General features: G+C 42.3%; 19 protein-coding genes and 3 long non-coding RNA genes across 40 annotated transcripts; 9 read left to right on the forward strand and 13 right to left on the reverse strand.

Moving 5' to 3' along the window:
- Positions 1–1,483: 1,483 nt before the first annotated feature.
- Positions 1,484–9,136, reverse strand: serpinf1 (serpin family F member 1). The gene is made up of 8 exons (XM_020709096.2): positions 9,016–9,136; positions 8,004–8,064; positions 6,062–6,257; positions 5,524–5,679; positions 5,061–5,264; positions 3,467–3,606; positions 3,183–3,393; positions 1,484–1,906 (listed from the first exon to the last, which is right to left on the reverse strand). The coding sequence occupies exons 2-8, from the start codon at positions 8,061–8,063 to the stop codon at positions 1,656–1,658; spliced, it is 1,218 nt and encodes a 405-aa protein (XP_020564755.2). The 5' UTR covers position 8,064; positions 9,016–9,136; the 3' UTR covers positions 1,484–1,655.
- Positions 9,137–21,164: 12,028 nt separating this feature from the next.
- Positions 21,165–39,402, forward strand: LOC101160832 (solute carrier family 13 member 5). Of its 2 annotated transcripts, XM_011483842.3 has the most exons (13): positions 21,168–21,452; positions 27,206–27,334; positions 27,409–27,545; positions 29,197–29,423; positions 29,985–30,137; positions 30,528–30,711; positions 31,403–31,525; positions 31,620–31,832; positions 37,343–37,446; positions 37,522–37,643; positions 37,780–37,941; positions 38,220–38,357; positions 38,437–39,402. In XM_011483842.3, exons 1-13 carry the CDS (start codon positions 21,339–21,341, stop codon positions 38,563–38,565), a joined length of 1,935 nt encoding a protein of 644 aa, XP_011482144.1. In that variant the 5' UTR covers positions 21,168–21,338; the 3' UTR covers positions 38,566–39,402. The 2 variants fall into 2 exon arrangements, with proteins under 2 accessions (XP_020564756.1, XP_011482144.1); XM_020709097.2 differs by having other exon boundaries at positions 21,165–21,452; positions 37,343–37,643.
- Positions 39,403–40,537: 1,135 nt separating this feature from the next.
- Positions 40,538–45,033, forward strand: med31 (mediator complex subunit 31). Its single transcript, XM_004076662.4, has 4 exons — positions 40,538–40,730; positions 42,346–42,420; positions 44,384–44,480; positions 44,580–45,033. Exons 1-4 carry the CDS (start codon positions 40,721–40,723, stop codon positions 44,791–44,793), a joined length of 396 nt encoding a protein of 131 aa, XP_004076710.1. The 5' UTR covers positions 40,538–40,720; the 3' UTR covers positions 44,794–45,033.
- Positions 45,034–46,006: 973 nt separating this feature from the next.
- LOC101161078 (flavin-containing monooxygenase FMO GS-OX-like 4) lies at positions 46,007–53,089 on the forward strand. 2 transcript variants are annotated; one of them, XM_023962672.1, is made up of 9 exons: positions 46,007–46,183; positions 47,341–47,535; positions 47,619–47,757; positions 47,828–47,970; positions 50,322–50,374; positions 50,488–50,612; positions 50,682–50,789; positions 51,924–52,133; positions 52,200–53,089. In XM_023962672.1, the coding sequence occupies exons 2-9, from the start codon at positions 47,342–47,344 to the stop codon at positions 52,509–52,511; spliced, it is 1,284 nt and encodes a 427-aa protein (XP_023818440.1). In that variant the 5' UTR covers positions 46,007–46,183; position 47,341; the 3' UTR covers positions 52,512–53,089. The 2 variants fall into 2 exon arrangements, with proteins under 2 accessions (XP_023818440.1, XP_023818439.1); XM_023962671.1 differs by having other exon boundaries at positions 46,008–46,183; positions 47,303–47,535.
- Positions 53,090–53,464: 375 nt separating this feature from the next.
- LOC101161327 (P2Y purinoceptor 3) lies at positions 53,465–57,618 on the reverse strand. The gene is made up of 2 exons (XM_020709098.2): positions 56,450–57,618; positions 53,465–54,824 (listed from the first exon to the last, which is right to left on the reverse strand). The coding sequence occupies exons 1-2, from the start codon at positions 56,944–56,946 to the stop codon at positions 53,933–53,935; spliced, it is 1,389 nt and encodes a 462-aa protein (XP_020564757.1). The 5' UTR covers positions 56,947–57,618; the 3' UTR covers positions 53,465–53,932.
- A 6,090-nt stretch (positions 57,619–63,708) lies between these two features.
- LOC105355667 (schwannomin-interacting protein 1) lies at positions 63,709–74,208 on the reverse strand. Of its 3 annotated transcripts, none has more exons than XR_002874634.1 (7): positions 73,752–74,208; positions 72,163–72,313; positions 71,292–71,374; positions 67,822–67,903; positions 67,546–67,717; positions 67,001–67,118; positions 63,709–66,142 (listed from the first exon to the last, which is right to left on the reverse strand). XR_002874634.1 is itself a non-coding variant. In XM_023962685.1 (7 exons), the coding sequence occupies exons 2-7, from the start codon at positions 72,304–72,306 to the stop codon at positions 66,048–66,050; spliced, it is 633 nt and encodes a 210-aa protein (XP_023818453.1). In that variant the 5' UTR covers positions 72,307–72,313; positions 73,752–74,189; the 3' UTR covers positions 63,709–66,047. The 3 variants fall into 3 exon arrangements, 2 of the variants coding, with proteins under 2 accessions (XP_023818453.1, XP_023818454.1); XM_023962685.1 differs by having other exon boundaries at positions 67,607–67,717; positions 73,752–74,189; XM_023962686.1 differs by having other exon boundaries at positions 67,607–67,717; positions 67,834–67,903; positions 73,752–74,183.
- A 3,126-nt stretch (positions 74,209–77,334) lies between these two features.
- Positions 77,335–86,203, forward strand: LOC105355668 (protein FAM122A-like). 3 transcript variants are annotated; one of them, XM_023962443.1, is made up of 9 exons: positions 77,341–78,289; positions 79,256–79,331; positions 81,030–81,086; positions 81,441–81,487; positions 81,561–81,618; positions 83,449–83,513; positions 83,590–83,648; positions 83,761–83,845; positions 83,925–86,203. In XM_023962443.1, exons 1-9 carry the CDS (start codon positions 78,201–78,203, stop codon positions 84,034–84,036), a joined length of 648 nt encoding a protein of 215 aa, XP_023818211.1. In that variant the 5' UTR covers positions 77,341–78,200; the 3' UTR covers positions 84,037–86,203. The 3 variants fall into 3 exon arrangements, with proteins under 3 accessions (XP_023818213.1, XP_023818211.1, XP_023818212.1); XM_023962444.1 differs by having other exon boundaries at positions 77,344–78,289; positions 83,593–83,648; XM_023962445.1 differs by having other exon boundaries at positions 77,335–78,289; positions 83,761–84,035.
- A 6,671-nt stretch (positions 86,204–92,874) lies between these two features.
- Positions 92,875–95,792, reverse strand: c14h17orf49 (chromosome 14 C17orf49 homolog). 2 transcript variants are annotated; one of them, XM_004076663.4, is made up of 6 exons: positions 95,466–95,792; positions 94,874–94,968; positions 94,297–94,398; positions 93,444–93,661; positions 93,263–93,367; positions 92,875–93,172 (listed from the first exon to the last, which is right to left on the reverse strand). In XM_004076663.4, exons 1-6 carry the CDS (start codon positions 95,484–95,486, stop codon positions 93,108–93,110), a joined length of 606 nt encoding a protein of 201 aa, XP_004076711.1. In that variant the 5' UTR covers positions 95,487–95,792; the 3' UTR covers positions 92,875–93,107. The 2 variants fall into 2 exon arrangements, with proteins under 2 accessions (XP_004076711.1, XP_004076712.1); XM_004076664.4 differs by lacking the exon at positions 94,297–94,398.
- Positions 95,692–99,326, forward strand: rnasek (ribonuclease K). The gene is made up of 3 exons (XM_004076665.3): positions 95,692–96,073; positions 97,229–97,311; positions 98,847–99,326. Exons 1-3 carry the CDS (start codon positions 95,996–95,998, stop codon positions 98,989–98,991), a joined length of 306 nt encoding a protein of 101 aa, XP_004076713.1. The 5' UTR covers positions 95,692–95,995; the 3' UTR covers positions 98,992–99,326.
- A 17,004-nt stretch (positions 99,327–116,330) lies between these two features.
- Positions 116,331–118,970, reverse strand: LOC111948681. 4 transcript variants are annotated; one of them, XR_002874644.1, is made up of 4 exons: positions 118,636–118,970; positions 117,451–117,525; positions 117,083–117,136; positions 116,331–117,005 (listed from the first exon to the last, which is right to left on the reverse strand). It is a non-coding gene; the product is annotated as an uncharacterized LOC111948681 (long non-coding RNA). The 4 variants fall into 4 exon arrangements; XR_002874647.1 differs by lacking the exon at positions 118,636–118,970 and adding an exon at positions 118,463–118,629; XR_002874645.1 differs by lacking the exon at positions 118,636–118,970 and adding an exon at positions 118,364–118,441.
- A 4,752-nt stretch (positions 118,971–123,722) lies between these two features.
- Positions 123,723–151,336, forward strand: LOC101161326. Of its 6 annotated transcripts, none has more exons than XM_023962777.1 (11): positions 123,723–124,260; positions 141,306–141,563; positions 144,091–144,159; positions 146,865–146,933; positions 147,659–147,724; positions 148,254–148,307; positions 148,926–148,954; positions 149,966–149,986; positions 150,075–150,536; positions 150,637–150,861; positions 151,020–151,336. In XM_023962777.1, exons 1-11 carry the CDS (start codon positions 123,909–123,911, stop codon positions 151,299–151,301), a joined length of 1,887 nt encoding a protein of 628 aa, XP_023818545.1. In that variant the 5' UTR covers positions 123,723–123,908; the 3' UTR covers positions 151,302–151,336. The 6 variants fall into 6 exon arrangements, with proteins under 6 accessions (XP_023818545.1, XP_023818546.1, XP_023818547.1 ...); XM_023962778.1 differs by having other exon boundaries at positions 147,671–147,724; XM_023962781.1 differs by lacking the exon at positions 123,723–124,260 and adding an exon at positions 128,441–128,660.
- LOC111948682 lies at positions 124,260–127,429 on the forward strand. The gene is made up of 10 exons (XM_023962783.1): positions 124,260–124,699; positions 124,984–125,131; positions 125,781–125,841; positions 125,923–125,973; positions 126,286–126,330; positions 126,424–126,485; positions 126,615–126,672; positions 126,757–126,805; positions 127,007–127,044; positions 127,122–127,429. Exons 2-10 carry the CDS (start codon positions 125,049–125,051, stop codon positions 127,380–127,382), a joined length of 708 nt encoding a protein of 235 aa, XP_023818551.1. The 5' UTR covers positions 124,260–124,699; positions 124,984–125,048; the 3' UTR covers positions 127,383–127,429.
- An 8,223-nt stretch (positions 151,337–159,559) lies between the features above and the next one.
- LOC101161825 lies at positions 159,560–173,475 on the forward strand. 3 transcript variants are annotated; one of them, XM_004076753.4, is made up of 10 exons: positions 159,560–161,018; positions 162,590–162,790; positions 164,198–164,455; positions 166,396–166,464; positions 166,995–167,048; positions 167,328–167,356; positions 170,920–170,940; positions 171,026–171,478; positions 171,594–171,809; positions 172,673–173,475. In XM_004076753.4, the coding sequence occupies exons 2-10, from the start codon at positions 162,784–162,786 to the stop codon at positions 172,949–172,951; spliced, it is 1,386 nt and encodes a 461-aa protein (XP_004076801.1). In that variant the 5' UTR covers positions 159,560–161,018; positions 162,590–162,783; the 3' UTR covers positions 172,952–173,475. The 3 variants fall into 3 exon arrangements, with proteins under 3 accessions (XP_004076801.1, XP_020564761.1, XP_023818552.1); XM_020709102.2 differs by lacking the exon at positions 172,673–173,475 and adding an exon at positions 171,930–171,977; XM_023962784.1 differs by lacking the exon at positions 159,560–161,018 and having other exon boundaries at positions 162,453–162,790.
- Positions 166,398–167,676, reverse strand: LOC110016413. Its single transcript, XR_002291713.2, has 3 exons — positions 167,564–167,676; positions 166,896–167,024; positions 166,398–166,511 (listed from the first exon to the last, which is right to left on the reverse strand). It is a non-coding gene; the product is annotated as an uncharacterized LOC110016413 (long non-coding RNA).
- Positions 173,476–181,328: 7,853 nt separating the features above from the next.
- Positions 181,329–183,503, reverse strand: LOC110016414. The gene is made up of 3 exons (XR_002291717.2): positions 183,393–183,503; positions 181,705–181,863; positions 181,329–181,620 (listed from the first exon to the last, which is right to left on the reverse strand). It is a non-coding gene; the product is annotated as an uncharacterized LOC110016414 (long non-coding RNA).
- Positions 182,705–187,299, forward strand: mat2b (methionine adenosyltransferase 2B). Of its 2 annotated transcripts, none has more exons than XM_004076667.4 (8): positions 182,705–182,872; positions 183,661–183,855; positions 184,859–184,973; positions 185,164–185,316; positions 185,471–185,670; positions 186,028–186,141; positions 186,458–186,633; positions 186,695–187,162. In XM_004076667.4, the coding sequence occupies exons 1-7, from the start codon at positions 182,843–182,845 to the stop codon at positions 186,629–186,631; spliced, it is 981 nt and encodes a 326-aa protein (XP_004076715.1). In that variant the 5' UTR covers positions 182,705–182,842; the 3' UTR covers positions 186,632–186,633; positions 186,695–187,162. The 2 variants fall into 2 exon arrangements, with proteins under 2 accessions (XP_004076715.1, XP_011482151.1); XM_011483849.3 differs by lacking the exon at positions 182,705–182,872 and adding an exon at positions 183,124–183,300 and having other exon boundaries at positions 186,695–187,299.
- Positions 187,300–192,658: 5,359 nt separating this feature from the next.
- On the reverse strand, positions 192,659–193,661 carry LOC111948686 (GTPase IMAP family member 2-like; the record flags this gene model as incomplete). The annotated part of the gene is made up of 1 exon (XM_023962796.1): positions 192,659–193,661. A coding segment is annotated over one exon (654 nt), but the record flags the coding sequence as incomplete, so codon positions are not given.
- LOC111948687 (GTPase IMAP family member 4-like) lies at positions 193,584–196,943 on the reverse strand. The gene is given in 3 exon segments (XM_023962797.1): positions 193,584–194,091; positions 194,093–194,838; positions 196,937–196,943. Coding segments are annotated over 3 exon segments (861 nt in total). The 3' UTR covers positions 193,584–193,983.
- Positions 196,944–202,615: 5,672 nt separating this feature from the next.
- nup98 (nucleoporin 98) lies at positions 202,616–225,682 on the reverse strand. Its single transcript, XM_023962191.1, has 35 exons — positions 225,533–225,682; positions 223,602–223,709; positions 222,174–222,269; positions 221,068–221,253; positions 220,716–220,855; positions 220,401–220,508; positions 220,111–220,291; positions 219,316–219,479; positions 219,103–219,240; positions 218,794–218,926; positions 218,290–218,382; positions 217,310–217,447; positions 217,101–217,234; positions 216,836–217,023; positions 215,384–215,500; positions 214,642–214,825; positions 214,417–214,519; positions 212,922–213,035; positions 212,480–212,618; positions 211,726–211,903; positions 210,855–211,013; positions 209,951–210,181; positions 209,339–209,471; positions 209,034–209,266; positions 208,775–208,956; positions 207,781–208,034; positions 207,430–207,705; positions 206,360–206,517; positions 206,149–206,289; positions 205,929–206,080; positions 205,646–205,867; positions 205,311–205,552; positions 203,758–203,912; positions 203,423–203,534; positions 202,616–203,319 (listed from the first exon to the last, which is right to left on the reverse strand). The coding sequence occupies exons 2-35, from the start codon at positions 223,678–223,680 to the stop codon at positions 203,120–203,122; spliced, it is 5,463 nt and encodes a 1,820-aa protein (XP_023817959.1). The 5' UTR covers positions 223,681–223,709; positions 225,533–225,682; the 3' UTR covers positions 202,616–203,119.
- Positions 225,683–233,432: 7,750 nt separating this feature from the next.
- On the reverse strand, positions 233,433–234,377 carry LOC105357980 (olfactory receptor 4K2-like). The gene has a single exon (XM_023962798.1). It carries the CDS (start codon positions 234,375–234,377, stop codon positions 233,433–233,435), a length of 945 nt encoding a protein of 314 aa, XP_023818566.1.
- A 9,692-nt stretch (positions 234,378–244,069) lies between these two features.
- Positions 244,070–245,119, reverse strand: LOC101171968 (olfactory receptor 4K2-like). Its single transcript, XM_004085090.3, has one exon. The coding sequence runs from the start codon at positions 245,032–245,034 to the stop codon at positions 244,099–244,101; it is 936 nt and encodes a 311-aa protein (XP_004085138.2). The 5' UTR covers positions 245,035–245,119; the 3' UTR covers positions 244,070–244,098.
- A 13,770-nt stretch (positions 245,120–258,889) lies between these two features.
- Positions 258,890–259,826, reverse strand: LOC101162310 (olfactory receptor 4K2-like). The gene has a single exon (XM_004076755.3). The coding sequence runs from the start codon at positions 259,823–259,825 to the stop codon at positions 258,890–258,892; it is 936 nt and encodes a 311-aa protein (XP_004076803.1). The 5' UTR covers position 259,826.
- Positions 259,827–261,040: the final 1,214 nt, after the last annotated feature.

Raw genomic sequence — 261,040 nt, forward strand, 5'->3', positions numbered from 1 at the left:
GTCCTTTGGTCTTAGCGTCCTTGTTCCATGTTTCTCGTCACGTCACAGTAAGTTTTCGTTTTTGTTTGGTCATCCTGCTCTGCAGCGCTTTTTGTTCGTTTAATAAACCCTCTAGTCCTGAACCCGTTGGCCTCCCGTCTCTGCGTCTGGGTCCTACCGGCTCTCGAGCCTCCCCGCACATGACAGGGCATATCTAAAGAAGAAAAGCTTAAAATGAATTTCTGAGTATTTATGTATTCAAATGGTTGTGAATCAGGAGCAGATGAAAAAATGCAGTTGGAAAAAGCTTGTAAGTGTAGACGAAGGGCAGGGGTGTCAAACTCATTTTCACTGAGGGCCACATCAGCATACGTAGTGGCTGTCCTCAAAGGGCCAGATATAACTTATACATGCAACTAAATGTAATGGAAGAAAAATATAACTACAACTTAATGTTAAATAACTCATTTATGTATTTATTATATATTTTTAAAGTGACAATTACAGTTGCATAGAAAACATATATTTGCTTGGTACTCTAGCATAAATCCTTTTAAATTAGATTCTGAAAGGTTAGGTTGTATGGACAGTGTTTAAGTCCTAATGTATAGTTGCCCAATCTGATATTTCAAGTCAGATTACCCCTAGATATGAATATATACACCCAATTTTTTTATTTTGAGAAATTCTAAACTTTTATGCTCTCACATGCCACATACAATGACATGAAGGGCCACATTTGGCCCCCGGGCCTTGAGTTTGACACGTGATGTAGGGCCTAAAATAGCAAGCCACAAGCTTCCTGCTCTGCTTCATTCCAATGCATCCATTTGCAGAGTAACCCTTGTGCTATGCTAGGCACTTTAACATTGGGAGTGGGGTCATCTAGACCCAACAGTGCTCTGAACCTTTTTTCTTCAATGATTTGTGATCTTCACTGGTGTCCATGGATTACATGAAATCTTTCCACCTTTACCCACCTTTGTCATGGTAGGGAGAACACGTCATAGTAAGGGTGGGGTCATCTAAGATAGCACAAGGGCTAATAGATCCATGTACGTCTTGGTTTTCCTTGTCTGTGATCTGGATCTAAACTGTCTGGATCTAAATATTGTTGCCATTTTTGTTGCACTTCTAATGTTAGGATGGGGGTGTGAGGGGCTGAAAGCTTACGGGACAGAATCTAAACAAAAGATTGGCAATGGCGGCGGGTTTACCCCGTGCTAACAGTCCGACTCTCTGAAGAATTCCAGCTGTTCTGCAGAAACTATATCCTAGAAAAAACAATAAAGGTTTTTGATTTTGACTAAACTTGTCATTATCATAATTAAAAGTCCACTGGTTTGTTTGTGGTCCTCTCTGTCCTCAGGCCACTTTTGCTAAGGAAATGAGGTTTTTGGGAGCAACAACTTTTGTGACGGATAAAAACAAAGTAAAGAAATGACATAAATTTCCATGGATGAGTCGGAAACCTTTTGGGAAAAGAACTGGACAGAAAACAGAACAGGGTTTGACTTTGCTTTTATTTTTTTAAGATGAAAAGACCATAGATGATTTCCTCCTGTGCGAGTCTGTGTTTGATGAGTACGTCCACAGAAACACAAACCTCACAGTCGCCCGCCCAATCCCTCCTAGGACCCGCTAAGAGTGTGCACTTTGAGGAGGGACACGGGGGGTTATATTGTCAGGCCTTTGGGGTTGACCACCCTGCCGATGAAGAGAAGCGCCCCTGAGGCCTCGTCACGGATCAGGTAGAGGAAGGGCCGGTCCACTCGGTATGTCAAGTGGCCATGTGTGGAGGCGACATCCGGATACTGGCTCCCCTCTGGTGCCGTCTCCATGACGACCTTGTGGTCAAGGCTGCTGAGCTTGCTGCGCTGAGTGGAGATGTTGTCCAACTCCGGATTCTCCATCCACTCAGAGAGACCTATAAGAAGGAGGACTGGTTAGATAAAAAATCTCAAGGCGATAAAAACACTAGATGTCATCCAACCACAGCTCAGAATCACAGTATCGTATGCCAACAGTCCTTTTTTTGAGTGAATTTGCTTAAGACCCACTCCACTCATCTTTTGGTCTTTTTTCAAAGATTCCTCAGTAGTCTTTTAATTACAATTTTGCCATTTTTAGCTCAAATCAAAAAATCTGGGTCGTTCCCTGGGACATGGTTTCTGCAGAGCAAAATTCCCTTCGGAGCTGTGAGCGGTACTGTTGACAGGAGTAAGCCTTCACTCATTTCCCATTATCCCTCTGTTTACACTCTCCTGCTACCTTACTACCTAAGTGAGCAGTATTGGAACTATCCAGCCGTACAGTTTAGATCCAGATTCCAGACGAGGAAAACAAAGTCGTACATGGATCTATTAGTCTGACAGTGAAAGCATCAGAATAGAGACGAGCAGAGAGTTTGTGGCCTGCTGTTTTAGGCCCCACATCAACACCTACATGCTTTTTCCAACGCCACTTTCATCTGCTCCTGATTCACAACGATTTGAATAAATAAATACTCAGATTTTCAATTTAAGCTTTTCTTCTTTAGATATGTCCTCCACCATAAGAAAAATGCTACAAGATCATGTTAAAAACAAAAATAACATGATTTTACTTGAGTGGGTGTTTAATAAAGTAGGTTCATGAAGAGTCCTCTCATCTCCACATAAGACCAAGAAAAAAAAGCTTCTTCAATGTGGATTTTTAGATTAGGGATTACAAGTTTCTCTCCTAATCACCTAACCCATTCTAATGTCCACCTATCCCAATGAAGATCAAAACAATAACCGGCACATGACGTTTCTGCAAGTTTCTCGCTAAAAGTCAAGATCAGATCCTCATGTTGGTCAGAGACCAGTAGACGTTGATGTTCATCCAGATCAAGAAGATAAGCCTGAAGTCTCAGTAATAATAACGAAAAAAACCACAAACCTGGGGTTTACTTGAGTTTCATCAACTGCAGGAACTTCAGTTTATCCAGGAACAACTTTATTTGTTGCAAAGAAAAGAAGCTCCACATTTAATAATTTTATGCTTCTCACACTCCTGCCTGGGTCAGACCTTTGCTTCTACTATCCAACACCCCACCCCCACCCCCCACCCCGGTCCATGGAAGGAGCGAGAAGAAGCTGGTGTCTCCTGCCCTCATCCCGTGCGAACACCAGTGCTAATAGGGTTCAAAAGGAAAGAAAGGTTCTGACATTCAGACTCACCGAGGTCACCGAGCAGAGGCAGCAGGTCAGTGGAGAAGCTGAGCCTCAGAACAGGCAGAGTGAGGGACACCTTTGCAGGCAGCAGCGTCATGGCCAGGTCCTGAACAAATTCAGCTGTAAGACTTTCCTCCAGCAGGGTCATGTTAGCTGTGACACCGTCTGGCAGGAATATGAACATGCTGACGCCGTCCTGCATCTGGATCTGAGCGATCTGGATGAAGAGAAACCCCAAACGTCTCAGAACCTCTGAGGCTTGCAGGAACAAGCAGAAACACAGAACTCACCACACAGCTCAAATCAGAGTCTGATCCCATCTTCACTGGGTAGTTGTCTTGTTGCATCATAGGAACACGCACTGGCACATCACCTTCCACCTGGAAGTTGTCCAGAGCTCCACTCTGCCCAAAGCGGGTCACCCATTTTCCTGTCGGAAACGAAAAGCTCAACCATAAATGCGTTCCTGAGGTCTAAATGGTCGATGCGGCGTCAAATCTGAAACTGTGGCTAAGGATAAACAGAAATACACAAAGAATGTCATTCCTGACACCTGGCTCCATCAATCAAAGGTCACCAGAGTCAGTGTTGCTTCAGTAGTAAAGACAGCGTTGGAGACTTTTTTTCTCTGAGCTTCTACCAAATCTGGATGCTTACCTTGACATCTGGCTTCCAGGTGGTTCTGGAAAACAATGTGGACTACACTGACAACTGAAAAAAACACCTGGGCAAAGCTTTCAATCAGGAGTTCATCCCACTTTAGTCGGTGCTGCTCTCATTGGGATCTCATTTGTCGAAATCAGACATGCTTTTCTTCTCCTCCTGGAGTCTGTCCAAAAAGCATCTCAAAGACTGTCAGACCAGTCAAGGACACAGCTGGCAGAGGGTAACACTAGTCTGTTGGCACCAAAAATTATTATCTGACTTTCCCTGAGCTGACCGTGCTTTTTCCTTGGTAGGATCAGTCACTCTTTGCCTCTTTTTCCTACTACTTACCGGAGCCTGCAGCACCTTGAGGATGCAGCTCCCTGAGATGGTGCAATGCACCCGTGATACCCTGGGCCCCCTCAACCAATATCACATGTATCTGTTTTGTATTGTGCGTCTCTGTACAAGAGGGGTTTTTTTTCATCATCAACATGTATACTTTGCCCCAACAAGAACAGAGTAGATGTGAGGGTTGTTGTTTTTTTTGCCTCCACCGTTGTCTTCATGCATTTATCCTTCCTGCCATCTAAAAAAGTGCTTTTCATTGTACTTGGTCTTATTGCAATGACAATAAAGGCAATTCATACATTCATTCATTCATTTCTAATATTTTGCTGTAGATGCTCAGTGTGTCTCTTAGATTTGAATCCAACCCATTTGTTTTAAGTTTTCTCTGTAATTTACAGCTCTGTTATAAATATGATTAATGTGATTATGATTGTTGAGAAGAAATTACGTCTAAAAAACTTTGGGCTGATCTCTGATGAGGACTCAACTGTGAAGTGAACTCCAAAGTCAAGTGATCATTTCTGCTGCACTGATTGAATGACTTGGTGTTCCAGGTTCTTCTTGGTTTCATAGCCTCATGTCTACTGTATATTCACCACAGCAAGAACCACAGGTTCTGCATTCAGGTGGCTGTAACCATCTGCATATACCTTGGGTCAGTCAGACTTGGATAAACAGGACTTTACTGCCCCCGATGCTTGGAAAAACCATTGTTTTAATCTCAATAATGGCTTTTATCGAAACTTTAGCAGAACACATGGATCGTTACTTAAATATTTTCAGTTTCTTGTAGCCGCACTTTAGACTTCAAATGAACGATAAATCCAACGGTCCTTTAGTCTGCAATGCTTTGTATCAGTAAGCAGATCATCAGGAAACTAGACGTGCCTTTAAAGTAGGAGGCGCTCACGGCGTTTACCCCAGCGGCGCGAGGGAAGGGCTTGGCCAGGAACTGCAGAACCTTCCTGCCCGTCTGCTGAGACACCCAGTCATTGACTTCTTTCACATCTTTGGCTCCTCCCATAAGCGCTTTGGGCCGAACTCCATACTGCTGCTCCACCGCTTTGAAGAAGTCCTGTTTTGGGCGGAGTCCTGAACACAGAGGGTTGAAGGATTCAGTTTAGCGTCAGAGATGAGCTGGAGCTGCTTCTGCAGATGATCTGCCCATAAGGCTGCAGTGAGATGAAGGACCAAACATCCAGACCGAGGCTACCAAAAGCTTCTGTCCTAGTCAAGGTTGCAGGAAAGTGATCACATCGATGTGTCTCCAAACAGGAATTCTGTTGTGATGCTACAGTCTCCAGAGGCTAAAAGGTCTGCATGTGGTCCTGTAAGTTCAAGCGGAACTCACTTCGTGCCAGGTAGAGGCGGGCAGCTGTGCTCAGGCCCTTCCCCGTCGCCGTTACTGACGCCAGCATGGTCTTCAGGGTGCTGTGGAGCTGAGGGTCCTGCAGAGTGTGATACCTCAGAGCCCTGAACAGCTGCCTCTGGGATCCTTCAGACGCTCCTGCATGATAGATGGGGAAGTGAGCAGATGATGCCTTCACTGGTCTCCATGAGTGATTCTCATTCTGAGAAAGACACAGCTCTAAAATTATGAATGTCCTGAAAACACTTGTGTGCTCATCTGAGGGACTCCTCATTCAATGCACTGATCAGTGATCAATAAATATGACCATGTGACTCCACCCACCAGCGAGTGTGACTCTGCTGTAGAGGCAGTGAGTTCTGACATGAGCGTTGACATAAATTAAAAACATAAATCAGTTGCCTGGAACATTAGCTCCCTTCTCACTGGTTTCTTTAGGACACTGATGGTTGGGAGGCTCTGAGCTTGACAATGTATGGGCTGTGAGTGGGTTTAAGAGAGGGGGTGTTGGCGTTTTCACCCAGGGACAGCTGGCTCAGAGCTGCAGACACGCTGATGGGTGACAGGAAGATGTTACTAGATGTTTCACGGCTTGCCAAGGCACGGAAAAGGTTGTAGCCAAAGTCTGAGACCGCAGCGCCAAGCTTTGTGGTTGGTGTTGTGAACAGCTCCACTGGCTCCTCCTCCAACCCTTCCCCTTCGCCGCCCGACTCTGACTGGAAGGAGAAACAACCAGCAGAGTTACTGCAGACGAAACATGGGATGGTCAAGATCCACAGAGGTTCCTGTCTACCTCAACTCTCAGTCTGTCCATCAATGGAAACCCTCTGTCACACCCACAGAAAATCTCACCACTATCTTCCAGTTTTCATACTTCCTCATCCAAACCACAGCTTCTCTTCTGGATCCTGTCATAGACTTTTTCTAGATCTGACGAAGAAGACCGGATACAGATCCTTCTGACCTTCTCTGTTTTTCTCCAGAAACATCCTCAAAGCAGAAATTACATCTGTCTCTGCATGAAACTAAGCTGTTGTTCACAAAAGTTCACTTCTGATCTATCTTCCACTATTCTTCCCATGACTCATCAGCTTTATTCCTCTGTAGTTTCTAAGAATCTACACCAGACCTCCACAGGTGTGTTAGCAGGACCAACTGTATACTCTTCATCCTCTTTGATGTTTTCCTCATTTCATCCTCACTGATCTGTGCTACTTTCAGCTCCACAGCATCCACCTCTTTTACTCTGTATCCTCTAACACAGTGGTCCCCAACTTTTTTGTCACCGCGGACCGGTACAACGCAAGACACCTTTACCGCGGACCGGTGGGGGGGTTGAGGTGCAACGCAAGGCAAGTTTACCGCTGCCTATTAAAGGCAGATTTCCCGTGTGCAGGTTCCTCTTCTGTCCCTTCATTGGACCGTTTCCCCTTGTCAAAGCAACTTTCTAAAGAAGTTTGTTTTTTGCTCATTTTGGTTGTTTGGGTTTAATTTTAGCGGTGTGTATCACGTGATGTTTTGTGTCGCGACTTTGACAATAAAATGGAAATTATTTTTTCTTTCTGTGCGTCCCGGTGCCAAAATTTACCGCGGACCGGTAGTTGGGGACCACTGCTCTAACATGTTCCTCATTCATCAGTTCTTGTCATGTTTTGAGTTTGTTGCCTTGTTTTTCGTCCTTGTTCTTGTTCTGTCTTGTTTGTTTCTGTTTCCTGTTTTATTTTGAAAGTTCTCCTGTCTTGTCTGGTTTCTTGAGTTTTACTTCCTTTGGTCCCCATCTGCCCTGATCGTGTTCACCTGTGTCTTGGCTGCCCTGTCTGTATTTAAGTCGTGTCTCTGCCTTCCTCCTGTGCTGGTCCATTAGCTCTGTTATGGTGTTCATGTCATCCTGTCCTGTCTAGTCCATGTTCCTGTCTCTTGCCTCGTCCATGGTTCATGCCACGCCAAGTAAGTTTTTGTTTTTGTTCTGTGAACCTGCTCTGCAGCGCTTTTTGTTTGTTTTTTCGTATTAAAACCACTAGTCCCTGATCCTCGTGCCTCCGCCTCTGCATCTGGGTCCTACCGGCTCTCAAGCCACACCCACATCGTGACAGTTCTTCTAAGTTCTCCTTCTAGCTGTCCATTATACCTGTGGAACCTTTCGTTTTCACATTTTCATGCAAATTAAGTTTATTCACTGTAGGTTTCTGTAAACCTCTTATGTTGTCTTCATCAAACTGAAGATCTCTGCAGGTCACTGCTACTGTTTGAACCGCGCTCAGGTTCAATAGCACGTTTATGTTAATGGTCCTCAGTTCATTTAAGTGTGTGGTTTTCAGTCCTTCATTGTCAGGTCATCTTTTTTGTTATTCTTTTGTTTTGCCAAGGTTTTTCATGTTTAAATTTGTTTATTCTCTCCTGCATTTTGGGCCCTACACCCCTGGTTCCTGACACTGAGACAGGTGAGACAGGTGAGCTCTTACCTGAGCCTGGCAGAAGCTCAGGACAGCTGCCAGCATCAACAAAAGGCTAAATCGCTTCATCCTGGAAGAAATAGAAAGGAAAAAAAAAACACAAGAGGTGTCGTTTCAGAAACTGTGGATTTCAATAGGCACATGTTTAATCTGAGAACGGCTTTATCTTTATCTTATCTTGAAGGGGGAGAATGTCTCCATGGTGATTATAAACCTGACAGATTTGGACTGGCAGAGCAGGGTGGGGGGCCCTCTTATCAATCAAGGGGACAAAGGGTGTGCTCTCACTCCCAATAATTTTTACATTGCCTGAATAATTTTTGTCAAAATCATTCTTCATTGAAGTTAGAAGAATAAACTAAATTGATGCTGAATAAATGTGTTGGAACCATGAATCAGGTGGAAGTTTATAAAACCTGACTGTGCTACAAACACACTTACAAACACCTGGAAAACTCAACTGCCTTAGAAGAATAGATTAAGCGGGATGTAATTATTTTTATGATTCTTATTTGATAAGAACACAGGGGTTGTTGTTTTTGAAAGTTCAAAAAAGCAGATGGTTCCATTTTTCCTCTGGGTAGAATTGATGTGCCTTAAACGTATCAAGCCTCACAGACCCAGACCAGAGAAACTAGTCCCCACCGGGATCTTCTTTAGAACTTGACTTCTGACTGTAGTTGTCACTAAAAACCGTAAAATGTTTCGCACTTTATCCATCGATCTCCTTTTCCCGTTTGAAATGGGTGTGCGCGCGCGTGGAGCAGTGCACGCGCTGCGGCTCCCCTCTCACTTCTTTGGAACAAACACGATTTCTGGCGCAACAGCTGGAAAAAATAAATCTGTGCGCGGAGAAAGCGCGTGCCCGAGAGAGAGCAGAAAGGGAGAGTCTGATCCTCCTGTTTTAGGATTAAAGATGAGCTTCTTCGGACTCACGCTCGAACAGTGTCCAGATTGCGCACAGACAGGCGCTCACGTTCGTGCGTAATAAGCGCAAAGTGACAAAACGAGGCGCACTCACCTGTGGAGGAGGGTCCACGTGGCGCACAGTCCGTCTGTCTGCTAATGAGATGTGTCCTCTGCCACAGGGGCGAGTCCGCACACAGCCACGCGCAAACAGGTCACGGGAGCGTGCAAAGAATTTTTCCGACAGAAATCCAGATGTGGAGGTTTTTTTTTCCTAAACCTCTGCATTTCTGTAGAAGCTGAAAGCACATCAACACTTATATACTCCTGATGAAAACCTTAACCAGTTAAGAAAATGCAAGAATTGTCATTTATCACAGCAGGACCTACAAGGTTCCAAATAGAACTTCAAAATGAACAAAGTACAAAGAGGAGCAACAAAACAAATACTATAAGTATAATATATAATAATAATATATTATATAATATAAGTCCCAGTTTATTGAAAGTAATTTTAAATTATCATCGCTAGCTCTTGCTTCCCCACTACAGTGACGTACTAGCTGGGTCGTTACATTATCAAAAGCCATTACATCCAGAATTAGCCCCAAAGGTTTTCTTACCATGTCATTTTCTAATTATCAATCTGTCAAGGTGTCTTGATGGCAAAGACAAAAAAAGCTCTTTTTTTTAATGTGGTAGAACTACTGAGCTCCATTCACAACATATCATTGCTTCTGAGGCTGGATGCAGTTTTGAACCTTTCAAAAGATCTTGAGGGTTATGAATTACTAAAGTCCAGAGGCAGACTCAAAAGAATTTCATCTGCACTGAATGGAGAATGCACTGGATGGTCTACAACCTGAAATAAGACCATCACTGGAGCTGACTGTACTCCAGTAATGATCAGACGGCATCTGCAAGCTTCAAAAAGAAAAAGCATCTTCTAAGGCCATGGCTCCATCAACACTATAAAATTGCCTGGATGCTCTTTGCAAGCGAGCACCAAACATGGAACATTCAAAAGTGGACTGAGGACTCTTGTCTGTGTGGTGATGACTGGGATTTTCAACACTGCAATGCCGCAGTTGACACATTACTTTTTTGGACAATCCTGCATGTTTTCCTGATTTAAAAACAATTGAGATCATTTGGGGATGGATGGTAAGGGAAGTTTAATAAAAATTGCACATCAGCTCCAGAAAGTGTATGCCCTTTGTGAAGTCATCTTCACCACTAGCAGAACCTTCTAGGGGTGTAATGATTCATTTTAACAGCGATTTGATATTTGTGGTTGCCAATTTAATTCATTTTCAATTTTGGTTTATTTTAAACAATGCAATTGGATCCGAATCACTGACCTAAAATGGATCCTGAACATCTTTAGCCAAATCTTCAACCTGTGTGACTCAGAGATACTGTAAATCCCTGCTGCTGAACAGTGCAGCTGAAGTTTTCCAGATTCCTTGGATTTCTTTAAGATAATCAGGTGTAAATGAAATATATGTCCAAACAAACAAGTAAACAAGAATGAATGGTAAATTCATTCGCATTTTAGTTTCCTAAAGTTCAGTCCACTGTTGTTCTTCCACATCCAAAGAATCCAAAGGGAACATTCTTAGAACATTTTAGCACACTGTGTGGTCACATGACTTTGCTAAATTCAAAGGGTTTCCACACATTGGACTGAAATGATGGTTGATCAGTTTTTGCTGACATCACGCGTTTTCGGCTGTGATGCACTTGGTCTTTTACACATTAGGGTAAAATACACCTAACATGTCTCAATCCAAAGGGTATTTTTATTTTATTTTGATTTGATTATTAATATATCTAATTCCGAAACTACGTTTTTTTTATGGTATTGGTTGATTCATTTCAATTCAGCCTCAGGTAGATTGATCTAGCTCAATCCCATGGAATAGAAATCCAAATGCGATTCGCGCAGCAAATTCTCTGCTCACCGCATGTCCAAAAATGTGTTTGTGTTGTTTTCTACATGCTGTCACTGTCTGTCACTGAAAACATCACATGTCCAAAGTTGAGTCCCTGATTGGTTGACGCGATGCAGCGACCTCCACAGAGTACTTCTTTTTTTTTAACTCTGGCCCACCACGGGTGCCACCCAATTCGCCCCGCAGGACCTCTGTACCACTGACTTAACATTGAAAGTGGCCGCCTCTGCCTGCGTATCACGTTTGGTGTGAAGCACAGGAGGTTTTTCAGACAGCAGGTCCTCATCTGCTCCTGATCCATCACCATTGAATAAAGAAATACTCAGAAGCACAGTTTTAATCTTATATTGTTTTATAGACCTCCATCATGAGAAAAACGTCACAAGAACATATAAAAACACCAAAAACTTATTCCCTTACTTTCCTGCTAAATCGTAAGGATTCAGTGGTTTGGTTTTGTTCTTGGTTATGTTTTTGGTTTCCTTTTTGTCAGTCACTCCAATTTCAGGTTCATGATCCACAGCTGTCTTCAGTTCAGTTAATTGCCCTCAGCCTATTTAAGTGCCTTGGTTTCTGTTCATCCTTGTCAGGTCATCTGCTCTGTTGTATCACCTTTTTGGTTCTCCCTGTAGTTTTGTCAGGTTTTGGTTTGGTTATTACTAGGAATGGGTAGGGATGGGAATAGAAGCCCCATGAATCTTTCCTTGGGGTTCATGGTGGACTGGACGTATATTATATGCTTCAACTAAGCTTCTTGTAACACTTCAATGTGGAAATAATGATGAAAAAACATAAACAAAACAATGTTGTTAATGTTGATTTTTTTTTTTTTTTTAAAACGACGTAAGACAACACATGTGATGTTTTCTGTGAGAAGTGCTTGACACAGCAAAACACACATCACATGAAGAAAATAAACGCAAAGCAAATAAAAAAATTGTATAATGCTGGTCTTAAACCAAGGACCTGTGGATGCAAACCCCATTGGCAAGGCAAGGCAAGGCAAGTTTATTTGTATAGCACAATTCGTACACAAAGTAATTCAAGGTGCTTCACAAAACAGAAAAGTGCATTAAAATCACAATACATCATAGAAATAATCAACATAAAATTTACTTTAAAAGAAAAAAAAAAAAAAAAAGGTTTAAAAAGAAAGGAAGGAAAGAAAGGTGCAGATAGGACCTTTCAGTCATATACACGGCTAAACAGAAATGTTTTAAGTCTAGATTTGAACATGAACACAGAAGAGGCCTGTCTTACGCCTTCAGGGAGGCTGTTCCAGATTTTAGCTGCAGAATATTGAAACGCTCATTCCCCTTGTTTAGTTCTGACTCTGGGAATCAACAGGAGGCCGGTCCCTGAGGTCCTCAGAGTACGAGATGGTTCATATGGCACTAACATGTCAGAGATGTACTTTGGTGCGTGGCCATGGAGAGACTTGTACACAAGCAGAGCTGCTTTGAAGTCTATTCTTTGAGGTACAGGGAGCCAGTGCAAAGACCTGAGCACAGGACTAATGTGATCATACTTCCTGGTTTTGGTCAGGACTCGAGCAGCAGCATTCTGGATGTACTGAAGCTGTTTTACAGCTCGTTTGGACAGGCCGGTGAGCAGGCCGTTACAGTAGTCTAACCTACTGGAGACAAATGCATGGATAAGTATCTCCAGGTCTCGCTTTGAGATTATGTTTTTGATTTTGGCAATGTTTTTCAGGTGGTAAAATGCCGCTGATGTTACTGACTTGATATGGCTGTTAAAGTTCAGGTCAGAGTCCATGATTACCCCTAGATTTCTGACTTGATTTGAGGGTTTGAGAGACAGAGAATGAAGGTAGCTGCTGACAATTTCTCTTTGTTTCTGTAGGCCAAAAACAATAACTTCGGTCTTGTCTGAGTTTAGCTGGAGAAAGTTGTTCTGCATCCACGCACTGATCTGTTGGAGGCAGTGGCTGATTGTATCCACCGGCCCATATTCACCTGTTGTCAGTGATACATAGATCTGAGTATCATCTGCATAGTTGTGATAAGATATGTTATTACTGCGTATTAACTGCCCTAGTGGCAGCATGTAGAGGTTGAACAGAAGGGGTCCCAGGATCGATCCCTGGGGCACACCACAAGTCAAGGCCATGTAGTCTGAGACACAACTCCCAATTTCAACAAAATATTTCCTGTCTTCTAGATAAGACTTGAGCCAACTTAGGGCAGATCCAGAGATGCCAACCCAGTCTTGGAGTCTGTGCAAAAGGATCCCATGATCAACAGTATCAAAGGCAGCGCTCAGGTGTAGCAGGATTAAGACAGAGACTTTTCCATCATCAGTGTTCAGGCGGATGTCATTGGTTACCTTGATAAGAGCAGTTTCTGTGCTATGATGGGGTCTAAAACCTGACTGGAAAACATCAAACGAATTGTTTAATAAGAGAAAGTCAGTGAGCTGTTGGTAGACAACTTTTTCAAGGACTTTTCCTAAAAATGGCAGATTAGAGATAGGTCTGTAATTATTCAGTACAGTGGGATCAAGACCGCTCTTTTTCAGGAGGGGTTTAATGACTGCAGTTTTTAAGGCCTCTGGAAATATTCCAGATTGAAGAGACATGTTAACTATTTGAGTAATTGATGGCAACACACTGTTCAAGACAGACTTTAGAAATCTAGTGGGTAACACATCAAGGCAGCATGTAGACGAGCTCAGACGGGTGATGGTCTCTTGGACAGTTTGGTCAGTGACAGGTATAAAGTGAGTCAGCTTAGAGTGAGTAGGTGGCCGTTCGATAGTTATATGTGTTGTTGAGTTGATGGCTTTTTTAATGCCCTGAACCTTGTCATTGAAAAATACAGCAAACTCATTACATTTAGGTGTACAAACCAATTCTATTGGTAGCTGGGTTGGAGGGGTTAGTTAATCTGTTAACTGTTGTGAACAGGATACGAAAGTTGCTGCTGCAACTTCCAATTATTTCAGAGAAGTACCTTTCCCTTGTTCTGCATAAGATCTGGTTATAAGCGTACAACTCCGCCTTATATATTCCATAATGAACCTGGAGTTTTGACTTGCGCCACTTTCGCTCGGCTCTGCGGCACTGTTGTTTCTGTGCCCTGACTAGATCATCATTCCTCCAGGGAGCTTTCTGTCTATGTTTTCTCAATTGAACTTTCATAGGGGCAATGGCATCCAGAACATTCAAGATGCTAGAAGTAACAGAATTCAGCATTTCATCAACATTGGCACCAGAGACGTTTTCAGGGTTTATCATTTCTACAAACTGTGCCCTAGTGCTCTCATTTATTTGTCTCCTTTGGACAACTGCAGGGCCAGGCGGTGGTTTGGGAGCAACAGACAGGTCAAAGAATACACAGAAATGATCAGAGAGGGCGACATCAACCACACTGACATTGTAAATAGTAACCCCCCTTGTGATGAGCAGGTCCAGAGTGTGCCCTCTGCTGTGGGTGGGGCAACTCACATGCTGAATTAGACCAAAGGTTTCAAGGACAGCATTGAGCTCTTTTGCATTTCTGTCATTGACATTATCAACATGAACATTAAAATCACCTGTAATGACTAGACCATCAAAGTCTGTGCACACAACTGAGAGCATTTCAGTGAAATCATCAATAAAACTTTGGCTGTGCTGAGGAGGTTTGTACATAACTATGCAGAGTAAGGGAGGAGTTTGTTTTAACTCAATCTTAAAGGACACATACTCAAATGATGAAAACACACCATTGACTTTTCCACTCAGCTATCTTTACTGATACTAAATAGCTGTGCCATCATAGATTTATAGAAGTATTCTTTTTTTATACACAACGTTCATGGAGAATTTCTTTATTAGGAGAAATCGAGTTGAAACGATCCTGAGCCACAGTACGTTTTTTTACCAGGAGCCATGGTAAAGTGCAATGAACTGACGCTGATTCCGATACAGGGGAAACAATGGAACTGGTCGGGAAACGTTCAGGATTCATTTAGTATTTCTAGAGAATAGCGCGCCCAACTGTTAGAACACAAGTGACATCTGAACTGTGGTCCGACCAAACAATACATTTGGCGCTTCATACGTCATCAACCAAGTGATCTGCGCTACTTGACACCCCCCGAAACATTGTGTCGAACCACTCTGCTTCATGAAGGTGTCAAACGGGCCATCCCTAGTTATTAAATATTTTTATTTTCTGTCACCAAGCCTGGTCTCCTGCATTTTGGGTCATTCTCCTCCAGTTCCTGACAAAAGCAATAACTCCATACTTTTACCCATCAACAACTTGTCTTTCCATCACCTCTCACAGATTAATCAACTGTCTTCATTCATCCTTCCCACTGTCCATAATCCTGTCAGTACCAGACTTGATTTGGCAACCTTCTTCTGATTGCCCTTCCTAGAAAAAACTTTTCTCAAACTGCAGCAGGTTCGAAACCCTGCAGGTCACACATCAACCAGACCTCCAACCACCTGTCACATCAATCCTATATTCTTCAGGACCTCCAATAGCTTTTCATCAGAACGTGGTCTTCTGAAACGTGGCCGTATCAGACTGATCTTATTCAGATGACCTCTGGTAACATGGTAAGAACGACCCCTAAGTCCCTCTACCCCCCACCCCCACCCCCCAACTGTGGAGCGTTCACATTTCAATTCCAGTTAAGAAGCTCATCTGCGTGGGCTTTTTTGCTGCATTTGGAAGAAAAGCCCAAACTGTTGCCTGCATTCAACCGCACCAAAGTTCATCAGCAACGGAACAGGAACTCTTATTCTCAAGAGGACCAGAGAATTTTGTGTGATGATCAACACGAGTTCAGCTGCATTTTTACACTTGCCAAAACCAGAGGACCATCAGAGACTTAGTGTGTGGATGAACCGTGTCAGCATGAAAGTACTCTGAATGAGAAGCAGAGCTCTCTGTGACTCTGATCATGGGACAACAGCATTGTTCCAGGAGATGAGGAAAGTTCTGTTTTGGGCATCATTATTAGCCAAGCAGATTTTCACTACACAGCGTTTGCCACAGACAATCAAGCGTGTGTGGGCTGATCAGGAACATCTGCAAACTGTGTTGAAAATTAAATGGCTTCTTTGCTCAGGTCTAATCGATGTGGTTCAAAGTTCTCAAAAGCAACCTTTAGCTTTTCCAGTCAGCAGTGAGTTTCATCTGCTCTGCTGCTCTTCTCTTTCATGGATATAGTCCGCCTAAACAGAGTGCAGCTAGAAAACCCAGACCACTGGAAGTTTAAAACAATAAAGATGAGTTCATGTGAGGGATTAACCACCATTTCACAATCTGATAATTTCTTCATTAAAGTTCTAGAGACTGCTGATTGGATGTGGAGAGTATTCCAGCTGCAGATCATGTAGTATCACTGAATATTGTTAAGACTATTTTAGAAAACAACAAGACATACTTGAAGAACTGACAGTACTTCCCTCCCCATTCCAGGCTCCTGACACATAACGTTGTTACCCTGGCAACGGAATCTTGTGCATTAATCAGAATTCCCAGACGCATTTGTTTTGGATCAAGGCTCTATGCTGCATTCACACCGGATGCAATTTGTGCGTCAGGGGTGTTGAGTTTCAATGTTAAGCCAATGTGCAGACACGATCTGTGTTTGGGTGTGGCGTGGCGAGGTTGAAGCGGTGCGTCAAAATATCAGAGACTCAGTTTTGGGCATGTGATGTTTTCAATGACTCGATCAAAGAGTAAGAAAAAAAACAATATGGCCACTAAATCCACGGGGTTGCCAAAGACTGCCCCCCTGTTACTGTTGGGTGAAGGCTGGACACACCCTAGATAGGTCGCCAGTCTGTCACAGAGCACGTGGGCTGGAGCAATGGAGCCCGCCACACTAGCCAGCCGCCCAGTGGACAGCGTGGCAAGCTGGCGTGGCAAGCTGGCGTGGCAAGCTAGCGTGCGCCGCCAAGGTTGCAGGGCCTCGGAGCTCGCAATGCTGATCCTCCACGGGTGCCATTACAGCAGGTTCCAGCTCCATGGGCATATGATGTTCTTCTTATTTTCATCAAAATGATAACAAAAACATCCTCCAGTTTTAAATTATACTATGACTCCTTGTTAATAAGCTCTAGGCGGAGACGAGCAGAACATCCCTAGTTTGGAGAGAGGTTGAGATAACTGAAAGTTTCTCAGTTTCTCCTGCAGGTACCAAGGTCAAAGAGGAAGCTCAGAGGGGAAAGAACTTTTCAATCTATGTGATAAAACGCTGTGGAACTTGTCACCACTGAGCTTTTAACTGAGTTTTCAGTGAGAATCCTTAATGTCCCTTTTTCCAAAAAGCCCATTTTTACAGCCAGAGTGCTCTGCTGGTGAGTTTTATTTTGTTTGTTTTTTTCTGTTTTGTTATTTTACTGTATAATACATATATATTTACTACTTTACTTTTTAATTGTTTTTTATTACCCTTTTAGTTGTAGTTTTAATGTTTTGAGTTTTAATGTGTCACACTTTGTTTGTCTGTGGTCATATTTAGGTGCCACATAAAAAAAAGTTATTTGATTTAGAGATTTAGGAGTGAAGAGAAAGAGACAAGAGAGAATGCGTGTCATTCAATTCAATTCAATTCAATTTTATGTGTATAGGCCAAAATCACAAGAACAGTTTTCTCGATGGGCTTTGTGCGGATAAATGTTGGGTAAAACATAAAATCAAAAGGAAAATGAATACAAACAATTCAATAGAAAATTCTAAACTGAACAGACTAAACTAAACTGGGCATCCATGCCCCCTAGACTCTCGAACGTGGTAAGGAAAAACTCCTAAAAAAAACAGATTCTGGAAAAACGAAGAAACCTCAGGGGTGCCCTGATGAAGGAGGGATCCTCCCCCAGGACGGACAGGCGATTTACCAGAACTCTTAGAGAAGAATTAACTTATCTAAATCTACAACTACATTTTTAAAGTCCAACAGATGAGCTTCATCCAGATCGAGTTGGGGTCATGTGTGGAAACATTCTGTTGTCATCACTCTATGCACAGTAATATTAATAATTGATTAATATTACTGTGCAACATTGTTTTTAAATATAAACCAATGATGCGTCCCCTAAACAATAATTACTGGCCTTACCTGAAAGTTGCAAAAGCGCAACCACTGTCCACATACCCCAATCATCCTTAGCATTTTCATCACTTCCAAATAATCATTTTTCAATATGTGTATACATATACACACACACACAAGTGTATTTTCATCACTACAATATACACATTTGTGTTATTTATTTTCCTGATAGTGTCATTTACTGGATTTCTGCAAAATGCCATATGCTTCCAGTTCATCCCAACTGATGATTTTGCAGCTAGTAGATGAAGAAACTGTCCAAAGATGAAGAAACTTTGAGCTGGAGTGAACTAATTGGATGAAAGGCTTCAGTGCTTCATGAAGCTTTATTTGCCCATCCCCAGCTATCAGGAATTACAATCCATAGGGGCAATAGTCAAATCCATAATTTGAAAACCAAAGTGAAGGGCAGAAACTGGTCACAGTTTCTGCCCTTCACAATTTTAAAAACAGACAGATGAACTGGTCAGAAAGAGACAAGCTTGACTTGAACTGAGAAGAAAGTGAGATGATCTGGCAGAAATAGAATGATTGTAAAGGGCATCTTTCAGGTGTGTCTGGTGACAGTGATTGTCAGAACCGGCTGATGAGCGGAGGGGAAACAGTTGCATTACAATGATAGCTTGACAAATGTCAGTCGAGGTCTATTGTAGGTCAGATTTCTGCTCTCAGGTATTTTTGCCTCTCTTCACCTTTAGGGTTAGGAAGAACTTTTTCATGATCATCATCAAATCGTTGTGAATCAGGTGCAAACAAATTATGCAGTTTGAAAAAGCTTTTGTTTGTTACTTCAACAGGCCTCAAGCTCCCTGCTCCATTCTGATGCATCCACTTGCAGACAAATAGATCCATGAATGTCTTTGTTGTCCTCGTCTGAGCTGGAATCTGGATCTAAACTGTACAGCTGGATAGCTCCATTTTTGTTTTTCCCATAATTTCAGCTTGGGGGAGTGAGGGGTGTAGGCTAGCGGGAGAGCACGCAAAAAGATGAGTGATGGGAAGTGGGGGCTGGGTTGCTCTTTACCAATAGTCCTACCCACAATTCAGAGGTGAATTTCTAATGAACTCCTGCCGCTCTGCAGAAACTATGTCCTAGAAAATGACACGGGTTCTTTGATTTTTGCTAAAAACAGCAAACTCGTACTTAAAAAACCACTAAGAATGCTGACAATATTTTTTTTAAACGATTGGAGTGGGACTTTATGCTGCCATCAGAGGGCGCTGAAAGCTCGAGAGAAAGTGCACCAACCTGCAGGAGCTGATGAAAGCATTTTAACTGTCTGACAGATTCCACCAGCTGCAGATGAGCCAGGAGTTGCTCCAACTCAGTGCTTCTCAAATAGTGGGGTGCGCCCGAATGTGATGCCAGGGGCCGCGCCGTAGTAGCGGTTTTAGGCACATGTAATACGGGCAATTACCTGGGGCGCAAATTTAACGGGGATGGTGGTGACAGCGGCTCTGTGCTTGGAAAAAAAGATCTGTGTTACAGTGTTTGTAACAGCCTGAAACCTGTGAACTGCCGTCCCTGCAGCTGCTCCTGTCTCCTGTCACACACGGCTCGCTTGTGTGAGAAGGAAAGGGGAGGGGTTAGGGCGGGGGGATGCTCAGGACTCCAGGGTGGTGGTGGGCCGCCTGTCTGGGGCTCACTTGAGCACAGGTGCTATCTCACCTTTGCACAAACAGTTTGGGTGAAAGGTGTGTTTGTAACTTTTGAGTGTGTGTGTGTGTGGACAGGCCCTGCCCATTTTAGTTTTTTCATGAATCTTAACCTGTCAGTTGTGATTATAAAGCTCCATCAACTTGTTGCTTTCTGACGCTTCATGATTTTACCCTCTCTACTATAGTCACCCCTCTACCCCCCCTTATCTGTCATCCCTCTCTCTTCTTTCCTCCTTTTCTTTTCCGTCCGGTCCAACAAAAAAATATTTACAAATATAATTAACATCAATAAAGTTTAGCTGAAATTACAAAAGGGGTTTATTTACATATGCATCTGCCGTATCATAAGATTCATAACCCCTGTTGTAAAAGTAAAATATGTCCAAAGCAAAAGGCTTTCAGCTCTCATCTGTTTGCCTAGCTGTTGGACAGGACAAGTTTGAAAAAATAAAAATTATAATAAATAAATAAATAAAAAGGAAAGGGGAGGGGTAGTGGGTTCAGGCTGCGAGGTGGAACGGTGCACATGGATCGCTGCCTATTGTGCAACACCAGGATTCAATTCAATTTCACTCACAACAACAGTCGTCTCAATGAGCTTCATACCGGTAATTGTATAGGGTAAACAAACAATCAAAAAAGGAACATAAATGCATAGAATTCGATAGGATAATACTAAAACTTTAACTAAACAGACTAATTAGACTCATAGGATCATCGAGTGCCTTTAGATGACTCAGCTCATGCTAATAATGCCATTCTTTATTAACTATTGTAGACATTTTTATGACGTGTCTTTACTTGCCATAAATGTATTCTTTGTCTGCCTGTCGTTTAGTTGGTATCAGTATTTGACATAAAGACAGCAAAAAAATCAACTTTTGTTGATCTGAAAAGATACAATTTCCTAGGGGGCCTCGCAAAAAATAATCGAGAAGCACTGCTCCAACTACAGGTAAACCTCGGGTCCCACCTGAAGCTGGAGGTTAATCTCCTTGATCTGGTGCTTCTTAAGACCCACGACGAACTGAAATTTAGTCAGACTGTGATTTATATAAAATCAGATCCCTCAAAGAAAAAACACAACGAGAACGTTCTTTCATGCCAGAACATTCCAAGAACAGTGTAAATGCAGGGAACTATACTGAGAAGCTGAAATACTGGGACACTAAACCTTCCTCTCACATGGTCTGGTCGTGGCTCATCAAGATGTGATCACACGTATTCATTTCTTTGCGAAATTGAAACTCAGGTCATGCAGGTCAGTGCAGAGGCTGTCAGGATGAGGGCAGAAGTTCTGTTGTTTCAGTGAAGCTCCATGCCGTCCAGCCTCAGCAGGAGGCCAGCAGAAGAGGCTCCAGCCATTCCCAACCACCAGCAGTTTGGAACATCTCGCATGTTTGCTTCCGGCTGACGCACCTTCATGAATCAAAGCTCAAACCTACAGTTTGCTCTTTCAGACACAGATCGGTCCGTCCTGTAGGTGAAAGGTCAGGCAGCCTCATGCAAACAGGCTGACGTCCACCTCTGAGTTTGTTCAGGTGAGTGTTTCAGTGTGTGTGTGTCAGTGTGTATGTGTGTAAGAGAGAGAGAGAGATCCACATAAAGTTAATCTTTAGAGTCGGCCGTGAAATGCATCACAATTGAGTTGGGAGAGAGACACAGACCCCAGCAGAGGAAGAAAGAAAAGTCTTAGCAGCCGGATCGTTCAGCTTCATCTTCCTCACCACCATCCTCATCCTCCATCATGTCGGTTCTTCCTCTGCATCGTAAAATGCTGCACCAGGTCTGGAGGCTGAGAGGCGTCTTCATCCTGGTCTGCAGCCCGTTCCTGCTGCTGCCGCTGGCAGTGAGCACCGCGGTGAGCCCAAACCCCACTGCACTCACCAGCTTAGCCCGACTGCCAACTAACCAACATGCTTACCCAATTAACTAACCAGTAGCCCTATAGTAAGTCAATGTTTCAGTAGTTACCAGTATTTGGGATTGTTTACAGTATTTTGGAGCTTTCTGGGTCGTCTAATAATGACTTTTAACTAAACCATGCCTCAGTTTCATTGAAGGATTGTGTCTCTGAGTTTAGGACATTTGAAAACTGTAAAACTAATCAAACATCACCATAAAAATCCTGAAAAAAATAACATATAAAGCTGCAACTTTTTTTTGGTTTACTGACAGAAAAGAAAACTTTGATGATTAAAGTTTTATGTTTTTTTAACTAGTGAGAGACTAATTAGCAAAAAAACTGAGTTGGCTGACAGTAAACAATTCAGTTCACGCTTGAGGAACTGATCATGACAGAATCAAACTGCTGGTTTAACAACAATGACTAGTTTCACCACCAACACTGAGAGTTTAGCAGAATAAACCGGGATCACTGATGTTAACTGTTCTTTCTACACTTCAGATCCAAACACGAGCTGGTTAAACATCTGAACTGATGACAGACACAACCACGAGTCTACGGTGGCCCTGAAGTTCAAATCACATCAACAAATCACTCAACACCAAAACTTATCAACGATCAAAAGCAAAACAAATATTTCTTAAAACAGCATCACATTTTAGAAATCAAACGAATTTCCAGAAACCAAATTGCAAATATATATATATATATATATATATATATATATATATACATCCCAGAAAACAAAAGTAATTCCCAGAAAATAAAAGAAAATGTTAAAAAATGAAACCAATGAAGAAGCCGGAAAAGATAGGACTTATGGGACATTGCTGATCGGACGATGACGTTTGAGTTTTGAAGAAAAGGGAAGTAGAAGGATGTTTAGCCGGAACTGTGGTGAAGAGCCGATTGATCAATGACTGAACTTTAGCAGTGACTATGGTCAGACGACTAAAGAAATATTTTCTGATAATACCGAACCAAATTACGTCCTGTTAACAAGATGATCATAAATCTTCATCCAATCAGCGATGTCCCATAATCCCCACCTGTTTTGACGTTTCATTTCGATTTCTCAAACCTACTTTTGTTTTTTCCAGAACATTTCCTTTTTCTTTTGTTTCTTTTTCGGAATTATGTTTTGGTCTCTGGAATTTTTCTTTTGTTTTCCAAAATGTAATATTATTTTTTCCGTAATTGTTTTGCTTCTTTAATTGTCGTTAGGATCTTTAATGCGTTTCTGGGTTAAGTGATTTGTTGATGCGATTTGCACTTCAGGGCCACCGTACAAGTGTCCTTTGATGACCTTTCCTGGTCAAAGGGATGTGCACACGTCAGTCTGTTACTGGCTCTTTAAAAATAAAACAAAACAAAAACTTTCAAAAAAATTTGAAATCACACCAGCCTCAGCTGCATTAGCTGTACTTAACGAAGAGCATCACACCTTTGGAATGAATGTGAACAGGTGAGTATTACCTATAACAACAGCCTATAAGCTGAAGGTGACTCACTCGCTGCCTTAAGATCAGAACAATGCACCACAGCAAAAGCACTGCTTCAAATCTGCTACAGTCAGGGATGTTCACATTGGACCAGATTAACGTTTAACCTCAGAAAAACTACCCTTAACTGCTTTCTTTTAACCTGAAATTCATTCAAAACCAAAGGCAAAGCGCTAAAATCTGACCGTGTTTACAATTTGGACACTTTAATCTATGAACTTTACATTTTTTGAGTCATTTTTTTGTTCATTTATTCAACATGTTACATATCTACTTGTTTAGGTTTGTTTCTCTGTCAAATTATAGAGTGTAAAATTCAAACGTTCATTACTGGGTGGTTTATTATTACATGACGTTGATTGGAACAGGATGCAAAGGAATGAAAGGTTTTTGTTCTGAGGTTCAGCAGAAATACAGAAATGTGGTTTAATTTCAGACGCTCTGCTTTCACTCACATCATGAATTGTGAAATAAGGATGGTGGTGTCATGCAAACGGACAGCAGCTGTTGTTTGGACAGTAGCTTCCATTCACAGTTTAGTGTCACTGATTGACCAACAGCATGGAGGGGTCAACTGTTGCCCTGACATCCATTTCAGAGAATAGTCAGGAAAAACGTTTCAGATACTCATCTGTCACAGATTTTCAAAGTGTCTGTTTATTTTTAGGATTTTTTCGGTCAAACTGGGAGTTTTCTGACATTCAGGAAACTCTGGAGACTTGATTTTATCCAACAACACACCACGAAACGTGAGAAGAACCTGTTCTGAAAACATCTCCATGACTTGAGATATTTTCAGACACATTTTAGGGTCATTTCACATAACAGTTGTGGCCCCCTAACCTTATCCATGGAGCCCCACAAAAATAGTTCACTCCACTAAGAAAATCTGTCTAATTCTGGTCAAGTTAACAATATTAAAATTGTATTAGTATGACATAAGTTACAGGAAAACAAGGTTCTGCTGGCAGCTTATTAAAACTGAAAAAGGTTAAATATCAGAAGTATTTTCTAAACAGACGTTATTCTCTCTCAATGAAATGTTAATTTTCAGTCAGTCAGCCTCGTATATGTTGTGATACATTAGGCAAATAAGGCAAATATGCTCAGAAGTTGTTTATTTTTATTCTTCAGTCAGCCCATTCTCATCAGAAACGAGTACAAGGTCACTGACCTCACAGTCCACGTGAAGACCGTGCACGTCATGTCAGCAGCATCCAAGTTCACAGCAAGATTCAGGCGTTTGTGTTTGTTTTGGAAGAAGAGCAGTGTTTGAGTCCGACTGCTCTCAGGACTAACCTCCATCAAAGGTTTTCTCAGAAAGCGGCTCTTCCACGACTCGAGCATGCTCCTGCTGCGCTGAGGAGCCTTTTACTGACAGAAGAACTGCGTTTGCATGGACTGGCTGGTTCCATTCTGCAGATTTCCCATACTTCCTTGTTTTTAGTGAGCAGCTGATAGCAGCCAGAGGAGAGAGGCTGAACCAGCAACCTCCAACCCTGCTTCTCCAGAGCTTCATGGAATGCTATTTTCCAATCAACCTTGCTCCAGTCATGACTAACTAGCTGGATTTGGATTTTGGTTGACTAAACACACCTGATCCAGGTGAAAACCAGTAGAGCACTGGCTCCCCGCAAGTACATGTGTTAGATCAAACAATGATCAAACGGAAAGGGAAACTTTATTCCTCAGAGAGGAAATTTGTTCTAAGCCACAGAGCTAAAAACTGTATAACATCCGTCATCGTTCATCAACATCCTACATACATCACATACATGGAGTGAGAGTAATAAAAGTACATAAAACAATTACATTATAAATAAATAAAAGCAGAGTATACAGATTTGTCCCCAAGGCCTGACCTTCACAGTCAAGGACATGAACAGTAAAGTAGTAAAACATAATAAAATATCTAATTAAAACCTATAAAACCATATTGCTAAGAATAATTTCAGTAAAATGCATTATAAATTCACAAAACACTCCATTAATCTACAACAAACTATTAAAACTTACCCAAAATATAAATACATAAGTTCCTTTAAACAAGTAAGAAGAACACCGATTTTGATATTTCTAGGACAACTGCTCTACAAAGATTTCCTTCTGCAAACAGAACTAATCAGTTCTTGTTCAGCAGGCTGACCGCTGCTGGAATAAATGAAGATCTGAATCGATTTGTTCTGTATTTGACTGCTCTAAATCGTCTGCCTGAAGGTAGAAGCTCAAATTCCAGGAAGAGAAAGTGACCTGGGTGGTTTATTATTTTCTTTGCTTGCCTAAGTGTTGTTTCCTCATATGTGACTTGCAATGTTTGATGGTCCCTACAAGGTCTTTCATCACCAGGTGTTTGAACAGACTGTCTGTGCGTCCTGGAGTTCGGTGTCAGGCTTTGCTCTGAATGCAGACCTCACAATGCAGACCTGAATGCAGACCTCCATCTTCCTCTGCTTAACCCCTTTACATCAATTTAACAAAATAACCGAGACAATGTAGAGAGCACACAAGCACAAAGAGTGAATCCCTGAGTTCTTTGACAGAACTAGGAAAACACATCAGTGAGGAAATGGTGCTCAAAGATGAAAGGAATGGAATTGAAGAGCAATGAGAGACATTAGGATTATCTTGAGGATTATGTTTTTCAATTTTTTCAAGTGCATTTATTATACTGCTAAAAAACAAAGTGAAAAAACGCTACAAAAACACATCCTATACCTGAACTTATGAAATACTCTTTTTTTCAAATGCTTTATTCTTTACATAGTTGCACATGCTAACAACTTAACCACACAAAAATTATTCATGGAATTGAAATGTATTATGTATTGTGCAATTGACTGAAACAGCTCCTTTAAAGGTCTTTAATGATGAGCTCAAGGCAACAGATTCTGACCAGTTCACTCTCTTGATGCTTCCGGATCTGAAATCGGTTGTTGTTGACCACAACACTATGATTGCACGTCTTCGAGACGTTTATGGGTTGTCTGGGTCTGTTTTAGATGGGTTTGTCTCATACCTCACTGGAAGATGTTTGAACATCGCTTTAGGTTCATTAACCTATAAAATGGAAAAAACATCTTGTGGCGTTCCCCATGGTGCAGTTCTGGGCCCTATTCATTGTATATATAATTTCTCTTTGGAAACTAGTCAATTTAGCCAAATTTCCCACAATCTGTAAGCAAACAACATTCAACTTTATTGCTCCTTCCCTGAAACAGACTTGACCAATTTACTGGATTGTTTAATAGTCGTGTGTTATTTAATAGCCATTTACTCTTCAATGTTTAAAAGACAGAGACAGTGATTTCTGCCAGAGAAAATAAAATCCCTTCGATAAAACAGCACCTTGGTTCCCTGAGCTCCTCTGTCCTGTCGAGTGACAGAAACCTTGGGGTGTTGTTGGACAAATCCCTATCTTTGGAAGGAAACTCTAAACAAATTGTTAAAAAAAATGCGTGTATCATCTGAGGAATGTAGCAAAAGTAAAAAAACATTTTATCAAGACCTGACCTGAAGATGATTATTTGTGCTTTTATTCTTTCACGTTTAGATTATTGGAATTCGCTTCTTACCAGTTTTATCCAAAGCTTTTTATTAACGGCAAGGCTTTTATTAACAGGAGTCAATGAACGAGCACACATGATTCTATTTACGTTTGCTTCCAGTTCAATTTAGAATCTATTTTATAATTTTACTTCTAGTTTTCAGAGCGTTGCATGGACAAACTTCCAAGTACATTGCTGATCTTTTAACCCTGACTCTTAAGTCCGGTCCCTGAGGTCTTTAAACCAAAATCTATCACAAAGTCCAAAAACCTGCATTCAAGCCCGAAGAGACCTTGCTTTCTCCTATTGCTCCTCCCCTTTAGAACGTCATTACACCAGATCGACTTCTTTGAGTGTTTTTTCAGAAGAGCTTTTAGTTCATCTAGTTTTGTTTTTTATTGTGTTTTACTTTGCTTTTACTGTCTTTTATTTTATTATTATTATTATTATTATTATTGTCTGCAACATGTATATGACTGGTTTTAATTTTATGTTTTAACTTTTGTGAACTTTGTGATTTTTATTTGCATGTTAGCTGGCTGTGTTCATCCATTTTCTCCTTGAAGTATCATTGATGAAATAATCAGATTACAAAAAAGAGTGAAACTTTTTTTCTTGTTTCTCTTCATGGATATTTTTTTTTACTGTTCTTTCTGTGCAGGAAGCGGCCTGTGCTTATGTCATAGCCCTGATGGCGGTTTATTGGTGCACAGAGGTGCTGCCTCTGGCGGTGACGGCGCTCCTGCCAACCATCCTGTTCCCCATGCTTGGCATCATGGAGTCCAAAGACGTGAGGCTGGAATCACACAGAGTCCTTAGTTTGACTGTTTCTGAGTACCAAACCATCTGACTGTCGTTGCTCAGGTGTGCATGCAGTACCTGAAGGACACCAACATGCTCTTTGTGGGGGGGCTGATGGTGGCTGTGGCCGTGGAGCACTGGAACCTACACAAACGCATCGCACTCCGAGTTCTCCTGCTGGTTGGAGTCCGTCCTGCTCTGTGAGTTCCCACCCATCAGAGCTTTACAGCCTGAGGTTATGCTCATTAGGTTGAATTTTCTGGTTCTATGGTTAATGGTCCACACATGAGTCCATCCACATGCCAATCAAAAGAACTCACTGTCTGCAGTTGACTTTAAAAGAAAAACAATTTAAAAAACATGAAGTTTCTAGAAGCAAACAGTAAATGCATTTATTGTGTAAGTTTCTGAGCAGTTCAGACCCTCATTTCTTCTTAAACCAGCCCCCAGTGATCATTTGAGGAATTGCAACACTCTGTCCTTGTTTGGTCTTTATTCTGTAGATAGAGGGTCTTTGTGGGGCGCCTGCATCTACAGACACAATGAAAGATAGAGCCTAACAGCAACTGTTAGCCTTAGCAACACATCCCCTCTCATGTTCATTATGGTGACTGGATTATTTCACTGACCAGCTTTTCTGCCAACGGGTTTGTCGGAGGTTCCAATTCTAAACCAGATCTTCCTTGGACAAGATATTTCAATCCAGAGACCAAGCAATTGAAAAAAAAAAAATCATAATTTTAGAGAGAAGTGACTGCTAAATGTAAGAATCACGGCTCATTTAGCTCCAGCTCAGAAAATTCAATTGGAGTTTGTCATGAAGATAAAAAACTGAGGAAAAAAATAATGTTGTGAACACCAAAGAAAATCTGCACAAATCAGTCACATTTTAGGATCCCAGGCCTCTTGGAGTAGTTTGCATTTATATTTTTTCTTTGTACCTCCAAACATATTTATACAAGGTTTTAAATATCCTGTTTTAGTGCCATAAAGCTGCCACTGTTAACCCAAAACAGTGAAAACAGCCACTTGTAGATGAATAATCAAGTTAAATAAGCCAGACTTTAAAAACAGCCTCAGTAACCAAAAGGTTTCTTCAGTGTTACTTATTCACTGGATTTTCTGGTGAATTTGTGAAGTTGTAGCTTCAGAGTCAACCATTAATACCTGTGAAAGATCCTGTGATCACTCTAAGGGGAGAAAAACCCAATGTTTTCAGGGAAGTTTGTTACCGACAAAGTGGTTAAAAACAAAAAAATGAGGGTGAAAATGTTAGTGCACCTTTTTTTCTATGGGTCTCCTGCGAGTGACAGATCATAGTGAACACTCAAACAACACGCTAGAGGAAGTAAAGATGAAACGCAGGAGTGTTGTACGGATTTTTCAGTTTCTCCACCCTCCCAAATCCTGTGCACTTCACAAGGGCACTTATATATCACCTGCACACCCCATGCATCAGAATTGCATGGGATCAGTAAGGCCAGCACTTGCACCTCACCAACCTTACGTCACAAGAACATAAAGTAAGGGCATCATAAGACAGCACCTTCTATCACCCTTACATGAACTTCACCAGACACTTACCACCCACACGACAATTGTACGTTCCATTTTCACGACATCACACAAGGTAGCCGCACCAGCTTTAAGCGAACTGCAAGACACACCAGCTGCCCCGTAGATGCAGCTGCTCCTCTCTACGACCCTCCATGAGCCCAGACAATCCCATCCCGGTCAAACCCCTGTGTGGGTGCATGTGACTAAGGCTAAAGATGTCTTATTTTTGCCTGCTTCAGCTATTTGTTCTGTTTCCTGCTGGAGCATCTGATTGCCCTTTCCTTTCGTCTCCAGCCTGATGCTGGGCTTCATGGGTGTCACAGCGTTCCTGTCTATGTGGATCAGCAACACAGCCACCACTGCAATGATGGTTCCCATCGTCCAAGCCGTCCTGGAGCAGCTCAACGGCAAGGTGGGCCCTGCAGCCTCATCCAGGAACCAGAGCGGGGCCACAAATCTCCATCAGAAACCTCCCCAGAAAGAGTCTGGCATACCACTAACCAGTGTATGTTCAGAAGAAGGTGAGGTGAATATCAGCAGGAAGCTTGTGGAAACAAACGTGCAGCCATAAAAACTCTTCCTGAGTTGTGAATCTTAAAGTGGTCAAACACATAACGAGAATAATTAAATCCTCGTCCGACTGAAGGTTTCTTTATCTTCGTAAATTTGTTTTGGGGTTTTTAAGACCAGAAAAAAAGCTTGTCCCATTTTAGAAAAAGAGGAGTTAAAGGTGTTTAAAGGGATGCTGAAGCAAACCTGCGGATTGTTTAACAATAGTAAATTCTCACAAAGGACCAGTCTTTCTGAAACAATCAAGATTCTACTGGACTAGAAAACGACAAAAGACAGTAAGTTTGTCACCTTCACTGAATCTGCTTCTTTAAAAAACTTTTCCATCACAGTTACCCAGTTTCAGGATCAATTTTGGAATTGCACCCAAAACCCCTTCCATTTAATCTGTTAGTTATTCAAACATTTACATTACTTGACTTCAGAAAAAGATGTTATCCCCCACTGGAATAATCTGGATGTAACTGGAACATACAAGCCAATTGTGTTTGGACCCTTTAATGTTTGTCCAGGTGTGAGAGGACAGGTTCAGACGCCAGGCAGCTCAGAGGAAACCGCCACCGAAGTGTCACCTGGGCATGAAGGGATGTCCCAGGACCCCAAGGATACAGAGATTGTAAAACCAACACCTCAAGACAAACCCCCATCAGACAGCAGCAAAGCAGGTTAGTCCACAGAGAACTAAACCTTAGACCACGAAGTTACAAAGCTTCAGACATAGTCATAGCACTATTTTCTCATATGGAACATCAGGCATTTGAATGTTCAGATGCAGATTGACTGAGATCGAAGAAGCATTTAAGTATTTATCAGAAAATGAAGGGGATTTATATGCTGACATTTTTGTAACAAATGAATTCTTTCATTTTTTATATAGTAGTAAAAGAGAAAATGTGGCATAAAAGTGTCAAAACATTGAATTAAAAAGCACAAATTGTTTGTTAGGGGTTCTATGCCCAGGTGTGATGGTCACTGTGTCCTAGATGGAAAAAAAGTTAGTTATTACAGTCAAAAGCTGTGTAATGATAGCTGACCCCCCTCCCCTCTGGTGTCAGTTGCCGTAAACCTGGAAAACACTGGCACTGTCCCGGAGCTGGAAGAACTCACCAATGAGGAAGACGAGACCAGAAGGATCAGTAAGGGCCTCCTGCTGTGTGTTTGTTACGCTGCCAGCATCGGAGGGATCGCCACCCTGACAGGAACCGGACCAAACCTAGTGCTGGTGGGACAGATGAGCCAGTAAGAACTGAACACACAACTTCCTATTCACTCAAACTCAGTCCGTCCCACATGTCCAATCATTCCAAACACACATGACGGCTTACCACAGAGGTTCAGGTCCTGGTTCAGGTCAGAACTCTCTACTGTGACATGCTGGTCTCACGGGGTGGGACCATTTTATTAGCTCCGGGTTGATGCTTAAACACAAGAGAGCTTTTGTTCTCACAGCACCAGCATTTCAGTAAACAGTGCCAGATTTCACCATCTGCCTCCTGCTTCAACCAGGTCAACGTCTCCAGCAGGTCAGTGTCAGGAAACGGTGGTGAAGCACCCAGTATGCAGGAGACCAGAAACTTCAACATTTAATACATACATTTGAAGATGTTAAAATGATAAACTAATGGAGTAAAAGTGTAACAAAATTGATGACCTGACCACAAAGAACTGAAAATCCGATTCTTAAATACACTGAAGGTAATAAACTAAATGAAGACCACTGTTGAAGCTCATCAAACAGAACCTGCTGGAATTGAACTGTATTTAAACTGTAATCTGCTGGTCAATTTTACCAAAATAATCTGGCTCTAGATGAATGAGTTTAACTGACTGGACACGACCTGTCAACTGATACTTCATTTTATTTTTAAAGCTGAAAAAAATGATGTTTTTGAAAGCTAATGTTAGATCCTCTCCACGTTCGTCCTCACAGACTCTTCCCGCAGAACGGTGACGTGATCAACTTTGCGTCGTGGTTTGTGTTCGCCTTTCCCACCATGGTGTTAATGCTGACGCTGGCCTGGTTCTGGCTGCAGTTCCTCTACATCGGCAGCAAGTGAGGCCATTCTTCCAAGAAAGGCTGAAGCACAGTTTGTCCCACAGTGCTGTGAACATGGTGGCATTTCTCAGTTCTGCTTTATCCGCTGCAGCTTGTGGAGCATGTGGGGTTGTGGTTCGGTCCCGTCTGAGAAAGAGAAGGCGGCATATAAGGTGATCAAGGAGGAGTATGACCGACTGGGGCCCATGAGCTACGGAGAGGGCAGCGTCTTGGCGCTCTTCATCCTTATGGTGTCACTGTGGTTCACCCGAGATCCTCGTTTCATGGATGGCTGGGCCACCCACACCTTCAACACCAACGCTGAGTGAGTAGATGCTGACTGTAGGTTGAAGCTGAGCTGCGTTTGTAAGGCGCTGCGTGAAGAACCTCAGCATTCACGCAGATGACAGAAGAAATAATGCCTTCATTTACAGTTTTTGAGCCAATATTCTGAATGTGCACTGATGAGGATCAATCAGAGTCTCATCTGCGTAAAATCCATTGACTGTATGTGAGAACTGGAGCGAGCAAGTGTGAAGTCAACCATAGAAAATAATTTCCTTCCAGCACCAACTAAATTAAGTCATTTCAGTTGCCATTTTTTGCGATACAGACGCCGCCATGTTGGAGCCAGACGGCATCAGTAAGCAGTGATTGGTCTAAGTCATCGTTTCCACTCCCGCCAATCAGGAGTGAGCTTGGAGGTCCATGCCACTACCGCCTGAAAACAATTTACACAAAATCTGTCAATCAAACACTTTAAACGCTTGACATGAGACCACAAACTTTGATTGATGCATCTGATTGGTCAATTTGTGACTGGAATAACTTTCTCCACAAAAAAAAATCATGAAAAAAGTGAAAAATGAGTTTTATCAAGAATATGTAAAAAAAAAGGTGTCAGATCAGGAATGGTTCTTCTGACCAATAGAATGAGTAACAGCTCTTTATTTCTCTATAGAAGTTTATGGGATTTTGGCTTCTTGGAGCCAGAAGGTACTTCCTGTTTGGAACGCCAGAGGGGAAGTGTCACTCAGTCCAGTTCTTATGTACTGTCAATAGCAGAAACTGACTTTTATATCAGTCCAGCATGAAGGTGTAGTCTAACATACAAACATTTGGAAGTAATGTAGTTTTCTTGTTCTGCTGCTCCACCTGTTTCTCGGGACTTTCTGAGGGTTTGCCGTCATTTGTATACGGAGGTTCACGGAGCTCAAGTGGACCTAAACTAAAAAAGTGTGTAAACACAAGTCTTTATTTTTTTTTTTAAACTTGTCCTGTCCAACAGCTAGGCAGGCAGATGAGAGCTGAGGGCCTCTTGTGTTGGACATATTTTACTTTAACAAGAGGGGTTATTAATCTTCAGACAAACCAAAGGTATGACTGAATAAACCCCTTTTGTAATTGAGGCCAAACTTTATTTATTTCAACCATGTTTGAAAATCTTTGGTGTTGGACCGGACGGAAAAGGAAAGAAAGGAAGAAGAGAGGGGGATGTTAGAGAGAGGGGGGGGGGGGTGATAGTGAGAGGGGGGGTGGGGTAAGACCATGAAGCAACATAGAGCAGACAGGTTTACTGGTTGTTTATCATTACAGTAGGTTCAAATGTTCAAAAAGGGCGGGGCCTGTCCACACACACTCAGATGTTATCAACACACCTGCTAGCTGCAAAAATGTCCACATGTCAACATGTACACAAAATAGTGTTCACAAACGCATACCTATACCTTTAAACCAACTAGTGTGAAATCTTTCATTCATTCAATCATGCAAACTATTAGTGTATTAGTGCAAAGGTGTGCTAACACCTGTGCTCAGGTGAGTGTTTATGTTCTTCTAAAATGGATGGTGGAATGTGAAAAGAAGGAGGAGGAGCGCCCAGCCACCCCCACACCCAGACCCCCGCCGCAGCAGCAGCGGCAGCCGGAATCCCCCCAACGCCACACGGGAACAGGCAGGGAACAACCGCCCCCCGGGCGACCAAGACCGCCAACCAGGCCAGGGCCAGCAGGACCGCCGCGAGGCCCCCAGAGCCAGAGAGAAGGGAGGCGCGGAGGGAAAGAGAGCGCCGCCCCAGCCCAACCAGGAATGCAGCCCCCCCGCCGCGCCGGGAGAGCCCAACGCAGGGCTCCACCGGAGAAGGCCGCCCACAGCCCCAGACGAGCACCCCACCACCCTCCAGGAGATCCGGGCATCCCCCAGCCCCAACCCCAGGTACGAGCCAGGACCCCCCAAGGGAGACCCGCTCCGCACTCCAGGCAGCCACCCACCCGGCCCACGGTTGGTCCAGGGAGGAGCAAGGCAGGGGCCCGCCGCCCCCGCCCAGGAGGGGGAAAAAAGGGGGCCCACAAGGGGTGTTGTAAATATGGCCCGACCAGGCTTGGCCACTGTTGGAAGTTTGGCGGGGCCCAGCGCTCAGGGGCAAGGACCAGAACCCACCCCCCAGGGACACGAATACCCCCGGCTCAGGTGTAATGTGAACCCCCCCACCGCGCGGAGAGAGCACCGCCGGGCCCAGGAAGCCGGCACCAAAAGGGGACACGACCGCCGTCGCCAAGGGACCTGCACACACCGGCCGAGGCAACCACCAAGGAGACCCCGACCCGTCAGCCCCCCCGCCCCGCACCAATAATGGGCCCCCCTTCCCCCCCAGAACGCCCCCCAACAGGACAGGGCCGACAAGCCCCCCACCCCGCCCCACCTCAGACCCCGCAGCGCCGAAGCGGATGACACCCAGAGCGACCGGGGGCCCCGAGAGGGTTGTCCCGTCCCGTCCCAGAGCCAGGGAAGGGCCGATCCCAGCCCCAGGTGCAGATGGGCAGCCCATCCAGCGCCGCTGGGCCCCCCCGAGCAGGGCCCCCCGCCAACCCCCCCCAGCACAGGCAAAGGGACCACCCCCCCGAGCCAAGCCAGACCACCACCCCACCACGCACCTCCACACCCAAGCCCAGAGGACCACGTGGTACCAGGAGCAGAAACACAAGTCTTTATTGCAAAAACTCTGCTTGTGCTTTTATGTTTTCACTCCAAAAACTAGGCATCATGAAAGTTAAAAAAAAATACTAAAGTATTTAGTGCATTCTTTCATGGGAGATAAATTTTGCGTCTGATATTCTTCAGATGTATTTTGAATAAAACGGTCTCGTGGTTTTATATATGTGAACAGGAAATCTTAGAAACAAATGTTTTCCACATTATTGGCACATTTTTTGTTATTTAACCTCTGAAGACCTGGTGTACACGTCTATGGACATCACATGTTGGGTTATCTTACCACAGTAGTTCATTCTGCTTAACTGAGGCTCTGTGACTACGAAATAAAAAAGGCAAATCAAGCAAGAGCTCAGGTCTTGAGAGGTTAAAAGCAGTTTTTTTGGGTTGAAGGAAATTTGACTCATGTCAGAGACGCTGTCTCTGCGGCACCTCAAATGTTTTTAGATTCTTCCTGGATGTAGATGAGACTGCAGGAGGAAACCCTTTGACCCCTCACAGCGTTGCATGGTGTCCTTTTTGTTTAGTTGGAGAAAAGGTTTGGCTCTTGTTTCGTTTTCACTAATGCAGAAAGCGAACTTTAGGAGTTTTGAGCCATCATGTGAGGGTCTGCTTATCCTGAGCAGAGGTGCCGCTGTGAATAAATCTGTCACTCTGGAGTGCCGATGTATGGAAAAACTCTGATGCAGGAATGAACTCAAACGGCAGTTTACTGCTGGCAGCAGGTCAGGAGCTGTGAACAAACAGGAACCAGAGGTGAGGAACAAACACTGGAAACGTGTACTAGGTACAAATGTCAGGGTCTGACGGTGTGGACACAGGTCGGCCTGGGACGGTCACTTTCATGTTTTATCAACAAAAACTAGGTCAGTGTGGAAATCTGCACTAAAACCTGAATTCAGTGTAATCTGAATCATCAGTCTGCTACAGAACCACAGAACCCAAACTTCTGGGGAAAAGTTCTGTGACTAATTTCCGGAAGAACAAATGAGAGCATACATTTCAAATGATAACTGTGTAAAGTCAGAGCCTGTGGTTCTGACCCTGTGGGTCAAAAGTGGGGGCTAGCCTATAGCTGTTTAACATTGGAGATGTCGCCGCTGACACCTAAATAACACACACTCTCTGACATACCGGAACTCTTCAACTGTTTGACTCTGACATAAAGGAAAGTCAGCTTTGTGCCAGTATTCGTTACACAACGGCACAAAGCTGCTTTTCTCTACGACAGAATCAGCTGGTTTACATTGACAGCAGGAATGGTTGAAAAGTTACAGTAGTCAAAAGAATGTCAACACTGAACCTAAATCCCTGCTGTCAAAGGGTTAATGGTAACGGTAAAGTGTGTTTGTGTTTTTTATTTTTATTTTTGTAAAACTGCTGCGGTGAGGACATCAGGGTGCATCTAAAGAAGTTCAGATTATTTTAGTGGCTCCATGTTATTTCATGGGCGACCAATATGATTATTTTTCTGTCCGTTAAGATGCAAAGGGTTTTTGCAAAGTCCTATAAAAGTCTTTCAACATTGGTGACTAAAAAATGACGTGAACCCAATAGAAATGATGATACATAGGAGAGAACTGTCTGGTGATTTCATTGATGTGGTGTTGACTGGCCTCATGCCGCCTCTATGTGGTCCTGAACAGTTGTTGGTCTCTGGCACGTTCACTCGGTTTTTATCTTTATTTCTTGTGATGCAGAACTCCTAAAGAGGGAGCACAGTTTGAGTGTGTGGGCTTCTGTTGACGTAACGAGCCTGTGAGCGGAGTGGGCTGTGACCTCTACGACCCCATGCAGTTTTTCCTCCACCGGTTCATTCATCATTTAGTGACTCAACCCGTTTTCATGAAAGAAGAGTTTCTGATAAGTGTGGACACGAGGCCCTCATTCACAGAGGGAAATCTGATTGAAAGGATCAGAGCTGGATTTGGATGTGTTCCTATCTGGTTCAGGGTCAGATTTTGAACAAACAACCCCAGGACTATCACCACGGGCTCTTCGTCATCAACACAGAGTTTCAGGAGGTTTGGCAGAGAGTTTTTATGTCGGATGCCTTTCTAGACACAACCCTGTATTTTTAAGGCGCAGGGAGACCAAGATAGGCAGCAGCGCGAAGGGTCTTGCCCAAAGACCCATACCGGTTTTTAGCTCATTGCATGCCATAGAAAGCCATGAAACTGAGCTATCCACCTGTAGATGAATCAGTGTTAAAAATAATAAGAGATAATTTGTATAAATTATAAAACAATTATGTTTGATGAGGGTTTGATTTCATAAAGCCCTTTGACATAAAGTTAAGAAACAGAATCCAGAAAGAACCCTGGAAGCAGAACTTCTGGACTTGACTTGACTCACTTCTGCTCACTATTACTCAGATCTGCACTTTTATGGTGCAAACTTCAAAGCAGATGTTTACCTGCTTACCTGCACCATCAGACCAAATGTTTACCTGTTGGTCTTTTAGCTAGGCTAACTCAAATCATCTTTTTTAACCCTGAAATGTTTTGTCTTTGGTTCCCAATAATCTGCATCAGGTGTTTGTTAGCTTTGGAAGAAAAAGTTTTTCACCTCAGAGTAAACTACCAGACGTAGAAGTGGAGGCAGCAGCACAGTGATGTGGTCCTTCTTTGACACAGAGTTGATATTAAGGAGGAAAAAGAAGAAAGCGGAGTGGATTGAACCTTCATCAGGGGGTCAGTGGAAAGGGGTCCCAACCTGACGAATAAAAACGTTGTTTTCCACCTGAGCTGCAGGGTCTAAAGATGTCTGCTGTAATTGGGCTGAGGATTGCCGGATGCTAATTGCCTTAGACAGAACAGGAAGTGAGACAGTCTCTTTGTTCAGGTTTGTGACGGACGCCACTGTTTCGCTGTTGGTGTCGGTGCTGCTGTTCGTCCTGCCCTCGGAGCCGCCGTACTACCTCTGCTGCTGGAAGAGCTGCGGCTCAGGTGAGCAGCGCTGCAGCCGAGCAGCTCAACGCTTCCAACAGGCTCAGTCAGGTCTTTGTGTCTCTGTCCAACCAGAGAGCCAAGCTTCTCCAGGCCCCGCCCCTCCTCTTCTCACCTGGCAGGTGACTCAAAAGAAGATGCCCTGGAACATTGTGCTGCTGCTGGGAGGGGGCTTCGCTCTGGCCAAAGGCAGCGAGGTGAAGCTTTTCCTTCATTTCTCTATCCTGCTGATGGAAGCTCCAGTTTTAACCTTTTTTTTTTTAAACATCATAGACGTTTTTCCTAAATGGTGTCTCTATGAAATATTTTTGTTGTTATTTTTTTGGCTGTCAGGTGTCCGGCCTGTCCCACTGGCTCGGTGCTCAGATGACCCCGCTGCACTCCATCCCCCCGTGGGCCATCGCCATCATCATTTGCCTCCTTATCGCCACCTTCACTGAGTGTGCCAGCAACGTCGCCACGGCAACACTCTTTCTGCCCATTTTGGCCTCCATGGTAAGAGACAAGCAAACGCACTCTCACGAATCAATAAACTGCTGTTAGTCATCTCCAAAAAAACAAGAGGAAATGGGCGGAGACAGATTTCTCCACCTTTTACCACTTTTTAGCGTAAACTATTTGAACTGCAACAAAGGCTTTTATTCTGAAGGATCTTCACTGGTGTTTCTGCAAAGCCTCTGTTTCAGTTCACCAAAATGTTTTGGTGAACACAATCTGTTTTCTTGGGCGACTATTTTGTAAAACGTGCTGAGGCCTTGTCACTTCCTTTGCAGTCGCAGTCCATTGGCGTGAACCCGCTGTACGTCATGATCCCGTGCACCTTAAGCGCCTCCTTTGCCTTCATGCTGCCTGTGGCCACACCCCCAAATGCCATTGTCTTCTCTTCCGGGTTCCTTAAAGTGTCCGACATGGTGAGTTCTGCCTCTGACCTGAGCTCAGATCACACCCTGCTTCACCCCTGTCATGCTAACTGTGCTGCGCCCCCTGCAGGCTAAAACTGGCGTGGTAATGAACATCATTGGGATTGGCTGCATCAGTCTGGCCATCAACAGCTGGGGGCGTGTCCTTTTCTCTCTGGACTCCTTCCCTTCATGGGCCAATGCCACCACATCAGTGTAGAACCAACAACCTCGGTGTTCAGATCTGCAGAAACATGGACTCATGGCTTTCAGCTTCTCACTGATGAGTTTGTTCTCCAGAGTTCCACAAAGTTACCAAAGTTTTTGGAGATCAAAATTGCAAATGTTCATATTATAATGAGCAAACAATTCAAACAGCAAAAAATATCCACATTTGTAATATAAACTTGCAAAAAAAACATTTTAACAACTGAAATCCAATTTGCAGGTCGACTTGGTTTTGACTTCCTTCACAGAATCTCTGAGCCAAGATGACATTAAAGTGGAAACTGGAGAGAAATACAAAAGTATTTACTGAATTTCATATTTACAAACATTTTAATCAAAAGCATTATACAAGACTTTTTTGTGAGTATATTTTTAAAATGCAGCATGAGAAACAACTATGAACCTTCACTGAAACATTCCTGTTGTCCTTCAAGGACGGTAAAATTTAGATCAAGCTTGGTCAGTTCACAACCAGTTTTCTTCATTTAACATTCAGTAAATGAAGTTTGGGTCAGAGTCTCTCTGTGTTACCTAAGAGAAACGTGGAGAAGCAGGTTTTTTAGACGTCTTGTGTTGCAGTGGTTTGAATCTGAAAACGGCAGATCTATTGAGGTTTTTGCTGATCTCTACAAAGGTTTTTAGTTTTTATATAAACCAATATAAGTAACAAAGGTGTGCCTGTTTGTGTGTGTGTGTGTGTGTGTGTGTGTGTGTTTGTGTATGCACGTATGTGTGTGTTGTGTACATATGTATCTTCCTGTTTTTTACAAACCTGTTGCTAACTCCTTTTACTTGTTGATAATAAAACTTTATCACTCAAACATGTAAAGAGTGTTATTTTATGGTCCACATTCAAATCCTTTAGGTCAGGGGTGCTCATTATGTCGATCACGAAGGATGGAACTGTAGATTGCAGGTCATCAAAAATAAGAAATAAATATCAAAATATATTTTTTAAAAATCTGTCAGTGAATCATCATCCTCGGCAGGAAAGATGTCACTTGATTGACATGCAGAACAGCCAATTGAACGTCCTCTGAAGCATACGTCACTGTGTTTAACTACAGCGAGTGCACTTTCTTATTTCTTTCTTCCTGCTGCACACAAATACATCAAACTCAAGGCCCCAACTGACAGTGTGTTCAGTGAATGTCTCAGGCAACGGAGAGGGATGCAGTGCTAGAGGACAAATCCTCATGGGAGGACAAACCGGACCATAACTGAAGCTGCTGATATCAAGAAGTGCTACCAATGGCTAGAAAGGGCTGGCCTACAGGACAGCACTGAAGCACTCATCCTGGCAGCCCAGGAACAAACCCTGAACACCAGAGCAATGGAGGCTCAGATCTACCACACCAGACAAGACCCAAGGTGTAGGCTGTGCAAAGAGGCGCCTGAAACAATCCAGCACATAACTGCAGGGTGTAAGATGCTGGCAGGAAAAGCACAGCCTAGTAAGATTGTGGAGCGCCACAATCACACATGGGCCACAATCATACATACATACATGGAGCGCCACAATCATTCATACAGCAATCATACGGCCAGATGCTGAACTACAAGATCAGAAATCCTATGAATCAAGTGTGAAACATTTTGATTACCTAAAGTTTTTGCATATTCTCATATTTTTCAGTGTTCAGAGAAAAACATTAACATCAGACTGGATGAAAAATAACAAAACATTTTCCGTTTACTGCTTTTTGATCATTTAATTTCTGTGTTTTTCCAATAAATAACAAAGACTCAAATAAACATGGACGTTTTTTATTCACTGTTCAAATTATTTCTGTTTCATGATGACATTTAATGTTTATTTCTTCAGACTTCAAACACTATATAACCAAAAGTATGATTAACAAGTATTTTTTATTTGTGTTGGGTATTTTCTGTCTCAGTTTTTGTTGTCCGTGTGCTGAACAACAAAGTTTTGTTGCAAAAGAAAAAAAGCCGTAAAGTAGATAGCAGGTGTCGCAAAGTCGGAAGTGGTTTTGCCCGAGTAGTTCACTTACGGCTGATGAAAGCTAAACAAAAGCAGCTGGACTGAAGATTTGTTAAACATTTAAACACATATAAGGATTTTCTGCTCTTTCTGGAAGCCCTGCTCAGTTTGTGGACAGTAAATAGTTACTGTTCGGGTCGATACCATGGAAACAGGTTTGTAGCTAAACCTATTTTTGTTAGCTTTGGTTCTTCTAAGTCTAACTATATGGGAGGATGATGAATGTCTTCATTATTCTTGTGTTTTTATTTGACATTTGAGAAACTGTGTATTTCTAACTTTTGTAAAAGACTTAAAGCTGTGTTGATGCTTTTATTAACCTGAGTTCGTGCGTACAACAAGCCGAAAATTTTTCGTAAATAATAAATTAATAATGTCGGCGATTAACGCGGGGATTTTTTCGCTGTAGTCCGTAAAATAAGTAATATGACATTTATGAGAAAGTTTAAAAAGATAGAATATGAAGCTCGTCCATCTTGACACATTTTTCATAAAGAAGCCAAAGTAAACCCCGACATACTAGTACAGGTCGCTTGAGCAGGAATAAGTAAGATCTTCAGACTGCATATAATTCATAATTTCAAAAACGTTGGGCTAATTTTAGCAAACTGCTAACTCTCTTTAACCAATAAATAAACCAAAGACCGACATAAGGACAACACACTAGTTCACGTGGGTTTAATAAAGCTCTATCAGGTTTGAATAACTTTGTAAATGTGAGATTTTATCAGACATACTACCTTAACTACCCCATTAACTCAATGATTCACCGGGGACAGTGGTCTCCAGCTCCATATCGGTACCACTCTTCCTTTTTTCTGTTAATCAGGTGTTTATGAAGGTTTTATTTTGAAAAACGACGTCCACTGCTCCACATCTGTCTGTGACGCTTGATGTTTGCCTCAGTCAGGCATTTTACCCACCTTCAGCTGCTAACGCACATTACTACAACGCTAAATAAAAACCCTCATTCTATTGAATATTACACAAACAAGCGTCAGGCCCTCTTAAAGGTTTCTCTGGGCAGAAAGCACCGTCAGTGAGGAAAAGGAAGAGATAGACACAACCGGGACACAGGGGTCAACGAATCAGTCACTGGGGGGTTTGGTTGGCCATCAAAGGACTCCAGCGAGGAGGATGTAAATCTCTAGCTCAGCACCAGTTGGACAGAACTGAAGAAACTGCTCGGGTGAGAGGCGAAACGTCTTCAAACCAGAAACTTTGTCCAGTTGAATACTTTTGGAACTTTTCATTTTATCATGACCTGAATGACTGAGATTCCACCCCAACATGGAACCAGGAGTTCTACTCAAAACATAGATTTCTGGTGACAGTTGTTCCCGCACTCACTGTGCGGTGACTGACCCTCTAAGGTTTTCAGGACACTGCTAGTAAAATTGTGTACTGGTTGAACTCACATTTACTTTAGTCAGACGTTTTTGTCGGTCGCATCTTTTTGTTTGGTTGTATTTAGTAGCCGAACCTCAGAGGCTCGTTTGTGAAAATGTAGTCTGACAATAAACCAGTTCTTGCGTCGCGCTTATATAGTTTCTAACTTATCACCCAGTCCACTGGTCTAACACAGGAAATGTGTTTGGGGAAATAAAACTCATTTACAGTGTTAGCATAACACACGAATCATGGAAATATCAGAGCAGCAAAAAAATAATAATAATAATAACTGCAGCAGGTCGTCAGGCCCAAACTGCTTATTGTTTCAGAATTCGCAGTGTTTTTTACTTTTGTGTGATGCTGTCTTTTCTGGTCCAGATGAGCAGGCCCGGCACCGCTTCCAGGCCGAGCTGGAGTTTGTGCAGTGTTTGGCAAATCCGTACTACCTGAACTGTAAGTCTCTTCATCTTTTCTTTAACATTTGTTCTTTAACTTCCCTGAAAAGTGAAGCCAGAAACTACATTCCTTAACTGGAAGTTCGTTTGGTTGGAGGCTTGAAATCCTTCAATAATCTGAAGCCCTGCAAGGCCTCAACACGAATATTCCATGAAAACCTGTTTTTATGACTGCCCAATGAAAAGAAGGAACAAAAAGCTCTGAAAAGCCAAAAATATTACTCCAATTTTCATGTTTTTCCATATTATGTATCACATTAAAGATCAGATTCACCTATTTTACTCATTTAGTTTTTTTTTTTTTTTTTTCCTGACCTTTCTTCATTAAAGACAGAAATGTGTTTGTTTAAACTGATAAATATCCTCACTTCTGTATGTTGCTCAGTGTTGGGGTAATGGATTACAAAGTAACAAATTACTGTAATTTAATTACTTTTGTCAGTAACGGTAGAACATAACAAATTACAGCTCATATTCTGTAATGAATTACAGTTACTGGACTATAGAAACCCTTGTTACTTTGTTACTTAGATTTTGCAGGCTTTGACTTTTTCTCTGTTAATTGAAATGAAACAGAGACTAATTATAAAAAAAGACGGAATTACTGGCACATAGCAGCATGGGGGATCGGTCAAAGTACAGACATCCCCTCATTGCTGCAGTCGCTTTGCTTTCCAAACTGGCTCAAAGATGAAAAAGACAAAAAGAGATCCTGCAAGGAGTCTTGTTATCCCTGAGGAGCAGCAGGTGAGCAGCAGAGCAGAGACTCGTGTACTGATGTGTCAGTAGCAAGTGAAACAACCTTAAAGTCGGCTCTTTGGTGTGAAAGACACGACCCGGATCCTTCCTGGGAGTTGTTTTTTTTTTTAAAGTATTAATTCAGCCTTTCTTACTTTATTGTTAACTGTAAGCTACACATGACTGTGTCTCTGGTCAATATGAGATGGCGCTCGATGCACTCCGTAAAGGGGGGGGGGGTAGCTCAGGGGATTCACAGCTGTGAAGGACTTTGCACAAAACACAGACGTAGATAGAGAAAGGTGCAACTCATTGTAATGGAACTTAAAGTCAGCAGAAATGAACATGGAGGCATTAAATAGTTCTTTGTGTTTTCAGATTTGATAGATTGGAATAACAGGTTCATCTGACCTTGAGCAGTGTCACAGACCACATGTGCTGTAACTTATTTCTGTCTCATTTTTCACACTGTTGTCTGAGTTCAAAGGAAACCAGGATTTGTCTTGAACCAGCTTCATACTTTGAATGGTCATGTTTTTAAAAATAAAGTTGAACGACAGGCAGGAGGATCTTTTCAGTGCTGTTTTTCCCTTGATTTATAAATGAGGGAAACAAAGTAAAGTAACGTAGTGAATTTTTTAAATCGGTAATGAGTATATTAACTTAATTACAATTTTGATCCAGTAACTAAGTAATGTAATCAATGACTTTTCAGAAGTAATTTACCCGACACTGCTGTAGATATACTTCACATGAATGCAGTTTGTTTTCATAGGCAGGTTTGTACTTTTGCAGAGAAGTTAATTTGATTTGGTCAATCAAAAAAAAAAAACAGAAGAGAGAGAGGGCCTGTCATCTCTAGTGACCACGAGGGCGTGGAAGGGCCGCTCCACGGTCAGGATCAGTAATTGAGGGGGGGTTAGATTCTTCTGAAGGAAAGCGAGCAGATGGATAACGGCGATCGTCTCTGGAATCATCGCTCCAACTAGTCCACTCACACTTCCAGGAGCCTTGTCATCCAACAGGACGCCAGGTTCCTGTCCCGCTCTGGCATCACCTCAAGATCTGTTACACCAGGGGGCGCCATTCTATCACTGCAGGCTTTCTCCATAGATCTTCATAGGAAATAGTTCTCTGCACGAATGTTGTAAAGCATGTTTATTGTGAAGCCTGAGCAGCCTCACCTGCGTCTCAGGCTCAATCTCTGACCCGTTTGTCTGCAGTTCTGGCTCAGAGGGGCTTCCTGAAGGAGCGACCCTTCATCAACTACCTGAAGTACCTGCTGTACTGGAAGGAGCCAGAGTACTCCAAGTTCCTGAAGTAAGGCGCCGTTTTTTTCCTTCTCCACTCTGAACACTGGACAGTCTGCGGGTCCTTTGGCCTGCAGGTTTCTGACCGTGTCTTTGGCGCCCCCTGCAGGTACCCCCACTGCCTGCACATGCTGGAGCTGCTGCAGTACGAGCACTTCAGGAAGGAGCAGGTCAACGCTCAGTGCGCCAAGTTCATTGATGAGCAGCAGCTGCTGCACTGGCAGCATTACTCCCGCAAGCGCACGCGGCTGCAGCAGGCGCTGGCTGAGCAGCAGCAGGCGCAGCAGCCGCCACAGCCGCACGGCAACGCCGCAGCTAAGTGAGAATGGAGAGGAGGAGCTTCAGGTGACGCCCAAGAAAATCTTTTTCTTCATCATAACGTTCTCTCAGATGAGGCTGTGATGGATGGAAGCCGCAGCAGAGCTTCCTGAGAGCTGGACAGACTGTTCCTGGATCAGACTGCAGTCAGGATCCAACCTGGAACATTATCACGAACATTAATGTGAAATATTCATCCACAAGATTGTTTTTTGCAAAAATAAACGTTTTTTTTGTCTGTTCTACTTCCTGTTGTGCACATAAATATTTTTTCACACTTAATATTGGAGATGTAATAAATAATCAACGTTAGTCAGTGAATCAATTTATATTCCTAGATCCAAAAAGATAGTTTCAATATAAAATAATTTAAAAACTAACGAAAAAAATTATATCAAAATGTGAAAATACCATTTGGATTGAGGTTTATTTTACTATAACTGTTAAATATATGAGAACTGGACTGAGTGACCCTTCCCCACTGGTTTTACAAACAGGAAGTACCCGTTAGTTCTAAGAAGCCCAAATCCCATAGATTTCTATGGAGAAATAAACCACGCTTACTCAGTCATTCTATTGGTCAGAATAAACACGCTTGCTCTGATACCTTTTTCTTGCTAGTCTTAACTTAATTAATTATTCAAGACCAAGTGCATCACAGCCAAAAACACGTGATGTCAGCAAAAACTGATCAACCATCATCCACTTTGAATTTAGAAAGTCATGTGACCACACAGAGTGCTAGAATGTTCTAAGAATGTTCCCTTTGGATGTGGAAAAACAACAGTGGATTGAACTTTACTAAAATGTTTAAACCAAAATGTGAATGGATTTGACTTTCCTTCTTGTTTACTTGTTTGTTTGTACACATTTAATTTACACTTAATTATCTTGAAGGAATCAGAAACACTTCACCTGCACTGTTCAATAGCAGGTATTTCTTTCTGAGTGACACTGGTTAAAGTTTTGAATAAAGATGTCCTGGATCCATTTTAGGTCAGTGAGCCGGATCAATTAAAATCAGTCAATCATTCCTACTTGACATAAATCATTGTTTAGCTTCTAGCTAATCTTACTTTAGTCTAACCTAAACAGAAGGTTCATTCATTATGAATACATAAAACGTATTTATAACACTATTTGTATCCGCTTCATAAATTGTAATGAGTTTTTCTCTGAAATCGTTGAGTCCAGAGCTCAGGTTTTATTTTGGAGCGCTTCGATCGGAAGTCGTGGTCCTTAAGGGAAAAGTGAGCCGTTCTCTTCATGACACCTTTGCATCTCCGCTCAAAGTAACGGCGCTGGGCCGCGGATCGTCAAAGACTTCCCTTTTTTTCTGCTTTTTGTGTGTGTGTTTTCGTATCGTATTTTCAAATGAAAGGATACTGATCTTTGGTAAGTAGCGTTTAATCCACACGTCCTCGTATTTCTAGGAGAATAACTGTCACTTTGTTGGTTTTGTGCCTGTTTTTCTGTTTGTGCATTTTACTCGCTGCTTTGAAGTTTGTTGTTTTACTGTGAGCATGCGCAGTGTGAAATCTTGTTAAACTTCCGATCAGACGTGACGTGTGCCCACAGACTGTTAGCTCGATTTGGTCACAATACTGTTAGGGATAAATAGAAGTATATTTATAAATAAGAGAAGCAGTGGCCTCGTTAATAAAGAAGCCTCGCCCGTCCGTGCAAAGTCCACAGTGCGCACACATAACAGGACCGACAGAAACACAGACCGAGGCTGTTTGGTTCCGGTGGTTGGAGGGTATTCTCGGGGGCTTCGTGTTTCTTATTTGTGCATTCATGGGTGTAACTCAGATTAACAGTTTTCCATGAAACTGAAGCTTCATGTTTCCACAAATATTTTTAAGCGTGAACCTTCAGCCTTCCTGAAATTGTCAGCGTGCTGACAGACCTGAGAGAACCCGAAGATGGTTAGCAGCAGATGACCCTTGACCTAAAGATCTGTGACGTTTGTCTTGACTCATTTTGAGATATTTCCAGAAACGTTCAATCTAGACCACACAAACACATATGTGACCAGACAGAGGAGTTTCTGTAAGAGCTGCAGGCGTAGATGCACTAAAAGTGATAAACTGTGATAAAACATCAGGAATAAATCCAAACTTTGGGCAAAACAAAGTTTTATCTTCCAGGCTCATTTCAGAAACCTGGAGCTGACCTCTTACCTCAGCGATGGGGTGTAAAGTCAAAGGGGTGTCAGAGAGGTTCACTTTTGACTGCAGAAGCCAAACTGTTCCAGAGGTCCAGATAAGATCAAATAAATGGCGTTTTTTTTCCTGCGCACATTGCTCTGATGATGCACAGAGTTTGGTTTCTTCATGATTTTCCAGCTTTGTTAATGTGATCAAACAGATCATATCGGCTAGAGTTTATATTTTCAGTCTGCTCCTGTCCTTGTGGGTTCTAGGATTTGTCCTCTAGAGAGAACTCCATCCAGTCTGAGCTTAGTAGAATTTAAGGTGGAGCATTCCTGCACTGCTGTTCTGTTTTCCGTAGCTCCAGGACAGTCAGTGAACGCCTCGTCACTGTGACAGGATGCTGCGGGTGGCAGTGGTCGGCGCCGGGGCAGCCGGGCTCTGTGCTGCAAAACACATCTTGTCCTCCCCAAGCAGCTTTGCCCCCCCAGTGGTGTTTGAGGCCACGGGCGGCGTTGGCGGGACCTGGTGCTACACGGAGCACGTGCACGAGGACGGGCGGCCCGTCTACAGCAGCATGTACAGAGACCTCAGGTGAGCTCAGCTATGCTGCTGTTTAGGGTGCTCTGAGGACCCCCACCTCTAAACCCCCCCTTTGACCTCTTTGTTTCTCTCAGGACCAACCTGCCTAAGGAGGTCATGATGTTCCCCGACTTCCCCTTCGCCTCCCACCTCAGCAGCTTCCTGTCCCACCAGGAAGTTCTGAGGTACCTGGAGAGCTACTGCCAGAGCCACGGGGTCCAACCACACATCCGGGTCAGCACCCCCTCACCCCCACCCCCAGATGAAGGCTGCTCTAGTCTAAGCTAAAGTTTTCTGTTTCAAGTTCAACACACTGGTGGAGCAGGTGAAACCTGTTGTCGTGACAACCGAGGGAGTGGAGGAGAAGACTGCGTGGGAAGTGACATCATCGGATGCCTCGGGCCGTCGGAGCATGGAGACGTTCGACGCGGTGTTGGTGTGCTCAGGGTGAGGCAGCCTTTCGTGAAGCACCATGAGTCTCCCCCCCCCGACCTGTCCCGCCCCCCACAGGTCAGAGGTCAGACCCCCCCCCCCGCTACAAAAAAACCTCCAGCCAGTCAGTGAAGCTTATAAAAGAGTAGATTAATCGCTAAAAGGAGGTCAGAAGCTCCATATGGAATCAGTCACTTGAGACGTTTGCTGCTCCCCGAAACACACACACACACATTATAAACAACAAACAGTCCATAAACATCAAATTAAACACAAGAAAATGTAAAACTCCTTAAAAGCTTTTAAAGAAAAAAACTCCCTAAAAGCTAAGCTAATAAGATGAGATTTAATTTTTTTTTTTTTAAATAAGTGGATGAAAGGTTTTACAGTGATTTTTATTATTTTTTACAGTACAATAAAATGAAATATTTTTAGACTAAACTCAACTAAAAATCAAAGATTTTGATCTGTTTTTTTAAAATCCATTTACCGTAATTCCCGGACTATAAGCCGCTACTGTTTTCCTGCGCTCACAGCCCTGCGGCCTATTCAGTGACGCGGCTAATTTATGGATTTAATTGGCGGCCGCCATGTACGGACTTTCAGACTCAGTGAATGGTTTGAATTCAATATCTAACACCAAGCACACTCATTTGTTTTTTAACAAACTAAGCAGCCAAACAGCATGGACCTCACTTCAGGTCTTAGACACTTCAGTCATGGTTCAAAAAACGAAACACGCATGCCCGGCCGCATCCCAGAATCCTTTGGTGCCGTTAGACCCAACGTGCACGTGATCGCCGCTACAATATGATGAAGCTTTCAAGTTAAAAGCAATCGTTAAAAGCAGGGTGAAAAAATCCACCATCACCAACGGGATTGGAAAAGCCGGTCAGCTACGTGACGGAGAGAACAGCGCATGTGGGAATAACATTAGCCTTTATTTTGTCGGGACACGACTGGAAACACAAATCCACGTGATCGTTTTAACGGTTTCTGAGGACTGACCGGAATTTTGCATTGAAAATCTCACAGCCTTCGTGTGAGCTGGAGACATGTTCTCCTGGCTGCTGCTCCTTCACATAGAGCTGCGGGGCCAATGGCAGTCTGATGGCTCCCACACGTAACAACGCATCCACCCCTCATCCACAACACGTACAGTTGTAAGTCCGATTGCTCTGCACAGACACGATTTCCTCCTCCCTGTAGCCGCCCTGGCCAGAGGTGTCGGAGAAGATAGGAAGGGGAGCGCGCGGGGCGAGCGCGGAGCTCAGAGGCGTCCGTGGAGCAACAGTGTTTGTTGTGGAAAGAAACTTCTGACGCACGCGCCGCGCTGAAGCGCTGGTATCGCGTTGAGGCGTGCGCTTTTCAGTCGCCGCTGCTTTATTTTACTGGTGTTTTTTTTTTTTTTTTTTTAACCAGCCCTGTTAGTACCCTAACGCTGCCGCAACACAAGCGGAAGGAGAGCTGTTCCTTTTCACCCCTCCATGCACTGCTGCTCATTCTTAAACACGTACAACAGTGTGGCGAGCCGGGCGTTGGCCCCGCCTTTAGCCCCTAAGACTCATGGGAAATGGGGGATCGTGGATGTAAATTTCCTCATCATAACTGAGGGATGTAATGTTGATTATATGGTTACTGTTTGTAATTCTATGTGTGATACATAGATTGTCAATAAGTTAAAAAAACTAAAAAATAAATAAATAAATAAATAAACCATAACTGAGGAACTTGTGAACAGAATAGAGATCCATGCTGTTTGGCAGGTGTGGGTGTACTCACATGCATGGGCCTGAGGCCAAGCTGACTCCTCCCACAGTGTGGTACTGAACCTTACCCATGCTGGGAGTCAGGATGTGATTTGCCAGGTTTACCATGTTACCTAATCCATGCGGCTTTTACTCTGACGCGGCTCATGTACGTTTAAAAGTAGTTAAACACGTGAAAATGGGTGAGTGCGGCTTTTAATCGGGTGCGCTTTACAGTCCGGAATTTACGGCAGTTCTCTGACAGACAACAGACGTTTATGGGTTTTTTATGACTTTAATAGAGTAAAACATCCAGAAATATAAAAGAATTGTTTGTGTGTGATTTCATTACCAGGAACGAAAACGGCACCAAAGCTTTTTTTCTAGGGCAGATCTTTTAAGGCTCACGTTTAGTTTAGTCAGAAAAGCAGCTGCAGACTGTGTCCAAGAAGCAAAGCATAGAGTTGATCTTGCAGGAACTGCAGAACCTCTTTTTCCTCATCTGGCTCTCTGACAGAAGGAGTCAGTGCTGATGTTTGTGAGGGAGCAGGACAAGAGCTTCACCTCCTGCTGCTGTCACCTCAACACCAAACTCTCCTTCTCTTTCCTGACCTGTAGGCACTACTCGGACCCCCACATCCCGGAGCTGCCGGGGATCGAACACTTTAAAGGTGATGTCCATGTTTGCTTTTGTGATTCTATAACCCTGAATAGCAGCTGACAGCGGTCATGCTGACGGTTGCAGCACCACAGCCGCTCTGAGATGAAGCTGATCTGTCCGCAGGTCAGCTGCTCCACAGCCACTCGTACAGGTACGCAGAGCCGTTCTCGGGTCAGTCTGTGGTGGTTCTAGGAGCCAAAGCCTCAGGTCTGGACATCTCCATCGAACTGGCCAAAGCTGGAGCTCGGGTACTTCCCTGGTGGGGGTGGGTTGGTGCTCACGCGCTCAGATGCTGAGTCTGGCATTCCTCTGTGCAGGTGACGCTGAGCCACGGTAATCCCCGCTTCACCTTTCCTCTTCCTGCCGGGATCCAGCAGGCCAGCTCGGTGGTGGCGGTCGAGGACGATGGCAGCCTTCGCTTCCAGGTGACTGAACGCCACGACGGCGTCCCACAGGCCCGGTGCTGCTGATGCTGAGAGTACCACGGTCACGTTTGTTCACAGATGGCTCCTTTACATTTAATCCAATTCATTTCAATTCAATTTTATTAGCCCAAATTCACAACAACAGTCGTCTCGATGGGCTTCGTATCGGTAATTGAAAAAGTGAAACATAAAATCAAAAGGATCATGAATACATAGAGTTCAACAGGAAAATACTAAATTGAACTTACAAACTGACAAAGCTATACTGGCATCCCTGCCCTTAGACCCCCCTTCGCGGTAAGGAAAAACTCCCAAAAAAATGGATTCCTGAAAAAACAAAGAAACCTCAGGGGTGCCCACATGAAGGAGGGATCCTCCCCCAGGACGGACAGGCGATTACCAGAACTGATAGAGAAGAATTAACTTATCTGACACCATGACTGCATATATAAAGTCCAGCAGACGAGCTCCATCCAGCCGGAGTTGGGGGGGACAGTCGGGGGCGCGAGTCGAGCCGGAGACAGGAACCACAGCCAGGTGTAGGAGCGAGACAAGGTACACGATCAGGTACAGGAGTACGGATGAGCCCACTGGGATCTGGAAGCACCCAGGAGGGGAGTGGGAAAAGAGGGACAGTACATGAATCGCACTGCACCAAACAGAGGCATGGAGAACTAAATGATGAATGAAAATCAAGAATAGAGAAGAGAATGAAGGGAGAAGTAGATGAGAAAAGAGGACAGAACCCCAGTGCACCATAGTTACCCCAGCTTCAACTTTTAGCAGCCTACTAACAACTAAATGTTATTGTTATTACGTTTAATTTAAACACATTAACATTAAGTTAAATAATCTCCGAATGTAATAAATAATAACAAATGTAACCTACTCCTACTGGAGACCAGCAGGCGGCAGCAGAGTTCAACTCACTTTAGTGTCACATGAAGTTCACCCACAGCTGTCAGCATTTTAACATGGGGGTTTTTGAAGGATTGTTACCTTAGGAGTCATCTTCTCTTCCATTTCCCTTTATCTGTCCGTCACTGAGCTCCATCTGAGCAGGAAAGCGTTTGAATGTGAAGCTCCATCTTTGTGTTGAAGTGAAGCCTGACTGTCTGCCTGTGGTCGGTCCAGGACGGCTCTCTGGGCCGGGCCGACGTCCTGATGTTCTGTACCGGGTACAACTTCCGGTACCCGTTCCTCGACGCGGCTCAGCTGGGTCTAGAGGTCGAGGATCACCTGGTGACGCCTCTTTACCGCTACATGGTGCCCCCCGCCTTCCCCTCGCTCTTCTTCATCGGCATCTGTAAAATCATCTGCCCCTTCCCCAACTTCAACTGCCAGGTGAGCTGGGTTTGACCAAGGTGTGTGTGTGTGTGCGTGCATCCCTGACTCCTCCCATCTCTGCAGGTGCAGTTCGCCCTCGCTGTGTTGGACGGCTCCGTCACCTTACCATCTCGTACACAGATGGAGGACGAGGTTCGGGAGGACCTGCATAGGAAGCTGGATGGTGGAGTTCAGCGGCGCCACCTGCTGAAGATGGACCAGAACCAGTGGCAGTACTGCGAGGAGCTGGCCCGCTCCGCCGGCTTCCCGCCTCTGCCTCCGGTGGTGCGCAGCCTGTACGAGGAAGTGTGGCGACAACGCCAGATCCACCCTGAAAACTACCGGAAACTCAACTACAGGCTTGTCAGCGACACCGAGTGGGAGGCAGTGGACTGACCCGTGAGCCAATGACAGAACAGCAGGTGCTTCTCTAAGCTTCTGGGTGGGAGGGGCTTTTTGTGAATTTACACTCGAAGATCACAGAAACATCAAACCTCTTTCTGCTCTGAAAAGAGGAGCCCTTCTGACCAAGCCCCTTCTACTGTTGTGCCATCTTGTGGCTGTCGTGAGAACTGCGGCTGCCGAGGTTGCAAACCCTAAACTCTTCCTTAAACATTTAGTCATCCTCATCATCATAAAATGATTTCTAGTGATTTATTTTTTTATTTTTCCAACATTCAATCACGCACTTTAAGTCCTTTAACTGTTTTTATTTTTACATCTGCCTTACTTTCAAGTAATAAAAAATAATAAACTTTTATTATTTCAAAATGGTGCTAGAATATTCTGAAAAAGTGTTGCCAAAATGTTTGAATTGTGTCATCAAATTAAAAAATATTTCAAATAATGGGGGCAGGGGGAGTGAGGTGTCCGCAGAAGTACAAATCTCCACAAGAGGGAACCTTGTTTTTCTGACACAACTTAAAAATGTCCCAAAGCTGTTATTTTTACAACAAGAATAAAATCTTCCAGTAGACGGATTTGACCTCATTACAGCCAGAAAAACTCTGTATTGAGCTGAACCTTTCAGGAGGTTAAAGGGATCAAAGAGCTGTTCACACATGGATGAATGGATTCAATATCAGTAATGTGCTTTCCTACTAATTTTAAATGAACGAATGATGCCAAAAATGCATAAATCTGTCATTTTTGTACACACAAATCTAAATGATCAGTTTTGAAATTCCGACCAGCTGCAGCTCCTGTCCTTCCCAAACGGGACCACAGACACAAAAGTGAGCGACTAATGAGAGTGAGAAGAGAAGGCGAAGTCAAAGGGCATCACAGTGCTGACATTACCTGAATGAATGATCTTTGAGGGCGATCGGAAGCTCCTGTTAACCATGAACGAGGCTGACAGCAGACTTTAATCCAGAGCAACAACACAGCGTCACAAAAACACACCAGCTTACAAACACACAATGTACTACACAGGATTCCAAAGTACATTTCTACTGACTCGCATCCCTTTTTTATCATCTCAAACCGCAACATGAGCTGCTGCTGTCTCACTTCAGACAAAAAAGACCTCAAACTGAGCGGAACTTTTTCTGCCGCATTCATGGATTCATTGCAGGAATTCGTCTTGAGGAAATGTTAACTTTGTTAGTTAACAAAGTCTGAGCAAAGTCCAAGCCAGAGAAGCAGCCACAAAAAGTTTTTGCATCAGCATCAACTAGAGAGAGGAGTCAGCTGCAGCAGATAACTACGTTCTGAATAAAAAAAGGGAACTGATCTTTGATTACAGGGATTTTTCCAAAAGAAATGACAGCAGAACTTTGGTAAGAATATGGCTTTGGGTTTCTCTCTTAGATGTCTTAAAAAACCACCCTGGAAGACTTGGATTCATTTTCTGTCTGCAGCTCCCTCTCTGCCTTCTCCGTAGCCACATGATCCTCCTCTCCTGCTCCGTCCTTTTTAAGTATTGCAAGCGGCCACCAGAGGGCACCGCTGCGGCGGTGTCTTCGAACGTTCTGTCCCGCAGGGCAGCAGCAGGGGGTGCCGTGGTCCCCAGTGAGGAAGTAGAGGAGGGCGTTGAGCCACGCGTTGCACGAGGCCAACGGCCTGGTGACCTTGTAGCAGATGGAGACGGTCTTCATGGCGTCGCAGCCGACGAGCTGCCCCCGCCGCAGGAGCAGGAACAGTGTTCGGGTCACATGGAAGGGTAGGAAGCACAGCGCGAACAATAGCGTGATAGTGACAATAGTTTTGATGGATTTTCGCCGGCGGCGGATGTAGTGAGAGTACTGAGAGCCTGAGATGGAAACAGAGGTCCTATCGCGATCTCGACCACTTTCTACCACTCCATCCCCCACCGGACCGTCGTCGCCGCCCTCAATGGAACTTGGCGGAGAGCGGAGAGACTGAAAGATTGTCCGAACTACTTGAGAGTAACACCAGGCGATGGTGACGAAGGGGAGGAAGAAGCCCAGCAGGTGGAGCACAATGCCGTACGGAACGTAATCAGCAAACTCTTTGTCAATTGCGTCGTCCCAGCAGTTCATGTACCCGTCCTCAAATCCTGGTTGGGTGCTGTTCCTGCCATCCTCAGAACCTTGTTTTCCTCTTGAAACGTATCCTGTCTGAGCGAACCTGAAGATGGGGCAGGTTATTATGAAGACCACGATCCACACCAGCGCACAGGTCCCCTTCACCACCCGCTTACTCTCCAAGGTGATGGTCCTCATGGGATGGCAGATCCCTAGATACCTGTGGACACAGGTGGTCAGACGTCAGACCCAACAGTTCCATCTGTTTACAGGCTCAGCTTTAAAAGTAGGAGGGCAAACAGAGACAACAGATGTTAGCTTTGAAAAAAGCTACTCTTATATCAACCAGAAAGAAAAACAGGCAAACTGTTCAACCTCGTTCTACCTTTTACGGTCTGGTTCATTTATGCGGTTCAAATCTTTCTCCATTTAAACATAATGCTCAGCACTCGTTCATCCACACAGTGTAGTAAAGTAAATTAATAAAGTACATAAAACGTAAAATAACACAAACAGATAAAATAACTATCAAAAGAGCAATATGATGATGGCTAAAGTGATCTTCATTCCTGAATGACAGTGAGGTAAACCTTGATCACTCGGCAGAGGCAACAGATCACCTTGTTTGTGTCTCGTACCTAATGGACTGGAGTCCTCTTAACTCCTGAGATCAGACTCTGTTCTAGTCAGCTGTGTGACACATCCATCCCACAGAGGCAGAAGAGAGACCTCACAGTTCAGACCATGAAAAGTTTGAAGAACATCAAAACTCCAGGGCATCCATCCATCCATTCACTTATCCATTATCCACCCATTCATCTATTTATCCATTCATCCACCCATCCATTTTTTCATTGATTCATCCATCCATCCTTTTCCCCTCCCATATATCCATCCATTCATCCACCCATCATCCATCCATCCATTCCTCCATCCACCCATCATCCATCCATCCATTCCTTCATCCACCCATCATCTATCCATCCATCTATCCACCGATCATCTATCCATTCATTCATCCACCCATCAATCCATATATTCACCCATTCATTCATCCATTTTCCTTCACTCATCAGCACTTCAGGAACAGCAGTCTAAGCAAAGATACTCAGAGTTACTTCTCTCTGGCCTCTTTCTCCAGCGCTTCTGGAGGTGTCCTGACCTAACCCTTCTAACCCTAACCCAGGCCAGGCGAGAAACATCGTCTCTCCAATCTTTTCTGGGTCGTCCCCTGCGTCTCTTTCAAGCTGGATGTTTAAAAATGTTGCCTCCGGTGGTGCGCAGATGGAAAACCTCCCCAGGAAGCCATCCAGGAGGTTTCTAACCCAGGAAGTCCTTTTTTGTTGGTCAGTGATATTTTTCATTTCTTTTTTGGGGATCTTTCAAAGACACATCAATCATTCTGATTAAAATAATGACACAAAAAAATAATCAAAATACACCAGGAGACCATTAACCAAAGCTAAGTAGTGCTGGACTGCATCAGTCAAACTCAGGATATGTTCTCTCCTGACTCCAGCAGCGTTTATGTCCTGGAGCTATAAACGCTGCTGCGTTTCCCTAAATCTTCAGCTCCAACCTCTTTCTCCTTAGACTTCAAGACTCTATGGTTAGATGGAACTGAGAATTGTCCCAGCTCCACCTCGTCTCCATGACTAGCACCAGAATGCAGCTCCAAGCTTTCAGTACTGGTGGAGGATCTGTGGCTCTGTGCTGCTCCTGAATGAAACCGGATCAACTTTGCACCAAGAGGAAGAACGGAAACTGATCCAAAATCTTCCCATTCAACAAGTCATTTCTGAAACTCTACAGAACTTTATGGCTGTTTGAATGCTGGACTCCTACCTGTGCACAGAGATGCAGGTGAGGAAGTAGATGGAGCAGTACAGGTTGAAGTAGAACAGGAAGCGCACCAGGCGACACATGAAATCCCCGAATATCCAGCGGTCCTGCAGCACATAGCTGGCCACTAGGAAAGGCAGCGATAGGCCATACATCAGGTCAGTGGTGGCCAGGTTCACCATGTAGATCAGGGAGGTGTTCCAGCGCCGTGCAGCCCCAGTCCCACCCCCGGAGTTGCGGCATGAGCGCAGCAGAACCACAGAGTTCAGGGAGAGGCTAAAGAGGAAGGTGAGTGAGTAGCAGACGGGCAGGAAGACGTATTTGTAGGACTCATCGATGCTGCAGGACAGCGAAGGCAGAGGCGTTGAGGGGGAACTCCCGAGCCGGGGGTTCTCCAAAACCAACAAACCCCCTTGGGGCTGGGAGCCAGAAGCTGGCGTCAGACCCATCACGCACCTCTGAGGGCTACTGGGGGCACCAGTGGCAGAGATCGGGCTCATCCGGCATCATGGCGGCGCTCAGGTCTGTTCTTTGGCTCTGCCTGCTGGGACTGATCCTGTGGACAGCTGGACCTGAGTGACAAACAGCCAACAGTGGTCATTAGTGCGGCGCCGCTTGTTCACAATGTACCAGTGGCGTGTTCTGCTGATGAAGACCACGCTCCGCTCCATTAGCCCCTGAATGATTAACACAGCTCTCCGGAAACCTCCACCATGCAGTGTCTCTGGGGTCAGCTGCTAAGGGGTTGGGGTCAGAGTTTACATGCAGGCTTGCTGCAGGATTCAGAGAAAGTCTCAGGACAGAGCAGAACCCGCTTGTCTTGATGTGCACCATCCACTTTCTGGAACAAGTTTATGTTTCTTCAGTGGACTTTGATGACAAAATTCCAATAATCTCTGAAAGCCGCTGCTTCAGCAGGTGAGCCAAGGAGTACATGCCCAAAGAAAGTTAACCTGTTCCAGGAACCAGAGGAGGGTCATACATTACATCTGGTTCTTTAAAGGACGAGTTCTCTTGTTTGGTCCAAATCAAAACCCAGGTGAGCTTTCACACCTGCCAAACCAAGAGAACCCTCAGCAGAAAGCAACTCTGGATCAGACCAGGAGCAAAAAGTCCGCTCTGATGTAGTACTCCCCAAACCCCAGGCCATGGACTGGCACCGGTCTCTGGGTCACTAGGCCACTTGGCCACTTAAAAATACAAAATTCATGTGATTTATGTAACAAATCCTTCAGAAAACGCTTTTATTTTGAAAAACGACTGGTCTATTTCCATCCGTCTCTGACTCTCTCTTGACGCTTTTCAAGACCATAAACTGTATACGACAACTGGACTGGCGTTCCAAACAGGAAGTAGCTGCTGGTTCCAGGAAGTAGCTGCTGGTTCCAAGAAGCCAAAATCCTATAGACTTCTATCGAGAAAAACAGCTGTTACTCAGTCATTCCATTAGCCAGAATAACCATTCTTGCTTTGTAAACTCTTTTTTTAACATGTTTTTGTTAAATAAGACTTTTCTTCAAGAACATTTTTCTGTAGTAAAAGGTATTTTAAGTATGGTCTGACGTCGAACGTTCAAAATCGACTGACAGATTCTCCTGAACCGTTTTTCAAGTGAAAGGGGTGTGGCTTTTCATCAACCTCACTCCTCAGAACAACTAGGAACAATCACTGCTTATTACATCATCTAGCTTCAACATGGTGGCGTCTGTATCTCAACAGAATTGGGATTGAATTGACCTAATTTGGTTGAAGCCGGACCTGAATTGTTTTCTGTGGGTGAGGTCACACTGACTCTGTCCAGTTCCCATATACAGTCAATGGTCAAGACGGTCGCCGCTGTCACGTTCCTTAAATACATAAAACGGCTTCTCCGGCAGCTTAGTTGAAACTCTTAAACTAGCCAAATCAATTAAAAGCAAACATCTTTGAAAAAGTTTCTTTTGTGCAGAAAAGAGTTGGTTAAACGGAAGAAGAAAAGAAATCTGCATTTCACAGAAAGAAACTGGAGATTTACAGAAATATGGATTCACTGCAACAGGTTGTTGTAACACACAAAACCTGTTCTGCTTGATAAAAATAGTGACTGAATTGACTTTATCTGTTTGGAGCCGCAACTGACTCTCTAATGTTATAAAGACAGTGCTAATACACAAAGAATGTATCTTTATTATTATATTTAGAAATTGCCAGTTTTTGTCTGTTGCATTATTTTAATTCTTAGATAAATGAATCCACTCTCCTTCACGCTGTCATTTGTTTCTCTACTTTCTCGTTTTTTAATTGTCATCCTTTGAACCTTCAGAAAACGTTGCTCTGCCTCGAACTGCAGCTCTGATCCAGAACTGATCTTCTCAAGCAGGTGATCTAAACCCTCCTGCATGTTTTCATCTCTTAGCTGTTCAGATTCCTTCCTCCCTGACATTCACCCACAGAGGCATCATCTGCCCAGTGTCCCTCATCCAGGTCTACACCAACCCCCCTCACCCCGACCAACAGCTGGAGGTCCCTGCAGCAGAAGATCACATGAGGAATGAACCTCTGCCACCGCTTTTCTGCCAACATTCAGAGATGATGAAAGTTTAGCCTTTAATTACCATAAAACCCAGCCAATCCCTTCTTTGTGCTTTATGCGGTGGAGACATTTTCCTTTTGCATGTAAGTATGAATCTAAACGTTTTAATTTAAACCAAAGTTCTGGTGCTCTGTTGATTTCATTTTTCATGAAGTGCTTAAATGTATAAAATTTGTTAAAAAGTGGACTTGGACTTGAGCCCATCACATTCAGACTTTGCAGTGCCATAGGTCTGTGGAGCCTGCTCATTGTCAGATCTGTTATGATGGAGAAGATGCTGAAGTCCGTGCAGTTCCCTCACCAGATGCTGAGGCTTCCATCAGAGCTGCAGGTGCTGTCATTAACCAGAGAAACCATCCGTACTGCCAACTGGCTCAGCAACATTTTTAAACCAGAACTTAAGTATCAGGTCAGAGGGTCAGTCCATGGCTCTGGTTTCATGGTGACGCTGTGGTCCAGACGAGCATATTTTGGGGCAGTGGGGTCTCTGTGGGTTTCTCTTCTGACCTTCAGCTCTGTAAATAATTGATCAGAACTCATTCAATCAGAATGGTACCACTGAAACTCAATACAGGTACTGCAGAGGAGGTGCAGACAGAGTCTGCCTTGATCCACTCTACAGAACATTATGGGTTCCTTTTGCTTCAGATGTTTGAAACACCAAACAATTTTACATCTGAGCCGCAAATCTCATTACCAAATGTATCTTTTATGTTAAATTTTAGTTTCTCTTGGTTTAAAACTCAACAGAGCCTGGAAATGGCTCCAATCTGGGCTGGGCTTTGGATCAAAATGAAGCTGAACTTCATTTTCTACACAAAACCTGCAGTTTCCTGCGACTATTAAGCTTTGGATTTAAGGATAAAAGTGTGACGCGACACAGTGGCGAGTCACGCAGAAAAGAAATCTCTCACCTTCTCTGCTCGTCCGTCCGCCTCCTCTCGTCTGAGGTTCTCACCAAAGTGAACCCTTCAGTCCCTCCTCCACCTCTTCAGCCCCTCCCCCTTCATCATCATCATCATCATCTGTCAAACACATGATGGTTTTTGTTGTTATCACAACCAGGAGAGTGGTTGTGGGCGGGGGGTTCAACAGTTTTTTCCCTCTCAAGCCCACTGATGACCTTGTTAGAATACCTTTAAGGATTTCTGGGTTTCTTTGCATCCATTTGGTGAAATTCACAAGTGTGTCTGCTGTGCTGCTTAGTAGTGAACACATGCACAAACCCAGACAGGATGGAGGGGGCGTCTTAGACGCTCTATATCCCTGGCTCATCTGCAGACGTCTGCGCAGATGCAGTCTGTGTCAGGCACCAGCCAGCATCTCTTTGTGCTTTTGGAGCGCTGGTCATTTTAAGATCTCATCGATGCCACAAATCTCACAGGACTCTCTTCACCTCTATTCTGGAATTTGACAGAAACCAGGAAGAATCAAATGATGCAGTTCCTAAAAAAAAAAAAAAACACTACAGGCAGATATCAGAAGACAGAAATTTCACATCATCTCCCTTGTTGAAATGTCCGGTTTTACACCTCCTATTTTTAGCCAGGTGTTAAAACTTGGTGAATTTTTATTGCTTTGTTTTTTTATTTGTGACAACCGTGGGGTTTATTAGCAGAGATGTTAGGGGAATGTACTTTTGATTGGCAGATAGGCAGACCCAGAGGTTCTGCTCAAAAGTTGTCGAGGTGGTAAACGCCGGTCAATGAGTCCGTCCCAGTTCAGGCTTCACTTTAACCGTGTGGAATCTTCTGGATGCCTCAGAGATGATCCGTCCCGGTGTGTTTGTGTGACCAAGCTAAGGCCAGTGAACGGATTTCATGTTGATGTAAAACAGAGGAGTGGATCATTACATTTATAAAATTACAGTTTTATTCAAACAGTCAATCAACAGTTTAGAACATGTCTTTACAAACAAAACACCTAAAAGTACAAGTTAAGGATGTATAAAAGAATCCTAAATGTACGAACACACACACCAAAGAGAAAAAAAGCAGCATCTGAACATTTCCAGGAAAGGAGAGGGAAATAAAGCCGCTTCACATGCAAGTTACGAGGTCAACATCCAACCTCAGACGAAAGGTACAAGATGTGCACGCACATTCTGTACACACACACACCCACACACCCCACACACACACATACACAGACACTCCAACACACACAACTTACCCGCGCAAACATACCCCCACGCACACACATATTGGTTTATGTAAATCTTTTCATAGCAAGCCTTTATTTGCATGTCTGCTCATTAACACCTGTCTTCTTGTGTGTTTACCCTGCATTTCTTTGCAGCATTATGCAGTGAAAGCTGTGAATAAAACAGCACAAAACATTGGAGGAAATAAACACAACCGGATAAAACAAACATAACAAAGTACCTTGTTTCCGCGTGTCAAGAAAAGAATGTCTTTATGTCCAAGGTTTTCCATTTACAGGTCCTTCTTTCCAGCTAAACTCTTATCTTCATTGCAGCAAACCTCATGAGTCCGGCTCATCTGTGGTTACAGTTTATTTCAAGCAATATAAACAAATGAAAAAATATGAATAAAATATTTTTAAAAAATGCATATCGAATCTATTTGATATGTTTTTTTACTTTTAATTTGTAAATTGATTATAAAATGATTCTATTTTCTTAATATCATAACCGCTCATAATTGCAAAAAGACAGATTTTCATTTATACTTGCAATGCCCACACATGACACATTGGATCCATTAATCATAATGATTGTCAAATATTGATACCAATATTTTTGGTTATTTAGCCTGTTTCAGACAGTTTTGTTTAGTCTGAAAAATAAAAATTGATGTCAGATCTAAATATACAATTTACAAACTGTATGTTCAATTTTATGAAATTGAATATTTCATTTACAAACCAAATATCTTTTTATATAAAAAAAATACATTTAACTTTCAATTAAATATTTAGCTTGCTAATTGAATGTTTAGTTAGTAAATGTAACACTTATAAATAGATGAAATAAAAAGTGAAAATATGGATTTGAAAAATGAAACCAATAGTCAACAATATTGCTGTCAATATTTGACTGTGTAACTTTGCAAACGGCACTCCATAAAGTAGGAAGGTGCTAATTTAGATAATCCCACCCCTTTTGTGTTTTACTTCATTTTTTCAAATGTACCTTTACATCTTTTTAAAGTTATTTTTACTTTTTTTAGTCTGAGTGCAGATCATTTATCAAGTAACTAAAATGCTTATTTAATATCATTAGGATGTTATTACAGCATTGCAGAACTCACATCACACCTCATGAACACGCTCACCTAAACACACACAATCTGTTCTTATTTGAAGGAGATTGGTTAATAGAATGATTGGATTTGACCGTCTCCATGGTAACCAGGATGCTGAAGATCATTTGGCTCAGTGGTCTGCAACCTGAGCCTCTGGAGCTGCATGCAGCTCTGTCATCCCTCCATTGTGGCTCTGCTTTGAATTAAATGATAAGGATTTGCATAAATAATCAGATTGTTTGTTTAGTTTCAACATTTGTTTTTAGATTTTAAAACAGAGGTGACATAACATGAGTAAAAATGAACCGTTTTTTAACCACTGCTGACATTATCCTCAATCAAGAGGCATTAAGAGCTTTACCTTTCCTCCTAAACACACGTCTGATAACCTACCAAAATGATGATAAAAGGTTTGATCTATGGTCAGAACGGTTTACTATTAAAACAAATTTAAACTCCTATTCTTATGTTATATCCAGCTATTCAAAAGCAAAGTTCTCAAAGTATAATTGGGAATGAATCTATTGTATCAATTTCCTATGTGACTCAGGATGTATTTTACTTTGAAAGAAACTTGAATGTTATGCTGTCATAAATACTATAACAGAAATAAAACACTGTCATAATCCAGTAAGTATAAACATTTATAAGCTACATTTTTTATATGTGAATTACTTAATGGCAACAAAAATATTAATAAAGAACATCTTTCTGAACCATGAAGTGGGACTTTGCAGCTCTGCTGTGTTTTGGTCTATAAGAAACTGGACCAAATGGCTCTTTTAGCTGTAACCCTTGTGCAGTCCTTGGCACTTTAACATTGGGAGTTGGGTCATCTAGACCCACTAGACAGTGCACTGAACCTTTTTTCTTCAATGATTTGTGATCTTCACTGGTGTCCATGGATTACATGAAATCTGTCCACCTTTGTCATGGTAGGGAGAACACGTTAATGTAAGGGTGGGGTCATCTAAGATAGCACAAGGGTTAAAGGTTGCAGACCCCCTGGTCTGGTTTCTGCTGCAGCGGAGTCCTGTGAGCATGATCACTTCTGATGTATGCATCCATGCAGAGAGAGATGGAGGTCAAAAGGCCACTCACTGGCCACTTCATTTGGTACACTTGTCCAACTGGTTGTTAATGTAAATTTCTAATCATTGGCAGCAACTCGATGCATTTAGTCATGTAGACATGGTCCAGACGATCTGCTGCAGTTCAAACAGCATCAGAACAGAAGAACACAATCCTGAACGGGAATAAGTAACTTTAGAAGAATGAATAAATTAAAAAAATAAGTAATTGATAGATATATGGATATTTTTTTACTGAATTTCTCCATTAAAAACACTTTATAGATTTAGTGATAAAAAAATTATTTTTAGAAAATCAAAGTAAAAAAAATGAGGCAGAATTTGTTCTCAAAATATATTTTCAAAGTTTATTTTTTCTTAGAAATATGGTAAATTTATATTTATTCTGTACATTGCAAATACAAGAAAATAAGTCCACAGAAAAACGTTAATAAATACTTTAATTATTGCTTAGTATTTTAGTTTTTTTATTCTCTGGAGCATAAAATATTCTTCTTTCCCTCAAGCTAAAGTGTTCATTCTCAACCCTGAAAATAAAATAATTGTATATCTTTACGTGTAAATGAGAACACAAAAACTGTTCCTTAGTAATGAAAATATTATTTAGCAATACATTTGCAGATTCTTCAATAATTGCTCAGTGATCTGAACTCCTTTCAAATGAATTTTAATGAGTTTTAGTTAAATTCTTAAAAAAAAGATTTTTAAATTATAAAGACTTTCAAAGTCTTCTTCTATGGAAGTTTACTTGTTGCATATATCTAATAAATAATGAAAACACTCTTGTTTTAATCACACTGGAAAGTTATGTCCCTGCTTGAAGAGTTGTTGTAAAACAGTATAGATGCATTTGTGTTGTGTTGTGTTTGTGTTGTGACAGAACAGCTTGGATCCAGAAACCCTCAAAGCTGAAGGCTGAGGGAGAACCTCCAGCTGCTGTTCAAATGGATGATTGCCGTTTGTTTCGACTCAGCTCGAACCGTCTTTTCAGGCTGAACGAACGTCATCTTGTGCTGTTACAGTCATTAGAAGAAGGTCATAGAGCAGAAAACTTTGGAAACAGTTTGGACTGAAGTCACAGCTCGGGTTCATTAGATTTGTCTTCAAGTTATGATCGAGAAAGAAATGAAACCAAGAAGTATACCCCAAGAGAATTAGAGCAGCTGCTCCCTGCTCCTCCTCCTGTCAGCTGGTGCAAACGGCAGCCATTGATCTTGTGATGTTACGTATGCGAGTCCGCTTGAGCCTAGAGTCCGGTTGGTTTGTCTTCTGTTATCGCTTCGTTTCATCCTGGGGTGCGATTAAGTAAAACCAAGCAGAAGCCGGCTAGCAGAGATGATCTAGATCACAGTTCAGAGGACTCTGGCACTGTGTGGATCTGCTCTGATTGTTTACACGTGATCCTTCAAAGCTAGGACATTTAACCAACCCCCTAAAGAACTTAGACGAGGAGAACAGAGGCGCTGTAGCATGGCTCGATACGATTGACTGATATGAAATGGCCCCTTTGACTTTTTGGATGGGACGTGGGAGAGGCCCACACACCCCTGCTGCTGAGAAAAGCTGGTATGATGATACAATACATCCGTGTCTGAAATCACTAGTAAGATTTTTAGGAGTTTCCAGGTGAGTCCAGAGTTTCTTCAAAGCAGCTTAAACAGTTCCAAAAACTGAATCTGCAAACTTCTAACAGAGACTTCTGCAGTGGTCTAACGGGGGATCATGTCCATAAATACTGTCAGCAAAAGAAAAACAGGACAGAGTGTTTTAGGATGAGTTGATTAGACATAGATGATCGTCTTCAGAACCAGTGGTTCAGACCAAACCCAACCAGAACAAGTGTCTATCAAGGTTTGTTCCTGACCTGTTGACCTTTTGGAGATCGGCTGAGATCAATCTTCTCCTGGCAGTCCTTCTCATTAAAACTAGATAAGATCAGCTGATCTGTGTTAAACCCATGCAGATGTCATTGAAGTTAGACGTTCTGCCAGTCTGCTTATGCAGAAGTCACTTTAAATCTGCTCAGCCAACCAAGGAGCAGCTGAGCTTCTATTCGGGCTCCGAGCTGTGATGCAGGAGAACTTCAGAGGTTTGGTTTAACCTTTAAAGTCTTCTCTTGAATTGGAAAGATTTTTAATGAATGTCGTTCTTTGATCTGGCTTGGTTTGCTCTCACACACAGCACTCTCAGGAGATACGATGGAAAAACGTGCTATTCCAGGAGCTTCTCATTTGGGGGCCTTTATCCAAAATGAGCTTCTAACAGGAGGGAAAAAGCAAAAGGAGGAGGTGCATCCAACCCCACTACTCCTCTGACTCACATTAATGAATAAGTGTCTGCTGCTCGTCACCATACCACGTTTACCCTGCAGACATTTTCATACGTCTTCATGATTCCTGTTCCTCACATAAACGCCACAGCCGGGTTTTGTCTGTGTTTACACCGAAGTGAACCGCGCCAGAGTCCATCGTTCTCAAGAGGACCAGAGCTCTCTTGCTTGGTCCAAACCAGAGGACCATAAGGACCATCAGACAAGTTGTTAAGGTATCGAAAACTTGCGGGTAGTTTTGATTTGGGGGGAAATGTTTCACGGGCGGGGCCAACCGTTAGACCCTGTCCTGGACCACCTCCAGTGGAGTCAAAGAAACACTGCTGGGAACTAGATCGTGGTGCTAGGTCAGGTCCTGGACATCCAGCAGCATGGCATCCTGCCTCGTCCGCAGCTGGTCCCGCACCAACAGCTGGGCAACCAGTTCAGAGCTCAGAGCTGGAACCAGAAAACCACAACTGTGAGAGCTTTGAAAAGAATTCCACTTTAAATGGAACAGTCAGGATTTGTCCTGTCTTGTTCACTGACTGAGATAGAAATTTAAGGACAAATTAAGCTTTTTATGAGACAGTTTAGAGGCGGGCTTGTACCAGGGAAACTGCAAGTCACATGCATGCTTTTATTTTGAAGGAAGCTGACGTGTAAACACTGAAGGATTAATGATTAATTTATTACATATTCAGCATACAATTCATCAGATCACTTTGAAACTACCTTAAGAAAGTTTGAATATGTAAGAAACATGGATGCTTTCCAGCTTTCATGCCACTGAGATCCTATTTCCACTTTCTGTCATCTGACCAAAGCAAATACTTTCAGCTAGTTTAGCATCAATGTAGCAATTAATAGACTATTTAGCAGGACTGCTTTGACCAAAAATACGGTTATTGCAATATTGCTTCCTCTTCTTAGCTTGGTTAACTTTCTCCAGGAAACTTATAAAATAACTTTTGTTAAATTTTTTATGTTTGGATAAACTTCAACTTCTGTGTCTCATATAGCAATAAGCTTCAGCCTCTTCAGTTAGCTGCTCTGCATGCAGCATTCACATGTTCACGTCATGCAGTGGGCGGACCAAACGCTAGCCGCTGATGAGATAGGTGGAGTTAATCAAGACCGTCCCACTTCCTGCTCCACCGTTCAGAATCCTCTGGATTATGGGTAAGTGTTCATGAGGAACCAGCCCTCCATTGGAATTTGATTATTTTCATAACTCCATCTTTACTGAACAGGAGTGAATGAACCCCGTTAACAGCTGTAGTGTTGGTTCAGACGTGAACCGGCGTTTAAACTAACCGTGAACTTCCTGCTGCAGAGACGCTCTCAAGCCGCAGAGCTGCTGCAACGATCGCTCCTGAAGATCGGAACGCTCCAGATGTTCCCGCTCAGCCAAGCAGCTGCTGCCATCTACACACTGCAACACACACACACAAACACACACTGAGAAACTGGCACAAACACACACAGAAACACACACTGAGGAACAGACTCACACACACACAGAAACACACTGAGAAACAGACACACACACAGAATCACACCCTAAGAAGCACACACTGAGAAACTGACACAAACACACGCAGAAACACACACTGAGAAAAACGCACATAAAACGCACATGCACACTCAGACCAAAACACACACACACGCACACACAAACCCACACAAGACACATGCACATCCAAACATACAAACTAACACAATCGCAGAAACACACGCAGAAATGCACACAGAGAAACACACACATGCAGAAATACACACTGAGAAACTGACACAAACACAGTAAAACACACTCACACACAAAAACACACACACATGCAGAGACACATGCAGAAACACACAGCTGTGAGTGAGAGCCCAACAGTTGCTCTTTGGTTTTCCTTTCATCTGCGTCTGCTTCACCTCCTCCTTCTGTTCTGCCAGCAGTTTGTCTCTCAGCGCCCTCAAAGCTGCAGCCACTTCCTGTTTCAATCCGGTGCCATGGCAACCATGGTGTCCCGCGCTGGTGGGACCCTGAGACAACCAGGATGAGGTCAGATCACAGCTGTTTGTTTGAAGGAACTATCGTTCCTGCAGAAACAAGCTCTAATGTGGTGATATTTGGACGTAGTGAAGACCTTCATTTTTACCTTCTCCTCTTCATCGTCGCTGTCACTGTTGTTGGTGAAGCACAGCTGCAGGTTTCTGTGGTGAAGAAACCTAACATAACAGTAAACAACCAATGAGGAAGTGAGGTAAAACACTAAACTTTCAATGCAACACCTACAGTTTATAACCCTGGTCCTGCAGAAAAACTGTCCTGCAGGTTTGCAATGCTGCTCTGCTCAAACAGACCTGATCCAGCTCATCCTCTGCAGAGACTTTGACACTTCCTGGAGTCGAAGGTTCTGGATCGCTGGTTATTCCACCCACCTGTTTTCCTACTTTGTATGCAGCTGCTGCACTTTCAGAGTTTGTTGGAACGTCGTTTGTTCCCTGAACTCTTGTTTTCGAGGTACATCCAGCTGGCACTTCAATGTTCAGTGAGCCTCTCCTGGACTGACCAATTCACAGATTCTCTTCTAGACTATTCCTCCTTGTTGACTTATTCCTGGTTCTAAGGGCTTTAGGACCTGCAGAGAGCTCCCATGCGTCTGTAGCTCCAACACCTCACCCCAGATCTCCCCATCCCTCTCTGGATTGTCCAGCTGCTAGTGCCTTTATGACTCTTTCCAGTTTATCACAGATTCTCTAACTATCAACTCAGTTTCATCTGGTGGCTCAGAATAATCCACTGACCACTGTGATTCAGCCTTAATGTCCTCACCATCGCTGACAACTTCATGGATCGGGTCTTTACAATCCGCTGTCATTCTGTTTCTATTGTCTCATACAAACATGTTTCTTTGTAAGTTTGGTTTGGTCAGAACTTGGCATCAACCACATGATAGCATGGATCCATCCTGCTTTGAATCAATGGTTCAGGCTGGTGGCGGTGGTGTAGTGGTGAGGGAGATATTACACTGACCAAAAATATAAACGCAACACTTTTGTTATTGCTCCCATTTGTTATGGTATGAACTCAAAGATGTGAAACATTTTCTACATACACAAAATAACCAGTTCTCTGAAATATTGTTCACAAATCTGTCTAAATCTGTAATAGTGAGCACTTCTCCTTTGCCAAGACAATCCATCCCACCTCACAGGTGTGCCATATCAAGATGCTGATTAGACAGCATGATTATTGCACAGGTGTGCCTTAGACTGGCCACAAGAAAAGGCCATTCTGAAATCTTCAGTTGTATCACACAGCACAATGCAACAGATGTCGCAGGAATGTCCACCAGAGCTGTTGCTAGGGAATTGAATGTCCATTTCTCCACCATAAGCCGTCTCCAAAGGCGTTTCGGATAATTTGGCAGCACATCCAACCGGCCTCACAACCGCAGACCACGTGTAACCACACCAGCCCAAGACCTCCACATCAAGCATGTCCACCTCCAAGATCGTCTGAGACCAGCCACTCGGACAGCTGCTGAAGCAATCGGTTTTCATAACCACAGAATGTCTGCACAAACTCTCAGAAACCGTCTCAGGGAAGCTCATCTGCATGCTCGTCGTCCTCATTGAGGTCTCGATCTCACTCCAGTTCGTCGTCGTAACCGACTTGAGTGGGCAAATGCTCACATGCGATGGCGTCTGGCATGTTGGAAAGGTGTTCTCTTCACGAATGAATCCCGCTTTACACTGTTCAGGGCAGATGGCAGACAGCGTGTGTGGCGTCGTGTGGGTGAGCGTTTTTCTGATGTCAATGTTGTGGATCGAGTAACCCATGGTGGTGGTGGGGTTATGGTATTGGCAGGCTTATGTTATGGGCGACGAACACAGGTACATTTCATTGATGACATTTTGAATGCACAGAGATACCGTGACGAGATCCTGGGCCCATTGTTGTGCCGTACATCCAACAACATCACTTCATGTTGCAGCATGATAATACACGGCCCCATGTTGCAAGGATCTGTACACAATTCTTGGAAGCTGAAAACATCCCAGTTCTTGCATGGTTAGCATACTCACCGGACATGTCACCCATTGAGCATGTTTGGGATGCTCTGGATCGGCGTATACGACAGCGTGTTCCAGTTCCTGCCAATATCCAGCAACTTCGCACAGCCATTGAAGAAGAGTGGACCAACATTCCACAGGCCACAGTAGACAACCTGATCAACTCTATGCGAAGGAGATGTGTCGCACTTCATGAGGTAAATGGTGGTCACACCAGATACTGACTGGTTGTCTGAGTCCCCTGACCCCCTCAATAAAACAAAACTGAAGATTTCAGAGTGGCCTTTTCTTGTGGCCAGTCTAAGGCACACCTGTGCAATAACCATGCTGTCTAATCAGCATCTTGATATGAAGAAATTCTGTGGTTATGCAAACCGATTGTTTCAGCAGCTGTCCGAGTGGCTGGTCTCAGACGATCTTGGAGGTGGACATGCTGGATGTGGAGGTTTTGGGCTGGTGTGGTTACACGTGGTCTGCGGTTGTGAGGCCGGTTGGATGTGCTGCCAAATTATCGGAAACGCCTTTGGAGATGGCTTATGGTGGAGAAATGGACATTCAATTCCCTAGCAACAGCTCTGGTGGACATTCCTGCTATCAGCATGCCAATTGCACGCCCCCTTAAAACTTGCGACATCTGTTGCATTGTGCTGTGTGATACAACTGAAGATTTCAGAATGGCCTTTTCTTGTGGCCAGTCTAAGGCACACCTGTGCAATAATCATACTGTCTAATCAGCATCTTGATATGGCACACCTGTGAGGTGGGATGGATTGTCTTGGCAAAGGAGAAGTGCTCACTATCACAGATTTAGACAGATTTGTGAACAATATTTCAGAGAACTGGTTATTTTGTGTATGTGGAAAATGTTTCACATCTTTGAGTTCATACCATAAAAAATGGGAGTAATAACAAAAGTGTTGTGTTTACATTTTGGGTCAGTGTATCTTGGCACATTTAGGACCCCTTAGTATCAATTTCCAGTGCCACAGCCTGTGTCCATCCCTTTCTGACCACAGTGTACCATCTTCTGATGGCTACTTCCAGCAGGATAAGGCTCCATGTCATAAAGCTGGAATCATCTCAGACTGGTTTATTGAACATGACAATGAGTTCTCTGGACTCAAATGGTCTCCACAGTCGCCAGACCTCAACCCAATAGATCACCTTTGGGATGTGGTGGAGTGGGAGATTGGCATTGTGGATGTTCAGCCGACAAATCTGCAGTAACTGTGTGATGCTGTCATGTCAATATGGACCAAACTCTCTGAGGAATGTTTCAAGAACCTTGTAGAATCGATGCCACCAAGGATTGAGGCAGTTCTGAAGGCAAGAGGAGGTTTAACCCGGTACTGGCAAGGTGTTCCTAATAAAGTGGTTGGTTGTTGAGTGTGGCTTCAAAGAGTACTTTTGAATCTGGGACACAGACAAATGTTGCAATGTTCTCCACATGCCATGTGGCAATGTTTGTAGTCCTGAGAATGAGGACTGAAAAATAACTTAAAACATCACACACCCAATGATGTGAATAATTTGTTACCGGGATGAGACTATGGCGAGCCGACATCGCCGGAGGTCCTCTTCCTCATCTAGGGCACCCCCCTCCCCCTCTCCAGTCCGTTTCTGCAGAACACAAAGATGAATTAATCTGGATGAAACCGTTTTCTATTTCGACAAATTGTTTGTCCCTCAAGTAGCTGTAACAGGTTCCGGGAACCCAGTGTCCCGCAAGGGATACGGCGGGTTAAGAAGATGGATGGATGGATAGATGGATGGATGGATGGATGGATGGATGGCTGGGTGGATGGATGGATGGATGGATGGATGCATGGATTTGTCCCTGATAGAAAATAATCCCAGGATTTGAAAACGTTCAGTCGTTTTCCTTTAACAGATGCACAAACAAACAAAAGTTTCCTAAACTAAATCGTCAAATAATTCAAATTAAACGTTTTGGTTTGAAATCACATCTGTCTACAGATTTTTTTCTTTTTTTTTTCTCTCTTTACTGAATGACGGATCGTTTTCTGTTGTCAGCAAAAAAGACCAACAGTTTTTCAGCACAAAGCATGACCTGGATGCTGTTCAACAACCTCATGTTCTCCTTCACTGTCCCACAGATGAACATCTGGTTTCATCTCTGTAACATCGCTGGGATAACTCTGATGGAGGAGGTACGGGATAATACAGCCTACTTTGAAAGTTTCTTTCACACAAAGACGGTTTAAAAGGATCCAAATATGGAACAGATGAACTCAAACATGGGGGTTCAAATGTGGACACAGACAAACAGAAAAGATTAATTTGCTCTTCATTGATAGCCTTTCTTTAGCTGTGATTCTCAGCACTTGACACAGAGAAAGGAAGTTCCTGGGGCTTATGGGAAATGTAGTAGTGTCTTCATAGCTCACCCTTGCCCTCTCCTGCTCCAATTTCTCCAGCTCAGCAATCCGTAGGGCCAGGTCTTCCCAGTGCATGATGGGAAAGTCTTGATAGTTCACTGCACCCTGATGAAGCTCCTCCTCCTCCTCAGCTGACTCCTTCTCAGCCTCCATCCTCCTTCTGAAAAAAAGTTGTGAAAAAAATTAAATGATAATGCTCTTTTTATCGTGTTTTGTGACATTTTTCTGAAGATGGAAGAAATTTTATAAAGAAAATTCATCTTAAAATTACATTTCTATATATTTCTTTATTTAAATCGTTTGAATCAGAAGAACTTTGAAAAAGATTGTATTTGTGACGTAGGGTGGGTCACAAGCTCTCTGCTCCCGTCCATTCTGATGCATCCACTCTCAGACTAATAGATCCATGAACGTCTTTGTTTTCCTGGTCTGAGCTGGAATCTGGATCTAAACTGCACGGCTGGATAGATCCAGTATTGGTCACCATTTTTGTTGCACCGCTAATGTGAGGTTGGGGGTGTGAGGGGCTGTAAGCTAGTGAGTAGAGCATGTAAACAGAGAGCTCTCAGAGGTGAATTTCTAATGAACTCCTGCTGCTCTGCAGAAACCATGTCCTAGAAACGACACGTTCTCAGATTTTGGGTAAAGACGAGATAATCATAATTAAAAGACAACTGGGAATACTAGATCAAAAGATGATCAGAGTGTAACTTTAAAGCAGTTACATGCACATGACATAAAAATATAACTTTGTTTTCAGACAGAAAATTCTCCTCATGGTGTTTGATAAAGTTGGATTTCAGCTTCATGGGGGCGGGGTTACCTGGTGAACAACAGAGACAAACTATTTTGTAGAAAATGACCTCAGCTAGTTTCCTTTTCTGTCAGCACAGGATTCCCAAAACGCCGCTTTGCTGTGGCGTCCTGCAGCTGTCCTTAGTGCCATCAGACATGACGCTGCACTCATGATGTTTGGCATCTTCTGCACTTTCATTCTCTCTCTACTCTCTTGTAACTGGTGGATCAAGGTCTCCACTGTGTTCCTCAGTTGTTCATGTTTATTGATGAGTTTCTTCACATTTGTTAAACCTACGCTGAGTGTGCACTTTTGGAATGGACTGTCATTTCGTAACGTCTTGTTTGTAGAATTTCTTCAAAATCTGAGGATATAAGGTGAAAAATGAGAATCCAAAGTTGTGTGGATTTATTCCTCTGCTGTAATCTGCCCCCGAACACACAAACACACCTGCACACCGCATCCACACACACACACAAAAACACACTCAAACATACGCACACATAAACACTGCCTCTGGGGTTCATCTTGGGCCCGTAGTAACCATGTCCTAGACACGCCCCTGTAGTTGGACCAAACTCTGTCTGGAGGTTCTCCTGATTCTGTTACGTTGGTCTTAGTGTGGGAACGAACTAATTCGTTTCAAAATTGTCAGATCCGAGTCTAAAACGAAAAGATCCGAAACGAAAAGCCCTAAACTTCCAACTCAGACTGAAACAGGTTAGGGTCGGACACAGAACACTCCGGACCGAGCCTGCTGTCTGTCAGTTGTTTACGGCAGCGCAGCAGCGGTTCGACCCACCTCACAGTCGCGTCCGGGCGGGTCCGGTTCTGGCCGCCATGGTGCCGTCCAGAGCCCTGAAGAAAGTCGGAAGAAAGTTGAGTTAAGGCGGACAGAGGCAGCTGCAGGCGGCGGGAGCCTTCCTCCTCTCCTCCTCTTCCTCCTCCCGCAGCCTTCCGCTCTGGACCTCCGGAGACTCAGACCGCGGAAACACGCGTGAAAATCCCCGAACCTCCACCCGCAAAGTCCCGCAGACCGCCGCTAGATCCACCGTTTGAATGAACCAAAATACCGCAAACCACTTTATAATAATAATAATAATAATAATAATAATAATAATAATAATAATAATAATAATAATAATAATAATAATAATAATAATAATGATAGTAATAAAACAGTCCAATAAAAGGTTAAGGACACTTTTAAAACTCAGCTTTTGTTTTTTTTAGATCTAGTTTTAAAAATGGTCTCTAAACGGAAATAAACGTTTTCCCAAAAAAAAAACATAAACTGATTGTGAGATCAAAATTGTTTATTGAGACAGTTTATCATTGATTATCCTTAAAAAAATATTCAACATTTTAACTCACAAAAAAGCTTTTTCAGATTGCATTTTTTGTGTCTGGTCCTGATTCACGACTTGAATACAGAAATAGTCAGAAACTCATTTTTAATCTTAATTTCAAAATATATGTCAAAATGCCACAAGAACATGTTCAAAACACCAAAAACACAATTTTCATTGGAGTGGGTCTTCATGAAAACTAATAATTGAATTCAATTTAATTTATAAAGCACAATATCACAACACAGTTATCTAAACGGGCTACAAAAACATAGAATCAGTCAATAAATATGTACAGTAGCAAATAACTAAACTAAACAGACAGACCCTGGACCTCCCTGCCTTTAGACCCTCCATCTGAGTGTTATTCTGTGTTATCTATGCTTAGTAGAGTACAACCGCGACCCGTTTAGAACTGCATTTAGACAAAGTACACTGTTAAAGTTTTCAAGGGAACAAGGCATTGTTCGTGTAAAGCTATTGATTTAAGTGGATTTATTACAGTGCTCTGGCTTCACAGCAAGAAGGCCACTGGTTTAATTCCCAGCTGGGGGACCTGACACAGAACATCAAGGGGGAACCTTTCTGTGTGGAGTTTGCATGTTCTCCCCCTGCATGCATGGGTTTTCTCCGGGGTCTCTGGAATCCTCCCACCGTCCAAAAACATGCTTCATAGGTCAGTTGGCAACTCTAATTTGTCCATAGGTGTGAGTTTGAGAGCGAATGGGTGTGTCTGCGACAGACTGGCGACCTGTCCAGGGTGTCCCCTGCCTTCGCCCATAAGTGGACGGGATAGGCTCCAGCAGCCCCGTGACCCCAAAAGGGACAAAACGGAAGAAGATGAATGAATAAGTAGTTTTTAATAAATTCAGTCAAACTTAAATGTCAGAAAGGCCCAACTTGTAACCGACTTGGACTAGTTTGGACTTGTTCTGCGAGTGCTCACAAAGAACTGCTTCTATGGACTTTGGTGGACATCTTGTTGGAATGAAAGTTATCCAGCGTTTTTTGTGAGTCATGTTAATTTTGACTTTAATAACCTATGTTGTATTCCTTATAATGAAAGCATATTTCTGTAGTTCACATTCAGTTTGTTTAAAAATATTGATCTGTAAACTTGGTCAGCTAGTTTTAGCATTACATGAACACTGTGCGTAACCAAGAAACGGTTTTTGTGATGCTTTTAGTCTTTATCGTGACTAAGTTAAGCATTGGGTTGAAATAGCTTTAAAAAATGACCATGTGTTTGTTGTAGGATTTCAAGGCAAACCCAGACACACAAGAAAGAAGTGTTGAGGAAAAAGATTTAGGTAAAAACTGAAAACACAATCAGTGAACAATTATTGCTAATTATGTAATGTTTGGTCTATCAGTGGAGGAATTTCCACAACCTGCAGAGTTTGTTCAGTAATAATAAGCATCTTTTTCACTTATGGCTTTTATTAAAAGTTAAGTTATTACTTTTGTAGCTTTGCGGTTCTGCAATCTGTACTTGTGAAAGTTGGGATTGTGTATCTCCGTGGGAGGGAGGACGATGTCCAGCTCTGTTGGAACAACGTTCTGGTATCGGTTTTTATATTTGTGAACCCCAGGATGGTTGATATCATCACATTAAAATGTTAATTTTCAACCCAACACAGAAAGACTTTGATGTCTTCTAGATAAAAGAAGAGTTTTACGGATGCACATCTGTTCACTGGAACCATAATTGAGATGGATCGTTGTTTAATTCCCAAAAATTTATTACGATTAACAAAAAATTATTCATTTGAGGTGATTTTCAGTCTTCAATTTCAAGTCAGACAATTCAAAGTGGTGATGAGAGCAGACCATTCGAATCGCCTTCACATTTTGATGATTGACAGTGTCGTGAAAAGTATAAAATCATTTTCATCAAAATGTTTAAATTCAGTCTGGTTCCCTCTTTGGGAGCCATGAAAGAAAGTTTTAGTCTGGTCCATAACTCCTCGTGGCCCAGCAAGCAGATAAAAGACATAGAAACAAGTATTCAGCAGATGCATAGATGCTGTCTTGGTTTTCCACTCTCTTATATTCAAAACTGATACACATGCTAGTTTTTTTTTTTAAAGATAATTTCCAGGTTTCACATTCCCGTTGAATTGCCATGAGTGCTCTTTTTTAACCCTTGTGCTATCCTATGACCCCACCCTTACATTGACGTGTTCTCCCTACCATGACAAAGGTGGAAAGATTTCATGTCATCCAGGGACAACAGTGAAGATCGCAAATCATCGAAGAAAAAAGGTTCAGGTCTTGTGAGGTCTAGATGACCCATCTCCCAATGTTAAAGTGTCTAGGATAGCACAAGGGTTACACAAGATGGAAGTTCAAAATATATTTGATGTTTTGTGTCTTGAGTTGCAGAAACTGCCCTGGATGGTTGGAGGCAGAATGAAGATTTTCCTCTGCCATGCACCAGATGCAGCAAGAATCATCAGGAGTTCCTGTTCTTACAGACATTAAGGTTTTTCAAGAACCTGCTGTTTTTGGATCCACCAAGATGCCAAAAAACCTTTGAAGTTTTTTAAAGGCTTCAGTTCTCTCTAAATTCTCAGTTTTTGTGGTATTATTTTAAATGTTGACAATTTGACTATTGGACTAAGTTGTCTGTTAAGTTAAATTTGTCATAAGTCTATTTAGAATTTTAAGAGTACTTTTAAAATTCTAACTTTGCAAACTGAATAAATCTTTTCAAAATAAAAGACGTCTTTTTATTTCTCAAATTTTTTTAAGTCCTAAGAAAAAATGTAGTTTGATCAACACTTATATTTTGGAAATTCACTAAAATGAATAAGTTTGAGTAAAATAATTTTAAATTTGCTATATACAATTTATTTTTATTAAATACTACCAACTTAAATGTAAAATGCTTTAAAAGTATTTTTTCTCATTAATTGTGTTGACTTATCTTGATATGTTTGGATATAAAAGTCACTAATATTAGGTTTTACCACATCACAATTCCACTTTGTTCAGTAAACTACAAAACCTTTTTTTTTTACTTTTTTTATTTTTGTAGTCTCTCGTTAATACTAATTGTTTAGGATGTTCTTGTTTAGAAATAAAGCCCATATTTAGTACTTTCACTGATGGAACCCGTAACTCATCAGGTTTCCTTCGGTTTGAGCTGCAGATTTCTGCAGAAACTTCACTTTCTCTCCTCCACTTTCCGTGCTGCAATCTCTCCTCTGACCGGCGGGCGGCGCTGTTTCTTCAGTTGTCGAACTACCGCTTTTTGCTGAGGGACTTATGTTGTCAAAATCTTTAAAACTGTTCGTTTTTCTTAATCCCGCAGCCCCCACAGAGGTCTGCCTGCTGCTTCACGCGACTGTGAGGCCCCCTTACGCCCGTGCGGGAGTCCGGTTCGGCCGTTTCTGGACCCGTTCGGTGGTTTTCTCCTGTGTAGTTGGAGGTTTGACTGCAAAACAAGTTAGCTCAACAGCTAATTGTAAAAGTCACGTCACCCGTACGGAGTCGCTTTAAAAGTTTCCACACAGAGAAGGAACGAACGGAGAGAGGCTCCGCTTCCGAGGTAACCAAACTTTGTCTCCGGTGTTTTGGGTAGGGCTTCGTATTTTCCCTCGACTTATGCCGTCATTATTTTACGTAGAAGACGAAGACGTGAAGCGCATCTGCGCGGGGGAGGGGGTGCATGTCTGAGGAGCCGAAATTCGGACGCGGACTCTGTGTTTTAACGGTGAAAAATGCGCTAGAGGGAGCACAGGTTCGGGCTTGAGTCCCCTGACTCGGCGGTGCGTGGTTTCCTGCTCGTGAGGCCTGCGGGTCGGGCTTCCACCGGGCTAGAGTAGATCCCCTGACCGACGTCGAAGGGTCTGAGTCCGGCAGGGGGGGCCGTTACCGACGGGCCTGTGGACCAAACGATGGAACGGATGGAAGTGGACCAATGCGCAGGCGCAGGAGGCGGGGCTCTTCGGAGATCGAACAGCGCCCCCATGATCACAAATGTCAGGTCAGTGGAACTGCAGCCTCACGTGAAGACCCGCCAAAAAATAAGAAATGCAACTGGTATGTAGTTGAATTATAAAAAGAAAATTCTCATTTCATATTTTGGTCACAAGGATGCTTATAAAGAGCCAATAAACAAATGAGGTATTCATTTTATAATGATTAACATAATAAATAAATAAATTCTGATTTTAATATTATTTATGTATAACTGTTTTTTTTGTCTAATTTTTTTAATCATTGTAGCGTTCTTACGTTCTTAGAACAAATTTCATTAAACTCTTTCTAAATGTTTTCAAAATTTGTATTGACTTTTGGAACAGATTTTTTAAAAACGGTCATACAAATGTTCAATTTTACCTTAAAATCTCAGTGTGATCATCTTTAAATCTGTTGTAAGCATTCCCAGTGGACCTTTAATTATGATATGCTGATTTTAGCTTAAATTAAATGAACAAAACCTGTGTTGTTTTCTGTGACATAGTGTCTACAGAGCAGCAGTACTTCATTAGTAATTCACCTGTGAGCTGTGGGCGGTACCATTGGCACAGAGCAACCCCACTCCCCGTCCCCCCCCCATTGCAGAGACTTTGGAGCAGGGCTCCGGTGTAATTTCGGTTTTACTAATAAGCATTTTTCTTTGTCTATTCCTGATTTACAGTGATTTAAATAAAGAAATACTCAGAAATGCATGTTTTAGCTAAATGTCCTTTATGTCCTCTATCATCAGATAGATGACACAAGAACATGTTTAAAACACCATTTTTATCTGAGTACTTCTTTATTAAAATGTGCATTTATTCCTTGCCTGGAATTTTCTGGAGCTGTTACATTGAAACCAGGGTGGGTCTAAAACTGAGCCCGGGTCCACTTTTCCCGAGGTGGATCAAGGTGGACTGTAGCTGATGAAGAGTGAAGAAGCCTCTCCTTCCTCCTCATCTTCTAATACAGATGTGTTTTGGTTATTCAGTGATGGGATGACCGTCTTCAGTCCCGTGTCGTTGGCCCGGTTCCGACGAAGCAGTGTGTCCATCAACCCATCTAAGGTGTGTAGACGTGTGCTCCCCCCTTGAGTTGTCTGCTGGAAGTTAAAGGTGTGCGGGTGGGACGACTTTATGGAAAATGTACTGTTGTTTTCAGAGTCGGAGGTGTTTACTATGGTTTAAAAATGAACTTTGAGGCTTTATTACCTAATCGCTTCTGCTTTATCCAGTTAAAACAGCAAACTGTAGACTTTTCCTTAAAGGGCCTATGCCATGTAAAGTGTTTTATAATGTTGTTGGAAAAAAGCTCAGGAAAAAAAGTGTTCTTTAGTGTTCCAACGGTAATATATTATCATATGCATTGATATTGTTTACTATGGAAGGCTTAAGAATAGCATAGTATGGCCATTTAAAGCGGATAAATGTTAAACCTAGAAGGTTTTTCCACTTTAAATGTGATATTTGAGTTGCTGAAATAATCATGCAGATGTACACTTATCTTTGCACATTATCGTAACAACAGATTGGATAGTTGTGTTTTGACCACAATGGTGATGAACGTATCCGAGTATCAACAAGCCTGCAGCAGACTGGGGTATGTCCGCCGTGTTTTCAGTCCGGGGTTAGTAACCCGCTGGACGTTGCCCTCATCACCTCCACTCTGGATTCGTTTCTCCTGCTGCTCTTTCACAACAGCAGCTGAGCTCCATTCCCAGAATGGATTCTGCTGTTCGATAGAGTGTTGCCTTCTTGTGTTTAGAATGTGATGAATTCTGAAATGGAAATGTGAATTATGGAAATGCAGAGGGTTGTGTCAGGAAAGGAATCAGATATGAAACCAAAACGATCATGCAAATCACAAACTGAACTACCGGGTAAGCAACAAGGATCACCATGGTTGCTGTTGACCTGCAAGAAGTTGGTGGAAATTGTACACCTGTTGGTAGATGAAGGTAATGAGGAAGGTGCGTTTGTAGACAAAGTCAGGAATGGAGGACTTTTGCAGGGAAACTAGAGTTGGTGTTGGCAAGAAGAATGGTGCATCTCCTGTGTGTTCAAGGGAGCAAAGCTTATTGATTGGGGTCAGGTTCAAACTGTTATATCATAGTGTGGGTGGAAAGAGGAAAGAAGGAGTAGTTTGATTAGAGTGTCCTGGAGGTGAAGAGAGGGTCAGAATCTGATGCTGAAAGTTAAAGGTGGGATGTTGAATGTTGTCAGGAGCTATGACCCCCCAGGTAGGAGGTGAACTAAAGGAGAAACCCTGGAGGGAGGTGGATGAGGAGATTCAGGGAGAGAGAGGTGATTGGAGACATGTGGATGAAGGAAACAGAGGAGAGGAGGAAGTGATGAAGACGTTTGGTGTTCAGAACAGGAATGCAGAGGGAGAGACGGTAGTGGACTTGCTAAAAGAAAACAAATGTCAGTGAAGATATAGAAAAACACACGGTAATTGTATATTGTGCGCACAGATGTTGTAATCTGAAAGAGATAAGTGATTTTAAAGGTGTAGATGAGGACAGCAGAGGATAGTGGTATGAGGATGACTCTGACAAAGCGAAGAGGGCAAGAACAGAAAAGAGGACCAAGAGGCCGAAGCTGAAAAAGAAAGAGTCCTGTATGGCTTGAAGGGAGGAGTGGAAACAGAGATGGATGTTGGAAATCTGTCTCCATGGTCTGCTCCAACCTCAGAAACCCATCCTCACTTCCTGTTGTAGCTCATGCATCCGCTGGTTCTTGATACATTCTCTGTTTCCTCCTCAGACCCTCCCCTTGTCTCCCTTCTCTGTGAGTGGAGACCGGCCTGACCTGAAGAAGCAGGTGAGATGGGGAACACTTCCTGTTCCTACACTGTTGGTGTGGCGTCCTTATTCCTGGAGTGACATTCTTATCGTAGATCTGACTGTGACTGTCGACCTTGTTGTCAGAACCTGCTAACAGAACCTGCTGTTAGAATCCACTGACAGAACCTGCTGTTAGAACCTGCTGTTAGAATCCACTGACAGAACCTGCTGTTAGAACCTGCTGTTAGAATCCACTGACAGAACCTGCTGTTAGAACCTGCTGTCATAACCTGCGGTTAGGTCCCACTGACCTTTGATAATATTGAGTTAATTTTCCATAGAAAATTAACAGCTCAGTCTGAGGTTCTAACACTTTGTGTGCTTGCTTCAGGAGGAGAACATGGAGATGATGATCAGAGACGGTCTGCGCAGACGAAGGTAACGCAGACGCAGCACAGCTGCACGTCCACCTCCACTAACGCGCTAACCGCCTCTCTCGGTCTGTCCCCAGTCCTTCCAGTCTGGTCCCAGTCTCTGCTGCCAGTCAGTGGCATGAGCACACGTCCACGGTGAGTCACTCTACTCATCTGTGAGGCTCAAAGCAGGATTAATGAAACTCAGTTTTGGATTAAAACCAGAACCAAACCCAGAGGATTCTGTTCCACATGAATCCAGTTCAGAGAGTAAAGATTAGTGTTAGGTCTCTCATGTTAAAAAAGTAAATATAGTTATTAGTTACATCACCCGGGAAATAATTCAGTTAGTAATTTAGTTACTGCATCTCAAAAGTTATTTGTTACTCGAGTTTTAATTTTGTGTTAAAATACGGCAATTAATTTGGTATTGTTCCTCAGCCCTGCAAACATAAACTACTTTAGCGCAATAATGAATGAAAGTGACACCGCTAGTATACTGATATAGTTCTACCAATGAAATTATGTTGTTTACCGTAAATCTCCCAATAGTAGCCCCAGTGTTTATTCCAAAGTGTTTGTTAGAGACCGGCGTCTATTGGAGACCAGTCCAGACAGAACGGTGATGGCTTAGGGGTTCATTTTGTGGTGAGATGTGGTCACAAAATGCAGACAAAAACACCAGGTGAACATTTCAGGATTTAATTAAATCTATTGTATTGTGCTCTGATTGGCACTGGCTGTAAATGTGTCTTTTCTCTTTAAGCATCAATCCTCTTCACTTTCATACAGATAATTTTCCTGGAGACACGCCCACCTTTCCATCACCTTCTGTGTGATTTTTAAAAATGATGATATGTTAAATACAGAGAGGAAGTCATAACATGAAAACATCAGATAAAAAAAACAGTTTTTCTAATGAACTCCTTTTCATGTCGTCTGTGAAATGTTTGATTTTTAATCCCAAATGAATTGGGGGGGGGGGGAACACTTTTGTTCCTGATTCTGCCTCCAGTTGAATCGTTTTTTCATGAAATCGGAACGAAAACAGCCTAAAAACACTGTTAGAGACTGTTGATAAAGTTTAATTCAAAGTGAATTCATGTCATTGCATTTATAAAATACAGTTTATATAAATGTTTTATGAATTAATTTTGTTGCATTTATCTGCCACATCTTAAATTCCTGCCCGTGAAAATATAGTCTGGCTTTAAACCGGTCTGTGATCACTAGGCTGGTTCTAGGCTAGGCGGATTATATATACAACATCAATGAACTGTGAAAAACCATATCGAAATTTATACTAAATAATTATAACGGCATTGTAGCGGGGATAAAAACAAGTGGTTAGATTACTCCATAACTGAACTTATAACACCATTAGCAAGGCATTTCATTTTCTTCAAGTCCTGTCTAGATTAAAGTCCCACTCTGTTTGTAGCGTCCTCTGTGGTCCTTCAGTTATGATTATGCCAGTTTTAATGCCAAAATCCAAAAACATGTTGCTTTGTAGGACTTAGTTTCTGCAGAGCAGCAATAGTTCATCAGAAATTCCCCTCTGAGCTGTGGGCGGGACCGTTGGCCTTGGGGAAGTCGCCCTAACTTCCTCTCATCCATCTGTTTACACTCTCTCCCACTAGCTTACAGCCCCCCACAACCCCAACCTAACATTAACAGTTCAACAAAACAGGTCATCAGTTTTGGATCTATCCATCGTAGAGTTCAGATCCAGATTCAGAATGGATTTTTTGTCTGCTCCTGATTCACAATGATTTAAATAAGAAACACTCAGTAATGCAACTTTAAGCTATGTTTACTTCATATCGTGAGAAAAATGGCACGAGAACATGTTAGAAAAAACAAAACAACGATTTTCATCAGCCTGGGTCTTTCATTATACAAATTCCAGTTCCGATGTTTGGGCGGCGTTGGTTTGGACCTGTGTCCCGTTTTACTCTCATTTTGGTTTTGTCCTTCCTTCTACAGTGGTTTACACCCCAGGACAGCAGCGTCACGCCAAACTCGTCTCCGAGTCCCACACGGAGATTCAGGTTGAAACACAAACAAATGCTTTTATTCTGAAGCCCCTTCCTGTTTCGCTGTCCTGACGCGTGTGTTGGTGTCCAGCAGGCCGGCGGTCGGCGGCGCTGTGAGGTGGCCTGCCCTGGCGCCACTAAAGAGGAAAGGTGAACACGCAGGGACATGTGGGTGTGTGTGTGTGTGCGTGTGTGTGTGTGTCGTGTTAAGGAGTTTGAACTGGAAACTTAACATGAATGAAAATCTGTTTTTGTCCTCCAGGGGGGGTGGACTCAGAGGGGCCCCCAAAGAAGCTGTTTGTTGCAGGGGTGACTGACCCCACCCACTGTAGCAGCTACACTGTCAGGTGAGGCTTACCTGATTCAGTCACTGTGCTTCGGATGAAACTCGACCGTTCACCCTTTGCTTCCTGTCCCCCCCTTTAGTGTTTCTCAAACAATGACAGATTCTCCTGCAGGAGGTGCCAGTATTCAGCCCCGCCCCTTGTCTCTGTCTCCCGCATCTTCTATCACCCCCCACCCTCACCCGGGACACTGAAGCTTCATCTGAACTCGGGACATTTCTACGACGTCACCGTCCGCTCCCATCACTGACAGTACCCCCCCCCCCCCCCCGCCTGTTGGCTTCCAGACCCCCCCTCGTCCCTCAGATTCTCACTGTGACTCCACCCCATTTTGGTCACGCCCACTGCAGGTTATTCTGAACAGTCAATTGTTTATATCGCGTCGCACATGTTTTTCTAAAATGTAGTCAGGCAGAGGTGAGAATCATGTGACAGCAACAAGTGTTATCAGTATTAGGTTCTTCGCCACAGGGGGCGGAGCCTGTTGTGTCTTTGTATCTGAGGTTTTGATCAGATGGACAGCTAACGTTCCTGGACTTCCAGACCTCTTTTGCTTTGGTTTTTGGACCAAAGCAAAGATGTCTGGGGTTTTTGATCGGAACAGAACCGTGAAATGTTCTCTGACTGACAGCGGTTGAAGGGGAACCGGGTTTGCTGGTGCTTCTAGGAACAGAACAGAACCCGAGGTTCTGTGAGGACCGATATTGGGAAGCCTTCATGGCAGAGGATCCTAAAGGATGCCTTTATGAAGAACCAAACAGAGCAGGTGTGGTGGTTGATGCCAGTCAGAAGTTTGAAAGCGGTGGTTCTGTTTGTGGACCGGAGTCCGCTTGTATCAGTGGACTGAACTGTTACATGTTGATAGTGTTTGTAAATATGAGTGCAGTCACTTTTGTACATATTTCACCTGCAGGATTCTTCTCCTCTGCGGTGCATTCAGACTTTTCTCCAACAGAGAAGTTCTGACTGGCTTCCGTCAGCCGCGTGGAGCGAATGACATTTGGGCGCCGTGGTCATAAACTAAACTGGACGGAAACTGATCTGATTGGGTTCCCTCCAGAAATGAGCAGGTGGTTCAGGCGCACATTTTTGAACCAAACTGCAAGTATCTGGAAAACGAGCAGGCAGGGTTATGGAGATCGAGGACCAGTGTGGAAGACCACTGTTCCAGTAGCATTACTGACATCTAGTAGCCAAGCTGAAGATGGCAGTGGTGTGCAACATCGCCCCCTGCTGTTCAACCACAGATCTGAGCATTATCAGCCCTCTGATGTAGAATTCCATTTAGTAGTGGTTGATTTAACAGGAATAAGCAACACAATTTTCTCATTTTGATCTTGTTTTATCAAAGATTTATTTAGTTAAAGGATCTGTTCTTGGTTTCCTGGTGCAGCTACACCTCCAGTCAGAGTGAACCGGAGCAGCAGGAAGCAGCTTTTTCACGCCGGTTTGATCCTCGTGATCAGACTGTGGATTCTCTGCCGAGGCTGCCTCCTTTGATCCTCATGTTTAAGGCTTTGCAGGTTCACCTGAGGTCATGGAGCTTCTTCCAGCTTTCAGCACCTGCTGCTTCAGAGAACGGCCTTAAGCCAAAAATGCACATTGTTTCTGAAGGTTTTGACTCTTTGAGCGTTTCAGACGGACATTTCCTCTCCTTCCATTTGGTCTCAAGTTTCACCTTTAGATTTGGACCATAAATGTCCTCAGCGTTGAGGACGTTTCACACGGACAGAAAGCCCAACCCTGCTGATACCAAATGGATCGTGCAAGTTAGACCTCCGGGTGATTCTTGTTTGACCTCGTTGACGCTTTGCTGTGACGGATGGTAGCAGATCATTTTTTTAAAGAATGCACATTTTTAGAGATGAAGTATCTGAAAAGTTTTAGAGCTTTTCTTCTAACTTTAGCGTTTAAACCAAAACCAAAGGTTTCCTGGTGACAAACATGTTTGCTGCTTCATGCGGCTCGATCTGCTCTTCTGTGGAAAGATCAACTGACCAATCAGAGCAGGCCTTTTTGACATATGTCTGGGCTGGGGATGTTTCTTTTGTTTGTTTGTTTTTCATAGCCGGAAAGGTTTCGGCTGAAAACATGAGGATCTTCACAAAGGGAACTAAAGCACAGCAAGCTTTCAGTGTTTCACTGTAAATATTTCACTTTTTCTCTATGAGACAAACCATGTATTTTTATGCAATCTACAGAAGTGTACGAAGTGTTCATTCCTTCATGAGCTATAAAAATGACGCCGAATTACTGTAGTTTTCAGAGATGATTCCCATACGCTATAAAAATTATATATATATATATATATTGTATATTAAAATAAAAAATAAACCTGAATCATCAGACAGAGGAAAAGAACTTCCTTCATCTTTGTTTGACATTGTTTTATTAAATCCCAATTATTCCAGAGATCTGGACCATCCTGGATTTACCCAACGACAAAAACCTGGATCTGGTTTCACGCCTCCAAAACTAACGGCTTTGGCTGCTTTCAAGTAGTTTCTCCTGAGATTTGGGGTTTTTAAAGTTGTCCAGAACTGAAAACGTTGTAGTTTTATGCAGATGCCACCTGGATAATCAGTCTCGGAGAGCCAGAGGAATGTCGTTTCCTGTGAAGAAGCTGAAATATCCGTGTGTCAGGGACCGCTCGGCTGAGATTGAGCCACAGGACAAAACAAAGAGGTTTGATTTTACCCAACACAAAAAGGGCATGGCTCTAAATTCAAATGGGGTCAACTTAACAAAAAGGTAACTGAGAGAATCTGGAACAAAAGCTGAATCCAAACTGACCCCCCAGCAGGAAACAGGGAGATTTTATACTTGCTGATCAGACCAATGACACAACAGGGAGGGAACTACAAATACAAAACATGACAAGCCTAAATATTTACTAAACTTTAACAAACAAAAACCAGTTGAACATATTTCCAATTGCAAACAATAAAGCATAAACTCTGTCTCCCCCCCTCCATCCTCTCCGAATGGAAGTTGTTCAGCTCCTGCCTCCCCCCCAGCATCAGAGAGAACTCAAACGAATTGCATTACTCAAAACAAAATGAACTGAATGTATGCATTATGCTAATTTTGTTATGTAATGTGTAAAATCTAAAAAAACTGTGTGTACAAGTATGATGTATTCAGCAACAAATGTGAAGAAATATAAGACAGAAGCTCAAATGATGATGCATTTGCAGCCTCTGCAGGACTGTTCTTTAAAATGATTGATTTCATTCTCACAAAGGACCCCAAGTTTAACAAAATAAACACAAACGTACCACAAAAGGCAAACTCCACCTCTCACAGCATCCAAAATGAAAGGATTGAATTATTGGCCAAAATTGTATTCAATAAAATGACAAGGCAGATTCTGCGGTTTTGCATCAAAGGTGATGGAACCAGAGACGGATGCCATGTGGAGAATCTGTCAATCATGAGGGCCTCTCACCAAACACAAACCAACTTACAAAAACAATGCCAGGCGTCCAGCTCTGATAAAATGACACACGACCACAGACAACAGAATTGGATTTATTAAAAGCACACATTTGATTCATATTTTCAGGGTTGGTTTGTTATGCAGCATATTTCTGTGTTGAATTTGTGTCATTTTGACTGGATATATTTTTATGGAATAATAAGTTATTTAAGGTTTAAGATGATTTATTCCAGAATATAATTTTCAGTTATTTTTATTCACAAAATAAGTTTTAAAAGTTTAGTTTTATTGTGTTCAATAAAAGTTAATCCTGTTTAGCCCGCAACCTTTTGGATTGTGGCCCCCTGAGGAATCGGGTTTGACACCCCTGACGTGTGGACTTAATGTAAACGTCTCATGAAGAAAGATACCAAGTGGAGATGACCTCACTGACTGAGCCTGGACTCAGGAATGAGACCGTGTCAAGGTTATTTCTGAAAATATATGACGGTTTTTACAGTCAGAAGCCCAGTGCGATTTCTCGTGAGGAGAGCCTGAATTCAATTCAGTTCAGTTTTATTTCTATAGCCCAGTATTACAACATTTTGTTTTATATTACAACACAGTTGTCTCAACAGGCTCCTTTAATTGTACAAAAAAATAAAATCAGTGATAAAATAAAATAGGTAAATGCTAAACTAAACTGGGCATCCCTGACCTTAGACCCTCCTTCTCTGTGAGGAAAAACACCTAAAAAAAACAGATTCAAGGGAATAAAAAGAAGGAATAATGCAAGCGGGATCCTCCCCCAGGACGGACAGGCGATGTACCTGAACTCTTAGGCCGCCTTTACACTGCAGGTCTAGATGCTCATATCCGATTTTCTGACTATATCCGATTTGTTTGACGACCCGCTTACATCATCTTTTAAAAGTGACCCGTATCTGATGTTTGCATTTACACTATACAATGCTGAAACTATCAAACGTAGACATTCTTAGGACTACGTAGCAGTATTTCCGCCCTCCGCGGACCTTTTTCGGACTTTTGTGACTGCGGTTGTCATGGAGGCAAGGTGGCGACCGAAGGAGGCGATGTCTTGGGCGCTCCTGAGGGGATGCATGGGGGAGTAAAAATGAGGGCTGGTCGGCTGTCTTATGTTCTCTCTCTGAGTTTTGAATGAGGAAGTGTTTGCAGACGTGCTGTCCGAACAGTTTGATCCAAGTGTTGAACCTTTCCTGCGCGATGACTTCTCTTTTCCGAACGTGGTCAGAAACGCACGGGAGATTTCCTCGGGGTTCTCTTTTCCGTTCTGAACCCTCAGCCTCACCCAAAGACTCCAACACCTTTGGGGGAGACACCTTATTTTTAATTTACGGTTCTCCGACAGTCCCCCGCTCCGCGCTCACAGGAGAGAGGGGGGCTCTCTCCTTACACACACACACACACACACACACACACACACGCAAGCACGCGTGCGCGCGCTCACACACACAAACACACATGGTCCCCATCATACACGCCCCCAAAGAAATAAACGGCTTCTAGCCTGCTGTTCCATAGCATCGGTGTCCCGCTTCATTAGTTACCGTTTGCGTCCGGACCGGGACCGGACCGGACATAACAGCGGTTTCCAACTATGGTCTGAAGCATGAGGCTGAAAGGTAACACGCTGACAGCAAAATCAGCGCACAAAAAGCACCTTAATAAGTCATGTGATAATAGTTGGTGGTCTCCTGAGTTGCCGTCACTGACGTACGACTCGCATTTACTGGGGAATATCCGATTTGTCTGCTTACATGGCACACGCAAATGCACGTATCCAATTTGTTTCCGATTTATTTCCACATATGAGAGAGGCCTGTATCCGATCTGAGAAAAACGGAATCCATGCGCTTTTGTCCTGCTTACACGTTCACCGATCATATCCGATCTGTGCCACGTGAGAGGAAAAAAATCGGAATTGGGTCACTTGAACAATGCAGTGTAAAGGCGGCCTTAGAGAAGAATTAACTTATCTAACTCCGTCTGGGTTTCATCCAGATGGAGTTGGGGGACGGCTGGGGGTGGTAGGAGCACAGACTCTGGAGGGACAGTACATGAATCGCACTGCACAAAACAGAGACACGGAGAACTAAATCCTCAAGAATAGAGGAGAGGAGAAGTAAATGAGAATAGAGGACAGAACCCCAGTGCACCATAGCTACCGCAGCTTCAAACTTCTAGCAGCCTACTAACAACTTTATTGTTATTGTTCTGTTTTATTTAAATATGTTAACAGTAAGGTAAATATTCTCTGAATACTAACTAGTCTGACAATAAGCCTGTCCAAAGAGGAATGTTTTCAGTCTAACTTTGAATGTAGAAACTGAGTCGGCCTCTCTTACATGAGCTGGGAGTTTATTCCATAAGACAGGGGCTTGGTGGCTAAACGCTCTACCTCCAACCCTACTTTTACTAATTCTAGGAACCACAAGCAGTCCTGCATTTTGCGAGCGAAGTGTTCTCATTGGATGGTAAGGGACTATGAGGTCCTTAATATAGGACGGGGCCAGTCCATGTAAGGCCTTATAGGTTAACAGGAGGATCTTGAACTTGATTCTGGAATCAACTGGGAGCCAAAGGAGCGAAACCAACACAGGAGTGATGTGATCTCTTCTGCTAGTTCCTGTTAACAATCTAGCTGCTGCGTTCTGAACAAGCTGGAGACTTCTTAAGGAACTCTTAGGACACGCTGCTAACAAGGAGTTACAGTAATCCAGCCTCGACGTAACAAATGCATGGATGAGTTTTTCAGCATCACTCTTAGAAAGTATATTTCTGATCTTAGCAATGTTCCGCAGGTGAAAAAAGGCAGTTCTATAAGCCTGAGATATGTGAGCCTTAAATGATAAATCCTGGTCGAATAAAACCCCAAGGTTTCTAACTGTGGAATTGGGGGCTATACTTATGCCATCCAGGGAGACTATCTGAGCAGACAGAGGATCTCTGAGGTTTTTAGGACCAAGTATAATGACCTCAGTTTTTTCTGGGTTCAAGAGGAGATAATTAATTGTAATCCAGGTCTTGATGTCACTGATGCAGGCGTTCAGTTTCTCTATATTGTCATTCTGCTCAGGTTTAATGGATAAATACAACTGCGTATCGTCGGCATAACAATGAAAATTAATGCTGTGTTTCCTGATTATGTTTTCTAAAGTCAGCTTGTAAATCATAAACTGGATTTGTCCCAAAACTGAGCCCTGTGGGACTCCATAGCTAACTCGAGTGCAATGAGAGGACTGTCCATTTACATTAACAAACTGGTACCTATCGGATAAATAGGATTCAGATCACTGGAGGGCAGATCCTCTGATCCCTACGTCATGCTCTGATCTATGGAGTAAAATACTGTGGTCGATAGTTTCAAAGGCTGCACTGAGGTCTAACAGGACCAGAATAGAAAGTAGTCCCTTTTCTGAGGCCAATAACAAGTCATTAGAGACTCTGACTAGTGCAGTTTCCGTGCTATGGTGAGGTCTGAACCCCGACTGAAAGTCTTCAAAGTGGCTATTGTCCTGTAGGTGGCAGTAAAGCTGCTTAACTACAACTCTTTCTATGATTTTAGAAATAAAGGGGAGGTTTGATATTGGTCGATGGTTGGCCAAGATGCTAGGATCCAAACTGTTCACTATATCTGCCCCAAGCAGCTCAAAGGATCTCTGTCTGTCCAACCTCCCATCCTTATTCAGAATTGGGTTGCCCTGGTTACACGGGGGTTGAAAGATCTAAGGGATTCAGTTGCTGAGTTGAGCCGTTGTGTTTTAAACAGCGACATCACGAACGGGCTCCTTTCTGAGGACGCATCCCTTCTCCAGATGGCGGCACTGCAAACTTCAATGTGTAGGTCAAACAGACGTTAATTGCAGATCTAAAATCAGCAGTTAGAATGATAATAAAAGGAAATAAAGTATATTTATCCAACAGACAGCAGTCGTTTGGGATTTCATGTCCATTAGAAGGATCTTCCTACATCTGCACAGGTAATAGCCAGGCCTGGATCAGATGGATGAGTGGAACCACGGACAGCGACCTTCTGCGTGTGCTGGACGGTCTGAGATTCAGCAGCTAAAGAGACTCTGTCATTTCTGGAATTTACTCAGGACAAGGAAGCTGCAGGAAGATCTCAGCTCTCCCACTGGACACAAGAGCAGGGCGGTCAGCCTCTGATTGCAAAGGTGGCTATCGCATGTTTGACACCAACTTTGCCAGTTCTTGGGGAAGCCTGGTGAGCCGATGATCAGTGCTTTGCGTGGCAGTGAATCCTGCCTCCTTAAACAGGGGGTTTATTATTTTAAAGAGATTTGGATCTTTGCATCAGAAGTAATCTGAAGTTTTACAGCATGTTTAGATAGAAACGCTTCCATTCCTCTGGGGTCTGGCAACCTGCTTCTCGTTAGCAAACATGAAGGTTTCTGTTGGAATAAAAACAAACATTATTGCGTAAATAATTCATTTTTCTTAATGTAAGCATATAAATTACAAAAGATGTTATCCCCTGAACATTTTCTGACATGTTTGAGTGGTTTAAGAATGAGTTTTCTGATGTTCTAGTTTAGTTTACCCAGAAATCTCATCTCCACCATTAGAACTGGCTGTTCGTTTACCTGTTAAAGACCCCATTTTACCTTTGATGTTTATTTTCTGCAGTCTGCTCTTCTGTTCCATCTGTCATGCAGATGCATTCAGAGCATCTAGGTCCATCATCAGATCCAAGCGGCTGCTTATTCGATTACACGGCACGAGCATCCCGCTCTGTAACACTCTAGACACAGGAGGAACTTCCGTGTTCATGTCATGTCATTCTTGAGGGGTTTGAATCCATCAGCAGCTCGAGGTCTTCCTCTGCCGTTCACATCACACGCTCAGTCCTCATTTTAAACTCCTTTAAAGACCCACTTCAATGAGTTGGGTGTTTTTTGGTGTTTTTATCACGTTCTTGTGCAATTTGTCTTATGATGGAGGACATATGTGAAGAAAATTAAGATTAAAATTGCATTCAAATGTCTGTGAATCAGAGGCAGATGGAAGAAAGGCTGTTGGAAAAAGCCCGTAGCAGTGATGTAGCTGCTACAGTCGGAGGGCTACAAGCTCTCTGCTCCGCTCCATTCTGATGCAGACAAATAGATCCATGAACGTCTTTGTTTTCCTCGTCTGAGCTGGAATCTGGATCTGAACTGTGCAGATGGATAGTTCCATGTAAGCTAGCAGGACAGAGTGTAAATAAAGGGATCATGGGAAGTCGCGCCAAAACTCCTGCCCACAACTCAAAGGTGAATTTCTAATCTTTTGCTCTGCTATTTTTTGCTATTACTGCCCTGCAGGAGCCATGTCCTAGAAAAACATCACAGGTTTGTTGATTTTTTTCCCACTGGGAAGACGTTTACGATAGATCCAAACTGATGGCAGGAAGTCTTTAAAGCTTTTGCCTTTTATTTTGAAAGAGCATAAAACAAGGCAATATTTTAAAACCTGAAGGAGCAGAACCCTTTGGTTAAAACGTCTGGACATGAGCCTGCAGAGGACCTGCTGTGATTGTGTCCCACACAAGGAAATGAGCGTGTGAGCGGGCGGATCTTCATCTATAACTCCTCTTTATTCTTTATGATAACAGCGGTTCTCCAAACACAAACCCAGCAGCAAAGAAGACATCATTCTGCTGAAATCTAGAAACAAAAGCTCCAGCCGGCGTTCTTAAACCCAAAGTGTCCGCTCCACTCCGTGCTGGAGAAGATCGTGTCCTGCACGCCAGAAAACCAGAGTGCGTTTGTCATGATGTAAGCCTTGATCTCAGTGGGGGGGTGGGGGTCAGCGGGACAGGAGAGGCAGGTCGCCGGAGTTCATGATGAGGCTGGAGTCCAGGTTAAGACTTTCTGAGGAAACAAGAAACGATGGTCATTACAATGGTGTGAGACGGGTAACCAGCAGGGGGCGCCATTGGCCCGCTGCCTGACCCCACCAACCTTGGTCAAAGTTGAGCTTTTTGCTGGAAGAGCCGTCACCGAGTCCCTCGATGTCCACCAAGTCGCTGTTCACGTCCGAGTCATTCAGAGCGCTGAGCGTCACGTCTGCAGGAGCAACACAGCGGTCAGGAGGCGGGACGACGCCGTGCTCAGACCAGAGCTGCACCCGCCTCACGCCTACCTGCAGTCTTCTGTTTCTTGATGGGTGGGGCCAGAGGAGGGTTGTTCTGCATCCCCGTGGCTACAACAACCTGCGAGCTCGGCACGGTGATCATGGCTGGGGTGGCGGGCGCCATGGAAACCGCTGCTTTCTTGACGGTCTTCTTCGGGGATTCAGAGGAGATGGGGACTCGACTGTCCTCGTACAGCTTCCTCTTTACCGTGCTCTTGATCTGAGCGCTGTGGAGGAGCAGGACGAATGGCAGCTGTCAACCAATAAGAAGAGACTACAGACTAAATGAAGGCTTCTTTCAGATGTATGGAGATGTTTAGGACAGAAAGACTGAAGAAACCAAACAGGCGGAAAGGAGAACGACTGCTTCAGAGATACCTTCATCCCTAAAACTGTTCTCTTAGAGCGGAAAGGATCTGAAGGTCTAAGGTCTGGTTCTGAGCTTCGGTCCATCTGCAGCTCTTCTTCCTCTCTCTATGTTTGCTCAAGGCCATAAACCAACCTCCCTGCAGCTTTTCTGTCGTGTTCAGAAAGACTATCTAACCTGGATCCACTCTAAGTAACTGGCTGGAGGAACGAGAGGAGCTCTGATCTCAGGCAGGAACATAAATGTCTTTGTCTCCGTGATGAGGAAGAGTAGCTCTCAGTTCTGTCAGAATCTATCCCCCACCCCGCCCTGTCAGGCAGAATCTAGTTCTGAAAGCCCTGATGAAGGTCTTTGGTTCCTCCTGCTGCTGTGATCAGTGGGGTTCATGCAGACAGGGTTCAGCGTGAGTCTGGAGCAGGGTGCAGGTCTTCGTCCGGCCCGGTTCTGACTCTGACATGAGGCTCTGCTTAAGAATGCGACTGCTCTTTGACTTACACAGTGCGCTCTTTGATCACGGAGCTGATGTTGTTGAGGTCGTCTCCGAAGCGGCGCACCGCCAAGCGCAGCATATCAATCTCCGTCTCGGTCCATTTGGCTCTGAGGATGAAGACAGGTCAGTGACTGAGGACACGCTGAACCTCTGCTGATCAGTCTGAAGGCAGCAGGTCTGGATTTACAAGATCAGAGCAGGTCTGGGTCCATCTTTCAGGAGCTGGTCCTCCGATTCTCCTATTTCAAGAACAAAACAGTCCGGATTCCTCTTTCTCTCAAAGAGGTGAGGAAGAACAGCGCAGATTCCAAATGAAACTGTTTGGGGGCAGATCCACACTAGGTCTGGTCTGATCCAGAACAGGTTTTTTTTCTGATGCTCCAGATCATCCAGAGCTACAATTCTGGAACCATGCAGGATCTGCTTTCTGAAACCTTTCTGAAAACATTTTATACCAGAGAAGCTCAGACCCAAAACCAGATTAATCAGACCCAATCAGCCTGTGAGGCCCCGCCCTCGGGGGGCAGGTGAACTTCAGAACAAGCAGCACGAGCTAACCGGAGAACGGGCTAGAGGTCTCACCCTGCAGGGCTGGAGTCCGACACCGGGTGCAGCTGCATGGTAAGTTCCCCCAGCTTGGTGAAGGCCGCTCCAGCCGCCGAGAAGATCTCCCCCACCTGCAGACAAGAGCCGCTTTCATCAGGGTCCCCGGATTCTGGAGGCTTAGAGGTAGTTAGGTTTCCTCCTTTTACAAATGAAGGAGGATCCGTGCTTTTCTGAGTGAAAGCTGACAGGAGGAGGTCTTTCTGATGATACTGAACAACAACTGAAGGAAACTTTGAAGCTGAACTGTTGAACAAAAACAAAAAGACCTTAAATGGGTCTCTGTTCATTTCTATGGAGCATTAAACTGCTTCATATTTTCAAAACTATAAAACTGATCAAAACTAAAACCACAAACTGGATCAGTGGAGGTGTTCAGACTCGAAGAGGTGAAGAAATATTCAACGTTTTTATTTAATACAAATGTCATTCAGCCTCGCGCAGATGTCTTAACATTCCCGCTGCAACCTTAAAAACGCCTCATTTGCTTGCACGCGCATGCGCACGGAGCTGCAACCGCCATAAAGATAATACGAGTTTACGCGCACGAGACTCAGCTCACGCGGCTTACCTTAGCAGAGGCAGACGTCATTTATCCGGAGATGGTTGTGTTCTCAATCAAAACCACAACAATAAAAACAAAAACACGAAGAAACCCGTTAGCCACAATTAGCTTCTAATGTCGCGGCGGTGAACGGGCTTCCATGGAGGCTGCAGGATACTTTATCAAAACTGCGCAGACTCCGAAGAGGAAGATTTGTGTTTATATTTTGATATAAATTCTGAATATGTGGAAAAATCATCTAGCAGAAGAAACACACAACAAAGGTGGGCAGACAGGATGCGGAGGTTGATGTGCGATGACAACAATTGAGCGCCATTGGTCAATCTCAAAGGAAGAGGCGGGTCGGTAAAAGCCTGATTTGTGATTGGACGATGGATGGCTTCCGAAAACAGCCGAAGGATGACTAGTAAACCCGAACGGGGATGATCAGCTGACAGTGAGGCTACACTGCTCGTTCCTCATTCCTGGCTTCCTCAAAGCTTCGAACGGAGAAGAATACCCGATTCTGACATTCCCACCGACTCGCCAGCACGGTCATGCCGTCGCTTCTTTTCTGCGGGCCGAAGATGGCCGCGTGCGGGATCGTCATTAGCATCTGGGGGGTGATCATGCTGGTGAGTTAGCCTGACAGGAACACGACTGACTAATTCCTGGGTTATCGACGAGTCAACGATTAAGTCAATTTATTAAATAGACGATTTTACTTATTTCAGTTATTTAATAATAATAAAAAATATTTAAAAACGAGCACGAAAAAGAATCACGGCTAAAGACCAATAGCCAACACATAGGCAGGTAATAGACGGGTCCCACCAAGGCCACAGTGTAGTGTAGGCTCCAGCAGGTTAACGTGTAATGGAGATGATGCGTCTAATAACTGGATTCTTCATTTAAATGAACGAGAAGAGCATGGAAATTGGGAACAGGAGCGACTCTTTCGAGATCTGACTCACTATTTGATATTAACACATGTTCAATTGTTATTCTTTAGCTCTGTTATCTGGAGCTTTTACATTTTTTGGCCGAGATTTATGCTCTGAAGAGCATTTTATTGTTTCAGCACAGAAAATGTTAAACTGAGCAGATTATACATAAAATGTATTGACATGAAAAAAAAGAAGTATATCAGGAAAGTGGGGTTTTGTCAAGTACGGTAGTTTTTTTAATGTGCGTTTGGTTTTGTCGAGCAAACGTCCTCTGTTCCACTTCCCTACCGTGGATCACGTGACTAAAACTGGTGTCATGTGATGCGGCAGCGTGCAGAGGGGAAGGGGTTAAGACAAAAGGTCACAGATTTATGCAGCTAACACATTTATTTAAAGAAAAAGTCCAAAGATTCTGGTTTTAGACCTTAGATAAAGACAGTTCTGGTGAACGTCAACCTGCTGGAGAAGTAGACATTTGATTATCAGCTAAAGGTAAGAAGAAGCTGAAATAATTAAACAATGAGTTGTTTTACGTAGAAGTTTGTTGGAGAATGTTAAGACTACAAGAAAAAATATATATAGATATTTATTGTAAAAAGCTAAAATAAAATGCAAACTCGTCAGATTCATCAGCAGAGGCAGAATTGGATCAAGAATGTCCAAAAATGGTGGAGAAGCTCAGCTGTTTGGGGCAGAAACGGGTTCAAACCAACCTTCAAAGTTTGAAGTTAGAGAAAGCCCATAATCCTCTGAAGGTTTGATGTTAGGAACATCCCTGTTAGGAACATTTCTTTGTTGTCTCTGTTGCTGCAGTGTCTCACATTCTCCCCTCATGTCTGACAGGCTATGCTGGGCATCTTCTTCAGCACCAAGTCTGCCGTGCTGATTGAGGACGTCCCGTTCACTGAGGACGACATCTTTAAAGAGTGAGCGTCAGCAGGGCCCCACACAACCAGACCACGGGTTCTTGCACACACGGCAACATTTCACTGAGACAGGGACTGTTTATACCAAATATGTTGACAGTTTTCACCTGTTTTAAGGGCAGATTTGTTTTAAAAACTCCTTTACTGGAAAACAAAGATCAACCGGTAAATTGAGAGCTTTGCTTTTTGGCTCAGCTGTCTTTTCTCCACAACGGACCGATACAGCGACCACATAACTACGGACGCTGCTCCGATCCGCCTGTCAATCTCAAGCTCCGGTCTTCCCCTCACTCGTGAACAAGACCCCAAGATATTTAAACTCCTCTACCCGGGGCAGGGACACTCCACCCACCGAGAGATGGCAAGCTACCTTTCTCGGGTCGAGAACAATGGCCTCAGATTTAGCGGTGCTGACCCTCACTCAGCCGCTTCACACTCGGCCTCAAACCGCCTCAATACACGCTGGAGGTCCCGGCTCAATGAAGCCAACAGGACAACATCATCTGCAAAGAGAAAATTAAATCCTGTGGTCCCCAAACCACACCCCTTCCGGCCCCTGGCTGTGCTTAGAAATTCTGTCCATAAAAATGATGAACAGAGCCGGTAATAAAGGGCAGCCCTGCCGGAGTCCAATGTGCACCCAGAACAGGTCTGACTTACTGGCGGCTGTGTCAACCAAGCTCTTGCTCCGGTCATGCAGAGACCGAACAGCCCTCAGTAAGTCTCCGTGGACCCCATACTCCTAGAGCACCCTCCACAGGATACCACGGGGGACGCGGTCGAACGCCTTCTCCAAATCCACAAATGGACTGGAGCTTCAAATTCCGAACACAGAAATAAATAAAATTGCCCAAATAGACCTAAAATTACACAAGTTTTTACTATTTTACGTCTTGCACATTGCCTTTCTTATGCGGCTAGAAAACAATGGGAAAAGTTGGTAATCACAGGTAGATGTATGAAGGTTTTTTTGTCTTTTTCAATACTAAATCTTCCCTAATTGAGCTCTAAACACCATCAATTTGTCACAGGACATTATTGAAGTGATTCTGCCATTTTTAATATTTTTTAGAAGTTTTTTCACTTAATGTTATTACATGCCTTATGTCGTCTGAGTGCAGTTTATTATGCTTTATCAAGGGCTTGAACCCGTGTGCATTATTCTTGCTTTGATTGCTTGAAATAAGCCATTTTAAATTTCAAAAAGGTTTAGGGGACATTTTGGGACCTAAAGTATCTTGTACCTTTCACAAAGCTGTGAAATTGATCCAAAGTACAGAGAAAGCTGCCGTTGGCTCACAAATGTCCGCTAAGTCTTCTGTACCTTGTTCCGAATGAAAATCAAACTATAAGCTTTCACAGTGAGCACCGTATGCATATTTCCCCAATGGGGAAGTGAACCTGTGCAGTGACACCCTTTGTGGTACCTACTAGAAAGAATTCTAGTATTTGATCTGGGGAGGGGGCGGAGTTAGCAGATGGTTTTAGGGATTGAGTGTTCAAATGATAATCTGAGTGTCTTTCCTGTCCTGCAGTCAAAACCCCCCTCAGAACATCTACAGCCTCTACAACCAGGTGGGCATCAACTGCTTCATCGCCGCCGCCGTTTATGTGGCCGTGGGCGCCGTCTCGCTCTGCCAGGTGCGCCTCAACAAGCGACAGGAGTACATGGTGACATAAGGAAACGCACCAACTCCTCGGCCGGAGTTTTGGCACCACATACCCATCCTTCACCCCCCCCAGTCTGATGTTCAAGTGATGAAGATGAAGTAACGGGCAGTCAGGAGTTCCCCGTTTATTTATTAGGAATCTAAATGTTGTTGTTGTTGTGCGTGGACACATCCCATCATTCCCGTGAAGCCGAAGCTTGGACAAAACATTCCTCAGCTACTGCGGGGACGGCGGCGCTATGTCTTCCTCCCTGCTGCTCTCTGCAAACCTTCACCCTGTTATGCGTGTTTAAGTGATGACCGGTTTGTTGGGCTTGTCTGCAATAAAGCGTGTTTGTGAAAGTTGTTTCTGAAGATGTCTTTACTGGTGGAATATGATCCGGTTTAGAGGACAAAAATGTCTAAATTCAGTCATCTAACAAGGGCATCATTAAAAGTAGAAGGAGGATTTTTCTGTAAAAGGACACGAAAAGCTTGAATTCTGACAGCAAAGGAAGTCTTTACAAGACTGAGGTTTGATTAGAAGCTAAATGTTAAAACTTCCAGTTGAATAGACTAATGCCAAATTAGAACAACTAAAGATGTGGAAAAATCAAAATGCAATAATAATTAAAAAAATATCCTTAGCTGAAACTAGTTTATTAAAATGTTCTATAAGAATACTTGGTTAATACTAAGTGAAGTTTTTGAAATTTAATTTTACTATACTGTCTATATCAGGGGTGTTAAACTCATTTTGGTTGGGGGGCCACATTCAACCCATCTGATCTCAAGTGGGACGGACCAGTAATATAAAAGCAAAATAATCAATGGTCAGCTGGTAATTTGTAACTTTGTTTTTTTCTCAGTTGGAAAAAAAACCTTAATTTTTAATAATGATTAGGCTACCATAGTAGCCTAATCATTATTATTAAATATTCACTCACAGAGGCCAATGGATCTAAAACTAAATGTATTTCACTCAAACAAAAATTGGGTTATTCAATTTTATACAGACTGAAAATATTACATCTGACACTGAAGCAATCCTGATATTTAACTCAAGAGGGGCTACAGAAAAAAAATGAAACTCAATCAATTGTTTATGTCATGTTGATCAAAATGTATTATATAGTTCACTGTGGAATAGTCTTACTCCTCAAAACACCTAGTCATTAGTTCATCGTATAAGTCATTAACTGCAAAATGGTTGACCAAGTTGTCATAATGTGACAAACATATTTCGCTGCATTGAAAGAGAGGATATTCGCTGTGATGTGGATGAGAATTTGTGGCCTAACATACAGGAACGACAAGAGGTGTAGGAAGACCACACCAATTCCTACTGCACTGCCTGTACTGTTGTACGGAATATTGTCCTATCTTTTTCCCCTTTGTGTTACTGTTTGCAGTGGGTTTTTTCTATGTTGGTATGACATGGTCTGTCAACAAATTACAATATGAGCAATAAAAGTGTAAATGTGAATCGTCCAGTCTCTTGCAATCAAACAAAAAAGGTGAAACTTACATTTTACATTAATTGTCATCCAAACTTTAGCAATAGTTTACATCAGAACCTCCCTCTAAAGTACACAGTTATATTGACAACATGACTAAGTCATTTGACTGTCTTGTTTGTAGACAATGACACAAGGACTTGACATTCTGATGGCACTGACATGTTCAATGACATAAAGACTTAGTTTTGAGCAAGTTACAGGCTTTTGCAAGAAATGTGTTTTGCTGTTTGTACAAATTGTTTTGAGAAATGCACACACGTATTTCAAAATTTCAATTCTGATCTGAGAATTGTACTAAAGCAACTGAGAAAAACTGTAATTAGAACAGACGACAGGAACACAGCTTTTGGTGCGAGAGCATTCACAGATACTTTACTCTGTGATTCCTCGTGGCATATACAGGCCCACAGCACCATCTATAGGTGGCGGTGGTTATTTTTGCTGTCTATCACAATATACCACATCCCTCTTTTTCCAAGACAGGTTAGTCATGACATCTTAAACAGTTGTTTAAACACAAAAGCACTCTCTTAAGAATTTGAACATTATACAGTCTTATGCTCCTAACATAATGGCAAGGCAAATTCAGATTGCCAACAACTTTACATTTAACAATGTGCATCTTAGTGCAGTAGTCTGAAACATCGACATACAAACATTTAACTTATTTCTTAAAATGTGTCAAAAGGAACACACTCTTTTCTTTTACGAAACCATTAAACAACTCTGGGTTTCTCTGGGTTTTCAGAGAATAGTCCATCCGAGTCGAAATTCAGAGTTGTGTCATTAAACAGACAAGTGTTTTTTCCTCAGATGCCTTCTGTTCCTCCTCAGAGTATTACCTGTTGGTGTTCGAACGGTGTAGGAGCGTGGTTCCTCTCTTTGGTAAATGATGACTGTGGGTCCCAACCACGGCGGGTTTGCATATGCACAGTGTCACCAGGAGATAGAACTGGTAGTGGTCTTGCACGCTTATCAAAGTGTAACTTTTATTTTGATTGCATGTTTCTTACTTTTTCTGGAATGTTTTGTGGAGTTGACTGTCTCAACACATTACTAGAACAAGGCAGTGTGCTGCGCAGGACTCTTCCCATCAACATTTGTGCGGGTGACAAGTTTAATCCAGTGACTGGAGTGTTTTTCAGTGACAACAGCACTAGATGTGGATCAGTGCCGGTCTGGATTGCTTTCTTTAATGCATGTTTAACAGTCTTAATGGCTCGCTCTGCCGTCCGTTTGAGGAGGGAAAACCAGAGCTGGAATAAGTGAGCTTAATCTCCCAAGCATCTGGGAATGATTTCATCTCATAGCTGGCAAATGGAACATGGTCGCTCACTATTTCTTTAGGAATCCTGTCTCTTGCAAACACTGATTTCCTCTTTTGAATGACAGAGCAAGCTGTTTTGTCTGGCAAGTTGAGAACTTCCGGGTATTGGGTCAGGTAATCAATTAACAACAGATACGGCTGACCATTCAGCTTGAAAATATCTGCTCCAATTTTCATCCACGGCAGCTTTGGAATCATGTGTGGAACAAGTGGCTCCACCTGATTCATTGGTTGCATTTGCTGGCACTGTTAACATTTCTGAATCATAGTCTCTATATCACTGGACATGCCAGGCCAGTATAGCACTTTTCTTGCTTTAGCTTGTGTGCGCTGTATACCTTAGTGAGCCATATGCAGTTTTTCCAGGATAGTTTGTCTGAAGTTCTGTGGTATCACAATCTTGTCTCCTACTATGACTATGCCTTTATGAATGTTGATGTTGTGTCGCATGGGCCAGTAGTGCTCTGTCTAAACTTTTCCGTTTAGCTGGCCACCCATTCATGTGTTTTTCACGCACAGCTTGTAGCTCACTGTCTGCTGCAACTGCTGTTCTCTGTCCATTGAGTGTGTCTTCACTCAGTGCCTCTGTAGCCTCTAATGCATACACAACTCTCTCATTGCAGCCATTTTCACTTATGGCGTTATTGTCACAGGTTGCTGCAGCACGTGAGAGGGCATGTGTTTGCCGGATGTGTATGTGACAGTGAGTTCATACCTTTGCAGCTGTAACAGCATTCCTTGTAATCTGGCTGGTGCTTTGGACAGCCGTTTGCGCATGATGGCTTGTGATCAGACTGCACAGTCACTGGTCTTCCATAGACACACTGGTGGAATCTTTTGGTAGCAAACACAATGGCAAGCAACTCTTTTTCAATTTGTGCGTATCTCTTTTCTGTGTCTGTGAGTGCTCGTGACACATAACATACAGGTTGTCCCTCCTGTAGCAGGCACGCACACAGTCCATCTTTTGAAGAGTCTGCTTGGTTATAAAACCTCAAAACTGGAGCTTGAGTGAGCGCCGTCTTCAGTGTACTTAACGCTGCTGTGTGCTTGCCACACGGTGTCCTTTTTCAGTAACTGCCTCAAAGGTGCAGTGACTGACGCTTCATTTGGGATGTACTGTGCCAAGAGTTTTGCCATTCCCAGAAGACGCTGGAGACTTTGTTTATCCTCCGGAGTTGGCATGTCTATAATGGCTTTGATCTTTGTGTCGTCTGCTTTCTGGCATGCTGCAGTTATGATGTGACCCATGTATTTCACTGTGTCTACTTTGAATTGAATGTTGTCCTTGTTAAACTTCACATTTGCTGTTTTCACTCTTTCCATTACCTTTTGCAGGATTTCATCATGCTCGCGCTCTGAAGTTGCTGCTATGATCATGTCATCTGCGATGATAAACACATCAGGTATGTCACCAAAAGTCTCAGTTCTTTTGTCGGAAAACCTCGCTGGCGGAATAATGCCAAATGGGAGCCGGAGGAAACGAAACCGGCCCCAAGGTGTGTTAAAGGTGCAGAGCCTAGAAGATGACTCATCCAGTTTGATCTGCCAGTAACCATCCTTTTCATCTAAAATGGTGATGATTGATTTTACCGCCAGTTTACTACGAACATCCTCATGTGTGGGGATAGAATAGTGCTGGCGTTTCACTGCTTGGTTCAGGTCACAAGGGTCCAAACACACCCTTAGTGTTCCTTTCTTTTTTTGTGTTGCAACCAGACTATTTCCCCAATTTGTGGGCTCCTTGACTGGCTTTATTGCGTTTCTGTCTTGTAAGTCTTTCAGTGTCTTTTTCAGTGGCTCCATTATGGACAGCGGAACATTTCTGCATGCATGAATCACAGGTGTGATGTTTGGGTCCATGTGCATGTGGGGAACTCCAGGAAACTCACCCAAGCCTGTGAAGACCTCTGCGTACTTCTCAATGAGCTCTTCCTTGGTTGCTGGTGGTTTGGTTGGCTGTAAAAACTTTGCTGCTGCGATTGTCCCAATTTGTTACACCAGGTGCAGCTGTTCATAAGCTTTTCCACCTAGGATTGACTTATCTGCATGGCTGGACACCAGAAAGTCACACACAGCTACACACTTCCTTGTTTCACATTCAAGAGAAACTACATTATCTGGGTGTATGTGGATTCCACCAAAAGGTATGAGGACAGTCTTTGTGGGCTGTAATTGAAGAGCACCAGATAGCTTTGCATTAACTGACTTGGGCAGCACATTTACGTCTGCACCTGAGTCAAGTTTGAAAGTAACTTGCATGCCTTCGATGTTCACAGTTTCATTCCAACTACCAGCTATGTCACTATTATCACTGCACACCATGCCTATGTACAATGAGTCAACTTCAGTCTCAATGTTGTTCACGTTTTTCTTGTAGTAACTCTTTTTCTCTGCATTTGTTTTGCATACCTTGGAAAAGTGATTATTTTTTCCACACTTGTGACTTGGTGCTCCATAAGCTGGACACTGTCGAGGCTCGTGCTTATTGCCACATTTGGTGTAAATCACTTGCTTGTTGCTGCTTGTTTTGTGTTTGCCATGTGCTGATTTATTTATTTCTTCAACGTATCCATTGCTGTGTCATGGGTGACAGGTGTTGACTGCACAGCCTGGATCTGTGCTTTGGCCACTGCCATCTGCTTATTCGCATATTTCTAATGCTTTACAAAGAGTGACGTCATTCTCCCGAAGCAGTCTCTCTTTCAGTCTTGTGTCATTTATGCTGAACACCAACCTATCCCTGATCATGCCTTCTTAATCAGCTCCAAACTCATAATTTTTGCTTTTGTGTTCAAAATGTGCAAAAAATACAAAATGTGCCAAAAAAAATGTAAAAAGTAATACTTATGTACACTATTACGACATAACGTATGTAATGCTTAATAATAAAATTAAATAAATAAAGTAAAAAGACAGAATATCCAGATAGGCTATGGATGCATGATAACCGGTTTGTACATGCATATTTAAACTATGGCATTGTACAATCTTACAGCTGTTGGAATGAATGAGCTGCAGAAGTCAGTCAATTTTCCGTTATTTTAATGATAATATTAAATTCGCTGTTCTCGCTGAAGAGGAGATGTCTGTCTTGCCGTGTGTGTGTGCACACAGGGGGCGGGGCTGTTGTTCAGACAGCATGCAGCGCGCCCGCACACAAGAGAGACAAGGCAGCGGCAGCGCACGCTCACTGGACAAGGCTGGCAGCGGACAAAACAAAGAAATACGATGGCGGAAAGAACTAAAAGGTCTAAAGTGTGGCTCTACTATTCTAAAGTAGATGCAGACACAGCCCGTTGCCACAAGTGCGACAAATATTTTGCGTGTAAGGGCGGCAACACAAGCAATTTGTCAAAACACCTGGCAAAAGTACATCAGATCCAAACTGAGAGATCATGTACAGTGTTTGATCGCCCCAGCACATCCACGTGCATTCCAGGTTTGTATTGTAACATTATCATGCAGGCAGCCCACACGTGAAGTCAATAACCTTTGCCTTTTTTAAGCTATGAGTATGTTAGCAAATTTAACCTAAATGGAAATGTAGTTTCAAATAACGTTTCAGAGCAAGAGATGCGACCTAAAAGCGATTTATTATTACACTACAATGCAAAGCAATGTGCAGTGTTGTTATTTGCTAGTTTTTTTTTGGATTTATTCCGCTGATTGACTGCGATAATTCAGCTTGAAACATGCAACGTATAAATTTCGTTAGAACTTTGTCACCTAGATCTGATAAAGGACTCTTGAGCTAGGTATTTTTCATGTTACTTTTAGAGATATTTAGGATACATTAGTGTAAATTTTGCATTAAAATGCATTAGAATTATTTTTGCTATATGCCATTATGACATAATAAGCTTTTTGCTTTGCATTCACTGGTATTTTTATTTCCTTCCAGAAATGCAGCTCAGTTATTATTAGCAGCAATATGCAACTACCGAAGTCTGTCTTTTATATTCACCCTGTCATCTAGGAGCTTTATTAATTTTTAGGCTATAATGCTAGTTTGATTAATGAAAAAAATTGCTAATGGGCTACATACTATTTGTGAAATCTGGGTTGCTTCAGTTTTATTAAATTAATTATAAACAACCAATTTAAACAGTTTCCCAATTTTTATTGTTGTTGAATTTAAGCTGCAGTGATCCAACCCAGTCCTCCATCTACTACTGACACTGGTGCCTTTCCAAAACAAGCACAAATAAACCCTGTCACGCTAGCAGCTAGTGGCAGAATGAACGAGGAGAGTGTGAAGGCCTGCCACCAAGCTGTGACCAAGTTCATAGTGAAAGGTCTACACTCCTTTGCAACAGTGGAGTCAAATGGCTTCAGGTAAATATTAGTCAGTATATTCAGTTGTACTATTGTTTAGGATATAGTAGTATGACATTAAAATAAAGTTAGACACATAAATCCACAAACACAACATTCAATAATAATTCAGCAATAAATGTTGTTTTTCTTTTTTTTCTGTAGGGATATGTGCAAGGCACTCAATCCTAAATACAACCCTCCCTCCAGGAGTTACTTGAGCGACACGCTAATTCCGTCCTGGTATGAGGTAGAAAAGGCCAAATTGATTGCTGAGCTCAAGGATGTACCAAAGCTGGCCATAACATCAGACGGGTGGACTACCCTCAGCCAAGACCACTATATCACTGTGACTGTGCACTATACAAGTCAGGGCAGACTCAAGCAGAAGGTCCTTCACACCAGGGCAGTCTACCAATCTCAAACTGGTGAAGTACTGGCAGAGGAGATCTCTGACATTCTGGAGGAGTTTTGAATAGAGCTGAGCAAGGTTTGCGCCATTACAGTTGACAATGCTGGCAATCTGGACGTTGCCATCAGGAGGCTTGGCATCCTAAAAATAGGATGCTTTGCACACACACTGAATCTGGCAGCACAGAAAATATACACAATTGCTTCTGTGGATAAATGGGCTGCACGAGTCTGATCAGTGGTCGTGTAGTTTAAGAGGTCCTGATGGCCAGCAAGGTATTAATGGAAAAGCAGCAGCTGCTTGGTAAGAGAAGCCATTTTTTACCATTAAATTATTATTTAGAAATTCACAAATTTTACAGCCTATTTAATTCAATATTGAATTGTGCACTTAATTTATGCTGTTTTTGTTGTTTCAGGACGTAAGCAACATTCACTCATTCTGGACGTCAAGACGAGATGGAACTCTCTTTATTTAATGATAGAGAGATTCATGGAGCAATATCCAGCATTACAGGCAGCAGTCTTGGATCCCCGACTGCGGAGGGCAATGACAAAGGACAACCTGGACCGACTGAGGGATGATGATTTCCACAAGGCTGAGGAGTTTGTCCAGCTCATGAAGATCCTGTACACCTCCACACTGTGTGTGTCAGGGGAAAAGAATTCCACGTGTGGACAAATCATACCCGTCCTATGTAAATTGGAGCAGCACTTCATTGTAAAGCATGAAGACACATCGTTTGTGACAGCCATCAAAGAGAAGGTTTGGGGGAACCTCAGTGAGCGCTACCAGGACAACGCCGTCCAAGATTTCCTGCACGAGGCCACAGCAATGGACCCCAGGTTTAAAGGGAGACCGGTGAGCGATGACACCTGGACAGACTGAGGAAGGCAGCTGTCGATCATGCGACAGGAGCAACAACACCAGGTCCAGGGATGTCAGGGAAGCCTGAGCAGGTAAGCTCAATGGCAGAACAGCAGCAACATAAAGTGGAATCTGAAGATGGGAAAGTAAAGGATTTGGAGGTAGACCCACCTCAATCAGTGTTCAAAGCAAAAAGTGCCTTGGAGGAGCTGTTTGTGGAGGAGGAAAGAGAGCTGAGGTCCAGAATACAGCAGAGCACCATGTCCCTCACACAGCTTGTGGACCTAGAGGTTGACCTTTACAAAAGCCTGCCTGCCACCTCAATGGCTGCAGATCCAGTAATGTGGTGGTGGGGAAAAAAGGATACTCTACCTCTCCTCTTTATCATTGCAACAGGTTACCTCTGTACCCAAGCTTCCTCCACCCCTTCTGAGAGGGTGTTCTCAACTGCAGGGAACACTATTAGCCAAGAGAGGTCCCGACTGCTGCCAGGGAAGGCTGATATGTTTATCTTCCTCCAGAAGAACTGTGCTGAAGAATGAAGAACCGTTGGCTTTGTGCAATCTACCTGCAAACTATGTTCCCCTATGCAACTTTATTTTATTTTAGAGTGAACAGTTTATTTAATTTGTTTTATGTTTACATAATGACAGCAAAATGTTAAAACATTGCTGTTTATTTATATATATGTATTTTAATTTTCAATTAGAAAAGAATGTATAAAGTAAAATGTTTTGTTAAAAAAACAATGCTGTTGCATGAAGAAATAAAACACTTTATGTTCCTAATTTGTTATTTATTTTTTTATTTTTCGTCCTCAAAGTATCGATAAGAGTACCGTTAAAATACCGGATCGAGAAGCAGTATTGATAAGAGTAGTAGTACCGTTAAAACCTTAACGATACCCATCCCTACGTGTAACAGTCTGCAACTGAAAGAGCTGTTCAGCGCCTCCACTGTCTGATGTAGTGGGTGAGAGTTGTTGACCATGATGGATGTTAGCTTGGCCAACATCCTCCTTTCACCCACTTCCTCCACAAAGTCCAGTGGACAGCCCAGGACAGAACTGGCGCTCCTGACCAGCTTGTTGAGTCTCTTTCTGTCACGGTCTGTGCTGCCTGCTCCCCAACAGGCCACGGCGTAGTGGATAACAGAGGCTACCATAGAGTCATAAAAGGTCCGTAAGAGAGGCCTGCACACTCCAAAGGACCTCAGTCCCCTCAGAAGGTGGAGGCGACTTTGGCCCTTCTTATGCAGGGCATCGGTGTTGTGAGTCCAGTTCCTTGTTGAGGTGAACACCCAGCTACTTAAAACTGTCCACTACCTCAATGTCCGAGCCCTGGATGCTCACTGCTGTGTATTGTGATGTTCTTCTCTGGAAGTCAATCACCATCTCCTTCGTTTTACTGGTGTTCAAGCACAAGTGATTACGCTCACACCAGTCCACAAAGTCCTTGATGACTGACCTGTACTCCAGCTCGTTCCCCCCTGACACACAGCCAACAATGGCCGAGTCGCCAGAGAACTTCTGAAGGTGGCAACTGCCGGTGTTGTATGTAAAGTCCGATGTATAAAGGGTGAAGAGGAATGGTGAGAGCACCGTCCCCTGAGGAGCTCCAGTGCCGGAAACCACCACCTCCGACACACAGTTGTGTAGCCTCACATACTGTGGTCTGTTGGTGAGGTAGTCGGTCGTCCATGCAGCCAGTCTTCCGTCCACTCCAGCCCCTTCCAGCTACTCTCTCAGCAGAGCTGGCCGGAGGGTGCTGAAGGCGCTGGAGAAGTCAAAGAACATGACCCTCACAGCGGTTCTGGCATCCTCCAGGTGAGTCAGCGCCCGGTGCAGCAGGTAGATGACAGCGTCTTCCACCCCGATGTTCGGCCTGTAGGCAAACTGCAGCGGGTCCATTGGGGTGCTGACCACTGAGCGAAGGGGGCTGAGGATGAACCTCTCCATGGTCTTCATCAAGTGGGAGGTCAGTCTGTAGTGGTTTGGCTCCTTAGCGTGCACCATCTTAGGATCGTGGTCTGGAAACAGTCTCTCAGTCTCTCCCTGGCCTCATCAGTCCATGCTCTCATTGACTTCTTCTGGGGTGGTCTTCTGCTTCATGAAGTTTGTATTCAGGAAGCAGATGCACCAGGTTGTGATCAGAGCGGCCAAGTGGGGGACGTGGGTTGGATATGCTTCCTTAACGTTCGCATACAGTAAGTCCAGCGTCTTGATCTCCCTAGTGTGGCACTTAACGTACTGAGTAAAGCGGGGAAGAATGAAGGAGAGCGAGGCATGGTTGAAGTCCCCGCTGATAAGAAGCAGCGCCTGCGCTCGCGTCTTGTGCAGAGAGCGCTATCCATCACGTGTCTGCGAGAACAACATGCTGGAGCGTGCTCTTGGGGAGACTCACGTGAGGGAGCGCGTCTGCTTGTTTTCATTTGAATGGTGTGATCATCTGATGACAGCGCGCTTTGAATGGAAAGGCAACAGACAAAACAATCTGTGGATCAAAACAGAAAACGCAAGAGGGACAAAGATGTGGAGTGAATGAAGAAAAGGTTTAGTAAATGGTTGAGAGACAGGAGGTATGTTATTCTTCTTCTTCCTCTTTCGGCTTCTCCCATCAGGGGTCGCCACAGCGAACAAGTCGCATGGTAAACTTGGCAATGTTTTACGCCGGATGCCCTTCCTGACGCAACCTTCTCAAACCGGGCTTGGAACCGGCACAGGGGCAGAGAAGGGAACAGGGAGCAGCCCGGAGTCGAACCCTGGTTTCACGGACGGAAGGCGCCGCGAACCAGCACAAGCTAAACCGGCTCCCACAGGAGGTACGTTATTACAGTGATAAAAGCATTCAGGTTAAAGCATCTATGCTCACAAGTGTACTCAGCAGGATTTACAGTGTCACTAATCATGAAGCGAAAAAAGGAGCTTATTTGTGCTGATTTTGTTTCAAACAGACATAAATAATTTCTTTAACTAGATTTACCCAAACACTGAAAATTAACCTTTTTTTAACCTATGACTGTAACAGCCCTAAATTATTATAAAAGCTGCTTCAATGGCCAATAGGGAGAAGTATATGTGATGGTGGATTAGATGGTGTTTTTGTTTCTTTTTATGTTAAAAGTTTGGATAATTTTTGTTTTTTTTTGGAGTGATTTAGTTTACAGCCTTTCACTTTTAATATCACTTTGGCTGAACGACACTTTGGATTTTAGTTCAACATTTGGAGATGTTTAACAACAATAAATAAATCTATTCTATCCCACCACTAAGCGATATCCAACAAAAATATAATTTAATATTAAAAATGTTTCTATTTCTACATATAGTTTAGTCTCTGTATTATTTGAAAATCTTCCTAACACAAAGTTTATATCAAACAGCTTTGAGGATGGAGAGAAAGACGAGAAAAGAGAATCAGGACAAAAGGAGGACAGAGACAGGCTGGTCTTATGGTGGACGTTCAGGGCAAAGCCAGTTCATACCAAGTCAGTCATTGTCAAATAGTGTTCTTAATTAAAAAAAAATGCATTAGCAAGATGTTTAATGTATTTAAAACATGAAATAATTGGATTTAGTGGAGAAGAACACAGGCAATTAGGTGAAGGAGACAGACATGAGCAGAGATGACTTTAGGTGGGAATAATTCAACTATTGAAGTCATAAAAACCTAGATGCTCATTCTGGTTTAAACTTCTGCTGACGACCAGTTAACTCATACTGGGGAAACAAGTGCAGACGTACATGACAAGTCAGTCACAACAGAGAAGAATGAGGAGAGGGGTTCAGATGAAAATAATGATGAGAGAGAGAAAGAGAGACGATAAGCTGATGATGAAGAGGTAGAAGAACAGAGAGGTGCAGAGGAGAGGGCTGGGGCCAGGCATTACTCAGAAGATCCTTCTGAATGGCCTTCACCTCACAAATTTGGGGAATCATTGAGGAAATACACGGTTGAAAATAACTCACAAAATGTTCTGCTGGGTCATATCTATAATCAGATAAGAAGTACCGATAATGAGATTTATACATTTAAACAATAAAAGGATTTTGTGGATGTTTAGACAGATTTAGGAGGGGTGGATGGGACGTTTAATCAGGTGCATTTATGTCTGTGTGCGTGTGTGTGTGTGGGCAGTAGCGGTTCTAGGCACGGGCCGTCCGGGCGGTGGCCTGGGGCGGAAAACTGAAGGGGGGCGGCACCGGCGGCTCAGCCCTTGTAAAATATTATATCCACCATTATTGGTTTACTTATGTCACAGTTTGTGAGTTTGTAACAGCCTGAACCTGGCCGCGCCGCCGCCCTCGCCCCGCAGCTGCGCTCTCCTGTCTTTGAGAAGTAGACACAAATGTGTGTGAAGAAGGAGAACGGAGGGGGCGCGAGGTGAGCACGGAGCGCCGCCACGTTTGCGCATGCGCAACACCTGGCTGGCTCATCTTTCAGGGGAGGCGACGGTCGGGGGCTTGATGAAAAAAATAAAAGTAAAAACTGCGACTGCGCCGTCTTGTAGCGAATGAGCGCCCCTGGCTGTAGCTGCACGCGCTCCTGCTGGAAATGTGTGAAGGAAGGGGGGGGGAGGGGGCTGCGGGGAATCAGTTTTGGGACGCTTCCAAATTAAGTGGCTAGGTGGGGACAAGGGCGGGGGTTTGAATCTACTTTATAAAACCTCTTTATAAGTCAGTCATAAGGTGACATTCTATAACATACATTTTAATAAAGGTATAAAAAATATATTCTGCTTTTTGGGTTAATTTTGTGTGAAATGCCCAAATAAAAAAAATGGCAACACAAAACAATGCTGTCACTAAGGTGACAGTTGGTTCAGTCGACGGACTTTATGCCTTCTTCGTGACGTGAGGACATTTATGCCAAACAAACGCCAAAAACATCTAAAATATGGAGAAGAAAAGGTCAAAGCCATCTGGTGCCCAATTTAGAAAGAAAAGAAAAGAAGAAGAGGAGAAAAGAGATAAAGAAAAGGGTAAGTCCTCACAGCTTGATGCATGTTTTTTCCAAATTCTAATGCTACCTGCCCTACAACAACGTTGCCGATGAAAACTTTATTTTGGTCGATGACCAACACTGAAGTAGGCCCAAATGTTGCAAATAGCGTCATTTTTTATTTTTTTTAGATTTTATTCTTAAAAATTTGCTCTGCCTTAACTTGTAACATTAGTTATGATTCATGTGTCTGTCTGCTCTGCTGTAACACAAAGGTTTTGTTGTGTTTTACTGTTGTATACTAGTTCATAATGTTAAAAAAGCTGTGATGGTTACACAGCATGCTGGTGCTGCCATAATATGCTAATGGGGCAAATAATTTGAGATTGGTCATTAATTAATAATCATTTGTGGCAGCCTAAACGTTTTCACAATGTGTTTTTGACATTTAACTGGGGATTTAGGGGTTAATTTTGAGCCTGCATATGAAGTTTATTTTTTATTTGTTTTACAAATGTGGGGTTATATTTTTAGCCAATAAAATTTCCATAAATCTGTAGGTAGTTTTAAAAATGAATATTTACCATTTACTGCAACTCTATGGGGACCAAACATAATGTAACAGGTCATAACTAAAAATGTGCCAATCAAAGGATTGAAGACGGAAAACATGAGCTAATTTTTCTTCTCTGAAGTAGAGATCGATATAGAACATGACAATTTAAATTTCCAATTCATAAATGTTTTTAAAATATTTATTTTATATTATTTATTTAATATTGAGTTTGATTCAATATTTTCTTAGCTAACTGTATTTTTGCCATGCTTATGGTCTTTTATTTTTTGTGTTCTGATAACTTTTATAATGCTGTTCAGAATTCTGACATCTTTTTTATCCACTTCTTAATTTCAATGACAATAAAACATTTCAGTTGACAAAGACAAACAAAGTTCTGTTGTGACTATGGGGGGGGGGGGGGGGGGGGGCGCCTGGGGAGGGTCTCGCCCGGGGAGTAATTCAGGGTAGAACCGCCACTGTGTGTGGGTGGGGTGGGGGGCGCTTCTCAATGTGGCTGCATACCCTTATGAAATCAGGGACTTGTGACTCTGCCCACACTGTGAAACCAGCTGTCTGAACGGTTGATTCAAGGCAGGATGGATTCATGCTTTCATGTTGTTGATGTTAGAGCCCTGCGCGGGACTATTTTCTTCATCCCGCTCCCGCCCGCGCCCGCTGAATTTTGACCAATCCCGCCCGCTCCCGCAACGTATGCGTTACACTCCCGCCCGCTCCCGCAATATGTATGTCCACTCCCGCCCGCACCCGCAAAACTCATAGAATTTAGTCCCGCACAGTAATAGAGATGCATTGATTTTGTATCGTCTCCCGTCCCGCAGGAAAAAACACGTATTTGTATTGATATTATTACTAAAGAGATTCATGTCCCTCCTCCAGCCTCCTCTTTTCATGCATTCCTCTTTTGTGTAATGTGCAACTTAATTATTAAATATATTTTCACAAATCCTGTTCGGTTAAAAGTGTGCGTGTGTGCGCGCGCAGACAGACGGCCTGAAGCGCGCTCTTAGTAAGAGGCGGGGCGGGGCGCACCCCCAACATCAGGTTAGATGACAGAGGCCATTGGGTGTCTCTACCTGATGCCTTCACGGAGCTTCAGTACATAAGAATCCAACAGCCGCACAGCCTAACGTAGTCCGCTAATATATATTCATGAGATATTCATGGCAGCACTGATCCCGCGGGGTTTATTTTTTGCCGCCCGCTCCCGCCCGCAGCACAATTCAAACCGCCCAATCCCGCGAGATTTGGGTTGGGTCCCGCGGGACCCGGCGGGACCCGATCCCAATGCAGCCCTCTAGTTGATCTCATTTCACTGTATGCACGTGTGATGCGAATTGTATGTGTGTATAGTGGCATCTGTGTGGGAATTGTTATCTTATCTGACAGCAGTGGTGCCTTTGTGGTCTTTTGCTGCTGAAGTCTATCTGCCTCAAGGTCAGACGTGTTGTGTGTTCAAATGCTGCAGACTTCAGTTGCGCGCTCCTGTTGTCTTTCTATCAGCTGGAACCACGCTGACCATTTTCTGTTCTTAGCTGAAGTGACACCTGTTATGGTCTTTGGGCGGTCTTCTGGTTTCGCAGGAAGAGGTGGGGCCTATTTTTCTCCCTTTTCTCCTAGTTCCGCTTTTTTCTCATCTCTTTTGAAGCCGTCGACAGTGTTGCCAGATTGGGCGGGTTTCCGCCCAATTGGGCTTCTTTTGGTTATGTTGGGCGGGTAAAATTGGCATTGGGCGGGTCTATAAAATTTGGGCTGCTTTTCAAAATATTTAGCGGTTTTATTGTCATTATTATTATTTTTCTTATTATTTAAAATATTAAGTAAAAGTATACTAATTAATATATAGCCTAAAAAAAGCATTGTGAATATATGAAACATTACAGTAATCCCCCTGTTTAGTTCCCCCCCCCCCCGTGAATAACAAAAATCAGCGAATAATTGACGCTGTTTTAAAACTCCCAGAGCCTCTGCAGAGTCAGAACCCTATTCTGCCGTTTGGGTTCATTTCCAAAAGATGGAGATGATGCAGGGCTTTTATTGGCTTTTATTAACCTTGTCAGAATGGTTACAGCTCGAACAAAAATAGCGCAGCCTGCTTATACACTCAGCCGGAGGAGAACGTTCAGCCAACGCGCACCCAGGTAGGCCCCGCCCCCTCTAATCCACCAGTCACCAGCCCACCGCTGATTGACATACGCTGTGGTCCAGCAACTGGCAGTGGCAGAAAGAGGGGGGCGCCATCAAAAGCCATCTAGAGTACACGATACGAGAAACCTATAACTGGATTTTCTGTACTTATTTTATAAAAAAATTTATTATAACAGACTTATTATATAATAATTTATTATTATTGCGTCATTTTTTATTAGGCTACGGCTATACTTTTACGTTCAACATTAGGTTTTTGCTAGGTTGAGATTTGGGCTTGTTTTTATTGAGGTGGGCGGGTTTTACGATGAGTTTGGGCTGGAAACTGTCACTCAGATCTGGCAACACTGGCCGTCGACAGGACAGGACTCATCCGCTTCTTAACCATCAATCCAGCAGTTTTTATCTTTTTATTATTCACATTTGTATGTATTTTGGAATCTGGTCGAATCTACGCCACTTTTTGGAAAATATTGGAAAGGAAAAATTTCAAAATCTTTGTTTGAAACTCGCAGGAGCCAAAAAGGTAGAAGGACAATGACTGGTAAGTAAGAAAACAAATCTTCTGGCGTTGGATTTGGCTTTTGGGAGTGTTTGATTAAATCGAACTAGTGTTTTATAGATAGATAGATAGATATATAGATAGATAGATGACATTATTAATCCCACAATGGGGACATTTTATTTATCTGTGGCAGCAACGACATTCTATTAATTTTAAAATTAACGACATTATTGATGCAGATTATGGCATTTCATCCAATTTTCTTGTGAATGCATATTTTTGTTATTATATTATTGTTTTTTTTATCTCTGCACTGAAAAAAAAGACCTGTTGGATTGACATAAAAAAATCATGGACAGCGGTTGCGCGCAAAAAAATCATGTTGAACCAATATAATTATTGCTCATAATAAAATCATGTTCTACTGTAATGAATGCTTCTTTGTTTCTGCACCTAATAATTTTACATAAACAAACAAGATTTTATTATGTCATTTACCATAATTTTTTCAAACATTTAAAACACTATTATTTGTTTGAAATTACCTACATAGTTCATTTAATTTATAAATTATTTTAATAAAATTTAAATTGAAAAATAAAATTGCAGATTATTATTTAAAGCAAATACTTTCTTGTGCATTATGAAAATCCAATGAACATATGACACTGAAAACAAATTTCAGATTTAACTTTTTTATTATCTAAACTTGAAAAATATGTTTACAGTGTAGCATAAAATGACAAATCACAATAAATTGGGCTTGCCATTTTTATTAAACAGAAGATAACAGAGCCAAAGCAAACAGCTGGAATCCCTTCTTAGGAAAAAGTTAAACTATTTAAAGGTCATTTTATTCAAAGAGTCGGATCTTTAAGCCTGAAACCTTAGACACCACTTTGCCTTACAACTCTAATACAGTTTTTTTTTGGATTACCTCAAAGGTGTGTGACGGAATGTCCAAGGGAGAGAACCCAAGAGCAGGAAGAACGACCCAAATCCAATAGTTCACTCGAAGGGGCTTTAATGCCAGAGAACCATAACACCAGAGCGTAGAACGAAGACGCTCCGACACAGAAACAAGATCAGACACTGCATAAATAGACAAACCAATCAACATAATACACAACACCTGTGACCAGCGGGAGAGCTCAAGAAGGGAAGGGCCTCCAGGAGATCATAGCAGGAGCAAAGCCACGGGCCCCATGACAAGGTGTTTCTGAGATGAGGATGGTAATCAGATTTGTGCTGTAAATAAGGCCAAAAAAGCCTTGGCATCTGCCACTCAGACACTTGGTGGGTCGACCACCACAGCCTGGGAGATGTGGACCACAAGAATGTCCTCTTCCTCACCACTGCCAGTTTCCATTAGGAGGGAAATTCCCACCGTGGTGTCCTCGATTGCCTCCTGGATTGCTGCATGGTCTTCATTCTGAAGAACACAGAAGATATTTGTGTGCACAGTTCACATTTGAAGTTTAGTTAAAGCGTCTAGATTACACAACTCACCTATACTTTGAATAAACCCCTGAACTTGCTTATATTGGCGAGAAGTTCAGCAGTCTGAAATACAAAGAGTCAAAAAATTTTAAATTCACATGAAAACTTTGGAAAAATACAATTCTTACTCTTGGCTCATCAATAAATGTTATAGTTACTGTGTTAACAAAATCATTATATCCTTAGTGTCATGTTAACAGAGGTAGTGGGATAACTGATCAACCATCAATTTCATTATTTATTAGGTTTATTATGTATCTCTCTACATAAAAGGTGCGTGTAAAGAGTAGGGCTGGCAATCTTGGTTACCTCCCGATTCGATGACAATCCAGGAGACAATAATTCCAATAATATATAGTAAATGCATGGTGACCCACCTGACTCAGTGAAGACTGGAGCATGGACCCCAGCATGATCAGGGAGGAGCAGTTGGAAGTGTTGTGTGATGAGCTCTGTAATCAGGACAGAGGTTTATTAGTTACATTTCAAATATATATAGAGAGAGTGAGACTTCCACAGCTTTGTTGTATCATTTTAATAACTAAACATGCATTGGTTTGAAATAAATAGCTGCAAAAATATTCTGAAGAAATTAGACCAGAAAGAACATTAGACACCTCCTCCCCCCACAGGATTCAAACCAGGCTTATGAGAACCCGCGAATTTTGAAATGGAAACCGCAAAACTAAACTAGCAGATCGGGAGTGGATAATCCCCCCCCACCCATAAAGGATTCCCATATTAATTTATCACAAATGGGAGGAATATGTGAAGTAGGATTACAGACATTATTATAAGGCAGTCAACTTTTTACTACACATTATACACTTGTTCCAAAAGGACATGAATATTTTCACTCAATTAAACTCTCAAAGCTAAAATAAAAAATATGTTCAGCATCATAGAATGAAAACAAAGCTCTGATTGAAACCAAAGATTTATGTAAACTGGACACACCAAACGCATTCTGTGCACGAGACGCGCACGGAGAATGATTGACAGCTGACTGAGACAGAAGTGCGGTGCTGTTTGCTGGTCAAATAATGCCGTCCTTAAACTAGCTCATGGTGGAACGGTATGGAAAAACTAAATAATGACAATAGTAATGATAGCTTCTCACATTTTCCTTCAATTTCGGTCTCCACAACGCAGAATTTAGCAAAAAGAAATCCACTTAGTGACGATGAAAATTCCCCTGGCAGAGTTTCTGCCTGTGGAAAAAAAAAGCCGTGCCCACAAGCGCCCACTGCCCCTTTGTCAAAAGCGAATTCCTACGGCATAACTACTCACCACTCTTCCCCGTACATCATTTGAAATCACCGCGTTTACAGCTGAATCTGCCTGCGACGTGAAAGTACAATTTACCGCGCGCACACACCTCCCCCCTACCTGCCGTCCGAGGGCTGCGGCCGGCAGGGACAAAAGTGGCGCGCAGAGCCTTAACTTTGATAACTACGACAAAAGTGGATTACAAAGCTCTTCCCCGTGGAAAAAAATAACACTAATGATACATTTACGCCTTCCACTTTCTTAAATTAATTTGTTAGAGTAAATTAACTTACCTTTTTAAAGTTCCTCCAGCCAGAGCAGGTGCTTGTAGCTTCTCTAAAATGGCTGACTGCAAAGTTTCCCCTCCTGGAATTCTTCTTCACCGATGGGGTTTACTTATCCAAAATTAAGGGGCAAAGGATCAAGCATAACTATTTCATGTTTTGTCAACATGATTTAAATATATAAAAGTAACTCAGCAAGAAATTATGTGTGATTTTCAAGATTATATTATGTTTCGAAGGTAAACATAATTTGTTCATATTAAACAAACATGTTTACTATTTGTAAATTGAACAACCCCACTTTTCCCGTTTTTTCAGTGTGGACAAGTCAAAAACTCAAGTTAGGTCGGCTCTTTTATAAACACGCTGTGTGTGTAAGGATTCTAAAACAACGTTTTTAGAAGGCAGTTATTTGTTACAAAGATTAAAAAAATAAAATAAAATACACAATACCTATCTGATTCTTTTAAAAAGAAGAATCGCTGCACTCGTGGGGGGGGGGGGGGGGGGGGTTCGCTGAGCTCAGTAGTGCGCACGGCAGCTGACGTGCTGAGTTCAGCTGCCGTGCGCACACAGAAAAATAAACTTCTTGGTGGAATGAACGTCAAAATGAACATTTACACATTACAATACAAAAAAATACGATACTGATAACAATACAATATAAGAATAAAGTCTGAGATTTTAATGACGGCGTATAAAGATTATACGTCCATCAAAAAAGTAACACGGCTGCATCATCAAAAGAAATAGTTTCTGCGTGTAGAAAAGAGCAGACAAACTAAACGCACGAGTTTCTGGTCTTGTTTCCATTTTCCTTGTGACGCATATATATATATAACGTATTCAATTTGCCAACTTAAATGAATTACTTATATTGGTAACAAAAATTGTTTTTTATTTATTCAACCTAATTTCTTACGTCTATAAAACTCAATAATTGTTTATACAACTCAAATTTACGTATTTATCTAACTAAATGTCATATTACTCCAATTCAATTAATCTTTCTTCCATCTAATATTTCTTGAACTTTCAAAATGTCTAAGTTTAAGCCGGCAGATATACTCATTTTTATGACAATAAAAAAGACGGGGGGAAAATGCACGGTGTGCAAGAATTCGTTAAAGAATGTACCATAATTTTGGTTACAGAGGCAGATTGTAGGGGTATATTATAAACTTATCATCCTCTACATCACTCTCACTCATGGTGGAGAAACATAAGCTCAGTAGGGCAAAATAACTCGGCAAAACACAGTAAAACAGCTAAACAACTAAACACATTTGGTTAAAAACCCACACTTAAACCCAAATCCGTCCAGACAGGCAAAGGGAATGATATCTCAGAATCCTTTGTGGTGCCGCTCTAACAGCAGCACCAAAGTTACACCTACTTAATTGAATTAATTTGAATGAAAGTAAAATAATTGTCTGAAAACTACGTGTAATTTTTAAACCGACATACAAAAAATGGTTTATTTTAACTGAAGAAAATAATATAGTTAGATCAAAGTAAAAAAAGTATTTTTCCAACATCCATATGTGGTCCTATCACCCTCTCACAGTGGAAAAAGTACTATCTGATCTTTTTCATCCACTGACTAAATCATCTTCAATCATTGTCAGAGACATGGATAATTAAAGGGAAGGAAAATAATTTGAAAGTTGAAGGTTATGATTTGTATTTCAATAGCAGAACAAATAGGATTGGAGGGGGAGTTGCCCTTTATATTGATAACGGTTTAAAATGGAAACCGGTAAAATGCATGACATCTACTATTGATGATTTAATGGAAAGTGTTGCTGTGGAAATAGAGTTACAAAAAAACAAAAATATGACTGTTGGATGTGTATATAGGAAACCAGGATCAAAAATTGAAACTTTTAAGGAAAATTTAGAAGATATGTTAAGTAATCTAAACCATCATAAACAATTAATAATTTGTGGAGACTTCAATATAGATCTCATAAAGCTAGATTCACATTTACAAACATCTGATTTTTTTGATTCATTATATAGTAAAGGACTGTATCCTTTGATTACAAAGCCTAGCAGAATAACAACAACTAGTGCAACTTTAATAGACAACATTTTTACTAATATTTTGGAAACTCAAAGAAATTGTGGGTTAGTAATTAATGACATAAGCGATCACTTGCCTGTATTTGCTATATTTGACTTCAGGTTGCAAAAAAAGTCAGCAGAAATTCACCAAATATACAAAAGAATAAGGAATGATGAAACTGTGAACGCGTTCAGAAATGATCTCATAAATCATGACTGGAATGAAATTTATACAGATGATGTAAATGGTGCATATGAGGCTTTTCTGAAATGTTATTTAGATCTTTACAATAGACATTGTCCAGAAGTTCTAAGTAGACCTAAATCTAAAAATAAAAGAAAACCCTGGATAACAAAGGGCCTACAGAATGCTTGTAAAAAGAAAAACAAACTCTATAAGGACTTTTTAAACTTAAGAACAGCAGCAGCTGAAAAACGTTATAAGGTTTACAAAAACAAGTTAACAAATGTATTGAGACAAGCTGAAAAGAAATATTATCATAGGATTCTGCATGAAAATAAACATAACTTAAAGGCTACGTGGAATATTCTGAATAAGGTCATAGGAAATAAGTCAGGATCAATGGAACTACCTCACTTCTACCTTAAAGACAATGTGGTCATCAAAAAGCAAGAGTACATGGCAAATGAATTCAATTCATTTTTTGTAAATATAGGACCCAATTTAGCAGAAAATATTACATGTAATTTACAATCAAAAGATATTATTAAAAATAAAAATTGGATTTCTCAATCTATGTATTTATCTGATGTGACTGATAATGATATTTTGACTACAGTATACAAACTAAAAAACAAGACCTCAAAGGACAGTGACGGGATTGACATGAAATTAATAAAAATGACCATAGATTGTGTTGTAAAACCACTACATCATATCTTTAATCTTTCACTTAGATTAGGAATTTTTCCTGAGAAGATGAAAATAGCTTAAGTTATTCCTTTTTTTAAAAATGGAGACAGACATACTTTTAATAATTACAGACCAGTTTCATTACTTTCACAATTTTCTAAAGTTTTAGAAAAGTTGTTCGTTAACAAACTAGACAGCTTTATTGAAAAAAATAAATTGTTAAGTGAGAATCAGTTTGGGTTTCGTTATAATAGGTCTACAGACTTGGCTATAATGAAAATAGTTGAAGAAATTTCAACAGCAATTGACAAAAAGAAATACACAATAGGAGTTTTCATGGATTTAAAAAAGGCTTTTGACACCATAGATCATTCTATCTTGATTTCTAAATTATATGCATATGGGGTTAGAGGAATCGCCCTGAACTGGATCACCAGTTATTTAAAAAACCGACAACAATATGTGCAGTTTGGAGGTAAGAAGTCTGATCTCATGAATATTATTTGTGGACTCCCACAAGGCTCAATTGTAGGACCTAAACTTTTTATTTTATATATAAATGATATTTGTGATATTTCTAAGTTGTTACAGTTTGTTTTATTTGCTGATGATACTAACTTTTTTTGTTCTGGGGATAATCTGAAAACCTTAGCTAAAAGTATTGAAATGGAAATGATAAAACTCAAAATGTGGTTTGACTACAATAAACTATCTTTGAATCTAACAAAAACAAAGTTTATGGTATTTGGTAATAAAAACAGAACAGAAGTGACTTTGTCCATTGACAACATAAATATAGAACAGGTGTCTGAATTTAAATTTTTAGGGGTTATGTTGGATGACAAATTAACATGGAAATCTCATATATTTTATGTAAAAAATAAAGTAGCCAAGAGCCTTTTTGTTCTGAACAAATCTAAATATGTTTTACCATGTCATATTATGCACATGTTATATTGCTCTTTGGTTTTACCTTATTTTACGTATTGTATTGAAGTGTGGGGAAATACATATGAAACAAATATAAGGCCCTTAATTCTGCTACAGAAGAGAGCTATTCGAATTATTCACAAAGCTAATTTTAGAGATCACACAAATGAACTTTTTATTAAGTCAGGCTTATTAAAACTTAAAAATTTAATTGAATTGCAGACCTTATTAGTTATGTTTAAAGCCAGAAACAGAGATTTACCAGAAGACCTTCAAAAGCTTTTTATTTTTACCACAGGAGATGAAAATCATAGGAGAAAATTTGATTTCAAACAACAGATTGCTCGAACAACATTAAAGCAAAAGTGTTTGTCTATAGTAGGGGTAAAAATGTGGAATTCCCAGGAGAATCAGTTAAAAAGTTGTCAAAGTATTATTCAATTTAAACGGATGTATAAAGCTAAACAAATAAGTTTGTACAAACTTGACTGTTGAATGGAATTTTTGGAATGTATGTATTAAATGAATGGAATGTATTTACTGTGTAGTGGAACTGTACATTGTGAAATCTGAGCACAGGTGATGGTGTGAGAAATGTAAATGTAATGTTTAAAAGGGAGCAGATAATTATAAGAATTGTGTTCTTCAATTCTGCTCCTTTCCAATCATGAAAATGTTTAATATGTAAGAGAAATATGTAAACATTTGAACATCAATTTTCATGAAAGGAACAAATAAATAAATGAAATGAAATGAAATCTTCAAATGGACACGTCATGCTGCTTCACCTCTCTGTAAACAAACTAACCTTCAACTAAACCTGCTCCAGACCAGGTTATGTTCAGAGCATGAGTTGCCATGGCAACTTGACATACCCTGAAACATACCTCCATTTCTGGAACTGAAAGCTGAGGTTATCAATTTCCTTAGCCTCATACTTACCGTGGGAGCTAGCATAACCTGCTTTCTGGAATACCCCCCTGGTGTTTAAGTCAGCTTTAAACTTAGAGAAGTACTGTTTTACTGGATAAAATCTGTGTATTAGTCTGAATGAGATTTCCTTGACTTTATTTGTTAAGAAGAATTTTTGTGGTAAAAACCAGACTTTTTGTCCATATTAGATATAAAATTAGCCCAATAAGTAGTCGAAGTTGTAGTATCAGGTGACACAAAGGGGTAGGAACCTTTGTATGGGTGTATTTGTACCTGGAGGGAAGAGCAATAAAAGCGGAACCTGTGTGAAGCTACCAGCGTGTCTCGTGTGTTGGTGATATAAAAATATATAAACTCAGCCACTTGAACATGGTGTCAGAAGTGAACCCAGGAGGGGTTTGAACTGAAGAACTCAGGATAAAAATAATAGTGTGGATTTTGCCGCTCGTAGTCGCCATCGAAGTCCGGGACGGCCGCCATGAGTCGATTCCAGGTACCCCCACCTCAGAAGTTTTCCTTCAAGGCAGATGACTGGCCTAAGTGGATAAAGCGTTTTGAAAGGTTCCGGATTGCGTCTGGTTTGGAGACTCAAGCCGAGGAGAACCAAGTGAACGCGCTGATTTATTCCATGGGGGAGGAAGCCGAGGATATTCTGGTCTCGCTGCACCTGAGTCCGGAGGAGGCAGTCGACTTCCACACAGTCAAGACAAGGCTGGACACTCATTTCGTGGCTCGCAGAAATATAATTTTTGAAAGAGCAAAGTTCAACCAACGACAGCAGGAGATGGAAGAGACGGTCGACAGCTTCCACACTGCGCTGCAATGCCTGAGTAAGCCCTGGCTGCAGCCTGCAGAATGGGTCATCGTAGTGGAATGCTTTGATTGCAGAGGAATGTGAACACGCTGTGGAATGTTAACCCCGCCCATGCTGAGCCCGTCTGCTGTGGAATGTTAACCCCGCCCACGTTGAGCCCGTGCCTTTGATTCACCTGCGTCAGTGCAGTTGTGATTGCAGGAAAGGGGAAGAATCAGTGGAGCACATTTTGTGTCATTGGTAATTGTATGAGGAAGGAAGAGAACAGAGGGGAGGAAAATTTGAATGGTGCAATGTCATACTCCAACACAATAGGTGGCGGTAATGCATTTCGTCGTTGTTGCCGGCCGCCATTTTAAATACAAGAAGAAGACGACGAAGTCAGTGCTGTTTTTCTTCTGTTTCCACGCGCAGAGAGACACTTTGAAAATGGAGGAACACATCCAAAAAAAACGGTAAGTTAATGAAAAGAAAACTCTTGTTGTGATTATTGCTTGCTTTCCACCACAATTGTTTTTTTACAAGGCAAATAAGGCTATTATTTCGTATTTTCAAATGTATTGTTCTTTTTTCACCCTGCCGTTCTAACTACATGGTTCACGTTTGCATGATGAAGCTTAGTTAGTTTAGCTTTCGGCTCTCCTGCCTGGAAGTTTTGTGTAAAGCTATTTGTGTTTTTCAATGTCGGTAAAACTTTTTTTTTTGTTTATTTAACCTGTATATTTCTGTATTTATATAGAGACACGTTACAGTTTTAATCGACGGCGACAAGCCAACGCCGATAAAACAAAACAACGTCTTCTCATGTCCATTTTGCTGTTGCAAGATGGATGCAGAGCATGCAATGGCCCTCCACATGGAAACTCATTCTTCTGTGAAACACAAAGGTACATCCAGGCTGCGTCCGAATTCCCACCCTAATCCCTAAAAATTTAAGTACGGGACTATGTATGTGTATTACCCTGTATTATTTTGTAATCAAAATCTAATTTCTATGAGCATTTAGCACGGCGTTGAAGTTGGCTCCGGATATTTGTTTAAAAAAAAACACAAGACCTGGACTGCTCAAACCTGGATTAAATTATATTTTAGATAATAAATATTACATTTAATACAGTTTCTGATTCAACTTCAGCTTCGTCGTTAGTCTTATGAATGTGAAGAGTGTAAGACAGAAGTAAATAATATTTTCCTATAATTCCTCATTTAGAATTCACAGTCATCAAGTGTGGCTTAGGATGCCGACGTACATCCCACTTTCACTGTTGCTATTGTCCAGCAACAGTGCTCAATAGGTCACAGTTTTTAAAACATTTGGGAGCACCTCATCAAGAAGAAACACTGAGATGGAAACCAGAGGCCAAAACAGTGGCTCCTCCTCAGCACCTTCTGGCACCACCACAGCCCTCTGACCTCAATAAATGACTCAAGTTCCCACCTTTTCCTGAGTTCGCTTCAATTGGAGTTCTTGTGTAAATATATAAAAATACTGTGCTTTTATTTTCTTCTGTTAACTTACAATGTGCTTTTTTCCAGACACATTGCACACCTCCTCTCCCCTGGACCCTGGAGGGCACTTGGCAGAAATGATATTCCGGTTTGATTTGTCATTGCATCAGCTAAAATTTTCTATTTGATTACTATCCTTTAATCAAAACATTTGTTCACACACTCCCAGGGTCTGGCGAAGCAAGGGTGCTCGAACAACTGTGGCGTGTTTGTCATAATGGTAAGACCAGGGCTTTTCAAAAACAAATGATTAGAAATGATCATGGACATTAAATGTTCTCTTCAATAAAGATCAAATAAACAAATACCTAACTTTATTACAATGTCAATAAGGTTTTTATAATGAATTATAACATGCGCTGGGTGAAAACTGATTGGCTGCAGTGTGTGCATTAAAAAGTGAAAACAAGAATTAAGGACTAAAAACTGGTTAATATTTATATCTTTTTTGTAAGTGACCATGGTATATAAAGATAACATTTAGAAATGTCACATGGATTCAAAATATTAACATGTAATTTTTGACTTTCAGTACGCTCTGTACATTGTCACGGGAACTAAGTGCGATTTCAGTGAGGTGTGTGTAAATTCTGGTCAGTTTGTGTCGAGTCAATTCAAGACACTTGGGTTGAAGCACAAACTGACGTACTCTGTATTTATTTATTCAAAGGAAAACATGAAGCAAATTAGGAGACGGTGGTGTCTGTACCTAATAACAAACTTTCCAATGCCGTAAGTGCTCTTCATATGATCACACTTATAAAATCCTTAATATTTTACTACATATTTTACTGAAAACTCTGAATTGACCTTTTTATTAACATTTTGATGGTGAACATTCATTTTCATTGATTCACCAAGGTCTGAAGAAGAAGGAATGCAGGCCAGAAAAAGGCGTCGGGAGGAGCGGAAACTCCAGGTGAGAGGAGCTCATTTAATTCATGAGGCACACATTGAAGCTCTTCTTTGAGGCTGTTGTTGTTAATCCCTCTGCCACTTTCAGGAGGAAGGTGCTTCAATAAAAAAGATGCATTCTGAATCCATCTCAGAAGGTACTATTGAAGTTAGAGCTGTTGTACACATACATAGTTTTCTCTGCTTTCAGTCTCTGATAGATTATTGAGGTGACCTGAGATGCCCCTTCAAATATAATATAATATTGTGTTTATTATAAAAGTTTAGGAGATGGGATGTCCAGGGTCTTTTGTTAGTGTCATTTCTATCTTTTCATTTTCATTCTATTCTCTTTGTAGGGGAAGGTGACATGACAAGCAGTGGGACAGGAAGGAATGTATGGATCCTCTTGAACTCAACATTTGTCGCCTTCTCCAGTATCTACTCTAAGAATGACCTTTTTTTTCTGTGCAGGAAGAAGATGCTTTACTGCACGGCACCATTGAAGCAGCCAAATGGTGCCAGTTGCAGTCCTTTCAAGGAAGATGTTCCCTGCCAGATGTTTTGAAGGTGGATCAAGAACAACAGAAGGATATTCTTAAAGAGCTGCAAACCTGCTCCCTCATGAGCGAAGATGAGAGATTGATGGAACTGAGGGAGCTTTTCACTTTTTCTTTCCAGTTTTTCAGCCACTTTGAGGCCTTTTGTTCTGAAATTATGGACAATAAAAATTAAAGGTCTATGTTTGTTTTGAGGAACAATAAATCCCAGTGTCTGCTGTATTTGTTTTCTGTTTTATTTTTTTTATATTTCATATTGGTATATGTATAATGCTATATGACTGTAGCATTACATTCATTCATCTTCTATTCAATTTCATTCCTTTTGGGGTCACAGGGCTGCTGGAGCCTATCCCTGGCACTTGCTATTGAAGGCAGGGGACACCCTGGGCTCGCCAGCCTGTCGCAGGACCACAATCACCTATGGACTTTTTAGAGTGACCAATTTACCTATTAAGTATGTTTTTGGACAGTGGGAGGAAGGCACGGAGGAAACCCACACATGCATGTCTAGCATGGGGTCAGGGTTTTTTACTTTAAATGTTTAACCCACCTGAGACTATACACTCCTTGAGATGTGAGACTGAGCATAAATACACAACAGTTATTACACAATATCTGTGGAACCTACGTGTGATAAATATTTTATAACGTGATATAATTTTACATATAACAATAAACCATTGATCAGTAAATCACAGACTGTAGAATAACTAATAACTAATGTTACAGTCAGCAGCTTTGCTGCCCTTTTCTCCTGTAGCCATTTATAAAAGGGGGCATTTTTCTAAAGAAAAATATTAAAACATGATTGTACATATCCTAAAGGCGGTTAATTGCATTTATTTACGTCCGTTCAAATACACAAACTTGTGGAATTTCCACATTGCTCCATTGTCTGCACATATTTTAAGTGCGTCCAAGGATAAAAGTTGGCCACACATACTTTCTCCTGGTCCGTGAGGCCAGACAAAATTCATTAACTCCCTAATACATGCACATGGAAACTTGTAAAAGGCATAAGAAGGCAGGAATCATGGTAGAAATTCCCTAATTCAATTAAATATGTTTATTTTATTTTAGCACATACAATGAAAAAGGGGTCATGAATACAAAGAATGCATTAGGATAATACTAAACTTTAACAAAAAAGACTAAGCTAAACTGATATTCCTTCCCTTAGACCCCCCCCTTCACAGTAAGGAAAAACTCCCTTCACAGTAAGGAAAAACTACTTAAAAACCCGTAGGTGGCAATATTGCACATGGAAACTTGTAAAACCACCAAAGAAGAAGACGGCCTCAGCATGGGCGGGGCTAACATTCCACAGCGTGTTCACATTCCTCTGCAATCAAAGCATTCCACTACGATGCCCCATTCTGCAGGCTGCAGCCAGGGGTAGTTGCAATGCCTGGCGGAGCACTGCGGCTACGGCGCTCTTCACAGCGAGATGGTGAGAGACAGATTTGTTGTGGGTTTGAAAGACAAACGGTTATCGGAACAACTACAGATGGATCCAGAGCTGACGTTAGAAAACGCAGTTAATAGAGCACGACAGAGTGAGCAGGTTAAAAGGCAGCAAGAGATGCTTCACAGTAGAGGGCTGCATTGGGATCGGGTCCCGCCGGGTCCCGCGGGACCCAACCCAAATCTCGCGGGATTGGGCGGTTTGAATTGTGCTGCGGGCGGGAGCGGGCGGCAAAAAATAAACCCCGCGGGATCAGTGCTGCCATGAATATCTCATGAATATATATTAGCGGACTACGTTAGGCTGTGCGGCTGTTGGATTCTTAGGTACTGAAGCTCCGTGAAGGCACCAGGTAGAGACGCCCAATGGCCACTGTCATCTAACTTGATGTTGGGGGTGCGCCCCGCCCCGCCTCTTACTAAGAGCGCGCTTCAGGCCGTCTGTCTGCGCGCGCACACACGCACACTTTTAACTGAACAGGATTTGTGAAAATATATTTAATAATTAAGTTGCACATTACACAAAAGAGGAATGCATGAAAAGAGGAGGCTGGAGGAGGGACATGAATCTCTTTAGTAATAATATCAATACAAATACGTGTTTTTTTCCTGCGGGACGGGAGACGATACAAAATCAATGCATCTCTATTACTGTGCGGGACTAAATTCTATGAGTTTTGCGGGTGCGGGCGGGAGTGGACATACATATTGCGGGAGCGGGCGGGAGTGTAACGCATACGTTGCGGGAGCGGGCGGGATTGGTCAAAAATTCAGCGGGCGCGGGCGGGAGCGGGATGAAGAAAATAGTCCCGCGCAGGGCTCTACTTCACAGTAACTTCAGAGCGGATGTGCAAGTGGATGGCGTGCACGCGCGTCAACACGGCGGCGCGCGAGCGAAGACAAGAGCACCGCCACACCGCCAAAAAGTAATGACACACACACAGGACACAGTAATTCAGTGCACAAGATGTGGAGATTCAAGAGGACATAGCATGCAGCAATGCCCAGCACGTGAAGCAGTGTGCAATCAGTGCAGGAAAAAGGGACATTATGCAAGAGTCTGCAGAACCAAACAGAGGAAAGACATGAAAATTGCTATGGTGACAGAGGACTCAAATGATGGATTTGCTTTTTTAGGTTCAATGTCTGATAAAAACACAATAAGTCCTTGGATCACAGAAGTGGATGTGAACAGCCATAGCACAGTGTTTAAAATTGACACTGGAGCTGATGTGACTGCAGTTTCAGAGACGTTGTACAAAGAAGGGCAGTTTGGCAAGCTGGAGAAGCCAACAAAAGTCTTACGAGGACCAGGAGGTTCACGGTTACAAGTCCAAGGTATGTTCACAGCTAACCTTCACAAAAATAACAAAAACACAAAGGAGGACATCTATGTTGTGAAAGGTTTGAGTATGCCGCTCCTGAGTGGGACAGCAGCTATTGCTCTACAGCTGGTTGCCAGAGTAGAGAACATCATTCTGGACTCCACAGCGACTGTTAAAAGGGAGTTCCCTAGGCTTTTCAGTGGACTCGGAAAAATGGAGGGAGAGTACAACATTGTGCTGAAACCGAACGCTCAGCCTTTCTCTCTGTCCACACCAAGACGCATATCTCTTCCCCTTATGCCAAAGGTTAAGGAGGAGCTGACCCGAATGGAGCAGCAGGGGGTCATCTCAAAAGTAGACCAGCCAACTGAGTGGTGTGCACCCATGGTGGTGGTGCCAAAACGCACAGGCAGGGTGAGGATCTGCACTGACCTAACTGAACTGAATAAATCTGTGTTAAGAGAAAAACATCCTCTTCCGTCTGTTGAAAACACATTAGGGCAGCTGGCTGGAGCCAAAGTATTTTCAAAGTTGGATGCTAATGCTGGATTCTGGCAGATTCCACTATCTAAAGACTCTTCTCTGTTGACTACCTTTATAACTCCTTTTGGACGATACTGCTACAATCGTCTGTGTTTTGGGATCTCGTCTGCACCCGAGCACTTCCAGAAACGAATGTCACGTATCCTGGAGGGTCTCGACGGAGTTTTGTGTCAGATGGATGACGTTCTCATCTGGGGAACCACACAAGAAGAACATGATGAGAGACTGAGAAGAGCATTATCTCGTCTCCAAGAGGCAGGTGTCACATTAAATGACAAATGTGAGTTTTCAAAAAGCAGGATTAAATTCTTGGGTCAGATTATTGAAGGATCAGGAGTCAGCCCAGACCCTGAAAAGGTTAAAGCCATCACAGGCATGCAGGAGCCTACCAATGTGAGCGAGGTGAGACGTTTTCTTGGAATGGCAAATCACCTTGGAAAGTTTTTGCCTCACCTAGCAGAAAAGACACGCCCTCTGAGAGACCTGCTGAGGAAGTCTAACATGTGGAACTGGGGTTCACAGCAGCAGAAAGCCTTTGAGAGTATCAGAGCTGATCTGACGACACCCCCGGGACTCGCTCTGTATAACCCAAATGCTGAAACGCTGGTGTCTGCAGATTCTTCTTCCTATGGGATGGGCGCGGTTCTCCTCCAAAAACAAGAAAATGTAGGATGGAAACCGGTCGCGTATGCGTCCAGAGCTTTGAGCGAAACAGAGCAGCGCTACGCCCAAATTGAGAAGGAGGCGTTGGCCTTGACGTGGGCATGTGAGAGGTTTCAAGAGTTTCTCATCGGGAAATGTTTTCACATGGAAACGGATCACAAACCGTTAGTCCCACTGCTGGGATCAAAGAGATTGGATGAGCTGCCACCCCGCATACAACGCTTACGTATGAGACTGATGAGGTTTTCTTTTACCATCTCTCATGTCGCAGGCAAAAACATCGCAACGGCAGACGTTCTGTCAAGAGCTCCTGTTGGAGGGAATGATTCTGACTTATCGGAGGAAGATATCAACCTGTATGTGGACGCGGTCATAAGCAGCCTACCAGCTACTGAGAGCAGGCTTCAGCAAATTAAGACTCATCAGGAGAATGACGTCATGGTTCAGCAACTCAAAAAGTGCTGCGTGGAAGGATGGCCAGATAAGTTCTCAGCTGACAGATCCCTGCAGCCTTACTTGCAGTACTCAGGAGATCTCTCAGTTCACAGCGGTTTGCTACTTTACGGTAGCAGAATAGTGATTCCTGCATCACTGAAGAAGGACATTCTTTCAAAGCTGCATGAAGGACATCTGGGGATAACCAAATGCAGAGCAAGAGCCAAGCAGTCAGTTTGGTGGCCAGGTCTCAGTAAAGAGTTAACAGAAATGATAGAAAAATGTGATGTCTGTGCTCGTGAGAGAACAAACCTGAGGGAAACTTTAATTCCTACTGAGTTTCCTACAAGACCATGGTCCACAGTAGGAGCAGACCTGTTTCAGTTTGGTTCACAGCATTACTTGATTGTGGTGGACTATCATTCCAGGTATTTTGAGGTGGCCAAGCTGACATCTACAACATCTGAAGGTGTTATTGAACACTTTAAATCTGTGTTTGCACGACACGGCATTCCGGATGAGGTGCGCACGGATAATGGACCACAATTTAGTTCTGAGCACTTCCGTAATTTTGTGCGCTGCTGGAACTTCAAACACGTGACTTCAAGCCCGCATTTCCCACAGAGCAACGGTGAGGCGGAACGAGCTGTGAGGACGGTAAAGAATCTTCTCAAGAAGTCTGGGGATCCATATCTTGCTCTCATGGCTTATCGTTCTGCGCCTCTAGCAAATGGATACAGCCCTGCAGAACTTCTGATGGGCAGAAGGATAAGGACGACTGTTCCTATGATTTCTTCTCAGCTTAATCCAGAAGGTGCGGATATGAAGCGGCTGAGGAAGATTGAGCAGAAGTACAGACAAAAGCTTCAGCAAGATTATAACAGCAGACACAGAGCACATGATTTGTCTCAGTTACAGCCTGGAGATCATGTGTGGGTTAAAGGTCTGCAGGAGAGGGGCACGGTTGTTTCGGCTGCAAATACTCCAAGGTCGTACGTCATAGATACACCAAAGGGGGTCCTGCGGAGGAACAGATACCACCTTTCACCAACTCCTGTGGCTCCAGAAACACCTGCTCTTTCTCCCCCGCAAGATACGAGAGGAAGTGTGGCCCCTGAAGAAAACGAGTTGGAACAGGAGACTTCAGTGTCTGAGAGACGGTTTCCAGTAAGAGCCAGGGCGCCGCCAGCGTACCTAAAGGACTATGTTTGTTCAATCAATAGGAACTGAGTGAGTTCTGGGGCAGAATAATCCCCACACTCAGATTGAGGATCTGAGTAGTCTATCTCATTCCTCATAGATAGAAGTTTGTGGTTTTATGTTGAAATGCATGGAGTTGTTAATGGGTTCACTAGGATGTGCACTTCATGTTGGTTATGTGTATGAACACTTTACAGAGGAGCAGTGCAGTGTTACTGCTGAGAAATCTTTTTGTTATGTTACCCTGACGTTCTTCATTTAAGAAAGGGGGATGTAGTATCAGGTGACACAAAGGGGTAGGAACCTTTGTATGGGTGGATTTGTACCTGGAGGGAAGAGCAATAAAAGCGGAACCTGTGTGAAGCTACCAGCGTGTCTCGTGTGTTGGTGATATAAAAATATATAAACTCAGCCACTTGAACAGAAGTAGCTGATGGAACTGAAACCAAATGATCTTGGAACAAAGCCCTGATTTTTGAGTACAAGTATTTAGCAGAAGTGAAGCAGAAAATACCAAGAGGTGATTTGAACACGTCAGGAGGATTTGGAGTCACAGGAGGAGCACTGTTGCTACCCTTGAGGAACTCTCCCTCCCTCTCCTGGTCTGGCTTGGAAGGGTCATGTTCTCTTAATGAACACTGGGACACGGTGCTGTGCACGTGCTCACAAGCGACAGCAGCGTCGGCCGACAGGGGGATGTAAACAGTGACCACCAGCACATGGGAGAACCCCCGTGGGAGGCAGTACGGCCGAACGCTGACTGCTACCAGCTCAATGTCCTTGGAGCAGTGCTGTTCTTTACAGTGATGTGGTTCGGGTTACACCATCTGTCGTTCACAAACACCGCCAGACCACCGCCTTTCTTCTTTCCGCTCTGCGCCGCGCTCCGGTCTATGAGGTTCCGTTTGTGTCAGAAATATGTTTTTGTGTCTACTGTCTATGTTAGGGGTCACCAACCCTTGTGGCGCCGGCAGGGAATGCACCCAAAAAATTTTTTTTCTTAATTGAAGCAAATATTCAACAAACAATAATGGCATGTCTGTCAATGACAGCAATATCAATTCTGAGATAAAGGTAGAGAAAAAAAACAAATATGAAAACAAAAATAAGGGTCTATCACAAAAGTTGAAATAGATCAAATAAATGACACAATGTCTGGACTTTCTTATGATTCATGTAATGTAAAGATTTTGTAGGCGCCATTATCATGTTTGTATATAATTCCCTTTTTTGGTCACGTGACTAGTTAAGATCTCATTTAGGCGCACCTGTGTAGTTTGGTTTGTTCCTTTGATACAGAGAGGGTGCACAGGGCCCAGTATTTTTTTGTTGACCGCCTTTATACTTGATTATGAACTCTCCTTTGATTGATCGTATCATATGTGTCATCTGTGGCAACGAAGTGGAATAAATCACGACACACAAACAAAGTGGATTTTTGGTCATAGTTTTATTTATGTGGAGCGCGTCGCAAACAGGACCTGTCGCAGCCTCTCTAGCGGCTCATAAGCCCGCAGCCGCTACAACTTTGTCAACAAAAAAATATAAAAGGACACTCCACACAGCGCAAGAATTCCGGACGCCACAAAGACAGCGCGACAACCGCGGGGTGGATTGCAATCAAAGCGCCTCTGTCAGTGTCATCCAAGCCGAGGTAAGCACCCGGAAGCGACGGGCGCTCGGTCAAGGATCCAGCTTAGTGAAACTCTGAACCGCTATCTGGTGAAAACGAAGAATCAAACGGTGTCTGTTTAACTAAGTCAAGATTGTATGGCGATCCCCGCACGAAGGCTGCGCAGAGCAAGTCATTGCAGGATCTGTAAAGCTGCACAAATAACGGAGTCGAATGAATGAAAGTATTGCGCAACACCACGCAAGTGACGAAGAGAGAATGAGTGAACCAGAGAACGAGTGCTCTGCGATGGAAACGAACGGCAAAAGACAAGTTAAACTGACTGTGAAAGCTCTCAGTAATAAAATTGAAAGGCTTCAAAAGGAACGCAAATTTGCTGTGAATAAAATAAAGGGCCTTATTCCAGAAATAAAGAAACTTATGACAAACGAAAAGAATGCTGAACATGTTCAGTCTCTCACGGTGGACTTGACAGAACTGTGCGCAAACGCTGGTGAATCACATGCAACGTTACTCCCTCTTTTGCCACAGGATGAACAAAATAGTCAAGATGAGTGGTTTTCTAATATTCGGGATCACAGCAATGCTTTCATAGGAGGTGTGACACAATGGCTCTGTGAAGTTAAGGAACAAAAGGATGTTTCTGCTGCAACATATAATTTGCTCTCAAACATAAACATACATCAAATCACAAATCAAGAAATGGAAGAAAATGATGACATAAAACCCAGTGACAGTGTGTCAAATGTGGAGCAAAAATCAACAAGATCACATTCTGGAAAGTCAATAATGTCCTCTACAACTTCATCATGCAGTAAAACAGAAGCAGATCTGGCTGCTTTAATGGCAAAACAAGAAGTTTTAAAACAAAGACATCAACTGGAAGAGGAGGAAGAACGAGTTCGTCAAAGAAAAGAACAACTTATCTTGGAAGAGGAAATCTGTGCACACAAGGCCAAACTGAAAGTGCTGAAATCTCAAAGTATTGAAAGTCAAAGGCTTTCTAAAGCATCAGATGGAATGAACTCCTATTTGGACAGACAAACAACAAGACAAAAAACTCTGGATTGGAAAGCTGACCCATTTGTACCATTTTCACATCAAACAGCTCAACGGGATCACCAGGCTACAGGGACAAAGCCTAAAGAGAAAGCTGTGGGGGCTGAAATTACAATGATTAAAGACCAAAGACATGGAAAAGAAACAGTTCCCTCAGTCCAAGACACCAGAAACACAAACACTGTGATGGACAATCAACAATCAATTTTGGACATAATGAGAAATCAAAATGAAATAACAATGCTTCTGATGAATCAGCAACGTGTTTCATCTTTGCCGAAGCGAGATGTACCCATGTTTGACGGAGATCCACTACAGTACCACATGTTCATGAAAGCATTTGAGAACAACGTAGAGAAAAACACTGATAATAACAGTGATCGACTTTATTTCTTGGAACAGTATACCAAAGGTCTGTCTAAGGAACTGGTTCGGAGCTGTCAATACATAAGTCCAGACAGAGGTTATTTCAAAGCTAAAACCTTACTTAAAGAACACTTTGGAAATGAACACAAGGTGGCAGCAGCTTACATGGACAAGGTTCTTTCATGGCCTTCAATTAAAACAGAAGATGCTAAGGCTCTTCGAGATTATAGTCTTTTTCTCAGAAGCTGTTGCAATGTCATGGATGATTTGCATTACCTGCATGATCTTAATGTGCCTTCTAACATGCTCAGTGTTATCAAAAAACTTCCCTACAAGATTAGAGACAAATGGAGGACAGTAGCTTGTGAACTACAGGAAAGAACTGAACAAAGATGCAAGATATCTGACATCACAGAGTTCATAGAAAAACAAGTAAGAGTCTTAACGGATCCAGTGTTTGGAAACATACAGGATGTTCCACCTGCAACTAGGAGTTTGACCAAACCAGAGTCACATATCCATTTTGGAAGGAAAGAAAGCAGTTTTGCTACAACAGTAACCCCAGTGAATAAAATATTAAAATATGAAACTCAGGAAAAGAAATTTACCCAAACGTCGAGAAAGAAATGTCTCTTTTGTGGAAAAGAACATTCTTTGGATTCATGTGAACAGTTGGAAAAGAAATCCCGAAATGAGAAGATTGGCTTCTTGAGAGAAAAGGGTGTTTGCTTTGGCTGTCTGTGTATTGGACACATCAGTAAAGACTGCAAAAGGCGTGTCTCTTGTGCTAAATGTGGCTTTAAACATCCAACTCTGCTTCACATTACTTCACTTAGGAAAGAAGAGACTCCAGACATTACAGAGGCTGAAAAGAAACCAGAGGTTCAGCAAATGAGAACTTTGGTGTCCAATGGTCTTACTGGGGCTGGTGATCAAGACTGCAAATTACCAATAGTTCCAGTTCAAGTGAAACTCAGCAAAGGAAGCAAGATTGTCACAACCTATGCTTTTTTGGATCAAGGAAGTACTGCGGTGTTCTGTACTGACAGTTTAATGCACAGACTCAACGTGGAAGGACGGAAAACACACATTCTTCTCAGGACAATGGCTCAAGAGAAAATCGTGGACAGTCATGTTGTCAATGGACCAGAGGTAGCAGCCATTCAAGGAAATGATTTTGTTGCTATTCCTAAAACATACACACAACCAAGCATCGCAGTGCAGAAATGTAACATGCCGCTGCAAAAGGATCTGCAAAATTGGCCTTATCTAAAGGACATTTACTTACCACAAATAAATGAAGAGATTGAACTTCTAATAGGCGTCAATGTTCCAAAAGCTTTGGAACCACTGCAAGTGATACAAAATGAACATGACGGACCTTTTGCTATAAGAACAATGCTCGGTTGGACAATAAATGGACCGCTGGGAAGTAACGGTGGAAATACAATGGATCAACGACAACCAGAATTGTCAGTAAACAGAGTGTCTGTTGTACAGATGGATGAACTTTGGCAGAAGCAATTCAAATTTGATTTTCCTGAATGCAGTATGGATGAACAGTCTGGATTGTCACAAGAAGACCAAAGATTTATGGAGACAGTTTCAAATTCAGCAAACCTCATAAATGGACACTATCAGATTGGTTTACCACTGCGAAACAAAAACGTCTGCATGCCTAACAACAAAGATTTAGCTCTGCAGCGTGTTGCTCATTTAAAGAAAAGACTCCTAAGATACCCTGTTTTCTGCACGGATTACATGGCCTTTATGAATGACATGTTCACCAAAGGTTACGCTGAACAGGTACCGGAGGAAGACCTGAAGCGTTCGGATGGGACAGTGTGGTATATTCCACATCATGGGGTTTATCACCCAGTTAAGAAAAAGTTGAGGGTTGTTTTTGACTGTGCTGCAACTTTTCATAGCACATCTCTTAACACCCAGAAATTCATGGGTTCTGGGAAAAGTACTACAGACTTTCCCAGACAGAAGAGGATTAGTACGTCAAGTTCGAGTCAAGACAAAGACCAGCTGCTTGGAACGACCAATTACAAAGATGGTTTTACTGCTGGAGGCTGAAAACCAAAAGAATAGCTTCTTGAAGAAGTGAAGATTTCTCGGATTTAAGGACTCGTGATCTTTTGAAAGACAAATACGGCTACTGGAGGCCAATTGAAAAAAAACAAAAAATGTGAAAAAAAGAGAACTGAATGAATTTGTATTGTTTATGCTGATTTAATGTTTCTTTTGTGTGTGTAATTATTTGTCTATTTGCCAAATAATTAGGGGCTGGTGTGTAGGCGCCATTATCATGTTTGTACATAATTCCCTTTTTTGGTCACGTGACTAGTTAGATCTCATTTAGGCGCACCTGTCACCTGTGTTAGTTTGGTTTGTTCCTTTGATACAGAGAGGGTGCACAGGGCCCAGTATTTTTTTGTTGACCGCCTTTATACTTGATTATGAACTCTCCTTTGATTGATCGTATCATATGTGTCATCTGTGGCAACGAAGTGGAATAAATCACGACACACAAACAAAGTGGATTTTTGGTCATAGTTTTATTTGTGAGCCTCTCTAGCGGCTCATAAGCTCGCAGCCGCTACAGATTTAGAGAATAGGTTGAGAGGGTTGAGTAATCCATTAATGTGAGGTTTCACCTTTAAGAATTTACAAGTATGAATAAAATTATTTGAAATTAGAATCAGTACATTAATCAGAAAGTCCAGATTTTTGTCAATTGATTGTAATCGAATTTTAATTGTATTCCAATTTAAAGGGTTAATGATGATATTTTGGGATTCAAGCCAATTATAAAAAGAAGACCAAAACACTTTTACATGCAAACATTCAAAGAAAAGATGTTCCACAGTTTCTATCATTTCCACAAAAGACACAAAGATCACTGTCCCAGTTAAAGCGAGAATGTAAAAAATGATTGGAAGGGTAAATATTATTTAACAGGAATACTCCAAAAATAGCACTGCTCATATAGTAAATCAATATATTGTGGCGATCTGGGGGTTAGCCCCGCCTTCAGCTTTTAAGACTCATGGGAAGTGGGGAATCTTGGTTGTGTTAAATCGCTCACCATAAATGAGGAGGCTGTGAGCAGAAGGGAAGTTAATGCTGTTTGGTTGCTGGTGTGGGTGTTCAAAATAAACAGACAGATATGACTGTCTGGTAGCTTATGTGGGAGTCATTTTGACAAACTGGGGTTCTGCTTTGCATGGGGAACGGGGAGCAGGTTTGGACATGTCTAGTGGAGCTGCTACTAAGTAAGAGGATAGTGAATTAGTACTCGAGTGCAACGGTACTGGCCTGGATGGTAGAGGGTGGTTATTCAGTGCTTGCTATTAGTAATTGATGCACTTTAGTTCTGCTATTGTGAAATATATGGCAGAGTATGGAACGGCCGGAAACTTGCGAATCGGCGCCCCTGCCTTTGAAAAAAAGGCGCGTGTGTGAGGAGGAGAAGGGGAGGGGTTTTATATTATTTATTGATGTCTGAATGTAAACGGCTGGCCAGGGACCAGAGAGCCTAATTTCGTTTTATCATGTGATAAAATGACAATAAAGAATTCCTGATTCCTGATGTTGCTGTGTTGGTGCCACAATTCGGGACTCAGTTGGACTAGTTCCGTCACATGGTTTGGAAGCTATTTAAAAAAAGCAAAATTCCTATCAAATCTGACATTTTAATACAAAAGTTCATATAAAATTTGTATCATGTATGATGGAAAAATAAATTGGTTCTGGTGTTGGGGTGCCAGTGAAACACTTCAGTACAAATGTCATATTTCTGGTTCATGTGGTTTTGGAGCTATTGAAAAAATGGCCAGAATTCATGTGCAAACCTCTGGAATTTTAATATAAAAATAAAATAAAGTAAAATATTCAGGGATGGCGTTGTGAAAGTAACTTCAACATACTGAACCTTATTTCATAGTTAATTCACTTATATACAACTCTTAAATCCATCAGAGAGTATTAAAAAAATAATAAAAAGAGTAGTGTGCATGTGAGTGTTTTGATGCTGCTCCCGACTCATAAGCGACCTCCAATCATTTGCGTGGGTTACGCCCAATGCTGGAAAAAATAAACATTTGGTGTGCATGCAGATTTTTACCCTCAGAGTGAAGATTGTGAAATTCCGAGTATAATGAAGAAACACAAGACGTTTTTTGAAAGAATGGGAAGATTCTTCCTTTTTTACTAAACAGAATGGCAAGTCACGATGTTTATTATTATGAGCTTTTGGAAGCAGTAAAATAGTTCATGGCAAAAAAGAAACAAAACGTATCCCGCAGAAAATGAAAAACCCTTCCTGATCAACACAAATTGTCTCCTTTATTTAACAAGTTGAAGCTTTTCAAAGTGTACACACACCTGACTGACCATGCCTGTGTGAATAGTGTGGCAACCGGGGCGTTCAGCCCTGAGACTCATGGGAAGTGGGGAATCTTGGGTGTAAAACCATCAGTGAGGTGGCTATGAGCAGAAGTCAGTTCCATGATGTTTGGTTACCCAGGGGGTTGTCTAATACAGGCTGGAATGAGGCAGGTCAATACTTGATACCGTGGTACAATGGTGATCAAGCCGAGGTGTTTTGATTTTTAAACATGTCATCGCTTAAATGCTTTGCGTGGCAAAGATTGATTAAAAACCTTTAAATAAATAAAAAACTATTAAAGATTTTGTTGTTACTGAAGGTTAAAATGAATGTAGGCTAAACGCAACTGAAATGTAATGTATTAAATGTGTTTATTGTGAATAGGAATTATTCAGAGACCAGAAGGATGGTCTGTCCAGATGTTTGTGTATTTGTTGGTGTAAGAGTCGTTGAAGGAGGAATGCTGAGAAACAAAATACTGTTGGATGAACCGTGAAATTTTCAGTTTTTATCATTGTAAATCTGACTTCAGAGAAGCCAGTGGCTCATCAGCCATCAACCTCATGGCCTGTCCCGTCACTGAGTAGTAGTGTGTATCAGTGAGGCAGGGAAAAGTGAGATAAAGAGAGGGTGTGAGTGTGTATATTAGATGAGTGAGAGGTCTATAGAGGGGGTATCTGACCTCCAAGGTAGTCGCTGTGTTAACTCTGGGTAAGCTGCATTTGATGAGTGTATTGAGGGTGGACACTTTCCTTGAAATAGGCACAAGTACAATACTTGCTGTTGTGTTGTAGGGAGAGGAGTTTTTAATAGAAAATAATACAGCTTTAATTGCGTGTTTGTGTGTGTACGGCTTGGCAGGTCAGTATGTGGTGTGGCTCTTTGACTCTCACAGCGAAAAAATCGGCACTTGGTGTCAAAATTGTTCACTACCCTTGCTCTAGCCTGTGCTACAGGCCCTTTAATATGAACACATTTTGAAGAAAAATATGTTTTCTGTGGATGTTTCAGAAGTAACGTGGAAGTCTGCTTTGCTCAGCATCATGGAGCATCTGGATGAGGAACAATACGAGAAGATGTTGCTGCATCTGGAAAAGATTCCAAAAGGAAAGAAGACAGTATCCAGGCAGCAGATGGTGCAAAAGATCATCGAGTTCTATGGAGAGGAGGAATCTATCATCGTGGTGGATGACATTATGAAGAACATTCCCAGGAACGACCGTGCAGTCCAGGAGCCGCTGCAGCCCTTTGTGGGGAAGAAGAAAACAGGTAGAAGTGTAAAGAATCAGAATTGAGACTCTTGTAAAATCACGACTCAGAATAATGTCAATTACAGATTTATTAAAGAACAAAGAACAGTCTGTGTATGTCAGAACTAAGTTATGCAATTTACTTATGACATTCTTATGAATGAATATTACGTATTATCGACTGTTTCCCCCTTTATCTCCCCATTCTACCCGTATCTCCCATCTCTAACATCTCACTCTCTCGCTATCTTTTCTTTTTTTCTGTCCGGTCCAACAAGGAATGCATATAAATATAATATAAATAAAATTTAGGCGCAAATATAAAAGAGGTTCATACAAATATACTCTGTTTGTCTGAAGATCCATAAACCACTGTTGTATCAGTAAAATCTGTCCGACACAGAGGCCTTCTGCTCTGATCTGCTCGCTCAACTGTTAGACAGGAAAATTAGGAAAAAGTAGAAGAAAAAGAAGAACATCGAGCTGGAGGAGTGAAAGGGCTGCAGGTAATGGGAAAGGCTCAACAGGGGGCTGTTGGAGGAGATGCAAGGTACAGATAGTGTAGGAAGGACTAGTGTCTAGTGCAGAAAAACAACCAATGGTTCAAAATCCTTATCCGAGGTCCCAAACCCTGAGATCCAGAAGCCAGTACCCAAAAGGGAAAAGCAGAGGCAGATCCGATGGGTAAAAATAGGGCCAGTAGGGCCAGAAGCAGACAGGGAGAATCCAGGAGTTCAATTTGGAATCTCAAAGTCAATCAGGACCATTTACTGTAGATGAGAACTGGATTGAGTGGCGTTGCAACGATGAAGTACCCGCTGGTCCCAAGAGGCCAAAATCCCATAGACTTCTTTAAAGAAATAAACAGCTGTTACTCAGTCATTCTGTTGGTCAGAATAACTGTTCTTGCTATGACACCTTCTAACATGTTCTTGATAATTCTCTTATTTTAAAATATTTGTTCTTTATTCCAAGTTATTCAAGTCCTAAACTGACCAATTATTTTTTTTTTTTTCTTTAACTTGTCCTGTCCAACAGCTAGGCAAACAGATGAGAGCTGAGGGCCTCTTGTGTTGGACATATTTTATTTTAACAAGAGGGGTTATTCATCTTCAGACAAACCAAAGGTATGTCTGAATAAACCCCTTTTGTAATTGAGGCCAAACTTTATTAATTTCATTCATTCATGTTTGAAAATCTTTGGTGTTGGACCGGACGGAAAAGGAAAGAGGGGAAGAAGAGAGAGGGACGTTAGAGAGAGGGGGGGGGTAGGAGGGTGATAATCGGAGGGGAAAGGGGGTAAGACCATGAAGCAGCATAGAGCAGACAGGCTTACTGGTTGTTTATCGTTACGGTACGGTTAAAATGTAGTACAAAAAGGGCGGGGCCTGTTCACACACACTCAAATATTATCAACACACCTGCTAGCCGCAAAAATGTCCACATGTCAACATGCACACAAAACAGATAGTGTTCACGAACGCATACCTATGCCTTTAAACCAACTAGTGTGAAATCTTTCATTCATTCAATCATGCAAACTATTAGTGCAAAGGTGAGCTAACACCTGTGCTCAAGTGAGTGTTTATGTACTTCTAAAATGGATGGTGGAATGTGAAAAGAAGGAGGAGGAGCGCCCAGCCACCCCCACACCCATACCCCCGCCGCAGCAGCAGCGGCAGCCGGAATTCCCCCAACGCCACACGGGAACAGGCAGGGAACAACCGCCCCCCGGGCGACCAAGACCGCCACCCAGGCCAGGGCCAGCAGGACCGCCGCGAGGCCCCCAGAGCCAGAGAGCAGGGAGGCACGGAGGGAGAGAGAGCGCCGCCCCAGCCCAACCAGGAGAGCAGCCCTCCCGCCGCGCCGGGAGAACCCAACGCTGGGCCCCACCGGAGAAGGACGCCCACAGCCCCAGACGAGCACCCCACCACCACCCAGGAGTTCAGGCGTCTAATTGGTCTAAACTGACCAATTAGACGCCTCTGTAAAAGTTTGTGGTCTTGTGTTGAACGTCCAAAATGTTTGATTGACAGATTCTCCAGAGCCCACTTTTAAGTGGTAGGGATGTGGCCTTCTGACAAGTTCACTTCTGATTGGAGAGAGTGGTTGCCATGGAAATGTTGACTCAGACTGATGTTGTCTAGTTCCTCCATGGCGGCATCCGTATCTCCAAATAATGGAGATTATATTGACTTCATTCAAAGTTATGTCCATGCATATGGAGTTCTTGATAGGTTATAATAAAGAATGCCATATTTTCTAAGAAAACAACAAAGAAAACAAATAAGTTGTAAATTGACATGAGCTAGTCAGGAATATTCATCCCCATATCTATGATCCAACAAAAGAAAATCATGATTCATTTTTAAGAATCTTTATTCAAAGTGGGCACATCTTAGAAGAACATGAGCATTTAAAACCCTTAGCTACTCATTGAAGAAACTCACTGCACCAAGTTTTGGAGTTTTGAGTTTAACACTTCAGTTTCCATGTCTGCCTGTATTTTTGTAAGTGACTGGTTTCACATGTGATGAATTCTGCAGGGGAGAAGAGGAAACAAGAGGCTGACCCCGAACCAGAAGAGAGGATCCTGCAGCAGAAATCTGCAGCTGGTTGGTGAATTTAAATCCTTTCGATGAGTTTCTACTCTTCACTTTCACTGTAAACTAAAGGAGACCACGTGAGGAGGTAATACAGTAAAAACTTTTCTACAGATGTCTGACTGAAAAGCATCTTTGCAGTTTAGAGCTCTCGTCCCAATTGTCTAATGGGTGGATACAGGCTGTCTGCAGATGAAAACGGCCAAACCTGTACGGGGCATGCAGTAGTACAAAATATTGAGGTTGTAGACCACTCAGTGAACCTGTGGAGCAAATGCACATATTTTCCTAGGGGCATGCTGGGGTTGACAGGTCGTAGTAAACACTTTTAAGGACAGTGGCGGGCTGTGCATTATACACCTGGGCCTTTAGTAGTGGAACGTCTGAATCACTCAACCCCTCATTAACCATTTTTATTCCTCTAAATAAACTGAATAAACAAAACAGTAAACAAATCTCATCATGCAACTACAACCAGCAAAAACATTGAAAACAATCACAAATGTCAGATCTTCCATTTATCAGCCAAATAGTTAAAAGACAGGATTGTTTCAAAAGTACTAATATAAATGCCACTTTAACAGCCTGGTGGGAATTTCTCAAAATATCAAAATCATCAATTCAACCGTGCAAAATGACACCCATCTGGAACAACCCAGACATCCTCATAAACAAAAAGATTATCCACTTCCCAGCTTGGCAAGCAGGGGGCATAAAACAACTAGAGCACATAATTATTGATAGAAGATTCATAACTCCCCAGGAACTTCAAGACAAACATGGAATAAATAACTTCTTGGAATATCAGCAACTTAAATCAATTATTACTAAAAAGTTTAAATACAGAGACAACGATTTAAAGCTACCAGATGTAGTTACCACTCTGATCAATTTCACAATGAATAAAACTCTCTCCAAAATATACAAACTTTTATGTAATTTAGATAATAATATTTCACTTCCGACAACAAAATGGGATGCGGATTTGAGCATCAGCACAGATGAAAGCTTTTGGTCAGAACTTTGTCTAAACACCTTTAAACTGACAAAAAGTCCAAATCTGCAGCTAATCCATTTCAAAACCCTTCACAGAATTTACTACACTGGACAGAGGATGTTCAAGATGGGTCTCAGTAACTCAGACATTTGTCAGCACTGTGACAGTAATCTACCCGACAATTACATGCATGCACTATGGTTCTGCACGCCTGTCCAGGCTCTCTGGCAGCAGGTATGTGCCGATCTATCAGTCTGGCTTAAGGTTTCAATCACAGCTTCACCGTCACTTTGTGTGCTTGGTGACATGAGTGCCATCGATGTAGAAGGAGGACTAGTCTCTATCATTTTCATAACTCTTTGCATTGCTAAAAAAACTATTTTAATAAATTGGAAAAGCAAGAAAAATATAAACATAAGTCAACACAGAAATCTGCTGCTTGATCATATCAGCTTGGAAAAAATGTCAGCCCAAGGTTCAAGTAACTTTGAAAGAATTCAGTCTCTCTGGTCTCCCATGGCTAACTCCATGACTTAGGGGATGGGGGGGCCTGGTCGTCGCTGCTCCTTGCCCTTCTGCCATGGGCTGGGGTGGGGGTCGGGGCCTCCGGTGCCTGGCGGGGGGTGGTGGGGGCTCCGTTGGTCGGGGGGTCGGGTCCGGCGCTCTCATCTGTCTGCCCAGCTGTTGGACAGGACAAGTTAAAAAAAAAAAAAAAAAGAAAACAATCACAAATTTGGAATATTATTTATTATGATATTTATCATTTCCCTCAACAAAAAATCTGATTATTTGAAAACAAACTCGATCCTCCCCTCCTTCCTCAAAAACAAATAAATAGTCTTCAGCTCCATCAGAAGTCCTTTTCTATTCCATCAAGGCCAGTGCTGAGAGCCCAGTCTGTCCAGTTGTGTTTCTGCGTAGGTTTGAATTCACTTTAGAGCTGAAAATGTCCGCTACAGATGCACTGGACACGGGGACGCTCAGCACCAAACACACATCTGTACAGCTGCTCATGATTCACTCAAATTTTACTAATGAAAAAAAGAAAAAAATCAATTCCATTTTATTTCTACAGCCCAAAATCTCAAAAACAGTTGCCTCAATGGCCTTTCTACCTGTAATTGTAAAGTAAACATAAAATCATTCAGTGGGAGATTTTCCTGCTAAATCCTCCAAGGAGTACATTACTGTAAGCTCTGTTTTTAACTTAAAAGATCAAAAAGTTCTCAGTGTCTCTGTGTCAAACTGTCCAATCAGAAGGGGTGAATACTGTGACACTGAATACTGTGAATACTGTTATCCTGCTAGATGGCTCTGCTGACACCAAGTCAAAATCTGATTGGTTGAAAGAAATAAACGACGACATTGATTTTTCATTAGGAGACCTTCACAACTCATGGTGAATACCCTTACCTTGCCTAGCAACAAAGGACAGCTGAAATGCGATTGGTTAAATGTTTCAATGTGAAAATACGTCTGACTGAAGCAGCTTTACCATCATAAACGCACTAAAAGCGAACGGACAAACCATTTGGAATGATTTGATGAGAATGCACGGCAAAATGTAATTAACACATGATTCAGGTATTTTATAGGCTTTCAGAGACCTTGAAGTCCCATACGGCCCACCACTGCCTAAGGATAAGTTAGGGTGTAATGCTTCAGTTTCCATGTCTGTATTCGTGTCAGTGACTGGTTTCACATGTGATGAATTCTGCAGGGAAGAAGAGGAAACAGGAGGCTGATCCCGAACCAGAAGAGAGGATCCTGCAGCAGAAATCTGCAGCTGGTTGGTGAATTTACATCCTTTCAATGAGTTTCAACTCTTCACTTTCACTGTAAACTAAAGGTTTTTTAGGAGTCAAAACTAGGGGCGTGTATCGGCAAGAGTCTGGCAATACGGTACGTATCCTGATACGCATCCTGTGATACAACAGATATATTGTTCCAGAACACACTTTCTTTTTTTAAATCTGGCTTAGAAAAATCTCTGCCTGAATATCAATACGTCTTTTGTTGTAATAGAATGGTAAAATTCAGTGTATTTAATGATCACAATGTTAAGCACTTCAACTGTCTCTCATATTTAAGTTGCTTTTACCCAAGCAAATTCCTAGTGCTTTTATTTTGGTAACTTAAAATATACAATGGGAACAGTCAACTTTGTCTGATTTACACAACAAAATATTTTTAATATAAGAATGTAATGTATCTGTCATGTATTCTTTATATACATGACAGAATGCTCTGCAGCTGCAGCTCCGCTTTCTCACACACAGAAGTAAACATGCTGAAGTAATCCATTGCTTGGAGGTTTAAGCAAGTGAGATGAAAGCCCCTGTATGGGTTCATATAACTAAGACTATACTTAAACATCTAAAACAATCTCTTTACTCACTTATAGAAGAAAGACCATGAAACTGTCTTCACACAGGTGTGTGTGTGTGTGTGTGTGTGCGTGCGCGCGTGCGTGTGTCACAGGCTGCTGAGCTCAGGACTTACTCATCATGACAGTTTCTTTGACAGGCTCAGAGAAGAACCAGGTGGTGGAGGATTCTTCAGGCAAAACAGAAGATCCAGGTTAGTCTTCAAGTGTCCATTTCTGACCAATCATGAACCACCAGCTGAGAATATAAAGGGAACAGTCCACCTTGTCTGATTTCCACAACTAATTATTTTTCAGTATAAGAAAAAAATAATGAATGGGCCTTAACCAACAAGGTTCTAAAATTATGATTGAGGAAATAAAATGCTGATAATTTTCAATATTGCTAAATGTAGCTTCTATAGTATTTTTAAAAGGTTCAGGAGCCTGAATGTTGCTTCAAAAATAGAGGTGGGGGGGACATCAATTCTTTCCAGAATCAATACAGTGTGATGATGAGGCAGCATGACAGGATGAAGGAGAGTGCTTTAATGTGGTTAAGATGCTTTATTTACAACAGTCTCTTGACTCACTTGGAGAGGAAAGACAATGAAACTTTCTCTGTTAAGGGGTTTGATGTCTTTACACAGATGTGTGTGTGTGTGTGTGTGTGTGTAGGTGTCTGTGTGTGTGTCACAGGCTGCTGAGCTCAGGACATACTCATCATGACAGTTTCTTTGACAGGCTCAGAGAAGAACCAGGTGGTGGAGGATTCTTCTGGCAAGACCGAAGATCCAGGTCAGTCTTTAGGTGTCCGTTTCTGACCAATCGTGAACCACCAGCTGACTTAGTATGACTCTAAACCTAAAAACTGTCAGTTGGTTCCCGTTTGTTATTCAGTAGCAGCGATGCTGCTGGGGTTCTAGGACTCGGTGAGGTTTGGAAAGAGTGGTGGAACTTTCTCTCATCTCCAGGAACAGTTTCACCTTCAGCTAGACTGATTATAATGATTACAGCAGGGATTGTTTTCAAAACACATTTGTCTTCTGAAGGTCTCTGTTTTAAAGAGGAACTCAGGGCATCCATATTTCCAACACAACCATGGTGTCCTGTGTGATGGAGCAGCCTTTAGGAGCGGTGCTCCAACTGAGCTCCACCTCCACTGCACTCTTCACGGTAGAGTGAGGTGGCTAGATCTTCCTGAGGTCTCCAGACAAGTTCACCTACATCTTTTCAGCACAGTGTACCCTTCAAGATATATGCACCATTGAGATAAAGATTAAGGAACCCCCACCACACACACATTTTACAGAAAGAACTTCCCATGGGATCAAACATGCAAGCCCTGCATGTTTCTAAAAGTAAATGACGACTTTGGTGTTGATGAGACTCACTGACTTCTTTTTCCTTTCCAAGAATATCTGAAGGACCCCCAACCTGACAAGGTAAGACTGCTAGAATTCACATTCTTTTCCCCCTAAATTGTCTGACCAGCATTGTACGTCACTTGATTGACATGCAGAGCTGTTATTGAGTACCCGGCAGCATGTTTACATTTATATACCGTATGTCTTCCAATAGGGGGCTGGTCCCTAACAGACGCAGGGCGTCTTTAAAATCCCGCCCAACGCGCTTACAGTCATGCAGATGCCAGCTGTCTGTGGTTTGTGTCTAGAGCCAGTGTAGCGATGGCGAAGGGTCAGTTGGTCTTTTATTTGATTGTCTTACATTAGGGTTAGGGTTTTTCATTCCTATCTTTGTAGACAGTTCTAAAAACGGATGAAAAACAGCCACTGGGCTGATATAATGTGCAATGTTCCTGAGAAATAAATAATATTTGAAATTGAAGTGAACTTCTAAAGGCAACAATCAAACACACAATAACAGAGGATTTGTGATGACTGTACTTATGAGCTCCTTTTGTTGCATAAATGCAAATGTACGTCTGATGTTTAGCAATAAACCCAAGTGATTGTTAGTAGAAAAATTAAAAGAATTAAAGATTTAAGTAAAATCATTTCTAATGCTGAAGTAATCTGAGTGATGTTTCAATTACCACAACTATTTATTTAAAGATAAATATTGTTGATTTTTTTAATTGTAATTCACTATCTGCAGGTTCACAGTCGGCGCATTACCAAATTGAGAAAGGCACCTTGCACCCACCCCTTTCTCGCAATATTTTTATGACTTTTGGCATGTGACGTCAGAGCAAAAACTACCCAACATGCACCGCACACCAGGTGTATGCGCATGCCGCATCTGCCTGGGCGATCTTTTGACAACACGGTTGCAGAAACGAGCAAACCGATTTCCAGGTGGAAATGAAAGAAACTGAGAGACAAATTAGAGAAACTGGTTTTATCATCAGCATATTTCAGCTGTTATGCCCCTTTTTCATTTTAAGTTTAGAAAAAAGAAGCCAAATAAAAAAATGTGTATTCCCTTCTTTGCAGGTGACATCATCATCCCCGTGGGTAAGACAGATTCTTCAAATCCACATTTTCCTTCTTTTCTTCTTCTTCTTTTGCTCTTCATGCATCTAAAATCTGGATTTCTACACAGAGGATAACTATTGCAGAGTTGAAGAGTGATGTCCTTGGTGAGCTTGGCCAGAAAAGCGTTGTTGTTGGAAAAGTTTTGGTGAAATCTGCCCTGCGTACATATAAAACCAAGGACAACGAAAAGAAGCCCTTCTTCCAACTGGGAATTGCTGATGACAGCGCCTGCATCAGGGTGATGGTGTACGGAGAAGAGAAATTTCCTTTTTTCAAGGAGGAAGGCTACTACAACTTCAGAAACGTGAGGGTGGAAAAAGTAGAGATCAATAACAGGGTCTTGCATGAAAAAACGATGAAATTCAGCAGTCGAAGCAATACTTCAAAGGCAGGAAAGTTTGATATTCCCCAAGATCTGGAGCTGGAGGCTCAGATGCTGGTCTATGGACAGCGTCCAGTTGTCTCCATCGAAGCGATCAAACATCTGGAACCGAGGAGTAGAGTCAGTGCAGAGGGAACCGTGAAAGAGGTACTTTTCCATCAGTTCCTCTGTGGTTTGAGGGACACGGTCTTATGGCCATGACTGTCAGTTTGGTTTTCAATACCTTGATCTTGTTTTCATTTTTCAGATTTGGGATATCCACTCTCGTAAGGTGGAGGGAAAACTCAAGAAGAAACAGGAGTTTAAACTTGAGGACACGACCGGCTCCATCATCATCACTTTGTGGGGCCAAGACATCCAGCAGCTCAGAGATGTTTCAGTGGGAGATTTAGTCAGAGTGACCAATGTGACGACCAATCACTATCATGAAACCATCTCACTGAACTCCACAGTTTTTACCAAAATCTTCAAGGTAGCGTTCTGCGTGAATCATGCTGTCTTTCTTTGTCATTTCAAAGTCACGGTCTGTCTGAGTTCTAATTCTTAGCTAAAGTTTGTTTTCTTTAGAAAGAAAGTATTTTTAGAAAACTGTACATCTGTCCATAAATGAAAACTCTGACTCCTTCTCAGTTGCAAAGCACCTCCTACAAGGACGTCCAGATAGAAATCATCGGCATTAAAAGTGCAGGGGTCCAGCAGACGGAGGTGGACGTCTGGATAAACGGGGAGGTCAACACGTTCATCGTGGATTCTGCAGTCCTCGCTGAAGAGCTGGGTATCCAGCAGGGATCCGACTTTGAGGAGAGGCTTTTGGAGAAAATCCCTCATCCAGCTGAAGTTGATATAACAGGAAACACAATACTGAAGCTCAGGGGAATGAAGGAGGAGTCAAAAGTTCAGATGAGGGTGTAACTTAAAAGAAAATTAAAAGTTTGCATTACCTATAATAGTGTCTTTGCCTTTATTACTAATATGTCTACTTAAATTGCTGAAGGGGTTTGTCATGATTAGGGTTTTACTGTCATGGTTAGGGTTTCACTGTCATGATTAGGGTTTTACTGTCATGATTAGGGTTTTACTGTCATGATTAGGGTTTTACTGTCATGATTAGGGTTTCACTGTCATGATTAGGGTTTCACTGTCATGATTAGGGTTTCACTGTCATGATTAGGGTTTCACTGTCATGATAAGGGTTTCACTGTCATGATTAGGGTTTTACTGTCATGATTAGGGTTTTATTGTCATGATTAGCGTTTCACTGTCATGATTAGGGTTTTACTGTCATGATTAGGGTTTTACTGTCATGATTAGGGTTTTATTGTCATGATTAGCGTTTCACTGTCATGATTAGAGTTTCACTGTCATGATTAGGGTTTTACTGTCATGATTAGGGTTTTACTGTCATGATTAGGGTTTTATTGTCATGATTAGGGTTTTACTGTCATGATTAGGGTTTCACTGTCATGATTAGGGTTTCACTGTCATGATTAGGGTTTCACTGTCATGATTAGGGTTTCACTGTCATGATAAGGGTTTCACTGTCATGATTAGGGTTTTACTGTCATGATTAGGGTTTTATTGTCATGATTAGCGTTTCACTGTCATGATTAGGGTTTCACTGTCATGATTAGGGTTTTACTGTCATGATTAGGGTTTTATTGTCATGATTAGGGTTTTACTGTCATGATTAGGGTTTTACTGTCATGATTAGGGTTTTACTGTCATGATTAGGGTTTCACTGTCATGATTAGGGTTTCACTGTCATGATTAGGGTTTCACTGTCATGATTAGGGTTTTACTGTCATGATAAGGGTTTCACTGTCATGATTAGGGTTTTACTGTCATGGTTAGGGTTTTACTGTCATGGTTAGGGTTTCACTGTCATGATTAGGGTTTTACTGTCATGATTAGGGTTTCACTGTCATGATTAGGGTTTTACTGTCATGATTAGGGTTTTACTGTCATGGTTAGGGTTTCACTGTCATGATTAGGGTTTCACTGTCATGATTAGGGTTTTACTGTCATGATTAGAGTTTCACTGTCATGATTAGGGTTTTACTGTCATGATTAGGGTTTTATTGTCATGATTAGGGTTTCACTGTTATGATTAGGGTTTTACTTTCATGATTAGGGTTTCACTGTCATGATTAGGGTTTTACTGTCATGATTAGGGTTTTACTGTCATGATTAGGGTTTCACTGTCATGATTAGGGTTTTACTGTCATGATTAGGGTTTTATTGTCATGATTAGGGTTTCACTGTCATGATTAGGGTTTTACTGTCATGGTTAGGGTTTTACTGTCATGGTTAGGGTTTCACTGTCATGATTAGGGTTTCACTGTCATGATTAGGGTTTTACTGTCATGATTAGGGTTTCACTGTCATGATTAGGGTTTTACTGTCATGATTAGGGTTTTACTGTCATGATTAGGGTTTCACTGTCATGATTAGGGTTTTACTGTCATGGTTAGGGTTTTACTGTCATGATTAGGGTTTTATTGTCATGATTAGGGTTTCACTGTCATGATTAGGGTTTTACTGTCATGATTAGAGTTTCACTGTCATGATTAGGGTTTTACTGTCATGTTTAGGGTTTTACTGTCATGATTAGCGTTTCACTGTCATGATTAGGGTTTCACTGTCATGATTAGGGTTTCACTGTCATGATTAGGGTTTTACTGTCATGATTAGGGTTTCACTGTCATGATTAGGGTTTCACTGTCATGATTAGGGTTTCACTGTCATGATTAGGGTTTTACTGTCATGATTAGGGTTTCACTGTCATGATTAGGGTTTCACTGTCATGATTAGGGTTTTACTGTCATGATTAGGGTTTCACTGTCATGATTAGGGTTTCACTGTCATGATTAGGGTTTCACTGTCATGATTAGGGTTTTACTGTCATGATTAGGGTTTCACTGTCATGATTAGGGTTTCACTGTCATGATTAGGGTTTCACTGTCATGATTAGGGTTTCACTGTCATGATTAGGGTTTTACTGTCATGATTAGAGTTTCACTGTCATGATTAGGGTTTTACTGTCATGTTTAGGGTTTTACTGTCATGATTAGGGTTTCACTGTCATGATTAGGGTTTTACTGTCATGATTAGGGTTTTTTGCCTTAGTTTTTCCATCATGTTTTGTTTCTGTCTTGATCAGAGTTCTGATTCCTGTTTTATTATATGGTTTCCTGCATGTCTTAGATTGTGTTTGAATTGCTTCCCTACTAACTACATAGTGGACTATATAGTGTGTTTGCCCTTTTGTAATGCTGTCCGAGAGCTGTGTCCGAATCACCGCCCTAACCCCTATATAGTGCACTATATAGTGCGGTCGCCATTTTATAGTGCTGTCCGAATCTTTTTTTTTTTTTTTTTTTTTTTTATTGAACAATTGCAACTTACAAAACAAGAAAATACAACAATTATGCACATATAATGTACAATAGAATTCTGAATACAGAACAAACATGTTGCATTCTTTAAAAAATACTAATTATTAATAATAAACACAAAAGGGAATAAGAAATAAAAAGAAACAAAAAAATAAAGAGAAAAGAGAAAATGCGAGAGTAAATCTATGTCAGCAGTCCAAAAGATTTACAGATGCTAATTGTTTTTTGAGCTTTTGTATTTTTTGAAGCAGAAATTAAGTTTAAATAATGCTGCAGTTCCAGTTTGAACACAAAGAAATCCGGTTTTTTATTGGAAAATTTTCTTTTGTGTATATGAAATTTAGCGATAAATAATACCATGTTTACACAAAAGAAAGCATCACGGTCTTTGACATCAAAGCTATGAAAACCAAAAAGTATGTTTTTATAATAAAGTTGTATGTCAGCAAAAATAGAATCGGTGATAAATTTGTGAATGTTTTTCCAAAATCTGTATGTAAATTCACAAGACCAGAATAAATGAGAGCAGGTTTCAGGTTGTTTCTGGCAGAAAGTACAACTGGTGTTTATGTCAGCCTTAAATTTAGTTAAATAATGCTTTGCTGGATAAAATCTGTGTAGGAGTTTAAAAGAGATTTCTTTGACTTTATTTGTTAAGAAGTATTTTTGTGGTAAAGACCAGACTTTTTTCCAATCAATGTTAGAAGTGAAATTAGCCCAATAAAAGATAGCTGATGGAACAGAAACTAAATTATCTTGAAACAAAGCTCTGATTTTTGAGTTCAACTGTTTAGCGGAAGTGAAGCAGAAATTACCCAGAGGAGATTTGAGCACATCAGGAGGATGAAGAGTCAGAGGAGGAGCGCTGTAGAAACCCCTGAATAACATGCAAAGCCCAGATGGGACGGCATCAAACACTACTGCAAATTCTTTGGGAGTTATTGGTACTTTATACTGCTTTGTGAAATCTGAGTAGTTATATAATAATCCAGGTTCTTTGAATAATTGTTTGAGGAAAATTATACCATTATTAAACCAATTATTTAAAAACAGAGTTTTCCTTTTATAGACAATATTACAGTTATTCCAGATAATACAACTCTGTGGAGAAAAGTTGTGTTTGTAGATCAGAGCCCAGGCTAAGAGAACCTGTTGATGAAAATTTGACAGTTTCAAAGGGATTTTTGGAATACTATAGTTACAGCACAGCAGGAAGTTAAGGCCTCCTACCTTTGAAAATACAAAATGTGGAATAAAGTTCCAGATAGATGTGGGGTTATTAAGATATTTCTTAATCCAGATTACCTTGAGTGTATTGTTAAGGGCAGTAAAATCAATACAATTTAAACCGCCTTTATCAGAGGTATTTAAAATAACAGATTTTCTGATATAGTGAGTTTTATTTCTCCATAGAAAGTTATATAATATTCTATTAATTGTATTGCAGACTGTGTTATTAACCTGTAGAGATTGAGCTGCATACGTCAAACGAGAGATTCCTTCTGCTTTCGTAAGCAGAACTCTGCCCTTCAAAGACAAATCTCTTTGCAGCCATTGGTTTAGGTTTTCTTTGGTTTTATCTATTATTGGAGAGAAATTTATAGAACATCTGGATTGCATATCTTTAGTGATTTGAATACCAAGGTACGTAACAGATGTTTTTACAGGAATACCTTGGATAGATGTAAGCAAACAGTTTTTAACAGGCAGAATTTCACATTTATTTAAATTAAGGGTAAGTCCTGAAGCTTTAGAAAAGGACTGGATGATATTAATCGCCACAGCTACTTGTGAAGCGTCTCGGAGAAAGAGAGCAGTGTCATCTGCTAGTTGACTTATGAATATTTCCCTCTCAGCCACAATTAAACCTTTTAATGGGCTGAGTTTGATATGTAGGTTAAGGAGTTGAACAGAAAGAAGAAACAGATAGACTGACAAGGGGCATCCCTGCCTTACCCCACGTTTCAAGAAGAATCTAGGAGAAGTTCCGCTGGCGAGTTTTATAGAACTATTACTATTGACATATAAAGTTTGAACAGCATTGCAGAAGAATTGACCAAAACCAAATTTATTTAAAGCAGCAATAATAAAATTGTGTTCTAAAGAATCAAAGGCTTTATAAAAGTCTAGAAAAAGAATGAGACTGTCATCCTGCACGAGTTCTGAGTAATCTAGTATGTCTAAAATTAATCTAATATTGTTTGAGATATGACGATTCTGCATAAATCCAGACTGATTTTCATCAATAATTGTATCTAAGACTGGCTTTATTCTATTTGCAAGAATCAAAGCCAATATCTTATAATCACAATTCAATAAGGTGATTGGTCGCCAGTTATCTAAGGAAAGAGGGTCCTTTCTCGGTTTAGGGATCAAGGTAATCAGTCCCTGAGATAACGTGGGAGGGAGTGCGACCTTGTTAATGCTTTCTTCTAAAACTTTTAATAAAAATGGGGCTAAATTGTCAGAAAACTGTTTATAGAACTCGGCAGTAAGGCCGTCTGTTCCAGGAGATTTATTTATTTTCAGATATTTTATAGCATCTGTAACCTCATTCAAAGAGATGACATCATCACAACAGACTCTGTCCGCTTCACTCACTGGAGTAATATTATTGCCAGTGTTAAGAAAGGTAAGGGCAGATGTTGAACAATAGTTGGAAGAATAGAGTTTACTATAAAAATCAGAACAATATTTTGCTATGGTACTTCTATCATCAGAAATGACCCCATTAATATTTAATTGTGAAATAGAATTACTATTGGACTGGTGTTTCTCTAGCCTGAAAAAATAGGCAGAGTTCTGCTCTCCTTCTTCAATCCACCTTCTCCTAGATCGGATAAACGCTCCTTCTGCTTTGCGCTTATAAATGTCATCTAACTTGTGTTGTAAGTCTATTAAAGCTGTTTTATCCGTTTCATCTAGGACATCTGTTGGCTTAGATATAAGAAGAGCAATCTTCTGTATTACATCTGTCTCAACAGCTCTTCTTTTTTTTGTTAAGTCAGAGCTATATTTTCTAAAAAATTTACCAAGTTCGTATTTCAAAAGTTCCCAATTATTACAGAATGAGTGTTCAGCTAGTGCTTTGTTCCAATAAAGTTTTATTAAGCGATGAGTTTCAGAAATCACCTCCAGATGCTCAAGAATGGTACTGTTTAACTTCCAATATGAAGCTTTGGTGCCAGAGGAGCTCGACAAAGGGACGGTTAGATGAATTGTTTTGTGGTCTGAAAGCGGTGTGGCATGAATATCTGTTTTAACATTTTTTAAGTCTTTAGAAGTAAGCCAGAAATCAATGCGTGAGTGTCTGGTCTGTGATTTGTTACACCATGTATAAGCTCTTTGGTTTGGATGCGAGTCTCTCCAAGAATCAATTAAATCTAAATTTTGTGCAAACAACTTTATAGGAGAGTTAGAGTCTGGACTCCTGGGAGGCCATCTATCCATAGAATTATCAAAAACTGTGTTAAAATCCCCTCCAAATATTATAAAAGACTGGGTATTTAGACAGCCAGTGCAATAAACGTGTTTCTAGTCTATTGAAGAGAAGATTATTTTCTGTTTGAGAGTTGAACCCGTACACGTTGACTAGAATAAAGATGGAATGGGCTACTTCAAGTATCATAAAAATGTAATGACCATCTTTATCGCTGTCAGATAGCAAAACTTTTCCATTGAATCTGTTTTTGAGAATGCAGACACCAGCAGCTCGCTCTGTACCATGTGACATCCACACATCATTTCCCCACTGTGACCTCCAGAAGGATTTGTCTTGTTCAGTTGAGTGGGACTCTTGGATAAAACAAAAATCTGAATTAAACTGCTTACAAAATAAAAAAATGGCTTTACGTTTAACATTGTTTCTTAAACCTCTCGCATTTAAAGAAATAATGGATAAAGACATGAAGTTGAAATAGAAAAAAAGAACAAAAACAAAAGATATTTAGACCAAAGAAGAAGAAAAAAGAAGTTGAGTTAAGGATTTTTGGTCGCTTAGGAACAGAAAGAGGATAAGAACCTGCAAACCATTACAAAAAAAGCTGTGAACTAAGACCCTAACAATAATTATTTCCTTATGAAATAACACCAAAGTGATGGGCGTTATTAGTCCCATCTTACTCATAAGAGTAAATGTTTTAAGAAAAAAATAAATAAAAATAAAACCCACAATGCTGCTACTTGATTCACATTTAAGTATAATGTAATACTTAAAATAACATTATAATGTTATATCAAAAACAAAATTAAAGCAAGATAAAAATTAAAATAAAAAGTAGCAGCTTGAATGCAATAGCTTATGAGCTCAAATAAAATCAAATTTTAAGCAACAGTATCATTTTTGACAAATGTGGAAAATAGCAAAAAACGTTCAGATCCAGCTTTCACATCTGCAGCCTTCGTTAAGGCGGCAGGATTTCTTTACCATTCACAAAGGCACGTCCTCCAACAAAGAACGCCAGCTTGTTCTCCCTCCTGGCTTTCTCCACGGCCGGCCACAGTTGGTTTCTCCGTTCGCGGTCCTCAGCAGACAGATCCTCCGACATCCTCAGGTTGTGTTCTTTCAGGAAGCCAGATTTCTTTGCAGCGCGCCAGACAGCATCGCGGTGAATCCTCGCAGTAAACTGGATGATGATCCCTCTCGGTTGGTTGTTGTTCGGTCTCTTCGGGCCGAGTCTGTGCACCGTATCCACAACATCGGGGAGTTTGTCTTTCGCCTCCGGTAGAACAGACTGGCAGATCTGGATCACTTCTTGCCGCACGTTCTGATTTTCTTTCTCAGCCAAACCGCGAAGTTTCAGATTCCAGCGGCGGGAGTAGCTTTCCAGCTGGGAGATCCTTTTTTCCTGTGTTTCCACGATTGTTTTATATTTCTCCAGTTGTGCCTCAGCGTGGATCACTCTGTTCTTCATGTCACTAATTTCAGTACAAACGACATCAACGGAGCCTTTTACAGCTGAGATTTGCATGGAGTTCTCCTGCACAGCTTTTTTCATCTCAGAGATCTCTCTGGAGTTGCCGCTAATTAACTTTTCCAGAGTGTCTGACCTCGAGTTTATCAATTGTGTAAGTGACGAGAGTTGAGAAAGAACAGCCTCTGTCTCCGTTTCTGTGACTTTTCTCAGCTTACCAGCTGGGGAAGCAGTGGGTGTGCAGGGAAGAGCAGGGAAGTCTTCTTCTTCCATTAGGAATGGTTCCGAAACTGCCTCCATGTAGTCATGCATTGAGTCAATTAATTTGACTTTAGCATCAGTAGTCTTACTCGACGCAGACGGCTTTGCAGGTTGGCTAACGTTAGCAGGTTTGCTAACAGAGCCAACACTCGCTAGCGATTTCTTGAGTTCCGTCTTTCTCTTCTCGGCTTTGCTCATATTGCTTTGAGAACTATGCAAAAAGTATAAAGAAATTGTAAAGAGGTAAAAAAAATCAAGAAAAGGTCTTTGCTCACCGTGTATTATTACAAAAAACAGTTAGGTTTGCAGAGCTCAGCCAAACACGACTGTTCAGAGCGCCATCTTGGTCACCCCCCCTGCTGTCCGAATCTACAGTTCAAAAATCATGTGCACTAGAAATTTCCCAGAATTCTCTACGAAAAACCAGTGTGGATCGATGCTCACTCGATCGGCGAATATTGCCCAGAATGCACTGCGTTCATACCAGAATGCATTGCGTGTGACCCACAATACACTGCGCTTGAATTATTCGAAGATGGCGGACGGTTGCGCGAGAAAGAGGACTTAAAAATGTAAGTATATTTAAAAGTATCAAGTATCTGTTGTAAAATATATTTGTAAATACGTAAGATGATGTGTTTAATATGTTATATTCCTCAATCGACTATCTACATTGTTTGGAAACTCATCAATTTCGGTAATGCTAAAGCTAACACTAGCGCGAATTAGCGCCGAATGCTAAAAACAAACGCTGTTGATATTACATAAAAAACGAGTGAGTTCTAACCGTAGTAATAAGTTATTAACACATTTTTAAGTTATTAACACATCCTTTTTTGACAACAATCTTTGATTTTTTATTTTTTGCACTTGAACAGGGCTAGTGGCTGTTTATTTCCAACTCGAACAACACTTTCCGAACAGCCCAAACATTCGCGATTATGGATAAAGGTTGTCTCTCTGACTTGTGTTTCTGGTCTCTCCTTCTCTATGCTTGGAGTGGCGTTTCGTTTATTACAATGACCGATTCGAGTCTTGGACTCCCTCCACTTGTTTACTGATGCTGCGCCCGCCGTTGGATTTGGGGCATAATTTTATGACGAGGGATTTGCTTATGTCTGGCTGCCAGAAATTTTGGATGCTGAACCCAAATCCACAGCTCTATTTGAGCTCTATGCTATAATGGTAGCATGCTCGCTTTGGGGGAGGGCTTATGGTCCACTAAGGGATCATGTTGTTCTGCGATAATGAAGCCACGGTGGAGATTATTGACAAAGGACATTCAAGAAGTGCGATGATCAATTGTTTAATGTAACAGTTGACATGGTTTAGTGTTTGAATAACTTTATACTACGAGCAACTTTTATCCCTGGTCTTTTAAAAAACATCTCTGACGCTCTCTCTAGCTTCCAATTCCAAGATTTCAAAATTTGTGTTGGCATCCTCACAGCCTGCCCTGCTTTCAAGCAGATGACACTCGACTAAGAGCATTTCCATTTAGAGACTTGTTGTCCGCCTCTAGATACATGATATTCGGCCTGGCTAAAAGTACTATTTAAACCTATGATCCCTGATGAATCTCCTATTGTTCTCCCTGTGCCAGTTTTCCGACAACCCTTTGCCTCTTAATATTTCATTAGTCTGCGCTTTTGTTGTCCACCTATTTGAGAACCGCCGATATTAAGTACCAAGCATCAAATCCAGCCGAGCTGCAGTCACAATAATAGACCTATAAAATGGTGCTTTATAAGGACTATGTAATGCCCTGAATTTTAAAAGCAATTCAGACACCATGTTCACTACTTTTTTTTCGGAGATATGTCTGTAGATCACTCCAAAACACTGAGATAAAGGGTGCAGTTTGTAAAGTTGCACGGTCAAATATTAACAGCGATATTTTTGGTTATTTTGCCTGTTTTAGGAGGATAAAAACAAGAGAGAGTAGCGAGCAGAGGCTGCTAGGCTGCAATAGGCGATTACCCGATCTGTAACGGCTACCTGATCAGTCAGTGCATGTGCAAATATTACGTCACTTCCTCTATGGGGCCAACATTGCAACAGTTAAGTAACTTGATTTGTCTTTACTCCATTAACATGTATATTTTGTATACCTTTGTTGTTTCAAGATTGTAAACCTTTAAACTTATGATCAAAAATGTTTAAAAAAAATATTTATAATAAAAAACATAAATAAAGATCAGCAGTTGGTAGCATTTCCCAACAGCTCTGCCTCCTTTATGACTGTCCGAGTCTTTTAACCTCAGTCTTTTTAACTCTGTGAATCTGTTTTCCTCAACAACAGAGAGTTTTCTCCAACTGGATTACAATGCCAAAAAATAAAAGAACATCGCCTTAATGCAACACTGTGCAAACGTCCATTGTTGCCATCATAGACAATGAAAATCTCAATGATAATTGATTTAATGACGGCCACATGGCTTCGAGTCATACTCTCTGTTTGATCGTTTTTATTTTTTATATGTTTGCAACAGGAAAAGAGGAGTAGTGAGCGCGTTTTCTCTGAGAAGTCAGGGGCTGCTTCAGCTGCTTTTGCCATTAACGTGTCTGTGTTGACATAGTTAATAAATTTTCAGGAAGTGGCGCTGTGTCTTCTGACCTCAGGGAGTAAATAGAAGAAGACATTTTTAGCCCATATGTAGTCTCCAGCAGGATATTTTTTTTCAACGTTAAAGTAAACCATTTTATTATTATAAATGTTTTCAGTTTTATAAACATTTTAAGATTAATTTTGTTATTAACATCCCAAGACATACCCTGACTCTAAAACACGGGTAGTTGTACAAATCGGGTACTGACAGGCGTGTTTGAGACTTCCCAGGCGGATGCAGCGGAGCGCAGATCGCCATAAATCCACAAAAATGGGATTTCAGAAAATTTGAAAACTTTGAAATGAATGGTGATTTTTGAGTATTCTATGAGTTTTATGAGCTGGAACCCTAATGTATGTGAAAATAAACAAATAACTGGGCCCTGAAGTATATTCTATGAAATTTTAATTTTTGGAAAGGAATTGTAGAAATAAGCTTTTCCATGATATTCTGCTTTTTGGAAAAGGGTATGTACATTAAAACTGCCATGTTTAACCCCCTTGCCTCCTACTAATACAAATATGTGCTAAACCAATTCTGCTACAAGCTTACCTTAATTTACCTTCTACTTGAAAGCAAAAACATTTTTTCTGTCACTGGAAATACATTCAGGTGTTAAAGGGTTAATAGATCAACATAAAATGGCTAAAAAGTTTTGCATCACAGTATTTCATTTTCTTTAGTAACACAACAAATGTTAAAAATGCTTAAAACACATTGTCAGTCTCTGATCTCTGTGTACTGTGTCAATACATTTTTTAAGTGACTTGTCTAAAGATGTTTTTTCAAACAATAAAAGCTGTTGGCCCTTAGATAATGTTATACATTATTAGCACTACTGTCTTTAAAACATGGTTTCTGTACAACGTCAGCTAAACACCAATCTTTATTAATCCTTTATGTTATCAATGTTTTACTGAAAATTATTTACAAATGAGTATTTCCCCCCCAAAAGAGGTTATTTTTAAAACTTCACAAACTGGAAAACTTTTATTCTGAAACTTCTTAATTATTGTTTACAGGAAGGGATTTTTTTCCCCCTCATTGGCTCCGCCCACAATCTGTAACTTCCCGAGACGGACTCACGGTCTTCGCGGTCTTCGAGGTTACATTTGGGCGGGGTTTTTGAACTGGGCGGAATTGAAGCCACTTTTTTTGGTAAATAAAGCTGAAAGAAAACTAAACAACTCACACGAACAAACCAAGCAGAAAGAAAATGGAAGGTAAGTCAAAACTCTTCTGCCTTAGAAAAACAACCTGTTTTCTATTAAAACCTTCGAATTGTTCATGGTTAGAAAAAAAGAAAGCTGGTGTTTTGTTGATTTATGTAACGTGTTGGATTTATGAATGTTCTAATAAATGTGTATTTTTGTGTTTCACTTTTGAAAATCTCTCGGCTGTAGTGCTGTGACGATAACCGCCCTTTTTTTAAACCTTTTTTTTGTTGTTGAAAGTTTTGCATATGGCGGGTGATTGGAACTCTAATCACATTCATCTTTACTGATAATTTAAGTTTTCTTTTGTAATCCAGTTCCGATCAGATAGATTCTTTTCAACAAAATCCAGTTTCTAGTGATGACTGATTATCTTCAGAAAACATTCATTCATGATTTCGTATGAGAGGATAATCAAGAACATGTTAAAAGGCGCGACACGGCCTCCCGCCAAGGGATTTTGTGTTGGGGGGGGGGATTATTATAAGTGTCAAGCAGGTGCTGTGCTAAATGTTAGATTTATTATTCATTGGTATTGTTTTACTTTACACCACCCTTAGTGTTAGTCAGCAAAAATGTTTTTCTTCATTGCTACTTGTTTAATAGCAAACAAAAAAAACAACAACAGATTTTTAAGTCGTTTTTTGTTGTTGTTTTGTAAAACAAAAGTCATATATTGAACCCAAACAAAACCGTGACCCTGGGGCAATGATGAAGAGACACTTCTTGAAACGTGAAGGTTTATTCTCATGTGCCAAATAACCAAAGGTGGGCAAGCCAAGTCACCGTATATATTAGAAACATTCAGACCACGCCCTCAGAAACTGCAACTGATTGGTCAGTTCATAACTTGGATAACTTGTGAGAGAAAGAAAACCTTGCTGAAAAAAAGTATTGGATCATGAATGCACTTTGTGATTTCTTCTGGGAAAAGAGCTATATAAATAAAGATATTCTGTTCTATTCTGACCGATAGAATGAATAACAGTTGTTTATTTTTCAATAGAAGTCTGTGAGATTTTGGCTTCTTGTAACCAGCAGGTACTTCCTGTTCAGAACGCCAGTCACTCAGTCCAATGAGATGTATGTAAATGTTTCCAACCTCTTCTTTGTGCTTCCAGAGACACCCAGGATCCTCCATAAAGCAGATTTTTAATGAAAAACCATAAGAAATAAAATCAAATGTTGCAAACAGTAATAATTTTATCTAATCAAATCAACAAAAACATTTTCTTCTGTCATATTTCTTAGATTTGAGGCCACATGAAATCTTAAAGATTTAACCTTCGGTGGTCAAGCAGTAACACATGATGGCCTCTAGAGTGTGCTACAGGCTTTGTTGTTTTTGCTTCATTGAGCCACTTTAAAAATGAACACATTATGAAGAAAAATATGTTTTTTTTGTGAATGTTTCAGAAGTAACTTTGAAGTCGGCTTTGCTCAGCATCATGGAGGAACTGGATGAGGAACAATATGAGAAGATGTTGCTGCTTCTGGGAAAGATTCCAAGAAGAAAGAAGACAGGATCCAGGCCGCAGATGGTTGAAACGGTACTCCAGGTTTATGGAGAGAAGGAGTCCATCAATGTGGTGGATAACATTATGAAAAAGATTCCCAGGAATGACCGTGCAGTCCAGGACCTGCTGAAGCCCTTTGTGGGGAAGAAGAAAACAGGTAAAAGTGTACAGAATCAAAATTGAGACTCACTTATAAAATCAGGACTCAGAATGACGTTAAATACAGATTTATTTAAGAACTTAGATCAAGAAGTCAGAGAGGGCTGCAGGTAATGGAAAACACTCCATGGGGCTTTTGGAGGAGATGCAAGGTACAGATAGTCTTACAAGGACTATCTCTACTAGTGTCTAGTGTAGAAAAACAAGTGATGGTTCAAAGTCCTTGTCCGAAGTTCCAAGTCCAGAGATCCAGAAGCCAGTACCCAAAAGGGAAAAGCAAAGGCAGATCCGGTGGGCAAAAAGAGGGCCAGAGGCAGACAGGGAGAATCCAGGAGTTCAATTTGGAATCTCAAAGTCAATCAGGACAATTGACTGTAGATGAGAACTAGACTGCGGGACCCCTCCCCCCTGGCGTTCCAAAGATGAAGTTCCCGCTGGTTCCAAGAGGCCAAAATCCCATAGACTTCTGCAGAGAAATGAACAGCTGTTATTCAATCTATTGGTCAGAATAACTATTCTGGCCATGACACCTTTTAACATGTTCTTGATTATCCTCTCATACGAAATCATGAATGAATGTTTTCTGAAGATAATCAGTCATTACTAGAAACTGGATTTTGTTGAAAAGAATCTATCTGATCAGAACCGGATTACAAAAAACTAAAAATATAAACTGTAAAACTATCAAATGAATGAATTCAGTGGGGATGGGATTATAAACTCACTTCTTCTCACTCCTTTCAAGCAATAAATCAAGCTGTACTTGACTTTAGTTAACGATCACTGTATTTGATTAACCATATGTGACTGAAGTGTTTCTTTGTTTTTATTTTACTTGTGTATTTCATCATTTCTGTAAAGAATTTGATAAATCTGTCTTTTTTATTGGATTGTCTACAATTAGTGCTTGAAATCAACCAATTAATCAATTCAGTTGTCTTTATTTTAAGGATGCCCCAATCTGATCTCGTAATCGCAAATCAGGCCTGATCTTGTGGCTGATGACTGAACCGCATTCAGATATTGTAGAATGATCAGGGATCAGAGATGTAATTTATTCTTTTCATTATCAGCGCTTTATAATTCAAGCTTTTTATTCCAGACAAACACTCCATGAACGCATCACAGCCTTTAATTGTAGCGCTAGTTTGATCATCAGGAGGCACGAAAGAGTTCAGTCAAGCTAGTGAGATATTCACAGATGTGGACTTCTGGACTCACTAACCCTTAAAAAAAACTCTTAAAAAACATTTTAAACTGACAGCAGGTGTCAGTGATGCATTTTAACAGAGAAAAGATCGGGGCTGTTTTTCTTTTTAATGAGAACGGCTCTCTCTGTGCTGCTGACAAAGAGACGCAGCTGCTGCAGGAGCAGATTTAAGAAACTATCCTTTATTTCTCTTCTCAGGACTTGAGTAAAGCAGAATGAACTACTGTGGTAATAAAACCCATAATGTGATAGGTTATGTTAAAGAATCCTATATTCTCTAAAAAAAAATGTAATAAAATAGTACATTGACATGAGCTAGTCATGAATATTCATCACCATATTTATGATACAACACAAAATCATGATTCATCTTTAAGATGAAGGGATTGGACCCTGCCAGTAATGATCTCAGTGCAGAGCCCAAACTTTGACCTTCATTACAAGAGAATGGTTTGAGAGCCTCAGATCAGGGCAGTTCCTGCTGATCACGTCCATCAAAGTAGACCAATATTAAAGTCTTCCTTATCCGGTCTACAAACAGAGCAGCAGCAATTAAAGATGAGCTGAAGAAGGACTTCAAAGTGTGCACATCTTAGAAATAAATGAGCATTAAAAACCCTTAGCTACTCACTGAAAGACACTCACTGTACCATAGTTTTGGACCTTCAGTTTCCATGTCTGTCTGAATTTTTGTAAGTGACTGGTTTCACAATTGATGAATTCTGCAGGGGAAAAGAGGAAACAAGAGGCTGACCCCGAACCAGAAGAGAGGATCCTGCAGCAGAAATCTGCAGCTGGTTGGTGAATTTAAATCCTTTCAATGAGTTTCTACTCTTCCCTTTCACTGTAAACAAAAGGAGACCAAGTGAGGAGTTAGTACAGGAAATATTTTGCAAATATCTGACTGAAAAGCATCTTTGCGGTTTAGAACTCTAGTCCCAATTGCCCTTTTGGGTGGATACAGGCCGCCTGCAGGCAAAAAAAAGGGGCAAACCTGTACGGGGCATGCAGATTAAATGTTCTCAGTGAACCTGTAGAGCAAATGCACATATTTTCCTAGGGGCCACAGGTCATATTAAACACTATTACTGCACCTAAGGAAAAGTTCAGGTGAAGTAGGTGAGATGTAGGCATGTTGTACTTTTTTCTTTTTACATTTTCTCAGCCCCCTGTACAGGTGCATCTAGCTAAGACTTACCTTCAACATCTGAAAACACTCTTTACTCACTTGGAGAAGAAACTTTCTCTGTAAAGGGGTTTGATGTCTTCACACAGATGTGCGTCACAGGCTGCTGAGCTCAGGACTTACTCATCATTTCTTTGACAGGCTCAGAGAAGAACCAGGTGGTGGAGGATTCTGCTGGCAAAAACAAAGACAGAGGTCAGTCTTCAAGTGTCCATATCTGACCAATCTTGAGCCCCACCTCCACTGCACTCTTCACTGTAGACCGAGGTGGCTAGATCTTCCTGAGGTCTCCAGACAAGTTCACCTACATCTTTTCAGCACAGTGTAGCTCCAAGATATATGCACCGTTGGGGTTCAGATTAAAGAACTCCCACCACACACATATTTTACATAAAGAATTCCCCATAGGATCATACATGCAAGCCCTGCATTGGCATTGGAGAAACTCAGTGACTTTTCTTTTTCCTTTCCAAGATCATCTGAAGAGCCCCCAACCTGACAAGGTAAGTGTAGCCATGCAGAATTCTGGGATTTGGATGTGTCTTCTTGAAGTGTTTGAGGAGTCTTTGTGCTTCCTTACTGATCGGGTTCCCACTATGATAGGAAGGGTGCACAGCCTGTTCCACATACCTCTTTGGGGTTTGAATTTGAATCTGCCTCTTGTGCGGCTATATACTCACTGGGTTGATGTGCAATTTGCTGTTCCTCACCGTTTACAATGGCAGATGTCATCAGGCGTGCCGTAGTGGTGGCTGTGGGTTGCTGGAGATGGCACTGAATGGCGTGACGGGAGAGGGCATCAGTGTTGACATTCTCTCGTCCACTCCAGTTTTAGATCTCAAGGTCGAAGGACGCCAACTGGGTGGAAACCAGTCTGCTTGGGTTATGGAGGTCAGGGTCTCTTCGATTCTGGGAAGAGGACTACACAAAACTTGCAACTTTCGTCTTTCTTTTTCACCCTGACAATGGGTGCGGCCCATGGGCTTCTGCTTTCTACGATGACGCCACATTGCAACATGTTCATTAGAAGGGCATGCATGTCTTTGTAGAGCAGGGGGGGTAGAGGCCTAAAGTACTCATGTGTGGGGGCTGAATCTCCTGTGGGGAATACAGTGCCTCACCATGGAGGTCCTCCCAAAGTCTGTCTCTTCAGTGGAGAAAACTATGGCCAACTTCTGGAGCAGCATCTTCAGCCGACCTTGCTTGTCCTCTGGACAGGAATGATCGTCATGCCAATACAGAGAGGACTGACTGGAAGTCGGAGCTAAAAAGAGAAATTTTGGGTGAAATAAGTGGCCAGTTAAACAGGAAATTTTTTGAAGGTTTTGCATTAAGGGACCCACAGTCCAAGTAATACTCAGGCTCCGAGTCGCACCCGAAGAGGTGCAGGAGACTTTGCTAATAGCCGCAGATGCCGACCCCGGCTCTAGTCCAAGCAGGAATTGCTCTTTTAAGTGCTGATCCATCGGGGTGGTGTTGCCGCAGCCTGCAATAAAGTCCCTTTAGTCTTAAAATAAAAGCCTGCAAGGGTTCATCTGGTTTTTGTCGACACCCATAAAACTGTGTTCTGGCTACTGGGCCTTGAACACGCTGCTGGTAAACACCATCCAATACATTAAAAATTTTGGCAGTTGTGTTACGCTCTTCCTCTGTTAAAACATTTATCTGTCTCCGAGTAACACTCGTCAGGGCCCCCACTAACACACCCACCCTTTTGCTCTGTTTGCCCCACATATGGTATCAGTCCCTGCAGTTGTTCCTTCCAGGCCTCATATTTAAGTTCACTATCAAAACCACTAAATTTTGGCACCCAATTTGCACCAGGTAACAAGGGCATCATCATTTTTTTAAGGAGTTTGAGCACTAAAGCATGAAATTCCCAGGTTCTGACTCCACACAAAATCCAAATCCTGCAGACAACGCCAAGTTTGTAGCCACGCAGAAATCTGGGATTCCGGGACCAAAGTTCAAAAAGGGAGCACAAAGGGTTTATAAAAATGAGGGATGTTGGCTGAGTCTTTTGCTCTGTCCCTTCGTTGGAGCCAGGAGGTTCTGTCTAAAAAAAATACAGAAGAAAAACCCAGGGAGAACTTAGAACTAAAACACCAGGCTCAATAAAAGCACTGCAAATAAAATGCAATCCGTAAAATATTAAATAACATGCAATAATTAAAATATAGCACTGGCGACTACATAAAATCTTCCCTGGATTGTCCCAAAAAATATATAAAACAACAGAGGGGTACTTGGCTCGAAGAGGGGGGGTCACAACCACACACCCCAGCGTTCCAGTGTCGCTTCCCCCTCTGACCGCTGTCTGGCTCCTTGCTCAGCTGCTGCAGGCCAGCACTCGTCTGTCCCGACTCGCAGGGCGTCCCTCTTGGATCAGTTTGGCGCTACTTCACTGCTTCACCCGGTGAGCGTTCCTCCAAGGGACTCCGCTGTCGGCCCCGCCTCTTGCTCGTCTCAGTCTGCTGGCTTCTACTGCTGTGCGGTCTGGCTCTTCTAGGCCAGCCGTTCTCTTAACTAGACGTTGGAAAAAGCACCCTGCTGTCTCCTCTCTTCAGAGCTGGTTTTCATGGCCTCCCTTCAGAGCCTCTCTCCCTCTCACGTCCCACTGTTTCTTAAAACCAGAGCACACCTGTGTCCAATCCAGCATCATGAGCTGCTGACTTCAGGGGCCCTCCAGATTTTACACACAAGTAAAAAAAAAACAATAAAAATAGTTCAACCTGTTACATAAGACTGTTAGAATTAACTTTTGTTTTCTCCTAAATTGTCTTGAAAGGTATCTGTGGATGTTTAACCGCCTGGACTCAGAGTCATTAATGCTTAGAAACCATTGAAGCCAAAGGATGGTGCTTTAAGAGGAATCAAAGTGATCACATTATTCCTACTCTTTCAACGAAAATGTAATTTTTTTTCTTTAATACATCAAGTGACGTGGGTACCAGTACAGAAAATTGAATGTTCTTGAAGTATAGCACAAGGATCCATTTTAGGTCCACACTTTTTAATTTGTATTTCCTACCACTAATGTCATTAAGAGACATGGCATAGACTTCAACAGATATGCTGATGATACTCAGCTCTTTGTGATTATGTCTCTTGATGATTTAGATCCTGTTGACAAACGTATTAAATGTTTTAGTGATGTTAAAGGTTGGAAGACGGATGATATTCTAAAACTCAACAAGGACAAAACAAGACAGGAAAAAACTTGCCATTTTTTTTGTTTGTGATGGTCTTCTAGACTAAAACTGCCCATTTCCATATGAAGTTAGAGAAATATGTGCAAGGGGCTGTACTATCATGTCAACTTGCTGCTCTAATGACAATAATATGCGCACTGTGTAGAAAACAGAGGAAGAGAACCTACAGGGGTGGGGTGTGGGGTGGACAGGTAAAGAGAAAAAGCATGTAAAGGGGCGGGGCTCAGGGGTGCTCATTACGTCCTTCGCGATCGACCAGTAGATCGCTAAGGACGTGTGGATTTTCGTGGGACATAATATATGTATTTTTAGAAAAATTGCTGCCAGCAATATTTATCATCACCTTGAAGTACGTCACTTGATTGACATGTAGAGCTGTTGAGTACCCGGCAGCACGCCCATTGAGAAGACGGCTGCAGAAACAGGATAAAATAAAAGAAAGCCTCTACAAATTAGGGGAACTATTTTAAAATGAAATATTAAGCAAAATCAGACAAGTTCACTTATTTCCAGGAAAATTATCCGCTTGAAAGCAAAGAGGATTTTGAATATGGAGGTTGAAGCTTCAAAGAGAAAAGAAAGTTTACTCTGCTAATCAGAACACAACACAATGTTTTGATCATTTGTTCCTCTGTTTTTTCTCTGTATCTTGTGACTGAATTTCACTGCAAAATGGACTTGTTAGCCATCACCATTCTGTCTGGGATGGAATAAACGCCGGCCTCTATATAACACAGCATCTGCTGCTACACGCTGGGGCTACTATTGTGTGTGTGTGTGTGGGGGGGGGGGGGGGTATAAAAGTAAAAGATTAAAAAGATAAAAATAATAAATGTGTATTCCCTTCTTTCCAGGTGACATCATCATCCCCGTGGGTAAGAGAGATCCTTCAAATCCACATTTTCCTTCTTTTCTTCTTCTTTTGCTCTTAATGCATCTAAAATCTGGATTTCTGCACAGAGGATAACTATTGCAGAGTTGAAGAGTGGCGTCGACCTTGGCCAGAAAAGCGTTGTTGGAAAAGTTGTGGAGAAATCTGCCCTGCGTACATATAAAACCAAGGACAATGAAAAGAAGTTCTTCTTCAACCTGGGAATTGCTGATTACAGCAGCTACATCAAGGTGATGGTGTACGGGAAAGAGAACTTTTCTGTTTTCAACAAGGAAGGCTACTACAACTTCAGAAACGTGATTGTGGAAAGAGAAGTGATCAAAAATGAGAACACGCATGAAAAAGTGATGAAATTCACCAAACGAAGCAATACATCAAAGGCAGGAAAGTTTGATATTCCCAAAGATCTGGAGCTGGAGGCTCAGATGCTGGTCTATGGACAGCGTCCAGTTGTCTCCATCGAAGAGATCAAACGTTTGGAACCGAGGAGTAGAGTCAGTGCAGAGGGAACCGTGAAAGAGGTACTTTTCCATCAGTTCCTCTGTGGTTTGAGGGACCCAGTCTTTCGGCCACGACTGTCAGTTTGGTTTTCAATACCTTGATCTTGTTTTCATTTTTCTGATTCGGAAAATCCAGCCTGTTGAGGTGGAGGGAATACGCACCAAAAAAAAGACAAAGAAGTTTAAACTTGAAGACACGACCGGCTCCATCATCATCACTTTGTGGGGCCAAGACATCCAGCAGCTCAGAGATGTTTCAGTGGGAGATTTAGTCAGAGTGACCAATGTGACGACCAATCACTATCATGAAACCATCTCACTGAACTCCACAGACTTCACCAGAATCTTCAAGGTAGCGTTCTGCGTGCATCATGCTGTCTTTCTTTGTCATTTCAAAGTCACGGTCTGTCTAAATTTGTATTTCTTCTTGTCAGATAAATGCATCTAGACATTAACCCTTGTGCTATCTTAGATGACCCCACCCTTCCATTGACGTGTTCTCCCTACCATGACAAAGGTGGATAAAGGTGGAAAGATTACATGTAATCCATGGACACCAGTGAAGATCACAAATCATTGAAGAAAAAAGGTTCAGAGCGCTGTCTAGTGGGTCTAGATGACCCAACTCCCACTGTTAAAGTGCCTAGGATAGCACAAGGGTTAAAGAAAAACACAACTATAAACAACAAACCACAACAAGAATCAAGTTTCTTATGCACAAGGGAGAGGAGCAAATGTGATGGAAAAGGTCCACCACCTTTCTCTTCTCAAAGGGTCTGCCTCTCCTTGTGCTGCTTTTATGAAGAACTCAAGAAAAAGGTAACAATTTCAAGACAAAGAGAAAAAGTTCATTAGGGGGTGTCTTATAATGACCCCTTAAGGTGGATTCTAACTTCAAACAGTATCCCTTATCAGCTGAGGACAGTGTGCCATAAAACCCCCTCTTCCTAGCTGGGATGAGAAGCAGATGAACAAACACACAACTGTTTTCAGAAAAGGTCAATCTGAGTTAACATTTAAAGATACATTTACACAACTACATTTAATCAATGATGATAATAAAACAATTTTCTTCACACTTCTTGACTAAAGTTTGTTTTTATTAGAATTTTTTTTTATTTTTACTGTTTGCATCAACATTTCTGAAGCTCCAAACTTTCTGTGTTCCAGGACAAAACTGTCCATAAATGAAAACTCTGACTCCTTCTCTTCTAGTTGCAAAGCACCTCCTACAAGGACGTCCAGATAGAAATCATCGGCGTTAAAAGTTCAGGGGTCCAGCAAACGGAGGTGGACGCTGGGATAAACGGGCAGGTCAACACTTTCATCGTGGATTCTGCAGTCCTCGCAGAAGAGCTGGGTATCCAGCAGGGATCCGACTTTGAGGAGAGGCTTCTGGAAAAAATCCCTTATTCTGCTGAAGCTGAAATAAAAGGAAACACAATACTGAAGCTCAGCGGCATGAAGGAGTCAAAAGTTCAGATGAGGGTGTAACTTAAAGGGCCTAAAACATGCAAATTCAGTTATGAGCTTTTAAGTGTATTATAATGTTCATTCCTAATGAAAAGAAACCCAAAAGCGCTATGTTTCCATGTTTTCCACACTTAAATGTTTCCATTAAAAAACAGTCAAATAAGCAGTTTTGAAATGATTTTTTATTATTAAAGGGATAAAAGCAATAAAACCTCTATTGCCCTGTGTGAAAAATGATTTGCCCCCTAAAGCTAATATTTAGTTGGGCCCCCATTCAGCAGCAACAACTGCAATCAGGCGTTTGCAATAACTTGCTATGAGTTTCACCGCGCTGTGGAGGACTTTTGGACCGCTCATCTTTGCATTATTGTTGTAATGCATGCATTGTTGTTGGGTTTTTGAGCATGAACTGCCTGTTTAAGGTCACGTCATGACTTTTCAATGGAATTCGGCTCAAGACTTTGGTGGTGGGATTACATAAGCTTGCTTCTTTCCGCTCCTTTTTAAGCAATAAATAAAGCTCTACTTGACTTGACTTCACTTTAGCAAATGTGATTTAAGTGTCTTTTTTTGCTTTATTTTTTGTTTTTAATCTATGCATTTTATCATTTCTGGAATGAGTTTGACAAATCTGTGTAAATTCTTGATTGCTTTGACTACAATGCTTGAAATAAATCAAATCAAAATCTTCATTTTGTTGTTCTTTAGCCATTCCAAAGTGGATTTGCTGGTACGTTTTGGGTTAGTGTCTTGCTGCAGATCCCAAGTGGGTTTCAGGCTTGAGTCATGAAAAGATGGCCGACTTTCTCCTTCAGGATTGTTTGGAGGACTTCTGAATTGGTGGTTCCATTTATCACAGCAAGTCTTCCAGGCCCTGAAGCAGCAAAACGGCACCAGACCATCACACTACCACCTCCATATTTTACTGTTGGTATGATGTTCTTTTTCTGAAATTCAGTGTTACTTTTACGCCACATGTAATGGAATACAGACCTTCCAAAAAGTTCAGCTTTTGTCTCATCATAACAGAATATATATTATCCAAAATTCTTTGGGATCATCAAGATGTCTTGGCAAAATTGAGATGAGTTTTAGTGTTCTTCTTGCTCAGCAGTAGTTTTCATTGTGGAATTCCATTGTGCAGCTCATCTTTGGTGGAGTCATGAACATTGCCCTTAATTGAGTTCAGAATGGCCCGCAGTTCTTTGGATGTTGTTTTGGGATCTTTTTTGACCTCTTGGATGAGTCTTCGCAGCACTCTTGCTTGGCCGGCCACACCTGGGCAGGTATAGCCCTTGTGCTATCCTAGGCACTTTACCATTGGGAGTTGGGTCATCTAGACCCACTAGACAGTGCGCTGAACCTTTTTTCTTCAATGATTTGTGATCTTCACTGGTGTCCATGGATTACATGAAATCTTTCCACCTTTATCTGAACATAACCTGGTCTGGAGCAGGTTAAGTTGAAGGTTAGTTTGTTTTCAGAGAGGTGAAGCAGCATGGCGTGTCCATTTGAAGATGATTTAGTGGATGAAGAAGCTCAGATAACACTTTTTCCACCGTGAGAGGGTGATAAGACCACGTATGGATGTTGGAAAAAATAAACTTTTTTACTTTGATCTAACTTAATTATTTTCTTCAGTTAAGATAAATCAATTTTTGAGTCAAGTCAGCTTAAAAATAACACGTAGTTATCAGACAGTTATTTCATTTTCATTCAAATTAATTCAATTTAGAAAGTGTAACTTTGGTGCTGCTGTTAGATCGGCAGCGCAAAGAATTGTGGGATACCATTTCCTTGCCTCTCTGGACGGATTTGGGTTTAAGTGTGGGTTTTTGACCAAATGTACGACGGAGTATTAGGGCCACCAAAAAAAAAAAAAAGGAAATTTACGAGTTTTTATCTCGTAAATTTAGGAGATAAAAAGTCATAAATTTAGGAGATAAAAAGTCGTACATTTATGAGAAAAAAACTCGTAATTTTAGGAGATTACAGTGGAAGTGAATATGCATAGCAGCAGGTGAACGCTGTGCAGCAGCAGAGCAGACCGACTAAACTTTGTTGAACAGGTGAGCTGAATGATTATTGATAACGTTCCAAATGTCTGGAAGGTCATTTGTTTGATTTACGATTCATTAAAGTTTTATTTATTGATGGTTGGTTTGCAGGATCACTGCAGCCCGATGAAGCCATCGGGTGTCCCCGCAGCTGTCCGCTTGAATCCTTTCTTCCTCCACCAAAGACAAGATCTCTACGTCTGTGTGACGCTTCCGTCACACAAAAGGAGGAGCACTTTTTTTTGGCATTTTCAATGTTCTAAAGCTAATATAGAAGACAATTTTCATTCCTCTTTATTGTTTTATGCTGAAACAGGACATTTCATCTGCAGGAGGAGGCGTATGTAACACTGTTTACTTCCGCATTGGTGTTCGGATGACAGCTTCATGACGTAATCAGACAGATGAACTTCAGGATATGTGAATGAAAAGGAGAATAAAGGCTGCAGCGATCATCTGCACCCAAACGTGTCTCTGAGCTCCTTATTTTACATATGAAACTCCGCTTTACTGACACTGAACCCCGGAAAGATGGCTACATTGACAATAATCTGATTTTGAGTAGCCAAAAGGTTCAGAATCTCTTTGTTTTAAACCTATAATAATCCGGAAATGAAGCTTCACAAAAGGCTCCACATACTTAACCTTCAAGCTACGTTCCGATAAACGGACAACTTCGGTGTTTTTTCCTTAATCTACGACTTTTTTCTCGTAAATTTATGAGATAAAAAGTCGTAAATTTACGAGTTTTTAATCTCCTAAATTTACGATTTAAAATCTCATAATTTAACTTCTTTTTTTTTTTGAATTTTTTTTTTTTTTTTTTTTTTTTTTGGTGGCCCTAATACTCCGTCGTACAAATGTGTTCAGTTGTTTACTGTGTTCTGCTGAGTTATTTTGTCCTACTATGCTTAAGCCTCTGCACCATGAGTGAGAGGGAGGGGGAGGATGATGGGTTTATATAGCACCCCCACTGTCTAGTGTTGTTTTTTGTTTTGGCAATTTGGAGAATTGGTAAATAAATGCATTCATGGAATCTAAACTGTTTCTTTCTTTCTGTTGTTATACAAATGAGTATATCTTCCGGCTCAAACTTAGACATATGAGAGTTTAAGAATTATAATAATTTATTATGGAAAAAGATTTAATTGAATTGGAGTAATATGTATGGAAGCGATTGTGTAGCATAAATAAAAAGAAAAGTCAAAACCAGAAATGCTTTTTCATTTTCAAAATGAAGCTGCATTTTTTGACTCAAAATTAAAATGAAAAAACAATCCACCAAAATGCTTTTTCATTTCCTTCCTCAACACTGCTTATTCTGTCACTTAATTAAAATGATAATGAAAATAGTATTTGACATTTCATTTTCAAAATGTTCTCTGCTAAATGTCTAGCATAATTCATTTAGAAATGTCTAATTTGACATCTAAAATGGATTAATAGAAGTGCTTTTTAATTTTCAAAATGTAACTCAAATGACTCAAAATTAAAATGAAAAAGCAATATTTCAAAATGCTTTTTCATTTTATACTTAAAATCGCTTATTGTGTGTCATAACTAAAACGAAATTGCAAAGAGGGGATTGCATTTGCATTATTTTACATCCACCCCGCGCACCTTGTCTCAACATTCATTTAGAAAAAGCATTTCCACTCCGTGTGTCCGGCCGCTGAAGTTGGCTTGCGATTCTCAGCTTCTGATTCGCGAGGGCACTAAAGGAACATTCCACTGCATTTTTCGCATTAAGATCCAGGAATCCAGGTTTGAGCAGTCCAGGTCCAGCGGTTTGTGAACAGGACCCGGTTTTAGGTGATCTTAATGCGAAAAATGCAGCGGAATGCTTCAGTGCCCTCGCGAATCAGAAGATGTGAATCGCAAGTCAACTTCAACGTCATCTGACCGCAGGGATTTAAAAACATATGATCGAGCAGAGCAGGCCCTTAAATACAATCATAACTTTAATAAAAGCACATATGAAGATAGTCTCCGGCAGCTTCGCGCTGAGTGTGTGTTGGTCCAACCAGCAAACGTTTAGCATGGAGAAATCTGCTATCTGTTGATGGGGCTCCAGCTGTCATCGAACAGCAAGTTCAGCACCAAACTGCAAATAAATTTGTAAATATGTGGGAATTACATCAGCCTTTATTTTTGTTCTGGACACCACTGGAAACACAAATTCATATTATGGTTTCTCAGATTGCAGCAGCAGTTCCGCCTTCAGCGATCATCGGGAGCTTCGCGCTGAAGGCAGCTGGCGGTCCGAAGAAAAAAGCTTGTCCACGGTGCGTCCGAATGAAGACACCAAAAGGCGGACATGCTGCTATGTAGTCCTGAGAAGCCGTGGAAACTCATCAGAAGTTCACAACCAACTAAAAGCCGTCTTCTCTGCCGCTAACACAGTCTGCTCCTGGTGTGTCAGACACACGGAGAAAGCAGTGATGTCATCGCCCCGCCTCCCCTCTGCTAATGCTCACTGTTAATGAATTTTGCTACAGATTTTGCAGGGTGGATGTAAAATAATGCAAATGCAATCCCCTCTTCGCATTTTCATTTTAATTATGACACACAATAAGCGGTTTTAAGTATAAAATGAAACAGTATTTTGAAATATTGCTTTTTCATTTTAATTTTGAGTCATTTAATGCAGCTACATTTTGAAAATTAAAAAGCACTTCTATTAATCCATTTTAATTGTCAAATTAGACATTTCTAAATGAATTATGCTACACATTTACCAGGGACCTTTCTTAAAATGAAATGTCAAATACCATTTTCTTTATCATTTTAATTAAGTGACAGAAAAAGCCGTGTTAAAGTAGAAAAGGAAAAAGCATTTTTGAGTCATTTGATGCAGTTACAGTTTGAAAATGAAAAAGCATTTCTGGTTTTGACTATTCTTTTTATTTATGCTACACAATTGCTTCCATAAATATGACATTTAGTCCGATAAATATGTACATTTGAGTTGTATAAACACTAATTAAGTTTTATAGACGTAAGAAATTAGGTTGAATAAATTTAACTCAATCACTTGTTACCAATAGAAGTAATTTATTTAGGGTGGCAAAATTGGATGAATTATATATATATATATATATATGCGTCACAAGGAAAATGAAATGAGATAGAAACTCGTGCGTTTAATTTGTCTGTTCTTTTTCTCCAAGCAGAAACTCTCTTTTGATGATGCAGCCGTGTTACTTTTTTGATCGGCGTATAATCTTCATACGTCGTCATTAAAATCTCTGACTCCATCTCACTGAAGCATTGAGCTCTCTTTTTTTCTCCACGCGTTTCCATGGTGACTCCGTAAATCGGCGATCCATTGAGAATGTCTTCATGTACTTGACGTGCACGTGCATTAACCCAGGGTTACCAAGTCGAGCGTAATTATGCTAACTCATATCTGGTAAAAATACAACTTTTGATCTTCTTGTCAGGAGAAAATGTTTAAGTCATCGCCAGCTGACCCCAACATTTCTATGAAGCAGGACAAATCTTTGCAGCCCCACCAACATGCAATGACCACACTGTGAGTGTGTGTGTGTTTGGTTTGTGTGTCCTCCAGCTGAGGGGCTGCTATTTATATTGAGGGAGGAGGATGAGGAGAGTCCTTCCAGGCTGAAGGACTCAGAAGAGCAGTGCTAATGTGACCGATGAGACCAGCTTCTCGCCCTGGACAGGTCACCAAAGCCTCCATCCACCTGTGATCCACTTTCAAGATTTGAACCGACGCTCTTTTCGTCAATCGTCACAGGCGTGAAGTACACCTGTCAATCAAACTTCAACTTCAAGGTTCCACTGATGGAGATGAAAGGAACCAAAGCTGCTGCTATGGAGATGGTAGAGCAAGAAGGTGCTGGTTCAAATCCCAGAAAACCACATTTGGTGGAAAAATGGTGATCGACTGGCTGATGTACACAACAGTGCGATGGAAGTGACTTGATCTCCAAAGCAGAGATGCGCTGGTTCAATCCCCATCTCTGTTTTTGTTGTTGGTTTTTGCTGCTCCTGGACCATCTTCAGCTCAAAGGAACGAAGAACTGCAGCTCTGGTGTAGACAGATTAGCACAGTGGGAGTATTTCTGTCCTTGAAGCAGGAGAGCGCAGGTTCAAGTCCCAGTCAGGGACATGGAGGTGTTCAGTCACCTCACAATTCAAGCTGTGGCTAGGAGGAGTCAGGACGCCAGGAAAGGGGGCTTCATCTTTGGCCCCCCACCCCGAGGAAGGAGGACCAGGAGAAGAGGATCCCATAAGAAGATGTGCATTTAGATAGAATAAGAATGCAGCTTGGATGTGTGGAGGGTCAGAACACAGAAGGTACAGGTGGGGAGGGATGGTGCAGATTGACAGAGGAGCTAACAACAACAATGGTGATCTGGCAGTGTTGAGGTGCTAGGTAAGTCAAAACTTTTATTTATAGAGATTAACAACATTTTTGTTTTTGACCTCTACCAACTACCATCTATAGATTTGAGAAAGTATAAGAGTAGTTGCTCAAAGCTGCTTCTTAGCGGGATGTAAAAGAAAATCTATCCCCCCCAAATAAATAGTACACAGTCTAGCATGGTTTGGTTTCTATGGTTTCCTCCTATCAGTTCTAGTTTTCCAGGTACCAGTATCCCTCCTCCTAGGTGTCTCCACTGTCTGTGGCATGATCTCTAGTATTCAACCTTCATCTTATAACACAACAAAGCCATTGATCTCTTTTGGATCATCAACCATCTAAAGATGAAGCCATCCAACATCTCTGTCTCTTCTTCACCACAAGCATGAATCATGAACAACTAGCAGGACTTGAACCTGCACTCTCCAGCTTCAAGGAGAGAGACAATCCCACTGCGCTAATCCGTCTACACCAGAGCTGCGGTTCTTTGTTCCTTTGATCTTAAGGCGGCCACACGTTTCAAAAATCAACAATCAGGTCTAAAGACACACACGATGACATCACTTCCTCAGGACCCTTATATCTAACTGGGAATTGAACCAGCACTTTCTTGCTTGAAGCACAGAGACACTGGCACCACACTACTCTATCTGCATCTGAGCAGGGAGGTTCTGGTCCATGGAGGATCTCACGCCAAGTCAGCTTTTATAGAGACGGTTTGTTAACAAGTCGGGAATTGAACCAGTCACTCCCACTGCACTATTTAAAGCACCACACAGGTCCATCCTGTACCTCACGAAGGTGCAGCACCTTCAAGTTATGTCACTTCCTGTTTGCTGGTTTTGTCCTGGACAACACAGGAAGTGATGCGATCCAATCATTTTTAAAATCTTTCTCCTTTTAACAAATTCAAAGTGAAAAAACACACAACACTGCAACCACAACTCAAAATATAAATTAAAATTTCACAAAGGGGAAAAAAAGATTTTCATCACAATAAAAGCTGGATTTCAAATAGCCCAGTTTTCTCAGCTTTGAGGAGTTGATCAGGTTTCTTCAGTCACTAAGGATCTGTTCTGGTTTTAAGATTCTCTCAGTTCTCTGGATTTTGAGTCGCTTCTAGATGAAAGTCTTTTCTTTCAGATTTTAGATTCTCAAAAATGGAATAGTTCCAGATTGTGTCACATACTACAAAGCTGCAAGCACATATTTAAAGCTGCTGAGGTCTCTGGAGTTCCATGAATATCAAGGTGTAGGATCCTCCAGAGGCTTGCAGTTCTAGATAAACCTTCTACTTGGCCCTACTAAAGAACAGTCACAAGTAGAAACGGCTGCAGTGGGCCCAGACATAATGAAGACTCCTTTGCAAACAGTCTTGTTCACTGATGAATGCCGTGTAACCCTGGATGGTCCAGATGGATGGAGTAGTGGGGGATGGTAGATGGCCACCATGTCCCAACAAGGCTGAGTCGTCAGCAAAGAGGTGGAGGAGTCATGGTTTGGGCTGGAATCATGGAAAGAGAGCTGGTCGGCCCCATTGGGGGTCCCTGAAGGTGTGAAAATGACCTCTGAGAAGTAGGTGGAGTTTCTGATTGACCACGTTCTTCCATGGTACAAATATAAGAACCGTTTTTCCATAACAAAATCCTCTTCATGCATGACAATGCACCATCCCATGCTGGAAGGAAAACCTCTGCATCGTTGGCTGCTATGGACAGAAAAGGAGATAAATTGATGGTGTTGACCCCCATCCTCCCCTGACCTCTCTAGAGAGAGAGAGAGAGAGAGAAATATATATATATATGAGAGGGTGGAAGGTTGTTTACATTCAAACAGCAGCTCTGGGAGGCTATTCTGACATCAAAGAAATTCAATTCAATAGTCTTGTGTCATGATCGGACTACTAGGTAGACCCAGATGCTGGAACCCGGAAGAAACTCAGGAGGCGAGGTAGAATCAAGATGTTTAATGTTAGAGCCGGTCCAGGATCGAAGGGCCAGAGTCAGGGTCCGTGAGCAATCCAACGTAGTCTGAGCCGAGGACGGCGAAACCAACTTGAGACGGAGCGGACGTCGTGGATGATGGAACTGCTGGCGGCGAGATGGAGCACCGAGGACGGTGTAAACAGCCTGAGACGAGGTGGAGCGCCGAGGACGGCGGGACCAGCTTGGGGCGAGGGGAAACGCCGAGGACGGCGTAACAGGAACAGAGCAAGGAACCAGCGTGACCAGAGAGGAGATGACCTGAAGATGTGAGACAGGAGCAGTAAGTACAAAGCTTAAATTTACTAGAGCGAGAGTACTTAGCTTGAGACCAGGCATAGGCACCGGAGTGAGTATAACGGACTGGCGAAGTATGCTGGGATGGATCTCCTTAAGAAGGTCTGCCAGGTGATGAGGTGATGGGGAGGGGGAGGTAGCAGCCGGAGGCACCGTGACAGTCTTGTGTTTTCAGATATAACCTTGACATTTTTCTTTGATAATTACCTGCAGAAGCAACAATTTATTAAGACATTTAAAAAATATATATTACTTTTTTTTCCTTGTGGAAAATATTTTTATTGAAGAATTATTATTTAAGCAGTAAGAAGACTGTTTCTTTGTTTTTTGTTTTTTTATGTTAAAAGGCTGACAAAGTAAATCATTACTGATGTTAAAATTATTAATACTAAGTCAAATTAAAACTGCGAGCAATGTTGCAAGCAAATCCCTAGGAGGAGTTTAGATTTGTAGCTGGTACCAAATAAATTGCATTTTTGAGAAAAATTCAAAGTCATAGGTCAGCAAAACTTCAAATTCAACTGCCATATTGTACGGAAACAGGAAATTCTCCAATTTTCACATTTTATCCAGGAACGCAGCAGGACAGAATTCCCAACGACTCAAACAATACAATCAAAACAATCATTATCTCACATTTCTAAAACCAGTTTCTGTTGTCTTTTTAATATTTATTAGTTTTAATTAATTTAAGTATACCATTTAAACTTTTTTTAAACTATATTTGGCTTGTACAGAAAAATTAAGAATATATGATCAGAAGTTATAAAAAAGACTATTAGACAATACGTTTTTGAATTTATTACTTAATTACCATCTTAAAGTTTATTTTTTGTTATTTCACTTCATTGAATTTTGTTGGGTTGCTTATTTTCTTAAAAAATATTGCTAAACTGTTTATTGTTTGAAGAAAATGTTTGGATGTATATGTACATCCAATGTATACCACACTTGGTATACATTATTTTATTTTGAAAATTGACAACAGTTCTCCTCCGCCTGACTGCAGTTCGAATGGTTGTCCAGCTGGTGGCGGTACTGCTACTTTCATTGACTTGAATAATTGCAAGTGCAGACGAAGAAGAAGCTGTCTGATTCAACTATGAATTTACTGAAATTCGCGTAATGTTTATTAGACTTTAGAGTGTACTTAGTATATTTTGGTGTCTAGTCTTCTGCAGATAAAATGCCTGACTTTGGAATAGCAAATCCGGAGGTAAAATTCCGATTTTGTTTGAGGTGTAATGCTGAAATGTGTAACCTCGGAATAGGATTGGGGATCACTTCACTTCCTTTGCCACTAAAGAAATCAGCGTTCAGCTCAGTTTTGCGCATGCTTGGGCGGACAATAAGTGTCAGAACAGGACCTGGAATGTGTTTGTATTTATTCTGTACTGGTTCTGGACCATTTCATTTAGGTTGCTAGCTGTGTGCTAACCTTTAGCATCTTAGCGAGAGTTACCTGACGATGATCAGCTGATCTGACCGGAAACGGAAGCAGTAGGTTAAAAAAGTACGCAGATCACAGTCCAGACAATCGCGGACGACGCAGGATCACATCTGATCATTGAGAACCCCAAAATGAGCTACGCAGGCGCAGGAATGAGGATCGTATTTAGCCCGGGGCGCGTGCAGGTCGTTCAGGTCTGTCTCCGTTCACCTCCGTGTGAATCTTTAAAACAAACTTAGACCCTGTCTGGTTCGAACTGTTATTTTAAACAGAACTGAAAACTGACCCGTCCAGTAGTGGGCCATCAGACTCTCTGTCCGTCTGTTCTTAAATCTGCGGGGAAGAGGGCCCACCTCCATCTCCACCTGTTTGTTTACGTTTCGTTGTTGTGACGTCACATCCTCACAGCTCTGACTCTGTGGATAGAGCCTGTGCAGGACCAGTGGACATCATGGCTTTCCCCGTCTCCTTGCTCTAGCAGCAGATCAGATGTTTGTGGAAATCTTGTATCTTTTTATACGTTACTCCTTTGTCTCTGCTTGCTGGTTATCTAGGAGGAAGACCTGGTCCAGGGTCTGAAGGTTCTTGTTACCGGGGCAACGGGTCTTCTGGGTCGAGCTGTCTGCAAAGAGTTTCAGAGCAACGGCTGGAGTGTCATCGGAACAGGATACCGGAGGGCGCAGCCGCGCTTCCTGCGCTGTGACATGACTGACGAGGACGCTGTCAGAAGTCTGCTGCACGAGCACAAGGTACCTCTCATAATACTACACAGGAGTACTGAGCAGGAGGCAAAGTACTGCAGTAAACTCCAGAAAAACCCAGTGTTTACTGTAGGAGAAGAGAATACTACTGAGCATATACTGGGAGCGGATTTGGTCCGAGAAAGTATCTACCATTGGTGTATAGAGTACTATAGAGTGTGTACTGTAGGAGCCTGTAGGAAAATGCAGTGTGAAAGTTTGTGCGTTTAATATAGTTGTATAAAGTAGAGCTGGACAATTTGGCCAAAACAATAAAATCTCACATTTCATTCGTACTAAATTTGATTTTCTATTTTAACTTTAATCGATTTTTTTTTTCTGCCTTCTGTTACTTTTTTTAACAAAAGTGACAAATGATAGAATATTTTTAACAAAAACTATTTTATTTTAGAAATCTTTCGGAAAACAGGTCGAACACAAAGTGCAGCTAAACCCAAGCTGTAAAAATGTTTGTAGATCAATGCAGCCGATGTTTTGTGAGCTACCTGTGGGGTTCCCCAAGGGTCGATTGTAGGTCCTAAACTTTTTCATCTGTACATGTGGGGGATGTCATCAGAAGACAAGTTGTAGTCTTTCACAGCTTTGCTGATGACACTTAGTTTCACATCGCTGAGGCTGCTGATGACCTTGAACCTGTAAACATTCTTTTACATTTTATTTTAGACATATAGTTCTGGCTGGCAGAAAACGTCCTACAGGACAAAACTAAAGTTTTAATCATCAGGATTGATTTTAAGATTCTTTTTGTGGTTCTTTGTTTTAAATGTTTAAATGATCTTCTTACCCACTAAAGCATCAGTACCACAAAGCTTGTACTGTGGGAGTACAATGCACAACAGAATATGTACTTTCATAGTACAGAGTTCTTTGAGATCTACATAACATGTAGCATGGAAAACCAGAGGGATTTGTTAGAGATTTAGTTGAACGTTATGGGCTCAAACGGATGTGTTTTCATGTGTGTGTGTGTGTGTTTGCTTGTGTGTGTCAGCCTGACGTGATCGTGCACTGTGCTGCAGAGCGCCGTCCGGACGTCATGGAGCGACACACTGAAGCTGCAGTTCACCTGAACGTGCACGCCACAGGCACGGTTGCTAAAGAGGCAGGTCAGTCTGTGGTTTTTTTTTTGTTTGTTCAGACCTTTGATTGGACACTCTCATTTTTTTCTGCCTTTTGAAGTTAAATGTCTTCCAAATCGGATTCTTTTCACAAAACTTTTAGTTTCCATTATGCAACAGAATAAATGCTGATATTTGTTTTCTTGTTTCCATGACAACGGCATTCATGGGACTGCAGCTGTTTGTGGAGCGCTGTTCATCTACATCAGCACCGATTACGTGTTTGACGGCCGGAGTCCTCCGTACGGCGAAGACGACTGTCCAAATCCGGTGAACGTGTACGGGCGCAGCAAGCTGGAGGGGGAGAGGGAGTCGCTGAGGCACTGCCCAGGTACTGGGGGGCCGTTTTACCGTCTGCCTGCTATTGTCAGCTGTCCTTCCTAAACCCTCTGACCCAGTCTGCTGGTTCTGACCCAGTCCGCTGGTTCTGACCCGCTGTTCTTATTGAGAGAAACTGGAACTGATTCCCTGTTGTGTCGCGAAAGGCGCCGTGATCCTGCGTGTTCCCGTTTTGTTCGGCGAGGTGGAGTCGGTGGTGGAGAGCGCAGTGACGGCGCTGTGGCTGAAGGTGGAGGAGGCGGACGAGGACGGCTGCAGCGCGCTGGACCACTGCCTGCAGAGGTTCCCCACCGACGCTCGTGACGTCGCCGCTGTCTGCAGGAAGCTGGCCGAGAGAGGCAGACAGGTGAGGCAGCTTTCCCTGTCTCATCCTCCACATGTGTCACTCTTTCTATGTCTCACCCTCCGTCTATCTCACTCCCTGTCTCATTCCATGACCCCCTAAATCCATGACTGTCTCACATTCCACCTGTTCTATACGCTGCATGCCTCACTATCATCCTGTCTCACTCCCTATCTGTCTCACTCTGTACATGTCTCACTCTTTGAATGTATAATCACCTGTTTGTTTTACACTCTGCATGTCTGTCTCACTCTCTTTTCGTCTCACCTTCTGCCTGTCTCAATTTCACCCTTTTTTTCCATTCTTACCTTTTGCCTGGCCCGTCCATGACGATCTCACCGTCTGCCTGTCTGTCTGCAGGATCCATCCATTAGAGGAATCTTCCATTTCTCTGGGAAAGAGCAGATGACCAAGTATGAGATGGCCGTTGCCATGGCGCAGGCTTTCAACCTGCCGTCTAACCACCTCATACCTGTGAGTGTTGAGTCAGGCCCATGCGTGCTGCCTTAATACTTAATCAAATGTGACACAGCTTTTTCTGTGACCTTTGGCCCAAAAGTGCAGAGATGTCAGTAACATTTATCTGAACAGAGCTGGAACTGTGAAGTATTGAGTCCTGAAGCACCTCTGACCAAAACCAGCCTGAGAAGGAGATTCGGAACTGAAGCGTTCTCTTTATAGGAAGATCTGAGTTCACTCTGCAAGCAGACCAACATGAAAATAATTTCCTCCTTTGCCTCCTTAATGCGTTAAAGGCAGCAGCTTCATGTGTGTGGTTTTTTCTGCACAGCTGACAGAGCAGCCGGCGGCAGCTGCTCCTCGTCCAATCAACAGCCAGCTGAACTGCTCCCGCCTGGAGCTGCTCAACCTGAGCGTGGAGCCGCGGCCGTTCTCCACCGCCATTGCCGACTGCTTGTGGCCGTTCACCGCTGACAAACGCTGGAGGCAAACCGTCTTCCACTGAAGGTGAGACGCCTTTCTGTCTCTGAACATGCAAACTTTGTGTTTACATGTTTTTCTCTTGCAGGTTGAAGGCCATCAGGAGAAGAGGTGCCTGAGATCAGGGAACCAAATTGGACTGGAGTTCTAGAGTTCTATGTCTGCATAGATTCTGAATATTCAGACTCATTTGGGAGAATTTCTGCTGCTGGTCTATTAAAGTTCTTAATTAGAATGAATGTCCAGAAGCTCTGAAGCCCTGCAGACAGAATGACCACGAACTTGTGGTTTAAATTAATGTTGTGTTTCGTTCTTCTTTTAGGTCTAAGTTTAAGTTTGAATCAGATGATCATCTTCATCCCTTCACCTCCTCTGGGGAGGAGGACTTTTTGGAATGAACGTAAAGAACACAGCTGACTTGTTAAAAGATTTTAAGATTTCACAAATGTCCACTAGGGGGAGCCACAGCTGTTGTGTTGCAGTTTAGTTTGGCAAAGAGGTTGAAGTTAATTGTGTGTCTGTAGAAACTTTGTGGGAACTCCCAAATGCAGCACTTTAAAAAAAAAGACGTTTGTTTTGTTTGTGTTTAGCTTTTTTGTTTGTGCAGATCTGTGTGGCTTTAAGAAAAACAACCACTTTAACACAAATGGATCATAATGGCTGAATCAATAAAGCTTTGAAGCACTGAGTCCAGTTTGTGTCTGTAAATGTGTTCAGCCATCAAACAGCTGATCAGACCAGGGGGGGTTTCCAGAAGGCATGTTTAATCTACCCTGACTTTAAGCCTGAACTCTGGCTGAAATCCGCCTGAACTTGCTTACTCTGGGTATGTGGGTTCCAAAAGACCGGATATGAGTTATCAACTTGGTAACCCTGGGTTAATACACGTGCACAGCAAGTACATAAAGACATTCTGAATAGATCGCTGATTTCCGGAGTCACCATGGAAACGCGTGGAGAAAAAAAGAGAGCACTATACATTTGAGACAGTCTGAGATTTCAATGACGGCGTATGAAGATTATACATCCATCAAAAAAGTAATAGGGCTGCATCAACAAAAAGAGTTTCTCCATGGAGAAAAAGAACGGACAAAGTAAACGGACGAGTTTCTGATGTTATTTTAAATTTTCCTTGTGACGCATATATATATAACTTGTCCAATTTTGCCAACTTAAATGAATTACTTCTATTGGTAACAAGTAATTGAGTTAAATTTATTCAACCTAATTTTTTACGTTTGTAAAACTTGACCCTTGCGCTATCCTAGGCACTTTAACATTGGGAGTTGGGTCATCTAGACCCACTAGCTGAACCTTTTTTCTTCAATGATTTGTGAACCTCACTGGTGTCCATGGATTACATGAAATCTTTCCACCTTTATCCACCTTTGTCATGGTAGGGAGAACACGTCAATGTAAGGGTGGGGTCATAGGATAGCACAAGGGTTAAGTCTTTTACCATCTTAATTTATCGTACATCTTAAACTCTCATGTGTCTAAGTTTGAGCCAGAAGATATTCTCATTTTTGTAACAATAAAAGGAAAGAAGCAAATTTGACACACTGTATGCCATCATGTATCCTTTCTCCACCATTGTTATGAAGGTCAAGAACATTAGGCATGCTATATAAACTCATCATCCTCTCCCTCCCTCTCACTCATGGTGCAGACACTTAAGCATAGGACAAAATAACTCTGCCAAACACAGTAAAACAGCTAAACAACTAAACATATTTGGTCAAAAACTCACACTTAAACCCAAATCCGTCTAGACAGGCAAAGGGAATGGTATCCCACAATTCCTTGCACTGCCGATCTAACAGCAGCACCAAAGTTACACCTTCTAAATTGAATTAATTTGAATGAAAGTAAAATAAATTTCTGATAATTACGTGTTATTTTTAAGCTGACTTAACTAAAAATATTTGATTTATCTTAACTAAAGCAAATAATTACAGCGGGGAAAACAAGTATTGAACACGTCAACATTTCTCTCAAAAAACATATTTCTAATCAAGCTTTTGACATGAAATTTTCACCAGATGTCGGCATCAACCCAAGTAATGCACACATAGAAAGAAATCCAAACATTTATGTCCATAAATGAAGTTATGTGTAATAAAGTGAAATGGCACAGGGAATAAGTATTGAACACGCTAACTGAAATTTATTTAATACTTAGTGCAAAAACCTTTGTTGGTGATTACAGCCTCAAGACGCCTCCTGTATGGAGAAACCAGTCGAATACATTGCTAAGGTGTGATTTTGGCCCATTTATCCACACAAACTGCCTTCAAATCTTCTAGGTTCTTTTCTGTGAACGCGGATCTTCAGTTCTTTCCAAAGATTTTCAATTGGATTCAAGTCTGGTGATTGACTGGGCCATTCTAGCAGCTTTATTTTCTTTTTCTTCAACCAGTTGAGTTTTACCTTGGCTGTGTGCTTGGGATCGTTGTCTTGCTGAAAGATCCACCCTCTTTTCATCTTCAGCAGCCTGGCAGATGACAGCAGATTCTGATCAAGAATGTCTCCATACTTTTCTCCAGTCATTATTCCTTCAATGATATGAAGTCTACCAGTACCACATGCTGAAAAACAGCCCCACGCCATGATGCTCCCACCTCCAAACTTGACTGTTGGTATGGTATTTTGGGGGTGATGCGGTGCCATTTTTCCTCCAAACATGTTGTGTCTTATGACATCCGAAGAGTTCAATTTTGGTCTCATCTGACCAGAGTATCTTCTCCCAGAATGTCATGGGTTTATCCAAATGTTGTGTCGCAAACTCTAAACGAGCTTCAACATGCTTCTTCTTCAAAAATGGAGTCTTGAGGGTGTGCGTGCATGGAGGCCATGGTGGTTGAGTGCATTACTTATTGTTTTCTTTGAAACAACGGCACCTGCTGATTCCAGGTCTTTCTGAAGCTCTCCACGAATGGTCCTGGGCTGTTGAACCTTCTGATGATTGTTCTGACTCCTCTGTCTGAAATCTTGCGATGAGCACCTGGCCGTGGCAGGTTTATGGTAATGCCGTGTTCTTTCCACTTCCAGATGATGGCCCCAATGGTACTCACTGGAACTTTCAGAAGTTTAGAAATGCCCCTGTAACCAATGCCTTCAGTGTGTTTTGCAACAATAAGGTTGCGTAGGTCTTTGGACAGCTCTTTGCTTTTACCCATCATGCAATGCTTCTTGTCTAACACCTTGATGGTGAGAAACCTTTTTAAAAGGCATCAATCAGGACTATACCAGCTGATATTACTTTGCACTAATAGGGGGCAGATTAACCTTCCGAATACTGACAAACTCCAGCTGCTTTCTTGGCTTGCCAGACCTTTTTACCCCTCCTTTTCTTCATGTGTTCAATACTTATTCCCTGTGCCATTTCACTTTATTATACATAACTTCATTTATGGACATAAATGTTTGGATTTCTTTCTATGTGTGCATTACTTGGGTTGATGCCGACATATGGTGAAAATTTCGTGTCAATAGCTCGATTAGAAATGTGTTTTTTGAGAGAAATGTTGACGTGTTCAATACTTATTTTCCCCGCTGTAAGTTAGATGAATGTAAGAAAGTTGATCTGTAACCCTTGTGCTATCCTAGGCACTTTGACATTGGGAGTTGGGTCATCTAAACCCACTAGACAGTGCGCTAAGCCTTTTTTCTTCAGTGATTTGTGATGTTTACTGGTGTCCATGGATAACATGAAATCTTTCCACCTTTGTCATGGTAGGGAGAACATGTCAAAGTAAGGGTGGTGTCATCTAAGATAGCACAAGGGTTAAACATCCATACATGGTCTTATCACCCTATCATAGTGGAAAAAAGTATTATCTGATCTTCTTTATCCACTAAATCATCTTCAAATGGACACGTCATGCTCCTTCACCTCTATGAAAACAAACTAACCTTCAATTAAACCTGCTCCAGACCAAGTTATGTTCAGAGCATGAGTTGCTATGGCAACTTGATATACCCTAAAACATACCTCCATTTTTGGCACCGTAAGCAGAAATTATCCGCTTCCTTACCCTCAAATTTACCGTGGTAACTAGCACAACCTGCTTTCCTGAATACCCCACAGATTTAATGTCCTGCTTCAAAACAAAACTCCGCCCACCTAAAGCCGTGAAGTCAGGAGGAGTGGGATGGGTTCAACAAGCTTGTCTGATCATACAACCATGAGGCTGGTTTAGCTCATGGAACAGAAGTCTATGGTTGTGTCTGAATTCCTTCATTATTCAGTGCACTGTATCCGGCATTTGCCTTTTTTCTCAGGGTGTCCAAATCTACAATTCTAAAAAGCAATGCTCTAGAAATTTCCCAGAATGTCATGAAAACACTAGTGTGCATTGATGTTCACTGGATTGACCACTCTAATAGGTCCACCTTGCTAGTACCAGGTTGGACCCCCTTTTACCTTCAGAACTCCCTTAATCCTTGGTGGCATCGATTCAACAACATACTGGCAACTTTCCTCAGTGAGTTTGGTCCATATTGACATGACAGCATCACACAGTTGCTGCAGATTTGTTGCTGAGCATCCATGATGCCAATCTCCTGTTCCACCACATACCAAAGGTGATCTATTGGGTTGAGATCTGGTCACTGTGGAGACCATTTGAGTCCAGTGAACTCATTGTCATGTTGAAGAAACCAGTCTGAGATGATTCCAGAGTTATGAGATGGAGCTTTATCCTGCTGGAAGTAGCCATCAGAAGATGGTACACTGTGGTCAGAAAGGAGTGAACATGGTCAGCAACAAAACTCAGGCTGTGGCACTGGAAAGTGTACTAAGGGGTTCAAAGAGTGCCAAATCATTTCCCCCCCACACCATTATACCACCACCACCAGTCTGAACCGTTGATACAAGTCAGGATGGATCCATGCTCTCATGTTGTTGAAGCCAAATTCTGACCCTACCATCTGCATATGGCATCAGAAATGGAGACTCCTCAGACCAGAAAACGTTGTTTTCCATCTTCTATTGTCCAGTTTTGGTGAGTCTGTGAATTGTAGCCTCAGTTTCCTGTTCTTAGCTCAACAGCAGTGGTATCCGGTGTGGTCTTTTCCTGCTGTAGTCCATCTGCCTAAAGGTTGGACGTGTTGTGCATTCAAAGATGCTCTTCTGCAGCCCTCTGTTGTAACCACTGGTTCTTTGAGTTCCTGATCAGCTGGAACCAGTCTGGCCATTCTCCTCTGGCATCAACAAGGCATTTTCTCTTTTTCTGACCATTCTCTATGAACCCTAGAGATGGTTGTGGGTGAAAATCCCAGTAGATCAGTGGTTTGAACAACAGCAGATTATTCTGACCATGTCTATATGCCTAAATGAGTTGCTGCCCTGTGATTGGCTGGGAATAGGTGCAGGTGTGCCCAACAAAGTGGGCAGTGAGTGTAAACCACAATGCATGTATCTATCTTTGTATAAGACATCTAAGTTTTCATCTTCAGAACAGTGGATTCATCAATAGCTTTTGTGAAAGGTTCGTATTTATTATGGTTTTCATTCATTTTCATTCATTCATTCATTCATTCATTCATTCATTCATTCATTCATTCATTTCATCTTTGCCATTTTATCCCTTTCGGGGTCACAGGGCTGCTGGAGCCTATCCCGACCACTTGTGGGCGAAGGCAGGGGACACCATGGACAGTTCGCCAGTATGTCGCAGGGCCACAATCACACACCCATTCACTCTCATATATTCACACCTATGGACAATTTAGAGAAACCAATTCACTTATGAAGCATGTCTTTGGACAGTGGGAGGAAGCCGGAGACCCCGGAGAAAACCCACGCAGACACGGGTAGAACATGCAAACTCCACACAGAAAGGTCCCCCATTGATGTTCTGTTTCAGGTAGGTAGGTTTTTATTTTGGGAAATTGTAGACGTCGTATTTGCCATTTAAAAGAGAAAGTAAAAGCAGTGAGCATGGTGTCCGAATAGCTCTTAAACCTTAGAGCTCTAGACAGACCAGCACTATATTATTTTGTAGTAGTTAGGAAGCAGGTTGGGAATTCTGAATAAGCCTCTATGAACTTGTTTAATTCTGAAAACTGGATCCACAGATTTTTTTCTCACATTTGCCAGAAAAAAACCTCTGGAGAGGATCTTTTAGTAAACGTTCTTGCATGATAGATGCACAGAACGTTTTTCAGAGACGTTAGTTTCACTTTGAGTTGGAGTCTGGACCTGAATGATCAGGTATTGGATTCTTTGGATGAACAGACTTTCACCTCAGTCCTATAATATATTTATCTGTTCATTTTGATCTTTTCTCCTTTTTCATTTTTCATTGTTTTCCCTTTTCTTCCAGTCTGTTAGTTTGTGTTTGTACTCTGTGGGTTTCTTTGGATCCCCCCCCTCCTCATAATGCTGAAGAAGTTTCTTAACACCTCAAGCATTGTTGGTTAATGATCCTGAAGCTCCTGGACATGCCGGCTATCCTGGACTCCATCTTGAAGGAGGAGCTTCCGTCCTGTGAGATAAGGTCGATCTTTTGGAGTAGCTCCCCGACCTGCCTCCTGTCTCCCATCTTCTTGTTGTTGAACACGTGGAACTGGCCGCTGCTGCTCCTCAGCACTTCCTGCAGGTTGGTGTCCTCTTTGATGAGCTGGCTTATGTCGGTGTCTTCCAGCCGGTCTCCGTAGGTGAACAGCACCATGGTGCGCTCGCAGACTTTGGCGCCCAGCATTTTCCTCAGCACCTCCATGCTCGCCTGCTCCTGCATGGTGAACCTACCCAGCTGCAGGGTGAGCAGGAAGACGTGGGGACCTGGACTGCTCATCTGCACAGCGTTTCGAAGAGCTGCTTTCACCTGCCTCGCAGACAGCTGGGTGCTGAAGAGCCCGGGCGTGTCCACCACAGTGACCCGGCGGCCAAAAACCACGCCTTCAGCCTTCCTGAGCCTCAAGGTAAGAGAGCTGAGCTGACACTCAAACTCCTTCTTCTCCAGGATGGTGTTTCCAGATGAGCTCTTCCCCACCTTCTCTTGACCCACCAGCACCACCCTCAGGTCTGAGCCTGTAAATGACACAGGTTGTGAGTGGAGCGTTGGAGACCATCAATCTGCACAGTTTTTGATTTCTGTGTTTGCAGAAATAAAGTCACAGTGAAACGCGGGCTTTGAGGAAGACTTTATTTGGAAAAAGCAAGCAAAGAATAGAGCTAATAGATGGAGACAGACACGAAGAAATAATGACGAAGAAAAGCCTGATCAGTAGAACATTGGTGAAACCCACAGAGAAAGGCCCCGCCCCCCTGAAGTCTCCTCACACATTCATGAGGAAGAAGATCAGTGAAGATCTGTGAGGAGTTATTGCAGGGTCATCCAGCAGATTCACACAGACAGGTGGCGCCCATCGTCACTGAATAGTGCAGTCTTTTTTCTTCGTTGCCACAGAAATGGCCCCAAACACGGCCCCGAAAGCTGCTCCCACTGCAGACCCCAGCGGACCCCCCAGGAAACCAGCCAACCGCTCCGATGGCAGTGCCTTGCCGCATGGCCTTGGTGAAGGAGTTGCCCTTCTCTGCCATTTTTCTGGCTTCTTTGTCGCTCATACCTGGGTTTTCCTTCAGAAGCCGCTCCTTTTCCTCCATGATGGACTTCTCTACATCTTGGAACATTTCGTTGCTGAAGTACTTTCCTTCGTTTCTTTGAACCATGGTGTTGATCTTCTTCACCAGCTCTTCAACTTGTTGGTCGTCCTTTTTCTTGTTGTTGAACACATGATAGCCTCCATGACACTGACTGATGAACTGATTGAGCAATGGGTTTGCTTTGAAGATCTCTTCAATTGTGGTTCCCTCGTCCTCTAAGTCATCTCCGTGTGTGAACAGAGCCATGGTGAAGCGCGCTGCTTGTTCTCCAAACATGGTCTGGATTATCTTCACAGTTTCTTGTTCCTCTCTGGTGAATCTGCCCGGCTGCAGCACCACCAGGAAGACGTGGGGACCTGGGGAGGCAAGACACATGCAGTTGGCGATCTCTCTCTCCACGAACTCCTCGGTTCTGCTGGTGTCGAACAGGCCCGGAGTGTCCACCACAGCCAGGGTCTGGCCTCCGCACTCTGTGGTTTCCTTCTGACACTCGCTGGTCAGCGAGGACGCGGACAGCTTAGACCAAAAGAGCTTCTTCTTTAAAAGAGTGTTTCCTGCTGCACTCTTCCCTACTCCAGTTTTTCCAACCAGCACAATCCTGAGGTGGGACTCCTCCGCCTCTGTTGGAGAATGTCACAGATGTAATTGTTGTTCACAGACTGCACAGCTCTGCTCCAAAACTCTAAATGTATCAAATCAGCTGGGTAAATCATGGGAGCAGAAGGGTCACCAACTTGTTTGAAAACTAACTTTGGTCAAACCGGAACAGTTTAACTCTTAGACATGATGCTGCCGACCACTAAAACCTGAAACTGTCTTTCTAGACTTTGCAGGTATGAGAATCATGTCATGCATGAGGAATGAATGCAATGATGTGGTGGAGAGCAGAGCTGATGACTCAGCATTCAGTAAACAGTGGTTTTTCTGCAGGCAGAAATGCTTTAACATCACGTTAACATCACATGTGAGAGTGAGATTTCTTTTTATGTTTAGCAGGTTCACCATGGACCTGCTGAAATGCAGAAATGTCACCTTTTCAGACCCCCAGCAGCTGTTTGTTCCATAAGACGTTTGTCAAACACTCACAGGATGGTCTGAATGCTGGAGTGCTTTGACCTTCCAGGTCTTCAGTGTAAAAATGTTCTGGATGTCAGCAGTAAAGACTTAGTCAAAACTGCCATTAACCCTTGTGCTATCCTAGGCACTTTAACATTGGGAGTGGGGTCATCTAGACCCACTAGACAGTGTGCTGAACCTTTTTTCTTCAGTGATTCTTGATCTTCAGTGGTGTCCATGGATTACATGAAATCTTTCCACCTTTATCCACCTTTGTCATGGTAGGGAGAACACGTCAAAGTAAGGGTGGAGTCATCAAAGATGGCACAAGGGTTAAGGGTGGGTATGAGCTGTCTGTGGGCGAAAAAAGGGCCAAACCTGTACGGGACGTGCAGATGAACCACAGGATAAAGCAAAGAGAGCGAGTCTGTAGAGCAGGGGTCTCAAACTCAATTTACCTTGGGGCCACTGAAGGCAGAGTCTGGCTGAGAATGCTTATGGACATTTATGCGTTCAGTAAGGAGACAATACTCGCACCTTAATAACAACTAGAGCACAAGTGTCAAACTCAGGCCCATTATAATCGGCCCAGGAGATCATATCAAATGTGCATTAGAGCTGGCCCGCGGTATATACTGTACCACTAATACTACAAATCCCACCATGCTTTGCTAGTATGTTGACGCACAGTCAAAATCGGCAAGCGCTCCTTTTACTGTTGACAGTCACCGACAGCCACGCTCCGGTCACATCTGACAAATTAATATCACCCTCCACAAAAATGGCCAAAGGAAAAATGGACAACAGGAGCTTTGAAAACAGATGGGAGGAAGATGATCTGTTCACAAATATAAAGAACAGACCTGTTTGTCTCGTGTGCGGAGGTGACGTGGCTGTAAGGAAAGAATACGACATAAGAAGACACTGTATGAAAAGGTTAAACATTGCATATCAGTTGCAGTTAATATTTAACTAAATATTGAGTTTTTGACACCCCTGGACTAGAGTGTGATGTAAATTTGCTGTGCAACAGCATCACCTGTGCGTCATAAGTACGAGCAACTTCCAATATCCTCACAAATATCGAGGATATCACCACACACATGACAATGGTATGTTCCATTTTCACAACGTCCCTTGATGTGGGTGTATTGTGTTTCCGGGAGGAATGTGTTCTTCTGTCATGAAGCCAAGTTTCAGTGTGAGGGGAATTTCTTGAACATATCTCTGAAACATGCAGAAAAATTAAAATGCTCTATCTGTGCTTCAGTTTGTGGAGGGTAGAAAACATTAAAGATGAAAACACATTCAAGCCTAAAATAAACGAATTCCAGTGCAGTAAAATAGCAGTACACATAATGTGAAGCCTTCAGGCTGAACAACAATAAGAAAAAAAATGAACAAAAAGAAGAAAATCATAATAAGAAAACATATTATATCTATTGAAAGGCTGCTAGATCAAAATTGTTTTTAAAATAAAGCCCCACGCTTATACCCGAAAGTCCTGATCACATAAAAATAAGATGAAAGTGTTGAGCAGCTGATCCTGTAATGTCGTTTTAAAACTGTTGCAAAGAGCAGGGAGATGCAAAATGCAACAAATAGAAAATAAAAATCTGCAATTCTAACCTGAAACTACAGAGAAAGGCTGTGAATACTTACGGGCCATGTCTCCTGCTGAGCTTCTCTGTGAAGAGTGACAGAGCCTTTTATGAAGCCTTCCCATTCACGACAGCTTCAGATTCCTCAGATATTATCACAGCCATTCCAAACACTTCAGAGGACGTTCCATTCTGGAAAAACCCAATTAAAAAACACACAAATAAACAAACCATAGAGAACAACCTGATTCTCAAGAACTTTCTTTTCCCCCCACTCTGCCTTGACCTCACAGGACACCAGGGGTCTTCTGAGCCCCCTTTTGCCATTTTCTCCATGTCTGATGTCAGAACGTTCAATTATCTTTTCAGAAATTTTTTCCTCTCTGGAAGGAAAAAAACAAACAGACAGTGCAATGAAGTTCTTATTGAATGTCTGCACAGGCACTTAACCCTTGTGCTATCCAAGGCCCTTTGACACTGGGAGTGGGTCATCTAGACCCACCAGACAGTGCGCTGAACCTTTTTTCTTCAGTGATTTGTGATCTTCACTGGTGTCCATGGATTACATGAAATCTTTCCACCTTAGTCAGGGTAGGAATAAAATATCAGGGGTCATCTCGACCCCATAGGATAGCACAAGGGTTACATCCTGTCTGTGGATGCTACATTTTGTTGTTGGGAAAGGGCAACGGGCTGAATGTGGAGCAGGTCAGCACTCTCACCTCACAGTGAGAAGACCCTGGTTCAAATCCTAGCCGAGAAATTCATCAACTTAGGCATTGATTCCATCGAGGTCAAAAAGCACAACACTTTGATTTTTTTGATTATTTTTATTTCAAGTAGTAATTGTAACAAAGTCTGATAGATTTATCAAACTCCTTACAGAAATGATGAAATGTATTGATAAAAAACAAAGACACAGTTAAGTCACATTTTCTTAATTAAATACAGTGATCATTAACTAAAGTCATGTAGAACTTGATTTATTGCTTGAAAGGAGTGAGAAGAAGTGAGTTAATATAATTCCACCCCCACTGAGTAATTTTTTTATAGTTTTACTAAGTTTTTGTAATCTGGTTCTGATCAGATAGATTCTTTTCAAGTAACAAAATGCAGTTCTAATTAATGATGGATTATCTTCAGAAAACATTCATTCATGATTTCAGTAAACAGTAACGACATGCAATAATCATTGATTACTATTAGAAAACATTATCACATTAAACCAGAAATTATTGCTAACATTGCAGATCAACTAAAGACAATCAATAACTTATTGATTGTAATTAAAACATTTCAGTAATCATTATTGCATATTACACAATCTAAAACTCATTGGTTGTAATTAAAAAAGCTTTGATTATTTCACCAAAATCAAGTTCCCACATGGATTTGGAATTATTCAAACACATGTTGATCCGTTTCATTGCAGACTTTTTTCATGAGGCCTGAGAAAAAATCCCATAAAGCAACTGAAACTGTTCCACCTTAATGTAGACGTCCTACCTGCATAGTAAATGATCAGACAAATCCCAGAGACTATTGATAAATGTAACAGTATTGAGCTGAAAATGTTGCACAAAATGTTAAATTGTCTTGCATTAAATGTTCAAAAAAAGTCAAAAACTTGTTCTGACAAGAAGATTTATGATTTCATGTTCTCCCGGGGCCCTCAGGCCCCCTCCCACCGTTCAAAAACATCATAGGTTCATTGATTATTCTAAAGTGCCCCTAGGTGTGTATGCGAGGGTGTGTGATAGTGATTGTGTGGCCTGCAACAGACGGGCGACCAGGACAGATGTACTCCGCCTTCTCCCAACTGTAGCTGGGACAGGCTCCAGCAGCCCCATGATAAAGAGAAACAGCAGGGACCATAGTTGATATTTAATTGATCCGATTCAGTGACCTACAATGGATCCAGAACATCTTTATCCAAAACGTCATCCAGTGTGACTCAGAGAGAAATACCTGCAGACTGAACAGAGAAGTTTTCCACATTCCTTGTGTTTCTTCAAAATAATCAAGTGTAAATGAAATATGTGTCCAAACAAACAAGTAAACAAGAATGAAAGTCGTTGGGGGTTCCGGCTGCCGCTGCTGCTGCGGCGGGGGTCTTGGTGTGGGGATGGCTGGGCACTCTCCTTCCTTCTTTTCACATTCCACCGTTGTGAAAAACACAAACACTCACCTGAGCACAGGTGTTAGCTCACCTTTGCACTAACAGTTTGCATGATTGAATGACTGAAATATTTCACACTAGTTGGTTTAAAGGCATAAGTATGCGTGTGTGAACACTATCTGTTTGGTGTACATGTTGACATGTGGACATTTTTTTCAGCCAGCAGGTGTGTTGATAACATTTGAGTGTGTGTGTGGACAGGCCCCGCCCTTTTTGTACTACATTTGAACCGTACCGTAATGATAAACAACCAGTAAACTTGTTTCTTTATGCTGCTTCATGGTCTTACCCCCCCCTCTCACTCTCACCCCCTCTCTCTAACATCCCTCTCTCTTCTTCCCTTCTTTCCTTTTCCATGTGGTCCAACACCAAAGATTTTCAAACATGATTGAAATTAATAAAGTTTGGCCTCAATTACAAAAGGGGTTTATTCAGACATACCTTTGGTTTGTCTGTAGATTAATAACCCCTCTTGTTAAAGTAAAATATGTCCAACACAAGAGGCCCTCAGCTCTCATCTGCCTGCCCAGCTGTTGGACAGGACAAGTAAAGAAGAAAAAAAAAAAAAAAGAATGAAAGTCAAATTCTTTCACATTTTAGTTTCCTAAAGTTCAGTCCACTGTTGTGTTTCCACATCCAAAGAATCCAAAGGGAACATTCTAGCACACTGTACGGTCACATGACTTTCTAAATTCAAAGTCTTTCAACATATTGGACTGGAATGATGGACTGATCAGTTGTTGATGACATCACATGTGTTGTCTGCTGTGATGCACTACTATAACGTAAAATCAACCTACCATGTCTCAATCCAAATGATGTTTTCCGTTATCGATTATAATCAATTTGTTTCATTTTGAAACCATTTTAAATGGTCGATTTGCTAAACAACTTGCCTCAGACGGATCGATCTGGTTGGATAGTAGAAAAATAAATCGATTCAATGGATAAGTCGATAAATCACCACAACCCTATCTTATTACAATTTAATGTAGAGGACCAACACAAAGTAACATACAAATGTGAAAGTAGAAAGAAACTTACAAATGATTTTTTCCTTTGCCTCTACATCTGGAACTTTATTTGGTTCCTGTATAGCCTAATATGACTCTGTGTACTCTGTGCATCCATAGAGCTCCTTGAAGACGGCTCTAACTTTGACCGGATCCTCTCACTTACAGCATGGGTGGAACTAAAGTTGATCAAATAGAAAAATTGCTTGGGCAGACATGCCTGCACTTCTTCAAGCCACTCTGTCAGGCTTATGCCAGTTCTCCCGTAACCCTTGTGCTATCCTAGGCACTTTAACATTGGGAGTTGGGTCATCTAGACCCACTAGACAGTGCTCTGAAACTTTTTTCTCCAATGATTTTTGATCTTCACTGGTGTCCATGGATTACATGAAATCTTTCCACCTTTATCCACCTTTATCATGGGAGGGAGAACACGTCAATGTAAGGGCAGGTTTATATAGGACAGCACAAAGGTTAATCATGGGGCATTTTCTGTCTTTAGAACATATACAACTTTTCCACGACTGAGAAAGAAGTGGGGGTCATTATAACACCCCCCCCAGGTAATCAGGGGGATAAACTGCAGCTGTGCAGCATCACCCTACTACATTGCTGTAACCCTCACCTCATCTCCACCATCTCCTGCTACCTCTGACCTTAACCCTTCCATTACCCTTACCAATAAACATGCCCCTTTGCAAGCAAACGGAATAATCACAATTGATGACATGACATGCATCTGGATATTTGAAGATGATTTATTCATGTCAGCTCATTAATTATTTGCATCTGTGGTGATTGCATTAACGGGAAAGGCTATGATGATGTGTTGATGTCAAAAAGTCATTTTTACTGCATCAAGCAGTCAACAAACAGATCCACAAAATAACAAATTGCCAAAGCGAAAAAGCATCAGAGCTGTGTGGTGGAAGGAGTCCGACCAAGCTGGCTGGCTTGTGGGACTCCTGAGGCAGTAGACAGACACTGGAAGTCTGAGCAAGCTGTGGCCCGGGCTGTTGTGGAGGCAAAAACCCGGTTCTGGGAGGACTTTAGTGAGGCCATGGAGGAGGACTTTTGGTTGGCCTCAAAGAGATTCTGGAAAACTGGAGCCTCAGGAGGGGGAAGCAGTTTTCTGCAGCAGGGTTCTGGAGGCTTCGTGGGAGTTCCCTCATCCAGCCCAAACATGTATGTGTTTTGTGGATTTGGACAAGGCGTTTACTGCATCCCCTGTGGAGGGTGCTCTATGAATATGGGGTCCGGTCTCAGGAGCTTGGTTCACATAGCCGGCAGGAAGTCAGACTTGCTCCTGGTGCATGTTGGACTCCGGCAGGGCTGCCTTTTATCACCGATTCTGCGCAGCCAGGGGCCGGAAGGGGTCTGGTCTTTGCAGATGATGATGTCCTGTTGGCTTCATCGAGCAGGGACCTTCAAGGTTGATTGGGGCGGTTTGAGGCGGGGTGTGAAGCGGCTGGGATGAGGGTCAGCACCGCTAAATCTGAGGCCATGGTTCTCGACCAGAGAAAGGTAGTTTGGCATCTCTCGGTGGGTGGAGTGTTCCTGCCCCAGGAGGAGGAGTTCAAATAACTTGTGGTGTTGTTCACGAGTGAGGGGAAGACTGGAGCATGAGATTCACAGGCGGATTGGCGCAGCTTCCACCATTATGTAGTCACTATCGGTCCGTTGTGGTGAAAAGAGAGCTGATCCAGAAAGCAAAGCTCTCCATTTACCGGTTGAGCTTCATTCCAGTCCACCTTCATTCTGGGTCATGACGAAAAGAACGAGGTCCCAAATACCAGCGGCTGAAATGAGCTTCCTCTGTAGAGTGGCTGGGCGCTCCCTTAGAGGTAGGGTGAGAAGCTCGGAGTGGAAACACTGTTCCACATCGAAAGGAGCCAGTTGAGGCTACACAGTTGACTGTGTAGCCAGCTGACTACACATCTGTGACAGTGATGTAAACGAATGCCACTCATGAACTGTTGAGCTGCCAAGTTCGGGCATCTGGTCCGGATGCCTCCTGGACGCTTCCTTGAGGGAGGTGTTCCAGACATGTCCCACTGGGTGGAGGCCCTGGACACTTCGGAAAGGCTCCGTCTCCACCTGGGCTGGGAACACCTCGTTTCCGCCAGAGGAGTTGGAGGAAGTGGCCGGGGAGAGGGAAGCCTGGGCATTTTTGCTTAGAATGCTGCCCCCCCAAGACTTAGTCTGGGGTATGCGGAAGAAGATGAAGAAAATTCTTGATCGCCCAATCAGGTGAAAGCATCATTCAGCTCTAATCAGAGGCAGCCGTCGTCCTCAGATTGGCTGAATTTTGCTTGCCGATTCTTCAATCACTTTGATTTAACCGCAAAATAATCTTAGTTTGAGAAAACATCTTAACGACTAGTATTTTTCCTTAAAATAAGAATTATTGTAAGGATATTTTTACTCCACTGGCAGATTTTTTGCATTATAAAAGGAAATCTCTTAATAAAGAGCCCATTTTTACAGTGAATCTGTTTCAACGCCAAGAAGCAGATAAGATTTAAAAAAAAAAATACCCAGAAAGGGGTTTATTTCTACTCAACTTTATTAAAAATATGAACAAATCATCAGAAACCGCACAGTAACACACACATGCACACAAACACACAGCCTGGAGTCTGGAAGGAGGAGCGATGCCAAGTGCAGCCGCTGCGCCCCCTCATGGAGGTCAGATAAAACAGAAATCTGGGAGCAAACCAACATCTTGATTTGATGAAAAAAACATTTCTGTAAAAATGATTTTCTTTCAGAAAACAGGAGACGTACAAAAATAGGCCTCTGCTTGTTTTCCAGACTCCGGAGGGACTCAGAACTTCCCGTCTGCCGGCGGCTCTGAGTGAACCCTGCAGAATGTTTATTGTTCTGGAAAAACTCCAGCAGAGCAAAGACTTCTGTTGACCCTGTAGGTTCTGATCCGAACACCTATCAACCCTGCAGGGGTTTGAAACGTCTCATCTATTCTTTTTGGTCATGATGCTGGTGAAGGCGGAGCACCGAGAAGCAGCCGCAGTGCTGCTGTTTTCCTGCGCCCTCATTGGCCGACGATCAGCTGCTGCAGGTACGACTGTGTGAGGCCCCGCAGCTCCTCCAGCGTGTAGTCCTCCGGCATCGGCAGACGCCCGATGTGCGGCGCCAGCTGGGCGAGCGGGATGCCAGGGAGCTGGGCCCCGGCGTCCCCCTGCTGCAGGCTCAGCACGGCGCGGAGGATGTTGGCCACACGCTTCGCCATCTCTGCAGGGAGAGGGGCTCGATTAGATCAAAGTGACTCTAAAGAGTCTGCAGAAATTGATTTCTCAGCCAATCAGAGGCTGCCTCAGGTTGAAGCTGCTCTCACCTGATTGGGCGAGGCGGTCCTTGGCGCTGCTGCAGGGAAGCAGCTCGATTCGTCCGCAGAGCGAGGTGACGTCGGTGTAAAGACGTTCCAACTCATAAGCGGTGTTCTCCACCTGGGAGCGAGGGCGAGCGTCGTCATTTTTCATAGACTGTCATCATCATCATCATCATAATAATGGATTAGATTTATCTGCGCTTTTCCAGGCGCTCAAACATCTTACAGTGTGCCCATTATTCATTCATGCGTGGTGATGACAGAATCAAACATTTGGGTTTGGACAGAACCGAGCACACCTGTAGGACGGGTCAAAGCAAACCCCTCAGACGGCTTCATACCTGCTGGATGTCCTGCAGAGTCTTGATGACTCTGATGTAGTCCAGGTAAACCCCCCCAGCCGTGTCCCAGTCCAGGATGGTGGCGCAGTGTTCAGGGACCGCCAGGCCCTCCAGGAACTCCAGCAGGTAGTCGTGCTTGTCGTTGATGATGCAGTCTGTGGAAAACAGAGCTGTGAGCCACAACTGAAACGTGAAGTTTGGACCTCCGGTTCTGATGAAGAGCGCTGTAATGAGTATCCAAATACCCGGATATGAGTGGGAGTCTTAGCGACATCCAAGATCTTTATACATCTAATGGGGTGTAGTAAAAAAATACTGAAGGCGATGCGGTCACCACTCTGAAAATGGAGACTCTTGTTGGATTTTTAGTACATGAAGTAAACTGAAAGCGTTTCTGCCACCGGAGGTAAATAACCCTTCAAAGTAAAGTGTTGGTAAAGCGTCTCTTTTTCAAAATAAAGCTATCGGGTGTTTTTTTAGTACATAAAAAAAGACTTAAATGAAATGTATAGAAAACAGATTAGAATAAAATTAGAATAACAAATGGGATGAATTTGAATTTAGGAATATAAAAAAAATCCTAAAAACACTAAAGAAGATGATCTCATCTCATGTCTTCCATCCACTCAGATGTTGCTGTGTCGTCATCCATCAGCAGAACTTTGACAAGAACATTTTCAGGATTTGCTGTAAAATGATCCAAAGCAACAGAAACATTTGGGTTTTGTTTACTCCTGAAGTTAACCAGGAAGATGACAGTTTGAGTGAGACATTGTTTTAAGTCAACACCTTATTTTTCCTAAATCTTTTCATTTTCATCTTTTATGTTTTGTTGATTTTGATCTGCTGTTCTAGAGAAAGGTAGAACTGATGGTGATTAAATAGATTTTAATTTGTTTTCATCCAGTAATAAGAGTAAGAATCGCGGTTCGATCTGCAAATTGTTGATCTTGATTCGTGAAGTGATCCACGGCTCTACTGATGAGCCTCAGACAGAAACTGGAACAAAGAGGGAACGTGACCCTACGACCCACTAGCGAGAGCAGAGAGCCGTTTGGACGGTTCAGGAGAGGAACTTGAGTGTTGAACAGAACGAAGCTTCAGTCAGAGCTGCTGGTGTTCAGAGAAGCCTTTAAACTCTATGCTTGCACGTCTGTAGGTTAACAGAGGTCCATCAAGAGTTCTCCCTCCTTCATCAGGTTCCTCAGCGACATTACTGCTGCTAAACTCAGCATCTGTCTCCACCTGCTGGAAGCTTTGCAGATGAAGACCGATGCTGGAACCTGTTGGTTCTAAGAACCCTCGGCATCTGTTTCAGCAAAAGCATGATGGAAGATGTGGCCTGCAGATGGCAGCACTATTGTGGTTCCACTTCCTGTGGCAGTGGTTCACGAATGATATTGGATGTAAATCTTTTTTTATTGTAAAATCAGTAAAGGAGTTTTTGTGGAATCTGGACCGTTGTTGTGGTTCTGTGCAGTAAATGTTTGCAGAAATTCCTCCCAATTTGGGTCACTTCATTTGAACTCCGCTCCAAACATCAGCTCACCCACCTGAGGCCAGGTGTTGGATCAGCAGTCGGTGGCACTGGTTCCAGGAGCCGGCCCGGTACAGGTGCAGGGCCTGCTGGTGTCTGTCGCAGTGCCGATGGGCTCGGGTGGCCTTTGCCAGGTGGATCCACGGCTCTGGGACCAGCAGCTGCTCGGTCAGGAAGCGTTCCCTCTGCAGGGACTGGTCCGACTCCTCCAGGGGGCAGTGCTGGCTCAGCACGTGCCTGACGGCGCGCTCGCGCTCACTGAGGACGCAGAGCGTTTAGTCAGAGCTTCCTACAAAAGCCACTGCAGCGGCTGCGTTTCCAGTTTGCGTGCACGTGCGGTCGGACACCTACGCGTGGTCGGGGATGTGCAGCAGGATGTAGACGGCCATGTGCCAGAGGCCGGCGCTCTCCAGCTGTGCGGCGTAGCTGGCGTGGAGGAGTCCCTGCCGCGCGGCGCTCAGGTGACTGAAGTTCAGCGCCTGCAGGACGCCCCACAGGTGCCAGCTGAGCCGGAAATCCAGGCGCTGCCAGGTAACGGTCAGAGGCTCCAGCAGCTGCTGCAGGCCGTAGTGTCTGTGGGGGTGGGGGGGTTAGAGGGTGAATGGGACTCAGACTCCAGTCAGGTGAGGCTTACCTGTCGCTGTAGAGCTTCAGCAGGTGGAAGCACAGATCGTACAATGGACGATTAGACTCTTCCTCCTCCTCCTCCTCCTCCTCATCAAAATGTTTTGCCTCCAAGTAGGGGGGGAGGGGGGCGCAGGAGTACTTCCCCCCCTCGGCTGAACCCTGCAGGAACAGCAGAGTGAGTTGACCTGCGGGAGGAACGGAAACGTTGCAGGTCAGCAGCAACTCACCTGGAAGGCAGCTTCGTACTTGGCGAGGGCGTCGGCCACGGACGCCGTGGGGGGCAGCATGTACCAGAGGTGGAGAGCCACGCAGCGCTTCCAGTCGAGCTGTGAGCACACGTTCACCACAGAGTCCGAGGACTGCCACACCTGCAGGGAGAATCTGCGCTCAGAAGACCAGAGTCTGGGCTGCAGGGTTTTCCAAAGGCGGAGCGCGTACCGGTTTTCCGGCGAGCAGAGCGTAGATGCGAAGCCGTTCCTCCGTCAGGTAGCAGTCCGTATGAGTGCGGCTCCAGTCGGCGAGCTGCAGTCCCAGCAGGTCGCGGCACATCTGAGAGCCGGCGGCCTGAGAAAGCAGCAGGGACAGACGGTGGTCTCCTGCAAACAAACAGGCGTAAGCCCCGTGTTCTCCTGCTGGTCCAGCTATGAAGGGTTACGGTTAGTCTGGAGCGTGAAGCCTCCTCATTATGGTCTAAAACCATAACGACAACAGGTTCAAGCAAAGCTGGACTTGACCAAGTCAAAACCATCCAGACCTCCTTAGGACTCAACCAATCATCGGACAGGCCGATATTTGTTATTTTGACATATGACGGCATCAGGATTTCTTTTATTTTATTTTTATAAATCAGACGAGCTGATTTTGAACCAATTATTTTGGCTCAGGATCTAAAACCAAAACACATTACACCCCTGCCCTGAATGGTGGTGGAGGGAGTATTTTTACGTATAACAGTTTTGCTAAACATAAGGATTTATTTTTCGTCCCATTACATTCCCCCAGGCTTAGTTTTACCACAGAGGTTTTTCTTCTTTTTTTCCCTTGCATAATAAAGCTTTATTTTTAGTTTTTTTTTGTTGCTTTGGATAAACTGCATTGAAACCACACAAAACCAAAATAGAGGTTTCCCCTATAGTTGGGAAAGGTAATCATTGCATTTCTAGTTTGAAGGATCCCTCAAACACAGCGGAGGGGAAAGGTTTTCTGGTGTGGAGAAGCTGTGCAGATGGTTCATAGGTCGTCTAAAGAAACCCAGAAAACTCTCCTGTAGTGATGAGGACCAGGCCTGTGCCTTTGACCATAATGTCTTTTACCACTGTCAATCATAAGTTGAAAAATGAAAGACTGCCCTCCCCGTACTGAGAAAGAAGCGAACAAAACTGTGCTCTACTACTAATAATAATCAGCATTGACCCTCAAAAACCACATCGGACGATGTCTATTCCTTAGTGCTCTTTCTGGCGGCGGTTCGTCTGTGGTTCTGGCTCTGCAGGTTCTGCTGAACTCACCTTCTTTCTGGGCGAGTCGACATGCCTCGCTGATTCGGTTTCCTGTCAGGTAACTGAAGATGGCGTCTGCGTGGCAACCCTTTCCTGCCACAGACACCTCCTCCTCCACCCTGTGGGTGGCGCCGGACGACAGCCAGGCGGAGAAGCTCCTCCTCCTGGCAAGTTGCTGCTCATACTGGCTGGGCATCTCAGCATCAGCTTCCACGTCTGCAGGGCCCAGGCGGCCCCACAGGGCCTCACACAGAGTCCAGACCTCAGCCCAGTGACCCAGGAGGGCTGCAGGGGGACAGAGGGTCAGATGGAGCATTGTAGGAGGCGGAGCCTTTCTACAGCTGTGACATTGTCACTCACGCTCTGCGCCGCCTTCTTTCTCCACCAGCTCTGTGATCCACTCGGCGTAAGCGTGCAGCGCGTCCACACCGGGCCGTGGCTTCACTAGAGGACAGTCGGACCCGTCTGGAACACTGACAGTGCTGTACTTCAGGCTGATTTCCAGGGGGCGTTGCAGCACGGTCTGGTCCTCGTCGTCCTCACTGGTCTTACCCTGAAGAGGATCTAGACCCACCAGCTGCTCAAGAACCACCTTGTACGGACTTTCTGTCAAACTGAAACCAAACATCAGGATTTGGAGTCACAAAGATGTCTTTGCTCTCTTCAGCGCTCTGTGGGAACCGGCGCCCTCCAGAAAAGACTATTTAATGTTTCCACAGTTTGGTGTTTTCTCCTGCTGTTATTTTCAGGTTAAAGCTACGTGGCGTGTGACCCAAATGTAGCCCATTACTAGCCCATGTTGCCACCTACAGTTGGAAGAGGCTTGTTGCAAAAAGTGGGCAAATCTGGTCAGTCTTGCTCCAGGCTTTTTCTTTCTTACATATCTGAAAGACTTGGCATCAGAATTCGGAGCAACCACAAACCACAATTATTAATTTCTCCTCTTCTGTGAATTAAAAAGGACATCAACCAAATTTGAAACCCTGGTTGGTCATATATGGTTATATTTTTAACGTTTGTTCGATGGTTTTGTATGTAAAGGCTGAAAACGGTCTTAAGCATGAACACAAGAGATTGGAACGCTGAAACGCGCATTTACGTGCGCTTACATAGACTTTTCTTTGGAGGTGGAGGCTTGATCACGCAATGCTGAGGGCGAGGTGAACACAGCTGAAGACTTCTCAGTTCAAACGAGAAAAATAGCTAAATCTATTCTGCATAAAGGAGTTTCTGCATTTTTGCTTGTCATTTCGACAGTTTCCCATAATGCTTAGCGTCAGCGTCGAACAGGATCAGGATTTGTGCACAGCAGTGAGTCGACAGCAGCTTAAAGATGAGGGACAAGCAGCCTTACGGTTTGGTCCGGGCAGCCTTTGGCAGGAAGCTGAAGTCGGCCAGGCACAGGTCTCTGCTTGCCCCTGGTTCAGATGTCGGAGAGCTGAGTCTGCTGCCGCAGTGGGCCAGCGTCCAGCCGGGACCCCAGCCCACCCTGAAGGAGCGGCCAGCAAATAGCCCCGCGTCCATCAGCAGGCCTCCCTGTACAGAGAAGACACAGATGACGCTCCTCCCCAGCACCTCCTCTTAGGCGTCCTCCATGAAGTACAGGTACCCACCTTCCCCTGAGTGACGGACTCTTTCAGAGGGACAGGTCCGTCCAAGCGGCGCACTCCGACCGTCCTGATTGGGGGCTCTGTCGTTCGAGGGGGGAGCATAAAAGAGGAGGGGCCCAGGCCTTTCCACTGCACTGAGCGGGGGGGTTCCGGTCCCACTGGAGACGCTCGAGGGGGAGGGCGGAGCGACTCAGAGAGCTGACCAGTAGAGAAGCGAGTCTGGAAGAGTCCACCAACTGCAGAGAGAAAAGGATCAGACCCAGGGCGCCAGCAGAACCAACCCTGGGAGGGCGGGGTGTAGCTCTTACCAGAGGGTCGACTCAGAGATGCTGGCATGGCGAGGCGTGGAGATGAGATGTCAGCGGAAACCTTCATCCCACCCTGATGCTGGAAAAGGTCTCCCTCATCTTCATCCTCAGCAAACAGAGATGCCTTCATGATCTGCAGACAAACATCCACCCTCAGAACAAACCCACCATGTCACCGTGGCAACAATCCCCCTGCTCCTCCTAGAAAACCGGTGAGTTTTTCCTTTGAACGGCAACATGATCTACGTAGTCATGGTAACCCATCATTCTGGCATTAATCTCCATGGGCGTCTGACGATGGCCTGTTTTTTGATGAAAAGGGGTTCAAATCATTGATTTCTGGATCCAGACTTTTATTAGTCAGCTCTGCTTCTTTTCCAGTGAGGAGGCGTCAGGCCAACAGCCCAACGTCCAGCTGACGCAGCAGCAGAAGAAAACTAATGAGTGAAGATAAACTACTTTGAACCAAAACTTGAGACCTGTTAATGCCGTTTCCTGATTATTGGTCAGGATAACGCTTTAGTCACATCTGGGTTCAAACCTGCGGCCTCTTTGGCACTAGAGCCAAAGGCGGACCGTGGGAGAGGCGTCCTGACCGGCCTGTGGCTGTACCTGCAGGGTGTGCGGGTTGATCCCCATGGAGGAGGCCAGGTGTGTGGATGCGGAGATGCTGTCGTGCTCCTCAGAGACCAAACCGCCGAGCTTTGGGCTGGTTCCATTCATGTCCCCCTGCAGCAGAGCGCCCTCCTCCTCACCTCCCAGCATGCTCTCTGGCAGGTTGCTCTGGGTGATGTCAGCCATGTCGCTGTCAAACTCCGCCACGCCACTCATGAGGTCAACAGACTGAACAGAAAGAAGGAGCGCGTGAGGAAAGCCGACCACGACAGAGCTGCTGGAGAACGCTGCGCTGGAGTTCAGTTAAAGGGAACCTGAAGGGGGGGGGTTCTGAAGGCCTGGTGTGGACACACCCACCACGATAAAAAGTTCAAATGCAGCACAGAAAAAATAAAATAAAACCCTTGGGAAACTGCTTCATGTCTCCATGGTTCAGATGACCCGGAAGAAAAACTGGAAAAACTCACAGAAGCTTTACGCTCCACAGGAACAAACTGGACAAAACAGTGACAATCGTCTTTTCAAACTTTATTCAAACATTGTTCATTGAAGTGGAAACCAGAACATTCCAGTCGGATCTTTGAGAAAGTTAAAACATTTTAAAGACAGCTTTGATATCACTTTTGTTCTAAAACTTATTAGGGACCCAAAAGACCTCCATGAATGGACCTTCAGAGATCACAGGTCTGAAACACTCACTGTCTCTTAAAGTCAAAATCCTGACCTGACATCTAAGAAGGTCCATCCCTCAACAGTTCAACCATCAGCAGAAACTCAGATCTGTGCAGCGTCTAAACGTCAGAGCAGTCTTTCTGTGATCTGTGCACTCTGCTTCAGAAACGACAAACCCGCTACAGGAGGAACATCAGACTCATCTGAACTCAGTGTCAGGCTGCTCTACCTGAGCCTGTGGCGCCACCTGCTGCTGGGACGGGGGGAGCAGCGGCTGCAGCTTGGAGGCAGGAAGTGACATCATCTTGAGTTTCTTGGGGTCTGCCTTAGGCGGGACGTCGTCGTCTTCATCGGAGTCTTGAAGGCCGTACTTGGAGAAATGGTTCACCTGAGGAAGAGGGAGGAGTCAGCGCCCGTGATGTTTGTTCAAACTGGTGTGTTCACCTAGATAACCCGCTCTCTGACATGAAGTTACACCTCGACTGTTTAAGAAATCAACTTAAACCAACGGAAAAGGGGCTAAAGCTGCGACAGAATCAGCTGATTCACAAAACTGCTTTTCTCCACTTCAGAATCTGCTGGAATAACGACAATTGCATAAACAGTTACTAGAGTCAAAATGTCAACCGTGGAGCTAATGCTCCAGTGTTAAAGGGTTAAACTGACTGCTTGTTTAAGGCCCCACATCATGCATTCAGTTCTTCCATCTTAAAGGTAAACCAGACATGTCCAAAGTCTGGCCCCTGGGTCAAATGTGGCCAACATTCTGCTGTCATTAAATCTACCAACAGAACTTCCTGATGCAGTGCTGCATCTTCTGCATGTTAAGACAGAGTCCAGGTGAGCTTTCAATCCTGCCAAAGCCAGAGAACCGTTAGAGGAAACTCAGATTTCATATTAGTGAATGGTTGGCAGTAAACGCCATCAGTACGTTTTTTTCCTTCTTAAGAATTCTTGATCAAGTCTTGACAAGGTTTCAAGACTCCCATTTTGTTAAAACCCCTGTGATGGTCAAATGTCCGGCAGAAACAGCTTTTCTCTTTCAAACTTTCAACACACGACAAAAATCATTGGGATGAACCATGGGGGGGGGGACTGACCTCAAATACCCAAGACCCACTCTCTGGTCTGTACTCTAGGAAGCGAGCGCCCTGTTTGCGGGACGCCTTCTCCAGCCGGCCCTCGTAGTTCATGTCCGCCAGGCGCTCGGGGCTCCTGATCTGAGTGCAGCTGGTTTTGTCGTTGGGCCAGACGCCGTCCAGAGTCACCTCGGCCCGTCTGCAGACGCAAACAGCAGGTTCAGGGAACATCAAAGCAGAGCACAAACTCAAACCTCGGTGCCTCAACTGACAGAGGAGTTCCTCAGGAGAACGCGGACTAGGGCTGCACGATTTGAGTGAAACTCGCAATTTCGGATATTATTGATTTTTACTGCGATGACGATACATGAAGAAATAGAAAAACATCTAAATACATCAATCCAATTTCACTGCAACAGTTTATTTCACGTAAGAGTCAACATCACTTAAATTTTAGTCCAAATGACCCTCGTCTACATAGGAGGCAGCATCTAACATACAGGGCTTCATCCAATTGGTCAAATGCATAGATGGATTTATTTGATTTGCTAAATCCTTCAAGCTCCCATAAGATTGTTTTAGCACATTTATTGTAACCATTTATTGCAATTTTGGCCGTCTTTTGCAATATGCATATTGCACAGCTTGATATGGTGATAACGATAATTTTGGGATTTATTTATCTTATTATTGTGCAGGCTTAATGTGGAGTTTGCAGGCATTTTACTCTGAAATCATCTTATCAGATTTTTTTTCTCAGCCTCCAGTCACTCACCTGTTAAGCCCCTCCCCCTCTGGTGGCTTGTTTTTGTCATCAGGATACACGATGACCTCTTTGCGTCTGAAGTGAACAACCTCGTCAAGGTTCAGGTTCGTCAAATTGACCTCCCCAGGGAAGAAGATGGAGCCGTAACCTGTGCCGGCCAAACAGAATTCAATTCAATTCAATTTTCTTTGTATAGCCAAAATTCACAACAACAGTCGTCTCGATGGGCTTTGTACCGGTAATTGAAAAAGTAAAACATAAAATCAAAAGGATCATGAATACATAGAATTCAACAGGAAAATACTAAATTGAACAAACAAACTGACTAAACTAAACTGGCATCCCTGCCCTTAGACCCTCCTTCGCAAAGGGTCCAAACGACAGAACACGACAGTGAGGCGGTTGTCCAGTTAGATTCACGGAAGTGTGAACTGGAACAGGAAGTGGTTACCTTTCCTTCCAACAGTGAAGTTCTCCACGATGCACTCTCCATTTTCATCCACCATGTCAGCCAGATCCTCCAGAGGGGGGATGGTGTAATACCCGACCCGGTTCAGGACGATACCTGAGAATCAGAGCACAGATGTGACTCTTTCGTGCTGCAGCCATAATTAGGGCTGTAATCAGCATCTGAATCCCTGGATATTCGTGATGGGTTCCAGAAAAACTAAGTAGAAATATTTGTGATCAACAATTAGCAACCTTTAGAAATATAGCAGAGAATAGTAAAATACACTTTGGACGATGGAATTACCACTTTAAAATGTTAGATGGTTTTTTTGTAATGTTGTATATAAACCAAACAAACCGAATGTGCTGCTGTCACGAAAGTAAAAAGATCTTCAAAGTAAAAATCTTAAATGCTTTTCGTAGACGAAAAAAAGAAATGAGAAAAGTTCAGTTTACTGAACTAATAATAAAGAATCTTTTTAATTATAGCTGACAATTTGAATGGGGATATTATAATATTTTATATATAATATTTTAAAAGATACATTTTACAAAAATCTCTTATTATGCAACACCAGAAACCGTACCAAAATGCATCTGGAAAATGGTCATCTAGTTTGGCAATGCTCGATTGTTTTTGTAGCACATTTCGTGTACAAAGACAATTCAAAATGATTTACATCAAATATTAAAAGAGACATTTTATAGAAGTATTAAAGGAGTAATCAATAAAATAAATAATGTAAAATCTTTGTATTTTCACCTGTTGGGATTTGTTCATTAAGTTCTCCCGTTCTAAATACGTACAATGATTTGTGTTTGAATTGATTTTTTAAGGCTTGTAGACTTCCAGTATAAATATGTGCAGGATACTGGCCGAAGAAGTGCCTTTGTTTCTGATAATGCAAACGTCAAAGGCCATTAATCTGCTAATACCACGGTCATTTACAAAATAAATAAATATTTAGTTTTTAGTACTTTATTCTTGTTAATTTTTTGGTTCAGAACGCTTTTTTCACTAAAAGGGGACTAGTTGATCCGTGGTGCAGCACGTTGTCAATGACAACGCACTGAGCCGGCGTTCAGAGAGAAAGTTCACCTCTTACTGCTGTTTTTTGTCCAGATGACGAAGCTAAAGGTTGCTTTAAAGAAATCTGGAATCAATCTCAATTTGTAAAAAGGGGGTGACCATGACTAACCAAACAAAGATGTGGACAAATGTGATGTACTGAACATTTTTCATGGCTTCACATCTAAACATCAGGAGTAAGGGTCAGGTGAGGCTCAGAGCATGATGCTACTTCTGTGGAGGACGTCACAGACAAGGTGTTAAAAATGATAAATAATTCAAACGATTCTGAAATTCTGAAAATTTGACAGAATTTTTCTTATATTTCATCTGGAATTGATTTAGCCTGCAGCCCAGTCTTATGGATGAGACTTGTGACGGTACAGATCCAGAGGATGAGAACTCTCTACTGCAGACCGTTTCTGACCTGCAGGGTGAGGAGATCGCTGCTCCTCTTGCTGCTCCTCCTCCTCCTGATCCTCCTGCAGAAACTCCTCCCCCAGGGACGCAGACATGTCCTCGTTGCTCAGCTGAATCAGTATCAGACACTTTTGTCACAACAGCGCAATGAACACACAGAAAGTTTGATGTGGCCTGAGTCCGCTTTCTGAACTCCGAGATGTTTTTTTTGAACGGCCTGTTTGATGCTGACCTCCAGCCCAGTCCTGGGCACTTTGTGCATGTTGAGCTCACTGATGGTGTCCTGCAGGTTGGCCTGGGCTCGGCCATGAGGAATGGGCTTGGCGATGGGGTTAACGTAGAACTGAGTGACCTCTGGGTCAATGTTGGACTGACCGCATGGACCTGGAATCTCCTGAAGCTCCTCCTCCACATGTCTACAGAGAAGATAAAATGAAACAATAGTTTTATCTATTTTTATTTTTTTATTTATTTCAAGCACAATTTAGGATGTATTTCAAACTCTCCCATCCTTTAATTCTGCATTCACACCCAACACGATTCACGCATCTAATTCTACGGCTGCCATTTTTATTTTTTTTCTATTCATTTTCAAATGTTTGGCGTTTCTTTCCATTTTATGCAGTTGATCCTGTCATGTCTGTGAACAGGGACACATGGCCCCACATAGCTCCAACAATGAAAAATCTTCAGTAAACGCCAATGACCCAGTCAAACAAACATCAGACCTCGTCGTCTTAGTCGGAGACTTTTTTGACCCAGAAACTCTGAGTCTTGCAACCTCACAAATTTCTTACTATAGTCAGGAAACTTGCTGCCATGGCAACAGAGGTAACTGACACGTTGAAGTGATTCAATAATGCTGAATATAGTGACCCTCGTAAATGACACTAGGACATATCTGTTGGCAGCTTAAACTGAGACTCTTCGTCTTGCACAGTAGTTAAAAACAAGAGTGGGAGGGGAGGACAGACCTGAGTCCATTTTGAGGATACTCTGAAGGTGAGGCCAGGTCATCGCCGTCTTTGTTCAGAGGACTGCTGTACTGACTGCTGTTCAGGTTCTTCAGGACCAGTTTCTTGATGCTCTTCCTGTAGTCAAAACAAACAGTCATTGCACTTTAATCGACCCTGCAAGATCTGCAAATCCATTTTTTTTTTTTTACATTCATCTTCTAAACCCATTTCATGGGTGAAGGCAGGGGACATCCTGGACAGGTCCCAGCCCCCCAGCCACAAATCACACACACTCACACATAGAGACAATTTAGAGCCAGTTTTATGCCAGCTTCACCATATGCAGTATCATCAAAAGTCGATGCAGCAAAATGCAAGATCTGATGAACATCCAGTTCTTTCCAGAAGGACCAATGAGAGAGCAGGAGAGCATTCAAGTTTCTTTAGTTGACTTTTGGAGGGATTTAAAAGTTTCTGTTTCTTCTCAGTTCACAGACAAAGCCAAGCTTTCCTTACTATTCTGATAGTTGACGAGAAACTTGTGGGGGTGCGGACAAAGAGAGAGAGGGGGGGGGGGCTTTCTCCATTTGGGGGCCTTACTGGCGGATCCGCCACCCTTCGCAGAAAAAGATCCATTTGGTCCAGTTTTCACAGAACATAACCCTACAAGAGCCACAAAATCTCTTCCCCATTTAGAAAACTACTCTTCACTTGTTTGGCCATTAAGCCACTCATTTATAGAATGCAGGTTCTAAATCTTTACAATAGGTGAATAAGAACAGCGTTAGATTTTCTATATATAACATTTAACTTGCAGCACATTAAAGTTCCTTTTTTAAATAAAATACACTTCATGTCAAATAAGACCCTCCTCCTGCAGATTTGCGTGAAATAAAAAGGCTTCTGTTATTGTGTCATCCTTTCACTTCTTGTACTATCAAATGCAAACATGGCAGCATTGGTGTAAAGTTCAATGTTTAAATGCAATTCTATACTTTAAGACCCTCTAAACAACAACTAGACCCTGTTGTTGAGCAGAAGATCAGAGCATGTGAAACCAATTCTAATAATAAACTACTGCCAGTCCATTAAACCTTTCCGTGCTCTGACATGTTACAAATCTAAAAACAAATGAACCCAAACTACAAACCTGTTCTTTATTCAAAGTACTAGCATTTTTTAAAACAATGCAGCTAGTGGGGCTTTAATTTGGTTTATGTACAGTTTTTTTTTTTAACTATTGGAACGTTTACATGTGCATAAGTTGAGTCAGAAATGTAAGTACTTTCCATTCCCAAGGCTTCTCTCGGAATGGGAATTATTTCCAGACCCTCGAATTCCTTTTGCTCAGGGGCAGAAAGGTTTTTTTTTCATGCCCTACTGGACAGTGTTAGATTGATTGACATCATCATTTCTCTGATGGCGGCAAGGACCACGGCAGCTCATACGGTGTTACCGTGGAAACAGTACCTGGGAACAAAGGCTCCGTTGGTGAGTGAAGGCTCGTCGTCATCCAGACCGTCGAACAGCTGCGACTTTGAAGCTCCAGCAGATGTGAGCGCTTTGGGTCGAACTCTGGTGGCGGGTCTGGGGGTCAGCTTGTAGTGAGTGGGCGTGGTCAGAGCTTTCTGAGCCGTGGGATTTGTGGGTTTCAGACGCTGTCAGAAATAAAGCAGATGTGATCTGAAACTGTAAAGTTTACACTTTTTGGTCAAAGTGTCGAGCCTTTGTGTACCTCCTCCTTTTTCTTGGGGTCCGACAGCGGGTTCCTGAACAATGGCGAGTCTCCGTACGGCGAGTATGCCAGGATGTTCAGCTGCTGCTGGAGCATGGCCTGCTGAGCGGCGTTGGCGTTTGGATCGGTAAGCGCTGTGCAGATAGGTCAGACAGGGACTGTAGCGTCTGAACAGGCATTTGCGTTCATTAATCAGGGCATCGTCTTACCGACAGGCTGCTGCTGCGGTCCGAAGCCCAGCGAGCTCGTCCCGGTGTTGAAACCCGTTGTTCCGAAGGCTCCCATTGTTCCCAGCGAGGTGCCCAGTTTGTTTTGGGTGTTTCCAAATAGACTGGTTCCTGCTCCCACTGTGAGAAACACAAAAGTGCAGCAAGAAGGTGTAAGATTCTAAAACCCACCAGAACCTTTGACATATAAAGATAATCTATTAAATCTGAGGATGATTTAAAAAAAATACATAAAAAAACTAATGTCCCAGAGAAGCAGAGCCATCAGAGAAATGTTCCAATGGAAACTTTTATTTTGAAAATCAAAGGTCATATACTAATACCTTTTTCTGTTGGCAAACACTTCCTGTTTGCTGGATGCCAATTTTTCTATAGCTGTGCTTTTTTTATTCGAACACTAAAAAATTGTAATAATGCAAAGATTAAAAAAAAATAGTGTCTGTATGCATTACATGATTTCTTAAGTTACTTTGTATCAGACACGGTTGTGTTTCACATGCCTGACATGTTTCGGCGGAAGCTCTTCCGCCTTCATTAGAGTCGTCATCAGGTAATGGTGAAGTATTTAAAAACAGGTGATTGTGGCTGAGGCGGAGTCACCTGTCAAACTTTAACAAGCGACTCTGCCTCAGTCACTGTTTTGCCCTTTGAGGCACTTGTGATGGTCATTATGATTCTGGAATCATAATATTTAATGAATCTATTAAATATGCATAACTGTAAAAACGTCAATTTATGATTATGAGTAAAAGTGTCAAGAAGATAGTACCATTTCATAAGATCTTTGTAAATTTTCTTTACATTATAATTAATGTGTAACCTGATATCTAAAAATAGAATTGATGTGTTTTGTTTTGCCCTTTTTTATTGCAGAATTAAATTATTTTTATGCCTATAATAAATAGTTTAAATTAAAATCAAAACTGAGCTTTTTAAGGCCAAGATTCTGTTTCTATGGTTACCTGTCCCAAAGCTGGTTCCCAGTCCAGTCCCCAGGGCTCCAGTGGTTGCTTTGTTGCCAAACAGACCCCCCCCTGCAGGGGACGCTCCAAAACCTACAGACACAAAAGTCAAATGATTAATTTTCGTAAAAAAAATGTAAATATATGATATATATATATATATATATATATTATATAAATAAAAAATTTGGGGTTGCAGCAACAATCCATCAAATCTGAGTAACATACATATACACATACACATACATATATATGAATTAAAATTCAATTTTAAAGCTTTTTTTAAAGTAAAAATCAAAGTAGAGTTCCTTTTTAATGTTCGAAAATAAAGTTTAATATTTTGTTGCATTAAAACTAATTTTACAAAAAACAATTCAAAGAATGTATAGGATGGAATATTATATTGAGTCGTAGCAGAATGGAAAGACCCAGAGTTCACCCTAATAAAAACACAGCATTTAGGCCGGGCCCTGAACACAACAGGAGGTCCATGAAAACACTCACCGAAACTAGTGGGGTTGGTTCCGGTTCCCAGAGTCAAAGGTTTGGCCCCAAACATTCCAGTAGTGGTGCCAAAAGATGGGGCGCTGGTGGTGGTGGCACCAAACCCAGTGGCTTTGTTGCCAAACAAACTTGGCTGTAAGAGAACAGTCACACCTGTGAAACCAGAACCTTATGGAGAGCTTTTGTTCTGATGGGTTTTCCTCCAGGTCCCTAATTAACTTTTTTTACTTTCAGAATTCTGAAATTATTGTCAGAAGTTCATAAGGAAGCCTACTTTACTCTGACAGACATTTTGGATCTAGTTCTTACCTGCGTTCCAGCAGTTCCAAATCCTGAGCTGGGTTGTCCGAACAATCCAGTGCCCGTACCAAATCCTGTGGCTGTGCTGGTCTGCGTCAAGCCAAACAAACCCCCCGGCTGGGAAGCCGCAGTGTTTCCGAACATGCCCTGAAGAATCGCAAACATTTTTCAGAAAAATCCAACCACCCTCAGTGACCCGCTGGCTGCTGCCTGGACCCTCACCATGCTGCTGGTGTTAGGCTGACCCATGGTGTTGGTGTTGCCAAAAGAGAAGGTGGAGCTTTGAGTCGTGGTCGACCCACCGAAGGGTTTGAAGAGGCTGCCGGTGGTCTGCTGGTTGGGCTGGCTGAACAGACCCCCAGTGGTTGTCCCGAACCCACCCGCCGCTGGCAGGAGACAAATACGGAGCATTTTTCAAATCCAGAAGGGCTTTGAACGTTTGTGATTGAGATCTGGATAAAACGCCTGGTATGATTTGATCAGCGCCTTAAGATGCAGATGAGGGGAACTGATCATGTGCAAATTAGGACAGGAGATACATAAATAAATAAAAACAGAATATTTACACAGATACATGTATCATAGGTTGGCGTTTTCATGCACCTTTTATTTTGTCTGGTGAAATTTAATTTGTTCTGGATAGGCAGCTAAGAATATGTGCATAACAGATGCAGGACATTTCTGTGAAACCTATTCCAACAGTTTTCAGGTGAGGAGGTTCAGCCTTTAAAGCATAATTTTCCCATATAAATGTTAGCGATTTAAAAACTAATTTCTTATCGTTTCATCTGTAGTACAAAATATTCAATTTGGACCCATCTAAGCCAATTGTCATTGAGTTGTTGAACACAAACTGAGGAGGGGGTGTGGTGCTTTGCTTAGAGCTCATTACATCCCCCGTCTGCACACCAAGCCCCTCCAGATTGTGTTATCATTTCGGTGATCATCTGATGTATATTTTTGCCCTCTGCATCAGCTCCACTCACAGACATTGGAGCGAGGTGCAGCATCACTTACTGGATACAAACGGAGTTTTATTCGGTCCAAAGGCAAAGCTGTTGTTGGAGGTGGATGGCCCAAAGAGACCCGTTGTGGCATTAGACGTGGGGGTGGCTGCACCAAACAGACCACCCGTCCCTGCCGCGATCGGGTTGGTCGGGCCCTTCCTCCCCGCCTGGTAATCCTCCAGCCTTAATTCCTACATGAACACAGGAAGCAGAAACAAAACTCAAGCTGAGAGTAAAAGACAACCCTTCTCAGGTCAGAGGTTCACTGTCCCTCGTTGGCACAGATCTGTCCAAACTCACCTCCAGGGACTTGTTCTCGTACTCCTTCATGGCCGTGATGCACTGGTGTTTGGTGTTGATGCTTGTGGTCACACCTGCTTTCACCATAGTGTCAGTCCCTGATGGAGGCTGCATAAACAAAAACCGTTTTCATTCTGAGACACTTGGTTCATTTCGCATCAGTGAAGTTTGATTTTAAAGCTTTTAAAAAGCAAAACTGTGATAAAATGCTGTTTGAAAAAGAAAATATAGAAAACATGAATGAAGAACTGGCTGTTGAAATCCAGCTCCACAACTACCCATGATGCACCAGTTCCTGCAGAGCTTTGCACTCACATTGAACTTGACCGTGGTTCCTGGCTGCTGTGCAGCAGAGAACCCAGAGCCTCCGAACATGGAGCTAGAGCCCCCAAAGGGATTGGGGGCGGCATTGGTTGACCCAAACAGCCCACCGGTGCTGGTGTTTGTTCCAAAGCCTGAGGGACATAAAAAGGAGAGCTCAGCACCTGTACGTTTCTAGCAGTTAGAGGGGAGTTAAAGCTGTAGACAGATGACTATGCTACTCTGACAACAACACTGATCTTCTCAAATATTCTCATCTTCATGGTTCCCAGCAGCAGCTCCCACTGTTCAGTCTAACAGATGGGTGGATGAACCTCTAAGAACAAAGAGTCTGCAGGATCCTTACTACCAAAGGTGGCAGGTTTGTTGGCACCGAATGCATTGTTCGGTTGGGAGAAGAGTCCACTACTGGTGCCTGTTGGAGTGCTTCCAAACAAGTTGGTGGAGGTGCCGCTGTTTGCTCCGAAGCCAAAGCCAGTACTCGTGGAGGAAGTAGGTGGCTGGCTGAAGGTGCTGGATCCAAACAGGCCGCCTGAATGAAGCAGCAGGACAGGCATTGATGAATAAACAGTTCATCACGTTGACACAGGAAGACAACTTTAAAGTCAGGCAAGTCTCGCCAGAAGATCGCTTTCTTTGTAGATTTAAGCCAGTCTGACATCAGAGCATTCAGAGGACAAGTGTGTGACCGACAGAGTCAGGAGGTCAACGATGACGTCCTCACTGGAAGTGAACGTTCTTTTATTTTTGGACACCAGGGATCTCTGTGATGGTCCCAGCTGGACTAAATCATCCTTTCACCAACATCCTCACTGTTCCTCCTCGAAACCTGTCCAAACCATCTCCATCTGGTTCCCTGCATTCATCTCCCAAACATCTACCATAATCTGTTCCTCTGATGGATTCATTCCTGATCCATCCTGGTCTCTCCCAAAGAGAACCTCAACATCTTCATCTCTGCTACCTCCAGCTCCAGTGACACTCCAGTTAACGTTTGTCTGTCTGTCCGCAAATATCCAATGTATTTTAGGGTTTCAATACTATGGGAACGGTTTTAACAGCTTGTTAGCCGGAGTTGTTCCTCACATTTTGTGTTGTTGACTTTTTGGGCTCAGAATCATGTTTTAACATCATGCATCTCTGACCAAGTCGTTCCCCCTTCCAACACTGCATCTTTTTTGCTGCCCCTTTGGCCTTTACCTGCTATGTTTGAAAATGTCTTTCTTGAAATGAGTCAGTTAATCATGCTCTTCTAATGAATATTCCATTGTAAAAACATTTAAGAAGAAAAGTACAGATCCCAAACTTTTATCAGAACTGTTTTTTCCTGAACTTAAAGCCTTTAGCTCAACAAGAACCAATTTTCCCTCATTGTGAAGAAAAGTATTCTGATGCCGATTCTACAGCATGGCCCACACATCGTATAAGGAAACCAAAGGAAAGCACACAAACCAGGTTTGTTCTGGGTGGAGCCAAACAGTCCTCCTGTGTTGGTGGTTGCCCCAAATGCAGATGTCCCAAAAGCTCCTGTTGTCCCAAAACCTGTGTCTGTAGAAACACAAAACAAAAGAGGAAGTCGTTACAGCAGAAACGATGCTTTCAGTTACCTGAAAGAAGGACTGGTTACTTGTTGGCATGAACACGTATATTCAGCATTTTAGTTCTATATTGTACATTGTCAAGTTTAGACTACTTGGTAAAACTGTATAAGAGCTGTGAGTTTGTCGTGTGTGGTGACTTACTGCTGTGCATCTAAAAAAACAAACATTTTGATGAACATAAAATCTTTTGGTTGAAAGGGAGCACTTTTCAGTTCTTTGAATATTTATAAAGCGGCATCATATGTGAAATTAAAAAAACCAAAATGCTTCATGCACGGAAATGCATAATATAACACATTTGATGATATCATCCGACTTATAAGCACAGCTGTAGCAGTGCTTGGCATGTAATAGACAAGGGATTGGCGACCAAATATTAATATCTTACACTGATAATATTTGCTTCAGTATCAAAACGTTTGACTTGTGGTGAATCCATTTCAGGAAGCGCACGGTTTCTTTATGGGCGGTTGATCTTTTTAAATCACATAATAGGCTAAGAGGTAAAACATCAATAATACCAGGAGGAACTTTAACACAAATGTTGTGGTAGATGAATGATCTTTGAGGTTGAACAACACATTTTTTTTTTTTTTCATTCATCTTCTTGACCGTTTATTCCCTTTCGGGGTCACGGGGTTGCCGGAGCCTATCCCGGCCACTTGGGCGTAGGCAAGGGATACCCTGGACTGGTCGCCAGTCTGTCGCAGGGTAGAATATCCTCAATCACACATCCATTCACTCTAACACTCACACCTATGGACAATTTAGAGTTGCCAATCCACCTATGAAGCATGTTTTTGGATGGTGGGAGGAAGCCGGAGATCCCGGGGAAAACCCACGCATGCACGGGGAGAACATGCAAACTCCACTCAGAAAGGTCCCCCATTGATGTCGTGTTTTTCATGTCCCCCCAGCCGGGACTTGAACCGGGGGCCTTCTTGCTGTGAGGCAAGAGCGCTAACCACTGCGCCACCGTGCAGCCCAACAACAACAACACAACAACACATTTTTGCAGAGTAAAAAAAAAAAACATTTTGGCATAAAGGACATTTAAAGGAAATGTATATTTACTGTGTGATGTCTATAAGTAGATTATTTTGCCCAAATTTCATATTTTCACAAAAATCTCTTTTCCAAACACTACAAATTCTGTCTGTGACAGAAAAACATGTTTAGGTTACAAAGCAAGTGCTTCCTCACAAATAAAAATACAGACTAAAGAGGCAAATATGTATAAACTTGTGTGTTTGAATATGTAAACATTGAATATACTCACTTTGCTGACCAAAGGTAGAAGATGCCCCAAACCCTCCCGCCCCGCCACCAAACGGAGTACCAAAGGAGCTGTTGAACATGGTGTCCTGCTAACCGGACCTCATAAGTCCTGCAAACAAAGGAGAACGGGGAACATTCATCTGTGAAAGTATCATGTTAGTGAAAAAAAACCCATCATCACTGGAAGAGCAACTAAAAGATCTGCGTGATGTGCTCAGCAGAACTAACTTCACCTACTAGTGTAAGGCCTTAAAACTTGTAAACCCTTCTTGAGTTAACATTCCAAGTGCAAATGTAGATGCCAACTTTCCCTTTTTCTGTTTATTTATCACTAACTAAAGCTTGTAGTTTGCTGCAGCAGAGCAGAAAATTTATGTTCCTGTTTTTTTTAATACTTTCATCTCAGAGGATCCGTCTCCTGCTTCTTTGTATTTACCCTGAATCAGGTTAATCAGACTCGCAGGAGCCTGAGAACCGAGACCGGGCGCTCCTGTTCAAAAACAGTTAAAGCTTCAGTGCAGCAGCGTTCCTCGACATGGAGCAGCAGGACCCACCAACTCCTTTTCTGGATCAATCGAACACAACTGACTTCATTGACTGTCGGTATCAACCCTGTGCAGAGTTTCATGAGTCTGCTGGCCTGAGCAGCAAAAAATAAATAAACAAAAAACTTGCAAGAAGTGGACTTTTGATAAACAGGAGCTGAGAAACTCTGTAGCAACAGAATTCCACAAGATAACAAGCAAGGTGATTGAGAAAGATAAGGCCAGCTGGTAAACATGTTTCTAATGATAAGTTTAAAGGAGGAGGATGGCAGTAATGTACAAACACATCAGTATATAGCAAGTTCAGGATTGATTGAAAGATTGATGATCAAAAAACAATAGTGTTGGGTATAACAGGTTTTTCCATGGAACAACCTCCAACACTCACTACAGCTTCTGAATAGGAAGTACGTTGATGAAATTATCCTTTTGGTCAGTTTACCAGCCAGTCTATGTTCCCATCCACAACATTGACCGTGAGCTAAAGGGAAATAAGGGTCTACCGCTGCTCAATAAATCCTGGTCCTCATGATCTACCACCTTTCCAGTTGTCTCTGTTGTTTCTGTTGAATAGCCGAGTCAGACGTCTCCTCATTCTAGTTGTCAAAACACACCTGATCTAGGTAATCAGCAGCTAAAGGTGCAGGGAGAGCTGGAAAACGGCAGGGTGGTACTGACCTAGGACCAGCACCAGAGAGCATGAGGAGCATGAGTCATGTTAGCTTGATTAAAAAACGTTTTCAACACCTCAGGTTGATTCTACTGGGCACATTTAAAAGGCAACCTAGCAACAAAACTAAATACTTTATTGGCTTATGTTGAAATAAAACTCAAGTATGGAGACGAGGCAAGCAACCAGACTTATAAACTGGCACCGACCAAGTTAGTAAAAAACACACACAAACGTAGCGTAACCAGCTGATTTCACTCCGGGCTCCACGTGGAACACAACCTGGTCTACATGGAAGCTAAACCATTAATCTTTAAAAACAATACAAAACGTTGAACACTCGACGGAAAGAATTCCCAATCAGAACCAAAAGCTTCCTGATTCCGAGCCGGAGGAAACCAGTTGGACCTTAGCTAAAGCTAATACATCGATGCATTAGCAGCATCTTTCTGCTTTGGCTATCGATACTTTAGTTAGTTAGTCGCTTAAGTAAAGTTGTAAAACGCTCACCAACCCCCACAAAGGTGCTTACTCACTACCCAAAGTGTAAAAACTCATGTCCATGAAGTATGTCTTCACTCCCAGATGCTTTTAATGCAACTACGTCAAGCTAACATTAGCATGCTAACAAGCTAGCTTCCGTGCTAGCCGAGGGCTAGCAAAGTAAACGCAATTCCTAATCTTCAAACTAACAAGCTGGTTTAAAGTAATATATACCTTTAACGATCCAACGCTGTATGGAGCGCTCGGTCTGTGTGTCGACCAGTCTTCCACAGGACTACAGCCGCGGAGTTCAAAATGTTTGCCGGCTCGGAGCGGGTTTAGTTTACCTAAACACCAGCGCCGCAATGAGGAGGGAAACCGCGCTGTCAACCGCGAGCACGCACATTCATACGTCATTGCGTCGACGTAAGAAACGATGCGTTCAAAGACGCGCTTCTCGAAATCTAACAGCGATTGGTCGATCTGCCAAACCAAACCAGAAAGCAGTTTAGTTTGATCACCCGCTACTCCATCCCTCTGGACCATGCAAATATCCTTTACAAGAACAAATCTTTATTTTACAATAATTGGTATAATAATAATATCTTACTGGTGGGTCAGCTCTTTAACCACAATGATCAATTACTCAGGAAGAATTTAACCTTAAATATAACCTTGCTGTTCCTCCAATAGAGTATACCATTGTTTTTGATGCTGTTACTAATGAAACCTGTGAACTGTTTAAAAATACTGTACCTCATGGAAATATCTCCTTCTTATCTCTAAGTGACACCACTGTTGGAAAATCTTGCTTCAACTTTGGAAAAACAACAAAGTTATACGTGCTCTGTTTCAGCAAAATGTCATTTCTGTTCCCTATGCTGTCTCCTATTGGAGAAAATTTATTCCTGACTTGCGCTGGTAAAATATTTGGACCCTGCATCAGAAATTATTAATCAATAACAAGATGAGAGATGTCTCATACAGATTCCTACATAGAATCTTTCCCACTAATCAATAAATGTTAAAGACAATTGACCCCAACTGTACTCTTTGTAAAGGACACCCAGAAACAATTAGTCACCTATTTTAGAATTGTAACATTACTAAAATGTTTAAGAAAGAAAGTACATGTTTTATAAATCACAAATTTGACTCAAAATTGCAGATGTATTTTGTGACTCCCAATTTCAGATGAGGTGGCGCAGTGGTTAACGCTCTTGCCTCACAGCAAGAAGATTCCTGCTTCAATTCCTGGCTGGGGGACCTGAAACAGAACACCAATGAGGGACCTTTCTGTGTTTGCGTGTTCTCTGCATGCATGTGACGGTTTTCAGCGGGGACTCCGGCTTCCTCCTACCGTCCAATAACATGCTTCATAGGTTAACTGGTTACTCTAATTTGTCCTTGGGTGTGAATGTGAGTGTGCAACAGACTGGCGACCTTTCCAGGATGTCCCCTGCCTTCACCCACAAGTGGCCGGGATAGGCTCCAGCAGCCCCGTGATCCCGAAAAGGAACAACAGTTTAGAAGAATGAATTATGAAATTTTAATATATCATATTTGGCCTACACAAAAAGAACACAAAATCACACATACAATTGGCAATCAATGTAATTATTATATGTGGTTTCATATTCACAAATTAAGTTTTCTTCATTACAACGTTTTCCCTGTAATAATTAAAGAATAAGAACCTTATTTACATACTATTTCTAATAGTTTAAAAAAAAGCCATATTTTATTTATGAGAACTGTATAGTAATTTGTTTTGCAATATTTATTTTGTAATACAACCCCTGGCACTCTCATTGTTAAGACTACTGTTTTTGTCATGCAAAATTTTTCTGTGTTTTGAACAATAAAGCATTACAAAAACATGGACCATACAGGGTAACACGTCATTCATCACTAAACAAGACTGTTTGACAATGGGTCTTCATGTATGTCAACTTAATTCAATTCAATTTTATTTGTATAACCCAAATTCACAACAACAGTCGTCTCGATGGGCTTCGTATCGGTAATTGAAAAAGTTAAACATAAAATCAAAAGGATAATGAATACATAGAGTTCAATAGGAAAATACTATATTGAACTAAGTAAACAGACTAAACTATACTGCCATCCCTGCCCTTAGACCCTCCTTCGCGGTAAGGAAAAACAAAAACGGATTCCGGAAAAAATGAAAAAAACCTCAGGGGTGTCCCCATGAAGGAGGGATCCTCCCCCAGGACGGATAGGCGATTTACCGTAACTCATAGATTAGAATTAACTCATCTAACTCTACAACTACATATTTAAAGTCCAGCAGACGAGCTTCATCCAGATGGAGTTTGGGGGGTTGGCCGGGGGCGCGAGTCGAGCCAAAGACAGGATCCACGGCCAGGTGTAGGAGCAGGAGCAGAGACGAGGTACACGGCCAGGTACAGAGCAGAGACGAGCCAGAGGCAGGATCCACAGCCAAGTGTAGGAGCAGTAGTAGAGGCGAGCCAGAGACAAGGTACACGGTCAGGTACAGGAGCTCGGATGAGCCAGCTGGAATCTGGAAGCACCCAGGAGGGGAGTGGGAAAAGAGGGACAGCACATGAATCGCACTGCACCAAACAGAGGCATGGAGAACTAAATGATGACTTGAAAAAAGACAACTTCTATATATTCCGTCAAAAATACTATGTTTATGTCCTAATAACAAAAACTACAGAGCTAGAGTACACAAATCTTGGTGAGGAGATAGCTTTATTGTCTGTATTAACATCATTTTTGTAGTAATACATTATTAGAACAGACAGTGTCTGGCCGCTTAAATCGCTCTGTGCCAGACCTCTGCGCCACGCCCATTACTCAGTCTGGTATTGTTGTTTGAATGCAAGTGCGGGTTTTGGTCATTTGCCAGCCAGCTCGTTACAAGCAAGAGAAAGTGGTAGACGTAGTGTGAGAATTCCTAAGTGGGCAAAGTATAAAAAAAGTTACAGACAGGAGTGGGATCATCCAGAGCTTTTTTCATTTCTGTAAATTCAGTAAACTACAGGTAATTGTGTCTCAGTGACTTCACATCAGGAGATGAATTAAAGGCAGATTTTAGATTGTTGCCTTTTTCTTAGACACATCACTTCGTAGAAGACAGAAAGTTATGCAGATAGTACATTTTTCATTTCAATATGAAGGTCAAATACTGTATACTTTCTTTTTGGGCAAACACCAGTGACCTTTCAGGCCATACTTTCCATTGCTTTGGAAGATGAAATGTTTCAAGAATTACACTGAACTCCTGCAAATCTATTGTTCAAATCATAAATATGTTGAATTTACATGCTGTGGAAATATGTTTCGTCTGATGAGAGTAACTCAAAGAAGTTATCTAGTAAGTTATTCAGAGCCTTGAAAGGTATCGTCTTAAGGTTTGCTTAAGGGCATGTCACACAGCCACTAAGTACATTTTGCGCATTTAATGATGCATATTGAAATTTGTGGCTTTCCACGCCCGTTCCACATACAGTATGTCTAACAAACTTTTGGTGCATGTACCACTGATGTATAACTTTTATATCTTTTATACAGCTCACATATCACTTTAAAATGATGTAGTTGACACAATTTTTCCACGTATAATCTCATATGACCAAATTTCATCTGTGCAATATCCCAAAATGTGCGTAGTAGCTGTGTGACTTGGCTTTAGATTATTGTGGTTACCTACACGTTCCAAGTCACTGTTCTCACGCATTGTATCTAGAATTTTTCCTTAAAGACCTGAGAGCTCTCCGTTTGCATGCTTACATACCCTCACATCCCCAACCTAACATTACTGATGCAACACAAAAAGGCAAGCAATAATTAAAGATATCCAGTCATACAAGATGTTCACAGATCTATTTTTCTCCAAGTGGATTAATCAGAATGGAGCGGAGCAGGGAGCTTGTGGCTCCACCCAGTGTGTTTTCTACGTCTCAAACAGTCTTTTTCAAATAGCCTTTCTCATTTGCTCCTGATTCACAACGATTTAAATAAAGAAATACTGATCAGTGGGATTTTAAGCTTAATATTCTTTGTATATGCCCTCCATCATCAGAAAAATGCCACAAGACTAAACTAAAACTAAACTTTTATGGGAGTGGGTCTTTGAAGTATAAACATGACTATCTATCTATCTATCTATCTATCTATCTATCTATCTATCTATCTATCTATCTATCTATCTATCTATCTATCTATCTATCTATCTATCTATCTATCTATCTATCTATCTATCTATCTATCTATCTATCTATCTATCTATCTATCTATCTATCTATCTATCTATCTATCTATCTATCTATCTATCTATCTATCTATCTATCTATCTATCTATCTATCTATCTATCTATCTATCTATCTATCTATCTATATACAGTCAGCACCATATATATTTGGACAGATAATTCACTTTATTTCAGACTCAGATGCGGTCCATAGAAAAAGATACAAATACAACATAAATAATAAAAATAAAAAAAAATTAAAAAGAGTATAATCGCTGTATCCAGTGTTTCCTCAGGGCAGAAGTGTAGCGGCATGAGCTTCTTTTGGGATCAGTCAGATACATGATAATTGAATTCTTAGATTTGTCCAGGCGTTCCATAAGGCTGTATGAAAGCTTATGCAGTAGTGCTTCACAGGTGGGGATGTGAGCGTCCACAAACAGCTGACTGGCTCTGTACCACCTGGGCACCTGTAGCAGAAGCCTAAAGGCATCGTCATAGGCCACTAAGAATTTACGGAATGTCCCACGTCCATAGTTCCACCAGAGAGGAGCAGTGTACAGAGGAGTGCAGTAGGCTCTGAACAGCGAATACTTCACTTGAAGAGAACACGTACTAAATTTTCTTATTAGCATATTTGCCTGGCATAGAATTTACAGGACTGTCTCTGAATGTCTCTATCATCCCTCCAATCATCAATAATGAAATGTCCAAGATATTTGATAGAGAGGATCCCTCCCTGTTGAACACCATTGCTTACATAAAAAGGCTCAGATAAAACATTGCCCCATTTGACAACCATCGTTTGATTAGCCTACCAGAAAGCCAGTAATCATATCAGATATTTCTTTACACTTCGATTAATTAGTTTCGGAAATAGCTTGTGGTGGTTCACCCTGTCAAAGGCCTTAGTGGCATCAATAAAACACAAAAATACAGGCGTATTCAGATGCAGGTATTTCCTGACTATTTCGTGTAATGCATAGATACACATATCAGTGCCAAGGCTTTTTTTTAAAACCAAATTGATTCTCACTTGTTGAAAGATGCACTTCGAGTCTAGTCAATAAAACATATTCCAAAATTAGAAGAATGTGTAGAGACACATGCCCATGGAAGCTCGGCGTCTCTGGGGGTGAATGGGGAGTGGGCTGGCCCGGACTCCGAGCTTCTGCGTGATGATTGGAGGGTCTGTCGAAAGACTGCATCTCCTTTTGACTGACAGCGATTCTGTACTATAAGGAATCACTGAAGTTGTTCGCGCTCAGTCCCATCGCGGATTTCTCAAGTTCAGTCGAAATAAAAACTGCTGCAACCTATTTATTTGACGATGGCTTGGCAAAATTACTTGATTTTCATCATAAATTTCACACAATTATACACCACATTCCTTGTTTCAGTTTTACAGAGTTTAATTTTTTCTTCATTCATTCCTTCATTCATTCCTTCATTCATTCATTCATTCATTCAGTTATATAACGTTAGCAGGCTAGGCTAGCGTCGTGGGTGAAACTGCACATGATTTTGAGTTTGTGTTCATGTTGTACACAAATGAAGAAATCTTCTCTGAGACTGATATGGTCTTTGATATTGTCCAGCAGAGGGCGATGGATGTTCTTTACTGTAAAGTACTGCGATGACAGGGTTGTACTGCATTTGTCAAGGAGAAGAGGTCAGGGGGGGGGGGTTTCCAAGCCATTTATGCCAAAACAGCAGATCTCACATCAGACCCACGAGATGAGCCCATGAGAAAGCGCTGTCTGACACAATTGCAGGATCCCCAAGTGCGATACAGAAATCTGTACATGGCCATCCTTGACACCATCTTGGAGCAGATTCCTGGACGTTTGGTTGAATAAACTTTTACATTTATGTTTGTTGAGTAATGTTTGCTCACAAGTTTATTTGCAAAGCATTAGATATGTTTGTGTGGCTGATATGTGTGTGTACATACACTGTGTACTGGAGTGTGTAGTATTGTGAGTGAATGTATGGTGAATATGTAACCTATAATTATTTTAGGGCCAGAATAACTACTGTAATTTTCCCTTAATGAAGCTCGTCCACCAATAGCTGTGTTTGCTGATGGTCCTCAAACGCACATTTTTTCAGACAAAATGTTTAGACCAGCACGAGGGATGCTCGATTACCTGCTGCAACCGCTCTCCTGTCTGCCCACCGGCCAGCGGCAGCAGGAGGGAATCGAGCATCCCTCCACTGCCTACTCTGGTTCATCATTCTTTTATTGTCCTTTTTTTTGTCTTTTGGACATGGACTTATTTTTACACCTAATAAGAGGGATGTCTGCTGCTCTTTTTTCCCACCACTTCCAGATCTGGTGCATTGTTTTTACGATCAGCTGTTCTCGCCAGACAAACTCTGGCAGGACATCACTGTTATAATCTGTATTTTATTGTATTTAGTCAACAAAGATATGATATCAAGATGATTTCCCTGTCACTGGATCAATTGTTAGTCAATCAGTTGAATCAACGTTTCGGGACGTGATATATTTGCCTGTAACCCCATGACACATTTCTGACAGTTTACTAACGAGGGAAATTTTGTATTCATGACAAGCAAGAGTCGTATTCAAAACAGACATGTTAAACGTAAAACTAAATGTTGTATTCATATTTCTGCAAAGTCTTTAAGAATAAGTTTCCTTTTGACAGATTCCTTACCCCATAGTTTTCCTCTCCACAGTTGCCTTTTGCCTGCCTGGTATGTGAAATAGACCAAAATCCTTCCACGTTATTTGTTGGTCACTTACATTGGCCACAGTCTTGATATTCTGGCTGTGAAAGATTTGATTTGGGTATAAAGTTCATTTGATTTAGGTTTGTAGGATGTCTTTACTCTTTGTTTAGTAAAACAACCTTGATTGTGAACCATTGCATTATAAAAAATACTAAATTGAATTGGTTGAATTAAATTGCTGGTTTTCTTGTTGGATCTTTGACTGTTTGATCTTCTGTCTTTGTGTTATCTTGAACTGCTTCTTTCTGTCATCCATCCATCTTTCCCTCTTTCTCGGTTCTGCTCCATCATTCACAACACACTCAGGTAGGATCAGTGGAGCTTGGTACTTTTAAAATTAGTTTATGGGTGACCTTTTGCATTTAAAATCTAATTTCTATCCTACACTAATTGTTTGAAGCTGAAATTCTTTTTTAGAATAAGATGTGTTTTTTTCTTCCATATTAGAAAACAAACCTTCAGAATTTAATTTTAATTGCATTATTTAGCTATGGTAATGTGCTTTTTAAATAAACCCCCCCACTCCTGTTCATTATATGAAAAAAGTCAGTGGCTGTGTATCAATTTATGCTATTTTTTATTTTCTTTTTCAGATGTGGAAACTTCATACATCATTTAAAGTGTGTTTTACGAGTACCCAAACCCCTGGCTAACCAGGGTTGAGAGTAAGGCGAACTAAATCAATAACCAAAAAGAGCAAATGTAAAAGTTTTCTAGTAGATTTAAAGAGTTTACTCTTTCATAACATAAGTCTGTTACCTACCCAGAAAAGTACTAAAAAATAAAACTGCCCTTTATTTTTTAAAGACGATAAACTGTTAGATTTAAGCAATGCCTCTTTTTTGTGTGGTTAGTATTCAATGAATGACTTGCATTTTGTGGAAAGTGCCCAAAACACAAGAGACCAATTCAATTAAAAGTTGAAAGTGGGAAAACCTAAGTCTGAAGATTTCTGGAGTGAATGTCAGGAGTCGTCAATTATAATTTCAGTACTTATTCAAAGTATGTGGCCCTTCTTACAGTTAAAAACAATGACGACAGAACTAAATTAGTTCTTTATTGCCAAAGAATTTTGTACATAATTTATGATTAATTTTCAGACACTGCACACATCAACAGCTCGCAAACAAAGTTTATTTCTTTAAACCGCCAACACTGACTTTAAAGTGGCAGCTCAGATGGTACATGAGAACAGGTCTGATGGTCTGATCTCTTAGACCATAAATTAGGGAGGTCATACATCTGGGAAATATTATGAAAAATATATAGAAAATACCCTGAATCCATAAAAATGCCATCCTGGTTAAAAGTTTAGACAGGGCAACGATGACAGGGTTGTTGATGGTGGAAGACAGACTGAGTCCCAGCTGAACCAGATGCAGTAGCAGAGTGTGCTGAGCTTTACGAGCTAAAGCTTTGTCTGTGGAGGCCGACCTGGCAGCTACTATAACCCCCACGTAGGAGGAAGTGACGGCCACACCTGCAGATACAAACACCACACAAGTGTACGCTCTGTCGTAGTCTGCTGTCAAAGGTGCGAGCATAACAGAGACATTAGCACAGACATCAGTCGGCTTGATCTTTTCAAAAGGAAACTTCAAAAACATCAGAACTCGAGTCAGATTGTTGAGTGAACTGACGGCCCAGACTGCAATAACTGCAGCTGCCGTGTTTCTGATCGTGATGATGGAAGCGTGCCTCAGTGGGTAACACACAGCCACGTACCGCTCCAAAGGCATCAACACCAGAGTGAGAGGAGAAATCCCAGTGGTGAGATTAACAATCATGTTGAGTGCAATACATAGAGAATATGCAAGTTGAACTCTGCAAGCAGAGAACAAAAGATGAAGCTGACTCTGTGCCAGCTGAAGAGTGTCTGCAAGAAGGAGGTTAAAGAGGAGAACAAAGCGGCAGGTTTCCCGAAACACCGGTTTACTCCTTAAAGTGAACAACATGATGCCATTTATGACAAGAAAAACACAGGCAGGAACGGTAGAGAGAGTGGAAAGTATAATTACCCTCATTAATCCTTCATCGAGCAAGGAGCTAGTCACATTCATGGCAGAACTGCTTGACATGGTGAATAATATTGAAATTCAAATGACTTTTACAGCAGTTGGTTATTGGTCACACACACACAAAAAAAACAGTTGTGTCTTAATAAAAAACTAACCGGTGCACACTCCACCTGAACAGGACGTTTCCATGAGGGCAGAGCTGCTCTGCAGAGTTCTCTGAGAGTTGCACTTTATATTTGAGCTCTCTGTTCCACACCAAGGTCATGTGACTGCAGGATGAAAAGTGATGTAATTCTCTGATTCTCAGAGTACAGAGTACAACTTCAACATTCTTTGCAAATTATTTGGGTTAAATAAATTAATTAGATTACATTTCTTTCAGTCATCCCCAAACAAATTTCTTTGCTCATTAAAAGTCATCTCCTAGGCAGGAGTTCTATTTGGAACATGTTTAAGAGGATATGGCCCTAATTAGTATTAAATGTTAGTTTGCTTTTCTTGTGAAGGGAATACAAATCTTGATTACTTTACATTTAAAAAAAAAAAATTCCAGCTTACAAAGTTACATTCATATTATTCAGCATAGAATCCACGTTTTGAGTTTCTTTTAAAGACCTGTTTTTTTCTGTTCAATCCTGGAATGGTTGAAATTGTCTTCAATAGAATGTTCCAGCCAACCGCTGTGAGTTGAGAACAGCCTGGCATTTCTGATGAACTCTAAATTAGAATAGAAATGTTGTTTTGTTTTGTAATGTGCCTTTGAAAAGGAGCAGAGGACAGAGGATTAGCACAGAGAGAAAATAGCTGCGGGTGTGCAGCTGTGCATTCAGGTGTGAAGCTGTGCGTCCAGGTGTGCAGCTGTGCATTCCGATGTGCAGCTGTGCAGCAGTGCAGCTGTGCAACAGTGCAGCAGTGCAGCTGTGCATTCAGATGTGCAGCTGTGCATTCAGATGTGCAGCTGTGTGTCCAGGTGTGCAACTGTGCGTTCATTATAAATGTAGTGATATATATATATATATATATATATATATATATATATATATATATATATATATATATATATATATATATATATATATATATATATATATATATATATATATATATAGTCCTGTGGGACTTCCAGATCCAGACTGATAGGATGGTAATGGCGAACCAACCAAACATTGTAGTGGTGGATAAAGAACAGAGGAAAGCCGTTGTGGTGGATGTGGCAGTGCCAAGCGATGGGAACATCAGGAAGAAGGAACATGAGAAACTGGAGAAATACCAAGGACTCAGAGAAGAACTGGAGAAAGCATGGAAAGTGAAGGTGACAGTGGTGCCTGTGGTAAGTGGAGCACTCGGGGCAGTAACCCCCAAGCTGGAGGAGTGGCTACAACAGATACCTGGAAAGACCTCAGACCTCTAAGTCCAGAAAAGTGCAGTGCTAGGAACAGCTAAGATACTGCAGGACCCTCAAGCTCCCAGGCCTCTGGTAGAGGACCCGAGCTTGGAGGAGAAACCACCCGCGGAGGGTGAGAGGGGCGTTTTTATATATATTAGATTAGATTAGATTAGATTAGATTAGATTAGATTAGATTAGATTAGATTAGATTCAACTTTATTGTCACTGCACATGTAGGTACAAGGCAACGAAATGCAGTTAGCATCTAACCAGAAGTGCAATAAGCAGTAAGTACAGAATAAAGGTCTATAGTATGTACAATAACTATACAGGTAAGTATTATGGACATAATTTACAGATATTAATACTTTAAGCACGATATACAGATAGGTGTACTATGACCATACTATTCAGATGGGCTATGTAAGAGTGTATGAACACTATAGGCAGAACTATGAACATAATTTACAGTATTGCAATGGACAGTAAAGTGCATAGAAAATATTACAATGTGCAGATGGATTATACAGTGTTCCCGGATGAACAGACAGTAGTGCAAGTAATAACAAGTTACTGTTTTTGCTTGTTGTGAATAAATAAATAATTCAGAGTGTTGAAGAGGGGGGAGGAGTCTATGGTGGTGTGGGGGGGTGTTTTAGGGGTGTCAGAGGGAAGAGTTCAGCAAGGAGACAGCTTTAGGGAAAAAGCTGTTCCTGAATCTTGTGGCCCTTGTCCGGAGGCTCCTGAAACGCCTCCCGGAGGGGAGGAGGTTAAACAGTCCGTGGTCAGGGTGAGAGGAGTCCTTGAGAATGCTTCGAGCTCGACGTAGACAGCGTTTCCTCTGGATGTCCTCAAGAGGAGGAAGTGGTGTCCCTGTGATGCGCTGCGCAGTTTTCACCACCCTCTGCAGTGCCTTGCGGTCAGCCACTGAGCAGTTCCCATACCAGACTGAGATGCAACTCGTTAGGATGCTCTCGATCGCACACCGGTAGAAGTTCACCAGGATGGATGAAGACAGCTGGTTCTTCTTCAGTGTCCTGAGGAAGAAAAGGCGCTGGTGAGCCTTCTTGACCAGGCTGGAGGTGTTTGTGGCCCAGGACAGTTCCTCCGAGATGGTGGTTCCCAGGAACTTGAAGCTGGAAACACGTTCAACAACCATCCCGTTAATGTGGATGGGGTCATGAGTGCTTCCATTCTTCTTCCTGAAGTCCACAATGAGCTCCTTGGTATTGTTGGTGTTAAGGAGCAGGTTATTGTCAGCGCACCATGTGGCCAGGTGCTGTACCTCTTCCCTGTAGGTAGTCTCATCGTTGTCACTGATGAGGCCAATCACCGTGTTGTCATCTGCAAACTTAATGATGGAGTTGGATCCATGCACGGGCTTGCAGTCGTGGGTGTAAAGGGAGTAGAGGAATGGGCTCAGCACACAGCCCTGTGGTACGCCAGTATTAAGTGTGATGGTGGTGGAGTGGGTGTGACCTGACCGAACATGCTGAGGCCTGTTGGTCAGAAAGTCCATAATCCAGTTGCAGAGGGAGGTGTTGATTTCCAGGTCTCCAAGTTTTGTGGTCAGCTTGGAGGGAATGACGGTGTTAAATGCTGAGCTGAAGTCAACAAACAACATCCTAACAGATGTGTTGTTATTGTCCAGGTGTGTGAGTGCAGAGTGCAGCACCGTGCATACTGCATCCTCTGTGCTCCTATTTCCGCGGTAGGCAAATTGGTGTGGGTCCAGTGTGGGTGGGAGGCAGTCTTTGAGGTGTGCTAGGACCAGTCGCTCGAAGCACTTCATAATGATGGGTGTGAGTGCCACGGGGCAATAGTCATTCAGGCACGTTGGGGAGGAGTGTTTCGGTACTGGCACAATAGATGTGGACTTAAAACATGTTGGCACAGTTGCCTGGGAGAGGGACAGGTTGAAAATGTCTGTGAAGACCCCTGCAAGCTGCTCTGCACATGCCCTAAGCACACGTCCAGGAATGCCATCCGGGCCAGCAGCCTGGCGTGCGTTGATCCGGCTCAGTGCAGTTTGGACATCTGAGGGGGTGAGTTTAAGGGGTTGGTGGTCTGCTGAGGGTGAGATTTTGGTGGCCGTCTCCTTGCTGTCGCTATTGAAGCGAGCATAAAAGTCATTTAGCTTGTTAAGGAAGGAGACGTCCGTGACTGTTGGTGTGGAGTTGCTTGACTTGTAGTCACTGATGATCTGGATGCCCTGCCACATGCGTCGGGGGTCAGAGTTGGAAAAATGTTCCTCTACCTTCAGCTTGTAGCAGTACTTGGCCTTTTTGATGCCCCTTTTCAGGTTAGCCCTGGATTTACTGTAGGTCTGAGCGTCATCTGACCTGAAGGCAGCGTTGCGGTCTTTCAGCAGGAGTCAAACCTCCTTGTTCATCCATGGCTTCTGATTAGGGCATGTTGTTATCTGTTTTTCTGTTGTTACACTGTCAATGGTGGAGTTGATGTGATCCAGTACAGAGGAGGTGTAGATATGAATGTCAATGTGAGAGCCACAGGCAGCCTGTGAAGCAAACATGCTCCAGTCAGTGTGTTGAAACCTGTCTTGAAGTAAAGTGTCTGCTCCAGTTGGCCACACTTTGATGGTGTCACGGGGAGCGGATGGAGTACCCAGGTGCAGAGAAGGAGAGGAGGCAGGAGGTTGCAGGGGAACGGGGGCTTTAATAAACAAAACTAAAAACACAAAACCAAAACCACTGCATACGGCAGGCTAGAAACTTGAAACACTAAACACTCGAAACAGGGAGAGCAGACTTACATACTATGGACCAGCACAGGAGGAAGGGAAAGACAGGACTTAAATACAAACAAGGCAACAAGACACAGGTGGAAACACTCAGGACTGATGGGGCAAGGTAAAACTCGAAACAACAACCAAACAGGAAATACTACAAAATAAAACAGGAAATCCAAGAACAAAACACAAAGGAACTGAAACCTTAACAGATGGTCTTCACTGATGGCTTCACACGGTTGATGAGGGGTGAATACTTAGGGGTGAGAAACAAAGAAAGGTGATCAGACTGTCCGAGGTGGGGGAGGGGGCTCGCGATGTAAGCTCCATTGATATTTGTATAAACATGGTCCAGAGTTTTGTCTCCTCTGGTGTGGCAGGAAACATGCTGGTGAAATTTGGGGAGTGCTGTTTTTAATTTGCAGTGATTAAAATCACCCGCGACAATAAAAGCAGCCTCTGGGTGAGCAGTCTGTTGTTTACTAATGGCTGCATGAAGTTCGTTCAAAGCAAGCTTGGCATTAGCATCCGGTGCAATATAGACTGCGGTTATTATGGTGGAAGTGAACTCCCGTGGCAGATAAAAAGGTCTACATTTAACCATGAGAAACTCTAGGTTAGCTGAGCAGTGTCTTCCAACAATGACAGTGTTCGTACACCAAGCTTTGTTGACATAAATGCACAATCCACCACCTCTTGTCTTGCCGGAGTCATCTGCCGTTGTATATATAATATAATATATAGATATTAAAGTATTCATTTGAATGAAATGTTTTATTTTGTGCAGTGTTGAGATACCTAAGTTGTTGTGTTGTGTATTTTGTGCTTTTGTTTAGTTTTGAGAGAACTGTTAAACGTTATTGTCTGTGGTTATCCTGTGCTTTGACTGTGTTTTAACAAACCTGTTGTGGTTCTGTGTTAGAATTGTGTTTTTGTTTAATTTGTGATGAGTAAAAAGGCTAAGTGAAGAAATAATTGCAGAACAGATGAGAACTATGAAAAAGACCTACGGTGTTTGCAGTCAAGTTAAAGCAGGAGTGATTGTGGAGTTATAAGACTTATCATGTAAAGCTTCTAGTTTTTCCTGTAAAAAACTATCTATTAGTCGGATGGAAAATGGTCTGAGATTTACAAGCTGTTCAAGCGTGGAGAATATGTTGGAATGAAAGCGCACAGACGGGGAGTTTCCAATTCAAGCCAAAGATTTATTACCCTAACAATATTTCTAATACAGATATCCAGGCTCAATCAATTGAATGCCTGTGATTATAACAGGGCTCACAGCAGGAACACAAAGAAAGAGCCCTGCCCGGGGATTTATACAATGTATTGATGAATATGTAAATGGAGAAAGGAGGGTGAAGGATCTGCCTGGTCAGTGGTCTCCCATTTCACGGCTCCCAAGGACGTTAGCTGGCACGTGACCATCTGCACAGAAACAATCCACAACACAACCTGCAAACAGCCCCCACCCCCACACCATGAGTGCCTGACACCCACCTCCGCAACCTGCCCTCCCATGTGTCTGCTCCTCTCAACTTCAGTCTCACATATATGACATGCATGATCAGCTGACAATGATTCTGAACCAATTCTATGGCTTTTAAATTCTTCACTGTTAATCGGGCGGTTGTTCAAAGAGCACCATGTGTTCCAAGTCCACATACCTTGTTGAATCATTCAAGGCAGGATGCTACCTAATTTTCTAAAACAACACTTTCTTTTCTATGCTACGGAAGAAACTTGAAGAAAAAAAAATGTTTGAAGTAAAAAAAAAAAAAAAAACTCCTATTCCTATACATCCAATCAGTCAATTTGGGTTTGCTTTTACTTATGAAGAGAAAAAGTATCCTTTCACCAGGTTACTGCAGAGCTACTGTGAGAGTCCAACCATTTATTATAAAGTCATGTCAAGTTATCTGTCTAAGTTTGAAGCCTCTGGTGGAAGCAAAATATTGCTGAGTGTTGATTAAAAAAAGACACTTAACTTTGTTAAAATCTTTGACAGAAAATGCATAAAGTCAAAGCAAAAATAAACTTCAGTTGTGGCAAAAAAAAAGTAAAGTCCTTATGAAATGATCTTTTTACTAAAGAAAAGACAAATATTTTGGATGTAAGGAAAGCTGCAGTTTTAGAAGCTGAACTAACTATTGTAGAGCATAGATACCTGTCAGAAAAAAGAGATCCTGTTAGTTTCTACCCAGTTTTTTCATATATAAAAAAAGTTTCAATGTGACGGTGTGGCACCGTCAGACGATGAGGGGGGGCCACACCGTGTTTTATTGTTTGTGCATTTTATGTTTTAAAATTACTACCTGTGCTGCCACCTGGACAATAATTGAGAGCAACGCCCAACAGGCGTGGCTTAGCGTTCAAAGGGGAGCACCACAGGTAGTGAAATGAGGAGTGAGACTGAGGTGTTAGGTGCTGTGTGGCCCTGCGTAGAGCTATTGTGTCCTGAATAAAGACAGAACCTCCTCACCTTGGCTCCTCTGCATCCTTTCCCGGCGGGACCCCGCCACATATGGTGTCAGAAGTGGGATCGCAGAGGGGGTGAGAAAGACCTGCAGGCACAGCTCCTCCGTCGGGAAGTCCATCCTTTATGGAAGAGAACTATGTTAGAACTGTCAGCAGCCTAATTCCTTGTGATCCTTTCAATGCATGGCTGGGGAAGGTGGATGTTGCTGATGTTCTCACTGTTCTCCCTCTCCATCCCTCCCAGTGGCATCTTCTGGTAGGTGATGCTCAGGGCAAGGTGTTATTTATCAGTTTAAATTTCGGCTGTCGTAATAGTCATGTTTTCAACTACATTTGTCGGTAGCCCTGTGCTGGACTTTGTGTATTTGTGAGGAAACTGTTTTTTTCTAAATAGGAAAGGTTAGGTTCGTACCCACAGCTTCCTGCACACAGAAACAAGTTAATAATGACTCAGAGACAGGTACTTATCTTTTTGTGGAAGTTTTACTTCGTATAAACAGCACAGACATTTTGTACGAAGGGGACAGACAGATGAACATGATGCATTCAAAGTCTGAACACCGGCTGTAGAAACTAGATGACTGACGCTCTCTAGCTTCAGATCCAAGAGTTCTTTATTTTCAGTATCCAGACATCCCTTTTGCCAATTAATATTTAAGTTAGATGTGCTCTTGTTGTCCAGTTGTCAGCAGTTCAGTTTCTGGCGGATGATGTAAAACCCTCGACAAAGTTGGATGGCTTCCAAGTTCCAGAGTCTCTGCTCGTCCTGCAGCTTCCCTGCAGATCGTTGCCCCTGCACTCCTGGAGCTGCAACGACGACTGCACTCCACGTACCTACTCTGCACTGAAAGTGATGGGGCGGTAAACCTCCTCTGAGTTTCAATGAGATTTCTTACTTGAATCAACCAATATGTTAGCATCATAATGGAATACAAATTCTTGGATTATAGATGTTTGAAAACTACATTGCCAGGTGTAAGTCTCAAATTTAGGATGTTCTTCAGCTGTATTACAGTATGCAATGGAGCTCGAAATTGGAAGTTACTTAAGCTCGCATTATAGTATGCCAGATAGAAGCATCAAAATTATAGCGTTAAGCTTGTTCATAGTACTCAGATGGAAGCCTCTAAATTATGGTTGTTACTTAAGTTTGTATCATATTATGCCAATTGGATGTTAAGTTTGTGTCGTCTTACAGGTTGGTATTTGGCAGTTCAATTTTTAGTTCCCTACAGCGTTCTAGCGGACATGGCTCCACTTTCAATTTGCTTGGCTCCTTTTCTCTTCAATCTAGATAGTATGTTCCCTTCGTGGCGCTGTTCTCGAAAGGGGGTGGCCCAACGGTTAATGGTGCCGGGTCACACATAGCAGTCATACTTGTAAATCTGGATATGGAACGCCTCAGAAACACACTTCATCTGACTTACATACTGATTATACATCTGCATTGTCTTCAACCTTGATGATCTTTGGTGTTAGGGGTAGTTGTTACCCTAAAGTTTTATGGAAATTTTGTTTCATGGAATTGTACGGAGCCTTATTCCAAACTAAAGGAATGCGAAATAAAAGAATGGGAATGCCAAGCTAAAGAATATGAATGCCAAATTAGAAGATGTAAATGCCTAACTAAAAGAATGTGAAAATAAATATATTTTACTGCATGAGTCGTCTGACTGAAATGTGTGTATTGTAGCTGTTTTACTGTTTTTTGCTGCGTTATTTTGTCCTATGTTGAATTCTTTTTTCACCATGAGTGAGAAGGAAGTAGAGGATGATGAGTTTATTTAGCACCCCAAGTGCAAATTGATGTTACGTGAATTGAAGTTAAAGTCAGAGTCCTGATAGCTGAACATGTGACATGTATTGCAATTTCACACTTTATCTTTCACTTTAATGTTCTAAAAATGAGATATATCTGTAGGGTCAAACTTAGACATATGAGAGTTCAAGAAGTACAATAAATTAAGATGGAAAAACATTTAATTGAATTGAAGTCATTTGACATTTAATTATATAAATATGTAAATTTGAGTTATATGAACAATAATTGAGTTGGATAGACGTAAGAAATTAGGTTGAATAAATTTAATTCAATTAATTCATTTTAGCTGGATAAGTTATATATATATATATATATATATATATATATATATATATATATATATGCGTCACAATGAAAATGGAAATGAGATAGAAATTCGTGCGTTTACTTTGTTATTTTTCTCCAAGCAGAATCTCATTCTTTTGATGATGCAGTCGTATTACCTTTTTGATGGGCATATAATCTTCATACGCCATCATTTAAATCTCAGACTCTGTCACACTGAAATATAGCGCTCTCTTTTGTTCTACACGCGTTTCCATGGTGACTCAAGATATCGGCGATCCATTGAAAATATCTTTATGTACTTGCCGTGCACGTGCACTAACCCAGGGTTACCAATTAATTACACTAACTCATATCCGGTCTTTTGGAACCGACATACCCAGAGTAAGCAAGTTCAGGCAGATTTCAGCCAGAGTTCAGGATTAAAGTCAGGCTAGTTTAAGCATGGTTTCTGGAATACCCCCCTGCACTTTTGTACTATTCGGGGGGAAACAAAAAGGGTGACAGACCAGACCAGAACAGAGCAGATGAACCTGACACTGACAATTTGAAAACCAGTCACTTAAATGTACTGATGGTAATTCACTAAATGAAGGCAGCTGTAGATGATCAACATGAACCTGGAGTAACTGATAGGGGAACAACTCAAAGCATTACCAAAAACAAGAACACTCTGAAAAACCAAACCGAAGTACAGAATCATGACATGAATGCGTTTTTAACAAGTACGAAATTATTCATACAGCAAAATATCTCATTCAGTCCAATTGAGTGTGCTGGGGTGGGGTTTAGACTTGGATTACTTATTAATTTGTCAGATATGATAACAACTTATACAGTTATGATAAATGATGTACTCACATTTTTAAAAAACACACTAAACTCTCTCAAAAGTTCTCCACTTTCTGAATGTTTTACATTGTCTTACACAATACGGTGGTCGTTTTTTTTTCTTTATGGGAAAAAAAATTAAATAGTGGCCATTTTCTTAACTCTGCCTAAATTCACTGCTTTTTTTAAATTTTTTTTTATTTTTTTTACTTAAGTGTTATTGCCTCCCTCAGCCTCTGATCCTAACTTTTAGACGGCAGCACAGATGGTCCAAAAGAAGAGATCTGATGGTTTGATCTCTTAGACCGTAGATCAGAGAGGTCATACATCTGGGAAATATTATGAACGTGACATAAAAAATATTCTGAATCCACAGAAATGCCATTCTTGTTAAAACTTTAGAAAGGGCAATGACCAGTGGGTTGTAAATGGTGGAAGACAGACTGAGTCCCAGCTGAACCAGATGCAGTAGCAGAGTGTGTCGAGCCTTACGAGCTAAAGCTTTGTCTGTGGAGGCTGACCTGGCAGCTACTATAACCCCCACGTAGGAGGAAGTGACGGCCACACCTGCAGATACAAACACCACACAAGTGTACGCTCTGTCGTATTCTGCTGTCAAAGCCCCAAGAACTAAAGCAATGTTAGAACAGAGATCATAAACTTCCATCTTTTCAAAAGGAAACTTCAAAAACATCAGAACTCGAGTCAGACTGTTGAGTGAACTGACGGCCCAGACTGCAATAACTGCAGCTACTGTGTTTCTGACCGTGATGACGGAAGCGTGCCTCAGTGGGTAACACACAGCCACGTACCGCTCCAAAGGCATCAACACCAGAGTGAGAGGAGAAATCCCAGTGGCTAGATTAACAATCATGTTGAGTGCAATACACAGAGAATATGCAACTTTAACTCTACAAACAGTCAGCAAAAGATGAAGCTGACTCTGTGCCAGCTGAAGAGTGTCTGCAAGAAGGAGATTAAAGAGGAGAATAAAGCGGCAGGTTTCCCGAAACACCGGTTTACTCCTCAACGTGAACAACATGATGCCATTTATGACAAGAAAAACACAGGAGGGAACAGTAGAAATAATGGAAAAGATCAACGTACTCCCAAAGTTCTGGTAAAGTGATTCACTTGTGATGTTACCCTGAGAGATGTTTGCCATGGAAGACAATAATCAAAACTGAGCACACAATGAAGAATCAATAAAGAAAAATAGGACAGTCTTTAAAGAAGAACTTCCTGCTTGAGGAGAAAATCCCCAAATCATGTTGAGATGTCAACCGGTACTTGTTGCGATGAGGGCAGATCTGCTCTGCAGGGTTTGCTTAGGCTGGTGTGTCATTTATGAGCTCTGCCCTCACATGCATCAGATGATAAACAAGTGATGTCATAAGCATTGCAAAAACAAAAAACTGTTCATATAGTTTTTCCGTTTTGGACGTGTAAAAGTGTGAAAAGTAATTTTTGGGTTGATTTGCACTTATTGGCCCTTCATTATTAAAATGCGTAATGTAAGAAGTGATTGATGGAAAGTAACCTGTTTTATCAGTTTACATCAAGACCATTTTATTGTCCATTGCCTTCTGAAAAAGTCTTAGCTAATATAAATCTAAAAGAGCCATATGATTATTATTGGTCAATTAGTTGAAAATAAAAATAACATAATTGCAGAAATCCCAGGATATACTTCTAAAATTTACTCAATAAATAGAAGAAAACCTTTATTTAACTTTACTGAATACTACATTTGTTTTGATTATTAAAAAAAGAAAGAAATCTAAAGCAAATTTGAAAGGTAGAAAATGACATTTAAAGAAGAGTGATTTGAATGTTTAATTTGAATAACATAATCTTTGTTGTAGTAGCACAGTAAGGTCACGATTAGTCAGTACAGAAAACTTGGTGAAAATAGTTTCAGTATCTTCAGAGCTATTGAGCACTTTTATTATAATTCATGTCTATATGAAAATGTAAAAATATAGACAATAAAATAAAGATAGACTTTCTCACAAAATATTTATTGTTGCATGAATAAGCTGACGAGTCTTCATTACCTGCTATATAACTTTAACAGAACTTTAGCAAACTGATTTTTTTCTTTTTTTAATAGCAATAATAATAATAATAAAGGTCCCCATTCATATTTATCTTTCATGATTTTAAAGTATGAGCCCTCGCAGATCCTGATGTCCTCTGATACAAGCCTTTTGGTAATCCCAATATTTGGTAAATGTCATGATCAAATCAAATCAAATCAAACTTTATTTATAAAGCACTTTTCATATAAAAATATAACACAAAGTGCTTTACATTAAAACAACAAAATATAAAAACAAGCAAGCATTAATAAATAAATAAATAAATAAATAAATAAATAATAGGGCACATCGCCCCCCACGCCTTTCACACCTCCCACTCTCTAACTGATGAGAAATGACAATGAAAAATAGGCTGTAAAACATATGCTGAGCACAAAAACATGATGCGGGAAACGCTAGTAATTGGAACCTCCCCCCCCTGTGAACAGCCGCATAGACAGCCAAATGCAACATCACAGGCGGGGACCACTCCACCACAGCTAAGCAGTGAAGCAGGTCCCCACCCAGAGCCGCAATGGCTGAACAGCAGCCGACCCAGAGGGAGAGGTTCCAGCTGAGGAAGCACCGGAAATAAAAATGAATAAAAATGAGAATCAAAAAGTAAACATATTGATAAAAACAATAAAACATTGAAATAAGGTAAATTAAAATAACACGTTAAAAATCAGGTTCAAGTTCATAAAACAAGATAAAATGGATAAAGAAATAAAATAAAAAATAGAAAATACATATAGATAAATAACTGAATAAATAAATAAAAGTAGTAAAATAAATAAATAAAAAATAAAAATTAGCTAAAAGCCAGGTTAAAAAGATGGGTCTTGAGCCTTTTCTTAAAAGTATCAATGCTCTCTGCGGCTCTCAAGCTCTCTGGCAAACTGTTCCATAAGCGGGGACCATAGTGCTGAAATGCAGCTTCTCCATAGGTTTTAGTTTTTACAGTTGGAATGGTCAACAGACCAGTGCCAGAGGATCTCAGGGTCCGCGAGGGTTCATATCTTACTAACAGATCTGATAAATAAGAAGGCGCAAGACCGTTAAGACATTTAAAAACTGTTAAAAGTATCTTAAAATCAATCCTGAAGCATATGGGGAGCCAATGCAGGGATTTTAAAATTGGGATGATGTGAGCCCGCCTCCTGGTCTTTGTAAGAACTCGTGCAGCAGAGTTCTGGAGAAGCTGAAGGTTCCTAATATTTGTTTTTGGAAGACCAGCAAGCAGGGCGTTCCAGTAATCAATTTTACGATCCGGGTGAGCACGGAAGAAATCGTCAAGGAGGGAACCCTCCCAATCCACCAGGTACTGAAAACCCTGACCCCGACGCCGGACGTCCAACACCGTCAACAGCGCCGTCGATGATACGGGCGGGTGGAGTGAAAGCGGACGGCGAGCAACGAGGGCTCTCCTGTACAAGCTTAATCTGGGATATATGAAATGATGGGTGAACCTTGAGAGCCGCCGGGAGCCGTAAGCGGACACAGGTGGGATTGACGATGCGTTCAATGGTGTAGGGTCAATGAAGCGGGGAGCCAGTTTGCGGGATGAGGCCTGAATGGGTATATTGCGTGATGAAAGCCAAACTTTCTGACCTGGTTGGTACGAAGGTCCCACCACCCTGTGACGGTTCGCGATGCGGCAGTAACTCTCCCTGGTGCGCAGGAGGGCTTCTTTGGTCTGAAGCCAGATGTCCCGGCATCGCTGGAGGTGATGTTGAACTGCTATGTCGAGCTCCTGTGAGGGGAACAGAGGCGGTGAGTACCCAAGTGAGGCTTCAAACGGGGATACCCCTGTGCCCGATGACGGGTGGTTGTTGTCGGCGAATTCAATCCAGAATAGGAGGTTGGACCAATCGGCGGGATTCTGAGCGGCTAGGCAAAGAAGAGCGGCCTCAAGCTCCTGGTTGGCCCTCTCCGCCTGCCCATTAGATTGGGGATGATAGCCAGATGTCAGGCTGAACGTGGCCCCTAACGCCGAGCAGAAGGCCTTCCACACATGCGAGACGAATTGGGGTCCACGGTCTGAGACAATGTCCATAGGGATACCGTGATGTCGGAACACATTCTGGACCAGGATCTCCGCTAGTTCGGTGGCTGTGGGCAGCTGGGTGAGAGGTATGAACTGGGCGGCCTTAGAGAAACGGTCAATAACAGTCAGAATGACGGTGTTACCCTGAGAGGGTGGCAGTCCGGTGACGAAATCCATGGCGATGTGAAACCAAGGGCATCCGGGTATAGGAAGAGGCTGTAGTAGACTGGCCGGTGGAGTTTTGGAGGTCTTTGAGCAGGCGCAGATTGTGCAGGCTGCGATGTACTCCCTGACATCTTTCTCCATGGACGGCCAGTAAAAGCGCCGTCGTAGGAGGTTCAGGGTTCTATGAACACCAGCATGACAGGCTATTTGGGAGGCGTGATCCCAGGAGATTGCTTCTGAACGAAGAGACGTTGGGGACATAAAAAGTGTTAGGAGGTGCTGGGGGATGATCAGGCTCCTCACCTTGTGCCTGTAGTACTCTAGACTCGATGTCCCAAGTGAGACTCCCCAGGATGCAGGTGGATGGTATGATGGTGGAGGAGACTGAGTCATCACTGGAGCTGTACTTCAGAGAAAGGGCGTCTGGCTTGATATTACGGCTTCCAGGTCTGTAGGTTATTGTAAAGTTAAATCTGTCAAAAAACAAACACCAACGGGCTTGTCGTGAATTGAGTCTCTTTGCCGACCGCAAATAAGCCAAGTTCTTGTGGTACGTCCACACGATGAAGGAATGTTGAGCCCCCTCCAGCCAGTGACGCCACACTTCTAATGCTAGTTTGATGGCCAGCAACTCTCCATTTCCCACGTCATAATTCCGTTCTGTTGAAGTTAACTTACGGGAAAAGAAAGCGCATGGTTTCAACTTGCCAAAGGACTCCTCTCGTTGAGAAAGGACTGCCCCAACTCCAGTATCAGATGCGTCAACCTCAACCACAAATTGCCTGGAGGGATCAGGTTGGATGAGTATGGGTGCGGAAATGAATAGTTTCTTAAGTTTGTCGAATGCCGCCTGAGCTTCGGGTCCCCAGGTGAAAGGCCTCTTGATGGAGGTGAGTTGTGTGAGGGATGAAGCTATGGTGCTATAGTTTCGAATAAAACGTCAGTAAAAGTTGGCGAATCCTAAGAACTATTGTAGTCCTTTTCTATTTTCAGGCGGTTCCCAGTTTGAGACGGCCTCGATTTTAGCAGGATCAGGTTTAATATTATCGGCTTCAAAAATGTACCCCAAAAACGAGATAGAGGAGACGTGAAATTCGCATTTCTCAGCTTTTATGTAGAGCTGATTTTCGAGCAGACGCTCTAAGACTTGTCGTACGCGAATGGTATGTTGGGAGAGGTCAGACGAGTAAATAAGAATGTCGTCAAGGTAGACAAAAGCAAAACGGTTGAGAAAATCACGGAGTGTGTCGTTAACCAGACGCTGGAAGACTGCGGGGGCGTTGGTGAGGCCAAAAGGCATAACAAGATATTCAAAATGCACTAACGGAGTGTTAAAAGCAGTCTTCCACTCGTCACCCTCCTTAATGCGAACCTAATGGTAAGTATTGCGGAGATCAAGTTTTGTGAAAACCCGAGCTTCCTGTACGGTGTCAAAGGCAGAACTGATTAGGGGAAGAAAGTATTTGACTTTTACCGTGATCTGGTTTAACTCGCGGTAGCCAATGCAAGGACGCAGGGACTTATCCTTCTTCTCTATGAAAAGAAGAATCTTGCCGCCACCGGAGAAGACGAGGGTCGAATAAGGCCAGAAGAAAGAGCCTCCTGTATGTATTTTTCCATTGCCTGCTTTTCAGGACCTGACAAATTAAGTCTGCTCTTATGGAGAGGTGCGCCGTTAATTAAATTGATTGCGCAATCATAGGGTCTATGTTGGGGGAGTGAACTGGCCTTGGATTTACTGAACACTGACTTGAGGTTGTGGTAGCATTGCGGGACGCGAGAGAGGTCAATTTCTACAGAATCATGATTAATGCTGGATCTAATAAGGGGTTCCGCGGATCTAAGACAATTAGCCATACAGAAACGGCTCCAGGTCATGATGTTGCCATCAACCCAGTCAAACTGAGGATTATGGGTGCAAAGCCAGGAAAACCCCAAGACAAAAGGCGTTTGATGGGTCTTAGTGATAAAAAACTATAGGTGATCCCTATGATTACCGGAGGTGATGAGCTGGATCAGTTTGGTGCGGTGGGTAATCCGGGACAGGGGTTGACCCCCTAATCCAGCAGCCTCAACAGGGTGTTCCAGTCTTTCTGTAGGGAGATTCAATTTGGAGACCAAGCTACAGTCAATGAAGCTTTGTTCATTGCCAGAGTCTACAAGGGCCTCGAAGTCATAACAACCATCCTTAGTGCAGAGCTTGACAGGGACAAACAAAAAATTCTTCTCAGAAGGAGAAGTGGATGTACCCACCCGCGGCCTGCCTTCTAGCGGGGGGTCTTGGCTTTTAAACGGAGCTGACATTGACTTACAATGTGCCCCGGAAGTCCGCAGTAGAAACAAGCTACCTCATTTCTTTGTCTCTGGCGTTTTTCTGGTGAGAGTTTTGAATGGCCTATTTGCATAGGTTCAACAAGGTCTTTTTGGGGATTTTATGATCTGGTAATTGAGAATATTCTGGGAGAGTCGTGTGAGTGTCGATGTCATGCGGTACCTTGCGTTCCTGTCGGGTGTGTTCCCTCTGACGATCCCGGATACGAATGTCAGAGCGCAAAGCTGCAGAGACAAGTTCTTCGAAACTATGAGTTTCGGGTTTCGAATATAAATGATACTTGATCGAATCATTTAGGGATAGGTAGAAAATTCCCTTCAGGGCGATGTCTGGCCAGCCAGCCTCTGCTGCCAGTATACGAAAATCGATCAGGTGATCACTTACGGAACGGTTGCTTTGTTTGAGTAATTGTCGTGAAGCCTCCTCCTCCTTCCGGGGTTGGTCGAACACCAGGCGGAATTCTCTGATGAACTGCTCATAACAAACATGGTATATGGGATTAGCTGCTAAGAAAGCCTGAGCCCATTGTAAAGCCTTGTTTCTGAATGAATTTACTATCAAAGTTATTTTGCTGTGGTCGGCTTGATAATAACGAGGTGCCTGCTGAAAAATTAATTGGCGTTGGAGAAGGAAACCACCACATGCTTCAACGTCACCATGGAACGTTTCTGGTTGGAGGCGGACGTTTTCGGGAGCCGGACCGGAAGCGGAAGCTTTGTAGCTACCGGGAGTGGGAACGGATGCGGAAACGGCGGCTTGCGGTGTTGACGGCGGCAGCCTTCAGGAATCTGGGGAGACGTGGCGTGGCTGGAGCGGAGCGTAGCTTGAGGCTAGGAAGACGGTAACCGTGGGGTGACAAGGGCGGACCGTGGCTAGATGCGAGGATGACACGAGCGGATCTTGAAGAAGATCTTCCAGGTGGACACTCGTGGTGAAGGAAACCTGGGAGAGGATCAAAGGCAAGGTAAGAAACTAATCGAACCGTGAATAGCTAGAATAACAAGGTGACCAGGCAAGCACCGAGGTAGGTAACGGACTGGCGATGAATGCTGGGCTGGATCTCCTTATGAAGGCGGTGAGGTAGATGAGCTGAGTTGGTTCCAATCAGCTGGTTCCAATCTTCAGGTGAAGAGCGAGAGGAGGGGGAGGAGAGCTGACAGAGGCACCGTGACAGTAAAGTTAGAACTAAAACATGTGGCAAGGCCTCATTCAGTAATTATGGACCTCTCGCCTATGGAACATCTTCCCAGAGAGCCTCAGAGCCGCAGAGACTGTTCACGTTTTTAACCCTTGTGCAATCTTAGATGACCCCACCCTTATGTAGCCCCGAGAAGAAAAAAGAGGAGGATTAAATAAATTAATCCCAAAAATGATCAATATTAGTATTAATATTGATATTACAGAGTTACTAAATGGAATATGTTTGAATAGGTCAGGGTGATGACACAGATTTAACCAAGAAATGGGTTGATTGTAAATAACAATGTTATTGTTGTTTATTGAATTATTTCGGATTATACAACCTCAACAGAATCCGGTTACAGGACTATATTTTATTGTGAAGAAATGCGGAGTGTTCTGTGGAGTGTTCTTTGGTTTTGATTGGACTAAGCTGATTGGCTTAGTCCAATCAATTGGACTGAGAAAAGAATCAAAGAGAAAAGAGGGGAAAAAAAAGAAGTTTCTGGACGTGGAAGCACGCTGGAAGGTGAAGAAGAAGACGGGAAAAAGGAAACTATCTGCTGAGAAAGTCTGGAGGAAAACTTGAGAGTGGTTCCCCATGTTTTTTTTGGCTCCTTAGAGGCTGATCCTAACTTTTACAAGGCAGCTCAGATGGTATAACAGAACAGGTCTGACAGGTCGAGTCAGATTATTGAGTGAACTGACGGCCCAGACTGCAATAACTGCAGCTGTTGTGTTTCTGACCGTGATGATGGAAGCGTGCCTCAATGGGTAACACTTAAAAATGTGCATTGAAAAAAATAGAGTGATAAAAAGTAACTTATTTTACATTCATTTTACATTAATTACATGTCTTTAGCAATCTGCTGGAGAAGTCTAAGCAAATAAAGGGAGTTTAAAATTCTTTACTAAATAGGCCATACAAATCCTGGTCAGTAAGTCTACTAGAATATAAAGAACCTGCAAAAATGACAGGAGATACTTTTTTAAATAAGAACTCAGAAAACTATTTTTGTAATTCAAAGTATAGAAACTTCAATTTTTTATGAATTAGTCATGTTTTAATTAGCAGTGGTACACCGGGAAAGTAAGAGGGTGTGAAAGTTGCACCAGCTCTGTTCATAAATAGTCACCGCTATACTGCGAGGATCTTTTTTTGTACTGTTTGTGCACTTTCGGTTGGGCTTTATACATTTTAAGCCAATACAATTTCCTTAAGAGGGGACCATATTAAATAAAGACCCTTACAGGTAAGTTTATCGGCTTTTTTGATATTCCAGTGAATGTACAGAGTCCCAGGTCTCTGTGGATGATCATTGCACCAGATGGTATAGAGACAGATGGAGGCAGCCAGGCTATAGAGGAACCCACTAGAACACCAGTTCAATTCAGCTTAATTTTATTTATACAGCCCATTATCATAACTCAGTTGCCTCAACGGGCTGCGCGTCGGTAAATGTACCACTGCCCAGGCTATTTCTCTGAAATACCGGATCCCTCACAAAAAAACATGAATTATGTTTACAAACCGCAACAAAAACTGTGTCAAAAACAATGTTGAGAGTAATGGCGTTTAAGTACAACTGTGTTACTAGCGGCGTTAAAAGTTAAACAACAGACTCATCTAACTAATTACTTTAATCCCCCCAGCAACGCCGATATAGTTACTTGGTATAAATCATAGCGCGTTACTTTCCAGTTCATAGATGCTATTGAAGCGGTCGCAAGCATTCCTGTTTTCCCCAGAGGGCTTCACAGCAAAGCTGACTTCTGTGTCCGGTGGGGTGAGTGTGTTTGTGTGTACATGTGTGTATGTGGGTGGGTTGGCTAGTGCCATTCGAGATCATGATCTGATTGTGCCTCTAGTTTTGGTAGCGATCTGAATCCCACAGGATCCATCCATAATGTGGGTGTTTGATGGAGAGTTACGGTCAGCGAGTCTCTGGAGACAGTTTGGCTGAATTGTTGTGGTTTTTGGCATACTCTCTGTTGCTGTGTTATTTAGGAGCCGGACGTGACTTTTGGCCATCATTCTGTGCTGGCTTTGTTGGGGTGGATCTCTGTCTTGTTTCTTTCTGTTAAGGCTGTATTCATTCGTTAGTTTAACCTGCATTTTTTTTAACTTGTCCTGTCCAACAGCTGGGCAAACAGATGAGAGCTGAAGGCCTCTTGTGTTCGACATATTTTACTTTAACAACAGGGCTTATGAATCTTCTAACAAACCAAAAGTTTGTCTGAATAAACCCCTTTTGTAATCGAGGCCAAACTTTATTCATTTTAATCATGTTTGAAAATCTTTTGTGTTGGACCGGACGGAAAAGGAAAGAAGGGAAGAAGAGAGAGGGATGTTAGAGAGGGGGGGATTAGAAGGTGATCATAGGAGGGGGGGGATTAAAACCATGAAGCAGCATAAAGCAACAAAATACTGGATGTTTATCATTACGGTAAGGTTCAGATGTAATACAAATCTCAAAGGGCGGGGCCTGTCCACACATACACTCAAATGTTATAAACACACCTGCTAGCTGCAAAAATGTCCACATGTCAACATGTACACAATACAGATAGTGATCACACATGCATACTTATGCCTTCAAATCAAATAGTGTGAAATATTTCATTCAATCATGGAAACTATTAGTGCAAAGGTGAGCTAACACCTGTGCTCATTTGAGTATTTATGTTCTTCTAAAATGGATGGTGGAATGTGAAAAGAAGGAGGGAGAGTGCCCAGCCAGAGACAGAGAAACCTGCATTTTGGATTGGTCTGTCGTTGGACCTGTCTCATTTGTGGACAATTTACTTATGATTGGTCTCTTTGTTCAGCGTCTGTGGCTCCTTTTTCATTTTATTTTGCATTGTCCGGGAACAGCGATCCTCGTGTCATCACGACTGCATGATCAGATGTCTGGTTCTGCTCCACCCTTCCTCCCTTTGGGCCTGCTGATTTGTGGACAGCCACCCCGCTCTATATTCCCCAGGGAGTCCAGCCCTAGCCTTCAGGGAACTAACATCAGCCCCATTATGTATATGTCAGTTTTGTACGTGGCCCTGTCTTCTCAACCTAAAAGATATTTTGTTAATTTCTCTCTCTGGTTGATTGGGGATTTCTTTTTTTTAACTATGATTTGTTTATACATTTTTCAAAATAAGAAATGATGGGTGCCGGTGCGTCCACTGTCTCCTGGATCACTGACTACCTGACAGACAGGCCACAGTTTGTCCGACTGGGCGGCGTCCTGTCTGACGTTGTGCTGAGTGCTGTGGGAGCCCCACAGGGCACTGTGCTCTCTCCATTTCTGTTCACCTTGTACACCTCAGATTTTCAGCACAACTCAGAGTCATGTCACTTACAGAAATTCTCTGATGACTCTGTGGTTGTGGGGTGTATAAGCGGTGGACGGGAGGAAGAGTACAGGAGGCTGGTGGACGGATTTGTGGAGTGGGCCGGAGAGAATCACCTGCTGCTCAACGTGGACAAGACCAGGGAGATGGTGATTGACTTCCGGAGGAAAGGGACAGTCTTACAACCGCTCTGCATCCTGGGCAAGGATGTGGAAGTGGTGGAGGAGTACAAATACCTGGGTGTGACTATCGACAGCAGACTGAGCTGGAGGAGCCACAGCACTGCTGTGTACAAGAAGGCCTGCAGCAGACTCTACTTCCTAAGGAAGCTGAGGTCTTTCAATGTGTGCAGCAAGATGCTGGGGATCTTCTACCAGTCTGTGGTAGCCAGCACCTTGTTCTCCTCCGTGGTCTGCTGGGGCATAGCAGTCAGTGACGCCAACAGACTGAACAAGCTGATCAGGAAGGCGGGTTCAGACAGCTCCGCTCCAAAACTGCCCGGTACCAGAAATCCTTCATACCCAATGCAATAACCCTGTACAATAACTTACAATGCAAAAGATAAACTTTGCACATTTTTTGTCTATTTATTTAGTTTTTTTCTATTTTGCACATTTCTGTTGCACATCTTTTTACCTGCACTGTTCTGTAAATAGCTTTTTAAATTATACTACCTTGTTGTTTGTATTTATGCTACATTTTCTTTGTTCTTGTTTTTTTTTAATACATAGACACAATGAACCTCATTGAATCAGGTTACTTCTCTCTTACCATTGGTACATATAAAAATTTTGGTGTTAATATTACGGCAGGTTCCCTATTTCACTGTCGATTCTTGTTGGAATCTGTGCTTCTGATGGTTTTATGGTGCGATGAATACACAATGGAATCTTCTCTTTAAACTCACTACACCTCAGAATTAAAAAAAAAAGCTCTTTTATTCCCTTTATCTTGAGCATTCTAAACTGATCAGTTCTAAATTATTTATATATTCATTGCAAAGACTAAAACTGCTTTGTCTTTATCTATGCATCACTTCCTGAGCCTGCGACCCATACTCCCCGGTCAGCAGTTCAGTTTCTGGCAGATGATGTAAAACCCTCGACAAAGTCGGATGGCTTTCAAGTTCCACAGTCTCTGCTTGTCCTGAAGCTTCCCTGCAGATCGTTGCCCCTGCACTCCTGGAGCTGCAACGACGACTGCACTCCACTTACCTACTCTGCACTGAAAGTGATGGGGCGGTAAACCTCCTCTGAGTTTTAATAAGATTTCTTACTTGAATCAACCAATATTTTAGCATCAGAATGGAATACAAATTCTTGGATTATAGATGTTTTAAAACTATATTGCCAGGTAGAAGTCTCAAATTTAGGTGTTCTTAAGCTGTTGGTTTTAAGGTTGGTGTTTGGCGGTTCCATATTTAGTTCCCTACAGCAGCTCCACGTTCAATTTGCTTGGCTATTTTTCTCTTCAATATAGATAGTATGTTCCCTTCGTGGCGCTGTACTCGAACAGGAGCGGCCAAATGGTTAATGGTGCCGGGTCACACATAGCAGTCATACTTGTAAATCTGAATATGGAATGCCTCCAAAACACACTTCATCTGACTTACACACTGATTATACATTTGCAATCTCTTCAACCTTGATGATCTTTGGTGTTATGGGTATTTATTACCCTAAAGTTTTATGGAAATTTTGTTTCATGGAATTTTACGGAGGCTTATGCCAAACTAAAAGAATGTGAAATAAAATAATGGGAATGCTGGGCTAAAGTATGTGAATGCCAATCTAAAGTATGGGAATGCCAAGCTAAAGAATGTGAATGCCAAATTAAAAGATGTAAATGCCAAACTAAAAGAATGTGAAAATAAATATATTTTACTGCATGAGTTGTCTGACTAAAATGGGCGACCTTGGGAGCTTTTCAGGCAGATTACTCTAGCAGTGTTTCACACGGTTACTCCCCTAGGGCGGTTTGAACCTACAACCGTATTACTCTTTTGATGGGTGTATAATCTTCATACACCGTCATTTAAATCTCAGACTCTGTCACGCTGAAGTATAGCGCTCTCTTTTGTTCCCCACGCATTTCCATGGTGACTCAAGATATCGGCAATCCATTGAGAATGTCTTTATGTACATGCCATGCACGCGCATTAACCCATGGTTACCAAGTCAAGCGTAATTACGCTAACTCATATCCGGTCTTTTGGAACCGACATACACTGAGTAAGCAAATTCAGGCGGATTTTAGCCAGAGTTCAGGGTTAAAGTCAGTGTAGTTTAAACGTGCTTTCGGGAATACCCCACTGCACTTTTGTGCTAATCGGGGTGTGTGTGTGTCTTCTTTCATGTCCTCAATTCTCTCCTTCCCGTTCTCATGCTGTTCTCTCCTAGGTCTTCTTTACCGAAGTCATGCAACAACACATTACCGCACCATAGTCGTATGGTCGTGAAAATACGGTATATAGAAAATAAGGTAAGAGGCAAAGAGCCGCGTTCTTATTGGCCCGAGAGCCGCATGCGACTTAAAAGCCTGTGTTCGCCACCCCTGTTCTAGAGCAATTGAAGCTTCATGAAGCATTGGACTGGAGTGAATCAGTTGGATGAAATTCTTCAATGCATCATGAAGCTTCATATGCCCATCACTACTGACTTTTTTAGGAACTGGTGGTAGGACACAAAATGCAGGAGACCGGGTTTGGTGACAGAAGCTTAAACGTTTAATATGATGATGATTGATGATTTTATTTATTTAAGTGTCTTGTAATATGTGCCCAGCCCACACGGGCTTATATTACATGACAAAATACATGAAACATATAGAAACATGCCCGTCACAAAAATTCAATAACCCCCCTAATCAGAGTCTAACAGAATACAAAGTGTCCATTCTTATTGTCCATGCCTTTGAACCAAAATTTGCCAAACAAAAAATTTCATTTTCAGAAGCCAACATAAAATGTTATCTTCAGATAACCAAAACAAATCCGGACATTTCTTTTCTATTACCTCATAAATGCAAATTCTCTGTTTTTTGTATAAAGGACAATAAAACAAAAAAGGAAATTCTTCCTCCACCACTTGCAGTTCACAGACCATGTGTCTTTCCTCCTCAGGAACGCCTTTAAAGCACCCTACTTCCACCTGTAGGGGGAGCACTCCTGCTCCAAGTTGAGCACATAAGGATCTTTGTCCTCTTTTTAAGTTTTACATAACATATGGCTCAGCAGAAAATGTGTCCTTTATTTGCAAATAAGTTCGTAATAAATCAAAATTAGTAAATCAAAACCATGGGGAAAGAAAAAGGGTGACAGACCAGACCAGACCAGAACAAAGCAGATGACCTGACACTGACAATTTGAAAACCAGTCACTTAAATGAACTGATGGTAATTCACTAAATGAAGACAGCTATAGATGATCAACATGAACCTGGAGTAACTGATAGGGGATCAACTCAAAGCATGACCAAAAACAACAACACCGAAACCGAAGTACAGAATCATGACATGAATGCGTTTTTAACAAGTACAAAATTATTCATACAGCAAAATATCTCATTCAGTCCAATTGAGTGTGCTGGGGTGGGGTTTAGACTTGGATTACATATTAATTTGTCAGATATGATAACAACTTATACAGTTATGACAAATGATGTACTCACACATTTTTAAAAAACAGACTAAACTCTCTCAAAAGTTCTCCACTTTCTGAATGTTTTACATTGTCTTACACAATACGGTGGTCGTTTTTTTGTCTTGATCGGAAAAAAAATTAAATAGTTGCCATTTTCTTAACTCTGCCTAAATTCACTGCTTTTTTTTAAACATTTTTTATTTTTTTTACTTAAGTGTTATTGCCTCCTCAGCCTCTGATCCTATCTTTTAGACGGCAGCACAGATGGTCCAAAAGAAGAGATCTGATGGTTTGATCTCTTAGACCGTAGATCAGAGAGGTCATACATCTGGGAAATATTATGAACGTGACATAAAAAATATTCTGAATCCACAGAAATGCCATTCTTGTTAAAACTTTAGACAGGGCAACGACCAGTGGGTTGTAAATGGTGGAAGACAGACTGAGTCCCAGCTGAACCAGATGCAGTAGCAGAGTGTGTCGAGCCTTACGAGCTAAAGCTTTGTCTGTGGAGGCTGACCTGGCAGCTACTATAACCCCCACGTAGGAGGAAGTGACGGCCACACCTGCAGATACAAACACCACACAAGTGTACGCTCTGTCGTATTCTGCTGTCAAAACCCCAAGAACTAAAGCAATGTTAGAACAGAGATCATAAACTTCCATCTTTTCAAAAGGAAACTTCAAAAACATCAGAACTCGAGTCAGACTGTTGAGTGAACTGACGGCCCAGACTGCAATAACTGCAGCTACTGTGTTTCTGACCGTGATGACGGAAGCGTGCCTCAGTGGGTAACACACAGCCACGTACCGCTCCAAAGGCATCAACACCAGAGTGAGAGGAGAAATCCCAGTGGCTAGATTAACAATCATGTTGAGTGCAATACATAGAGAATATGCAACTTTAACTCTACAAACAGACAGCAAAAGATGAAGCTGACTCTGTGCCAGCTGAAGAGTGTCTGCAAGAAGGAGATTATAGAGGAGAATAAAGCGGCAGGTTTCCCGAAACACCGGTTTACTCCTCAACGTGAACAACATGATGCCATTTATGACAAGAAAAACACAGGAAGTAACAGTAGAAATAATGGAAAAGATCAACGTTCTAACAAAGTTCTGGTAAAGTGATTCACTGGTGACTTCACCCTGAGAGATGTTTGCCATGGCAGACAATAATCAAAACTGAGCACACAATGAAGAATCAATAAAGAAAAATAGGACAGTCTTTAAAGAAGAAACTCCTGCTTGAGGAGGAAATCCCAGAATCGTGCAGAGACGTCACCTGTACTTGTTGTGATGAGGGCAGATCTTCTCTGCAGGGTTTGCTTAGGCTGGTGTGTCATTTATGAGCTCTGCCTTCACATGCATCAGATGAAAAACAAGTGATGTCATAAGCATTGCAAAAACAAAAAACTGTTCATACAGTTTTGCCGTTTTGGACGTGTAAAGGTGTAAAAAATAATGTTTGGGTTGATTTTAATGCACGTATTGGCCCTTCATTATTAAAATGCGTAATGTAAGAAGTGATTGATGGAAAGTAACTTGTTTTATCAGTTTACATCAAGACCATTTCATTGTCCATTGCCTTCTGAAAAAGTCTTAGCTAATATAAATCTAAAAGAGCCATATGATTATTATTGGTCAATTAGTTGAAAATAAAAATAACATAATTGCAGAAATCCCAGGATATACTTCTAAAATTTACTCAATAAATAGAAGAAAACCTTTATTTAACTTTACTGAATACTACATTTGTTTTGATTATTAAAAAAAGAATCTAAAAAAAAAAATCTAAAGCAAATTTGAAAGGTAGAAAATTACATTTAAAGAAAAGTGATTTGATTACTTTTAAAAATAAGAATGTCTACGCAAGCTCTCAGTTATTCTGGTCCATTTTTGTTATTAATTTGAATAACATACTCTTTGTTGTAGTAGCACAGTAAGGTCATGATTAGTCAGTACAGAAAATATGGTGAAAATAGCTTCAGTATCTTCAGAGCTATTGAGCAATTCTATTATGATTCATGTCTATATGAAAATGTAAAAATATAGACAATAAAATAAAGATAGACTTTCTCACAAAGTATGTATTGTTTCATGAATAAGCTGACGAGTCTTCATTACCTGCTATATAACTTTAACCGAACTTTAGCGAACTAATATTTATCTTATGCTAATAGCAATAATAATACAGTTTTTCTCAGTCACTTTAGTACAATTCTCAGATCAGAATTGAAGTTTGCAAATACGTGTGTGCATTTCTCAAAACAATTTGTACAAACAGCAAAACACTATGGATTTTTTGCAAAAGCCTGTAACTTGCTCAAAATCTTTAGTTCATCTCTCAAAACTAAGTCTTTATGTCATTGAACATGTCAG

Source organism: Oryzias latipes, chromosome 14, assembly GCF_002234675.1.
Source record: "Oryzias latipes chromosome 14, ASM223467v1".
In the NCBI taxonomy this organism is placed as follows: Eukaryota; Metazoa; Chordata; class Actinopteri; order Beloniformes; family Adrianichthyidae; genus Oryzias; species Oryzias latipes.

What these genes read in the sequence shown, in the direction of transcription:
- rnasek (XM_004076665.3), top strand. Translation starts at nt 95,996, where the DNA reads ATGCCGTCGCTTCTTTTCTGCGGGCCGAAGATGGCCGCGTGCGGGATC. An exon ending in TCTGGGGGGTGATCATGCTG is followed by an intron (nt 96,074 to 97,228) that starts GTGAGTTAGCCT and finishes CATGTCTGACAG; the next exon opens with GCTATGCTGGGCATCTTCTT. An exon ending in GAGGACGACATCTTTAAAGA is followed by an intron (nt 97,312 to 98,846) that starts GTGAGCGTCAGC and finishes CCTGTCCTGCAG; the next exon opens with TCAAAACCCCCCTCAGAACA.
- LOC105355668 (XM_023962443.1), top strand. Translation starts at nt 78,201, where the DNA reads ATGGAACGGATGGAAGTGGACCAATGCGCAGGCGCAGGAGGCGGGGCT. An exon ending in GACGGTCTGCGCAGACGAAG is followed by an intron (nt 81,488 to 81,560) that starts GTAACGCAGACG and finishes GTCTGTCCCCAG; the next exon opens with TCCTTCCAGTCTGGTCCCAG. An exon ending in GGCATGAGCACACGTCCACG is followed by an intron (nt 81,619 to 83,448) that starts GTGAGTCACTCT and finishes TTCCTTCTACAG; the next exon opens with TGGTTTACACCCCAGGACAG.
- LOC105355667 (XM_023962685.1), bottom strand. Translation starts at nt 72,306, where the DNA reads ATGGAGGCTGAGAAGGAGTCAGCTGAGGAGGAGGAGGAGCTTCATCAG. An exon ending in TGGAGCAGGAGAGGGCAAGG is followed by an intron (nt 71,375 to 72,162) that starts GTGAGCTATGAA and finishes TGTGTTCTGCAG; the next exon opens with AAACGGACTGGAGAGGGGGA. An exon ending in TGGCAGAACAGAAGGAGGAG is followed by an intron (nt 67,119 to 67,606) that starts GTGAAGCAGACG and finishes TGTGTGTTGCAG; the next exon opens with TGTGTAGATGGCAGCAGCTG.
- serpinf1 (XM_020709096.2), bottom strand. Translation starts at nt 8,063, where the DNA reads ATGAAGCGATTTAGCCTTTTGTTGATGCTGGCAGCTGTCCTGAGCTTC. An exon ending in TGAGCTTCTGCCAGGCTCAG is followed by an intron (nt 6,258 to 8,003) that starts GTAAGAGCTCAC and finishes TTCTCCTTCCAG; the next exon opens with TCAGAGTCGGGCGGCGAAGG. An exon ending in CCGCCTCTACCTGGCACGAA is followed by an intron (nt 5,265 to 5,523) that starts GTGAGTTCCGCT and finishes CTCTGTGTTCAG; the next exon opens with GACTCCGCCCAAAACAGGAC.
- med31 (XM_004076662.4), top strand. An exon ending in AAATCCGTACTACCTGAACT is followed by an intron (nt 42,421 to 44,383) that starts GTAAGTCTCTTC and finishes GTTTGTCTGCAG; the next exon opens with TTCTGGCTCAGAGGGGCTTC. An exon ending in GAGTACTCCAAGTTCCTGAA is followed by an intron (nt 44,481 to 44,579) that starts GTAAGGCGCCGT and finishes CGCCCCCTGCAG; the next exon opens with GTACCCCCACTGCCTGCACA.
- LOC101161825 (XM_004076753.4), top strand. An exon ending in TGGCAAAAACAAAGACAGAG is followed by an intron (nt 167,049 to 167,327) that starts GTCAGTCTTCAA and finishes TTCCTTTCCAAG; the next exon opens with ATCATCTGAAGAGCCCCCAA. An exon ending in CAGAGGGAACCGTGAAAGAG is followed by an intron (nt 171,479 to 171,593) that starts GTACTTTTCCAT and finishes CGGAAAATCCAG; the next exon opens with CCTGTTGAGGTGGAGGGAAT.
- LOC101160832 (XM_020709097.2), top strand. Translation starts at nt 21,339, where the DNA reads ATGTCGGTTCTTCCTCTGCATCGTAAAATGCTGCACCAGGTCTGGAGG. An exon ending in GCATCATGGAGTCCAAAGAC is followed by an intron (nt 27,335 to 27,408) that starts GTGAGGCTGGAA and finishes GTCGTTGCTCAG; the next exon opens with GTGTGCATGCAGTACCTGAA. An exon ending in ATCAGACAGCAGCAAAGCAG is followed by an intron (nt 30,138 to 30,527) that starts GTTAGTCCACAG and finishes CTCTGGTGTCAG; the next exon opens with TTGCCGTAAACCTGGAAAAC.
- c14h17orf49 (XM_004076663.4), bottom strand. Translation starts at nt 95,486, where the DNA reads ATGACGTCTGCCTCTGCTAAG. An exon ending in TCGGACTCCAGCCCTGCAGG is followed by an intron (nt 94,399 to 94,873) that starts GTGAGACCTCTA and finishes CTTCATCCTCAG; the next exon opens with AGCCAAATGGACCGAGACGG. An exon ending in AAAGCTCAACTTTGACCAAG is followed by an intron (nt 93,173 to 93,262) that starts GTTGGTGGGGTC and finishes TTGTTTCCTCAG; the next exon opens with AAAGTCTTAACCTGGACTCC.
- LOC101162310 (XM_004076755.3), bottom strand. Translation starts at nt 259,825, where the DNA reads ATGGCAAACATCTCTCAGGGTGAAGTCACCAGTGAATCACTTTACCAG.
- mat2b (XM_011483849.3), top strand. Translation starts at nt 183,238, where the DNA reads ATGAGCTACGCAGGCGCAGGAATGAGGATCGTATTTAGCCCGGGGCGC. An exon ending in GTCGCTGAGGCACTGCCCAG is followed by an intron (nt 185,317 to 185,470) that starts GTACTGGGGGGC and finishes GTGTCGCGAAAG; the next exon opens with GCGCCGTGATCCTGCGTGTT. An exon ending in CGTCTAACCACCTCATACCT is followed by an intron (nt 186,142 to 186,457) that starts GTGAGTGTTGAG and finishes TTTTCTGCACAG; the next exon opens with CTGACAGAGCAGCCGGCGGC.
- LOC101161326 (XM_023962777.1), top strand. Translation starts at nt 123,909, where the DNA reads ATGAGTCGATTCCAGGTACCCCCACCTCAGAAGTTTTCCTTCAAGGCA. An exon ending in CACTGCGCTGCAATGCCTGA is followed by an intron (nt 124,261 to 141,305) that starts GTAAGCCCTGGC and finishes TGGATGTTTCAG; the next exon opens with AAGTAACGTGGAAGTCTGCT. An exon ending in TGGCAAGACCGAAGATCCAG is followed by an intron (nt 148,308 to 148,925) that starts GTCAGTCTTTAG and finishes TTCCTTTCCAAG; the next exon opens with AATATCTGAAGGACCCCCAA.
- LOC105357980 (XM_023962798.1), bottom strand. Translation starts at nt 234,377, where the DNA reads ATGTCAAGCAGTTCTGCCATGAATGTGACTAGCTCCTTGCTCGATGAA.
- LOC101161078 (XM_023962672.1), top strand. Translation starts at nt 47,342, where the DNA reads ATGCTGCGGGTGGCAGTGGTCGGCGCCGGGGCAGCCGGGCTCTGTGCT. An exon ending in GCGGTGTTGGTGTGCTCAGG is followed by an intron (nt 47,971 to 50,321) that starts GTGAGGCAGCCT and finishes CCTGACCTGTAG; the next exon opens with GCACTACTCGGACCCCCACA. An exon ending in GGGGATCGAACACTTTAAAG is followed by an intron (nt 50,375 to 50,487) that starts GTGATGTCCATG and finishes ATCTGTCCGCAG; the next exon opens with GTCAGCTGCTCCACAGCCAC.
- LOC111948682 (XM_023962783.1), top strand. Translation starts at nt 125,049, where the DNA reads ATGTCCATTTTGCTGTTGCAAGATGGATGCAGAGCATGCAATGGCCCT. An exon ending in TTCTTCTGTGAAACACAAAG is followed by an intron (nt 125,132 to 125,780) that starts GTACATCCAGGC and finishes GCTTTTTTCCAG; the next exon opens with ACACATTGCACACCTCCTCT. An exon ending in GGGAGGAGCGGAAACTCCAG is followed by an intron (nt 126,673 to 126,756) that starts GTGAGAGGAGCT and finishes TGCCACTTTCAG; the next exon opens with GAGGAAGGTGCTTCAATAAA.
- LOC101161327 (XM_020709098.2), bottom strand. Translation starts at nt 56,946, where the DNA reads ATGAGCCCGATCTCTGCCACTGGTGCCCCCAGTAGCCCTCAGAGGTGC. An exon ending in ACCTGCATCTCTGTGCACAG is followed by an intron (nt 54,825 to 56,449) that starts GTAGGAGTCCAG and finishes CTGTGTCCACAG; the next exon opens with GTATCTAGGGATCTGCCATC.
- LOC101171968 (XM_004085090.3), bottom strand. Translation starts at nt 245,034, where the DNA reads ATGGCAAACATCTCTCAGGGTAACATCACAAGTGAATCACTTTACCAG.
- nup98 (XM_023962191.1), bottom strand. Translation starts at nt 223,680, where the DNA reads ATGTTCAACAGCTCCTTTGGTACTCCGTTTGGTGGCGGGGCGGGAGGG. An exon ending in TAAAACTCCGTTTGTATCCA is followed by an intron (nt 219,480 to 220,110) that starts GTAAGTGATGCT and finishes GTCTCCTGCCAG; the next exon opens with CGGCGGGTGGGTTCGGGACA. An exon ending in GAAAGAAGGCGGCGCAGAGC is followed by an intron (nt 207,706 to 207,780) that starts GTGAGTGACAAT and finishes GTCCCCCTGCAG; the next exon opens with CCCTCCTGGGTCACTGGGCT.